At 41.9% G+C, this 288,358-nt stretch overlaps 5 protein-coding genes across 8 annotated transcripts; all 5 read right to left on the bottom strand.

Annotated features, from left to right (window-relative positions):
• Nucleotides 1-56,559: 56,559 nt before the first annotated feature.
• TRMT11 (tRNA methyltransferase 11 homolog) lies at nucleotides 56,560-80,881 on the bottom strand. Of its 2 annotated transcripts, XM_084202854.1 has the most exons (13): nucleotides 80,704-80,881; nucleotides 79,178-79,243; nucleotides 78,387-78,460; nucleotides 77,088-77,169; nucleotides 76,898-76,990; nucleotides 75,752-75,886; nucleotides 73,941-74,097; nucleotides 69,227-69,307; nucleotides 68,418-68,582; nucleotides 66,996-67,068; nucleotides 66,157-66,288; nucleotides 62,836-62,956; nucleotides 56,560-57,564 (listed from the first exon to the last, which is right to left on the bottom strand). In XM_084202854.1, the coding sequence occupies exons 1-13, from the start codon at nucleotides 80,776-80,778 to the stop codon at nucleotides 57,433-57,435; spliced, it is 1,386 nt and encodes a 461-aa protein (XP_084058980.1). In that variant the 5' UTR covers nucleotides 80,779-80,881; the 3' UTR covers nucleotides 56,560-57,432. The 2 variants fall into 2 exon arrangements, with proteins under 2 accessions (XP_084058980.1, XP_084058981.1); XM_084202855.1 differs by lacking the exons at nucleotides 75,752-75,886; nucleotides 76,898-76,990; nucleotides 77,088-77,169; ... (1 more) ...; nucleotides 79,178-79,243; nucleotides 80,704-80,881 and adding an exon at nucleotides 74,224-74,252.
• A 7,956-nt stretch (nucleotides 80,882-88,837) lies between these two features.
• HINT3 (histidine triad nucleotide binding protein 3) lies at nucleotides 88,838-95,747 on the bottom strand. Of its 2 annotated transcripts, XM_084202734.1 has the most exons (6): nucleotides 95,216-95,747; nucleotides 94,726-94,843; nucleotides 93,395-93,464; nucleotides 92,474-92,600; nucleotides 90,452-90,544; nucleotides 88,838-89,403 (listed from the first exon to the last, which is right to left on the bottom strand). In XM_084202734.1, exons 1-5 carry the CDS (start codon nucleotides 95,357-95,359, stop codon nucleotides 90,497-90,499), a joined length of 507 nt encoding a protein of 168 aa, XP_084058860.1. In that variant the 5' UTR covers nucleotides 95,360-95,747; the 3' UTR covers nucleotides 88,838-89,403; nucleotides 90,452-90,496. The 2 variants fall into 2 exon arrangements, with proteins under 2 accessions (XP_084058860.1, XP_084058859.1); XM_084202733.1 differs by having other exon boundaries at nucleotides 88,838-90,544; nucleotides 95,216-95,744.
• Nucleotides 95,748-97,575: 1,828 nt separating this feature from the next.
• NCOA7 (nuclear receptor coactivator 7) lies at nucleotides 97,576-175,805 on the bottom strand. Of its 2 annotated transcripts, none has more exons than XM_084202699.1 (16): nucleotides 175,689-175,805; nucleotides 157,067-157,198; nucleotides 137,888-138,141; nucleotides 121,548-121,627; nucleotides 120,645-120,752; nucleotides 119,782-119,880; nucleotides 118,578-118,703; nucleotides 116,220-116,404; nucleotides 113,778-114,844; nucleotides 112,195-112,363; nucleotides 105,664-105,811; nucleotides 102,300-102,431; nucleotides 102,014-102,166; nucleotides 101,400-101,495; nucleotides 100,700-100,773; nucleotides 97,576-99,833 (listed from the first exon to the last, which is right to left on the bottom strand). In XM_084202699.1, exons 2-16 carry the CDS (start codon nucleotides 157,114-157,116, stop codon nucleotides 99,698-99,700), a joined length of 2,877 nt encoding a protein of 958 aa, XP_084058825.1. In that variant the 5' UTR covers nucleotides 157,117-157,198; nucleotides 175,689-175,805; the 3' UTR covers nucleotides 97,576-99,697. The 2 variants fall into 2 exon arrangements, with proteins under 2 accessions (XP_084058825.1, XP_084058826.1); XM_084202700.1 differs by having other exon boundaries at nucleotides 113,778-114,811.
• A 17,811-nt stretch (nucleotides 175,806-193,616) lies between these two features.
• HEY2 (hes related family bHLH transcription factor with YRPW motif 2) lies at nucleotides 193,617-205,042 on the bottom strand. The gene is made up of 5 exons (XM_084202552.1): nucleotides 204,811-205,042; nucleotides 203,578-203,656; nucleotides 203,391-203,474; nucleotides 200,736-200,817; nucleotides 193,617-195,894 (listed from the first exon to the last, which is right to left on the bottom strand). Exons 1-5 carry the CDS (start codon nucleotides 204,891-204,893, stop codon nucleotides 195,212-195,214), a joined length of 1,011 nt encoding a protein of 336 aa, XP_084058678.1. The 5' UTR covers nucleotides 204,894-205,042; the 3' UTR covers nucleotides 193,617-195,211.
• A 190-nt stretch (nucleotides 205,043-205,232) lies between these two features.
• LOC311151913 (uncharacterized protein) lies at nucleotides 205,233-208,253 on the bottom strand (the record flags this gene model as incomplete). The annotated part of the gene is made up of 3 exons (XM_084202626.1): nucleotides 205,233-206,158; nucleotides 206,260-206,704; nucleotides 207,975-208,253. 3 exons carry the CDS (start codon nucleotides 208,251-208,253, stop codon nucleotides 205,875-205,877), a joined length of 1,008 nt encoding a protein of 335 aa, XP_084058752.1. The 3' UTR covers nucleotides 205,233-205,874.
• Between the last annotated feature and the right edge of the window lie 80,105 nt (nucleotides 208,254-288,358).

Raw genomic sequence — 288,358 nt, 5'->3', positions numbered from 1 at the left:
CATGATACTTCTTGTGAATCATATGCCAAAAATTGCAGCACCCGTGGGTCATTTAATATGCAATTTCAAAGCAGATGTATTTTTCTAATGCTATTTACAGATCTCTCAAATTGTAAATTAAATTCCTTTTGTTGCTCAGACTTTTTTTTCCCCCCTGCTGAAATATAACACTGATGCAAGTCTGGGTGTTATTTTAGGATGTCTCTAATATTTTTATTTTTATCTTTTACTGCTTGTTAAAGTTTCTCTGGCTCCCATTTAAACATCTGTGGAAAATACAAGTGGATTTACATTTCAATAAGAAATTTTTGTTGGTTATTTTTTCTCCTGAATGAATTATCTCCTTCTGTTTTCATGATTTCATGGTAGGAAATCCAGTCTTCTTTTGCTGCACCCTAACTTTTTTTTGGTTCTTTCTGAAACCTTTGAGCTAATTCTTTAACTGACTGGAAGAAAGGAAGGACTCCTTTACTCACCCTATGCTTTGGCCATTCATTTTTAGCAGGATCTCAAATTATATAGATTATATTCACAATTAATATATTATGCTATTTTTTGTGCAGGTTGCAATAACTTAGACAGCTTTGGATTTTTAAAACTCCATTTGTTGTTGAAACATTAAATTCAAAGGTAGTAACTGCATTGATCCATGTGAAATGCAGCAGAGTCCAACCAAAGGCAGTTCAAGAAAGCAGCATTTAAGATGCATGGCACATTTCAGCTGGGATTCAGGGTCTGGATCTGACACTGAACCAAAGCCAAGAATAATGCTCCATTTATTTCCATGGCTTTATTTCTCATTTAGATTAAAAAGGAAAAGAAAGAAAACACAAAACTGCTTTAAATCTCACAGACCCAAATGTAGTCAGACCTGCAGAGTAAAGTCCCACAGGTTCAGGTTCAGGAAACAGAGCTTTATGTTTCAAATGGCTGGGGTTTACATTTGATGGTGCACTTAAGGTGGTCTAATCTAGCACTTTACTGGATTATTTTATCTTACTTTTTACTATAAATTTAAATTGAGAGCCAAATGTTCTCACCCAAATCAAGCAGCATGGCCTCACAATGTTAAAATCAGGATAAGTATTTTCAGGAACAAGATCTTTAGGCAATTTCTACAAATCAGACGCCGTGTAGGCTGCAAGGATATACTACACATAATATTGCTTTAATTCATAACACCAGCAACAGACTACTCTTTGATAGTTGTAATTTCTGTTCTCTTTTGGTTAATTCTCAAATCTAGGCCTTTTCAAAGCTACAAAATTCACAGCATGAGATCAAAAATCCTTTGGAAGCAGACTTTACCACCAGTTTCCTAGGACTTCATTAAGTATAATCACATCCAGAATAGCAAAAAGACAAGTTAGAAGTGCTTCAGCATCATACTGCTTTAGCAGCTTCAGTTGTGAAAATCACCTGCACTTTGCAGCCAGGAGCACAGGTGAGTCAGTAATGCCAGGCTGGTTTGTCTGCTATGGTCTGTGTCACCTCAGTCCAGTGCTTGATAAAAGCAACTCTCTTATGAGAATTGCAAAAGATGACTTATTGCAAGATCTTATCGCTTGTCTGTCTGCTTGGGCTCCTGTCATCCCTGCTCTGCAGGACAAAGGCAATGATTTCCACATTTACCTGGAACTCTGCAAAGCATCTGTAGGACAAAACCTGTTTGAAAAGAGAGAAATTTGTGCATCCTGACAATATAAGGCTGTAAAAAGAAATTGCCTAAGGGAGGTGGTGAGAGAAAATAGACCTTGTGCTTATTATTTTTCTCTTTTTTTTTTTTTTTTCCTTCAAAGGACTAAATGCACTCAGATAAGCACACAAAACCAGACTAATCCTGCAGGTTCCAGAAGAGAACTAATTTCTGGGGAATCCTGTTTGAAATAGGAATATATGGAGAGCTCCCATGTGCTTTTGATGACAGCACATTTCTTCTTCCTCAGGTTTCTTTACTTACTATGAGAGACAATTTTTCACTTCAAGATTTTTCACTTCAAGTACGTTGTAGGAAAAATTCAAAATGTGGTCAATCCTCTGGGATAACAAACCTTTACCTTCTTGCTGTTTTGCTGCTTAAAAGACTTTCACCTAATTTATTCTGATTGCTTGACTCTTATAAATTACGGACCAGATCTAATAAATTAGTGCAGCACTGCTAACCAAGACAAGTTCATTTATAGGAGCCTAGATCTGAAAACTCCATTGCCTTTGGGTATGTCATCTGCAGTAAGCAATTTCCCCAAGCTGTTTTAATTACTTTAGAGTGTCAAGATATTTTGCACTCTATTAATGAGATTAGCTATATTACATTTATCTAAAGTTTCAGCAGATGATGTAATTTTAAATTATTAAAGCAATAAAATTAAAGAAGTTTTTTTCTCATTAAAAAAACAGTAAAAAAAAAAATCCAACCAAGCCCTAACAAGTTTGCCAGCATTGTAAACTGAAAAAGAAGCAGTCAGAACTGGCAAAATATTCAACATGGATAAGGCAAGTTATGACTGGGAAATATGGAAAATTATTCATCCAACTGCATAATGACTTAATAAAAATACATACTTTACACACTGCAGGCTACTATGTCACCATTTATACTTGTAAAAACAATCTCCTTTTATCTCTCCAGGCTGTGGAACATCTGGTAAGCAGCTTCCATTCTGCATTCTTTGTTGCCCACTAAAACTTTAGGGTTTGAGGAAAACCCATTACCCAACTTGCCCCTAAAAAGTAAATATTTTAAGAGATCCACCAAAATGTCTGAGGATAATTCACTTATTTATGGACATGCTATTAACTTTATAGTTCAAGCCAGTTCTGCCTCAAAGGTTCTGCTTCTGATGGTGGGAAACCTGTTTTTCATGGCAGATGAATAGGAGGAGGATAGCCCTTCTTAGAAGGAAAGCTTTTAAAAATTTTAGAGAACTGAGCTGTGCAGTGCAACTCAATCAAATGTAGTAAGCAGAGCTGAAGACTGAGCTTCTTTGAAATATTTCCACCATCACTGTCTTTGGAGGGCAATTTACTCACAAGCATTTTCTTTCTAACTTTTTTTTTTAATATCTCTCATTAAAAATATCAACACCCAAAACTTTTTCTCTCTCATCTGCCACATCAGTGTCCTTCAGGACAGTCATGGTCTTCCTCATTTCCCTCATCTTGTGATGCTTCCTTCAGTTTCTCTCGGGTCATACCTGTGAGCAACAGAAGGAAAGCTGTGGGACAACCATGGACCTGAGCTGGCAGGTCAGACCCGGAGGGTCTCCTTTGGAGTTTTGCCTGATCTTGTTTAAAAGTGGAGGACATGGGAGTGGAAAAATAATATGCTGCAAAACAAACCTACAGATTTAGTGCAGCTACAAATCTCCCAGTATTTTTACATTCCCTTTGCCCCAGAGATGTAAGTTTTGAAACAGCAATATTTTTACATGGTTCAAAACTTGCCCAACTTATTCCCCACACAGAAAGGGTAACCGGGTGCCATGAGATGGCAGGAGGCAGAAACACCTCTGGAGCACCTTTTCCTTCCAGGAATGCTCCTGAGTCTGTCAGTGGGGCTCCGTTCTTACCATGCTCAGCAGGATCCCCGGCGGTTTAATCAGCAAAACATTCACACCTGTCTCTGTCCAGCACTTCCAGAGGGCACATGCCAAGGCCATATGAGGGATCTCATTGGCTTTGAGCTCTTTTCCCTCCATAGCCTTCTAGGTCTGGCTCTGGCTCCACCCCAGAGTAAATGTCCAGTGGCAGCCTGATGAAAAGCTGTACAGGGACAGTTGCTCTGAGCTGCAAACAGTTTTGTTTTAACAGTCTGGGCAGGATAGGTCAAGTAAAGGCATGGTCCTAAGGATGAAAGGCATTGGAGTTACATCATTTCTAGACATTGCAAAAAGACACTGGAGCATGAATCTGAAAAGGTTTGCTTCGAATTAGCATTGAAAACATATGTACAGGTTCTCAACTGAGCTCTTAAGGCTCATACAATTTGTTATACTGGCACTTCCCGCCCCTGGCTTTGTTTAAAGCTACCCAGATGTGCAGTATGACAGAGCCCCAGACATAAGGCATGCACATTTACTGCTCTGCCCCAGCCCTGCACACTGTCCAACAGGTGGGACTGCTGAAGATCATATAGGCTGGTGGTACCACATGAAGACCAGGAGGGAGATGCTCTGGGTCAACAGGAAAATACAAGTCAGGAGAAGGGAGTTCTACCTGTTTGAATAACTAGCTGGTGGGGTTCTCTGGAGGGAGCCCATGATGCCAAGGAGAAGGTACCACTGTCTGCCGTGGCCTCCTTGCGTTTCCTTACTCCCATCTCAATTGTCATTTCTTTCCTGACTTTGAAGAGGAGAAAGGAAGAAGATCCCTCTCCTGCTCTTACAAAACAAAACTCTCCCTCTCCCTCCTGCCCTACTTTGGATCAAAAGAAATGATGACCACACAACAACCCCTCCCCTGGGGCTCCCGGGCATGGTAAGGAGGCACTGCTGGCACAGGTTTTCCTTGTTTAACTTACAGGATTGCATTTATGTCTTTAAATTTTAGTCTGTTTCTTTTTAAGAGAATATACTGGATAAAAGTCATTCCTTAGGGCAAAAAAAGACATTTGGCTTTGAGTTTCATTCAACTTATTAGTCCAAGCTGCTTGTGGTACAATTGTAATTGTGCCAGCTATCTAGTTAAATGTCCAGCTTGCTCTGGTTCTGTGGGTGTTTCTCCTCAGAGTAGCTTGTAGCTGTACAGAAAAGAGTACAAATCTTAGCACTGGGAAGAGACAAGAAAAACTATTACTGTGAAGTCCACAGGTTTCGATATTTAAAAGGTAGGGTAGTTTTGATCTGCATGCGCTGCTCTTAAAATGTTCTGGTTTGTGAGTATTACTTTTAAATTACCTATTGGAATGCAAACACTAAAAGAAAAGGAAACCTTCAGCAGAGAATGTCAGCAACAGCAAAACACTAACAGAGGACTAACAATTTACCTGTAAGAAATTATCAGAAAATGGGTTCCAGCTGAATAAATAACGTGAAGCATTTTTTGAAGTTTAACCTGCAACATTCTCATAGATCTAGGGGGGAAAAAAAGATTCTTAGTCTGTTAGCACAACTACTGGGAAAATGACAGGTCCTGACGGGGGGAACTGGGCCATTCTGCCTCCTTCAGGAGCCAGGCTGGAGTTCTTGGCTGCACATATATCCCTTTCTAGATCCCCAGGAGATTTCTTTGTGAACTCTGCTGGTGATTTCCAGGCACGTCTTTATTTGTAGACGCCCTAAAATATTAGGCTGGAGAGGCAGAGTACATGGTGCTGCCTTACATCCTATTGCCACTGGGCTTGTTTGCCTTACCTGCCATTTACTGGCCTTTTCAAGGCAGGCCACAGGCAGAAAAAACCATTGCCCTTGGCCCCTTGTTTGTGGCAGCAAGGGAAGGCAGAGACAGTGGTAAAGCAGAGAAAGAGGCAAAGCAGGGAAAGCACACATCCATCACAAGCAAAACTCCAGGATGGACACAGTTTGGCAGAGAATTCTTAAAGAGCTTGCTCAGGACTGCCCTAGGAGCTGCAGTGGCTGCTTTTATACCAGGAGAGACTCTTAGGAAGGTCAACAGCATGGTAGAGTCTATCAGAAATGCCAGAAGAGTCTGCACAGGGAGGCCAGTTTCCTCTGGTATAAGACTTGTATGAGATCAGAGAGCCAAAAAAATTGTTCTGTAATGAAAGCTGCTCTCTTATCTTTACAGGGACATGGCCATTTCTGCTCTTCTTCAGCCTCTCCTGAAAGAGAAGAAATTTATATAGAATATCTAGAAATATATATAGAATATATAGAATATATAGAATAATAAAGTACCCAGAAAATACAAGTGAGAAAGAGTACATTTCTCTGGAATTCAGTGAAGGTTAATTCACTGTTTTCAAACAAAGCAGTAACAACCTTCTTCAAAGCAGAAGTATCTCATCAGTGCCCACAAGGACAGAGAGGGATTTGTGATTTCAGGACCAGACCCTTTGGGAATGAACAAAATAGAAGGTTGTGTTATTCTGATAACATTCTTCTGTATATTTCAGTCTCCATTATGCTCTGGACACAAAACATTTAATTTAATTAGGGATAGAACAAGAAGGTCATGTTATGGTTTTGGTTTTGAAGAACTACATTAGTCAGGTTGTGATTTGCACAACCCAAATACGGGATGGTTTAAATCTAGGTTCCATTTTTAGCCAAACCACCCAAGTCCAGAGGGGATAGAAAGCCCAGATAAAAGGGTTTGAGTTTAGTCTCATGTCTATAATGGACAAACTGGAGTGGTTTGGGTTTAAATGCTGCAAAACCTCATCACTCAGGTTTTGGTTCTGCAAAAACAAAAACAACTTGGGGTTGGTTTGGATGTCATTCCATTTTATCTGAATCACTAACAGTGGGGAGGGGATGGGGTTGGTTATGCCCCATCTCCAGCTTTAGCAGCAGCTTCAACAGCACTGTTGCAAATTTTCCTGTGACTTTTCAGGAGACAGAGGAAAACAGCCAAAAAAAAGAAAAAAAACCAACCGAACAAAAAACCACAGCAACAGCAACAAAGATTATCAAATCAGTTTAGGACTCAGTTTTTTGAGATGCTAAGCAATTGTGCAAGTTGTCAGGCTAACACAGCTGCTGGCACCTTAGAAAATCTTGACAGCACAGAGAGTTTTGTAGGGGTCTGAGCCAGCAGCACTTTACAAGTCAGGCTCTTGACTGGCAGAGCTGTCACCATGCTCCTGAGGTTTGAGAGCCAAGGATCTGCTCCACTGAGCCAAATTTCACTGCTGCAACCAATCATGTAGGCCCCATTCATAAAGTCAGTCAACTTGGATAGAAGTAATTAGAGCTATAAAACATTAGAGATTTAGGAATTCAGAGAGCATTTGAAACCGAGATATCATATTCTCTGAGCTGAAATGTTAGCACTGTCCTGTACAGGACATGTGTTGGGACTGATTAGAAAAAGAACATCTGATTGACAGTTATGAAACAATTCATTTAAACAATGTTATTCATAGAGTAATTCAGCAATTTTTATTATTCTCTCTTCTACTTCCTCTGGCTCTGTATTGATTTTTCTCAAATGCAAGTTCATCTTCAAAGCAAAAGCAAAAGAAAGTTGTGAAATTTTTCAGAAATTAATCTTCGTTGTGTCCTCTAGAAATAATTTCCCTCCTTTTTGATTGTTCTATTTTCAGCAAATTAAAAAATAATATATTTATATAAATGAATATTTATATGACTATATACATTGTCATTTTTATTAAGAATCAGACACAAGCAGTTAAATTTTGGTACTCCTTTTATTTGGACCAGAAAAAATCCTGATACAAGGCTCATTGAAGATATTTCCTGAATCAGTGTCGGATCAGTTCCACAATCAGCACATGTCAGTGTCATCCTATCAAGTAAATAAATGAGACTATATTAATGAAAGGTAAAACATTGTGGTCATCTTTTTCCTATCATCTGATCACTACATCCATCTTCTTTTACTGCTGCATCCAAACCCTTCTTTCACACTCAAGTCCTGCATATTAATTTCCCAAATATGACTGCTTCTTCTTTAGAATCTGAGACTGGATGATGATTACACGGGATATCTGGTAGAGCTGGGCCAGCACACACATCTACTCTCTAGTTTCCCAACCAATATCCAACATCCATGTTTCCAAAAAGTTCAAGTCTGTAAAGAACTGCTCTGGAAGACAAAGTGGATCGGAGGGACGTGTGCTCATTGTCATATAATTCGTTCTTGGTCATAGTGACTATAGACTACACTGATCAATCTTATTGTATCTTGCCTTATCCTTTTTCTGAATCCTCTCAATGTCTCTTGTTTGGGCATTATTTTTTTCTTTCTTTTGTCTTTCTTTTTGCCTCATTTTTTCCCCTTTCTCAACTCACTTCAGACTACTCCCTTTTCCCTCCATCTCTTATCACAACTCCTCTATATCCCTTCTTTTTCCTTATATCCTTATATATATATGTATGTATATATATCCTTAATATCAAATGCCCATCTTAACCCCTTCATATGGACCCTTGACCATTATACTGTTGCATGACAATAACAGCAAATTGCTCTAAGGAGTTGCATGTCCCCTCACACAGAAACCAAACTTTGTAGCTTCTGTTGTTTCACACACTGCATTCATCCCTAAACCCCAGAAAATTTTGATACTTATGAGAAGGAAAATTGTTCTTTATAACTGTAATTCCTAAACCAGATCTTATGTTGACATGTTCTGGCATAACTGTCTTACACAGCATGAATTAAAACTTGGATTTTTTCCAATTTCCTACCTCAAATTCTTTCAGACTACCAGTAGCACTCCAGAGTCAGTATGGGGTAGACTCAGAAAAAAACAAAAACAGAAAGAAAAAGGTGGATAAACAGAGAGACCTTTTTTTCACAGATAGCAAAATTAAAAAAAAAAAAAAGTAAAAAAAGCTTTGAGACTGAGTGTTCTTAGTTTGGCAAATTTTGTCTAAAAGGGTCATGGGCATGGTTTTTTTCTGCCTTTCACAAAGGAAATGAAATGCAAACAAGTCTCCTTTATAACTCATTTGAGACTTTTTAAACATTGAGAACTCAAGAATTTCATTACTAACATTCCCATGGCAACTGTAACTTGTCCGTACTGCACGTGTCTATGGCACCATAAAAACTAACACTCCAGGCAGTAATAGAAAATTTCTGAACAATGCTTTTGTACTGTGTCAGTTATTGCAGAAATTAAGATGCTGATTCCATCATATATGTTGCATCAAAATGTCAGCCAGAAGGCTACAGCAATATTGGATAATTTTCTTTAGCACTAAGGTGCTCTCTTAACTTCCTGGGAGAAGTTCCCATAACTTTGGCATCATCCTTGAACATTCTCCACCCTCATGCACTGCCCTTGGCTCTGTCCACTACCATAAACGATGAGGTAAGAAAAATCTGCAGGTTTGTTACATGCACAGAATGCAAAAGGCTGGCAGCACATCTGAGCAGGGGTTCATCACTGACCCTATTTCACAAGAACACAGGAACAAGGATGTCATTAATCACAATGGCCAACTCTTTAGGCCCACCTGCCAATTTGAGGTGTTAGATCCTTCTGCAGCTTGAAATGCGAAGCTTCCCCCCAGTCTATGGGTTGACCTGCCCACTGTTATGCACAAAGTCAATATTCAGGGCAGTTAATAACTGTGGAAACAGAGCTTTGATTTTTTTTCTCATGGTCTCAAGGTTATGCTTGACCATCAGGCAGGAAGTTTTGTTCAGTGCATTCACATTTAAAAAATACTAATAAACCTTCTGTGAGATGTACAGTGTATTGTGAGCAAGTCATTGTGATACTGTCACCAAATGGAAAGATGAAAATATGGGAGACTCCTGCTCCAGCTGTGGTTTTGGCAGCTGTGGGATTGTCGCTGGCTTGAAGCATGGTACATGACTGGCACAAAGAGCTATTCAGAGGAACAAGGGAAAGGAAACACTGTATATTTCATATATGATTTGACCTTCCATAATCAAATTTGTTAATAATAACCAGTAAATAGCTGAGTGGTAATGAAATGATACAGAACATACTCTGTGGAAATTTCTAGACAGCACCGAAACTTTCATGCTGAGTTCTGTAAAACGCCACCCTTTAAGGAGGAAAGAAGCCATTTGAAAAACAGCCTTCCCATCCTCCCTTTGATCACATGCAGCAGATGGATTCAGTTATAGCAAAATCAATGGAATGAAGAAAGGAATTAAAAGTAATCAGGTAGTTGAGCACTAATACATCCAAGCAGTAGAGTCAAGGCAGCAAAGGAGAACGTATTGCCAGTGACTGGGGGCTGAAGAGAGACAGTGAGAAGGAGAAGAAGGAAAAGAATTTTGGGGAAGAAAACAACAAAGCAGAGCTGGAGGCAGACTCCCAGTCTTAGAGTTTCTCTGAGCAACTCTGTTCAGTGACACTACACAGGCAAAGTACAGCTGCCCCTACTGGGGAGCAAGCTTAGCTGGCCTTGGCCACGAAGTGTGGCTGGGTAGACTCCCCCAGCAAACTCTGCCTGGTGCTGGGCAGGCAGGAGACCTTGGACCTGAAGGTACATCTACACACAGAGACCTAACAGGCATGCAGAGGTAAGTTTGAGCAGGGCAAGTCCACTGAAGCCAAATAAAGATTGTGAGCAGTGAAGATGAAAAAGGTAAGTAATAGGCTAATCTGATTTTTTAATCAGATAAAATAAATGAAAGCTCCATGAACTGGTTCTTGGTGATTCTTACATATGTATATATATATACATATGGCACATCATAACCCATGTGGTGAGGAAGGTCAGAACAAATTATCATGATGCTTTCAGCTGGCCTTGCACTTCATAAATCTCTGAATATATGAATTCATATTTGAAAGCACAGCCCTCTCTGATGCCCAACAAGATGCACTGTGGCTCAGTAGGAGTCATACAAGGAAAAGCCAGGTAGGAGCCACACAAGGAAAGTCACAACCAGCCAAGCAGTGGAGCTATTGCAGTCACTTTCGTATGCCACCACTGAAGAAAAATCTGAATTTCCCAGTATTTTTCTGCATGTAAAAGATAGCTGCAAGACCCAGGTCTCAGCATGGGGATGAGTATCCAGGCCTGCCTGGGAAGGTTCTGTTCTGCAGCTGGACATTTTGTACTGCTTATCTCACTGCCACCACGCAGTTTTGTCAGCACAGTGCTGCTTCCTGACTAGTGCACTCCATGAGTCTCATCTGCTGTCCTTGCATCATGGAGAGGGGACTTTTTTTATGCACACACATGCACGTGTGACACAGAGCTCCATGGCACTGCATGCATTATAACCTCTGCTTTGACCTTTTCCCTTTGTTGGCTTTGATCACGCTGCAAGATTTTTTGTTGAGACCCTGCTATCTACCCAAAGTATTAATGTGAGTGATAAGGAAAAAGCAGTGCAATGCTAGCTGAACAAACAAACAAACAAGCAAGAAAACAAACCCAAACCATCTCTAAAATTTGAATTTTGCTGTCACATGATTCTATTTTGTCTTCTGTTTGCAACATTTAATGATAACCATACTGGTGGCTGAACTCAAAGGGCCTGGCTGGAAATCCAAATCCCTGTCTAACTTTGCTGTGTTCTTCCAGATAACCTCATAACCCCCTTTTCTCTCCTTCACGTTGCCCCACATAGATCACCACATTTGCATTTTTAATATTCGAAGTCTTAAACACGGATTTTTTTTTGTCTGGCTGCCATGGAAACACTGCAGCCACTGCACCCGTGTGCACACTCATCTGCTGCCTTTCCAATCCACTCAGGCCACCTCTGGAGCTGGGTGCTGGCTGTCCCCCAGGCTGGCTGTACCCTCTGGAGGGAAAGGGTACCCTTAGCATGGCTGGGTGAGCCCACACGTGGGCAGGAACCCAGAGCTGCCCCACTTCCAGGAGGAGTTCTGCTCAGGGCTGGTGCCTGCTCAGCCATGGGATAAAAACCACAGCGAGCGAGGCTCCTTCATTCCAGCCCACGGGGGAGCCAGTTGTGTTTAAAGGGAGCCATGTAAATCCCAGTGCCTCGGAGCAGCTGTGACCCCAGCTGGGCTCATCTGGGGTGTCAGGAGGGACATGGCTGCTCTTCACAAATGGGTTTCAAAATGACCCAAATACAAATGAGGGCTGCAGAAAAGCCTCTGTCCTCCTTCAGCCCGCACCTCTGTCCTACCAGAAAATGCTTTGCTAAGACAGAGGAAGCTTGTTGGTTTTGTTGTTTTTGTTGGCTTGTATTTTTGTTGCATTTGAGAGACCTCGGCAGAAATTAGTTATGCTCATCACAGAAGGTAGTGTGAAAATGAAAATGAAAATTCTTCCACGCATATGCCTCTGTCATTTCTCTATGAGGTTCATAGGTTTTCTGATGTGCTGCCTTCCTTTGTGTTGCTGGGGTTTTTGCACAATAACAAAAGCCTTTGACAGTCCACTTAAATATAAACAGCAAATTTGATCTACCCAGACATAATGTCTTTATGCTTTCAAATAAATTTGCAGTTAGAAACTGAATTTGAAGACATACAGTTATCTTTAGATTTTACATTACACTTCTGAAAAAGCAGTGATTGCCTAGTTTTCTACAAGCGGTCTAGAGTTTGTTTCTGAAGTTATAATACACTGAAAATGAAGAATGAAGGAGAAAATGTGCAAAAGATCACTGCTGTGCAGCGGTCACTCCACTAGACAAGAGGACTAGCTTTCAGTTAAGGACTCTGACCTGTAAAAGGTTACATCACTGAGAGGGATATTTCCTCTGGGCTAAAATCTTGGCAGAAGTTGTCTTACAGCTCACACTTAAAAACAATAGCTCTGAGAAGGGCAGGTACCAGAGGCTGTGGTGTTTTTAAATCTCTGTTATATCCTAACACTTGCACAATGACTGTATCCTGAAAGGGGTGGATTTTCTGTCTTTCTAAGATCTGATTGATTTAGATTAGAATAGTTATTTGGTTTTCAAGAAAGACTTATTGTTCCCATGTGCAGCAATTTTTATATGGCCAACAAAGCTGTGTGATGTTTCTAGCATATGGTGCGAGTGCCTTTAATGGTTGGACTTGGTGATCTTAAAGGCCCTTTCCAACCTAATGATTCTGTGACTCTATGATTTACTTGACAGCTCACTTTATATTTAATCCAGAAGCTTGGGTTAGAAGTGGGAAAACACAAGCAGTGATTAGAAACTCTTTAGCTCTCACCTGGCTCTTCTCACTGACTCCCTGTGTGGCTTTGGATGCTGAGCTGGAGCAATTTTTTAAAACAGCCTCTGAGCAGGATTGCTGAGCTTCTGGCTAGTGTGAAACACTGAAGGTCTTCTCTTAATATTGCTGTAAAAAGTCAAATATTTTTTTCCTCCTGAAGTGTTCACCTAACAACCTAACTAAAAGTTACTGTCCCTAAATGTCTGTGTCAGTTTCCCCATTTCAAAATGCAGTATGCTAATATTAATCTGCTTCATCAACAAAGACTGAGAATCAACTATGTAAAATCTAAACAAAGCTTTGATGTTCACTTTGAATCAGTTCATACTTAGTCTCTATTATTTCAATACAGATTTAAAGTCAGGTTGAATCAGGATGTACATGTGCTGTATAGACAGCATAAGGAGGCCATCCTTTGCTGGCAATCCAGAATGGTCTCTTTTTCAGCCCAGTTCTAATGGGATTTGATTGAAGTGTTTACTGCAAGTCCAACAAGTCCCAGCTGCAAGAATCCTTACTCAAATGCACAGGTTGGCTGTTGCCACTTGCGCCAAGCAGCCTTCATACAGGATTTGTGGACAGCTGGGAGCTCAATATCCAGTCAAACAAAGTGGCAAGGCAGTAGGAAATTGCTAAAATCTGTGATCTACTACCAAATCTTATAGAGCCAGCAGGGGTTTAATAACCCCTGACTGTATCTGCAAAAGAAAATTCTTCCAGCATAAGCTGTGTCTGAGTAAAGCCACATTCTGGTGATTGCTTTGGATGACTTCACTCACACGAATCACAGGCACTCACTTGTTCTGAACCATTGTTGCTCTGTTGTGTCTGCATAAAATGGTGGGGTTATGAAAGGGCTCCCCAGCTTCCTTACAACAAAGTGAGAAGTGTCCAGAATGAGAGTGATTCAGAAAACAAGTATCATGAAAACAATCTGCAATTTTACAGGTGACCGACCACATGGAAACATTTGCTCCTCTCAGGTCTGCCAGGCACTCCCCAGGGACTTTTCTTCTCTTGGTTCTCACCTGTTGGTCCTAAGCTGAAGAATGTTTTGGGTTTCTTCTAGCATTGTCATCCAAGCAGGCAGCGCATGGAGAAGTTTCTGGGGCTGAGGTCTCCTTACAAGTCATTGTGCTGGGTGCTGCTCCTTGACAGGGGTTATTGGTGGGTCTGTGAAGAATGAAATTCATCCCCCTCATCTGCATCATCACACAAATTAGACACTTTCCATGAAGAAGATAATTTAAAAAATTAAAGCAGTAAACCTCTATATAAGGACAATCAATTGTATAGTGTTGCATAAGGGCCAATGCCACTTCATGACAAGCAGCTCCTTCATCAAGTATTGTCTTTTTTACAGGCTGTCTACTCCTGTATTCCTAGAATTGTTAGGATCTCCTTAACTCCAGGGTTAAGGAGACATGGGTGCTTCAAAAGCAATTGCCAGTTTCTGAGCACAATTTTCAAAGTACCTTTGTTTCTAAGCCCTGGTGATTTTGAGTGATGCTTAGAGACCAAACACATGGTCAGGTCACTCAAACCTGTCCAGCCAGGAGTTACCAGAGGTTGTGCATGAACTGAATGGCAGTAAGTGTCTGGGTGCACACAAGCACAATGTAATTTGGCCTAATTTAAACCTCTTGTGCAATGAGGTAAATTCAGAGCTGCCTAAATTCAGACTGAATTCAGAGCTGCCTGAAATTCAGACTGAAAGCAGGCACACAGGGAGGTAAGGCAGCTTAGCGAGCACAGGGTAACCTGCTATGCTGCAGGGGTTGTGTGGTTGATTGGGCTTGGAGGTTCCCAAATCTCTTTCCAAAACTGAGCATAAGCGTGTCAAGAAATACACAAATCTTACATCTATGTTGGCAGCCTAAATTCAGCTTTGTGAGTGCCACGATAACTTTGGAGGCACTTTTAGAGATGGTTGCTACCAATAATCACAATGCTTGGAGAAAAAGGAAAAAGAAGGCACCAAAACCAAAAAAGTAACTCTATTTCTCCTTCCATCAACTGAAGGAACTATGGAACCTTGCAACTTACAGTTTCCCTCAAATAGTCACAGCAAGGACGTAACTTGGTAGTGGAAAAACTGAATTACCATATACTTAACTTAATTTTCAGAGAGGTTTCTAAGGAACTTATCATGTAATTTTCATAACAAAGTGTGTAATTATTCCTCTTTTTTATTGAATAGTAGCCTCAGGTCTATTGCTAAATCACATGCTACAATGAAGCTGTTGTTTTGTTTGAATTTAATTCATAGACTTAACAAAAGGACACCCTGGCAGAGCTTGTTTGAAGTGGAAAACTGCTTACATCCCATGAAGCTCAAAGAAAATATAATTTATTATACAGTCTTCTCAATGCCTTCATAAGCATTGTCCATGCTCTGGAAAATCGTGTCAATAAATCAGCACTAACTGTTGTTTGAAGGTCAGGCTAAAGGTTCTGTTTTTCTTGTAGCTGACTTCTGTAGGTGAAGAGATATTTGGCTTCATGGCTAGACATTCTTGGAATTAATTTTCCACCAATTCTTACGCTACTGAATGTAAAGTATTTCTGCCTTTGAATCTGTCACATCATTCTGAGGAGTTAATCTAATTGCCACCTCTTTGATATATTTCTTTTAGCATTTCTGTGGCTTTTTAATTCTTGTCTGTATTCTTTCCTTTCCTGCCTTAGGCACTTCTTTTTCCTTTTTTTTTTTTTTCTGGCTCCAAAGAGCCTTCTAAATCTAAGTACCTGGTTAGGAGCCAAGCTAAAAGCAAAAATTGCAAGTGAAGCTTCAGCACTGTGTGCTGACTTCCTTATTACTGTAGAAAAGGGTTTCACCTGTCCCACAGCACTGAGAGGGAGAGTGTGGGTGGCTGGGTGGAGATGCAGCCTCAGGAATTTGATTCAGAGGTGTAACAGCTTGAATGGAAAGAGTGGACAACTGGAGACAGACATGTATGGACAGGGCCTGGTGAGCAGGATACAAAGGAGAGAGCAACCCTACAAAGCTGGCTGGCTGAGGGTTTTTACAAGGATGCAACTCTTCCGTGATCTCACACAAGAAGGCACTGCAGGGAAATGCTGTGTGCAGCATGTTAGCACAGTTTCTCTCCCATCACATGGATTCACACCTCATACACCCCTTGGCCCCAGTCCCAGGAGACTGGATGCACCAGTCCCCATGGAGGCCTGGCTGTGCAGCCCATTGCTTTGCTCCCTGTGACGTGTCAAGGTGTCATCGCTCCCAGCACAGTAGGAATGGCACTATCTCTTCTGCTACAGCCACTGAGGCTGATCTCATCCACCACTCATGGGCTCCATCCTGGGCCCTGTGCTCTTCAACATATCCATTGGATGCAGGACTAGAAGGGATGCTAAATAAGTTTGCCAGCAATACTAAATTGGAAGGAGCTGTTGAGTCCCTCAAAGAGAGAGAGGCCCTGCAGGGAGACAAAGTGAAGTTTAGCAAAGACAAGCGCCAGATCCTGCACCTGGCATGGGGCAACCCTGAATGTACACATAGACTGGGGAATGAGATGTTGGAGGGCAACCCCACAGAAAGGGACCTGGGGGTCCTGGTTAATGGAAAGCTGAACATGAGTCAGCAGTGCCCCAGCAGCCAGGAAGGCCAAAAGTGGCGGGGAATAAGGCACAGCATCACCAGCCAGGCAAGGGAGGAGATTGTCCTGCTCTGCTCTGCTCTGCTCTGCTCTGCTCTGCTCTGCTCTGCTCTGCACTGGGGTGGCCTCACCTTGAGGGCTGGGGGCAGTTTTGAGCACCACAATATAAAAAAGGGATAAAACTATTGGAGAGCGTCTAAAGGAGAGCAACAAAGATGAGGAAGGGCCTTGAGGGGAAGCCATATGGGGGGGATTGGCTGAGGTCACTTGGTCTGTTCAGCCTGGAGGAGACTGAGGGGACACCTCATTCCAGTCTACAACTTCCTCTGGAGGGGAAGAGAAGGGGCAGACACTGATCTATACTCTGCGCTGACCAGTGACATGACCCAAGGGAATGGCCTGAAGATGCATCAGGGGATATCTAGGTTGGATATTAGAAAAAGGTTCTTTACCCAAAGGATGTCTGGGCACTGGAACGGGTTCCCCAGGGAAGTGGTCACAGCACCAAGCCTGACAGAGTTCAAGAAGCATTTGGTCAATGCTCTCAGGCACATGGTGTGACTCTTGGGTATGGTGCTGTGCAGAGCCAGGATTTGGACTTTGAGGATCTTTGTGTGTCCCTTCCAACTCAGGATATTCTATGATTCCATGAAAATAGCAAGGACCACACAGCAGACTGGGAGCAGACTACTTCAGAACAGAACTGAATTTAGGATAGGAGTGTTTGGATATGTTAGATGGAAAAGAAAATCTGGGTTCAATCTTCTATGGAAGGAAATGAAATCTTTGCACAAGATAAAAAAAACCTAAAACAAGAGAAAGAAAGAATGAGAGGAAGGGAAGGGAAGGGAAGGGAAGGGAAGGGAAGGGAAGGGAAGGGAAGGGAAGGGAAGGGAAGGGAAGGGAAGGGAAGGGAAGGGAAGGGAAGGGAAGGGAAGGGAAGGGAAGGGAAGGGAAGGGAAGGGAAGGGAAGGGAAGGGAAGGGAAGGGAAGGGAAGGGAAGGGAAGGGAAGGGAAGGGAAGGGAAGGGAAGGGAAGGGAAGGGAAGGGAAGGGAAGGGAAGGGAAGGGAAGGGAAGGGAAGGGAAGGGAAGGGAAGGGAAGGGAAGGGAAGGGAAGGGAGAGGGCATGTTGGGACATCTGTCGATAAATCTCTCTCATATCCTACTCTGCTATAATCAGACCTTATTTTAGATAGTGCCCTTTTTCTTGTGCTGCCCCTTCCCACAGGCAGCTCATGGCACCATGGTGCTGCCCTGCCCACATCTTGGAGAAGTGAGCTCAGCCTTTAACAGCAGCTGAGGTGAGGGGGTTGCAGGGAAGAACTGCATGAAAGATATGAAGAAATTGTTCTGCTGTATTTGGATGGGAGAGCTTTGTACCCTACTGAAATCTAGAAAAACAAGTGGAAATTGTAGACATAAGTTTTGAATAAATAAAATAAATAAAAAAAAACCCTACCAGCTCTGCAGTTCTAAGGAGAAAATAATATTTGATTAAAAGACAAAACATGTATGGCACAACTTTTTCATTTCCTGTTCATGATGAAGGTATTACTGACATTATTTAAGCTGTGTTGAAGACATATAACGAGAGTCTAAGCAGATATAAATGTTCTTTTGAAATGTTATTTATAGTTCCTTGGTACCCAATGCCAAACGTTAATAAGGTTTATGAGAAACCAGTGGAGACTGTAAATTGTTAGACTTCTAATTTAAATCATCTTGCTGACTCCATTTGTTTCCTACACATTGATCTGGCATTCAAATAAATCTGATAAAATTCTCCAAGTTGGAAAGAGATTTGTTTTCTGCCAGTGGGAACCTAACTATTAGAGAGACAAGTTGTGAGGTTATTGGGAACAAAGCCACAGGCAGTAATATAGCACACTTGAATACTTCTTTACTATTTATTTAAATGTTACAGTATTTGATAAATTGCTTATGCAGCCATTTAACTGACTCTTCTGGAAAGTGTTTATTTGCAGTCACCTCAATGTCAGCAGTGAAATGAGCTGGGACTGAAATTTCATTAAGAAAGTCATATTTCATTATTATGGCCCCAGCAATCATCACCCTGTGTACATTAAGTCCAAAACCTATAGAATGTAATAATAATAATAATACAGCTATGGCAAAAAATGGGCATGACCATGACAGGATATTCACAGGATATTCACTGTTAATGCACTGGCCATACCAGCAGTTTGGGCTCTTGTGGGACAAATAGCTCCAAGAGTTATGTGTGTCTTAAGCTTTGAATTTCGTTTGATTTGCCCATTTCAATTTGCAGCCTTAATTTCCTTTAGTGCAAAGAAAAGCTCAAGGTACCTGCTCTGTGTCAAAATGAGCCCTGCTGCTGTAAAACCTGAAGCAGGAGGCCAAAAAAGGAGGGATATGTTACAAGGATCCTCCTCAGGACCTCCCCTCTGAACACTTCTCTCAGAACAGAAGATGGTTTCCCTCCTGTGAGGAGTGAGGTGACAGAAAGAGGTCAGTGCCCTGTCCCCTGGACAGCCACGGGGTGTGGACCAGGGGCTGGTGCTCCCCTGCTGTTGAAATGCCCACGACCTTATTTCCATTTTTAGAGCAGCTAAATTCAGCCTTTCTCCTTACTCCTCTGTAATGTGTGTCTACAAACCAGCTTGCCCCAGTTCCGCTAAATTGGATGAAACATTTCTTCTCCCAGACCACAAGACTATGTTGTAAGAACAAGATTCACAGTGGATGAATCCAACAGATAGAGGAACAGAAGGACATAAAGGCAGGCAGAGCTGTCCTGAGCAGGTGAAAGTCTATGGAACAAAGATCAAAGCAGTGTAAGCCCCTGCATGGAGGGGTGTTTTGCCCAGATGTAGTCCTGCACCTGAATTTTTTTCCTATTCCATACCTTGTCACCTAAGCAGTGTGGCGCACCCCAAAATCTTACCCCAGGGCACCCACACACACTGACTTGGAAGCAAGCTGCAATATTTGCATCTGATGGTTCCTGTGGTTTAGAAGTCTTATTTTGAGAAATCAGTACTTGGAAATAAGAACCTGCTAAGAACCAGGACAGGGAACACTTTTGTGGCTCCTTATGCCTTATGGAGATTAATGATACATGGGATTTTATTCCTCTCTTCTGTCAGTCATAAAAGACCTCAAGGGATATGGGCATACCAGAATGAACACAACTCACATACAGTAAATAAAATTAATCATGGAAGGTAGGGTTATACTGGAGGTTTTGTTTGTGCCTTTGAATATACCACATTGAATCAAATGAAAATCAGAATATCACAGGAAAATGGCATCAAAGGGGACTGTGAAGGACATGCAGCTCTTACACAGATTATCCACACCTTGCCTCCCAACAGCGTAATTCAAACTCTGCAAAAGTTGATGTGTGTCATAGGCTTCAGTGGTTTTAACTTAGCTCCTCAGTGTTTTACAGTCCCTTTGGAGCAAGAGAAATTTAACTTGACCCCTCCCATACACCAAATAAAGTTTCCAAAATGGCACCTCTGCCTTGCTGACTACACTCTTTTCTTTTTTAATTGTACATGTGAATCCCTGAGAAACCTCACTCCAAGTTCAGGATAAACTCATGTTTCCTCTGCTTGCCAGAAGAAAATGAAAAGTAAAGCCCCATCAATTTTATTGCTCATAATTGTGGATAAAATGCAATATATTTGGCTCATATAAATTTGCTAGCAAATTATATTCAATAAAACCCTGGTGAGCAATTTAAAAGCATAAATCCCCCCATGCTGAAAAAAAGCTCATAAATTATACAAGAAAAAGGAGTGATTTCATCAAAGAGCCAAGATCTGCCCATGGAATGTTTCAATAGTACTGGATTTATAGTTTTCTGGGAGACGATTTATGATCCCTAATTTTCTGCAATAAAAAGCTCAGTGGGGATTCTCTGAATGAAATATCTTTTAACAAAGAAATAAATTTAAAAAAAAAAACATCTGAGAGTGAATGCAGACAATGCCATTCTTGGAGATCTGCCCCTTTCGTGTTTTTGCTCTAAAATTAATCATGGAAGACCCTAATAAAGATTGCATAGTGAGAAGGGAAGGAAGACTATTAGACTTTAAAATAAATGCATTGCACAGTTGGAGAGGGCATTTTTAGTAATAAATTCATCCATGATGCTTCAAAGCAATTGTCTTTAATTAAGAATAAAATGATCACACTGGGAAGGTTAAATATTTCCAAAATACACAGGGAGGACTGTGCTATGCAGATAACCTAGACAGAGAGGCTGAGTGTGAATGGTGTGCACAGGCATGACATGTGGTCGCAGTGAGATGTACAGACACATCCACTGACTTCTCCTGGGTTTGGAACTCTGATTCACAGTCCTGGTCAAATCTAGTGGCAGTGGCTGGAGGTTACTGTTCCCATGAGCCATCAGTCACCAGACAGAAGGGACCAGGGGTCAGAGTGCTGATCTGCTACAGACCAGGGCACTAAGGTGAAGTGAGAACAAGATTTAACTTAATGTGCCAGGGTCCTCATGTGAATTATGACAGCTCAAATGGCATATTAAAAAGAAAAAGAAAAAGAAAAAGAAAAAGAAAAAGAAAAAGAAAAAGAAAAAGAAAAAGAAAAAGAAAAAGAAAAAGAAAAAAAAGAAAAAGAAAAAGAAAAAGAAAAAGAAAAAGAAAAAGAAAAAGAAAAAGAAAAAGAAAAAGAAAAAGAAAAAGAAAAAGAAAAAGAAAAAGAAAAAATCTTCAATCACCTTTTAAAAATTCTCACATAAATCACCTATGCTGTGACCAAGAATTCCTGCTTTGGGAATCTGCTACTGGGTGGTAAAAGAGAGAAGCTAATGGGATGGATAGATGGATGGATGGATGGATGGATGGATGGATGGATGGATGGATGGATGGATGGATGGATGGATGCTTGCCATAGTTGACTATGGTTGTTTCTCAAGATCTTATTATTCCCATTTTATCTATAAGAAGGTGAGGAATATAAAAATGTAAAGACCTGTATGAATGATCAGACAAACAGACTGACAATACTGCAATCTGAGCACATTATCCTATATGCCAGGTTGAGGTCTGTCTCCCTCTCCAGCATACATTATCCACACATGGGCCATGGGTGTCTTACAAAGGGATAGGGATAGCCACCAGGTTAAGTGGGAGCAGTGAAAGTACTTACTGCTGAGTACCTACATCACTCAAAGTCTTTTGCTGTCCCAGCATTCCAAATTTTCAGAAATAGAAGAAGGGTGAAGGTGCTGTTCAAGTAGATTTCCCACATCTATCCTGTGGCTTTTCCCTATTTATTTCTCCAGTGTGAGGGGTCCTATCTAGGAGCTCTAATCTTTCAACTTCCATGGCAAAAATACAGATGTGGGCAGTTAGGGGCTGATTCAATGCTCACACAGATCTGTAGACAAAAGGACTGTTGCCTTTGATAAGTATTAGATTGAGCCCATGTAATACTAATAAAAAGAAAATGCTCAAAAACATTTTGTTTTGACAGCAAACAATGAACAGAAAAGGCCAGAGAAGATATTTGACTGATCAGTCTTTTTCTCATTGAGTTTTATTATTAAATAAAACAAAAATTGTTGAAAATAATCTTAGTTCAACTACCTCTTTCTTATATAGCCCAGCAGATTCAATTGACTGCAACAAGGAGGAAGATTTTTCAATAAATTATTTTAAACTAACATTGTAGCTTTGGAGAGCTACCAGCTAAGAGTGCTGAGGCAGAACAGCTGACTGAAGGGAAGGAAGTGTGTCTTTGGAAAGGTAATTTGTAAGTAATAAGCATGCAAGATTTGCTATCATCTTTCCCTGCTCCAAAACGCTTTACAAGCACCGGGCATTTTGTCCATGTCTGTCTGGCAGGACCCAGGAGTTCCTCCTACCTCCTCTGCCCAGGTATTCATGCCAGCTACATCCACTGCTGTTGAGAGCAGACCCAGCTACAGACTAGTTCCCTCCATCCCACATGGTGGGAGCCCTGACTTACGGCCCAGGAGGTGACTGCAAAGTGCCCTTGCGGCTCCCTTGATGGGAACAGGGAGTGGGTGCCTGGAGCTAACTCGCCCTGCCCTCCCACAGCATTGGTGGCTGAAGCAGACCAGGAGGTGTTCATCAACATCTCATTCAATGCTCCCTTAGGAAAAAAATACAGACTGCAGCTTGAGCATTCACTGCTCTTGCAGAGCTGGGGTTTTATTTGGTAGGGGTTTTTTTCCCCAGAAGATTTGGACTGTATTTCTAATTGATCAAGAATGCAGAATTAAACTTTTTTTTTTTTTTGAGGCAAAACTGTTCTGATTATCCACAGATTTTCCAGTAAATACATCTGTATTATTTTCATCCACTATTGATACCAGAATGTATACATATACCCACATATTAACATGTCTACTTGGCATCCCAGTGAGCCAAAAAATTAGCATTTTCTTCTGCAGACAGTGGTATCTGGCTTCCCTACCAAATAGCAATAAAAATTATTTGACATAAGCAGAAACATCCCTACGAAACAATTTCCCACAAAATTAAGGTATTCAAAACTAGAGTTTTGTGATCCATTCAGTCAGCTGTCTAAATTTTAGAGACAAATTTAATATTTTTTACATGTCTTGGAGATAATTCTAGCATTTCAGTAAATGAGACATCACTGATACTACAGTGACCGAGTGTGTCCTCAGGAGTACATCAACCAGTTGCCCTGGGCAGTAGCTGTTTCTCCTTAGGAACAGATATTCCTGAACCAGCCTTTTAAACAAACCCTCTATGAATTTGTCCAGAACTTTGTTGCCACTTGGGAAAAAAAAAAATCCCAACATCTCTATCTTGATCCATAGAATAGATCCAAAGCAACTCTCCAGACTTTTACTTGATCCCACATGGAAACTCAGGTCAATTGACACGTCAATTATTCATGCGATTGTGCAGCTTTACTTCATCAGTACAGGCTCCCAATGATCCATAAAAATAAAACCAGCATTTTTGAACAATCCACCCATTATTAGTGCCTAAAATAGCAGAGTTGGATCCCCAGAAGTGGTTACATTCAGAGAAATGAAGGAGCCCTGCATGAAAGCAGTCCCTTTTTCTCGCTCAGCACTATCGAACTGACCTACAAGACACATTGCAGCTATTAAAAAGAGAACCAGGAAAATAAGAAGCTGATTTTGCATATTGAAATGCATAAGAGGGCATCCAAAATGAGACAAAACAACTAAAAGACAACTGTCCAGCAGACATAAATAAGCAATTTGAGTTGCAGGACATCCCACATATATAGACTGGAGACAGCCAGAGGCGTCCTGCCTGGACAGGGGTCCAGCTTGAACAAACAGCCTGACAGGCAGCATATGTAAAACACAGGGTAATATTTTTCATAGTGTGTTGTAGTAGAGTGAGAGTCATAAACACCACAGAAACAAAGCTGAAAGGGATCTCAAGAAGCCATTTATTCCATGGGCCAGTATGAGGCAGGAAAAGAACAGCTGAGAGTATACGTTGAATTTGTTCACAAAAACCTCGGAAAAAGGTCAAGCCACGGATATGTTAAGGGATAGTAAGGCAAGGAAATTAATTCAAAGCACAATACCAGCCTTCCAAATGGCTGGGTTCCCCAAGCTCACATACATATTATCTGCAAAGATGCTTAATTGAAGCTATAAACTACATCTCTATTATCAGTTACAAAGAGAAGTACTGGTTGCTGGGATCAGATTCCCAGTGCTAAGGCTGGTCCAGAATAGTCAGAAGAGGATAAGAAAGAAGTGGGAAGTGGCCCCTTTGAAAAAGAAATCCACTGCTATTGACACAAGAATAAGTATCTCAGTACATCAGTGGACTGGCAGCTGGATTCTGATGACTTTTCAGTGTATTCATAAACTTCCCAAAATCACAGGCCCTGGCACTGATTAGACATGAATCAGGAATTATGATCCTGAAGTCAGCCACAGCAAAGTCACATAATTCAGACTTAAAGCAAAAGTTATTTTTGTTTGTTATTGTTTCTGGAAGCCTAGGGCATAGAAGGCTCTTCCCAAATTTTGTGAAAGTGTGATCCAAGACCCAAATGCAATACAATGAGGATTCAGCAGCACCCAATCACTTAGGCTTAAGGGGGAAAATTATTAAAAGGAAAGGAAAGAGAAAGAAAGTTCAACAGTAAAAACAGGTGCTTGCCAAATAAGTGAGCCAGGGACCTCTGGCCTCACTTATTCCTTTCTCCGCCTAATTTCAGGCATAGAAAGGCTAAAAATGGCTGGGAAAAAAAAGCAGAGCAAGAGAGGACGGTGAGCTCTACTAAGGGTCACTTCTACGATACTCCTGGGAATTAATCAATAGAACACAAGAGAAAAAATACTTGGAAGTAGTGCACTAACCTTCCTCTGTGTTGGCTGAAGCAGTCAGATAGTCCACGGTGATTCTGGGCTACAGTGAGATAAATCAGTGCAGATGTTCATGCCAAACCACAGATACCACACTCAATTTGTTAGGGAATAACCCCAGGTCTCTCCAGCAAAATATTCACTCCTTCCATATCCTGTCAGTGAGCAATATGGAAAAACTTCCCTCTAATGGGTGAGTGCTGTGCCCTAAAACAAGCCTGGGAAACCATAGCTTGTACTTCGTGCATGAAAGTACTGGACAATTAGAAACTCAGCTGAAGCATGCAGATTGTCTGCTGATGAGGGTCGACGCTTATTTAAAAAGTGTGGAAGAATTTATTCTTTGAAGTTTACAGCTGTTGCCATCTCAACCACAAGGCCAAGTTTATATCCATGACAGACAAAGAACACAGCATAGAAACAAAGAAATACAGCTTGATAATCGCATGATGATTTTACACCTTTCTGAGTGAGGTTGTTTTTACTTCTATTTCAGTGGCTTTATCCATGCAAGAACTTTTTTTTTTTTGTATCCTAGGAAGATGAAGTCTCTTGTTCCCCAAGATGGGGTAGCTGGGACAGAAGGAATGTCTTTGGAGCAGTTCTTGTCGCCTCTGGGTCAGAGGCCAGGTTGTTTTCAGCCTGAGTGGAATTGCTATTCTTTCCATAATGCCTTCCTGTCTCCACATTCCCCATAAAACTACCTCCACACAAAATGGACCATCCTCCCAGAAGGGAGCAGGGGTGGGACTCAACTAGAGATGAAGAGCACATTAGTCTCCATGTGCATTTTCTTTTTTCAGCTACCTGCTAAGATCCAGCAAAGAGTCTGGAGATGTGTTTTTCTCCTTACCTGGATAAAACGGTTACACTCCTTAGTCACTGTAATGATACTCTGATGTCATCTGTCTAATACAATCCATTGGATAAATGAAGACAACCTTCCACTACCTTTGCGCTATTTCCTTGATTAAACTGACCTGCTGCCTGCTCATACCTGACTTCGGAGCTGGGTGATCTCTTCATGATTGTTCCAAAAGCAATGAAACAAGATAAAACCAGCCATGACCAAACCTTAGCATTGCCACATGGCCTCAATTCAAATCTTCATAATAAAACCTTTTAGGAGACATCCCTGAAGCTGTAGCTTGCTTAGTCTGACCAGAAGAGCACAGGTTGTCAGGGCAGGTGTCACTCTACGCTCATTGTGCTGCATCACAGGATGATGTCCTGGGGTCATGTGCGTATGTGGTGGACAAGGAGCAGCCTCTTGCATATTTAGCTGGCTAGTGTATGGTGTGATAGTCACAGAGCTATCCCACAATAATTTTAACAGTGTGCACTGGATTAATAACTGTTTATTGCACAAATATTTGGGTTATGCCTAATAGCAGACTGTAAGGAAAACAATCAGAAAGGAAGAGAAATGGCTTGAACTCAGCCAGCCCTGCAGTTAACACAGGACAATGGGAAAGTCATGGGCTCCCAGGAGTCTGCTTCAGCTTCCTGCAGGGCCTACTGAACTGGTTGGGAAGGACAGAGCCAGAAGTCTGACAAGCGAGAAGCACAAATGAACTCTGGCTGCATCAGCAGGACTCTCTTTTCAGAGCCAAGGAGATCTTGGGGAGCTGTTCAGGGGCACCAGACCGAGGCGCAGGCACTCGCTGTAGTGTCTGCAGAAGCAGAGACCTGCCTCAGTTGCCAAAGGGGCAGAGCTGTGGATAATTTGGAGGATGGGGAAGAACTGCTCATTTTGTAAATGTTTTTTGGAAAAGGAAACAATACTATAGTTTTGAGAGAGTGGTTTTGACATTTTGTGGGCATGATTTGTCACACTATCCTTGAGGGAAAGTCCACAGGCATCCAAACATGGCTTTTGGTGAAACCTTTCCTCCCTGTATTACTATCCCTAGCAATTCAAAGAAAGTTGAGACCCAGACTCTTGAACTGTGCCCCAGCTGGCCAAGGTGAGGCCAGGATCCCGTTTCTAGCAACAAACTCTGCCGAAACTATGGATGTGAGTTTCAGACACCAGCAGTTGTCTCCACCCTATGTGGAGACATGCCAATGAGAGCATCAGACAGTGCCTGGTGTCTAAGCCAACCTGTCCTTTTCTCTTGTGGGCTTTATGGCCCATCAGACACCAGAGGGGCAGAAGTGCTGCCAGTCCTGCTGTCCAAGGGCTTGAACAGACACAGTGGGGCAAGCTCTTACCACCTGGAGAAAGCACTGCCTGTTGGTGCTGAATATGGCACTTTGTCAGGGCCTAGTATCCTCTGCTCTACTGCAAATACGTAAACTAGGCTTGTTTAAGTCACCTAAATTGATACTATACCTATCAGCATACTAGTGATTTTGCATCACATTGCAATAGAGTATGTGCCAGGTCTGCCCAGCTCCTGTCTTCCCGTTCCAGGGCAATAACAAGAATGCACTAATGTATGCCCTGCTCATGATCATGTGAGCCGTGTCTGCACAGTATTGCCTTGTCCATGCTGCCTTTCAAGACCAGCAGTTCTTCTCTTCCAAAACCAAACTGCTAGTTTGGATGAAATTTCATCAAGGCTCCTGTGGGCATTATAGTTGTGCACCAGTAAGAAAGGACAGAGCCCTTGTTGGACAACAGCAAAGACTCACTGGCTTATGCATAAGAGGACAAGTGACTGCTAGGTCATATTTAATTTCCCTTTACCACACAGACCATAATTCTGCTTAACCAGAAAAAAACATTGCACTATAGGGAAAACAGGCAGACCACGAACTAAGTATACACCACATGTTAAGTAAGCAGATGTCACAGGAAGGAAAATGCAATATAAAAGGTAGCTGCTGAAAACCTTCAACTGACATCTGCTCTTCTTTATTTCTGTCTAAAATTCTCCTTTAATACCTGATATCATGATCTCATTTTAATCCTTTCTGATATAAAGTGGTGATAGCTTCTATCTGCAATTCTCTTAAAGAATTTAAGACATTTTTCTCCTGTTCTGAAAAACAGGCATCTTCTTGTTACAGTTGAATTAACCTTTGCCTGATAGAAGTTTTCTCCCCAGTCCACCAGCGACTTTTTTGGTGAGAAACTTTAGAGAAGGTCATATATGATCATAAAATGACATTTAACTGAAGAAAGAATCAGCAGCAGAAACAAAAGGTTTGCGAATCTTAGATAGCTTGAGCAGCACCTGGTCCCTTAGCAGGGTCCTAGTCTCAAAAAGCACTACTAACAAAGGAAGAACTGGCCCACAAGAGCATCAATCTTCTTCTGTCCACAATCCCTCATAGAAAGTACAGCTTAAAATCTCAGCAGGCAGCTGGATGTAGAGTACCTCATGCTTTGGAAGCACGACTTGAGAAATATTACAGGGGCCCAATTTTAAGGAGTCCTCTCAAAAATCAGTCTTTGTTTTGGACATCATAAGCTGTTCAGCACCACCAGTCAAATGCTAAGATCTTGGGTAGAAAGTACATCTTGCCATAAGCAGAATGCATCTCTTCACAACAGGAACCCAGTCTGCTGTTTGCAATGCTTGGCGTTCTAACCTCAAGTAAATACACCACATAATCTGCAGGATATGTCTCTGAGCATGCTTACATGGTAATAATGATGTTAAATAGAATGGCCATATGATTTATTATACCTTGTGAAATAAAGCAAAGCCAATCTCTTCCCACCACGGGAAGTACCAGCACAGTAGAAAATGGAAACAAGAAAAAATGAAATACCACCCAGGCCTGGTTTAAACATGCAAACTTTCTAATAAAATATCAGAACCAGATGCTGGTAAAGATGAGTGATAATTAAAGAAGATAAATTAAAGAAATGTTTTTCCAGGGAATGACTCTACTGCACACAAATTGTTTCAGCATGGGAAAAAAATATAATAAAATTACTGCTGCTGCCTGTTTTCAAAAGTTTCCATTAATAAGTCAAGGCAGGTTCCCTGCTAAATTCCCTTATATCCAGGCTCCCTCTTTGCCTCTGTTGGTTTAATCTCAGTGTGGTTTAGCAGAGTGAGCAGAGGACTGAGCGCCAGGAATTCGGTTCCAACACTGACTCACTGTGTGGGCTCCCTTATGTCATGCTCAGGGCAGGTCAGGCCTGGAAAGCACATCTCTAAAAATGGTCCTGAGGGGTCCAGAGCCCGACAATCTCCCCGCTCCTGTGTCAGATGTGCACAGTTCACCAAAGGTTTTCCCCTGACTGTCATTCCAGCAAACTGATCTCAGGCTAAGCTGGTGTAATGTGATTTTTTTCAGTCTGGTGTCTCATCACAAGAAGTGAGTGCACTGGGAGCCAAGTTATGCAGACACCTGTGCAAACTCACGGCAGGAAACACGGCTGGAGCAGTGCAGATGAAGGGCGGATTCAGCAGACCCACCAAGACCACCCCGGAGCTTTATGTGCCTGTGTATAAACTCATCTTAGTCCGGGTTGTTGTTAAGCTTCATCTTAGCTAAACACAAGATGGTGCGTAAGCCCCTCAAAGACTTTTAATTTCTTTAGGTTTCTCACACGCAGAAAAGTGTCGTCTAATTGCCAAAGGCAACTTTGGAGCAAATAAAATAACGACCTGCACCGGGAGAGGAAAAGAATAAAACAAACCCATGTAGATACACGGCCTAGTTCCTTTTTAACCACATGTTCTCCAGGCTCATAACCTCTGCAAAAGCCTATGAGGAATAATGCGGTTTGCAGAGTGAAGGTAAACAAATCCGGCGTGTTTCGGGCCGAGCAGGGCTCAGACACCGGATCGGGTTCCCCGCCCTGAGGAGCTGCCCGGTGAGGCAGCGCGGCCGCCGCCCGCCTCGGCCGGGCCTGTATCCCTGCTCTCCCGGGCCAGACGGGCCCGGAGGACGGGCACTGCCAGCTGGCGGCTCCACCCGCTCCCACAAAAGCAGAGGAAGGCGGCTGAGCGCCTCGTGTGCCGGCGAGAAAGCGACGGGAGCGTCCCGGAGGACCCCGCGCCCGCAGCGCGCTCGCCTGGGCAGCGAAGTCCAATGGAGCGGATGAAGGCGCAAGGAGTGAGGAACAGGGACAGGCCTCTCGAGCACGCAAGCTCCGAGCTATTTGCAGATGTTTCAGCTCAGTCTGGGAATTTATACTCGATCTGAGACTGTGCAAGTTAATCTGTGCACGGCCGGTCTGCCGGCCCCAGCCCAGCCACCCAGGTGGCGAGGCCAGCTGCCCTCAGCGCCTTTTCCTGCCCAGCCTCCCGGGAGCCACAGGGGCACAAGGCACGGGTGACAGCAGCTAGGGCCAACTCCGAAACAGTGACAGGCTTGCTCTGCCAGCCAGACTCAGAGACAAACGAGCAGTGCTGACTACACTCTCACTTGATCCTTTAAGAAATGCGTTTATTAAGACCCTTTACTCCCTGCGGAGCACTGAAGTTGAAATAATATTGGTTACACAGCTCACAGGGAAATTGGTGATTTCTCCTTGATCTCTGTTTCAGTCCTCATGAAACCAGTGATGCAGGGCATCTGTCCCCAAAACACACTTCTCACCTGCTGGACAGACAGATTTCCCTGGAGATACTGGATTTAAAAAATTAGTGGAGAGATATCAGATAGAAAATTCGAGGAGAGGAGTCAGGAATCTGGGTGTATAATTTATATATGAGGGAAAGTTGAAACCAGTGTGATTGGCAAGAATACAATGTTACTAAAAGCCACAGACATGCTAATTGGTGAGTCATTTAAGTAAACTCTATTGATCTTGTAGGTTTGCCAATTTTCAATTTTCGCTTTTGCTTGAAAATAGCTCAGAAAATAAGACTTAACCAGAAACTCATGATCAGTGACTTTTTCATCCAATTTTTTAGCAAATGTAACTCATCTATCTTGAGGGGTGTTTTTGTTTGACCAAGGGAGCAGTCACAGAGCTTCCCATGACTCACCTAAGCCTCCCCCAGCACTGGCCAGAGTCGCACACTCAGAGCAGACCACGTCCTATGTGCTTTCCATATTCACATTATTTCCATATTTCCATTGCAGCTGCAAACCGAGATATTCTTCTCAACCGTGATGTTCATTGCCAGCAAACAGCCTTAGGTGTATGAGAAATCACCACCATAGGCCTGTGACACCTCAGCCCCACCACTGCAGAGGTGGGGGATTCCAAAGGTCAGGCTTGTCTCAGCTCAGTTTTCTGCAGCCATGCCCAGCACAGGAGATCTGAGCTGCTCAGAAATACATTGACTGACACTGTCAGCATGAAGACAGTAAAGGAATGTGACTGATGACTTGTGGTTCAAAGATGAGTGTAGTTTGACAATTCATGTAAAGGAACAAAAAAACAACAAAAAAAAAAGCTTTTATCCTATTAATCCCTTCACCCTTTACTATTTGGGGCTCATCCACCTTAAAAGAAGCACCATCATCTGTTGCATGATCCTGAACTGCTGAGATAGAGGGATTGGCTCCTTCTCCCTCTCAGAAAGAGCTTCAGTGAGTAGGCACAGGCTTTCCACATTCTTAAGCAAAATATTTACTTTACAAGCGCTGAAACAAAATTTGGAAAAGTGAAGAATAATATTTATTTTGATGATGTTAAATTGCATTAAAGTCAAAGGTGAAAATTAGATGCATGCACATACACCAAGGGCATTATTCACTAATCACAGGAACATAAAAGAACTGAAAAATATCGTCCTTCTTTGCCACTAGGAAAGTTGATCTGGAATAAATTACAGGCAAAATGTATAATTAAGCAAGCTATTATTATCCAGTGTCTTAGCAGATGCTGACCTCATTTATGGTGATTGGGACAAGAATTCAAGCGAGGTTTGATTTCACAGCTGTGTCCACGATGTCTTGGACCTGTTGTATTGCCCCAGAAATTCCCAGAGTTTTAGCACTGGTATCTAAGTGTGCTGCTTATGGATTCCTATCCTCCTCAGCTGCTGACTGGGGAACTTTTCTTTAGCTTCTTGGAAACAAGAAAATTGTTTCACTGATCTGTCAGCCAGGGTTTATACTTGAAACCTGTGTTTAATTACTTTGAAGAAGCTTTAATACTCCACCAGTACAAGGAGGAGGGACCTTCCACTGCATGTTGCTATTCTCTTATTTTTATTTTTTGCAGGTGTAAGCTTGTGGCTTAGTTACTGAAATAATAATTCTGTTGAAAATATCCTTGGCATGAGAGACAAGCTGCCAAAGTGTTATGGGCACAGTAATTTGTACATGGAAATGAGGATCCAGGGAACAACATGAACATCAGTGTCCTGAGGAGCTTATGATTAAAACATTATGCTGAGCTTTTATGATTTCTACAGCTAATTAGCAAGATTTATAAGTGTCTAAAAAAAAAAAAAAAGAAGGCTGAATAGAAATGATCCTTATTTTCCACTTAGGGCAGAAAACTCCTGGGTTCCAAAACAGTGGAGAAAGAAAGAGGTGGAAAACACCCTTATCTTTTCATTTGCCCCCAATTTAGACTCTTTTCCATAGGATGAGTGGATGTCTCTCAGGTGTCGAGCATGAAGTCTGTGACTTATTCACATCAGTGGCAATGCCTTGTTGATTTCATAGAGAAAAGGTTTCCTGCTGTTTCGTTATGGATTCAGACTAGCCCCGGTTTTGTTTTCCACCAGCGTGCTGCAGGAATGTGAGGTGTCTGAAAAAGCCACTTCCACCAATATATCCTTGGTTGATTCTGTTCCCCAGGGGTGCAAAAGGAAAAGGAGGGGTGTGGGAGGAAAGAAGAAATACCAAGCCAGTCTGTAGAGGAATGAAGGTCTTAGTCTGCAGCCAGAGACCTGTGAGGACCTCTGCTGCTCCCAGGAGGATTTCTGGCTGGCAGCACCTGCATGACCTACTTGGGAAGTTCATGGTGTGCATGGAGAGGCTGTGCAGGCCCCCAGCCCTTTCCCTACAATATTTGCATTTTCAGAAGCCCAAACATCTCCACGTAGTCATGGACAGAAAACCCCCAGCCAGTGGCAAAACCTCTTCTGTTCTGTCTGGACAAACTTTTCAGCCAGAAAAAGAGATGCCCTCCAGAAAACATGATTGTGTGGACATCTCACTGCATAGGATGAGCCTTGCTCTAAGTGAGATAAAGACTGATGATCATTACTGAAGGAAGGAATTTGTTCAATACAGACCCAAACCAACTGAAGGCAGATGTGATGACTGGTTTTGTGGTGGTTGTAGCTAGCTCCTGTGTGCAGAACAGATGAGACTGCACCCAGAACGCAGCTGGACGTTGTGGCCAGGATGTCCCTGGTCCAGGTTTGCCTTTGGGAAAAGAGTCTCCAGCCACTGTTGGCATTGTCCTTTGCCAAAATCTTGTCTCTTCCTGTTTCTAGTCAAGAGTACAAGGACCACAGGTGGGTCTGTGGTCCCCTAGCTGGAAATTGTGACCCAGGGTGGGGGACTGAGAGCTGCACTGGGCCCTCAGCTGCCTGGGCACAGAACTGCATGTAGGGACACCTTCTCTGTGTACAGCCCTCTCAGGCAAACGTGACCTTCAGAGAACTGTACTTCACTTTTTGGTGGCTGCAAACATCTAGTGACAGACACAACATTCTCATGTATCCCTGGGAAGTGCTTTACCAATTCTGTATGGCACCACAATGTAATAATAAAAAATACACTGTCTTACTGCACAACTGGTGTGACCACATTTTTAAAGTTCCATCTATTTATACTGGATCTCTGTTTCCTCAGCTTAGATATATACAAATACCAGTATGCCACACTTACTAATATCCTAGGATTTTATTATTTTTTAATGAACCACTGTCATCACCTCATCCAGTATTTTTTTTCTCATTCCGGTATTCCTGGACAGATGGCCTAAATGGGTATAATTGGATAATTTCCACTCCAGCAATAGTTTGGCACTTACGTTATACAGTGCTTGGTAGCTGCTGCACCCTTGAGATGGAGAATATGCCAAAGTTATGGTGAAACCCACACTGGAGTGATGCCATACTCTCCACATTCACCTACAGAGCCAGTCCGTTTTTTTGTTAACATGAAGTGGGAGCAGTTAGAAACATTTTTAAAGAGTTTCTGGTCTAACATTAGACAGAAGGGTTTAGCGTGAGAACTTTTCACTGAAATGGCACCTTATCCTCCTTGGCCAGAGGTGCTTCAGACCATGGGAATATCAGGCTGGCACTTCCTACTGCAACATGTCCAGTGAGAGGAACATCAGCAGAGCTTGACTTCATCATATAAACCCAGGGTTGCATGTGGATACAGAGCTCCCAAAACAGAGCTGTGGGGGAAAGAATCCCACCCTGATGGAAAGAGGGAAGTGGAACAAAGGCCTGGCTGAGGCAGCACAGCAGAGCTAGCAGAGGGAGGGGAGTTGGGCAGGGAGCACCCTGTCACATGGCAGCCCCTCCATCCTCCATCCTCCAGCACGGGGAGGGGGGCCTGCCCAGCCTCTTTTACAGGTGTGCAGGGAACTGGGGGACCCACAGGCTGCTGGGGCTCTCCTCCCAAGCATGTGCGCTCCAGATGGGCTAGGACTGAACGCCAGCCAATATGGAATATTATTTATAATAACAATAATAACAATATTAATAACATCAGAACATCTGGTAGCATTTTTTTCCATCTACCATTTGGCTGGAGGCAGAGCATCCGGGTGACATGACAATGTACTTCTGTTTCCAATTTAGCCCCAGCTCAGCTGCTGCAGTGACTCAGAGACAGGCACTTCCAGGGACGCATCCCTGCTCCTGGTCCCGGCTGGCCCCACAGGTGTCCTACCACAGACAGCAGAAGCACCTAAGATCATCCATGCTTGGATTTCCTTTATTGGCTGTTTCACTGGAGGCTGCAAGGGGGTTTTTATGGTTCCATGGCTCCTTTCCATCCTACCCTGTGAGGAAGTCACCCAACTACAACGGTGTGCGGTTTCAGACAGAAAACAAAAGCTGGCTGTTGTGAAATCAAACCAGAAGTGGCTCTATTACACATTTCATGCTATTGAAAGTATATTTGACTTCATACATAGTTAAACTACTTTGGTATTGTTTTGAATTCTAAGGCTTTCAAATGCGTCCAGTGAATTTGTCACTTCCACCCACAAAGATTTCAGTTTTGACACACAACTAACATCTAGCCTAAAAATTAATGCTGTAGTTTAAACCAGACTTTTCTTTCCTCATTATACTCACAGAAAGCTAAAAGCAAAATTATCATGGGAGCTGAAGCTGTTGCTCCTAAAGTGTGTACAGATAGCACAGATAAAAGTATTCCTACTTTTATCCATCATGCTCATCATTAGTTTCTCCCAGCAAGTACGCACTGGGGAGTTGATTTCTTTGGGATCTAGTGAACTGAGGGTAGATTTCTCAGCCGTGGAACAGGCTTTCACTTCAAAGCAGTTAACGCACTGTGCACGGACTCTCATCTGTTATAAATTCATACAGGTTGATGACAAACTTAAAAGGTGCACTATTAAAACTTCATGTTCAAGAATAATGTTCATTTAAGTATTTGAGTGTTCTCTCTCAAGTCTCTAAAGACTGAGATTTATGTAAAGTAAATGAAGCGTGCCCCTGATGCCTTTGGAGGCACGTATCCTGTATCCTTGGGGTGAGCCAGCTCTGCACGTATGCTCCAGAACAAACTAGGTCTCAACACTCATTATATTATCAAATTTGCATATGAAGTAGCAAAAAACTGCTGATAAACTGAAAATCCAGGCCTTTGGCTCAGCACTTGTCCAATTATCAAAATCAGTTGCTTCAGATGGCATCTAAAATAAAACCATTTCTCCTAATGCACTTTACACACCACTCTGTGAAAAGATTAAATCTAATTATGCAGCTTGACCTCCTAGTTTAGTCAGCTGAACTTGTAGGGCAATGCAAGGTTACTCCCATCACCTTTGGCTATAGTGCTGTGATTCTTAAAATCCTTAAGATGAAAACTTCAATAGTGCAGCATTATTTGTAACTGACAAAGGCCAGGAATTTGGGTTAATTCTACCTCCAGCCTCATTTTAATCCCCACATAGGTTCCCTGTTGTCACAAATATTATTAGCATATGAAATCTGCTGACTGCTGGAATTCCAACAATGAAGGAATTTCCTCGCCCTTAAATCTAACACAATTTCTGAAGCAGACCGTCTGCCAATGTATATTGTACAGCTCCCCTGGTTGGTTCAACACTCAGTGACAGTAGCCAGGAGCCTGCAGCTCTGGTACACAAATACAGGGCCAGACTTTCCCCTCTTGGCCTGGAGAGGCAGTGGCTCCCTTTTCCCTTGGGAATGCTGGTGGTGCCACCAAAGTGGGAACCCAGAATTTGCCTTTCTTTGGGATCTCACGGCTGGCCCTGGGTGAAGTGCTTACATTACAGGGCAGAACACACTCAGACTAGAAATTTGGCAGTTGAACAGCCAGAAGAACAGGGGAAAGCAGAGTGGAAATGAGCAGACTTGGGAAAAGAAAACTGGGAAGGAACAAAGAGAGAGCTGTAATCAGAAATCATCTGAAGCAATGCTGTTAAGATGTTATCCAAAACAGAGTCCTTGATGACAGTCCAGGGCTCTCAGCCTGGGCCAGGGAACTGTCATCTAGAAAGGAGTAAAATCTTACATAGGTTCATGCTATTTATAGTGACAATGCTCAGTAAATCTTACCATGTGAACTGTAAACAAGCTTTTATTCCTGTGGCTCAGGACAAGTCCTTCTAAATCCAGAATTTATCTGTCTCCCAGACCAGAGGTCCAGCTTTGCACTGTGACACTGTGTATGAATGGACTGCATACATTTTTAGCATAAGCAGGTATGATTCCACTTCCTCTTGCAAGATGTTGACTTTCTCAGTTCAGTGTCTTCTCCCTTCCCACATCCTACCTCCCCAAAACAGAGTGTTCCCTCCATTCTGTAGGGAATTCCCTCACATACATGTTCTCTTGCATTATGTGAACTAAAAAAGTATTTGTGACAGTCACCTGGGAGAGGGAGAAGTGGGTTCCTGTCTTTGTCTTAAAGATTTGACCCAGTAGGAGAGTGGGAACTACATCTCCATGGTCACCAGAGAGGTCTTGCAACCTGGAGAGACAGCCTTACCTCTTCCACTGCTTCCTCTGAACGTGACAATTAAATCCTTGAGCCTGAGGATGACAGCTGCAATGGGGAGACTGAAAGCCACAATCACAAAGCTTTCTAGCCCCTTTTCTTCTACAAGATGGGTTAATCAGTCCTGGTTCTCCCTGGTAAAGGTGTGTGTGTGTTCAAACCATGTGTCCCACAGACTAAGGGGTACCACCAGGCAAGCAGGTAAGCAGGCAGAGCTGGAACTGAAAGAGGGTAGGTTTAGATTTGATATGAGAAAGAAATTATTACCTTGAAGGTGGTGAGACACTGGAACAGGTTGCCCAGAGAAGCTGTGAATGCCCCATCCTTGAAAGTGTTTAAGGGCAGGCTGGATGCAGCTCTGACAACCTGGCCTAGTGAAAGGTGTCCCTGCCCATGGCAGGAGAAATGGAACTAGATGATCTTCAGAGTCCCTTTCAACCCAAACCACTCTGTGATTCCATAAAATACCTTCTCAGTCCTTCAGGGTGTGCCTTACTTTACCATCAGAGGTAAGAACTGAGGCAGTCAGCCACTCTTTGAATACTGATTGTGTGTGTAGCAGATGACCAAACACCGTGAGGCAGAGGTGCTCTGCTCCCCACTCCAGGGTTTAAATAGGATATTGCCAAGAAATCCTGCACATCAACACTGATTTTCTGGTAAGATTTTTAAAATGCAGGTGTGGAAGGCTGATGAAAGATCCCCAGAGCAATGCGGGTTATGGTGTCAACATCAGAAAACTAGAAAGAATATCAGCAATTCCGTCTCATATTTCAGCCCACGTCATCTGAAAGAAAATCTTGTTTAGTGCTGACTGTCATGGAAGGACAGAGATATCCAATAATAGGAGAGGGCACACACACTTGTGGCCACACTAAAAAAGTCTTCCTAGGAATAAATATTGCAATTTATTGGCTCTGGCCATGGAACCATGGATTACTCAGTCTTCTCAAAGAGTATGCAGCTAGCAGCAAAGCTCCCTCCTAACACCAGGGTAGTGTTGCTCTTAGTGAGCTGTGGGCTCATGTTGTGGGCAAAGGAAGAGAAATATTTCTCAGATTGATAAAGAGATGACCCTGTAGTGATCAGTAAATGGGAGAAGATGTGAAGATGACTAGCATCATAATGATTGCTGTCAGCAAGTGACTCAGAGCACAGTCTCTCCCAACATCTTTATAAGGAAAAGACTAGGGAACAGGAGAAGCCATCCAGCCCACTAAATCAGGATGGACAGTCCATCTCTGCATTGAGTAAATGAGTTGGTCCAGCTCCTACCACAAAACAGCAGAAGCTGGAGGGCCACACCCACCTAACTTCAACCAGCTTTTGCTAATGTAGGACCTTCACCACGCATTTTAGGGGATCAAGCAACAAGAGTGCTACTGTCTGCATTACAATGAACAAAATAAGCAGTAAAGTGACTGCATGTGGGTAATAAAAATAATAGCCAGTGGGAAACATGAGGAATCATTTAAATGATGCAAGAGAAATTATATACATCTGAGTATATTTTTTCATAGGCAAACAGAAGAAAACTGGTCTTCCAGCAAAGCTGGGGTACAGCCAGGGACTTAGATGTTGCAATGTTTTAATTTGCAGATTTCCTGTTGCCTAGCAGACTCCTCAGCCAAGAATTAGACAGTCGAGATACAATTCCCGGGGAGAATTAGGTACCTTAGGAGAGTATTCCTAGAAACCAGCACACTGAGTATGAAGTTATTCACACTGCCCTGGAGAAACCACAGAAGAACAGAATGGGACCACAGCCACAGACAGCAAAAATATCTCTCTGCACAGCCTGAATCTCCCCCTGAAGGAAAAGAGTTCAAGCCCAGTTAAGTCTTTGTCACAGAAAGATTCTTTGCTTTTTTCTTCACCTCCCATTGCATCCAATATCTCAGTAGCTAGGTCACTCTTAACAGAGAAGAAAAACCTGCTTCAAACCCCCATGCTGCCCGATGTGCAGCAAGGATTTGGTGGTGGCTGCTGTACAAGCACTCCCATCAAAGAGACTCACCCCCACCCTCTCTGTCCCCCAGCAGCTGTGCGAGGAGGAGCAAGGCGCACTCTGAGGATGAGTGTGCGGGCCAGCAAACAGCTGTGCCGGGGGAAGGTGTGCTCCCTTTGCAAAAACTCAGAGATAAGTGGGGCTCTGAAAAGAACAGCTGCAGCTGCCATAAGCATGACAACAGACAGAAGCTGAGGTGGACAGCATGGCCTTTCAAGTGTGCCTAGAAATCAGGACTTCGGTGCCCTGAGAAATCCACCCATTTGACACTAACATACCAGTCCCATAGCTGCCTGTATTACCCACAGGAAATGTGGAGATCTAGATAAACTTTGTAAAAGCTCAATGAGGAAGTTTCATAACCAGCTCTTTGTCAGGATTTTCTCACCCCTATATTGGGTATGGAAAACTGACAGACAGATTCTAGTTATATTCCCTTGTGTTTGCTACCTTGTGAATGAAGACTCTGCTCTCCCAGGGAAGAAAAGTGCAGCTGCATATTTCTTTTGTATCAGAACTCTGTCAGAAATTCACCTTCTCTTTATGCCCACTTATTAAATGTATAAGAGTAATATTCATGTGAAATCAGCTGATATATCCAAGGAACAACTATCCCAAGGAATAGTGTGTGATTTTATGCAGCTAAGAGTAATGCTTCTGCATGAGCAGAATCTATTTGGGTAATATTATAATTATGACAGCTGTATACTGCTTGCAGGCAACCTCTCCACTGACTTTGGTTGGTATGCAGACCTGCTTTAAAAGAATTAAAATATGCTTCTTATTGTCCAATTAAGAATAATCTTGACAGTCTAACCTCATTAAAAAAAATACCAAAACAAAGAAACCAAACCAAAATAAAACAAAAAAAAACCCCAACATTTTGAAACCGGCATGAATTATATATGCTTTAGACTTGTATTCAGGATTTTTTAAAATTTAAGATAAGTGTGCACTCATTTTCAATATGGCATCACTCCCAGTCTCAGATCCAGCAGATTTCTCTCTCTGGGACTGCCAGTGAACCCTTCCTTCTGCAGGCAAATAATTTTCATTAGCGTCTTATCTAGCTCCTTTAGACAGGCTTTCCTGCTGGATAAACCACTGCAGTTCGAAACCACAGGGAAGCAAACTGCAAACCTCTTTGCCCAGAATGACTGTAAACCTGCAGGCAGGAAACAAACAAAACAACCTTTGAGTTACTGAGGATGAATGTCAATAGCCACCTCATTTTCTGCTAGGTATTCTAGACTGAAAGGATTGAGACAAGCAGGACTCAGTGTTGCTGATGTAGTCTGACTTACCAGTTAATGGAATGTGCTTCAGAACGATGTACCCAAACTGGTCAAAGGAAAAAGAATCAAAAAATAGACAATTTTTCTGACCATAGGATACCACCTCCCACCTCTCAACAGCACTCCAGACTACTCCCTTGTTATAATTAAGGGTATGTGGGGTATTACTGGTCACAAAACTTTGTCAAATACACAGGAACTATTCAGCAATTGGCTGGACCAAACAATAGCAAATAGACCACAAAAACAGAGATGTCAGTGCTGTCAGAGATGGACACTGGGTGATGTAATTGACCTTCTGCATTTGAACCTTGTCATCTATCACTGGCTATGGGCTGCAGAAGAATGGAAAATGTGTAAGAAAACAGGTTTAACAATAGAAAAAGAAAACATAAATGTAAATGCAGAATGCAATATGATTGCTCAAGATGCAAATTATAACCAGACCCAGGGACAGATTAAGAGATGATGAGTATACTCAGAGTGCCAGACTCCAAATAGTAGGTTACTGTAGCCTCCTTTTTAACCCCTGTCAGACACTGAGACAGAAGTAAACTTCATTTGCAGGGCTTGGCTCTTCTTCTGTTCAGGACATAGGAAGAAATACACACTCAAAGCTCCAGTTTTACTTCTACAGCATACTAGAGGCAACAACTTAGACTTCATTTTTCAATAGGAGGAATCACAGAAAGTAGATAATTTCATCAAGCTAAAGACTGTATGACTAACACATGATCTCTGAACACAGCTCTAGAAACTCTGATTTCTAGCCTACAAGATGAGCTATGTGAATGGTACTGCTGCCTCAGCTGAAAAAGCACCTTGGAGTTCTACTATAGGCAGCCTGAAAATCTTTGGTTTGTAGAACAAGTTAATCTGCATTTCTTCAGTTTCTGCAGCTGGCCCCATAGCCTGAGGACAACAACATGCTAAATGCTTCTCAACACTCTCCTTGAAGATTCTTCATCCTTTTTCCAAGGCTCTGGCACATCATCTTCCCAAGCAAAATACAGGAAAGAAGATTGTTCTCCTGCTCTAGAATTGTTCTCCTCTCTTTCTTTGGGAAACAATGGATTTGCTTCCCAATTCCTGGTACAGAAGCAACACAAATGCATCCCCACTTTGTCCACATGAAGCTCTAAAGCAGAAGCTTTTCAAAGGAGAGAAAACCAAGAAAAGTGAGAGGCCAGAGCTCTGCTCACTTCCATCTCTGCTTCTCAGCTCAAGGTCTACAGAGCACCAGGGTTTCTACAATGCCCGGAGGTGGCTGGTAAAATGATTACACCTTGTTTCAAGCAAACCCACAGGTTCTAAGAGGGTTTGCTAAGAAGCATCACCACCTGCTGGAGAAAACAGTGGGAGCCAGTCACTCAGCCACCAGTTTTTATGTATTGGCAGGACCTATTGGCTGGCATAAATACATTTTTATTGTCAACACATATAATCAAATTGTCTGATTACAAGATTAAGCTAGAATTTTGCAAAGTGATTAACTCGATTCCCAAAGATTTTCTAACTTATTACTGACCGTTTTATCAAATAAAGAGAGGGAAACAGAAAGGTTCATAGATTTTATAAGACCATATCATTCTTCAATAAACAAAGGCTGAGAAATACTACCCTTTTTCAAAATATTCAAAGACATATAATATTACAAATCCCCCTGTTCTCTGCCATATGATTTTCAAAGTTATATTAAGAAGGGAAAAATAGAACCTTAAAACACACAGATCAACCTCCCCCAAGATCCTTGTTACAACAGAAATGGAACAGAATGTATATGAATGACCTTCTATTTCATGGTTTCCCAATTTCTTCTCTTGCACATAGAATTAATAACAAGTTCATTCTATTAGTTAGACCCTTGAATAAAAGCAATTCCTGTCCTCTGTCTCTAACAAAACATCACTGAGTTCAAAAGTACCCCAAAAGCTCTAGTAAGCTGTTACAGGTCTCTATTGAACAATTTCTTTGCAAATCAGATTGACATGGAACAATTTTGTTGGCCAAGAAAACCAAGAACTCAGCCAGAAAAAGAAACAAAAAAAAAACCCTGAACCTTTCCCCTCGGTTTTCATGCAAACACACAACTGTAATAATATTTGAGCATATTTTATCATCAGAATCAACTATTTCACTCTTAAACAACTTACAGTATTTAGCCAGCCATCCAACTAAACTGCTGGTCTCTCCAAACAATTAGTCATATTTTAAACCAATGATAACAGGAAAGATCATGGTTTCCATAATAAATATATATAAGTTGATCATTATTATTATATGGTTTCATTAGTAGAAACCATACTTTGTATCTGTTTCTCCAATATATATCTTACTGTATACATTTCAAGGCTGTTAATAATCATGTGACAACTGTTGGAGAAGAGAAAAGAAACTGAGGCTGGCATAGATCCTACCTCATCCTGAGTTTCTGCTTCTGGGACAGGAGTCAGCAAAATGAAAGATCTCAGTAAACTTCATTCTGTCAAAAGAAATGAATAGTAAAGAGGAAGGTGAACCCACAAAGAAACCAGAACGAGACCTTGGCATATCAAACTCCCTTCCAATTCATATAAAGAGATGCTATTTCCTTTGGGTTTAAATCTCTACCCCACCTTACTGCTGTGTTGCACATTATACATAGAGACCCTAACCATTTACTTGACTGGATAAGCCCAGTGTGTTCCCAGAACTGCGACCAGGAGAACTCAGGTCACCAGCCCAAGAGACTGGCTGCTCTGCCCCTGCTAAGGGCTAAGTGGTTTTACTGACACAAAGCAGACACCTTTAGAGACAAGGACGTGGCACACTTTGGTCCTTCCAAGCCCTGCACCACAAGGCACAATGTCCTGCTTTGACAGAAGAGGTATTGATGGCATGAAATAAAGCAGCTGACTTCCCACTGCAGGGGGGAGAAGGGGACTTCAGGAGAATGGGGGTCTGTGGTGGCCTGAGGCAGCTGGACACAGATCCCCTTTCCTTCTGACTGCCCATCTGGGCAGTGCTCAGAGGATACCTGACAGTGGCTGCTGATACATCTCCTCAAAGCCGTCTGTAGCAGGATCCTCTTTTCACAAGGACTGTCCAAAATAAGGACACGCAGAACTAAAATCTAGACTTTGGTGTGGGGCTTTTTGGGGCTGGGTTTTGTTGTGGCTTGGTATTTTTTTCAGGCAAACATTAATGTAACAGATAGCACCTGAACTAACTGAAATCTAAGTAACAATGTGGGAAAAAGAAGTGGGGAAAGAATGGGGAAAGGAGTGGAAAAGCTTGGTCATCAGTAATTCTGTACCTATAATAATTCCTAAACCTGGCTAAGCACCTAAGCATGTGCAAAACTGCATAGACTGAAGTCTTCCTCTGGCTCACCTCCAAGACATTAATGCAGATACACTCATAATTAACTAGATTACATATTTTGTGAGATCTCATTGTTTCCAACTTGATGTAAGAAGAGTAATTTTAGAGGGGTCAGCTGCCCTTTCTTATCCAAAGAACTTGCGTCAATGTAAAATTACTAAGTGGGAGGAGAATTAAAGCATGTCACTGGAAACTGGACTATTTAAGTCTCTGGAGATATACATCTGGCTTTACAGTTCATTCTTTGATATTTTTTTTTAAAAGCCTGAAAGAGTACAAGCAATTGAATCCCAATTAAACCATTGCAGCGTTTGCAGGGCATTTTTTTCCATTACAGGTTCAATAACCTGAATGAGGTATTTTAGTTGCTTCTGTAGAGTCCAGATTTACAAAAACACACAAACATGCATGTCTTTGAATGCTGGAACTCCTGGTTTATAGTGACATATTGAGATCAGTTCTGAGGAAACTCAAAAACTACAGTGCAGTTATGTGTGCAGTAGGATGGTCAGCAGATGGGGATCATTTTGAAGAAAGGCACCCCCTTTGCCCCACTTAGAGCAGCTGTGAGTCCAAGTGAAGCACACCCAGCCATTGTAGCTGCAAATGCATCCTACAGCTGCAGCAGGGATGATTCAACAAATGCTCTCCACCTCCTTTTTCAGGACTTTCGTATTAGCACAGCAGATTAGTTGGACACTATAAACTGCGCTATCCAATTTCCCAGGGGCTCCAAATCTGCAAAGAAAAAGGTGAATGGTACCAGAAGACTCTTGGGTACCAAGCTTACAGACTGTCAAACCTTAAGCCAAGGAGCTGTTAAGTCTCCTTTTCTCCACCCAGACTATAAAGAGGGTGTAATATTTCATGGTAAAATATTGCCATGAAAGATATTTGCCTGTGTTTTTTTTAATAAAGTCTCTTTGGCAGCTATAGGAAAATGGACCATTAGGTATTTTTCCATCTCTAGAGTCTATTATTCCAACTTCATTTAGGAACAGCAGTCCAGTATCCATCTGTAGCAGTAAAGGCTAGAAAGGCAGAGTTAGGCACAGACATAAAATCACAGGCTGCTGAAACAGCCAACATGATCAGTTATCCATATCTGGTAGCCAGTAATCTGATAGTCTGGTTTCTTACCTTTAAGACTGAAAATATCCATCATCATAGAATGGGAATTCATTTCTAGAAGAACAAACATAAAACTTTGAAAATAATCTTCTGGGCATGTGCTGGAGGTACCTCACCACGCCGTCCTCTTCTTTGTGCTGATGTGTTGCATCCTGTGAAGAAGGCTAAGACAGCCTCTCTGAAATGTTGTGATGTTTTTCTCTTCACCTTGTCACAGCTCTGCTGAGTGATGGAGGAGGATTGAATAGTCTATTCTCTCTGGAGTGAGAGAATAGTGTCAACACTGCTATAGATTTCAGATCTGGCAAAATGTGCCTGAAGGTGACATGGAAGAATAGTAAGTTTTAAATGACATCTCCGCTCTCATATGACTCCCATGAAGATTTGCCATTAATAGCAGAAAGATTTCTTAAAAATTAAATGTTATTCTTGTGTTTCTTGTACTGAGTATCTCAGCCCAATGCCGATCTAAATAAGGCAGACACTTGGTTTAGATGTGGAGGATAGACAACAATTCCAGCTTTAATGAAAATCTATGAGTGTGTTTTAGTCCCAGCACCATCAGTGTTCACAGACTAGCAATACTTCATAGATAAATTAGTCTTTCTTGATGTTAGCAATCACAGACATTTATTTTTTACTTTGGAAATCCTAACACAGATGGGGCTTTTGTGGAAGAAATCTTTCAGACAAGCTTTGAAGATAACTGCTACAATAAAGGATTGATTTTCTCTGTTTCCTAGGTCTTGATCTGTTTGCTGTAGTTTAGTATAAAATAAAGAGTAGCTTTCTTACAACTGACAAGCCAGAGTGAATGAAACTAATTCTGCAGATCACAACCTTTGAAGTTTTACTTGAAGACTGTACTAATTGTCCAGAAAAATTTCATAGTAATTGACAAATTCACTTGCATTGTTTCTCATGGTAACAGGAAGTTTTTTTCAAGAGAACATTCAGTATATTGAGGACAATTACTTTAAGTTTCACCATTAATTTCCCCACTTATTTTAAAATCATTCTTTTTTTCATATATTTTTAGTACAGTCCTATGGATCATTGGTTCTTTTCAGTCAGAAAGCAAATTAATGTAAATAGTGCCTACAAGCACAAAAATATTAAATGCTACAACAGAACCTATGAAATTACTAGTTTCACAGATAGATCCAGGTTGGGATTTACAGATAGAGAACATTTTGCTTTCCTGATCTCCACAGAAAAAAATCCCAGTGGATGTACAGATTTGTGAGCTGGTTGTGATCAGCCGTAAAAGAAAAGCTGGTGGAGTGGTTTGGGAGCTAGCCTGAGACTTGTGAGATGTTCATTTTCATGACATCATGTATGGCCTTGGGCAAGTCACATTTCTAAAATGGGAATAATGCCTATTTCATATGGATCTTCTGAGGACAAATGCATTGAAGAATGCAAGGCACTCAAATTATGAAACCAAAGGAGAAGAGAGGCCCTAAAGATCATCTTTTTCCAATTCCCCTGCCATAGGCAAGGACACCTTCCACTAGACCAGGTTGCTAAAAGCTCAGGTTGCCTCCAATCTGGTTTCAACACTTCCAAGGATGGGGCATCCACAGCTTCTCTGCAAAAGCTGTTTCAGTGCCTCAGCAACCTTACAGGGAAGAATTTCTCCCTAATATCTAATATAAACCTACCCTCTTTCAGTTTAAAACTGTTACCCCTTTTCCTATCACTACACTTCCTGATAAATAATCCCTCTTTATCTTTACTGTGGTTCCCCTTTCAGTACTGTAAGGCTGCCAGAAGGTCTCTCTGGAACTTCCTCTTCTCCATGCTGAACAACCTCAACTCTCAGTTTGTCATCCTAGGAGAGGTGCTCCAGCCCTCTGATCATCTTTGTGGCTTCTTCTAGACCTGCTTGAACAAATCAGTGGTTTTTTTTCTTGTCTTGAGGGCCTGAGAACTTGTGGTTTACAAAAATACATAAAGTAACTTTGTAAGCTCTGTATTTGGAAACACTGCAGGATAAGGAGTTCTGGGTTCCCATATAATTTTCAGAAGGAAGGGTCAGAGGAAAGAGTCTTAACCCTGCCTTCCTGGAGGCAGATGTTCCACACAAGAAGGTGTTCCCTAGCCCAGAGATGAACGTGTTCTTGCATTTCACACACAGAAACCACCTTCCTGCTTCAGGCAGGATATGAACTCTGGGTTACCCACTGCAGTCATAGCTGCTGCTCTGTCACTTTTGTACCACTTCATCATCTCAGCATATCTAGCAAAAATATCCCCACATGGCACCTCCCCAAACTCCTCTGTGTGCTGCTCTTTGGTGGGTAACAACCTGCTACACCCTGCTGCTCCATCACATTATTCAGGATGACATCTCTCATCTTCAGTCTGGCTTCTGTCCTGCTACTCAGACCTTACCCACACAGACAAGGACTGTCTCACCCAGCCACAGAGAGAGAAAAATCAACAGCCCAGCACATCCTCACACCAACTACCCAGGCACGCTCCTGAAAGGCTTGGGTTAATACATTGCAGCATCCAAATGAGAGGAATCCCAGGACAACCCTCAGCTGACAGACTGAGAGGAAAGGACTGATTTCTCAATAAAAATCAGTAGCCACTGAGATGCAATTCCAAATAGGCCAAAGACCAAAGCAGAAACATATTGTGTTCCAAAAGGGCCACTTTCACAGTGTTGGAAACTATTATAAGCCAAATCAGCTTGGAGAGATTTTGAAAAGAAAAGAGAAGTAGTAATTAGGAGGTATTTTAAAAGAGAGCACAGAATAATTAAATATCCACAATCATACATACAAAAAAGGTAATTTTTGCTCTGTGGCATATACTGTGGCTGGGCTTCCCCACACCTTAAAACCCTCCAAAATCTGAAGAGAGATTGCAAATGCTGCAGGGCTGTAAATCTCTTTATGCCCCTCCAAGGTGGTAAATCCCATGGACCATTTGTAGCTCCACTACTGATCCTCATGGCTCCTCCGTGTTAACTCTGGCACACCTTGCCTCTGGATCACAAGAAGGAAAGAAAGCTTTCAGCACTCATGACATTGCTCTTCAGTTAAGGGAAAATGTAATAAAGCATTGAGTCTCAAGTGAATAAACAACCCCCAAAGGCAACTTCAGTGTATCATCCCTTTTCTCAAATGCATAGTCTGAATTTTCTTCTTCTGAGGTGAGCTGTTGGATCAGCTTATGGTAGTCATGAAGCCATGGTCTCTGTCACACAAAAGACCATCACTTGCTTTCCTTCTGCCACGAGGTCCTTGGGCAACTCAGCAAAGAGCTTCATAGCCTCCACAGTCAGCCTGAGGACTAGGAATGATGTGGCAGAGATCACAGCTTCATGACCACAACAAGCTGATCCAACAGCTCACCTCAGAAGAAGGAAATTCATTCCCTTGGCATAATCTGTTTCAGCAAAACAGCCAGTTTTAGTTCTAGAACAAGAAATGCTCCAGTAAGAATCACGGTCAGTGTAAGCATGGTTACTCTGCTGAGCAGAGGGTGAGAAAAGCCAGGACCAGGGAATAGGGAAAAGGCACAAACCCCACTCCTTTCAGCAGCGCTGCACTGTCACATTAGCATCCATGCTTGTGAAACCACAGGCTGAGGACTTGCTGAGGAGCAATAACTCATCTGCAGAACCTTTCATGAACTGCAATCCAGTACTCCCAAGCAGGATTCGTATCTTACCCATCAGCTCTCCAAAGCATCATACATATAAAGTAACAATCTAGTGAAAGGGGATATAAAATTAGCTGCACAAATATTTAGATAACCCACAATAAAAGGAGAAGTAGTCAGCAGCTCACAGAAATCATGAGCTACAAACCTGATAACATGGACAAAAGGAAATAACTTCCGTGACTGCCAAGAGAGCAAGAGAGATTTTGATCTTTGGGTGTTTCCTCTCCTGGGTGTTTCTTGAATTACTGTTTTTTCTTGTACATCAAAACCAAATTGGTTCATTTTTGGATGGGCAAAGTAGATAAAAATGAAGAGGGCAAAACTATTTCATAAATATTCTTATACAGCATCACAGAAGCAGGGGCTTATATGCATATATGAAATGAAGGTGAATTAACTGGCCTCACTGTAAACAAAGTTCAGTAAAAACCAGACATTACCAACTAGAATATCTCCTAAATGAGGAAGTCTGAGTTGTGCACAAGCAAGAGCTCCAGAAGAGCAGATGGACAAGTGCCCTGTCCACTGACTACAAGGATACTAACACGACTGCTTGAGATATGGCACTGACATGAAAGACTAGGTACCTTGAAACTACACTCATGACTATCTCAAGGCATCCTGAGAAGGAAAGAAAAGCTCAAAGCAGCTGGAGACAGCCTCTCAAGCTCATACTTGCTGAACAGCAATGGAGCAAAACAGCAGGAAGACACCCCATAAAAACAAAGCCCTTGGCCCACGGGAAATTAGTGGAAAGGATAGGTCTCCCACAGAAGAACAAAGGGGCTGCACATCTTTCCATGCCAGCAGGCAGAGCCTGGAGACAGGAGATGGTGCTGTGCCTGCACTATCTCCCATAATGCTTTAGAATTGGCCACCTCCTTCACAATCTTCAGATTTGCCAGAAATTGCAAGCGGGGAAAGTTGCTATGGTTCCTAATGATTAACAGACTATGCCATCAATATAACTGGTAATATTCATGTTCCTTCTCCGTGCAGGAGGGGCTCCAGGCAGGCCAGCAAGGAGCTTGGAGCATCTGCAGCAAGGAGCTCCTGCCATCCCCTCCAGGAAGCACTAGCATCTAAGGCATGGTGCTCCCAAGTAGCTTTCAGGTGCCTTTGTGAGCTGCAGCCTCACACCTGGAAGGGCTGTGCTGGTGAAGAGGGCAGCCTGTGGCAAGGCCATGGGAAGAGGCTGTCAGCATCCCACAACACTGCCCATGTTCAGAGCACTGCCTTTTCTTGGCCTCAGCATGGCCATAAAGGGAGGAACTCACGGAACAAGGACTTAGTAAGCTCACAAGTTTCCAGAAGACTCTCCTGGCGAGACGGAAGAGGAGCAGGAACGCGGGCCAGAGATCGATTTGTCCAATTTGAAGAAATTAATTTAATTGTCTGTGGCAGTAGGAAAGCTTGCAGCTGCCGGCTCCAGGAAGCCTGGACAGAAAGACAACACGGCGCCAACGCTGCAAGAATTAAGCAAGTGAGGTGAACACCCAGCAGCCGGGACTCAGGAAGCTTGGTGGCTTCACATCCTTGCAATGAGAGACTTGCACACCCACCATTTCCATTCTGAATTGTTACATCCCAGGGCGGCAACGCTCTCTGAAATCCGGGCTGGCTGTTAACATTTAGTGTAGCTGGTACAAGATAAAAACTCCACCATTCTGCAGTTAAAACCTTGTCCTGCAAAAGCCAGGGGTCTGTCCTGAAAAGGGGAGCCCCAGCAGGCTGCTGAGGTGGTGAGACCCTGTGTCCCAGTCCAGGGAGGTGAAAAGTAGGGAGAATACTAACAACTGTGTAATTACAAAATTATGTTTACTTTTTTTTTTCCACAGAAGATAAGAACAGTTGGAGAAGTATATGCTGTGGGGCCTCAGCAAATCTACTGCCAGGATTTGCTGTTTGAGGCTTTCATCCATCCAGTTTTAATCCAAATTAGTAGGAGCTTCAGAAAGGGATTCTGGCAAAGTCACAGCTGGAAAGATTTTCATCATTAATTCTGCCAGGCATATAAAAATACAATTTAAAAAAATAGGAAGGGGGTGGGCTATAACAGCTCTTGGCAGAAACTTGTTTTGGTTTGCTTTTAGAGTAAAAACAAAAACCAAAATAAAATCCGTATTTAATTAAGAAATAATCCTTATCTTTGTTTTCCTAGACATTTTTACATAAGGCTAAAAATGCCATTCTAGGATTATTATAGAATTAATTTCTTTGCTTTGTAAAGAGGCAGGGCAGCTGGGGGTGAGCGGGGAGGGCCGGCTCCCCTGGCCCCAGTGGCACAGGGCTGTGCAGATTTTTGGCAGGTCACTTCTTGCAGCAAACAGCAGTAGTTTAACGAGTTCAGCCTGCAGCTTGTCAGGGGGAACACCACAGCAGGAGGCAGCACAAGCACAGGTGGTCCCTGGGGCTTGTGTGTGTTCACCCAGTGAGCACCAGCACGTCCCCACTGCCTGGGACCAGCTTTTCAGCAGGGACAGGACCAGAGGTGCACACACACTTCTGTGACAGTTCCTGCTCCAAGCTGTGGAGACTAAAATGTGACATTTTGCAAATGCCAACTTTGACAAGTACTGCTTCAGCAAACCAGCTCCTTTTCTCATGTAATTTCATTTATCCAGGGAGTGTTGTGTTAAGGAATGAGGCTTGAGCAAGGGCACACAAGTAGTCTGCCACATTCAGATTTTGAAGAGAGAGTAGGAACTTCCCAAAATGCTTCTAAATTGCTATGGGTCTGTCTATTAATGAGACACAAGGTTCCCTCGAGGACAGAAGCCTATGTCCTATGGTGCTGCTCGTGATTCTGGTTATCCTAGTCTCTTTCACAGCTGTTATTGCAATAAACCCATTGCACCTGCCCAGCACTCCTGATCCCAGATCTCAAAGCTTTAAGCCAACTACCTCAAAACAAACCTGATTTATAAAGGCACATTGTGACCACAGAGGCATCATTCCACCCATCACATACAGTCACACAAAGAAGACAACCATGAACAACTCAAGACTGCCTGTATGTAAAAGCGAGGGGCTGGACTGGGGAATGAGATGCTGGAAAGCAGAGTTGTGGAAAGGGACCTGGGGGTCCTGGTCAAAAGAGAGTTGAACACGAGCCAGCAGTGCCCTGGCAGCCAGGAGGGCCAACCATGTCCTGGGAGGCATCAGGCACAGCATTGCAGCTGGGCTAGGGGGGGGATTGTCCCATGCACTGGACAGCCCCACCTTGAACCCTGTGCACAGTTTGGGGTGCCACAACATAACAAAGACATTAAGCTATTAAAGTGTCCAAAGGAGGGCCATGAGAAAGGTGAAGGGCCTTATGAGGAGCAGCTGAGGCCACCTGGGTCTTTTCAGCCTGGAAACGACTGAAGGGAGACCTCACTGTGGTCTTCAACATCCTTGTGAGGGGAAGAGGAGGGGCCAGCACTGATCTCTTCTCTCTGGTGATGTGACAGGACTTGAGGAAACAGCATGAGGCTGAAGTGGGGGAGCTTTAGGCTGGATATCAGGAAAAGGTTCTTCCCCCAGGGGGTGGTTGGGCACTGGAACAGGGTCCTCAGGGAAGTGGTCACAGCACCAAGCCTGACAGAGCTCAAGAAGCATCTGGACAATGCTCTCAGGCAGACGGTGTGATTTCTTGAGGACGTTCTGTGCAGGGCCAGGAGGTGCACTTGATGATCCTGATGGGTCCCTTCCAACTCAGCATATTCTGTGATTCTGTAATAGATCCAACTACTCAAAGGATTTTCTCCACATAGCTGTGTCTCATGTCTAGCCAAAAATCACAGTATTTAAGGAACCTTGGCTATTAGTTAAGAACTTTCATAACTAAATTTATTCTGTACTGCAGTTACACACTTGCATTTCCCCTAGTGCTGTATCAATAGAAGAAAAGATAGGAAAAGGATTAGTTTTGCCTCCAAAATACACAGCATAATTCCCAGTGTTTAGCAGAAACCTTTCATAGTGGTCTCAGGATAAAGCAAAGACACTCTGGGCTGTCCAGTCATGGCACTGAACATCCATCCCTAGACATCAGTCAGAGACATCCCATCTACTGGGACAGACTCCAGAGAAGGAAATATTGCAATTAACTATGACTACTTTGCCAATGGTATCCCCTTATGGAGATGAGACTTTTAGGAGTTATGTATTTAATTACAGTCAGCTACTTGTCCCATTACATGTAATAATATAACCTGCTATTTTGCACTTTATTAATGAAATATTTATTAGAACGAATCCATGAAGAACAAATTTTAAAACAGAATTTATACATCAAGTGGCATTTTCATTGGAAAAAAACTTCAAATAATAGTTTCTTTCTGAAAGAATTACCACAGTGATACTATGCTGTTTTGAACATGCTTAGATTTTTTTATTTTCACCTTTTTCATGGAAGGCAACAAAAATTTGGATTAGAATCTCAGATGATCATTAACATGTCATTGTACAAAATCATCTTTTTCCAGCACCTAAAACTGAATTTTAAAAAATTAAACTTTTGGGGAATTTAAAATGAAGCGAAATATCCTGATCCTACTTTGCTACTCAAAGTACTCCTTGTCAAACCTGACACAGTCAGTGGAATCCCCTGTGCCTTGGTTTGCTGTGGGTTTTCAGCAGCCTCTGAAGCACCTCCTGGGTGCACAGTCACCCAATATCCCAAGAGCAGCAGCAAAATACTGAGATTTTCCTCCTGATAATGGACTTTACCTTTCAGCCACCCACCTTACTTTATGCAACCTACAAGAGTTAAAAAGGATCTTATCTGGCAAACTTGTCTCAAAGTCCAGAGCCCTCGGTGCAGCTAGGCAGAATGTCCATTCTCCAGGACCTTGGGTCTGATGAGGTGTTTTAGCTAACAGAGCTTTCATCTCGTTGGAGTGGCATCCTCCCCCTTTCCTCGGGAAAGCTGGAACTGGTGAGAGGCAGTACAAAATGCAAAATACAGTGTACAAAATAACAGCATCCAGGACAGAGAACTGTAATGAAAACAGCTGTGAGGATACATACATAAACACAGATTTTTACAGCCCACTGAGCCAGTAAGAGAACATCAGAGAAATATATTAAAAGGGTAGCACAGGGGCAGGTAAGATATATTTTGCATTTTAAAATTTTAAATTGATCACCAAAATCAATTACAGGAGAGAATAAGGTTAAAGAAATAGGGGGTTTTTGCAAATATCGAACAAAAAAGAAAGGTGGAGAGGGATACCAGTTTTTTTCATTCTCCTGGGTACCCACAACTCTATTTTTTTTAGGAAGAAGTTTCCAGACTGAAAAGACAGCCTTGTTCAATTCTGGACCTCAGTTTAAACTGCAAACCAAACTAAACAGCAAAGAAAGAACACATTAAATTTTTCTTCCCAGCTTCTATGAAGGGGTGGAGAGTCAGAAAAGAGAAACATGGTGGTGATGGGAGCTGAGCCAGCAGCTGAACCTCCTGCCAACTAACCCCAGAGCTCCTCTTGTCCAACAGGGAAACCTGCAACCATTGTGTATCATCCCCATGCCTCTTCCCTGCTCTAACTGGACATTTCTGTCTGTGGAAAACCTGTGGCCAGAGGACAGTGCAAAGTCAGAGGATCACCACTCTGTAATACCCTTCTCTGGCTGATGGCCTTGAAGCTGGGAAATAGTCATGGGGACATGGGAAAAAACATTAAGAAGAAATCTTAAAAAGCAGAGCTAGAAGGAAAGCAAAAATTCAGAATTATTAAGGAAGGCATTTCCTCCCTATAACATTTCTACATTTAACCAATATCAAAGCAGCCTGAAGGCCTATGGTATATCTTCCTAGCATAATTTCTCAGTAATTTTGGACAGGTGAACCTTGACTGAGAACTCACAAAAATCTGACTGCCTTCTGGCAGCTGTGGTGCACATGAACACCCGTGACCTTGTTAAGTCACAACACCGAGTGCTTGTCTAATAGAAAGAGACACTAAACTGTTAAGGACTCCCACCACAGCCTTCCAGGCCTCTAGAAAAGGCAGAGAGGAATAAAGGGTCCAACAAAACCAACCATCAAGAGTTGCTGTTGGAAAGCCCATGTCCAGTGAGGGGACATTGCCTCTCTACTGGAAGGGACCCAGATGTCATCCCATTAACAGACACCAGTTTCTTAGAGTGGCTTACAGGGAGAGCTGCACTATCCTTGAGAAGTTCACCAAGCTGATACATCTGCCTGACTCAGTGATAAGGAGAAACTACTGAGTCTGAGTTTCTGTGAGTTTGCCTCATAGCTTGAGTAGAAGTGGGAAGTTCAGCCAAGACCCTCATGTTCCTACTAAAAAAGCTTTTCTGCATGCTTTTATTTGTGTCTCTTTGTTTTAATGAGAAGATCAAGAAGCAGCAACGCCAGCACTGCTTGTAGTAGCAGAAACAAAAAGAATTGGTTAGAGATTTTGTCCAGGTCTTGTTTCCATGTGGGTTCTCTGATGTTTAATGAGAGTTGAACTCGTATTACAGCCTTTTCCTTGGAAGAGATTGTCTTCTTCACTACCTCTGCCTATTTCAACAAAAGTGTAGCTCTGTTATCTGAAAGACATCATCAAACCTTGACCTTCTGTTAAACTCAGTCAAATTGGCCACTAATTACAAAAAGTATTAGAGAGAGATGGCAGGTAGGGTACACAGTAAATGAACAGAAAATCTATTTCCACTACTTTTCCCCTTCCTCTTCCCACAGATATGCGGTAGGCTTGCAGTCAGAACACCACCACCAGGTAAAGGGAGATCCTGTAAAAAGAGGGAGCTCTTTCCCTTTGTTGCCTCAACAAATTGCTCTCTACAGCAAGAGACAGCTTCTGCCCGTATGACCTCGCAGCCGTTTTCAGCTCCTCCCTCCATCCAATTTGCCGCAGCACAACAAAGCACTCCAAAAATAACATTTCTTTTTAAAAACTGGAAAATGGCACAAACCACCCCAAAGGAGAGAATGACAACGGCATGAGTTCAGCGCGGGCTCATGAACTGCTGCTCCTGGCCAGGGACAGGAAACTGGAACCTCATGGAAAGAGACTGAATGGAACCAGAGTGAAAGGAAGCGCCAGGAGCCGCGGCCACCGATGGCCAAATGCTGCCGAAAGGATAAGTCAGCCCCGCGCGAGGGAGAGCACCAGGACTGTGTCACAGCTCTGGATCTATAAACGCCTGTGCTCTGCAAGTCTGCACGCACAACAGGCTGGAGCGCGCACACTAAGCAAGGAGAAATTTAAAGATGAGGAACATTTCCAAATGACAGCTTTAAAGGTGGGGATCAGCAGGGACTGAACATCTGATTTCAATTCTAAATGATTTCTGATTAGCCAATGTTGATGCAGTACCCCAAATACAGTTTCTGTTCAAAACGGTATTCTTGAGTAATGACAGAGCTGGCATGTATGGACTGCCAAACAAAGGCCACACCACCACTGCTGAAGGGACTAGAAGTTGGACCAGGCAAAGGAGAAATAAATGAAATCATTTTCGTTGAACGGGCAGAGCCAGATTTGCCACTACCCTACCTCCTGTACAACCACTTAGATCACATGTAAGGTAGCTTTCACGAAAATGGAGTTTTAAGTGCATAATAAATACATCTAGAAAAATTCCTTACCTATGAAGAACGGAAATTAATTTTAATTTGTTAAGTAATAAAAGATGAATGCTAAATTGTAAGGCTGAAATGCAGACAGGTTTTCAGAAGCAGTACATTTTTGATATACTATTTGAAAATGATCAATTCAAATTCTGCTTTTGAAAAAATTTCTGAGCTTTGATCTTGCTCCAAGTTGAGTCCAGAATGACTATTATATGGCTGACATTAAAAGTGTCAGGACAAAGTGATTTATAATGGAAACACAGAAAATAAATCACGATTTGAGAACTTTTTAACACACCACAGATTAGAGCCAGAAGGCCAGACTAAGTTGTCACTGAGTTTGTAAGCTTTCCTGCTGCAGCTGAGGACCACAATACACAGAAGAGCAAATTCAGTTAATGAACTCAGTCAGATACACACAATGACCTGTGCCTTCCTTGGAGAGGCACTTAAAAATTATGATCTACAGAGACATTAACATGACCACAGTCAGCAACCTGCAGCAAAATGAGAAGCAGGGCTCCTCTGGCTGCAGCGCAGATGCGTGCACCAGGGCCCTGCTTGGTGAACGCAGACCAAGAAGAATATGTGACCATATTTGACCACCAAAATGAGCAGAGCCATTAACATCCTGAATTAATGGGCTTAGTGGTTTTCAAATGAGGTATTTCCATGATGGACGTGGTGTGGATTCAGCAAAGTCTGCCCTTTAACAAATACAGCTTTGGTTTCAAAGATTTGATTAGGCTTAATACCATTAGGGAACCATTACTGATTTTATGCTGTTGTTGTTACTGGTTTAACTATCGATTTCTGAACCAAAAATTGAAGACAGTTGGCGTTACCAAGAGTCAAGGTTTAGGAATGCAAAAGCAAATCCAAGGTACAGATGAGCTTCAGATGTGGACAGGCTTCACAGGGTTTAATAGGCTCTCCAGAGTTTGTCAGGTCACAGAGGCTTTTTTTTTTGTGGGGTGTGCATGAGCCCAGTTGTTTCTTTGTGTTTGTTGTTTGTTTTAAGCACTTGTGACCTCAGCCAGAGCAAGTGGAATTCATATGAGCAATTACTGGATGCAAGAATTAAAAAAAAACCCTCACGCCAACCTCGGTTTATTGTACACCATTTACAAAATAAAAAACCAAAACAAATGAAAATGATCTTCTTAATCAGCAATCCCTGATCACCACCACGTGTTTTTAAAACAGCCAGATGTTCACAGTTTAAGAAGCCAAATAATACTACTACTTTCTTGTAAACGTTAATGGTGAAAGAACAATAATAATGGTTTTAGTCAATCATCATTAGTACTTGAAAGTACAAATATAAATTAAATAAGACTCAAAAAACTTGTACAATAAAATCTGCTATAAACAAAGCTAATTAAAAAGAACTGCTCCCAACCTGGGTTGTGGGTTTCATCTTGTTTTAAAATTAAAAGCAGTATTTATTTTTCTGAAGCATCCAAATGAATGTTCATATCCAGATGTCCTTACAAAGAAACACGGTCTTCATTCTTTTCTCATCTTTTAAGCTGTTTATATAATATTTTACTTCTGATTGTCCTTTTCTTCTTTGGCAATCCTCTTTGTCACACCACTGAAATACTTCTCACGGAAAGAATTGTGTCCCCTGTACGGCATATACTGGCCATCCAACAAGTAAGAGTTCTCATCTTGATCCTGCATGGCACCAGAAGAGAAACATTAGACTTGAGGGTAGTGTGTTCAGCACGTATTGCCACCACTCTGCCTCCAGACTTTTTCAAACCATGACATGCAAGGGTAAGGTAGTTCGGTTTTTGTTTTACAGTTCAACAGCACACACTTAAGTCGCTGAAAATATCTCAGCTGACATCAGCAGAATCCCACCCTTACACGACCAAATGAGCACAGGTACCATGCACCACACAGGTCACTTTCCAGAAAAAATATTTTCAGGAGAATTCAGTCAGTCTGTGGAAGGCAGGCACAAACAGAAGAGGAACACAAATGGTAAAATGAGTTCCTACAGTTACTGAAGCACATTCAGAGATTTTTTTTTCTGTGCAACATTCATGTATTTCTGAAAGTTAAAGTTGACACAGTAAATCCCCACACATAATACCTATTTGACACCAGCCAAAAACACAGTTTAGAAAATTGGCCCACTGTATATACAAAGGTTTAGTTCATCATGTACTGTGGCTTTATACAATTAAGATACTTGTCAGCTAACATTAGCAATGCTGTAAGATAAACATTACATCAAACTTTAATCTGAGTGTTAAAGAAAACTGATGGCAACTTCTAAAAACAGTTTAATGCTTCTGGGTGATGTCAGTTTCTCATTATGCTCAAAAGCAGGAAGGAACAGCGAGAAGGAGCCTCACACAGAACAACTGAACAGCACAAGGAGAAAATAAAAACAAGCACACAACAGAACCAAGCCTCTATTCCACCATGTGCTTCTTCTCAGGTTTCTAACCAATGCAGTAACATAAACATCAGTTCACTACCTTAAAACGTTTATTTATTTGTTCGTATTCAAAATAAAGTTACTGTGGAATCTTTTAGCATTAGTAGGAACACAGAAGCAGCTTTTAGTCAATATTTTCATATTACAAGAATATGCAAGGAAGGACAGAATCCTAGTGGACAATCTCTCCCTTCAGCTCTTTTGTAGCCTTTTCCAGGTTTTCACCTACTAAGATCAACACCTCTCCTAGCTCCGGAGATCTTAACGAGCATTCTGAGGCAGTGAAAGAAAAGGTTTTTCAACAAAGCAAGACACTTGTGTGCATGTAGAAGGGCCCTCTTCTGGACACAATGAGATATTACTTCAAAGAAGGGCTCACCTGCTATGAAAGCAGACATCAGGAATGTGACACCAGCTTAAATTAACTTGCTAAATGTTCAGTGCCATGTAGATATCTATTATATAAAGCATGTACACCAGCAGCAGCAGCTCTATTTAAATACTGCACTGTTGAAAAATAGCAGGAGAAAATTACTTTAGGAAACCCAATGCAGGCACAGTATTATCTATTGTCTTGTGGTCACCTGTGAGAGACTGCCATCTCCATGGCTATTCTCAGGCTGATAAACAACAGGCTTTTACATGTTTGTGAAAAAAATGAAAATTACTATAGACAGAACAGGTAACAAGAAGGACTTAAGACATAATCCTCTCACAGCCAGCCTGTACCCATTTCTCCAGCCACTCTTTGGAAAAGAGCACTTTTTCTTCTCTTGAAATTCCAGCTCAGAAATCCTTCTTCAACATAAACATATATTTTTATATCATTGGGATGTTTTAACAAGAATGCTATGTAATTCACTTATTTTGAGAAATGGACGGGCTATTTGACCCTGATGGAAAATGATACATAGATCAAAGATACTCTAAGATAAAAATTAATCCCCACAACCTCTAAGAGGTCATGCATGTGAACAGCATTCATCTTGATTCCACAGGAAACAAAATGCTGATTTGGTGGGAAGAGATGAAGGAGTAAACTACCCTCTCCTCTACCTCCAAGCGGGTTAGGGCAAAGAGAGGATGTGCTGTGTAGAAGAACAAACTTCAAGTAGAACACAGGTGCAATAGGGGCATCTGCATGCACCAGATGGAAACAGGCTTGATGCACCACTCCACAGCAGAATCTCATCTCAAAAATCCAAGCCTCATCAAGAACTCTGCAAACACTGCTCGCTAGAGATCTGCAGTCAGGCATGGATTTCATAGGACAGATTACAAAGGAAGTTCCTGGCCCACATCACAATAATTCCAGTCTAAGAGGTGCCATTCTCTACCTCTCACCTGTACAGGCATTACTGCATAATAAATATGGCAATTGCTTAAAAAACCATAAAACAAACAAAAAACCCCGACCAAACAAACACCAATAAAACTGGGAATTGCTGCTTAAAAAAGGGAAAAGAACATAAGAAATCCTGAACTACCTGGGGATACCAGTCACTAGTGAGATTTACTAGTCAAAGGAATTCTAAAGGCTGTGTGAAGACTGATCAAAGTAACTGAAATTCTTGGATTTCAGAGACTAAGGATTTTCAGACAAATTCTAACTTACACTACTGTGCATCAAGGAGCTGAATGGGTACAATCTGAACACCAGGGATAGGCTTCATTTAACTCTACAGAGAAAATAACTTGTAAAAAAAACCCTTAACAATTTATTTGTTCTAAAGACAACATTAAAATAGGTTTTAGAGATCTCAAATAATGAAGAGGCGGAAGAGAAGGGGATGCTGAATGATAACAAGAAAATGTTTTTCTTTAAATCTTGGCAAATATTCAGTGACTTTCTAAAGATTCTTATTCATCTAGCATGCCCCAGTCCAGCTTCAAGGTAATTACCCACATTTAGTTTTCATTTTAAAAAAAAGTCTTCCTAGCCTTATCACTGTTTCCTACCACTCTACATCTGGTGCTAGACAGTAGCTATAGAAACCACTTGTACTAATGTTATACAGCCATAAACAAAAAGGAGCAGTTACCAAACCAGAGACAGCAGGGTCATATACCCAGGAACAGACGCTGCTAAATTCAGCAGGAAAAATTCTACACCAGTAACAACTCCACAGTGACCACGTGACATGGAAATGCCTGACCCATTCAGCAGGGTGGGCTTGTGTGCCTGGTGCTTCACAGTCCCTTCCTGGACAATCATATGCTCAGAGTTTGTCCTTCAGTCAAGTTTTCTGTTACATCTACTACATCATCTCTTGGCATTAAAAAACTGGGATGCCTCATAGGGAGGGAGGAAGATAGGGCTCTGGGCTGAGGCTGCAGTTACCCCTGCCCCACCCACCCTGGGTTTTGGGGTGACAGTGTGCAGCTGTGCCGTGGGGGAGGCAGGAGGGGAGTGTGCATTTTGGGGTGAACGGTGTGCTGGGAGGAACAGTGGCAAAAGTTGACTGAAACAGTAATCAAAAAACCCAAAACTCTTCAGCTCATACTGTGCACATGCTGGAAGAGCATATTCATATCAACAATATCTTTTCCAGTTGGCACAATCTCACTGTAAACTTAAAAAGAACAAACTGGATGCTTACAAGACAGTGAGTTATATACCAGGTTTGTGAAGTTTTTAATACAACATATGATCTTCATGCTTATGATTTCTTATGATAGATCAATACTTCACCTAGACATACTCACTTTTTGCCTTCACTTTGATCTCCTTTTTCATTACAAACCATTCCAATCAAACTGCACCACCAATTTCAACAATTGACTGAATTAATCTCCGGTTAAGAGTTTATTTAAAGTGTTAATAGTGAAATCAAAATTTGCTGTGAAATCCACAATTCCTTATAGGTGGCAAACACTGGAGAAACTGAAAAACTGCATAGTAACAGTAACATGATTTGTAACGTTTCTCATCCATTTGCAAGTGTTGCACTAAGCTGAATTAAAAGGCAACTGAGGGCCTGTTACAAACAAGTTTAGTAATGCAGACAGGAACCGTCTGCACACATAAATGTTAGGTATATCCATAAAAATTCACTCTTTCACTTAGGAAAAAGAAAAGCAGACAAAAGCATAACTACTGAATTTTATGGTCCTATCTGGCAAGTCAGAAGTATCCAATTTAAAGGTTGCTCAGGATATTAATAGAGGAAAAAACATGTTCCAGGTAAGGGACACTGGGGTGGGGAAATCTTGGACACCAAAACAAGGTCCTAAACTAAGCAGGCAGTGGCTAAGGATTCAACATGAATTTTTTTCTCTAGACAAGTTTTGCATCATCAGAAACCACACATGGGTTCTGGTATCTTTAAATTATCTAACACACATCTGGAATACTGAATGTAAGCACTTGCAGAGTCTTATCTAAGCAGCAAGCCTGCCAACTAGTCTCAGGTGCTCAGAGCTAAGCACTTCCAGACATGAACCTGTCAAACCATGAACTGAAGAACAGGTGATACACGAGAGGAGAGTAACAAATGACGCAAGTCTGTTTGCAGAAGGGCTGATATATTTTTTAGGTTAGAATATGCTACCCTACAGCACTGGTAGCAATAAAACTGCTGTCAAAAACCTCCCTGAACACCCTGAGACGCACATGTCAAAAACTTTCATCATCTACCCTCCTGGTTTGCTACTGGTGAAGTTGGCAGCTCCGAGGCTGAACTCTACACAGAGTGTTTACAGAAGCTCAGGTGTTGCTTGAGAACTGCAGTCACCATGAGCACTGTGAAGGCAGCACTGAACCCCTGCTGTGTCAGTAGTGCAAGCACCACACAGACACAGCAGCCTGACTGCATCTCCTGCCATCTGAAACAGCTCTTCCAGCTGACAAGCAATGTACTGAAAACACTTGCTCACTGAGTGCACTTTCATTAAGAATTTGCCTCACGTGTTTAGCATTTCTTTTAACATTACTAAGTGAGAGGAGTAGCAAGAATGGAAAGGAGATCTGAATGCAATATTCCCTGGTCCCAATGCCTCAGCAGAGGCACTCAGCATGTCACAAAACAAAAAAAGATCCAGTGTACTTTGCTGTACTTGTCACAATTTCAATATTACTCCAAAAATTAAAATGTACCACTCTAAAGATGAAGTAACAGAAGTAAATAAGTTCTGCCAGTACTGCAAGACCCACAAAGATATTTAGTATTTACTTGGGCATTGAGACACACTTTACAACCAATGGAAACTAAGGCAAAGACTCTGCGGATGGGATTTATAAGTAACTGTAAGTTCAAAGCTCTTTTTCACACTACCAAGGGACTTTTTCAGGATGAAGAGTTTACTAAAAACTGAGAATAAAAAGGAAGAAACCAGAACCAGAACAGTCCCTTAAATCACTGCTCAATTTTACAAAAGCTCTCTGATCATAAAAACCAAAGTGTGACAGAAACAAGGATCAAATGCTGAATAGCAAGAACTTGTCACGAACACAACAGCTACTATTTTACACAATATGATCAAGAATTCAAGCTTACCTTGAATTCTTTCACCTTTTCCATGGTTATGAGGCGCCTTGATGTGTGGCTGGAAAGCAGCTGCTCACAGTTGCTAATAAGTTTCAGGCATGGATGGCGGGGAATGATCTCTTCTGTGTATCTGGAAGAAATAATCATTCTTAGTGCTGTAGGCTCATGAAGTGAAAGACCTGCATCATAAACAAAATTCTTACAGACACTTCACAAAAAGGTTCACAGTTGAAAGTTGTTATGCACTTTAACCTGATTAAATAAATTCAGATATTGCTGCTTCAGAGTTTTGACATCTTATATTCCAATCACCTTGACGCGCAGTGTGTAGAATAAATTAAAACCTCACAGTAAAGAGACACTCCCCCCATTTTCTGCATGCATTTAAATGATGTTAATGTATGTACACATGTGCCTGCCTGTATAATTTCAAGTACAAAATACCTCAGCCAACCAGGAACAAAAACATATTCAGTCAGAGCTGTGATTTTAAAGGTATTTTCCACAGTCAACATATATGAAGTTGCAAGAATAAGAGACTTTACTCTGGCTCCCTAAAAGGAGATCACGGCACTGCAATTTCAAATCTTATTAAGCCAGCTCTGATGAGACAGCAACATTCCCAAATTTCAAAATCTGGTATTACTAATGTATCTCATCATAATTACAATTTCTAATGGCAAAGAAAAAAAAATCCACCATCATTTAACATTAGATAGTATTTAATTAAAAGCCAACGTTGCTACTATCTATAGAAGCAAGAGTTACAGTGTTTTAAATGTCCCACCTTATAAGCACACTACTTTCTACATAGAAAGTGCTTTCTCTAAATTGCTTTCAATCCTTTTATTTCTCCAAATGCTGAAAGAGAAATTTAAAGATTTAAGAGCTTTGCAAGGGACTACAGCAGCAAGAAGTATTAACCTAGATAGTATGATAAATATGAGATATCCTTCCCACAGATCAGCCATTTATTCCTAGATTTTGTAATAAGCTTTCATGAAAGTTATGAGAAGATAACACAAAAAATGGGTTCTGGTATTGTCAGGTATGATTTTGTAAAAAACACCTGCTCCTATGATTCTCCAGTGCTTGAGGGTTAACAGAAGTCATAACTGAACAACTTAATATCTATGACTTGAATTTAAAAGGTACAAAGAAGAAGATTTACATTTTTCCTGTAAAGAGGTGGATTTTCTGAATGAAAGTAAAGGTGTGGATTAAAATAGGATCTATCTAGGTGCTGGTGAAAAACTTGGCATTTCTTAAGAAAACAGAGAGCTGTTAAACAAGTAACTCAATCCCAAATACAGATATGCAAATAAGAAAAAGACCCAAACAGTACTGCCTCTTTGCTTTCCTCCAAAACTTCCAGTCCATAACACTACTCACTTCTCATGTAGAAGCAAGTATCTGCTTCAGCTAGGTGAAGTCAGAACATGCTTTTGGCAAAGAAGAACGAAATTAATTCTCAACAGCTTTTTCTATTACATGAGACTTTTGATGCATCCAGTACCACCAAGCTGTCTTTCTTTTACAAAGGTAGGCACCCGGCCACAATATTTTAAAAGTTTCTCTCAATAATCGTACAGGAGGCTGACTTTAATGGAATTAGAAGAATTTGGACTCAACAATGATTTCAATGTCTGACTGAAAGAGTAAACTCTGGAGTGAGATGCTATCTTGAAGAGGGAGAGATCACTATCACTTTGTTAAAAAGCCTTTTCTGTTAGTATTAATTAATCTATTTCTACATTCTTTCAGGTAAAACTCAGAAACATATCAAGTAAGAAATACACAGGCAAGGACTTTAACAGACATCCAATCCAATAGTTTTGGCTTAATTTAGGGTAATATACAAAGATCTCAAAAAATGAAACTCAAGGCAGGTGTTGCCAAGGGATGTTTGATAATGCAACATGTTAGTAAAAAGTATCTTCCTTTCTCCCCACTTAATTTAGTTAATGCCCCTTGTTCAGTATTACAGGGGAAAATAATCCTACTATTCTATGCTAATTCTAGCAACTTCAGTATTTCAAGTCATAGTATGATGTACAAATTCACTTTTAAAAAGTCATCTCAATTAGACCTCCCCAAAACAGCAACTGAAGTTGATCCCAAATATGCAGTTCCCAAGTTATCCGAAGACAAACACCTTACGCTGCTGTAGTGAGGAAGCATGCTTTTACCAAAGTTCAATGGGCAGAAAGAAAAACACTAGTATCATGATGAACAAAATGAATTCAGTAATTCCAAAGAGATTTTATTGGCATGAAAACTAGCTGTGATACTATGAATGGCATTCATTGCTTTGTCTGTGAAATGTCTTATGATAAAAAAGGCCTAAAATACCAATTTTATCATTTACTAAAAAATACAAACTTTTAAGTGCACTCTCCTGTTACAGAAGCATGTAACAGAAATGGCTCCTTTTGATTTCCAAATTTTCAAAACAGCATGAGATATGTAGGACTACCCCAAGACATTTCCATGGTGAAACCAGGGTCAACTTTATATAACAGTATATATAGTATATTGACAGTATAGTATATATAGTATATAACAGTATATTGACTGTACATAGAAATATAAGACACTGTAGAAACTACCTTCAGAGCACACCTGTATCTGGAAGACACCTTGAAACAACTACTATACATCAACTCCTCACTTTACAGTAAAAAATCTTTACAAAAACAAAACAAAGAAACCCCTCAAACCTAATCTAGGAGATGCTGAAATAAGGCATGCAAACAGTTGTTTTTCCTTATGCACTCAGTTCTGATCCCAGGCTGCACTCCTGAGCAGACAGATCCCACAGTCTCTGCTGGCCTCTCTCGTCCCTAACGGCGCTTCTCTCGGATGTTCCTGCCTCTCACTGCCATCTCTTGGTCACTTCACTTTTATTTCTCAGAAGAAAGCTAAATCAGTAGTGGCAAACCCCAAAGAACCAGGGATGATTTTTACACACCTCTATCAACTACTTTAGCAGAAACACATATTAATACTAGCCTTGCTTCTACTGTCTTAGAAATCTATCTGCACCTTGAAAGTAACTTTTTAAGCTTAAACCTCAACTCACTGGACATGCATTTACAATGATATGCAAAGGCATTTTCTGTTTGGTAACAGTCAGGAATTATCTCCATTCAAAAGCTTTCTTACAAAATGTGGCCTCCCTCATACAAAGTTTTAAAATACAAAGTTTGGGCATTATTCTGAAGTGCTGGTACTATGGAAGCTCCAGCGACACTATGTCCCAAAGGAAAGCACAGTGAGAATGCAGCATCCATTCTGACACACAACACAGCAGAATTCAACAGTACATACTCAGGCCTGTATATGGGGAGCCAGTAAACCAATCTTCCTCCCATCACCAGATATTCTGCCCCAAACTTCAAGAGGTCAAAAAAGATGTCACTTAGATGGTAACTGGATGAAACGAAGAAGTGATTTTCTGCGCTGAACAAAAAACATACAAGTGTAAGCAAACAAGAGCATAGGTAAAAACCTAAGTTTTTAATAATAGCAATTTAAAAAAATATACTAAGCCACAAAAGCACTTTCTGAGCTTTGCAAAGCTACCTAAGACAATTCAGGAGTACAACTTCTACTATGAGGAATACAACTTCTCAAGTACCCTGTCTCTTTCACTTCCATATGTATTAAAGATGAGTCTAAAGAACCACAAGTATGCTGGCAGTAGTTATTTCGCACAGCATCTTTCTAAAGAAATTAAAGTCAGAAAGCAAGGAAGGCCAGGCACTGGAGAAGCCATGGGACATCTCTGAAAAGAAAAGAGCAGTGGAAAATGCAAAAGAAAAATGTTGGAGGTAAAATTACAGGTATTCCATTTTAGAGTGATTTCACAGCCTGCAGGGACCAAAGAGAACTTTTCTGGAAATACATGCTAATGGTGGCTCAAAGAGGTGAGAAATAGGATTCAACATCTGAACACACACAAGGGATGAGGGAAAACAAAACCAAGAAGGTTTCAAGAAGTGACAAAGTGGTTTTGCAAACAGAACAAAAAAGGGGTTTTCTTTTTTAATTATATTTGCTACCATTTTTTAACTTCTGACAGCCAACCAAGAAGTAACAAACATTCTAAAACTGCAACTGGGTTTCCATTAAGACATTTATATTCTAAAACAAGACAGCTTCCCTACCTTCTTTCAACGGATTTAACTGTTTCCTTTTGCGATCCCATTCTGCGAGGAGCTTCTCTGATACCGTATGGTGCTAGACAAAGCAAAAGCAAAATGCAGAGATGAGAACCTCACCCTTTGTCCAAATAACACAAAATTACACCAGATATACACAACAGTGCACAAACTGTGGCTTATACAAGGTTAAATAAATGGAAAGCTTTTACGAAGTAAAAGTCAGTAAGGGAAATTTCTTCAAGATTGTTGAAAGCTTCTTGCTTCAAGAAGTTATTTTAAAACTGTTTCAAGGAAATCCCTTCAGCTGTAAGGGATTGCTACATGACAAAGGACAATGCTGTGGTGTTTCTTAAAAGATATTCCTCAGATTTCCAACATGTGATAAATAATCCCATCCTTTTTTGTTTGACAGACATGAATATGTCCCCTATAGCACTTAACTAACCTTTTTCAAAATTAAATTAAGTATATCAGAATTTCTTGTCAGCACATTACACAAATGGTCATTCTCACACATAAGAACCCGAGAAGGTTTTTTCTCATACATTTTTTGCGCATTTCTAATAGCATAAGATACTTAGTTCATGTTCAAAAAATCTGAATTTTTGAGACTTGTTTCAGCATCACATAAGTACCAATGTAACCACAGCAGAAGTTTTACAAATGGTTTCACACTCAGTTCTAAGTCCATATTAATATTGTACACTGTCTTGTTGTGGAACAGGCCAAATAAAAACTAGCAAGCAATCCGCAAAGAAAAGTCACACTTCCTATTCCTAATTAATATGAGTGTGCCATTATAAGAGCCAGCACTTGAGATCAGAAATTGCTGGATCAAAGTCTTCATTTATCCCCTTGGTTTCTTTTCCCTCTCATACAAGACAAATAGTGTTTAGTAAAAAGGTTTCTAAAAGAGCAGAGGATCCTTTCAAACTGCTCCTGCTTCCACCTAGCTAAGTGTATTGGAAACACATTAAAATTTCTCTTTGCAAGCATTATATTAAGCATTAACACAAGTCTCACAAAGTCCATGAGATGCATGGCAACCTCCAATGTGCTGCCAACAGCAACACAGACCATTCTGGCAAGAAGTCTCTACACATCAATCATGTAATGCTTTTACTGAAAGGGACTTCTTCAAAGGATGATTTTCAGCCACATTGATTTCTGCTAGTGAACGCAACATTCTCTCCATGGGAGAAAAGTGGCATTGTCAGCTTTATTACATGTTAATAACTATCCTTAAAACAAATGCAGAGATGTCAAATGCAGATCCAATTTCCATAATGCTGCTCTCGACAATCATCTTTGGAAACATGGAAGCTGCAGACCTGAGCACTCGTCCAGACACTTAATCAATGTACACAGGCAAAAATGTTTTAGTCACTGTTATTGACTAGAAACAAAAGGCAGTTACAAACTTACGGTCTGTAATGATTGCATCAAACAACATCCCTTTTCTCCATATTGGCCTTGAAAAATCAGCAACCAGTGCATCGAGGTAGTATTTCTCTAAACCATACTGTCGGAGATTAGCTCTGATATTTTCATCCGGCCCTCTCCATTTCTGGTTCTTTCTGCTTGCCTTGCCTGGGAGGGGAAGTGGATGGGAAAGGGAAAAAAAAAAGCATACTCAACAAGAAACTATTATATATGAACAACTTTCATATACTATACCATTTAAATTTAAGGAAAATAATCAAATGTCACCAAAAAAACCTGCCAAAAGTGCTCACAATAAACTTCACGAGTAGTAATGAAAAAGGAAAATACATGAGAAAAATTCTGCTGCCCCATCTGCACAAGGTGTCAAAGAACACATTTACAAAAATGTTGGTTTCTAAGATGCTCTCTCCATCCACCAGTGACAACCCTGTCCAGTAGGTCAGATATAATTTGCATATTTGCAGAGAAGTAACAATGAGATGAGGGTTCCTGGCTTAGGTTTTGAAGAGCTTCCCACATCATAGGTTAAAAGAGCACACAGCTGTGGTAATGACTATTTGGAACTTTGTTTTGGTCTTCATTATTCTTTTTCAGAAATATTTCCAGCTTAAAAATAAGATAATATCTTAACTAGCATACATGTAAATTGGTGAATAAAACTAAGCATGACCAAATAAATCCTGCAAAGATTAATGCTGCTTTAAAATCCACTAAGTATCATCTGCTACCATCAGTCTTCTTAAATTACAGAGGGTAAGATTTCAGTGGCTTCAAAATATGTAACATACCTAATCCATGGATTGTGTTGTAATCTATATCAGTACCACACACATATGCCCCAAAATGTGCTGAGGAGATTAGAAGACCACCTGGACAGGGGAGAAAAGAGGCAAAGAATAAACTTCTGCTGTAAGTGTCACCTGCGTAAGGATTTTTTCCTCAGGGACTTCAGGAGCCTACAGCAGCAGCACACTAGACCCAAGGAAAAGAAAAAAAAAAACTAAAACAAACACTAAAAAAAGAAGCAGAACTATCAACCAGTTAGAATCACTATGTAATTTTAATCAGACATAATAACACTGAGTCCTTTATCTTGCAATGCCCTGTGTCACTCCTCATCTCTGGAGATTGTTCAGGAGTTTTGTTTATGGCTTTCTGTATTTTAAGCAGTAAGATCCTTTAATCATTACATGTACCAAAACTTTTGACTCTACTTTGCAAGGAGCAGAATTTCAAACTGCTGTCAAACAATTGGAAAAATCATCACCAAACAAATGGCAATTCTACTGTGTCTGTTCTAAAAGCCAGTTTCTTTAAAGGTGTTCAAAAATCAAACTTCTATATGGTGGCTATTGCCATATCTCAATGGTCAAGAGCCTTACAAATGTAAATATCTCCAATGTAAACATAAATATCAAAACCACTTCTGCAATCGTTTTCAAGAGTGAAAACTACATACAAATGCATTTGTCTGTGAGCAGGCAGCCTACTTTGTCAACAGTTTAACCAATGTACTTATTTTGTAATAAAGCCAGTTTTTTTAATTACTACTACTGCAACACACCTTCCTAATTAAAAAAGAAAAGATCACCACACCAAAAAACATGTGATTTCCCCTTGATACTGACAACAGCTGAACAGCCCACAGAAAAGAATAAACGACATTAACTCTTTAACAGCTTCCAAATGAAACAACAGATAGATTGCAGGAGATTAACAGATACCCGTGCAGTCAAGTTATTAATAGAGGTCTGTGGCTACCAGAATGGTTTAGAACAGAACAGAACTGAGAACAAGGCTGTGAATCCCACTGATGTCAACAGTCCTGCTAAATAAAGGGGATGACAGCTACAGGATGAAGGGCTGACAATTTGCAAGCTCTCTGGGGGGGTGACACCAGTTCTCCCATTCACCAGGAGCCTAGAAAGAGGCATCTCAGGTGGCTGCACTGTCCTGAGCCACCCACTGAGCACCAGCAAATCCCTAATGTGCCCTGTGTGCACCAGAGAACTTCTGTACCATATGGTAATGAACACTACCAAAACCAAAGGTGAGCAAGAACAAAAAAACTTTTAATATTCCTCTGCTTTTTGTTGTGAAATGGATCAGGGAAAAACAAGGTTACTCACCCCAAAGGAATCACCCATTTCCCTTCTTGGCTGCAATCCCTCAGAACAGATGGGCAGTACATCCAGAGGGTCAAGACAAATTTAGCTAGCCCTGACCCCAAGTATGGCATACCACCCAGTCCTACAAAAAAAGTAAGAAGAGAGTCCTTTGCCCATCTAAGAATATTTTTAATCACAGGCAAAAAAAGAAGCTTGGAAATAATGAATTTACAGCTTTTAATAAATCTCAGCTTGTACTAGTTCAGGTGTGTTCACACAGAAGGTGCAACTTACACACTCTAACACGGCCAGCCCTTTGATCAGTATAAAAAACAGACACATACAAAGGGTTAATCACTCTGGGAATCAAAGGGAATCACTCTGTCCCTGGTGACTGAATGATGATGGCACAGAGATTCATGCCTTTCTATCACACACTATTCTCCACCTCTTCAGCACAGATGAGGTCTGTCCTCCAGGATGCCAAAGAAAAACATCCTGTCATTTACAACGATGCTGTACCACAAATATCTTCCAAAAGAACAATCAACAAGATTACTGAGATAACCTGAACTGACTGTCTAGAGGGAAGCACAAAATATTCAGGTAAAAGACTTGATTTATTCTTCTAGAAGCTTCCAGGCTTCCTTCTGCCCAATGCTGAGGAAAGAATATCGAAACATGGATGGAAGTTAAAAACACAGTCTTGGCCATTCCAATTCTGCTCGACAATAAAAAGGGGAATCAGGTCTTCTAAAAGCCAGCCTCGTCAAAGAGCACTTTATATTCCAAGGAAAACTGCCAATTGTCCATTCTTATACTAATGTGAAAGACTTATGGTTTGGCTTATGCAGCAAAAACCAGTTTGCCTGCAACTAGCAAGAACCATTTTGCAAGGCCATTCTGGTTCTGTTTTCTATTGGTTGATTACTGTTACTCTTCACTTTATCAGTGTATAAAAACAGGCAGAAACACAGCCAGGCAACAAAGCTGCACTAATAAAGAAATCTGAACTGCAGTTCTTCAAAATGCTCCTCAGATCCTGAATATACATTTTTTTCAAACCCATTAGCTCAAAATGACTGCATCACTCACAACTCCAAATCACTTCCCAGAAACTCCAGTGACAGGGTACTGCAGGACTGACAAGCTCAAACTCCAGTTACAGGGCACTGCAATACTGACAAGCTCAAAATCTTCTGAAGGTCCTCAAGAGACAACCAAAATTCCTGGGGTTTCCTCAAAAGAAGTAAGTGCAAAAGCCACTGTTATTTAGTCATAAATACACTCTACTGACAAATGGCATGCCACCTAGTATTTCCCGTGTCCCCTTTAATCCCTACACTTCATTACAAATGTTTAACAAAAAAAAATTAAAACTGTAGTTCAAACTACTAGGCAATTTGGGGAGAATTCTGCATATGTTACATATATGAATGCATATGAACATATGCATGTATGTTAATTATGTATATATTTGAACTGAAACACAACATTTATCTTGAATTTCTATAGCTTCATCATTTTTATGTGATTTTTCTTCTTCTGTCTTTACCCTTCCTTTTTTTCCTTCAATTTTCACTCCCAAGAGAAAGAAAGCTCTCAGAGACTTTATTTTGTGATTTAAGTTAGCAGGTTTTATAAGACAAAAAGCCACAGATGCCAAAATGAAACCAACTGCTACGAGATAAGTAGAGGGATTTCCTGAACCTTTCAAAGGACAAGCACAAGAAAGAGGAGAAAGTTTCATAAGATATTATTATGCATTAAAAAAATCAGGTCCTATAAGAATAAAATTTAAGACAAAATCATAGAGTTCACCAAACCCGTCTGTTTCTGAAAATATACCCATGCTCTTTTTCTATGGCACAGAGAAGACACATGCTAATAAGAATTTATACTACTAATGTAGTCTTCTCTCTCCCTAACTTCCCTGCAGAGATTTTTCTTCATCTTCCCATTAACATAAGTATCTTTAAAGCTATGCATTTCACATGTGGTCACCTTGACTAAAGTTTAGCAAGCTGAGCATGAGTCAGCAGTGCCCTGGCAGCCAGGAGGACCAAGCATGTCCTGGGGTGCTTCAGGGACAGCATGGCCAGCCAGGCAAAGGAGGGGATTGTCCCGCTCTGCTCTGCACTGGGGCAGCCTCACCTCGTGTGCTGGGGGCAGTTTTGGGTGCCACAATGTAAGAAAGACATTAAAGTATTAGAGTGTCCAAAGGAGGGCAACAAAGAGGATGAAGGGCCTTGAGGGGAAGCTGTATGGGGAGCAGCTGAGGTCACTTGGTGTGTTTATCCTGGAGGAGACTGAGGGGAGACTGCAGTACAATTTACAGCTTCCTTGCTGGGAAAAGAGGAGGGGAAGGCACTGATCTTTTCCCTGTGGTGACCAGTGACAGGACCCGAGGGAATGGCCTGAAGTTGTGTCAGGGAAGTTTTAGGTTGGATATTAAAAAATACCCGGAGGTGGCTGGGCACCAGAACAGGCTCCCAAGGAAAGTGGTCACAGCCTGTCAGAGTTCAAGAAACATTTAGACAAAGCTCTCAGGCACATGGTGTGACTCTTGGAGATGGTTCTGTGCAGGAGTTGGACTCTGATGATCCTTATGCAATCTCTAACTCAGGATACTCTATGATTTGATTCTAGGACAGAAACACAGGCTTTGCTACATTTTTGAAGAAACTACTATAGGTGGCTTAACACAATATACTATGCTATAATTACATGGCACAAGCTGACACAATAGATCAGCTGTTTCATGTCCAGCAGTTTCCCTAAGGCAAAAAGTACTTCAGTGCCATGCACAGCAATATGTGGAATAAAAGCTCCCCCTCCTGGCTAAGATAAGGAAAGCTCAGCTGGGGAAGGGTACCTTGTGTGAGTAATAATATCCTGAACATAGGCTTTGCACAACAAAGTGTTCATCATGGAATGCTGCCATGACCCCACTATTGCTATGTTGTGTTGTATGACCAGAAATGCCCTCAGCACTCCCCTAAAGAGCCAGCTCTAAAATGCTGCCCTTTTTAATGTCCTGAAAGTGACTGCAGCAAGTGCTTAGCCAAATTCCAACTCTTGGTCACTTTGATCTTAAGCAGTCCATGACACACATGGATGGGTGCTTAGGCCACATCATGTAAAACACAACAATGAAGACAGACCTTTTAAAAGCACAATATAAACTGTTTACATCTTTGGAATTTGGTCTCCTTCCTCCAAAATCCCTTTCAGGTTAACAAACCATAATGTTATAAACACCATTTTGCCTCTGGTATCATCTCAAATATCTGTTGAGCACCAGAAGTCATGACACCAAGTAAAAGAGCAGTGCAAGCACTAACACAATATCCCAGTTCTTCCCACCAGCTGAAAAAAAAAAATATATATATACCTGTTCCAACAAATGGATCATATACAATGTCATTGGGTTTTACTCTCCCATGGTTTGCCATGATGAAGGAGAGGCAGGCATCCATGCTCGTATTTCCAATGAAGTGTCTCTTCTTTACACTGTAGGATTCGATGAGTTCTCTTTGGCCATCTGCAATCTGTTGAAACATTTAAAACCCCTGTCAGATCCTAGATACAAGATATAAACAGACATGCTAACAGACTTGCTTTAGTGACACACCACCCAAAACGAGGTAACTTCACTTCACTTCAGAACACATCACCTTGCTTTCTGATGTCTGAAAATATGACAGGCTTCTTTCCAAGCAACAGATATCTTGGTTCAATGCCTGGGTAAATTCTTCAAGACAGAGGTTAAAAATGTACAAACATTTCAGAGAGAAAATTCTTTCTGAGAAATTAAAATTAGCGTAACTTTGCTATTATTCAAAGCATCAGATAAACAATTCATAGTTAAAAGGATTTCAAAAATGTGAGGATTAAACATGCACGTTAAGACATGCATACACACACAAGGATGCTTAAGGTCAGACAGAATTTCTTTCTTCACTGGCATTTCTGTCCCACTCAAAATCCAAATTTAGGATAGCGCTGACAGGTGAGAATTTGAGGGAAAAGCAAACAAAGACCAAATGCTGGCATTTTTACATCAGACTTCCAAAGTACATTGGAGAAGATCAAAGCAATCCAAACAAAACACATTCAAACACTATCCAATACTATTCCCCCACCTCTGCTCAGCATCAGTCTTACTGGGTTAACAAAATACACCTGCCTATTTCTTCAGGTTGGTTTACTCATTTTTAAACACTTGAGGAATTCAGCACAGATGGGACAACAGCTGCAATGTTTTGCAGCATTGCCACAACCCGGGGTGCTCACACATCAATCACAGGCATGGAGTATGTTCACAGGCCCTAACAGATCACTTGAATCTCTAACTTCCCTGGAACACAAGCCACGGACTACAGCTACACCACCTCTGCAGTGGTTCTCCCTCCCTTCAGCAGCCCTTGACCCAGGACACTGCAAGCACCTATTCCCACCAGTGGCTAGTGTCATTCTGAGAGATATCCTTTGAGGAGCCACTTTTCCCACACAAAAACATAGAGGACCAGATCAGATTTCCTCGGGATGTCCTAATAATGCAGCAGGTTTAGAGTGCACGTGGCCAGCAAGCAAGAACACTTGACGTGAAGACCACAGATGACCAGCTGCAGACAGTTTTTGTACTTGGTTCCTTCTGCACTGTCGGTGCTCCCTGGGGCAGGTGCCTGCCTCTGGGCTGCACTCACTGATGTCCAAAGCCTCAGGGATCAGTCTGCACCTTTCCATGGAGGTGCCTGCCAGGATCACTTGGAGCACTTACAGAATGCGCCAGTGAGGCTGATGCCACTCAGCAGGGCCACAAGGCATCTACAGTTCTGTACATCTTTCTATCTGTTTGGAACAGGTCCTTTCAGCTGCAGCTAGGTCCAAAAAAATGTAACATGCCACCCCAGCTGTGCAGGCTCACTGCTGTGCTGAGTCCTCTCAGCGGATGGCAAGACAATGGTGTGTTTCCAGATACAAGTTCATTTTTTTTCCACCTCTAAATTGTCCAGTAAAGCCACTTTTTCCTAGTCACAGTAAGGACTCCCAAGACTTGCTTCACAGCATTATGCAATGACAAATTCAGACAATGGTATTTTCTGCTTCTATTAAAAGTCAAAACACTTTTTATATTTAAATGGAAGTACACTCTCCTGAAAATACAAGCTTGCAAGAACTGAAGCAAACATGCTCACGCACCCATCTACCAAAATACAGATGAATGGGCTCTTCAGGAACATCGTTTGGGTTCATTCCATAATCTTCCAAAATCCAAAATACATGTTCTGGATTCTTTAAATTTACTTTTCCTTTGAATGGTAGAAACTCAAGGGCCTATACAATAAAGAAAAACAGAGTAAAAAATAAACAGGGTAATTTTTTTTTAAATAGGTACCTTCCCCCCCACGAAAAAACCCTAAACAAACAAAAAATCAGCAAAACTCCCACAAATTCACTTGTGAGAAATGGTATATTAGTACTAAAAAGTTCTATATTCACTTTTTTTGAAATGCCTTTCTTCTAAACAAAAACAGCTCAAATGATTAACGATTAGAAATTGGGAACCATAACACTTTTTATTAACTGAATAGAACTCAACTTCCTAGGAAATTAACTGTGCATATTAATTATGCAATTTTCAAGTTATAGAAACAACAGTGATGATGAACAATGGGATGTGACATTTCAGTGATGTGCAGCTACAATTGTTTACAGACTTAGCATTATTTCATGTACACGAAAACTGAACAAACAGGGAAAAATAGCTACTTATACAGATAATTTCAGTCTCTGTAAATGAAGTAAATTGAATAAATAGGTGCCAAAATAGAATGTGGAAGAGCAGAAATAAACAGTAATTTGGAAAAATTTCCTAAATGAAATACTGATATAGTTAGGAGGAGAGCACAAGTACATATAAGAACAGGAGATCAGCACACAATCCACAGCTTGCAGCTGAAGTCACTTGTTCCACATCCTGCAACAATAAAAGCCTAAAAAGGAGATCAAGTAACAGATTTTCCAAAAATCTAGCACCTAACTCTTGCCATTTGAATCTTATAGTTCTCAGCAGCAAGTTTCAGTTTCCCCAGCACACTGGGCTGAAATCAGCAGTGATATTTGCTTGGCATTGTATATGCCTTAAACAGTCAGTTTAAAGGGGGGGAAAAAGTTGTGCATTTTGAGAGAATGTTAATTCAGACACAAAAATCTCATTTAGCCCTGATAAGACATATGCCATAAACCTCCTTAAAATCTTGAAGAAACTTAAATACACTGATAGCATGGAATAAGAACAACATGAACAGATTAAACTAAACAAAGATTTCTTAACCATCTACTTACATCAATCTTTTCTATTTTCTGTGCTTGGGTCAGTGTTTTATTAAATGTATGAATATGTACTTTGTAAGTAGAGTCTGACTGTAGATATGGAAGCTGAAAAAAATAAAACGCAAAGACACTTTAATTAGTACAGATGCAGTACTATTCAGTGAGCTTAAGGAACCATAGTATCCAGATTCTTTATAGATACCATCTTGTCTGTTGGATAGTTCTTCAAAGATGCATAGAGCTCCCCTGCAGATTTTCCATGGCCCCACAGTTCAAATATAGACCTAAAATTACAAAGTTTTCGAGAGTCAGTCACACAGAGCAGGGAAAATGCTTTACAGATACTTATTTCTTTTAACCTATTTGGCCAATGTATTTAGGCTTGAATTCATGGAGTTTTAAAGTCGACATTTAATTCTAGACAAATGTTTTAGTTTTTGTTTCTAACAAGTATTTTTAATCACAGGCCGATATTTCACTGATGCTTCTCTTTGTTTGGTAACATGCACCAAATCTTCAGAGCTTTCCATATTGATTAGCAGTGCAATGGAGGCTCCAGTGATCTTATTCTAAAACTAACACATCTCGCCACAACCAGCAGTAGGACAGAAGATTAAGCCATGGGCTAGTTATGCTTTGTACATAGAATTAGCATATATTAGCTGAGAGTGCATGGTGTGCAGAACATCTGAAAGCTGTTTTGTCACATTTTACTCCCCTAGCTGCCTGCAGCTGCTTTTTGAAGTGCAGTGCTCTATTCTTTAGGCAAGAGTGGAGAACCCAAGTCATTGTAGGTAAAACTGAATGCCTGAGACAACAAGCACTCAACAGGGACAATGCAACATTCTGCAGAGGAGACCAAGCTCTGAAGAACACAGCACAGGCACCACAAATTTAGTATGGTCAGAGGCACATAACACACCTATGCTGCTTCTCACCCTGAACCGTATTTCAAGGCCTCCACCTCACTGGAAATGTCTGCATGTTATTCAGACACTTCTAAAAAATGACCAACTTGAACAATCACTCTCCAGCATATTCTTGTGCTCTTGAATTTCCTAGAGGGGACCTCTGCTGCAGCAGTCAGGGCTGAAGGCTCAGATGCCAGCACTGAGGGAGGGTGACTCAACCTTTACCTTCCATGATTGTCAGTTGTCACATATCACTGATTTTATCTTTCAATTCCATACATATTTTAGAAAAAGCCACTAACTCAACATTATACAAGGCACATAAAACATGAGTGACACTACAAGTGCTGTCTCTGGAGTGAAGAACACCACTTTGAGACCCTGAATTGATCATACACTGAGTAAAGAGGACAGACAGGCATGCTACATAATCAGTCAGTCCTACAGGAGTCCTACAGGCTCCAGTAGCACCTTCTCAATTCTAAAGGAAATCGGAGACTCTTTATTTTATGGCTCCATACAAAATTTGTATTTGCCATAACAGAACAAAATTCCACTACTTATTATTTAGAACATTTTTAATCTCTTACTTTGCACATACTGTCCGCTTCATTAGTCCCCTTGCCATCTCTTCTGAAGGAATATTGAGAATCCAAAAGGGAGACTGCAATCAAGAGAAGGTAAGCTGTAGGATGTCATGTGAATTACACAACTACACATTTCTGTTCTATAAAAACAGAACATGCCTACTGAAGATTAAATAAATTAATAAAAAATACATCTGTTACCTTAAATCATACAGAGAACACGGGGATAAAATAATTAATCTGAGACAAAATTGTTTACTCAGCTCGAATGTCTGAGAAATTCTGTTATGCATTTAATTTTTCCAACATAACTGACTTGGTAAAATATTATTTGCACTTCTCTTGATTATTCATCCGCTGAAGACTGGAAACACCTCATTACACACAAGCAGTAACTAAATCCCAATAACAATCTCTGGCCAAGCACTGAGACCAGAATCATATGGGTTCATAACTGCACTCCTCCTCCATCTCAGTGATTAGAGACAAACACTAATTCCAAACTGAGTGTTTTCATGGTTTAGCTATCCCAAAAAGCAAGGAGAGCCTCCCAGCAGATGGCACTGCTTCTTTTCATGCTGGTAAATAAAGACAACCTGAGGTGCATTTTGTGCATCTTTTTTTCCAGTTCTGAGTCTTTACTAAAATTGAGAAGTCCTCAGTTTTGGGAAGATTCCCGATTTTCCTAAGAAACTTCAATATTTATTCAGATGCCTACAATTAACAAAAACACTGTAAAGAACATACTTGCAGACCATACACACACTCAAGTAAAATATTTGGTCCTCACTTACATTTACACGAATTTCCTGCTCGCCACTGAATTGTCCGCCACAAAGGGAGAGCAATGAAGTTATTTCCTAAAGAGAAAACATAAAGGTCAGGCTTTAGACTCTTATAAGGAAGAAAAGGAAAAGGGAAAAAAGAGAAAAGAGAAGAAGCAGCATGACACAAATTCTAATGCAGATGGTGGCTAGGGCACACATTCACAAGTAAATTCAGATTGTATGTACTGTTCATGAACTGAAAATTAAGACTCCCCTGCTATAAAAACAGCTTTCTCAAAATTCATTGGCAAATGTCAGGAAAATTTCAGTAATTAAACTCCACTATTTCACATATTCTCCTTTATTAGAATCTCTACTGTTCAATCTTACACTCTCACAACAATATTGTCCACTCTCTTCTTGAAATGTTTTTCTGATTAGTTCACATAAAAGTGATATTTCACTAGTAACACTGACTCAGGGCCAGGATCAGCAGATCATCATCTGGCTAAAAAAATCTGTCCTTGCTTATTCCATTAAGTTTTCAACAAATCATGTTCCTAGCACAGCTCATCACAAAAGCAAACACACTGAGCAGTCACCAAAATAAAGAAGATATGCCTCTGCTTCCTTCAGCGGCTGTATCAACCAAGTGTCACCAAAACCTTGGTGATAAAACCTTTCTGTGTTACATATCTATCATCATCTTTTTACTTCATCCGATGACCTTGCCTAAAGAAAAATCAGGATGATCATGAATGGAACTCAGGTTCCAGTCCCACAAAGCAAACAGGAAAGAGAACCTTAATGAAAACAAGGAAAATAAAAAATTCCAGACACGTTAAACATTTTGTAACATGTGACAGTCCAATCGACGAGGGAAGATCACCCTGTGAAACAGACCATGGCACTCAGTCTCCCCTTGAACCTCCTGCAGGGACGGTGACTCCACCAGCTCCCCGGGCAGTCAGTCAGTCCATGGAGAGAGGCGCTGGCGTGTGCCCGGGGCAGCACCAGCCACTCCTGCACCCAGGGCACGCTGGCGGGAGCTGACGTTAATTTAAACAAACTTCAAAATTAGTCACCAAAGCCAAAAGCTTGAAAGCATTTTTGTAACCCCAGCTTCCGCTTCTCTCATGGAGCCCCGGGTACTCTGCTGGCAACCTCTCCTAGCGCCAGAGGCTCTGGAAAAGCGAGCGGCAAGGAAAGTGCTGCCTTAAAGCCACCACGGGGAGGCTCCCCATGAGCCTGGGGCAGGAGGGGGAAGAGGGAGCCTGGGGGTCCCTTCCCACAGGATGCGGGGAGCGGCGAGGGAAGAGGCGCCGGGCGCTCCGAGCCCCCGGCTCCCCCGGAGAGAGGGGACCCCGGCCGGGGTCCGGCCCCCCCGACACACCCGGGGCCGCGCTGTCCGGGAGCGCCCCGGAGGAGAGGGGAGGAGAGGGAAGGAGAGGGGAGGAGAGGGCAGCGTCTCACTCGACCCCGGCCCCGACCCGACCGCGGCCCCGATCGCCATCGCGGTGGCGGTGGCGGTCGCGGTCCCGCGCAGCGCTCACCGGCAGGCGGAACTCGAGGTGCTCCTGCGCCAGCAGCAGCAAATAGCGCCGCAGCGCCGGGGCCGCCAGCGCCATGTCCGGCCATCCCCCGCCTCCCGCATGCGCCGCCGGCAGGGAAGGGCGGGAGCGGCGGGAGGAGCCCGGGAAGGGGCGTGTGGCGGAGAGACCCCCGCGGCCCCTGCGGCGCGATGCGGGGCTGTGCCGACTCTTCGGGAATTACTGCTCATTTCATCTTCTTCTCATCCTCCTTGTAGTTTTGTTTTGGGTGTGCTTCATCACGCACGCCACGTGTCAGTGCAGCAGTGCTTGCGTGTGGTTTATAAATAACTCCGTGTACACTGGGGACACGCTCGCTCAGGGGTGTTTCACTGCCAGGGGCGCGCTGCGGCCTCTCCTGGCCACACTTAAGGATCTGGAGCATTAAATAACATTAAGAATTAACAGATGCCAAAGGAGTCGCATTCCTTTTTCCGTGGGAAGGAGGTCAGCGCCGGCGGCGTGGGTGTCGCAGCAGGTAGAGAAGCACATTCCCAGGAAAGGGGCAGAGAGAGGTGTGACGGTCCGGCTGAGGGGCAAAAAGGGGTTTGTCTTGCGGATTATTTCTTATTTTAATATCTAGTCTTGATAATTGTAATCCCGTACTCACTGGTCTCCCTGTTGTGTTGATCTGAAAGTTTCGTCTTTCCCAGATTTTGGTAAGCTGTTTATTAGGACCAGGCCAGCTCAGCACTGAACTCATGTTCTGTGTTTTATGGGCTGATGTTGTTGGGGTTGGTTTGGGGCTTTTTTTTGAGTTTTTTGGGTTTTTTTTTCTAGATGGCTAAGATTTTGCTCATGACCTGTGAGCACTGCACGGGACACCTTCTTCATGCATCTCCATAATCTCATCCTGCAGCAGCTTCTCCAGTTATCCCTTCCTGCAGTAATCAAAACTGAGGTTACTGTGAAGCTTTAGCCCTGATGACTGACAAGAAAGCAATCTAAAGCTACCTGGCACCTAAATGTGAGCTTTCCTAGAAGAGAAAGGAAAGAGGTAGATGCGGGTCCGGCTTGTTCACCCCAGTAGCTGAATGCTGAGACCCAGCAATAAACGCATTGCTGAACTGCTGACAAACCCTGAGACTGCTTAAAAAATCTCAGAATTGCTGAGAGAGCTTTAGTGGAAGAAATCTGCTTTTATTTTTCCAATCTGTCTCGCTTTAAATTTCTTAGCTGTATTGCTTTCATTTTAGAAACTCCTTAGAAGGGGTTGTTGGTATTATTTTTAAGCTTAATCTCTTTGAAACTGGCTTTTTTATCTGCGCTGCGTTACCTTTGGGGCATTGCTGCCCGTTCTCTCAAGGTGAATACCTGTTTTTCACTGATACTGTTTCCTACAGAAGACTTTAACAAAAGCTCTGGTTTTTTTCCTGCTTTTGACTTGAGGATCCATGCATAATCTCTGGCAGTGCCTACATGTTGCTCTACTTAGTTTGAAAGTGAAGGTACATTACTAAGATTTACAGAGTATTTGATTCTCACATAAAAACAGAATGCTTTTCAGATGCTCTGTTTGGAAACAGAACATACATTCCTGTAATGCCACTGAAGAGAATCAAGCAGTTTGTTAGTGTGGATGTAGGGAGTCATCTTAAAAACATTGTATAACTCTTAACTCTTCTAGGAAGGGAAAGGAAGAAAATTTACACTTTTTAGCCTTCAGGGGAATTTTATATACACAAAGTGTAATTACTCAACTTGAAATTTTTCCAGGAAGCTAGAATTAACCACCTTCATCTCACAAAAAAATATGTAATATAAAATATGTAATAAAAAATGGTAATATACAACAATCACAAGTTTCAATTTAAAAATGAGAGACCATGAATGAAAAGCCGTTCTTTCATGTGTGCTGTTGCTTATTATTCCCAATTCCCTTCTCTGGCCATTGTGTTGCCACTCTATGCTCACCTCGTGCACTCTTCTAGACCCACACGCAGTACAAGTGTCTTTTGACTGACCTGGAGGTTCTGCTGGGGAATTTAAGGAATCCTGTCCCTGCTCATGGATTCGCGTGCACCAGCAGCAATATGTGCATGTGGGCAAATGCCCATGAAAACTTACTTGTAAAACAATAGTTTCAAAATACACAAATACCCAATCTGTAATTCAGCTGTTAAACTGTTAAGAATTTGCATTTCTGTCTATTTCCGCGTAGAAAATCCAGCACTAATATCAACTCTACTCATGTGCTACCTGGAAACTCCGGTTTGCGTATTTCGACAGGTGAACGATACGACCCAGCAAAGACATGGCTATAGCACATTCAGATCTCGGTAGGGATATAAAAGTCTGTCTCTAATTCATCCGAATAACCACGTCCTGGACAGACAGTCGGTACTCCAAGCGCATGGAATGATGCCGGTGGTGGGCAGCCCGCGTACCGGGAGCGCCGAGGCGCTCGCTCCCTGCCCGCCCGCGGGCTGCAACCGGCGGACATGGCCGTGCAGCACAGCCTTTTAAGGGAGAACAATCTATTCTGCCTTTGTCTTCCTCGCTAAATAGGGTGTTGCGGACAGAGACGCGCTCGCTAACTGGATTTTTACTTCTCCTTGCAGCGCCTGATGAGGAAAATCCCCCTGCTCCCACCATGTATTGGCGTTTCGGCTCCAGATAATGTTTTCTGTGCATAATAACTACCGCAGCCTGAGAGAACCTTGTCGGCACGGCGTGAATTCGTCCACCTTTAATCAGCGCTCAGGCCAGAGAGCGGCTTCCCACCCCTGTGCATGGGTTGGTGTGCCGCTGCTGCCGCTCGGGAATGGTTTGCTCTCTCCGCAGCTCAGCTAGCACTGCATCGGATTGCTTGGGAAGTCAGCGTGGCTGCCGGGTACCGGGATAAAGTTCTTGGAAAGGCGTCATTGCAAGAGGAGTGAGTACTGCACTATGTGTTGCACGGAGGCTGCGGGGTTTGTTCGGTAACTGCGGGATCGGTGGAGCATCGAGTAATCTTGTAAGCATAATTTACTGCCCTGTATTCTTAAATTACTTTTGAATTTCACCTGAATCACTTTTACTTTCTTCATTGCTGTAGAACTATGAGTGGACTTAAAATCTTCATATATTTAGCCTCTTTTTCAGCAGCCTTGCCTCTCACTCGGGCAAAACTCTTCCAAATAATATCAGGCTGATTTGTTGTTTTTCCTTCACAGCTGACAGTGCACACAGGAACCACAGTTACAGCCAGTCACTTATTCGTTTCCTGCTTGAGTGCCATAAAACATTTTCAGAAATGGAAGGAGAAAAAGGGCAAAGTGCTAAAGCTACCAGTGCAGTGGGTGACCTGAGGAAAAGTTGGCAGACCTGGGCAGAGGATCACATTGAGTATCAGAGGAAGAATCCATTCAGCAGCGATGACAGGCTTGCGTCTAAACCTGCGCATACTCACAGAGGAGATCCTACCTACGGGAGACCCCCGGAAGGGTCTCGGACAGAGCAGAGAGGGAGAGATGCTCACTCACACGTGGGTAAGGAAGTAGACGAGTTGTGCTTGATCATCAGAAGAACTGGAGAGGTGGGAGAAGATGGACACGTGAGAGTGACATTTGGGCAGCTGTTTGAAACATATGTGACTATTTCCAATAAAGTAGTGGGAATTTTGTTAAGAGCCAGAAAACACGGTCTGGTTCATTTTGAAGGTGAAATGCTTTGGCAAGGAAAAGATGATGACGTAGTCATCACTTTACTACAATAAGGCTTTGTCCTGGAATGAACTTTGCTGCATAGTTCCAGTTGGAAAAACATATTTAGATACCATCTTCACAGGTTTTGGTTACAGAATTTCAACTCAGCTACCTACTGGGACACAAGCAGGAGAGGAAATGAGCGAGAAGGATATTTTTGTAAAAATGGTAGAGATTTGGACAGAAATTGCAGATTATGAGCTACTCCATCATGCTGACATTGGACTGTCATTATCATCTACTAGCAAATATATGAGTGTCCTTCAAATAACTGTGCTGGCCTACTGCTTTTAGGTTACTAAAAGTATAAATTACTAACTTGCTATGTTACACCACTGATTCTTGCAGTTTATGAAATACTGCATGGGAGAATGGGATTTGTAAAACATGGAATTGAAAACTCTTGTGGGAATTCATATACTTCTTCAAAGAGCCTGGTATATAGCAAAAATTTTAGGTTCAATCTCACATAGTTAAACTGAATAAATGGAAGTTATTTTCATGAAGTAGATAGAAATTCTCAAACTCACAAAAATATCATAGCAAGGGTACTTGATGGTTCCTAAATTAGTTGCATCTTGCTTGGATTTTGGACAGCTGCACTGGTTTTGGTATTTAATAGGCTAATCTTACAATCATATCTTCTCCAAGATAGAGAAAGTATCTCTTGTTCTTTTTGTTTTCTATCTCACACCATTTTTTTTCTGTTCTTCTAACGCTTGAGAAGTCCACAAAGCTCTGCAGCCTTTTCAGTGAATTCAGCTATACCCCTTCAGAGAAGGTAGGGTGCCACAATGTAAAGATGCAAAAGTCAGCAGAAACTCTGTATTGGGGCACCTGTGCATTCATAAGGAAAAAAAAAGGCTCTTCTTTCACCAAAATGTAGCGATGTTTTCTACAAGTGGAGAGTAGAGATACTGTAGTGCCAAATGCATAAATGAAAGTATAGTAGCAGTCCCATACCTCATTTACCTGCTTTCAGAGCACAGTTGTGAGCTCTTCAGAAAGAAAAAATAAAGGATTGGTTATATAACATAATTGTAATAGTGCTATGAAAAATAATCAGGAGCTGTATTTACAATAGTTCCCACCAATAAAGCTGTATAATTAGAAATCTAAAATTCTATTTTTTAGCAGTGCAAATAGAAGCTTCTGTGTGGTGTTAACTACACTACTTGATGGGTCTTTAAAGTAAGATACTGTTCTTGCATCAAAAGGATATTAAAATTTAATATAAATTAGAAGCCTGATAAAAGTGATGTGTAATTTTATGATATTTATATAAAAGAACTTCTGTTGCAAAAAGCCTAAAAGAATGGGGTTTTGTTTTGATGTTTTCATCCAATGGGGATTTGCACCAAACGAAGTCTTTGGCTGAGGATTTCATTATTTTCCTGCCTCATTTTTTCTTTTTCTGGTGAAAGGGCAATGAAAAGAGGAAAAAAAAAGGAATAAATTAATGTGCTGAAATAAGTATATCTGGGGAACAGGGCAGTCAGGTGCATGTAGAGAATGGATTTTAATCATCACATAATTTTACCATATTGGAAAAGGGGGAATATGTGCTACACCAGACAGTGTTAGTGTGTTCCCTTAGCTTTCAAACCTACTGCTTCTTTCTAAACAGATCTACATCTTGCAGCTGAAAAGGAAGTAGATGTAGTTTGGGATCTTAACATATTTATAATGCTTTGTTCTTTTTGAAAATGCATTTCTTGCTAAATGACATGAGCACACTTCATTTTTCAGCTCCTATTAGAGGAAGTCTTTACATGCATTCAGATTTCAACACAAATTGAACTTTTTATAGTACAGTTGTAGAATGAGTTTTGTTTAATTCTAACAATTCTGAAATCCACTCAGTTCTGCTGTAGTGTTAGTTCATAACTTGCAGGAAGCAGCATCAGGCATTTCAAGTGTCACCAGCTGACTAATGGGATGGCACTATCGGGAAAAATAATACATTGCTGGACATTGTACAAATAATTCATCGCAAGACACACATGTGAGGCAGTATGTAGCCTGAGCACCATAAGATGCAAGTCCAGCTCACATAAATTTACTACATTTTAATTAAGGCTGGCTCAAGTAGTTGAATTTCAGCAATCTAGGCTGTCACTGCCATGTAAGTGGTAGATGCTTGAGCACATCAAAAAACACTTTTTAAGTACACCTCTGATCAAAACAGAAGCAGAGCAAACCCTTAATGACATGGTCTTACCTACTTTGTAAGTGACTAAAAAAAGATTGCTCTATTATTATATTTTTAAAAGAACCAAGGATTACTGTATAAAAAACCTATTATTTATAGAGGGATTTTTTTAAACAGTTACAGAGCCAACCTGCCAGCTTTAGATGAGCATTCTGGAAAATGTGACTGAAATCTTTCTGTGTGCCCATGCAATGATTATAAACACTGAGCTGCCAAACTGGCTCAGCACACAGGTTGACAAATCCAGTCTTGTGCTTCCAGCAATAGCCAGCTTTTCAAAAAACTAAAAGATAGATAATAGAACTGGTCAGCTTGCCCACTACTACACTCTAAAATAAAGAATTACTCCTGAAGCCTGTGTAGTCATGAATGCATTATATCTAATGCACATGACTCAGTTCAGCTACAAGTTTTACAAAATTATGCTTCATCTGTGATTAGATAAACATCTACAGATGAAATAGTAATTTAGACTTTTCAACATGTTTTTTTTTCAGCAGGCTCCCATTAGAATAAATGGAACAGAATTTATTAAATTGTTTTTGCAAAAATTGTAGCATGTGAGGGGTTTTAGTATTACAGATTATTTGGAGTAGTAAGTAAACCCCAACCTTTTTAAAAGGTGTTCTGGTCCTACTAAGCATCTTTCAGCTGTTTAAATCTCTCCTGAACTTCACTTTGTGACAGATTACATCAGTGGTCTTTGCCCTCCTTCCACTTGAAGTCTGTAAACTCTGCATCTGTTTTGGACTGTATATCATAGAGGGATTATCTCTGGTTTGTTTTGTCAAACACTGAAGGTATGTCACCATTTCAATAAATGTTGCACATTAGTTTGAAATGACAAGAGTTTTTATGCAGCATTTTATTGTTTACAAGTTTCTCAAATTTCAAATACAATTTTCACTGGTTTGCTCTCATTACCAATTCAAGCACAATTTCTTTTTATTTTTAACAGCATTTTATACGTATCTGTTTCATCCTTTCAGCATAAAAGCATTATTCTCTGAGTTCTTGTTAGGTTGGGAGTTTATGTAAAACAATTGAGCAAAACTGTACAAATAAAGCTTTGTCATTCCTAAACATGAGGTCAAAAAAGCAGCTTTTCTCAAGACTGCTAATACTGGATCAAAGAACAGAGCCAGCAGCAGTGGCTAAACAGCTTTCCTTTGCTTCTCCAGGCCAGTGGAGAGTAAGAGCTGCTGAGTTCATGCTCCTTAGAAAGCTCTACAGATGATTTCGGAAGTTTTAGAATTACTAAAAGCTTCTATAGAAAAGAGTGACAAAGTTAATAGGATCTGCCCACTGTCTCTTGCAGGGGCTAGCCAGTAATTCAGTAGCATATTGGAAGTATTAGGTTAGGTTTTTTAGAGAGTATTTCTTCACCTAATTAAAACAATTATCTTCAGAGTCCAAGAATACTTGTCAATGCAGAAGGAAAACAGACCACAGTTCTGTGCTGAAAAACACTAACAAGAGGCTGAGCATTCCTCTCAGTAATTAGTGTGCCTCTGTTTAATGCTTTGCTGTTTCAGCTGTTCTGAGCTCTGTCTGTTGCTGTCAGGGAACACGGGATATCCCCATCTTTCTCATCAGCAAAACTCTGGAAGTGACATTATACCCAGATTTTTACCTTTTCAGTCTTGTCGTTAAAGGGCTGTTCTCCAAAGTTAAGACATAAAAGTTGGCCTTTGTGCTTTCATATACATTTCGCAACATACAGAGTCTGGCTGGGATCAAGGTAACTTCCTTCAGAGCATCCCAGGTTTTGGGTGTGACTGGAACTGCGGGTAACACAGCAGTTCTGGTGATTGCTGAGCAGTGCATGGACAATGTCAGGGCCTTCTCCTGCTCTGCCCTCCCTCAGTGGGCAAAAAGCTTGGAAAGAGCACAACCTGCACACCTGATACAGGCTGGCCAGCAGGGATATTCCATGACATATAATGTCTGGAATAAAAGCTGAAGAGAGGGCTTTTTTGGGGAGTGTGGGGGCTGTTGCTAGTGGCTGGCTGTGGGAGGTCATGAGTGATTACCTTTGCTTTTTTCTTCCTCTTTCTTTCACATATTAAACTCAACCCATGAGTTTTTTCATTTTGTTCTTTCTGTTCTCCCACCCCACTGGATTAAGGGATGAAGAGTGAGCAAAGAGCTATCTAGGATCAACCCTCAGAGTCATCAACTATTCCACTGCACTGGAAAATCATCCCAAGATTAGCATTTATTAATCCTTTTTGACAACAGTTCATTTTGATATTTTAAATATTACATGTCACAGTTCAGTACAGTTTCATAAATTAATTAGAGATCAGAACACATACACATTAAATCTTGAAAGTCCTTAATGTACAGGTATTTCACTAAGTCAGGAGCCAGCTCAAACCTCTTCATCTATTGCACAGTCAAAATTCAGAGGCTTTAAGTCACACTTTTACTACCAAATGTAACAAATTAAAACCCTAAAGGGCTGCAAATAACATGCAAGTGCCCACTAATACATATAACAAGACATTAGGAAGAAGATCTTACAGACAGAGAGGTATAAACTCTGCCAGGTAGAAAATGCAGTTCTTCAGAAGGGGGTATACTCTCAGAAATACTTTAAGAATATTACAACACATTGTATCACTAAGGCAACAGGTGCTGGATCCATGGAAAACACAGACTATTATGTTCAGGGAAGCTTGCAGGTGCAACAGATGTTCTCACCTCAGCTACGTCTGAATGCATCAGGCAAGGGCACTTGGTTAGCTCTGCATCGAGACAACTCTGTGAACAGAGAAAATCCACTCCATGTGTTCTGGAGTTTTAACTTGCCAAAAGTCTGCCTTATTATGGTACTGAAAAACAAGTGCTAGCATTCCTAATTAGAGTCATGCAGCAAAGGCAAATGTTCAACAGGTTCCTTAAGCAACTTGGCATGTTCCAGTTTTGGGCTGAGTCCCTCCTATCCCAAAGTCAAATCCCACTGCTGTTATGTAAGTCTGCCACACACACACACACACACACTGCATTTCAGACCGGCTTCTCTTATGACTTCATTTAGAATCCAAATTTGGCCAAGGCATTAGTAATCTGCAAGGAACGTCGAGTGAGAATAAGACCAGAAATTCTGGACTTTTCCATCTACTGCCAAGTAGAAGAGCAGTACATTAAATGTATTCTTTTGAACTCTTCGCATTCTTTGTAAGCATACACTAAATTCAAACATTGTCCAAATAAGAGGAGAAAAAAAATTTTAGGTCTATTTACACATAAACTATATTCTATGTTATAGAGCATTATCACATTTTAGGCACATATTGTATTCATGTTTAATGTGTCACTGTGACACAAACAAGTCAGGTAACATTGAAGTGGTTTTGTGCCAGAAAGTCAGTACTGTACTTTCAGCAATGTACCTACTCATCACTAGGCATAAGTATCAATACATATCATACAAATGCAGGTGGGAACAAATGTTTGAAATGTTACCTGCAATCCCAGAACAATGCATCTTGACAATGAAAGCTTGATTCTGCAGCAAATACTCCCTTTGGTACCATTCATACGCTGTTAGTTGTACATTCTGCTGCTACGCTTTGCCTTTTAATAGGAAGAGTTCTGTGCCTGTGCATGTGTGTGTCTATTATGTATGTATCTACACAAATTAAAATTTTAACTAAAATACATCTCGCTATTGCCAGGGAAGTATAGAGACTGACATATCCAAATGGAAGAATTAGGTTAGCAGCTACAAATTCTGTGTGTATTTCCTCATAAGGAATTAAAGCTTTTTTTATCCTGGGATATTATTGGCAACATCAAACTGTGCAACCTTAAATCAGAGCTCAAAGACCAAACTGGCTGACAACACAAGCTTTCAGCTGGCAGCATTTTCAGTCTGCAGTCTCTCGATCAGTTGTTCAGCCTACAAAAGAGAGAAAGCAATACGTTAACTACACTGTGGGCCTTCATTTTACTGAAAATTCCATTTCAAAAATAGTGACACTAACACAGAATTTGAGTTTCACTTTTACAGATTAAGTGTACAGGAGAAGCAGAATACAACAATTCCTTTCAACAGCAGACTCACAGTTTCTACCAAACACTCATGAGGTGATCATGATGTGGAGGTCAGAGGAGGTCTGAGCAAATGAACAGCAGATCTGTTAAAGCACTGTGACTGCAGAGACCTCAGAAGACAGCAGTGCTCGGAGCAATCCAGTGATGAGACCTGGGACTCTCTGTGAGCCACTCCAGAACGGCGTGTTGTGACCTCTCATCACCCACCCAGCTGCACCACCAGCCACAAATGCTGCTGAAGGACACAGGGCATTCAAATGTGTGGCTCCTGTCAAGAGCTACCACCTTGCCCTTTGGTCACATCACTGCACCAACACATACTTTTGTCATCATACAGGGCTATTTATGCATCATGGGCAGAACTGGGACAGCTGTACTTTGTACACATAACGGCACCAGCTCACAGAGCCCTCAGGAAGGCTCAGGGCAGGAGGAAGTCTGCCAACAAGCAGGCCAGACTGGGCACATGGAGGCCAACAGGGGCACTTCTGAAACAGATCAGTTTACGGCCAACCTTTGCTTTTTCTGCCAGTCCTACTAAATTCATCTTTTAATTTTGCCTAGTGCTTGAGGCTTTTTCTCCAAAGGAACTATATTAAGATGAAAAGCTCAAGTTTTTTAAATGCCGACGATAAAAATGCAATCAGATACTTCATGTAGGAGCAACTCAACAGGAGTTCAGTAATTACTGCAGTTTATTTAAAATAAAGCTACATAAAGCATGCAGCAACTGAAAATTATCTGAATCCTGTTTTGCATTCTGAAGCAAGTACCAGATTCAGGATGCTATAATTAAAAAAAAAAAAAACCAAACCAGAACCCAAGAACATTTTCCAACCTGACAGCAGGGCAAAATACCAAAGTGCATCCATATTGGCTAACCAGACTTGGAAGGCATCTGCCTGAACTAATCCAAGATAATAAGCAGTAAAACTACACAGCAACATGTACTTCAGGGACAAATATTTCTGAGATGCTCAAAAACACAGCAGACACATCTGCTTTTTTTGAGCTAGGAGTGAACTTCAGCAAGGTCCCACTGTAAAGAAGCTGTGTTTCTTCTCTTTAAGTAAGAAATTGTCTATATTCTTTAGATGAGATAGACCTTTTTCAGCAACTTTGATTTGGGAATGTGCAATGACACTAGGATGCTGCAGCTACCTTGCAAGGACAGGTGCTTTGCTGTATAAAAGCAGTGAGAGTGAGGTTTAGGTCTCTAGAGAGAGATTTTCAAAGTGCTTTAGTCAGTGTCAGTTCAGTCTCATTGCTAATCTCTACTGACATAAATCATACCAACGGTGTTTTTGTAAAGCAGGGACTAGGTTTAGTCTAAAGATGACAAGATGAGAAAACCACATGAAGTGACAAATGCAGCCATTAGGTGGATTTGTTTTCACCTATACAGGATTAACCAGTTTATGTGCAAAACAGTCCATCACATTTGAATATAGCCCTTTATATTAAAACCCAAATATTTACAAAGTGTCCACAGAAGCACATCACAGAGCCTGAGCCTTGGGCAACATCCAGAACTATTGTACTCTTTGCTGTTAGTTATTAGCACTCTGTTCCTTAATGCTTCTAAGCATAAACATTAAGGTTTTTACCTTTATTTTTTCTCAGTTAATGCAAAATATGCATAACTGAGAATTAAAAGTAACCACAAAAATAATTGGTCAGAATATTTTTGGACACAGCTAAAAGGTTAGAAAGACATGGCATTTTCAGCTCACAACTGAAAACCTAGGGCAAAGCTCACCTGCCTTACACTTACCGTGATAAACCAGTAGGAATTGATTCTGTAGTAGATCCTGGATAAGAACCCCAGCTGACTGGCTGGGGCCAGGACGTGCAGATGCAAGTGGGCTATGGAGCAGAACGGTGGCCAGTGAAAACCCATTCTTCAGAAAAGGAAAAGAAGTACAAGATGGTGGTGATGTTAATTCAGGAAGAAGTGGAACATCGCGGGTTATTTAACATGATCCACAGAACTAACAACTCATCGCAATTTTGACGTATGTAGAAGCAAGAACAAACACATGCCCTTTCATTATACCACAAAAAGCTCTTCAAAAGTTCAATCATCTCCTCCTTCACATCTCTGTATTAAAGACACATTTTTAAAATGAGTTAAAAGAAAAAGTATCTGAAATGTATCCTACCTAGTTTTCAGCTGGAAAGCCAACTATCAATTTGCATCATGAAGAGCCAGCTCCCTATTTCTCTACAGTGCTCAAATTATGTAACAGTTTATTTCAGCTATCAAGGGCCTTAAACTGAAGGATCCAACACCAAAATCTAGTGAATTCTGGTATGACTGAAACACAGAGTGGTGCCCTGCTTCAACAGGCCAAAGTTTACCTCTCTTCTGGCACCTAGGATTTAGAGCATATTTGTAGCACATAATGAAAGAGCAGTCTCTTTGGTAAGCTATTTGAATCGCCCTCCCAACACTCCAAGATGTGTTCAAGAAAGAATCTCAGACTGGAACCCAATTTGTGCCAGAACTTTATCAGAAAAAAAAAAGTTTCTCTTCAGTGCCAGCAGATTTTAATTGAGATTTTATGCATTAAGTGAAATGTAGACTTGATTTCTTCCATAAATCACAGTACAGGTTCTGCCACCATCTCTAAAGTAACATTCTGAAAAGTAAAGAACACACTCAATAGAAAGATGGAAGGTATTTATTACATACCTTACATCATTCAAGTCACTAAAATTATTCTTCTGGAGAACAGCTTTTCCCACTTCCATCATTCTCTTCACTATTAAAACACAAATAAATTTCATTTTAAAAAGGAATTATTCACAGAATATTAACTTCAACAGACTAACCTACACTGAGATCACAGACATGGGCTTTTCAAAATATAAACCCTGTAACCACTCCTAGTCAAAGAAAAGACAATCAAGAGAGTGTGTGCAATGACTTACTTGAAAACTGCCACTGATACCAACTTCCACACCTGCAATGCTTTCCAGGGTGATATTATTACAAGAACTTTGGCCAAAGCCATGCCATCACCACACCCTTATTAAAAAACCCAACAAGTACTGATTGGTCAGAATGACGACTTGACACTAACTCCAATGTTGTATCACTGCACAGCTACAGGACTTTGATCTCCAGAACCTGTGAAGCTGGGAGTACATTTCAGAGACAGTACATAAATTTAAATTAAATTGTCAGTATTTCTTATTACTAACACACAGTTTCATTATCACTGAACAATGTAGTAACCCAAATAAAAAAAATCAAGGCAGAAGTTAAAGGAATTGCTTTGAAGCCAAACACATACAGAAGTTTTTTTCTCTGGAGAAAACCACCCTATGTTTACAAGAGAAATTCAGCAATGCAAGATTTGCAAAATGCAATTATAACTCTTTTCTTGCATCACCTGTAAATTTCCCTAAGGTGGAATTTCTTCATGGCTGCAGTTTCTTCTGTTACTCAACACACTTAGCTAGCCATATCTTGTGAAACAAATTCCAGGACAATGTCCTCTTAAGGGAAAAAAACCAAAATAAGCCTAGCAACAATAAATAATGGCTTCAACATTTCAGAATTTTATTTTTCAATTTTTTTTAAAGTTAGTTGAAACACGATCTCCCTTTTTCATCTGTCATTCCCTTTTTTTCTACAAATAATGCAGTACTTATCTGAAAGTATACACAGTATAAAATTCTTCTGTAAGCTTTTAGAATTGCATATGCATATCTAAGGAAATGCAATGAAGCAGCACATAAATGCTTTAAAAATAAAGCTGTACTTCCAACAAAGTGCAGAAGCATCTACACTCCATGCAAACAGCAATGTTTTTGCAGAACTGTACAAAAAAAAGTGCCATTCTAGACCAGCAGCACACAGAAGTCCCCAGAAAGGTTAAGTCCCTGTCTACACTCACTCACATCAGCTATTTCTACGTTTACAAATGATGTCCAAAGTTGTAATTTACTTGACAACCCCCTATTTCAGGCTGTGAAAAACGACTTTCCTTGAGGTTAAGCACACACTTGCAGTCTTACCTAGAGGTATGTGCTCTGTCTTCAGTGTTTTGCAGTTTCCCATGTGCTTCACGGGCACCACCAGGTAGTGGTGGGGGGCACCAGGCTTTATATCTCTAAAGCAAACAAGGTCTTCATCCTAAAAAAGGATACAAACGTTTTAAAATGCATTAGGACGAGGACACTGGCACAGAGTAGGTAACAATGTCTACATCCCTCATACGAATGAGATACCAAATGTCACAGTTGACGCGACCAGCAACAAAAGCTGAGGGTATTTCGGAGGCAGGCCCCAGGCACGGTGCGCGTCCGCTGCTGACCTTCGGCAGTCAGCATTGCTCGGCGCCAGCCTTGAGGCTTCCGGCTGCTGGGCCAGCACTTACGGAAGGCTTTAAGGTGCTTTCCGTGCCAGCCATGCCTCCCCGCTCTGCCCATGCAGGCGCTGAGGGCCCTCAGGGCCGGCCCGTGAGGGAGCGGGGAAGGAGGGCGGGGAAGGAGGCGCCTCACGCACCTCGCAGGGGATCAACGCCGTGCCCGGCTCCTCCCGGCGGGCGATCCTGCAGAACACGCACTTCCCGTCGTAGCCATCGCCGCCGCCATTCCCGGCTTCGCTCCCCTCAGCGGCGGCAGCACCCGCGGCCTCAGACCCGGCCATGGCCGCGCTCCCGGTCCCAGTCCCGCTGCCGGCCCCTCCCGCTGCCGCTGCCGGTGCTCCGCCCGCCGAAGGAGGAGCCCGGGCCCGGGAGCCGCCGCTGGCACCGCCCGGCTCCGCCCGCCGGGCAGGCGGAGCGGTACTACCCTCGCCGTGAAGTTTTCTCGAAAAAAAACAAAACCAAAAAACCCCCAACCAACCAGCTAAAAAAAAAAAAAAAATATTAGGGGAATAAAACCATGTGAATGCACTCTTAAAAGTCGAATTGCCTCAGGGGGAAAGACACGCAGTAAAGAGGACGGAAAAAAGGATAATAAGTGCTTATGAGGCTGGATCTTTCTGGCTCTTCACCATAAAGTTATGTCCAGCAATTCATTGGTCAATACAAACCAAGAAAAATTTAGACATCTTGCCCCTATAGTTCAAGTTACTTGGATTTTTATATGTGCACAAATAATCTTAAAACACCATTTCAGCACTGTTGCAGTTTGTTCAGGGTCACTAACAGAATTCCAGAGATTTTTCCAAATGAGTCTACATTTTTTCTTTGACACTCCCAGCAGTGAGGGCTAAAATCTGATGTTACTTCTAATTGCAAAAGCTGACAGCTATGCTAATTCACAGCCAAAGTAAGATATTTCATAAAATCACAGAATGGATTGGGTTGGAAGGGACCTTGAAGATCATTCCGTTCCAACAAGCCCCCTGCCATGGGCAGGGACCAGGCAGACCAGGTTGCTCAAGGCTCCATCCAGCCCAGCCTTGAACACTTCCCGGGATGGGGCATCCACAACTTCTCTAGCTATCCGTTCCAGTGCCTCACCACCCTCCTCCTATCAACTACTTCCGAAGCTAATAAAGGGTAAGTGGTAGTTAGCCTTCAAGTTTTAAAAATGTTTTCTTAATAGTTTGTATTTTAAATCATTTGCGCTGTTCATTAGACTAGAGCTGCAGAATCACTGACCCTGCAACTTAAATGTATTCTTCATGCAGCTCAAAAGGCACAAAGTGTTTGTCCCACAGGTGACAAAGAGTGTTTTAAAAGGTAATGAGATGAAAAATTAAGACTGAGATTTTCAAAAATGCTTTTTTTTTTTTTTTTTTAAAGCAAGCCGTGCCTGTACAAACAGGACATGGTTGGTTATTCTACCTGAAGCAGCTCACTTGCCATATGTGCCAACCTCAGACTGCTAGGCAGTCCCTTTGCAATGACCTCACCTGCTCCTTTTCTCTGTTACAAACAGGCAAATCAAATCTTTAGTTTATGAATGAGGATTGTTCTAAATGCAACTAGACTTTCCTTTGCTCTTAAGCCAGCCTTTGTGCCAAACATCCAACACAAAACCTGCACTTAAACCAGCACCAAATAAAACATCTGCAATTACCTGGGTAATGACAAGCCTGATTTGTGAGTCTGTGTTTGAACACGGTCCTGTATCAAAAATCTGTACCCAAGTACCACTGAAGGAACACATATTTCATGTTGCAAGAACAAGATCTTGTTCTCTCTGAGAGAAATATTACTAGTGACCATAATTTTCCAGTTACTTTAGGAAAGTTGTTACTGCCATTTCACTCAGAGCAAAGCTCATAGATAGCACACTTGTTCACTTTCACACGTAATTGTAGTTTGTTTTCTTTTAATGCCACTGCTCTATACAATGAAAACCAATAAAACCCAAGAAGCAGGTACTTTTAAGACATTTTGCTTTGCTTGGCTGGACATAAAAATATATGTGAACACTTTGGAAACATGAAAAGTGTACATACAAAAATGATACACGTGGACTTTTGACTTCTGGGAAGAGGTTGGTCAAAAAAGATAAGGGGATGCTTGTCACTGCAGCTGAGAGCACCAGCAAGAACTACCAGGTAAACTGCTATTTACTAGCATTTCTTAGCCCTTTGTCAGAGTCTGTCTCAGAGTGAATTCAAAACACAGCTCTCTTTAAGTGCGCAACATACTACACACACAAAAAATCCAAACCCCAGATCCAACCCCACCAAAATCTCCATCCTCCTTATCTGTGTTTTTAAAATACAGTATTGCTGAAATTTTCTTTTTATGAGGTGGCACAGGTATTTGTCAGTATAACCTGTAACTTAAGCTGCATCCCTTCATGTTTAAAATGTTATAAAGTTTGTGAATAAAAGAGAAAGCACCTGTAACAAGTTTCTGAATGCATAAATTCCTTTATTGAAAATATTGTGATAGCACTGCATTACATATATTCAATATTCATAGTTTTAAGGGTCACAGAATTTTGATTGAACAACACTGTTTTGAATATAGACCACAGCGTTTAGATATGCTTTGACAAGGATAATATAATGGAGTAAGTTGTAGGTAGCAAGAGTGAAATGTATGTAAAATGTTGAACTTGGTTTCATTTTGTTTGTTGTTGGGATTTTTTGTTGGGTGTTTGTTTGGTTGGGTTTTTTTAAACTATTCAGTGGTCTTCTGCCACCATTTAAAAGAGCAAAGAGTGTTAGATATTCTGGGTATCTTCAAAGCATTACGCTGTTAACAACTTCCAAAATATTTTAAAGCATTACCAATAAGAACTTTATTTATGGCTGTAGTACACCACAAAGAAAGGAAGTGTGAAAAGCTCATGTGCAGCGTGTTACAGGCTTACTGTGTATAGCATTGTTTTATTAGACTGTGAAACTTCTGTGCAAGATTAAGATTTAGAAATGCTTTTGAAGGAAAAGCAATTGGCTTTTTAAAATTATTATTTAATCTATTCAAAAAGGAAAGAGCGGTAACTAACTCGAGTCATATTACTCAGTTAACATTCCAACATTAGATTGTACTGTTTTAATGCACACTACTGTCTCTACAACCTGCCTTTCTCAGGAGAATGAAACACTCAAGTCTAAGGGCAGGACAGCATCCTAATATTAGTTAGGCCTGGATTGTGTAAACCACAGCTTAATGGCAATGCATCATTCCTTAGCAAACAGTGAAGATTGCCAGTCCTCTCTCACACTCTCCCCATTTACCAAATGTTTTATAATTTTGTAATATATTTTATTTGTAAAATAAATTTTACAGATTTTGTAATATAGAGGCTTTTCAGCTTTGGTGGGGGGGGAAGTATCTGATAATTTCATTAAAAACAAACAAGAATAATAAACCAGACTGCTGCTTGAAGTATTCTTTTAAAGGAAATTATATGCGTTATTATTAGGAGAACAAGTTTTACACTAACGTGACCTGGCCTGTTAGGAAAAGAACTTTCTTCTCTAAAGCTCAATTGTATTTTCTCCTTAACAAATTCTTCAATTTGCAGAGAAATGCTCATAAAAGCACAGTGGGTGGCTTATTTTGAACCATTTTGTGGTGATACAGAAAAACAGTTCTCTTAGAAATCTCCTTCATAATCAGTCAAATAATACTGAGTAGTACTGGGATAGCATAATAATGCTATCCCAGTTCTGTGGACTGCAACTGAACTGATGAAGTCTACACCAGGGGGCAGCTGCCCAGTGTCTCCATACCCTGCCAAAATAGTTATCTATTAACAGGAATGTGACGGCAGAGTTAAGAAGGAGCACTATCCACTTTCTCCCTCATTTCAGGAAAAGAAAATGAAACAGAATTATGCACTCAAGTGTTTCTGCCAGGAAAACAAACCCTCTAATTAGGGTATAATGAAAACCTAATCTCATTTACAAAATAAAAATATAAAAATTAACTTCAGAAATCAAATAAATTGATTCAGAATAAATGCCAATGCATAAGAAACCCACCTCAACAGTAATTATCAAAATGAGATTTGAAACATTAAACAAAAAAAAGCTCATGGCTAATACATTTACAAAAAAATCTACTATACAGTAACAATAAATAAAATAATTTTAAAAAACATGTTCCCTTAAGTGCTGTGTACACCTATTTCTGATTCTTTTCCATGGCAAACATTATGCTGTAGATTTTGGTAAAGTAACCTTTTATTTTTGGTCAGCATTTGCATGTTGAACATAAATACACATGGAATGTACTAGACAGTTATAGTTCTTCCACAGGATCTTTTTCACAGTTACATAAGAAGTTTTCAACTTATACATCAGGAACATTTTCATAAGCATTGTATCTTCAATGGAAGAGTGCTGAAGAGGAAGTAAAAAAACACTTCAGAGTGATCTCTCACTGTTCTGTCTCTTACTGCCCCTCAAAACCAATTCTTTTATTCTTGGGTTGTTTGGTTGGATTTTTTGCGTAGTCATGCTCTGGTACAAACTTGAGGAAAAAGTGTGTAACATTGTGAGGCAGCCTGCACCTTCTGGATAGCTTTTAAGTGCCTAATGGATCCAGTCCTTAAGGCAGTCAGTGTTTCACTCAAATGTCCATACTTCTACATCTTGTATTATGAAATCTTCTTTCTTAGTTAAGATGTCATTATTGAAGGTGCTGCAGGAGTTGCTTCGCCCATGATACAAATCTGCATCTAACCATAAACCAAACCGGCCACTAAAAGGAAATACACAACAGATTTGGTGTTAGATGGAACAGCAGAAGCACTGGAAGCTGTATAAACAATCAAAGAAGCGATACAGAGGAGTCTAGGTGACTCTGAGGCCAAATGTGAAGAGCTCAGTACTGGCAAAGCACTCTCTAAGAAGCTCGTGGAGCCATTCCCTTGCTTTTGTTTGCACCAGTGAGCAGGGCAGCATGCAGGACCCTGCGAGTGCCCGCAGCCCTGGGCCACCTGGCTGCTCACGCTGCCAGCTGTGGCTACACCAGGGCACAGACCTTGGGCTCCCTTCCCTGGCTGTTTGGATGTGGACAGAGCACCTTCTGGTTATGCACTCCCGATGCAAACCATGCCCAGCTGTCCCATGGGGCAAGCTCCAAGTAAGCTTTAGTTGGTTGTACAGTCTTAGCCCTTGATTTTGTACCTACTGACCTTTGAAACTAATGACGTGATTATGCCCTGTCTGTATCCTTGCTCTGTGCATCAACAGAAAAACAACAACTTAGTAAAGACCACTTGATAAACCCTAGAAACTGATGGCAAAATTGCCATTAGGAATTATCTTCCAGTGACAAACTGCTTCAGCAATGAGTGATGTATCTACCCAAAACATCTAGTTTTTTTTCCTGGCTAAAAAAACTCCAACTCTGCAACAAACCCTACTTGCTCAGTCACTCTAAGCAAACAAAATCGCTCTCAGTCTGTAACAGAAATTAGATTGCTGAAATTTTAGCTTACTAAAATTAAGTTCAGCCATTTTACTGCGAAGTTTTTCTTGCACCTACCATTGTCCCTATTTCCATTTAAAATTAAAAAAAAAATAAAATTGGCTATATGATTTGAAAACCAAACACTCACTCACCCTCCACCTCCAAGCTCCAGAGAGGTAGTGTCTCCGTTGATGAAGTAGGTGTTTTCTCCACTCCATTTAAATACCTGAGGAGAGGAAAAAACACGAACATATTTGGACTGAGGATTCTTGTAATCTCAAACTACTCTTAGCAGCTAAGAGGTGTGGTCATCTTTTATCTTTTTCTTGAAAGAGGAAAAGGTAAAGTAGAAAGTAAAAGATGTTTAAAACTATGAACAAAGCACCCTAATCCTTATTTGAAATGCCGCTTCCCTCTCTAAATCACGTGGTACTCTGTTAAAAAGGAACAATGTGTTCAATATGGAAAAAGTGCATAAGCTGTGAGCATCAAGGGGTATTTCAGTACCACTCTTACCTCTGTTTTGTGGTCACTGAGATCCTAAGAATGCATGACATTATATCCTGTTCTTGATATCACTGCCTTCTAAGGTGAGTCTTTGACACTAAGTCCTTCCTGCTTCCCCCCTGAACTCATTTAAAACTGTCTTCTCACACTTACAGATTGTCCTCTCTTCATATAATTACAGACACTTTTGCTTGAAGTATTGCATTGAAGCAATGAATGATTAACTGCATTCATCAATATCTGGCACCTCTTCTACACTCAAACATGCTATTGTCATAAAAATCTCATACGTGTTTCAGAAGTGGAACCCAAAAATCTTATTTCAGAAAATGGACACCCACTTACCTTGAAATGTGGACTGAAAGTGTAGAGGAATGTTTCACCTGTACCATAGTAATGGTCACTAAACCTGAAGGGATGAGTAGCATACGCTCCAAATATCTGTCAGAATAAAATGATTACACTACTTTAGTACCAAGCGCAGAATTCAAGAGAAGAACCCCCCAAACATGTCCAAGTACTTTCTAAGAACTAAGCCAATTTTCATGTTAGAAGAACCAACTAGTGAAGTGTATCAGATGTGCAAGTATTACTCCACATCTTCTCTATCCTGCAAGTTAAAAGCCAGATGACAACCATGGCAGCAGCATTCCTGACTCTAGCAGCTACTGAAGAATGAGACCTCCAGCGAGGCACTGCTTTTGACAGCTCCTTAACTGAGATACCTAAGAAAGGTATTTCCAAAGGCACTACTGCACGCACTGCAATTCTAAAACTTTTATTGGTGCTGAAGTACTTTCCTCCGGTAACTCTAGTTTAGGCAGTAGAAAATATAAAAGAATACACCAATGTCTTACTTTGGTATGACATGACTTCACGGTATGACTAGCATTTCATAATGATCACTTTACAAAAGGCTGCCCTTTCTGCCCCACCCCCGTGGAACAAGCGCTCCTTACCTGGTTGTCCATATCCTTGATGACAAGGAGAACTGGACTGTCGAGAGAAGCCGATTTGCGGTACAGAGTCTTCAGGCTGGTGCCGTGCTCCAGCGTGCTGTATGCCAGGCGCCACGGGTAGCCCTGCACCCGCGCGGGCAAGCGCCGGGCAAGCTGGGCAGGGAGCAAGGAATGAGGGAAATGGTTACACAGGCAGCACAGGCAGTGGCCCAGCCTGTTCTCTTTCTTGCACTCGACAGAGGCAGCACCACATCTAAGAAGGAAACCTGAGGGTTTTCAGCCATACCTGCTCTATGTGCATGTTCTCCAGAAGAGCGCTGTGGTGCTTTAGGATAGGCAAAGTATCGTCATCTTCTTCTTCTTCTTCATAGTAACTGCAAACGCTCTTTCGTCGTTTAGCTTCTTCTACAGTAATGATCTGTGGCAAGAGAACAAGTGTCCAACCTAAACCACAGCTCTTACACCATCAATCCTCTGTTGAAGCCAATTCATCTAAAACTTACTCCTCAGCTGTCACACTGTTTGGAGAAAAAACACCATATGGGATAATTTTATCAAGCACAGGTGCCCTTAAGCAAATGGGGAAAATCTTTAGCTGGGGCTGAGTGCCACCATGGCATAGAGCAAGCAACAGCAAAAGCACTGAAATGGAGCTGATGAAAAAGAGAAGGGGAAGCAACAAGGCCTAGCTACAAAACAAACAGAAAACCTTAAACCGTCTTTTCCTTCTGTGAGTGTATCACCACAGTGGTCTTGGAGCAGGAATTTCAGGATGCAGCTGCAGAGCCCATTGTGCTCTGCTATGCACCTCGCTGCCAATAAGGCTTCCAAATGGCTTTCATGTTACACACAGATCAAGTTTTGCATAATTCCTCCACGCCTTCATGAGCACTGCTGGAACTTGCAGAAGCTGTCAACAGTGAGACAAATGGGAAGAGATGCCTGGAGGTCCTACACACACCTACCCCTCAGGCGAGAAAGCAAATGCGCTAGACTGACTCCAGGTGTGGATTTAACCACACAACAAAGCACAGAAGTTTTGCATGAGAACCAGGGCTGGTGAGGAGCTCTCACAGCCCTAATACCCTCAGTCACACCGGGCATCCCCACTGGGATGGGAGCTACACATGTGCTGCATGCACTCGTGTCTAGTCCATGCTCTCCCACAGATGCCTGGAGCTGAGCAGGGCACGTGGGCTCTGGCACGCCAGTGCAGGGTCAGGAAAAGAGAGGAAGGCAGGATCACAAGGCAAAATACAGCCTGCAGAACAAACACTGCTATGTGTCCCTGCACACCTGAGCAGTTACAGGTATTCCTGCCCATGACAGCAAGAGCTCTACAGCTTCATCCTGACCCTCCAGCCTCTCCTTCTGTGACTGCAGATAATCCTATGCTGGAAAATTTTTCATATGATCAATTTCAGGAAAGGTTTGCACTGCAAAATTAGGGCAATTAAAAAAAAAACAAAAACAAACGCCCACAACAAACTGCTTAAAAAACCCAATCTTTCTACTTGTATCATTGTTCCTTTTTCACCTTCAGACTGGTTTGCCTTCACTCTTCATCTCCCAGAACATTATTGTATATTTTTTAATTAACACCTTTTAGACATAAATCAAAAGTACATAACTCCCCTTCTGCGGACTTTCTTTCAGGAATAGTCTCCCTCCCCTCCAGGAGTGGGGAAAAAATACCAGACAACAGCAAATCAACCAATCTGTAGCAAAATACAACCGAAGTGACTTAGGCAACCAGAGAAAACCTGTTAACACAGCTGTAAATTGCAAATTGGCTCCAGATCCAGACAAGCCCCCCCTCTTTGCATACACATTTATTCAGTCTCTGAATTGGATATGTGAATGAAGTTCAGTCAACAACTGCAGAAAGAGGCATCTGTAAGATCAGGTATTTACAGACCACACAAAAGCAGAAATGGATGAAAAAAAAAGACCACTACAGAAACCAGATCTACAGAGTCTTTCAAAGATTTTATAGGGCTAAGAAAGGAAGCCACCTGAGGTGGAAATGCCCCTCATCTGAGTAAAGAGCATGTTTATTACTAGGACAGAAGTTCCATCATCAGATCCACACTGTTCAAATGGGAAATAATTTGACATACCTCCACAAAAGGTTCCTCCTGGTCCGGTCTGGCACAGTAAATAATTCGAATATTCAAAGGCATTTGTCTCTGTTTCATCATCTAGCAGTTTATTTTCAGTACCCACTACTGTACCCTTGCTCTAGTGGCAAGAGTTCTCAGCGCCAAGAGTGACAGACAGCTACTGGCCACGGCATGCTGTGGTAAAACGGCTTATATGCTCCTCTACAATTTATAGTTTCTGTTTCCCCGCAAGGAAGAGTGAAACTTTCACTCTCATCATTTCACAGTCATCATGCCCTAATTTGGACTTTATTCAATAGAGATTTCCTGGCAAACCTACTTTAAATTGGTGAAGCTGGAATATATTACAAATAAAAGACACCCCTTTAAAGGCAGTTTTAAGCTTCCTTTCAATAAATATCTAAAAAAAAAAAAGAGACAAGCTCCCAGTGTGGCCAGATCTCTCCTAAATCTGTCTTTAGATCACTGACTCTCCTTCATTGTGGCTTTATGAAAATGGCATGCAAATAACTGAACAGTAAAATCTAGAGCAATGTATGACTGCACTCAGCTCTAAGCAAAACAAGGAAGGCTTTTTTTTATATTTCAGCTCACAAAGCACAACACTGAGAAGCTACAAAACTGTAAAAATATTAGTTCCTTGGGAATAGAGGCTGCTACATTTTAAATGACAGGTCCCACTTCCAAGCTCCATTTTTCAACAGAACATACTGTGAAGATCAAAATGTTCAAACAAACAAACAAACAAAAAAGAGAGGGTAGTAGAATTTAAAGAAAACAAGTTTATGTTTAAAATGAATAATCAGATAACTTTTTTAATCACCATCAAGATATTTCCCTCTTTGGAATTTGTGTCTGTTTCATTTATCCTATATTCTTAGCACAGAAAGTGTTTGAGCAATATGGTTTTCAAAACTGTGTGTAAGCTTATTTCCCTTAGAAACTAGGCTTTGTACACAGAAGGAGGAGATAACCAGCATAGGCATGCCAAGTGGTTAAAACAGATTGCAGAAGACCACACATGAAAAAGCCAAAGTCCAATGATAAACTTATCCCACTTACACCCAATATTCAAACAGAACTGCTGTGTGCACCCTAGAAGCAAGGGTCTGGCCTATCACCCACACCAATCCATTTCAACCAGCACTCAGGAGTCTGTGTTGATGTTTACTTGCATGTATACATTTTGAAGAATTCATTAGTAGCACATAAATACATTAGGAAATACATTAGGAATTTAGCAATGCTGACCACATATGCCTGTATAGCTTTGCAGAAGACTAATATCACATGGTCAAAATATTTACACAACTTCTGCTGGCTGCACACCAGAGAGCTCCCAGTTGTTTACCTGCTCTTTCTAGGGAGAGAAGAAATGAGGCCTGAAGGAATATGAATACATTTGTGGGACAGATACAAGCCTTAAGGAAACACCATAAAATCCTCAAAAGAGCAACTGCTGAGATTCTTAGCAGAGGATGCAAACTTGATATGCACACGCTTCATGTAAAGGCAGAAGGCACTCACCTCCCAGCTTTTAGTGGTGGGCTCACTAAAGAAGTTGTCAATCATGTCAAGCTCCTCCTTTTCTACCACAACAAAACCTTGCTCTTTGGCATCTTTCCCATATATTTCTGGTGACCACTGAACAAAAAATGTGTACAAGTGATCCACCCTGTGAAGACAAGAGGAGGAGACAACCATTGTTCAGTGGTCCATGAACAGTCATGTAGCACAGAGGTTTTGCCCAATGCCAAAGCAGGGACAACTACACAAATGGGATACCCATGTACTTCCACCCTCCCATACCACACTAGGCAACAGCTCCCTCCACTTGGCAGCCTGAACGACTTCAAGGTTTCTCTGCTTGTATTTTCCTCCTCCCTTTGCTATATGCAAAACCAAAGAATCATGGTAAAGCAATATGGCTTGTCCAGTCCCACACAATTCATATTAAGAAGGAAATTGATTGATATTAGGTCATAGTTAACTAAAGTTAACTCTGTAAAACATTCACTTTACCCATTTAGTTTGACTTCCAGCAATGAAACAAGCAATGAGATCACCAGTGAAGTCTACACTACAGTTTTAGCTGCCCTTTAAAAGTTATAGAGGCTAGCCACAAAATAATCTTCATTCTCTTAGCATTATGAAAATAAGCTGTTACTGACAGCTTTGCTAATGATATAGTACCAGCAGCACATGCTCTTCCATAAATGTAGTCAGCTCTCAGCCACTGTCTTTAAAAAGATTCTTTGACAACTGCCATTACAAACCACAAAACAATTTCTGAAGAAGGAATTTATGTATTAAGTTAAAATGAACACATACAATTTCAAACAGGAATACAACAGTGGATCCACTATACAAGAAGCTGAATTGCCAAGAAAAAAAATCAGATCCACAGTAAAGAGGGCAGATAGAAAGATAGTAAGTGCTTATGACATCAGATCCTCCCTCCAGCTTTTCACTAGAAAGTTACATCCAGCAACTCTTAGATCAACAGAAAACAGAAAAAATCTTTTAGAAATATAGACATCCCCACCACCACCATATTTCAAATTATTTGGATTTATATGTATGCACAAATAATCTTAAAATACCCTCTCAGCACTGTTGCAATTTGTTAGGGTCACTAGTGAAATTCCATATTTTTTCAAATGAGTCTACAAAAAAAAAAAAAAGAATTTACTTTGCTTCATCATGGAAATAATTAGAAAGGAATAAATTAGTATTGTTCACAGAGGTTTCAGAAAAAGCAGTCTGATTAGCTCTTTGTTAATTAATTTGAGCTTTAATTGAAAGGGACAACTGACTTGAGCACTGTGTATTTTATATACAGTAGTCCTACTCTGCAAAGCCAGCTACTTAATTCCTACAAATCCCTAAGAAAGGATTATAAAAGTAGTGGTTTCTGGGTAAGTGCTGTCTGGGTAAGATCAGTTTGAAAGGATGTTTATGCAGGTGGATGAAGGAGAGCAGCACACTTGTATCTCAGAATCACAGAATGTATTTATGTTTTAAGCCATCTCTGGAAATCATCTAAGCCAGCTCCTGCTTATAGCAGACCTAACCTCCAGTTTAGAGGAGGTTGCACATTCTTGTCTATTTGAGTTGGAAAATCTCTGACAGTGATTCTACAAGTTCTCCATGCATAGCCTGTCTTCTGGGGTTTTTTAGTCTTTCATCTCATCGCCATTTTCTCTGAAGCATGCAGCACGTGATCTGAGAAGGGTCTGGTGCCATCCTACATTTTCTGTTTCTTGTACCCTTCCCTCCATTTTTTAACCAAGTGCTTAAAAGGAAGAGGGGATTAATGACTACATAAGTTTGGCTGTACTTCCTTACTTGAGTCAGCAAGAAGTGAAGCCTTCATGATTGAAAGGACACACCACTGACATGCTGAGTTTGCTCTCAACTTCCCCAACTCCTTTTCAGCTGAGCTACTCCCCAGGCTGCCTTTTCCCACCTACTGCTGCAGGAACTGCTCCATCCCAGGTGCACAACTTTTGCACTCGCCTTTTCTGAACTTCCTGACGTTTCTGTCAGCCTGTTGTGTTGAGGCCCCTCTGAATAGCAGCCCTGCCCTCTGATTATGAGCACTCTCCAAATTTTGTGTCATTCCCCAAAATGACAGAGATGTGTTTCTGTCTCAATGTCCATGCCACCAGTGAAGGCATTAAGCAGTCTCAGTCCCCAAGAATACCACTTGTACCTCACTGCCACTCAGACCAACTACCAACTACCTTTGAGCCCAATGGTCCAGTCAATTTTACAACCACCTGTAACCTGCTTGTCCAGGTCATATCTTTCCACTTTGGCTGCAAGGATACTATAAAAGATTGTGTTGAAAGCCTTAGTAATGTGATGGTATCAATCCCTTGCTCTCGCCTTGCTCAAGGAGCTAGCAATCTCAAACAGAAAAGTTATTTGTTCAGTAGAAAAGCAATTTGCCCTTGGTAAATATATGACAGCTGATCCTGATCACTTCTTTCCCTCTGTGTGCTTGGAAATGGTGTCTATAAGGATTTGCTTCCCAGGGACTGAGGTGAAGCTGACTGCCCTGTGCTCCCACAGATACTTCAGATATTTCCTTCATTCTTTTGACAATGGTTGCAGCATTTGTCTTTCCAATTATTAAGGAACACTCCCCCTGAACACAACCTTTCAAAAGATGATAGAAAGCAGCTTTGTAATAACATCAACCAACTTTCTCAATATACTCAGAACATTTCCTGTCAGGACCCATGGACTTGCATGTGCTCAGTTTATTTAAGTAGTACATAACTAAGTTTTCCTCTGCAATGGACAGTTCATAAATCCAGACAGTCTAGATTTAAAAAGCAGCAGCATAAAATAGAAATAGGTGATTACAGAGGTGATGTCATTCTGAAAAGGGATGATCTGCTAATAAAATTCTAACATTATGCTACAGTGGTTATTTCCAAGCTACCAAATTTAAAACATTTGATCCCATTTTTAAATTGAAAAGCCACTTCTTGAGGAACTTTCTTACAATCAACTAGACAACTGTGAGAAAATTTATCCTAGAACTTAATAGCTGTTTTGGTGATCACATGCTTATGAGTATATCATGCTTAAAGAGAGACATCAATAAAACAAAGTACTTGGAAAGAGACACCTATAGAAACCTGAAGTTAGTAACTCCAGAAAGAAAATATTCAAAAGGCTCTAAGTCCAAGCACTGTTTCGGACCCAGAGAAAGACATTAATCCAGAAGTATCCTATGACTTTGTTATAAATGTGCTTGACAAAATGATGATTCTTCCCAAATCTTGAGCACTAAGGTACTGTAAGCCCTTATTTGCTTTTATGAGCTTATAGAGACTTCTACGAGTCCTCATTATAAGACATTAAGCTATAGATACAAACAGGTTTTCATAAATTTCCTCTGTACAGTTTGATATCTTATTATCAGGAGTCTAGGAGTATTCTCCTTATAAAAGGCTAATTCAAAAGGATTCTAAAATTAGCAAAAAAGTGGATGCCCTCTCAGCAGCACAATCTCAGTGCAGTGTCTTTTACATCAAATTATACATTCATATGTATATGCAAATTATACATTCATAAAACAAACATGTTTGCAGAATTTACACTGTGGAAAATTAAACAGATTTACTTCTTGACTGAAGAACTAGTCAATGCTATTACTTACAAGCAAAGAAATTCTGCATTACTATCTGTGTCTCAGTGCAAGGCATTTTCTTGTAAAAGGTCTTCACGAAATGTGTGACCTAATTGCTGAGCTGCTACTCCAAATTCACTAGGGTGGGAAACCTACATACCATTTAAACATAAATCCACATAGTAAGAGCACACAGAGACTTACCCTCTAATACTGTAAGCTATACCCATTGCAAAACTTCCCAGCAAAACAATCAGCCTCTATTTGTGACCAAAAGCATGGGTGCCCCTCTGCTCAGCTGAACCTGGCCAGAAGCTGCCCTAGGCTGAGTAATCTGCATATAAGGCAACTCAGGATGCCCAGCACCTCCTCTGCATGCTGAGGTGAGCACTGCTGTCACCCAGCAGGCAGCACAAAGCAGTGCTGCAGTCACTGATTAACTCAGCCACACCGTGCTGGTCATGGGCCGACGTGTGCCGGGACACACTTGGTACCTCGGAAACCACGCACGGAGGGAGAACACCTACAGCAAATGAGACAGAAGATTCAGGGCCTTTATAAAAAGGCCTAAAAGTCTTCTTTCTGTATTAATAAAGTTTCCAGAGGCTTCCAACAAAAAAAATAAATATAAAAGTACTGGGCCCAGAAAGCAGCTGCAGCCTGCACATGGAAGAGCAGCTCTGCTAGGAGCTGAGGGCTATGGGAACAGGCTGAAATTGGGAGCTATTTTCACAACTGATGACAGAAACTGTTTTAACAGCAAACACTATAACCATGGAAAAAATACAACTAAAAGCAAATCAGAGGAAGATTTAACTTACAATAAATATAGACATGCAGACCAATTTTTTCACAATCTCACTCCAAATCTGGACAGTTTTTTTGATTTTGCCTTTTTTTTTTTTTTTTTTTTTTTTTTGGAAAACATTAAGATGCTGCACAAGCTACTGTGACTGGACTGGAGAAAGTGTTTTTTATTTATGCTGCTTTGTGGCCAATAAGATGAGAGTGTTATTCTTGATATGTTCACACATGAATATAAATTGCATTCCAAGTGGTTTTAGACTTAGTGAACTATATTTTGTCTAAAATACACGGCAAAGCTATCCCAAACAACCTACTACTGTTCATGGCACTCTCAAGATGCAACACTTATGTTTATATTCTACACAATACTGATTCAAGAATATCCCCAGAAGGTAGGAAGTGTTGTGTTTTGCTTTGGGAAAGCATCCAAGAGCTTGGAGAAAACACCATCTTGTTCGAGAGGCAAAGACATGCCTGGCATTAATACAAAGGAATGGGTCTCACATTTAATTTCTGCTCCAAGTTCTACTTGATCTGTCATGCAATTCTGGGGTGTTAAAACAGGCATGAGTAGCACTAAAAAGACCCAAACTTACAACCAATCATTCACCACTGCTTTTGATCAAGATCCAAATGGCAGCCTTGACATCAAAGATCTGGTATGTCAGCCAGCATGGCCAGGTGCTGCTGCAGCAGCTCACTGCAGAAGTTGCTTTCTTCTTATTATAAAAACTGAATGATAAACCAGTTGTCAACACTTCAGTTTATAAATGGATTAGGTATGCTCACCATTCAGAAAGTTCCTGCTCATAAAAGGACAAGCAGGAAAGCTGTTTTCCAACTCTGTGGTTAGAAGCTTGATAGATTTACTTGTTACACACAGCAGTGATTAGAGATGATCACTCAGGCAGCTCAACAGCTTTATTCACTGTTAGCTGCACTATCCCTAAAGCACTAACTAACCTTGTGTTGTATTACAGCATCACTCCAACTCATCACTCCAACTCCCTAAAGTATTTACTCAAACTTCAACCCAGAATTTTATGAACCCACCCTTTTGCAATCCCTGAGAAGTCCCAAGGACTGGGATCCACAGATAGCAAGCAAACCAAAAGCTATCTACCTACTCTCCCAAGGACCACATTCCAGCTGGATTAAACTCTCCCTCTCCTCCTCCAGGAAGAGTTCCAAGACAGCAACTTCCACGCTACTACAGACAATCAAAACACTCCTTTTCAAAGCACAAAAAATATAAACACTTAAATCAACACGATACACATTTGAAATTAAAATTAAGTAAAAATTATTTTGAAAAAATTGACTGTATCTGAAAGAGACATCTCTGAGATGGATCACAAGTTCAGATTCCTCCTTCCTGGCATCTAATTTACCAGAATCACTGATTTTGGTTCATCAACAGACCCAGAGAATTGCTCTAGTTGCCTTCTGTCGACAAAAGAATCACATATTTGATACTTCACAGCCAGTGAAAATTCTTGGGTGATTTATGTGGAAAATCACAGACCTCCACTTCTCTAGTTTGTTGGTTTGCTTTTTTCTAGAGTACTATTTATGCATTAATACATACCTACAGGAAAACATTTGTGTTCCTCAATTTTACTGCAAAGGGACTATTTTTAATGGGACAAAAGACAGGAATCCTCACACCTGTTTAGTATGGAGTGTCTCCCTTTTCCCATATGATTGCCTTTGCTCATGTGAAATACCGATTTTTTTTAGCACTGACACCTCAGTAGATTCCATGCCCCTCCAGCCACTGCTCCCCTTTCCCCCACTTCATAGACTACAGCTGAAACCCTGATCATCTCCCAGCTCTTTTATCATATGTTAGCTGCACATATATCCCTCTTTCCATCTTCCTGTGGCACCTGAGCCCTTTTTCATTCCCACTGAGAGCCATTTTAGACCAGCAACAAACATTCCTTTATGTTGCTGGCATGCAATGAAATGAGGGCACCCCTCAGCATCCCTGCTGCACTTCACAACTTGGACCATGTAGGCAATGTAAGATTCAGCTCTAGAAAGCACTTCACATTTAAAAGGTAACAGACAGACATTTTTATGCTGATAGGATTGCAGCTTACCTTTCCCGAGGAACAGCAAACCAGTACTCTGGTTGCTTTATCTTTTTACTGTACTGTTGAGACATGGTTGTGCTCTGAGACACAAAGGACTTTCTCATGGGCTTGCCTACTTTAATGCACAGAAACATTGGAGGAGTCTTGCTCTTCTCCTCTTTTGAAGGAAGCATATCTGAACAAGACACAAAAGAAACGGTCTGCTTACAGGAAAGTACAAATGCTGCAGCTGATAAAACACTGTGACAAAGATTAACAATCTTGTGCAAAGGAATACTCAGAGGCACCATACACAGAATTACACCTGACTTCAACAGAACAGCTGGTTTAGTAAAACCAGTTCATCCTAAACTGAGGCCATTTATTCCCATTTTGTCACCGCCTGTATCCCCCTCAACTGTACAGCTTTGTACAGAATAGCCCTGTAAAGAAATAGGTAAAATGACCAGGCTGAGTGCTGCCTGGAACATGAAGCAGGCAAATAAAGGAGACATGTTAGGGTCCAGAAAACCTATCCAGGCTGAAGGGCAATCCTGCACGCGCACACACACACACACAAAAAGCCCAATCAGTTTGTCAACTCTGTCGGTCACACAGCCACACTAGCACCTTTTATCTCCAAAAGACAAGGCCAAGCCTAGAAGCAGTTTAGGCTCCTTAAATTGCTAGTGTGATGAAAAAAACTTGCTTATTAAACTACAGCTTCTGTCACACTGAAGTTGCCTTCTTTGTTTTAGCAGTACATGTACAGGAAAATACCACCAGCAGAAACCCTTATGAAAAGAAAAAGGAAAAATCATTTTAAGAACAACTGTTCTTAAAATAGAGACTGCCACTTTAATCATCCCCCACCACCTGATTTAACTCAAGGGTATGTCCACTGGTTCATTAAATTACCCAGAGAGGAGCATCAACGCTCCAGGACAGACTACTGCTTAGAGGCACTGGGCTGCCACAGAAATGGTGATATGTGTGCACATGCTCTGAACAGAGATTTCATTCAGGTATGTGCTTTCCTGGAACAGCCTGAATTATTTCTGATAATGCAATAACCAATCAGGAGAAAACTGATAATTCAGCAGGACTGTACATGTATTCCTATTTATCACTTCTTTAAGGGTTTCCATAGCATGAGAGACACCAGACACATGCAAATATTGTCAAGAATACTTCAGTGCCCCCTTTCACAGCAATGCTCTACCACCTCAGATACTATCAGAAACAAAACTGACAGACTTCAATGAGGCAACAGTGATTACCAATACAGTGTGACAATTCCTAGGCCATGAAGTGTCCCTGCCAATACTGAAACTGGACGACACTTCACTACCCTTCTTAAAGCCAGCAAACAGAAGTAAAGATTGTATAAACAGTGATCACAGAATGTGGAAAAAGCACACAAGCTACTTATCAAACTACAAGCTTCGAGAATTTGAAGACAGCAGGTAATATAAAATTGAAATACACATGGAGTAAAAAAGATACCGGGTACTACAGGAAGAAGAAATTTAGAGAAAGCCGTCAGTTCAAAGGTTACCGTCATAATGCCGTCCAAGTCTCAGAGGAAACAAGGATAACCAGAGACCTACCTTCAATTGGCACTTGAATTTTCTGCAGCAGCCACAGTCTGATTTCTGATTGATTGTCTAACTGTGTTTCTTGACAGGTCTTGTCTACAGCTGGTACTAATGAAGAGTCCACAGACTCTTTCAGATCCTTTTCCTCTGCTGCTGCTGAGTTGATTTCTAATGAAGGTGCTTTCCTTTCAACACAGCAGGAATCAAGCTCCATACTTTTAACTGTATGGACTTCATTAGCTTGGGACTTTGAACAGCTAAGTGTAAGGTCTATGCCAATTGCTTTATTGTTTTCACCTTTCTGGATTTCAGCCTTGTGTAAGTCTTCAGATGACTGAGACCCATTTCCATCTTTATTGAGGTAAAATTCAATAAGTTTATCTTTCTCTAGCTCTTTCTTAGTGTCCAATTCAGTCTCCACCTTACCTGTCGGGGTACTGACACATTTGTTTACTTCTGGAATAACATCTTGCTTTTCACACAGCTCTAAGTCTAAGTCAGCTTTAGGTTCAACACTGTCCTTTTTTTCCAAGGAATCAACTGTCAAGTGCTCCTGGACTTCTGTAGTAGGTTTGGTTACCTGCTGCTTCGTTCTCCCCAAGTCCCTGGGGTCAGCCAGCAAGCCTTCCATTACTGAGATTTTCCTGTCCAACCCTCTATCCATAAGAGATGATGTCTTTTCCAGGTCAGTGAACTCATCCTCTCCTTCTCCTACAAGGGATTTTTCTTTGGTTTTGGTATCTGAAGCATTTTTTCCCCTGGAAGGGTCCTTGGTACATGCATCTGCATCAAACTTTTCCAAATGGTCAGTGGCAGTGATGTTGTTGGCAAACTCCAGAGACTTTGATTTGATTGAGCCCGTACTCTCCGAGGACTGAAGAACTTCAAAATCAGCAGACTTTTCCTTATCTGAAGGCTTTATCTGTTTGGCACCCAGAGCAACAGATGCATCCCCATTCTGCTGCCTCTTTTCCTTGCTAAGGGATTTGAATTTGCTGAAAGGATTGATATCTTTCTCAGAGGACAGGTCTTCCCATTCTCCTGGCCTGTACAGAGGACAAAGATCCTTTGGTATGTCACTGTCAGGGGAAATGATGGGTGTACATACGATGTTAAAAGCAAAATGGAAATGGAAAAAAAATGAAAATAAAAACTAAACATCAACTTAACTTAAACCATGAAACTTGTTGAAAAATAACTTTCTTCAAAATAAACATACAGTACTGGAAATAAGTGACTTTAAAGAGAATGGAGAAAAATGCTGAAAGCGTAATACCAAAATAAAATGAATAAACCACTTGGCAGAATATGCCACGTGGGTGAAGAAATGTAACACATGTAATAAGAATGTGCAAGTCATCAGAAGTTCCATAACAAAAAAGCACAGGACATGTATTTAGCTGCTGGAATTTAATTCAAATCCTATTAATATTGTAATTTCCCACACCTGACAATGAGTCAACATCTACAACCATCCATGCTTCCCTAGTCAGTACAAATGTATTTTTGAGGAAAAAAAAAATCGGAGATAAGCTGTATCCTGTTTGAACATGTTTACTGTGGAACAGTAACAGGCAACAGTTAGCAGCTTTCTTCTTCTATTTCCTTACATGATTCAAACATCCTGTTTGAATGCAGGCTTCCCCAAATATTTCTTTTTAAAACAGGACAATTATAAAATATTTCAAAATGGAAAATGCTGAATAAATGTATCAGCATAAAACTTCAGCTCTTTGTTACTGCTAAGACTCTGAAGAGAAGTAGAAAACAAGATACTCATCATTTGAAAATTACTAAGAAGTAGTATCTGGAAAGTTTTTCTTGAAATGTGAAATTCAATGAATTTCACTGTTCAAACAGGTATTGCCTGTAAGAACAAAATCCTTCTTAGAACAAATAGATAAACAGTGCCTGGTCTGTGCATAAATGAAAGCAGCCCACCCCAGAAAGTCTATAATGTATTATGGATTATAACTATCAATGTATTTCTGGTTCTGAGATACAAGTATTCCACAGTCTGGTGTTTCTGTAAGTCCTGAAGATGGTAGCTATGGTGGTGTTAACTTCAAAAGTTTCAAATGCTCCTCTGAGAACAGTCCTGGTAACACAATAAATGGTCAAAATCTAAACCTCTTCACATTCACTGAAAGAGCCCTAGAGACAGGTCAGTACCAGAGCCACCCAACTGTGGCATATTACAAATGCTTTTATTGATTACTGGTTTTTACTCCTTTGCACTTGGGTTCTCACATTTGTGACCATTTGTGTTTAATGCCACTTTAGTGTTCTAAAGAGAGAGTTGTTCTGAAGAACAACATGAGTGAATCATTCCTTAGCCGGCACTTTACTCTGTTGCACTAAAACTCTTCCCCTCCATTCCCCCATTCTCCACCCCTTTTCCATGACCCTTATTGAAAACCTGAAAATGTAAGTTCAGGGAAGAATACTCCTTACGATGGCAGTGCATCTTTAATCTTCATGTGAGAGATGTCATTGTAGAGAGCTATAGAGACAACCTCCTCCATGGGGCAGATGAGCCCATACTCTTCACAGCCGTTCTCAATTACCAGAGGATCAGACTTATGTGGGTCAAACATGATATTGTTGGGAGTTACTATCATGACTCCTCCAACGACACCCTAAAACAGGAGAAGAAAGAGTCAGCACACCATTTACCACTGGGTGTTCGGTTTTAGGCTACCATCCTCAAAAGCAAAATCACTTGCCTGCCTCTTTATACTGTGTCATGCAGTGTTTGCTAGCAAAATACTTTGCTTTCCAATTGCATCAAGTCAGACATTTTAAGGAGATTAAAAAAAAGAAATCTTACTAACATCCAAGTTCCTGGCTGATAAGGAAGAACATCTGAACTATTCCGCTTTCAGTGCTGAGTGCTACAAGCTAAAAATGTGATTGTTAATCAATCTCAAACAAAACAGATTAGTGGATTTATTTTTTTAAAATCTACATAGCATTTTATTCTGGATGCAGCTACTTTCATTTGATCCATGACTTTACATGCAACTAGCACACTTGCATGCAGTTTTATTCATGGAAACATCTAGGTTACTATGCTAACATCAGAGGTCCTCTTGATCTACTTTCCCAGAGGAACATGCAAAAAGCCTCTCCATACAGGGATCGGATATGAGACAGCTTCTTCCCAACCTAGAAACAGCTCCTATGATTGGTCCAAGCATATTCTGCACAGCTGCAGAGGATTCATTTAATTCTTCAAAATGTGCTCTAGCAATGGATTTGATAAAATGCTGCTGCATCAGCCATTATTCAGCATCAGTCCATGGCAACTGACCATTTTCCAAGGCTTAAAAAGAAGATTGCCACTGTCTGAACCCTCTCCTCCAGATGAACTACAAAATTCACCAGACTAACTCAGAATCTGTTTGTAAATCATGACATCTCACAAAAGAGAGACAGAGATCAACTGGAATGGCCCACACTGCAGATATATGAGTGCTTAATTATATGAGGTCATCTGCAAGGCAAGCCAGGGAAGGCTCATAAATACACAGGTAAAAGACCACAAGCTTGGTCTGTGGGGCTTTTTTTTAAAGCAGTTAAGATATCAAGCTGATGGCTTGGCACTAGCAAATCAGCACATGAATGCCTGCTCCTTTATAAAGCAAAGTCTGTTTGTATTTCCCATTCGATTCTCCTGTATGACTCGCTCCTCAAGCTTGGTTTGTGTTTGGATGACAAAATGAAAACAAGTGCAGAGGTTCTCCCAGAAGTCAGAATAGAATACATCAGCAGGAAGTACTTCCCGCCCAGCCACTGCAGGAAGCCAGGAACAAGGGATTTCAGCTACACTGGCAAAGAAGCCATCTCATTTTTGATTGCTCTGGCTGAAAATTACTTTTTCCATCCTGCAGCCATAAAAGTGGCAATCTGTATCCCCTGCACCTAATAAGCATCACAGAGCAAGTGACAGTACTGCCCTAATTTACATGCCAGACATCAAGGAGTCCTCTATTATATTCTACAAAATGCAGACTGTAAAACTGCAGAGTTGATAAATACAGTCTACATCCACTCAATGCAAAAAGAAGCCAGAAACCCTAGGTGTAAACACATCCATCTTACAAAAGTCAGGACTAAGGGGGAAAAAAATGTTGTAACTACAATGATTAGCATCTCCAGTGTTATAAATTCCAGAGAACTTGAAAACCCAAACACGCAGACAGCTAACTGAAACCAGAGTCAACAAGGACAGATATGTCAAAGTAGGCAGTTCAGGAAGACAGTGTCTTGCAACCTTGAGAAAAGGGCTAAAATACTACCCAAGCTCTGTGCTTCTAAAACACTTGCTGCAATTTAGGATTGCAGTCCTGGCCTATGTTACAAGAAACAGAAAGAAAAGATTGTATAATGCAATACTTATCCTTTTATTAGGCTTGCACAGCATTCATTAACAAGTGCAGAAGCAACATAAACATATTTGGAAACACTGCTCTGGAAACAGTCAAAATTTTTCTTCATGTCATAAATGAAATAGATTGGCATGTACTCATTTTATAAAGCTGTTGCTCAATTTGATGGACATGGACAACTTAATCCTGACATGTCATAACTCTGAAGTGCAGCTCTCTCTGTGTATCTAGCAACACACAGGCAAATGAGCAAAAGTATACAGCATATTATCACAGTACCAACAAACACAACAGTAATAGAGAAAGCCAACATAAGTTTTACATTCTTTAAAAACATTAAGCATATTAGACTTCCCCAGTGTTCATCTCTCACTTACCCAAGAGAATCTCAAACAATGCCCAAAAATCAGGTTCCACTTACCTTACCATCTGTGAAGTAACGACAATTCATTTTTAAAAATTTGACAACCACAGGCTCATCCTCTTCTGAAGTAGAGGACAGGACTCTCTCCACTGGTTTGAAAGCCTTTCTTGCCAAATCAGCATCCTTAGAGAAGAAGAAGTTCAGTGCAGAGCAACAGGACCAGAGTCGTATACTTCTAGATTTTTGAAAACTACAAGGCCAGGTTCAAACAATTATTTTTCAAACAAGTATCTTTTAGTTTGTATAAGAAAAGCAATGGTCATGTATGTAGGTATATATATGCACACTTCCTACAGTGTCCGGTATTGAAAAAAAAAAATCAACCAACCCACCCTTGTAACCTTACAAGAAACTCCATACAAATAACAGGCAAGAAATTAAAAAGCACCAAGGCAGGTCAACTCACCAAAGTTCAGTTCCACACTCTCAGTAGGGAGAGGGCCTACCCTGACACATCATCTACACTTGAAGACCTCTGCTCACAGAGCACTGGTGTGATTCCCCTATGCAGATGGCATAGGGGTAATGGTAAACACAATTATTTACTCCAAGCTTCTCTCCACTTTTGACTAGTGATGTATTTAAAATGACTAATTACTTTAATCTCAGCAGATGTTAAAGAAGTTAAAGGCAGCTAAACTGCCTAAAGGTACTGTCTAAAAATCATCATGGCCAATCACCTTCTAAAGAAAATGAAAAATCAGCTATGCCAAGACCTTTCACAAAGATTAAATCCAGCAGTCTTGTCTAAAGACAAGTCTGTAAACGGGTACCACCACAATTTAACTAGAAAGAAACTGACTGCTCAGACTAAACTAACAGCCTCCCTGTTCAAGGATGCCAGTGCAGGATCAAGGCTCTGGACCACAAAGCAGCATAAAAATCTCCAGTAGGAAACACGAAATAATTTTTCATATTTAGCTTTCTGTTCTTTAAAGATTATGCACTACACTATTTTTAGTAGTTTTGATTAGACTTTGGGCCCAACTGAACTTGTAATGGGTTTCCACACTCTGAATTCTTTAATTTGGAATATTTTTAAGACAATGGTAAATTTTGTAGTACAGCAAACTAATTTAATGCAAGACACTACACAAAAGGCCCGTAAACTCAAAACTCCTATTTACACAGCCCTGATTCTCAGTTTCAAGATCAGAAAATATTTTGAGAGTTTAAGACCGGAGAAGCATGTTTGACTTACAGGGAGTTTATCATATTCAGCATCTGATGATGAAGGAGAAACAGGAGCACCAGGACTAGAAGACAGCCTCCCAGCACTTGTATCTGGCACAAAGAGAATCTAAATACAAAAAGGCATTTCAAAACAGTGAGGCAAAAGCTTTAAAAGGTTATTAACTATGTTGTATTAGAAAGACAACACAATACTGATCACTCCTATCTGCAATGTACCCCTTAAAAACATTCAGAAAAATTAAACTAATTTCCTTATTCCAGCTTTGTCTGCTGGGTATTCTTAGGCAAGTCACACCATCTCTCTGTGCCTCAGTTTCCCTATATGGAAATCAAGACACGTCAGCTTCTGCATGGCTGTGAAGCAGAAGTAGAGATTTGCTCTTTATGAACCAAGTGTTAATCTCCACATTTGCATTTCCACTCCTGGAAATTTTAGGATTTAGGACTCTCCTAAAAAGTCTCTCTCCATTTATTTCTCATCTTACAGGAGACTGACTCCTACCCAACAAAATGGCACAAAGGCATTTCAATTTCTCTCTCTCTCTAATTCTTTAATGCATTATAGATTGCATTTATCCAGACTTCCCAATAATCCAACACCCTTGCAACGCCTCTTGAGCTTCAGAGTCATCTTTAGGCTTTAGTGACAGTACATAAATAACAAGTCAATTACAAAGCTTTCCTATCACACCAATTCCAAGTAATAATCTACTGAATTTCACTTTGAGGGAGGGCTTTAAATTAGTGTCCATTATCTTTGTATCCAAGTACCTAAAAGATACATGTAAGTAGTAAAAAACTTCTAAATGTATAGCAAATGATTATGTTTCAGGTATTTAAAAAAAAAACCCAAATAAATAAAAGATTTACCTGGCCTGGCACAATTGTCTGTGTGAAAAGCTTATTGAGCTCCACCAGCTTGTTTGGGGTGACGTTGAACTTTAATGCTATGCTGTTTATGGTGTCCTGATTTCCAGCCTGAAGAAAGAGTTGATGACTAAGATACCATACTGAACACAGCACCACACAAGAATAAACCCATTTAACAGACTGTTTGCAGGGATAGACTTGACAGACATCTATTTAATAGCTTAGGTTATAAGCCAGTATCATAAAAAAAAAGGACAGAAATATTCTTTCACAATATACAGCAGAAAAAATGTAGAGGTGTTACAGATGTCCCTCTCCTTTTCTCTTAAAACTTTAAATGCAGCACATCTGCATTTACAACTGGTCTGGCAAGGGGGGGGAAGGTCATACACTGCAAAGTTCACTACAGCTCCAGCAGCCACAGCACGTCAGGCGTTTGTGTGGTTCCCAGCTGGGACACCACCTTCCACAGAGGCTCCCTGTGGTAGAGTGGAATGCACTTAGGGACCTGAGGGCTCACACAGACAGAGCAGAGCTAGCACACTGCTGCCCTGCTCCAGCTTAGAGACACAGATCTCATCCAGCAGTCAACTGCTTGGTGGCTTAAGCAACACTGCAGAATAGGAGTATTTTTCAGGATAACAAAACTACCGCTCTGTTAGAGAGCCATAATGCAGAAGTAAAAATGGAACAGGCAGCTGCAAGAGGCAGAGATTCAGGATGTGGCCCTAGCTCTCTCCATATGGTGTTACTTCAATGGTATCAATAGAAGCAATCTCTATTGAGAGAAGTGCAAACTGAGAAAGAATTAGTGCTCACAGCTTTGTGCCGCTGCCCCCCTCTCAACATCAACAGCTCCACTTCCAAAAGGCAGGCATGAACACACCACACACCAGCACTTACTATATATTCTATGGTACCATGGGGCTTCTGAGAAACCATCTTCTTCTCTTTCTTTTCATTGCTTTTGTTTTGATTGTCATCTAAAGAGAAGAAAAAAAAATTCAAGTAATTGACTGTCAAGATGTTTACCTTTCAGCATACTTTGAAAGAAATCTACAGTATGTGCAAATTGCAGCTGTGAAGAAGAACAACAAGAGGACACATTAAAATGCCTATTAGGCCTTAAGATTAAATTGTAAGGCAAGAAGCCTTCATCAAGTACAGCAGGTTTAGTAATCATTCAGGAACTCTGCTGGAGTAATGTACATATGATACCATAGCAATACACAACTGCTCCCATGGTTTCTTGGTTATTCCTACACAGTTCAGCTCTGGATACAAGTATTTTGTACCCCCAGGTGAATATACTCATATCTACTGCCTTGGTACAACCACAATATGTTTAAACACTACTTTAATCTCTGAAGGTAGAAGTGTGCAAAGCATGCATGTATACAGTCCAGCATGAGAAAGCAGAAAGTTTGTGCAGAACAGTTTTTCTATCAGCTGCAATACACAGAACTCACTACAGCTGCAGAACTCAAACCCTTGCAGGACCCAAAAGGCACTCGTGACTCGTCAGCACCAGAGCTCTCTACCAGAGCAGGATAGAGATTTCCAGTTCTTACGACAGCAGTGGGTGAGTAAAGCCAAGGCTCAGGGAGGACGGAGCTGCCCAGCCAGCCCCAGCCCCACCGGGCTCCCCTCCAAACCCAGAGCCCAGACCCACATACCTGGGGGGAGCGAGGGCAGCATGCAGCCCCAGCTCCAGGAGTGAGGATGGGGTGCCAGGAGGCAATTCATGGCTCTCCCTGCCTGACTGCCCCCAAGCCCTCAGAAAGGTCCCACTGCCTGCGGCAGGATGCTGCAGCCTGGATGAAGCAGGGAGAGACAAGAATAAAAAGCAAGGCTGGGCCCAGCAAAAGCAGCAGCCAGGACCAGGAGCAGGGACACGCTGTCCAGGGGGGACTCCTCCTGTGGTCCAAGCCGGCAGCTCTGGAAGATCAGGGAGGAAAGGACTGGAAATGGCAACACAGGGCTTCTCACTTGCGTTCAGGCTTTGCTGCAACCTTTGCTATTTCCAGAGAGCAAGAGGCAGATAGTAAAAGGAAGGGCGAGGACTCGCCTGCCACACTGTAATGTACACAAGAAACAAGGAGGGGCCCCGTGTGCTGCACCTGAGCCTTCTGCTGGCCCATGCCACAGCAAGACAAATGCTGTGGGGCTGCCTCAGTGTCCCTCAGTCAGAAGAGACTCACAAGAGCCCTGGACATGCATCCAGGCGTTACTGCTGGCATATCCCCCCCACCACCTGTCAGGGATGCAGTCATGAGAAGTGCATTGGTTAGGGACACTACAGTAAGGCAACAGAGGCAGAAAGCGTGTAGAAACCAAACTCAGTTTAAGTACATGCACACAGTGTACACGGCATGAAGGACAGCGGGAGGAACGGGAAGATCAGGATGATGCTGGCTTTTCCCTGGCAGCATTCTGAAACACAGCATCACTCAATGATCTCAGACACTTCACCTCTGAGAGTGGACACCCACATTGAAACTTTTTTAATTAGCTTTCTTACAGTGTTTTTCTGGCCATTTGTGTTTTCACCATTGTCATGCCACCTTCTGCTGATCAAAGTAAAAGTGTGTGGTAAAACAGGTAATGGCAGCATCAGCAGGGCAGAGTATTAAACCACCAGAAACACAATGACAACATGACAAACAAAAAATCTGACAAATACTGGATGTTTTCTTTATCCATTACCTGCATACAACTGCCAATATAGCACAATCCTGCCTGAAGAAACCCTGCCAACTACTGAGTTCACACTGTTTTGTGCTATTAGGAGAAACCACTTCAACTAGTCCAGGATAACTATAATTACAACTACATATCACACGTGTAGGCAAACTACCTGAACTTTTTGTGACCTTTCCCTGGAGAAAGGCAGACCTTTCAGCTAGAGTTGGTCTGGCTGAAAAAAGTAGACAAGGTGTCAGATATTTTACCCTTACTAATCTCTGAAACAAAACTCAAGGTAGGAAACAGTTAAGAGCAATAATCTCACACTAACTACACATGCACCAGTAAGACCCTGGAGGGGTGGGAATAAAAATAAAGTAGGCCAGAGAGATGTAGAGAGAGAGAAAGAGATTTTGCACCTGCTGAGTGGGAAAAATGTTTAAGTCTGCATGTAGATGGGAGAAATAATGACATGCAATAAAAGCAGTTTCTCTGAAGAGCTTATAATATTTCCTATTAGCTGAACATCTTTTGTTCCAAAGCTTTGTGTTTAAAAATGGAGAGTTGACTACAACAGCAACCACTATGCCCCTGTGGCACAAAAAGACCATAAAATAGCAATACAGACAACTTTCTCCCCTGAAGCTTCCTACCTGGGAGGTAGGACACCTCTGTCTCCCCTGTGAAATATCAGTATTTTCCAGGTCCTCCTGACTGCATTGTCTGCTAAATTTGGAGATTAAGAAATACTATCCAGGAAAAGGCTATAACCTGTATAACATTTACATAACCTGTACATACTGTATTCACAGGAGACATATAATATGCTCTAGTTCTTGGCTGACAGGACTCTGAACCCGTTTGCTTAGTAGGATCCTGAACACAAGCGTGGTACAATAGAGAACTAAGTATGCCCACGTAGTTGAAAACCTCTAACTGCAGGACAAGAAAAAGAAGTTTGAAAGGCAAGCTGAGTTTACACTGAACAAAATACCATGCTTTTTTGTCAATAAGTGTTAATAAACCCTAAATAAGTTGAACAATTAGACAATTTTATTTCACACCTATGTGCAAGAATACATGTTGTATAGTCTGTTTAGCTTCAGGCTAAAAGAAGCAGTCACAGTCTGTGCATTTATTTGTCTCCTGAAACCAAAACCTGACATTTTGTGTTTGGATACTTTTTTCTTCTACCCCCTACTGCTCCCTTTTTTTTTTTTTTTTTTCCTATCCCATCAACAAAGGGTCGAGAACACTGTCCATACATTATGCCTAAGTACTAGACAGGTTTGGGCAATTCAAAACAACATCCTAATTATTTGAATAGTGTGAATTCTTAACTAGCCTATGTTTTTAATTGTGCATATAAAGATTTAAAATCATGAATTAAAAATTTCAGACCTTCAGAAGAAAAAATTGCAATGAATCCCATTAAACCTGACAGGAATTGCTAAGCCCACATACTCCTCATGTGGTGAGGCCAAGGTCACAAAATTGTGCTCCAGATGAACAGTTTACAGCAGAGTGACTGGCAAGCCTGCCAAAGCAACACACTTAATATACTTAAACACACACAGTATACTGCTCTACAGTTCCCCTCATCTTTTCCCATTTCTCCTCCAGGAAGCCAAACATTTTCTGACATGATCTGAAGGCAGGCAGCTTTTGTATAGCCACAAAGGCACCCAGAGCACACGTAGGCATGATGGAAGCCTCAGGAACCACATTTCTTTCAGTAAGAACTACATGAAGAGCTCCAGAGGCTTGAAACAACTGCCTTTGGCTACTTTTCGAACTTGAACACTTGCTTAGTGGTGAAATGACTCATGGCTCTGACTCCCAAATTTTCCTGCACTGCATGTACGCTGGAGATGGGATTGCACACCCATGAGAAGTGACTAGGTGTTAATGCAAATTTGATCACGCCGCATTTTTAGGCAAAAGGCAGAGTGGGTGGACTGAACCTCTCAGTGGTTTTGGGAAACTTGTAAATTGAGAATTATGTAAAAATAGTAAAATAATAAGCAGTGAGAAGAAGAACGCCAAGTGAGAATAGGCAAGAAAATACAGGCTTACTGAAAACAGACAGGTCTAGAATGGGAATTTTTCTGCCTGTAATGATATATTTGTATCTCAGTTTCCTAGCAGACTCTTGACATTTCATTTAGCAGTGTTACAGGAAACCTTACAAAAAAGAGTTACCTAAGAGTAATTTGGAAACCAACTAAGGAAGGAGTATGATAAAGAGGTCAATCAGTTTATCACCCAGAAGACCTTGACGTGATAGGAGAATTACACCTCTGCAACTGTGTAAATAGCTCTGTAAGTAGATAGAATAGGTCAAGGAGCATCAGGAGTCTCCTGGGCTGCCCACATGGAGCAGGGGCCATCCTCACTGCAGGATGATGCCACCAGCACCACTGCTGCCCAGCCCAAATGAGTGCGAGGTGTGACAGCGCTGGCAGTGCCAGCTGAACCCTCTGGGCAGGTCCCGAGCCCCCGCCAGCCCCATGTCTGGCACTGCTGGCAGGAATGCCCAAGCAAACCGGGGACAAAGGACTGACCGCTTTCCACACCTGGCAAACAATCTCAGTAGCCTGAGAGGATAGAGGCGATGGCACACTTGGTGCAAAAGTCCATTTTACTCATTAATTTCTGTCTTACCAAAGATTTAGGCCACATGTCAGTAGGGAAATCTTTCCCCTGATTAGCCCCAAAATCACAGATTTCCCAGAGTAACACCATTCACTGAGCTGTTCTGCTCTTTCAAGAGCTCCACACCACTTCTATGCCAATGAACCCCATGCTAACACGTGCTCATAAAGCAGTGCTTCCCTTCTTGTACCTCATACTTCACTGAACACCCTAATTAATGCTATTTTAAGGGTGAACAAATAAATAGTCATTATTCACCTTCTGCATACCACTCAGGATGTCACAGATTTCCAGCATCTTTTCTCAGTTACTTTGCTTTTTCCAGCTGACTAATCCTGCGATACTTTGGACTGTCCTGTTTCTCTGATCACAAAGGCTGCCCTTCTTGCTAGCTTTTCTTCTCCTACTACAACCTTTTTCGAGTTGGAGGAAGTAAAACCAAACACAGGTTTTAAGCTTTGAAAAAACCAATAATATGTGATGGTGACAGAAAAGAGGGTTTCCTTAAACATGTATGATACTAGTCATTTTTCCACATCACATACTAATCATTTTTCCATGCTGCTTGGTATGTCACTGCTGTTTCAGGACATTCCAGTCCCACATCTCTATTACAGATTTGTTAGAAGCAATAAAATTATATTACTCTAGTCCAGCCGAGCACCAGAACAAAGAGGTGAAAACCTACAGGTAGCTTGAGAGAATCTGAAACACAATAAATTCAGAGGAGAACAGCTATCCCTCAGAGTAACCTAATCAGGGTACTGATAAGAAATTAAGCAAACAAAGCTTCCTGGGGTAGCTTCCTTATCAATGAAGGAGGCCTGATACCAATTAGGGTGACAGAGACAGGATACAGTAAGTATCACTTTAGTGATTCTACACACAGAGATCTCAAGAATATGAAAGAACTGCTTGGGATGATAGAGGGGGAAGACAAATCAGTTTATCTAAACAATTTTTTCCAGTCCTACCTTCTACCCTGACATTTTAATAACTTTCAGCAATTCTGCTATGTGCAAATTTGTGCACAGAATGATGTAATTGTGATTTAAAACATCTTTCTGGCTTTTCTCATGACTCTCAAAGTGATGAACTGAACGGCATTCACATTAAAATCACTAGTTTTAAATAAAAAGTATTTCTTTCAGCTCCTGTCAAGCGTGGGTGAACCCCACCACCACAGGGGCCAGATTCCTGGTTTGGGACATCTTCTACCCACTCTGATATTTCAGCTACAGCAGCCTCTGAGAAAAGAGACCCAGCCTCTCCTTCAGCCACCTGCAGCAGTTAGGGGGAAGGCATATAAAAAGGTTTTTTAGCCATCTTATCAGACCTATCTCCCTGAAGAAAACCAGCAAGTTAGGCAGAAGCATTCCCTACTTAGATCTGGATAATGTACTGCTACCATGTTAAATGAGAAATAAAAAAATCCCTACATTTTCTCACCAGTTCAGGTATCTGTTTTTCTTTTCTGCTTCCCACTTTCTCTAGAGTCTCCTGACAAGCCCTCACCTTATTTCTGCACATTTCTACTCTACTGAATCCTATCAGTTGGCTTTCTCCTTCACTACTGCTGAAGTCACTTGAAGCAAAAGGGCAGCTGTCATCCGTCACAACCACACTTGTGCTCCTTCATTAGTGAGACTTCTCCTGACACAGGAACATAGCAACTCCCTGATCATTACAAATCCAGACACATGACTCTGAAATAGCCACGCCTTGAACAACTTTTCTCCATTCCCAATAAAAACTGACTGTCCGCTAATTATTTTCCAAGCAATTCTTTCAAAGGAATAAAGAGATCACCAGAAAATACAGAGTCTCAAGGAAAAATGACAATCGGTTCAAAGAACTGATAAAAAAGGTAGTAACTCCTTTTGTTATTAGGTATTTTTAGGCACACTTCAATAAAAATTTGACTACTGATATTCATGCAATATTCACATGCTGCAGCTTCTACATGAAAAAACTGCAAATGTTTAAGGAACTTAAATTTCCTCTTTATTTACTTCATCCCCAAGAAGGGGCTTTAGCTCCTTTGTGGTCTGACAGCATTACTTGTGAATCCTATTCAGGAACATGTCAGCATCCAAACACATCTTTCACTAAAGTATTACCATAAAATTTCTGACTATCCATGACATTAGGTACACAGAGTGAGGGGAATCAGCCTATCAACAAAGTAGGGCTGAGGGAAGGAACACTTAGGCATCACAAGAGAAAATATGGATATTTTAGAAAACTGTTAACACTACACCTAATTTATTTTGCTGAACACACCACAGCTTGCCTGGGAAGGAAGGCTATGTAAGTCAACCAGGACAATGTCACCTAAAATCAAGCACTGTACTGTCCTGTGTACTGAATGGTGTTTACAAGGTCAGAGGCTAAAAATAGAGATGAAAATCACAAAGATTCCAAAGATACAGGACACATGCTCTGTTTTCATGTCTGGAGATGACATCAGAATCTGATATGCTGCTGACTGTCATCACTTCATCATGGAGATCCTCAGAAGCCATAGAAAAGAGCAACTCAGTTTATACAAGCTACTGTTGGATCCCAAGCATGACCCAACAAGTTGCAACAGGGACATCGCAACAGACTGAGAAGATATTAGGAGACGTCAGTAGAGAAAGCTGGGAGCGAGGATGTTACACAATCAAAAAAATCTGGCTTAACTTTGTATTATTATTTAAATGCACGTGAAGAGAGTGCTGCTTTTTAGAGCATTTATATTCACTTTCAACAGCGCTTTTCAAGCACAATATGGGAACTTGGTGGAGAAATTAAAAGCCTGCCTTGAGGATACCATGCCTGAGTTATGCAGACACCCTAAAAATGACTACTTCTGCCTCTGCTTGGAGACCAAAAGATTTGCAACATGATTTCAAATGCACTATATTGTGCTTTTTACATACTTGGCTTATGAATATTCCTGTCTTAGAGAAGAATGTCTGAAACTAAAATGAGAATATTCTGCCTATTCCCTGGGGGCAGAAATCCCAAGAGAGCTACGGTGAGTCACGGGAAACAGGAGAGAGCTGTTATACACGTGGGTGCTGCAGAGGACTGCTCCACAGGCACTCAGGGTACAGATTCTGGAAGCCTGGGTAGGGGAAGAGGCAAAGAATGCAATCTGCCTGGTTGATAGCCCTCCAGGAAACATGGAAGAGAAAGACCTGTGAGACTCCAACTCTTTATCCCAGAACAGGATACACCACCAAGGCTGCCTCTGAAGAGCTGCACGCGCCTTGCAGGTACTCGAGACTAACTCCACAGGGCACCCGTGCTCAGCAAGCACAAGACTCAGCAGGCAGCTGGCACAACCTAGAAAAGCCAGGCTACCCCAGGCAAGATGAGCCAGTGGATCCTGGAAGTGACGAACTTGCTAACCACAAAGACTTATTTCCCTTCATTATCCCTGGCAGAAATATGACAACTCTTTTTATTAATTCTCCTGGCAGGCTTCCTTTTCACCTCCTGCACACACACACCTGTCACAGCCTCACCATGGGCTATGGGACCAATCACTCCACAGCCTTTCTCTATTCCTCTGGGACCACTGTTCAGAGATGTTAAGTGCATCTGAGTTTAAATATAATTAAAAACATAAGTGCTCACTCTTTCTGAAAATTCAGGCCTTGGGAAAACAGGCAGCCCTTGGAAACACACCTGAGTCTTTCAGCAGTGAGATCAGTTTTAGCTAGCTAAACACCAGCCTGTCATTCCATAGTCTGACCTTTCCAGAACAGATCACAAGATGTCACTGATGGACAAGATGTCAATCTTACTTTGAGTAATTGCTATAGTGGAATGTAACTTTGTAAAATAGCAAATCCTGATATTTTTTCCCCCATGACAGAAACACCACTTTTTAATTTTCTGCCTCAATAATTTATGCCACTGTTAGAAAGGTATCCCTGATTTCTAATCTCCACTTGTTTCCCTCCATGTCCTGGTCTGCTGAGCCTGTCAAAGCTCTTTGCTATATTTCAATTACACAATTAATTTAGGATAAGGTTCTTGGGTTTTTTCTCCCTCAAGAAGAGTTATAAGCAAAGTAGTTTCTCGCAGCTTCCTCCAGTCTCCAACATTTTCCTTCTTCCCTGAGTTGTGCTAAACAGAACTCGCAGTAAACCAAGTCAGAAACCTGAATTAAGAGTAAAAACATGCCCAGTTCCAGTATCCAGGGTCCTGGAGGTCCAGAGGAGGCTAACAAGGACAAGCAAAGCCATGGAACAGCTTACATGTAAAGAATGCTGAAGATCTTCAGCCCAGAAAGGAAACTATGGAAGAGGGATATTTTATAGAGAGAAAAGAAGAAACAAAAACCCAACCAACCAGCCAGAAAACACCAAAGAAACGCACAGGAAAAATCACAGGAGTCTTGGAGATGGTGAGTAGGGATTGACAGTTCAGTTTCTTATACAAGAACCCATGGCCACCCAACAAAGCCAGCAGAAACCTGTCACTCTTCACTAAAAGATACTGCAGGAACCCGCACAGGCCCAGGGAGAGACAAGATAAGCATACGGTAGAGCACTCTAAATGCATGAACTATGAGCAGCTCAGAAGAGGACAGCAGTGTCATCATCTTCCCCAGACATCCACGTGCAGCTCTTGTGGGAGAACATATGCTACACTAAATGGGCTCTGGTCTGGAATGGCATGGGCTCTCCTGCTGCCTCTCTAGCACTTCTTCCCCTGGAATCACACACACCACCAGGCTTGGACACAGCCATTCAATAGCAGTCACACTGTCATACTGGAATTCCTTTTACTCACCCGCATAAAAGTTTCAAGTACTGTAGGATTTTTTTGCCTCCAAAATGATGTTTTCCAAGTTTACAGTCAGGTAAATAGGCACATCAAGTACCCCAAGTAATTTTTCATAGTTAACAGGCCATTCATCCTGGAAAGCTTTGTTCTACAACCTACCTTTAAAACATGTAATCTGCCTGTACTCAAGTTACCACTCAATTCATGTAATTCAGCATCAGTAACCTGTGATGAGCACTTCCCCCCTCACCTATAAAGTGTTGAACCACACAGAAAGCTACTGACCCCTTCCAAGATAAACACACTTGGTCATCCTACCAGAGGGACCTACCACCCAAATCTTAAACTTGAGACATTGTAGAATATAAACTCAAGGGCCTCACAAAATACTAATGCAGGACATCAGCAGTGTACAAATGCTTACAAATGCAATTTGCCTTGATTGACTATTCAAAAATTAAGGACAGAACATAAAAATTTTCTATCAACCTCTTTTAAAGGCTTACCAAAAAAAACCCACATCAGTTATCACAAATTCATCAATAAACTCTCAGGACTCCTGTGTGAAAAACAGCTCCCTCAATTAAAAAAAAATTGCGTCTATTAAGCTACTGTTTACCTTAGTTTCTAACTGAGTGGAGAAAATCACACCACAGTATATAAATAGATCAATTCTCCTTCTATGTCCTTTTATCTTCTTTGCTGTCAGAAGCACCAGAAAATTCAACTACTAGTATCACATACTGAGGTTAAATTATTTTTAATTTCTCTTTTGTTCGTAACACAGCTAAGAAATCTCTTATTTATTATGTTCCGGGACAGTTTTCATGTTCTGTCCTTTACTTTCCCATTCAATTCCCTTGCTTCCTACTTGAAATACACATTAGATTACTGACTATCAACAGGTGAGTTTACAAGTTGGTTTTATATCCACATGGCTTCATTTCCTTCTAACAGAAGACTTAAAAACAGCTCAGTCTTCCATCTCAAGATAAGGTGCCATGTGTGCCACTGGGATTATTAGCTCATTTGCTTTGAGCATGGTGCTAATAATGCCAAGGTTGTGTTGATGGGCAATACCTACCTATGACATACAAAACATCAACTTTCAACTATTTGCATCTTTTACTTAGTTTAACTTAACAAACAAAAGCTTATCCACCAAGATGAGAATTTGAAGCAGACCCCACACGTATGGGGAGCTTGCCCATTGTTGAGATTTCCACACAAATTTTCAGAACTTAAATGCTAACAACATTATTACTTGCACTTATTGCTCAGGTTGAATTCTCCTGCCTATGGACAAGGAATCCCTTCTCTGTGCAACACTTTCTAGCAAACATCTGTTAAGAGCACAGCTTCAACATAACCCTGTGGCCTTAACACTGATCCTCTGGGATTCAAGACCATTTGTTCTCATTCCAAAACAAGTCACCTGAAAACAGCTGTCTTTCAGTCACTTGTCCACTTTATTGTTTCCACATGGTTTCTATTAGCACTAACCAGTGCTAATAATCCAGCTTCCTAAAGCTTCCCAACCAGTCACTGCCCAGTCAGTACTTTCATGTTCCCCTCATATGCAAGTTATTCCAATACCCTTAGTATTCTCCACAGGCAATTATAACCAAACTGACTGCTTCTTATGCTGCTTCAATTTTATTTGAGATCTTCATTCTGATAGAAACATATAATTTGCATTTTCACCCCTCCTTATATCCACAGTCATTTTGGGGCTGAAGCACAAACACTAAGGCAAGGTCTCAGAACTTGAGAAAATTTAGATCCTGTTCTTACTGCTGTATTAAGCAACTAAACACAACACTGGGTAGCCCACTTTGTAAATCACTTGGATCACTTAGAATAGAAAGTATTTTGCTACATGAATAGGGCTGACCAAATCAAGCCCCCAGAGATTAGGGGTGATTACAGTTAGCTAGCTACAAGCAAAAATTTGTATGGATTTTCTCTTTTATTTTTTTAATTCTTTCTTCTTCTTTTATGAGTAGCACCTGAATTAGGTCCTCAACTGCATCTTCTGTTCTGTACCAGGTAATACAAAAGACAAAACCAGGACTCATAAGCAGAAGGAAATTTCCACTTTGAACTCAAAATGTATTGAAAAGTCCACTTCAGATTAAGCCTACTTAGCAGATGACCTAACTATTTTGCAATGTGTGCTCAGGAAGTGTCTACCATTTCATTACAATTAAATTCTCTATAAATTTTCACTGCATTGCAAGCAACTTTCATCTTTGAAAGAAAGTATTTCTGGTATGATGGGAGCTGCCTCTGATGTTTTTGTGCCAGTCAGGGCCAATCTCACCACGTAATGAGCAATGGAAATTGTTATGTCCTCTCTGCTTTACTTACTAAAATTTGTTCTTGGTCATTTACCCAGAACATTCAGAGGCTTGGTAACTGCACACACACTGCACTGCTCCTGCATCACTCCCTGCTAAGGGATGCCAGGGAGGACAAGTCAAAAAAAAGGCATCTGCTTTCTGCCCCTAGGGAGATACTCTGGCACCTCCTGCTCAATGTGTGATATACTCTCTCATTAAATGGACAAATACCACTTTCCTTCTCATGGTGTTTAGGAGTCTTGCTTGTTTTCATGTAAATCAGAGCTACATTAAGAAGGGGGTTTGTTACCCTCACCTCCCACTCCTGCAGGAATTGAACACCCTGCAGTGAATGGTAAAGGATGATTACAGAGCACAGTGATAGGCTAGTCAGCTGGATTTTATGTTGTTGACAAAAGTAACTCTGTGATAAGGGACAAGCCACCTAAACCAAATTTTTCTTTATGACATATTCTTTAATTGAGACCAATTCCTCACATCTGTTGCCTGCTTAAGTTTTCAAGCAAAATGAGTGCAATCTAGGAATATTATGCACATCTGATAAAAAATACACATTATATCATGCTGGAATAAATACGTGGATGAAATTAAGTGTAGCTTTTGACCACTGTTACACTGCTTGCTTTCAGAAGCTCACACTTTTACCTGTCTCAGTGTCTTCAGTGGCACAACACAAATGTTTTCATCCAGTTCAGCAGCTCCTGACAGGAAGTTGTGGTTTCTTTCTTATCTTCAATAAAAATCTATCTTTCAATAAAAACAGGCTTCCCAGAGACAGCACATCAAAACCAAGAAGCCAAGCTGCAAAAGTAGGTCAGCTGGGTTATCCCCAGAAGAAGAGGAGAGCATCCTGGGCACCAAGTACAGCAGCCAGAGCACCTATGCAACCACTGTACTGTGCCAGACAGACCTATCCCCCGGAGGTCTGAAAGCTGTTTACTGCAGCAACAACAGCAGAAAGAGTGAGACAAAGTCACGAAGCTGATTGCCACAAAAGCCAAAAGATGTGGCAAGAATACAGAGAAAGGAGTGCTATTTCCATTGATCTTTTGGAAAAACAATCCGCAGTAATAGCATCTCTGCTGTCTGAAGGCAAGAGAGCAAGGGCTGTATCTGCAAGGCAATGATACATCCTACAGGATGAGATTTGGAGACTGAATGTTGCAGATTATTACGGAACCACAGACCCACTGAAGAACAGTGCAAGTGCTCAGAGGAAAGGAAGCTATGAGGCTACACTGGAGAAACTTTCTGGCAGTAGGAGCTGTTCAGCCGCTTCGCAGTGCCTCGAGGAAGATGATCATTCCTGTGTACCATCAGGTTATGTGTAAGGGCGCCGCCACAGTGTAAGCCCATATGCTGGACTGAACACTCTTGGCTGGGAGAAGGACGCTGGAGGATCCCTTCCTAGAGGATGCCCCAGTCGCACCAGGTCCTTCCTCCTCCTCCTCCTCCTTGGCTCGGCGGTGCCGCCCGCCGGCTGCTGGCATTAACACAACACCATACCTGGATGCAGGGCAGGAGCTCCTCGCTGCACCCACCTTCCTCAAACAAGCCAAGCCTCTTAACCACTATCTTCTGTACAAAGCTTGGCAGGGATAACCACCTCCAGTCCTGCACAGCCTTCAGAAGCTGTGTTAGTCCTTCCACCGGAGAAGAGGAATTTACTGAGTCAACAAAATCCCACTGACAGCATTGGTGCCTGCAGGAATCTATTAAAAAGTGATTAAAATCTATTAAAAAGCTCAGCATTCAATGTGGGAGTCAGGATGTCACTGCATTTGCAAATTCAAAAAGGTAAACACATTCACAAGCCTCTAATGAAGGGATGTGGTGTGCAAGGAACAAGTTATAATGAGATGTTATGTTCCTGCCCCCATCTTTTAGAACAATAAATAAAGAAGGATTTATGAAAGGGAGATTATTCAGAGGACAGTGGTCTTCATTCTGTTAGACTGACAGACACAACTCCTCTGGACTCAAATCATCTAATGACAGAACCTCCATTAAGCCACAAAGCTTGGTTGTATCATGGGAATATGCAAGGCTGGTGCTACATTTAATAAATTTTCCTTCTGAGGAAAGTTAAACATTTTTATAAAGTGCAGAAAGCATTTAAGGAAAAAAGAAGTAATTATTGTGTCAGATTTTCATAAAGTTAGAATTATAGAACTGTTTAAGTTGAAAGGGACCTTAAAAATCATCCAGCTCCAACCCCCCTACCATGTTCCAGACATTAGTCAAAGCTGCATAGTTGGGCAGAAACAGACACCAAAACTCCCAAACCCTTTAGAAAACATAAATAGAAAAATGGTTAACAGAGAGACAGTGCATGCTTTTTAGTCAGGGCATTTGCAAAACATCAATAACGGGACAAGTCAGAGGGGAAAAAAAGGGGAGGGGGGGAGAGGGAAATGAGGTATATGTATCCCTGACATTAAATAATTAAGACAGAGGTATGTGCATGGATAATCCCTCTCAGACACTTTCATATGAAAGTATATCAACAATGAAAAGATAAAGTCTTTACAGATTGGCAGTACCTTCCCACCACTGCAGCTGACACATCTTCCAGCAGAGAATTGCTGAATGTACACCTGGCAGAACTCAGCTCAGCGAGACAGATGGGTTTGTCCTCTGCCACGCCACGTGCAGGTAAAAGGCAAAACTACTTAAACAAATCCAGTTCTTTCAGACTGCTGTGGCTGTGCAGACAGCTCTCAGACACCACTCAGGGTATTGGCAAAGGTGGCAGCTTTCTGGAGAGCAGCAGTGACAAACAGCTGAGCAGGTAACCCTGTGAGCTAGAGCTGCAGTGGGTGAAGGCAGTAGTCCATGTAGTCCAGTGCCATGGCAACTAACAATTCTACTGAAACGACTTCATTTTGAAAGTTGCACATGGAGCTACTGCACTTGTTACACAATCAACTCTTTTCTGCCTCTATGCTAACTTTCACTTCTGCAATTTGGTGCTCGGGTTGGGTAAAAGCCTTTAGGAACAACCAAAAGGAAGGCATTTAAACAAGGAGGAGGTTTTTCTCTTTCTGGATTTTGCCAGTTGAGTCTGTGCTGAACTCAACAGCAGCATTAAATTATTTCTCAACAGAAATTCTGTATTTCTGCAGAACCCAGAAACTCTGCACACCTACATGATGATAAGTAGCATTTCAAGTCACCCTGTCATGATGCCAATCCACATGAAACCAGGGAACACTTACAAAACAGACATAAGTGAAACCTGAGTTTGCACTGATTGCAAATACAATTCAAAGACATCAAACACACCTTTACATTTTCCTGAGCTAGCACAGCCACATTCTTCAGTGACACAGAGTGATCCCATTGCCCCCCATCTCACCACCCCAAGAGCCAACTGTTGCAGAATTTTTAAATTTAACTCCTGAAAAACTTGAGAAACAAAATTCACCTAGGTCACAAACCCCTAAGTTCCTCTAGGTACAAACCAACAAGTGCTTCTAGTAGAAGCACTTTACAGGAATGCAGCAGAAGTTTATATTTTGGTGTGTTTGGGGTTTTTTATATCATCATACTACCAAAGCAGAAAGAATTTACAGGTTTGTTCATTAACTGCTCTCCTGTTTTCCTTTTACAGATTTTATTTCCAGAACAGTGTGGTCAGAACTTCACAGAGAGAGAAGAAAGTTCTTTTAGTTCTCAAATTATCGATTTCATGACATTCAAATCTGCCAGAAGTTACAGCCTGATCAATATATCACTGTAAACCCCAGAAAGCATTACTCCAGGGTTATTTTCCCTATGGCAAGGCCCATACTGCCTCATAAAAGGTGCTCTTCACTTGTGGGCTAGTCTGCATGACCACTCAACACATAAGAGTTTCATTCAGTGCAGATTTCCTTTTTTTATGCTAAAATAAGACTCCTCCTTAGAAGTCAGCCATCCATGCACACACTGTGTGAGCAGTAAAGAAGCCTGCTTTGAGGATAGCTAAAGTTTTCTGTTCCATTTCTTCTCTTTGGGAAAGAATTCCTTACATCATGGAACCAGAGTTCTCCAAATCTCAGAATTCATTCCAACAAAATACCAAGACAAAATCTGGAATGAGAAGTAAATCATATCTAAATCCTATATCTATTTCTAAATCGTATCATATAAATAATATCTAAAATCCTTTAAGAGTATCTAACAAATTACAATCCAGAAACACAGATGTGTATATTACTCACTTCATATATTAATGTAAAAATATTTTTTTCTCAAGTACTTGAAAAAAGAAATCTAAAAAGGAATTTATAATTAATTGAGTTACTTAGACAGCTGGGGGGGTGAGGGGGAAACAAGCCATCATACAAGCCCTTTGACATCTTGTTTAAAAATATGTAGTTAATTTACTTACTTCCTTGCACTTCAACAGACAAACATGAATATGTATACATCAATTTATGAAAGAAATAGCCCTACCAAAAAAACTGAACCCCATAAAACACTGAAGACTAATCTTAAAAAGAACTAAAATAAAATGCAATAATAAACTAACTGCTGCCTATAACAGTACTGAGTTTTAGAACTGAGAAACAAGATAAAGGTATTTTTGTGAGAATGCAAGGTTTAAGTTAGTACCAGATATTTTCAACTATATAATTCTATTGCTTTTCTAGGAAGGATATCCAAAGTTAATTATCCTTTTAAGAAAAGCCTACAGAATATGGGAAAAATACATTAGCAAGATACCAAAACAAACATCTTTTAAAACACTACAGCATTAATATAACTCACCAGTACTATAGTATCTTTTAAGTTCTGTGCGTCTGATGTCTTTCAGTTGATTGTACTTTTTCTTCTTCTTTTCCTTATCTGGAGCAGTTTCCTTTTCCCCAGGAAATTTGCAGTTGTCTTCAGAGGAACTGATTTGCTCCAAAATAACTTTACTTTCATCATCTTTCTCAGAAGGTGTTTTGGAAACAGGAGATCCAGGGGAATTGGCAGACACAGTCTCAGTGGTTTGTTTGACTTGCCTTTTCTTTTTCAAACTGTGCATAAAGAAGAGAGACCCACATTAAGATTTAGCCAACCTCTAGAGACAAGTAAACTCACTTTCTAAACTGATCTTTTAAAAAATTAACTTAATATCAGAATTCCTTACAACCCTTTAAAAATCACACACTTGGCATCAGTAACTTGGTAACTTAGATGATGCTACCTTATACTCTTTCTTCCATTATATCATAATCTCAAGGATACCTTCTCAAGAATAACAGTTTTTACTGTTGTTTACTGAGAAGAAGGAACAAAGAAAAACAAATAAACAAACCATTGAAAAACTGGGGATTTTTAAAAGGATCATACATTTAAATGTAAAAACAAGGTACTGAATTAATGTTTTCAAGATGAAGCTTGGTACAAAATAAAACCTCAGATCACAATGTACTATAACACAACAGCTAACAACAATTCCACAGTCCGCTGCTCCTGCTTTATAAAACCATCTGTTCTCGTATAAACTTGTTATTTTTTTCCATTTTGTCCAAGGTTATCTCTTAGAGGCCACTCATGCTACTCCACAGCTGTTCTGGCACAACCCACATTAGCTGGTACTCCTGGTGTCACCCAGGAGCTCCTTCTGCAACATTATCAACCTGGCCACAAACTGCTTGTGCCAGAATATTTTCCAGCTGCCTAGATTTCTTCTGAGAGAAATTTTCATGAGCTGCCTATAGATCTTCCAACTTATCACTATAGCAACAAGAGTATTTTCTTTTTAGAAGACTCCTTAAAGCACAGATCAAGTGAGAAAGATGCTTCAGGAATCCTAACACAGAATTTTCTGCTAAATCACCATCTATAGCACTGAGTTTACTTAGTGAGAGCGAAGACTGACTTTATGGGTTGAGGGTCACTGTCACTAAAATAGCTCCCAGTTAATCACTGACTCAAACCATCCAAAATGAAAAACTAATCTATCTAATGCTCCTTCTCTTCACCACATTAACTTATTGGTTACAAGGTACCTAAGGGAGTGAGTAGTATATTTATATTGTTGATGCCAAAAACTTTGCTTTGTGCACAGGAAGAATTATGCATAGAAAATACAGACAACCAGTGAGTCACCACAAATGGGAGAAGGTCTCATGAGCTCACAGCAGTAGCTTACGTAAGTGAAAACTTAATACAACAAGTTATTAATACAATGCAGAAATTTCAGAGATTCTTTTTTCCATCTTTTATGTTTATATGCTTTTCATTGTTTTAGACCACAACATAAAAATACGTACACAGAACAATTGCAAATCTTAGGAAGACATTTTGGGCTACACATCTTTTTTTAAAAAATAAAATACTAAAACCAGTTCCAAGTTCAGAATGCTTAGACTAAGAAGGGTCAGTTTCTCAGACTACATGTGACCAACGCTTTCCAGGGAAACATTTCAAAATACTGTTTTACAAACTATGTCTATCACACATGTATGTACACATATTTCTTTGTACACAATTCACATTTGCTTCCCAAAATAGGAAGGTTCACATCCTACAGCCAACCCAGTGAAGATGTTGTGTTTCCCATTCATTCAGACCCACAGATCTGTCAGACAACTAGTAGTAGAAGCTCATGCTCTGCCCAACAAGGGACAATTACTGTATATGAAATTTATGGATTCAGTCCTGACTACATGAAAACACCATACAGGGATTTAGAAAAGATAAAAGTGACTAGATCTATATAACAAATAAAGTGTTTAAACTGACTAAGTGTTAAACTAGACTAATTAAAATTTGCATATGCAAAGGAGGCTTATTTTTAACTAGTAAGCCACAGCCCTTCTAAAAGGCTGCTGTAGCAATCACAAACTTACAAACACTTTGCATGCACAATGTGTATATTTAGCTCTGGTGTAAATCTTGCAACGCAGCCCTCTATGCTGAAATGACATAGTCTTACCATGGTTATACCCAATAACAGACTTCTAAATGAGCCACATTCCTGACTTTTGACTCCAGTGACTCAATGACCTTCCTCTGTGTGTGCATATCACAGGACACCCAAGTCACCTGCTTCAGTAGATGAGAACTAGCAAACATCCACTGGCACCCCATTTCTACTCACGCTGCAGCAGACACTTCTGTCTAGAGATTCACAGTCTATTTGTTTTGATCACAAATTGTTTAGTAAGCTTTCTGTAGTATGAATGTAGTATCTCAAAACAACAGGAGAGCCACTAGTGGAAACATAGAACCCTTTCTGGCAGGGAGAAAAAAAGAATAAAGAGTAAAACCTCTTTAGAGGTCAACAGTCCTTGTGACAATACTAACAGCTCCTGTCAGTACGTTCCTTAAAACATTCTCATTTGAACTGGAGTGTTCAAAGATGCCCCTAGCAACTTTTAGAATGAAGAGCTAAACCAGCACTGGTCCATTAGTGATAGAAAAAAGGAAAGCTGAGAGTCTGAACTGGCTCACTGCAATGCAACTGACTGGTTCTTGTCCTCAGTGTTTAATCCTGCTGCACTCCCACTCCTACAGCACACTGGGGGCTCATTACACAATGTACAGCATCCCCAGCACACAGCTGCTGCTGCTGCTGCTGCTGTGAATGGACAGTGCCCCTGGTACTTCAGGTCCAAGTGATCAAGGGTCTGGGGACACCATATTTCTATTCCATCACCATGGCAGCTTTAGAGACGGTGCCAAGCTTACTCCTTCTGCCCACCGCTCTGTTTCAAGGCCATGACCATCCAACTCCAAAAGTGCTAATCTTGGCACTAGGAAAAAAGACTAAATTAAGACCAAGCATCCATGACATTCCAGACAGGACTCAGAGTAACTGCAACTCTGTCTAGGGTTATGATCTCTGCTTTTAAGACGATTCTTCCTGAGGTCTCTAAAGCCTGGTAAAAATTACCAAATTACCCTCCAATTCACCACTCCTGAAAAGCTTTGCCTGTAATATATCAAGGAACCAAAACAAGCCTTCAACAGCATTTAAAGCCATAATGGCAGCTTCAAACCTAGTATTCTTTCTGACATTATGCACCCTCTTAGTAAAGCAAAGCCCTGCATACACACAAGGCAATTCATTATTAATGCACACTTGGTACAGTGCAGCAGACTGGGCTGTGAAGAGCACAGATGAAGGATTTACTGCATCTTAAACTCCATTCCCTTGAGGAACCTCCCTCAGCCTCCACTCACCCTTCTCTCACACAGACCTGTACACCCCACACAAGCTGCCGGTCCTTCTCCCGCTCAGATTTCAAACCCATCATCTCCTAATGAAGGTAGGGGCTGAAAGTCAAATCTACTCTTCTCTCACGTATTTCCCAACCTTCCTGATAAGAGCTGCTATGGACGATGGTTTTAAGAACCTAATTTGTTGAATTATTTCTTTTTTCAACTACTTTGGAAGATTTTGAGTGGGTTTGGTCAGTTTCTAAGGGGGGATGTCTGTGAACAAATCTAACGTTCAGTTTTGTCCTAATAGCTGTGAAAGAAAAAGGGAGCTGAACAACAAAAAAAATTAAACCCCTCAGTCAGATCTTGTTCTGCAATTAAATCAGCCTTTCAGGCAAAACAAGAGGCATACAGTGAATTCATAAAGTGTTGCTGCAGAAAATGCTTGGCTTTCAGTATCAGTTGATGGATACGTTGTGTTCCACAAAGAAAGCTGCTGGGGGAAGAAAGAAAAAGAAAGAAACAGGGAGGGTAGGATAAACAAACATCTTATCTGCAAAAACACTCCTGTTTATGACGAAAGTCTTACACATCTGTAATTTTATTTAGACACCAGATAACATTTTTCAAGCTAGTTGATTCTGACAGGCAAAACATTTCTTCTGGGAGGGGGATCCGTTTCCAGCCCCTCAAGTGCTTTCTGAGCAACAACCAGTAAAGCATTTTCTAAGTTTGTCCAAATACAAAGTTTGCCAGCAAAAGCAAAACTTACTGCAATCCAAAGATCATTTAATTTAATAAAGACTAATGATCTGAAATGGAAACAATTTCAGAGAAGGCAGGTAAAAATGCAAGGTTAGCAGCACTTACTTAAATTAATTTGCAAGTGACTGCTTAATACTTTGAGCACTGACTTACAGGAAAAGAGCTAGGAAGCATTCCAAGAAATGGCCTACTTCATCTTACAGACCCAACTGTATGTGACTGCCTCTGAAAGGCAAATAACTAATTTTTACAATAAAACAGCCTAAATTTCCCATTACACTTACAAGGCAGGTGGTTAGGGTAAAAAAAAAACTGCTCAGAGAAAACAGGGGTGATTTATCTGCCAACTTCCACTAGGAACTACAAGCAACCAGTAAAGCAACTCTGACACTGAGATAATAAAGACATGGAAATCCAACAGTAACTTCTTTCCTAGAAATTTCATTTTGTTATGCTTAGCATTTATTCAATAGAGGTGTCTAACAGACAATTCAATATACATAATATCACAGTCAAAGAGCACTAGGTCCTTATCACAGGATGTTCTAAAACACTCCTGTGATAGTAAGGCATGTTTTTTATGATGTATTAGATTAATAAAGATCATACACAATGAACAATTCTTGCTTTAGAAACAAAAGCATCTAATAAAGTGGCCCTCCAAAAATATAAACAAAAGAAGGGGGAAGGGAGAAGAAATCTTTTTATCTTTCAGCTGACAAGACAAAGTTTTCCTTTTTGGATATTTTCCACAATGTGCATCCTCTAAAATGTGCCTTGATATCTGGCATACAATCATCTTAACATCCTGCAGAGCACAAACAGATCATGTTCCTCAAATACCATTTTAAAAAACCTATCTATGCATATATACAATAAGATTACAAAAAAACCCTTTAAAACACTTCAAACACCTTAATCTGTTTTGTTCCCATTAAGATTCCTTTTATATAAAAATTATATGCACCCCAATTATTTACTTCAGAATTAATAATTTTAATCTTAATTTAAATCTCTGCACTGATTATAATATATACTAGCTTCTTTCTACCCTCCATGCCTTTCTCCACCCATTCAGAAGAGCTAAATAAATCAAATGTCATGTCAAAAAAACACCCCTACCTACCTACAGAAATCTGACAGAAATCTCCATTAGTCACCCACTGGTCTGATCTTAATCAGTCCTTCTCTCCCAGCCTGCACAGATCACCCCTCTCCCCTTCACCCAGCTCAGTGCCAGCACGACTCAGCCAGCTCCAGGCATGGCCCTGCTCTCATCCCATCCCATGGAACCTGAAGAATAAGCAAATCTCAGACAAAATAAATCATTGCTGCTTGCAAAGCCAAAGGAAGTCAGACTGCTTGGCAGACCGTAACACTTCACCCAGACCTTCCCACTTTCACTTCAGCACAGAAACAAATACAAAGCCATTCACCCCCAGAAATCTTCCTAAAACTGAACAGCATCCCCCCCACAAGGAATCACACTCCATGGAACACCAGCCATTTCAGGCTGGCACATGTCCTGTTTTGGAAACAAGCAAGCCACAAGGCTGTGTGTTTACTATTAAAACAGACTATTAAGGCAAATATAAGGGAGAGAACACATCTTTTGCCAGATATTTAAAGAATATCTTTATATATTTATATCTTTATATCTTCCACAGAGAGATTAAAAAAACTACAAAAAAATCAATTCTGAAAAAGTTATCAAGGATAACCATGTAGCTGCATTATAGTGGTTGCAGACACTCAAAAGTGTCCATAACCTGGTCATTCCAAAGGACAAAAAACACCACCTGAAAGCTCTGATGTTAGTAGCACAGGTCAAAGCTGGAAATTTCCACTTTTATTGGAGCTCCTGTTACTGATTGACAGCAAGTACCAGCACCAGGCTTCACAGATGGTCAGCCAGCAGCAATGCTCAAGAAAGCTGGCATGCTCCAGAGTGAAGTGCTGTACTGACAATCCAGAGTGTGTCTGTTTTCTTCCCAATATGGCCATTAACTTAAAAACCAAGTTACTACATCTGTTTCATCATCTGTAATGTGGAGGGGAGGATGTGTACTAAAATTGTTCTGGAATTTTAAAGACACTACACTTTCTGATGAGTTCTTAGATAAAGCAAAATATGTTAATCTGCCCTCCCCAGTTTTCTGACTTAGATCAGGGAATTTTAAATATCTCATCTAACATGTTTATTTAGGGGGAGGGAATAATCCCTGTTTCCCTGGGAAGAACTCAAAGAGGGTTCACACAGACCTGTCAGAAATGTTTAGTTTTCCTAAATTTAAGTCTACGGTGTTCCCACACACCTCAACAAACTTTCCATTTTCAAAGGCAAAAGTATCCCCATCTTTTGTGTTTACTTAGCAAAAGACATTGTGATCTATTCAGCACTTGGTTGCTATGACAACAATTTAATAAAATCTTTTCCATAGGAAAAGGATTCTGGAAAGCTATTTTGCTTGCTTTAGACATCTATTTGATTCTCTCCCTTACAACCTTAGTTACTGCAAGCTCTCAAAGAACAGCCTTAGGCAGAAGGCAAAATGAAGAAGTCATTCTCTTCAGATGACTCCTTTAACTTTGCCAGAAGTTCACTTAATAGGCTTATTCAGTCAGAGCAGCACCACAGAACTATTTTGTCACAAAAACCAACTTGATTTTTAACACTGCACACTGCCATGGTGCTCCTCCCGCTTTCGTCTGCTGACAGTGCCAGACACTCTCTCCTACTGTGGCGTTCATTCATCACCCCAAAGGACTCCTACACATGCCGGGAATTCTTCTGGAAGTAGCTCAAGAAGACATTCTGCCTGCACTGGCCCTGCCCTGTCACCTCCAGACAGTGCTGGCCCCAACCACCCTCCCCCACTGAATGCCAGCCCCTCCACATCAGCTCAGTGAAACTGCAAGGAAAAGGGAACTGCACTTACACAGCAAGGGAGGATGTCACAGAGAAGCTGCACAGAAGGAGTCACACCAAACTTTTTTTTATTTTGATGAGGACAATAAGCTCATCAGGCTGGCTGACGCATCTCAAGTTTCTCCAAAGTTTTGGTAAACTCCTCACTCCCTGCCTCAACTGAGCACTCTTCATAAAACCCAAATTCCATGAAAAAAAGAGGAAGGCCTTTTATCATTAATATTTAATTAACATAGGGAAACAAAATGCAAGAATTGAGAACAATCCCAAAGGCAACAACACAGTGCATGGAAAGCTCTGGGGGATGTCTGCTGCTCCATACAGAGGTTGCTCCACACCCACTTTCTCAGATCACCCATGTAACAAAATTTCCTGATAATAGAAAGCAGTTTTAGTATTGATTAAACTGCCTGAAAACAGAAAGAAATTTAGTGCTCAGTGACTCAAATGGCAATAAACATCCACAAGGAAGCAATAAAACGGTAGGTGAAAATCAATGGTCATTTACAGCGAAACCCACAGGAAATGTGCCATACATCATGCAGCAGTAATGTAGCTGTAGACCACCTTCAGGAAAAAAAAACTCCTCAAGGAGTGCTATCTTAGGATTTCTTATATGAGAAGTACCAAAGATACCAAATTAAATTCCTTCAAGAATGACATTCAGATAAAAGTGAAATGCAGACAAAAATAAATCTCTTAGGCATGTTGTTTGCCAAAGATGTAAAAGGTAAAGAGCCAATATGAAAATTCATCATGGCAGGGCCACGGAGAACACAGTGACAGGGATAGCAAAGTGTCTTTCAGCTTCGGTGATTTGGTCAGTTTGTTTTGGTTTTAGAGCTTGTTTGCTTTTTTTCTCGGAAGGAATCTACATGGCAAACTGTTAGAAGGCTGCACACATGTGGGCAGGCTCTTGAAGGATACCTGCAGGCACTCCCTTTATTTTTCCCCGCCCTTCATGCTTCAGCATCCATGCCTGGCCCCCAGCAGAAACCAAGAATGGGGAGTGCAACAGTAAGGAGGCAAAAAGCACAGCAAACCTCCAGAGCTACACACTATTTGAGGAAAAGGAGACTTGTTTCAAAGCCTGTAGCTAAAGAAGCACCTTTAAGTCACTTCTGTTAGCAAAAGAAGGTGCCTCTCTGCTCTCCACTGATTCTGGCCCCAGGAGCTGTCCCCATTCCTGCACAAACCCATTTGTTGCAGCTGCACAGCAACCAGATCTGGGAAACTATGTAGGTTAAAGGCAACCCAGCCAAAGGACCAATACATGAATAAATTTTTCAAAACTGGATCACTCCCCCATTAGATCCCACTTGGCTGTGCTAGCACTGGTGTCAACACAAAAGGAGGCAGCCTTTTGTAAGCAGAGGCCAGACTGCTCCTCCAAGCAGGCGCTCTGCTGAGATGGAAGGGCTTGTCAAGCAAATGCCTCTGTTATGTTACTTGAGACCAGTAAAGAGAGGGTGCCAGAAAGCCAAGCCAGGCACACAGCACATCATGCCCAACAGACCTCTGGACTGGAACACTGAAGTGGTCATGGCAGATTCTTCCCACTTATCCAAAAAAGGTGCTTTGATGATGGGAAATTTTCATAAACATTGGCACTCCGAGGGCTGGAAGATGAGCAGCTTCCCCTGCTGCAAAAAGGAAACAGTGACTTTGTTCCTGCTTCTCCAACAGGAGCAGAGAGAGAAGAAAGTGTTGTCTTCTCCATAAAAAGCATCTGAATGTTGAGCAAGTTGACACAACTCAGTAAGTGAAGTCACCTGTCAGTGTTTGCTGACCAAAAGGGTTGGGGTGACCCAAAAGCTGCTATGGTTGAGAAGTCAGTGACCAAAGTGAAGTCAAAAATTCAACAGTTTTCTTATTTAAATGAGCAATAATAGAGATATCTTAGAAAGGAAGGGGACTTGGATTTAAAGTACCTGTCTTTGCATTAGCCTTTGCTTTTCTTAAGAAAGTTGCTTTGCAAATTTCCATTTAAATGTCGAGGTGCTCTGCATCACTGTACCAACCTCTATGGCATTAAACTATCAATTTAATACAGCTGTAAACAAAAACAGTCTAAAAAAGAAAAACACAAAGGGAAAAAACCCACACTTTCTCATTTATATTATTAATAGACAAGGCCAAGGTTTTTTATTTTTAAAAAAAGGCACTAAATGGAAGCCAGACTGATGGCTTTAAATGCTAACTTTCATAATAAAACCAAAATTATCCAAATGTCACCATAAAATTCTCAAGAATTCTGTTAGTAACAGCTGGATATCACAGTATAAGAGATGCTGTGCACAAGCCTACAAACAGGTTGAAAACTTATCTATTCAGGAACAAATTTAGAGCAAAAAGCACAGCAACATGAGTGGAAAAAGGTTTTTTAAAAGTATTTCAGAGTAATTGCTAAAAACAAATCTCAACCAACCAAATGCATATCTCATTTCTCAACACTGTCCTCAAACAACTTGCATTCATTGTCCTCAACTTGCAACCTATTTTGCACATTGAGCAGCTTAATGGCTTTCCTGAACAGACTTCCCATGAACTGGCATGCAGCACAGAAGAAATGTTCAGGTTCATATAGGATATTGCAACATGGATTAAAGTTCTGAAAAGACACACAGCCATGCTGTCATGGAGGAATAAAAAAGAATCTGTAGTTTCAGTGTTTAGAATAATGGCTGATATTGTCTCATACAACAGATATTTCATAAGTGAGAATCATGATCAACATACACCCTGAACAGGTGTCTGCACCATATTCTGTACAAATAATATGGCACCACCTTTTTAATACTGTAGTGAAAAGGCCATTAGCCACAGGTATAAGGATGACAAGACAGGGAGAGCTTGTCTTTGTGGGACAGTCACGTGGCAGGCATGTACAAATGCAACTTCTAACAAGCATAACCTTAAAATGAGAATTTGACATGGTCTGATATTTTTCAGAAGCCATACCATTACATTAGTGCAGTCGGTCTTCAATTACACTCATCAGAGATAAAATGTGTTTTAATTACTACTTCTTAAACCCCCTCTGTGGGTTTTATATCAAATATTATATTATTTATGGATTTATTTTTGCCTGAAGTATATTTGCGTTTTTTCATTTTCACTTCAACTGAAACTTTTAACCTGCAGTCAAAATGTATATGGCTGGAAGGGGAAGAAGCAATTACTTCAGGGAAAGTCAAAAAGCAGTAAGTAAACCTTGCCCTCTATCAGCGTGATGGAAGATGGGAAGACACGAGAGGCTCTGCTCTATCTCCATGTTCTCTGGATCCTGTAAGTCCATGAGGTCTCACTGCACTTGAGGCAGTAGCTGAACTAGAATAGTAAGCTGAGGAAAGCAGGGAGTTGGAGTGCTCCAGGATTGAATCCTGCGGGACAGCCCTTCTGCTCCTTGCAGCAGCACACGCAGGAGACTGAGTGCTGCCGCCTCCTCCCTGCACATGCAGAGCAGGAGGCTGGTGGGGACAAGCAGGCCAGGAGCTATCTTCAGCCTCCTGCTATCTCAAGGACAGTGACCTCCTATCAAATCCAGCCAGCCCACGCCAGATAAGGGAGGTGCTCTGTGACACTGTGTCCTGCTGCCTGCCATTGTGCCCACCAGTCTGTTCCCTTCTGGGCTGGGAAGGAAAGCTTCCTGGCATGCTGGGTGCTGCCCCTGCTACGGCAGGTGGGTAGGGAGCTGCTGACATGCCCTCCCCTCTGGTGCTCTGGCACTTCTCCCTGCAGCCACAGTGCTTTGGACCTGCTCCCACCACTCGTGCCTGGACAGCTCAGCTCCCACAAGCAGCCTTCACTGTTCTGTAACGCCTAACAGTATGGTTCCTCACATGCATGAAATTGCTCAATGCGCCTGTCCATGGGACCAGAGTCATATGCTGTAGTTTTGGATTGCCAAAAAGAAAAAAAAAAGAAAAAAAATAGTTTTGGCAGTATTTGTAACAACAAAAAAATCCTTCCTAGCCTCACACAAGCAGAACTGCAACATGCAGCACCTGCTGGGGTCTAGGTGGAAAGAGCAGCATCATCTTTTTAACATTTAGTTCACTAACAGATAGTGAACATACAGATAAATCTTCTGCTTGAGGAGATTTGACTTTTAAAGATTGTCTGATTGAAACATGTGATTGACACCTTCAAGCCATTTATTTATAGAAGCAGTACTGAAAGTAAAAATCCATTACAGAAATGCACTGTTATGCCAAAACCATAATATAATTTAAACAAAGCTTACCTGTGATTGGCTAGCTGTTAAGCTTACACCTACTGAAATAAAAATAGCCAGTCCAGAAAAATAGTAGCAAAAGCTTGAAGTTATTAGCAGTATACTAAGTGTTATACAAGACAAGTTGTCTGTGCCAGAAACTGCTGTCTCACAGGAAAATAAGACACCCAGAGAGCTGATTTATGGCTTATTTACGTTACAAAGGTTTTCCAGTACAAGGTCAATTATCTTCCTCCTCCCCAAATTCCTAACCACTCCTGCTGCTCTCCTTGGGATATTCTCTCACATAAATCAACAGGAGGAATCCCACAGATCTTGGTGGACTAACATGAGAGACTTAAAGCATACATACATCTTCAAATTTCAGATGATGCTAGGAAACACTCCTTGCTCAGACTACAGAGTAGGACAGAAAAAAACCACCCAAAACCTACACTTACAACTCACCTCCACATAATCAGATTTGCAGGAGCAGGGTGGGGTGGAAGAAATCCCTTCCAAACACAGTCTGGAAACTGGATTAACACTGAGGGCATGAGAGTTTACCATGGGGAGCCTAAGGCCACCCGGAATATGCACGCAGCCTCTTACCCTGCTCAAAGGTCCACAGCAGAAGCAAAAGCTTCATTTCCTTGGGAAGGCAAGAGCGGGGAGCCTAATGCCAAAAGGCAGGCAGCAAAAACTACAGAACGTGCATCTAGCAGTCCAGATATAGTGCAAGCAGACAGGTATCCAGTGTTCCCACAGAGAACCACAGTATTTCCTCTCTTACCAGTAGAATTCCCTAAGTTAGCTACAAGTGCTTTCCAGGCTCTCAGACAGAGGGGGGAAACTGCCCCTTTCCAAAAGCACGTTCCTGCAGGTATCATTCATACCTTTCCCCCTAAACATGCAGCACCCTTAGCAGAAATAGACTATACAATGTGGCATGGCACATGGCAAAACCATACAGGCAAAAGCCTCAACTGGTAGCAGATACAAAGGCAGGCAATTTTATTTGTGAGCCAGAAACACTTTCCCTGAGGGTGCATGTCTATCTTCTTATCAACCTGTGCTTTCTTCAATCCGGCAAACTCTAACATAGCTCACAATGCCAACTGTTCTCCTTCTCAAAATACTGTATAGCCCACTCCCTACTCCCCGTGGTACAAAGCACAGGAGAGCTGACCAGGACCGCTGCCAAAAGGGGGTAAGACAGCTGCTATTGCTCAGAGCATGAGCAGAAGCTGATTAACAGCACCACTAAAGTCAGTACCATCTCTTTAGGTGGCTGCTTCTGGAAGGTGCCTTCATGCTGGGGCAGCTCCGTGATGGCAGCTCTGTCATCCATAAGAGACATGGCAAAACCAGAAGGCTGAGTGTGACCACCTCCTTTCAGTAGCATCTTACACAGCACCACTTCAAAATCGACCATGCAACCACACTTCTGCCAAGTATTATACTACATTTCCATCAGTGTTTAAGCTAGACTTAATTTTAAAACAGCTCACTGGGGTTAAGCAGAATTTTATGCAGTAGATACATAAAGTGCCTAAGAACAGAAGAGAACACCTGGGAGGCTGAAAGGACAAGACCATATCTGCAGACACTACAGAAACAGTGCCATTTAAAAATGCAGTAATATCAGATACAGTAAGAAGTCTGTATCTCACCTATCCAGAAAGCCACCTTGTGAAGCCTACAAATTTCATCATTTTTAAGACATGTCTTTAAACCCCTCCAAGAGCAAAAAGGTAAATGGCATGGCCCACCAGGAACGTCCAGCACAGCCCCGAGCGCCTGGCATTCCCAGCAGTAGGCTGCAGGGAAGGGAAGTAGAGGAAGACAAATTACATTGCAACTATGTTAATAGCCACTGTTATCCAAACTGCACAGATGCCTACATCAACAGGCCCATTGTGTAACCATTTATGTTCTGTAAAGGAGGCTAAATAAGTTTCTTTCTAAAGGCTGATAAGAGACCCCCAAAGGTCCCTTTGGAAAAAGCAAATTTAAGGTCATTGCATGCTTCTAACAATCCAACCTTACAAGAATCTCGCAAGGTGAAAAATTGTGATATTACTGGTGTGACACAGTACATTTGGAGATTAAGTAAACTCTCTTCTCTGCCTAGTCTGCTCTCAAAGAAATCAAGAAAAACACAAAACTCCACCTTTCTGTCCTAAAAAAGCCTCTTCCTTCAGAGGCCACATTGTTACCCAAGTCTCACTTCACATGCAGGGGGAAGTGAATGGGCGAGGAGGTTAACCATGTTTCCTGTCTTACACAAGCTTTGTATCTCCATAAACAGCATTTCTGGTACTGGAAAGTTTCAAAGAAGCCTGAGGAAAGCCTCAGGGCCCCATTAAATACTTTCACTAATTCTGTTACCAGTAACAAGTTCTTCTTCAATCCTAAATGACTCCACTAGTCTTGAGGATGAAAGCACTGGGAAGAACCAAGACTACAGAAACCACTATCTTGTTTATGTTTCCCAGAGGAAGCACTCACATTGGGAATAATTCTGTGATTTAAAGACTAAACAGAAAATAGTGATTCATGCCCTTTTGCTGAACTCTATCCTGCACCACAGAATTACAAGACTGCTAACACAGAAACCTCAGAATCCAGAAAGCAACTCCAATGTGAGATGATGAAATAGTTCCCAAGATAAACAGCTGTTCAACTTTTCCTAGGCAACACTTCAGAAAAAGCAGGTTCAATTTCCCTCCCAACTCTCATTCTCCAGATTTACACCTATGATACAGAGAAAACTTTATATATATATATATATCCATATATATATATACACACTAAAAGGTTTGTAAGCAGTGAATAGCAAGTGTCTCTCAAGCACCTGAAGGACCTGAACAACCTCCCAAAGCCCCACCTAACAGGTCCTAGCGATGCTGTCAGTGAAATTCTAGACATTTTTCAACATCTTACACTACAGCATTTGCAAAGGGCAGCTAAAATACTGACCTACAGCACAGAAGACAGAATGTTTGCTAAAAACATTGAAACCACTCAAGCATAAGTACCTGGCAGGTAAATCATAACACTGTATGTTTCAGAAAATATTTTATGGTTTTTTTTCAGCTATCCGCCATAGCAAATCAACTATCCTGTACACACACCCCCACACACCCCCTAAATAACAGAGCAAATAATAACCATTGCACCCCATAAATCTGAAGTAGTGATATATTCAGCCTTTTGTTACAAAACAGAACGCCTCAGGCATACGTGATACTGCCTGAAACAATATGAATAAAATGCAATACTGTTATTCAGTTTCAGTAACTCAATTATGAGGTAATGTTTATGTATCTGGAAGCAGAGTTAAGATATTTTCATTGTACAGATGAACTGAAATGAGGTATTATTTCCTAGAGCCATTTAAAAAATATTTAAGCATCTCCAAGATCTTGGCTTAACTGTTCTTCACACCCAAGATAAACCTCCATGATGGTTTAAAAACAATGTGTGGAAAACTTTTCCTCCTAAAAGCAAAAAATAAAATATGGGTGCTACAGGAAACCTGAATAAACATCAACACATTGGCTCAGGAGAATTAGAACAATTGCAAGGAGGCAACTGCTGGAGGAATAGTGAGCTGAGGAGCAGCCAGCACTTGAAGTCTGTTACACAGATATAATGAGTCTGGCCAACAAGAACCACACCTAACAGAAAAACTTATGAAAAGGTCTCACATACATGAAATTCCCTCAAAGAGGTAACTTTGTGCATAAATATCTTATCTAGGTTTTCCTCTGTTCTAGCCACCACTGATGTCCTTTTTCCACACAGTCCCTCTGTACTCACTGCGTTTTTATTTCATCATCCTACTGTGCCTTAATAGCCACAGGAATAAAAAATATGAAATGCACAATTATTGAATATGGGACTAAAACAGAAGACAGAAAAAGCCCAAATGAGATGCTTACAAATCTGACAGCTTGCAATATGCAAAAGACTGACCAAGGGAGTGACCACAGCGTCTGTGCAAGCCAACATCCTGCCTCCAACAGCTGCCAAGAGCAAGGATCAGGGAAAAACCATAACAAAATTACAATTACACATAATGCCTTCCCCAGCTAAGCTTTCCAGAATCTAGCTGCTAACAGCTTAGTTATGTATCAATGATTCCTACTGTTGGAATTGTTGTGAATACTTAAAAGGAAAGTTATGGTTAGGTCATAACCAGCTATGGGACAGAAAAGCTGAACACCATTTGTTGTATGGTTTTATCTATTTTTAAGCATTAAAAATATTTAGAAGGGGAAAAAAGGTGCAAATTGGAGCTGGTAACAAGTAAACAACAACTGCAGTAAACACTTATCTTTATCTTCTTTAAATCTTGGGTTTAATGTATAAACCTTCATCTGTACGGATGTAAATTTAGGTATCTAAGCCAAGAACCTAAATCAACTTAAAACATTCTGTGAATTGCTTTATTTCCCTCAGATAGTGGCATCATTAGGAAAGAGGAGGTGAGCATCAAGCTGTACAACTGGCTTCAGGTTCTGAAAAAGAATTACAAAGCTAAAGGGAATCCCTGCCTACTGGGATGGCCTTTGGAGCATGTCCCGGACATTTATGTGGTTTTCTCAATAGAATGATGGTGGCAAGACCAATGTAAACTCAATAAACACAAAGGCACCCAAATCCCAGTGAGAATATTTTCCCTAATACAAGTGCTTCATTTTTGGCTTCAGAAATTTGGCCTGCAGTGGTGACCAAAAAGAAACTGAAAACTAAAATCATAATTCCCTTGGAAACTATTAAGAAATCATTGAACATAAGTATGGTTTTTACAGTTCATCTTCACACAGATTGTTCAGATTAAGTCACCACAAGCTGAAGACAACAATTAATAAAATTAACGTAAGTATTTTGGCCAACTTGTTGAAAAGCAGCATTTTTTCATATAAAGCACACTTATTTCTTTTCCCTAAGACAGTAGGAGACAGCTACTTAACATAGGAATGTACAAAGCATGGAAAATGTTCAGCAACTTGCTGTGACAAATGCTGAGACCCAGAAAATTTGAACCTGAAAGAACCCCTTTTCTCATTCTTCCAAAAAAACTATTCAAACTCTTCCCTTATGATTTCTCATATCCTTCAAGTTGTCCAAAGATATCCAGTATCACTATAGCACATACAAAATATATCCAGCAGCACACAACAGCACATGCAAACCAATTCCACTTTCAAGCTGTATATTCAGCCTTCCAGACTACCAATTTATATCCAAGGCATTTCTTTCCATGTGATACACAACACTCATTCTGGTAGTTTCTTTCTAAGTTAAGTTAAAGATTTGATGGCTACTCATTTTCTGAGGTGAAGTACCCCTGAACTCAAGCCTACACAACGGCCAAGGGAAAACAAGGCTCTAGATTCTGTGAGAGGGAAGATGCGCAGGCAGAGGGAAATAGGTTTTATCTGGGTTCATGGGCACATAATCACAATAAAAAGCACCAAATGTCACAGTGGAGTCAATACACATAAATGTGCCACTGCACACCCATTACACTGTGCCATCTATTTTTGGACTTGCTGAATACCAGCACAGATACTGGTCCATTCGGGAGCCAGTGACACAGAAGGCAACAGAAATGCCTAAAAACATGACTGGGGAAAAAAGGCAAAAAAAGACTATTCTGTGTAGTTAAGTAGGAGTAGCAGTTAAATAAGGACCTATTGCATAAGAGAAATTTATGCTCATGTTACTCTTATACTCTCATTTCTTGCCTTTTAAACTCCTACGAGCCGTAACATTTTATCTACACAAGGAATCTAAATCAGTCTTTAAAAAGTTTTGAAGACATTTCTATTTTGTTTGAAAAAAATCACTTTTTTTTTGTTTCCTGACAACCAAGGCAAAAAATAAGCCTTTTACCACAAAACACGGTGGGTAAAATTGCATTTGGTAAGAAGCAAAAATGGATGGGGAAAGTTTTATTTCAGTTTCACTTGCCACAGGGAGGAGGGAAGACCTGGGAAAACTGAGGCACTGTATCTGTAGTGGAAAAATATGATGGCTGAGTGGGTGTCTTCAACAGAGCAATTTCAAATATTTTAAAGGACAAATGTGTAAACAATGCTAAATTTGGGGGACAGAGATGCAGACAATTTCATGTTCATATTGATCTTGCAATTCAGGAGCTGGTTTGTCAGCTTCTGAATTTTGGGATTCTTAAGCCTTCCTTCCAAGAACTGCAAGCACAACCACTCCGACACTGAGCACCACCTCTAGCTAGCTAAGAAAGAATAAGCTGGCTAAACCATATCATCTTTGTAAATAAAAGCAATGCTTTTTCAATCATTTTTATTATTTGGAATTTATGATTGGTGATTTTTAAGAAATAAGTGATGCTGCTTTCCTAATGACCTGTCTTTGTTAATTTAGCAAGTCTCTAATCATCTCTGAGCTCTGATGCACAAGAACAGCCAAGACCTGCAATCTATATAGAGAAAAAAGATGCAAGCTGGGAGGGAAAGAGACAGGTAACCTCCCCAAAGTTACACAGGAGCTAAGTGCTAATACTACGAATTGATTTCCCATCTTTTTGAACCTTGCTCAATGTCCTATGCCCATACAAGACATGCTGCCCCTGTGAATTTTTAAAAGAGAACACTCACAAGATGACAGAGGACAGCAGATTAAATATAATTGTCAAGGACTTTCCTGAAAGCCTCTTGAGGATTTCCACTTGTTTAGCAGAGAGCACTCAGAAAGAACACAAAACATTCTCAACACTAAAGTATCTTACTCAGCCATCCATCTCAAAGCCTGAGTCTTCTTTAACAGAAAATTTCTTGCTCCTTAGTACAATCCCTTTAGCTACTTCTGCTTTATCCTTCATAATGCCTCCTCTGTTTTAGGTGCCACTATCCATTTCCCCTTCTCAGGATCCCAAACGGCAGCATTCCGCCAACATCAACATAACTGCATTTCTCCAAATAGAAAGTAAGTCACCAGACATTAACACATGACCAAAACTTCCTCCAGTCTTTAGCCACCATTACATAGAACCTGAATAGCAATAAAGCAGCAGCAACTTTTCCCCACACTACTTCCAAATGTTGTGACAGGCATGTCTCTAGATCTAGTCTGTAATGCACTAAAGCTACACTTATTTAGTACTGAGTGGAGACAGGATACAATTCTCCTCTTCAACAGAACAGAAAACATCCTTGAGGCAAAGATGTCTTTTAAACCTATTTTCTATCCCCTCAATTACAAGAGTAAGTGAGCCTTGGTTCTTCTTGTACATCAGGGCTCAGAGATGATTAGAGACTTGCTAAATTAACAAAGACAGGTTATTAGGAAAACAACGTCATTTATTTCTTAAAAATCACCAATCATTAATTCAAAATTACAAAAATGATTGAAAAAGCATTGCTTTTATTTACAAAGATGATATGGTTTAGCCAGCTTATTCTTTCTTAGGTACCCTTAACCTATGAGATAATACTACTAAATCTTTGCTTTACTTGAAAACAAATAAACTTTGCGTTTAGACACACATATGTTTCAGATATGCTTGGTTTCATCAACGCTGTCCAGGAACTTGATGCCAGAAGCTCAAATACAGTGCAATTTGCAACTGAATAGCCAAGAACAGCTTAATATTACAAATTAGAATTATAATTCAAGTATCCACTACTACTCAAAAGAAAAAAATCTCCACTTAAACATCAGGGATACAGCAAGGAAATCACTTTCTGGATACATACTGCAGCACGGGTTTAGTTTTTACACATACTTGAAGAATCACAAAGCCTTGTCAAAAAGGCAGAATAAGGAGTTCTGCATAATAAGGAGTTCTGCATTTTAATCAACATTGCAATAAGCCCCGTGAGCTTACCGAGCAAAATAGCCCTGTCGCCGTTCCTTCTTCTCCTCCTTGGTCTCCATTATTTACAGTGGAGTGGGCAAGGTGAGCAGCCAAGCGTGATGCTCTTTTTCCCCTCAGCACCTCATAGCCAGGCAGAGTCTCCTGTATATAACAGTTAAAAACAGGAAGTTCATAAATCAACACGCCAACAACACCTACAAAACCCAACAGGTTGTGGAAATACAACTGACCCAGTGAAAAAGCAAAGTCAAACTTTAACCAATGTTTGCCATGAAGTGTCCATTAAGTATACAATGAGACAAACCAATAAATGCACTCAGGCCAGTTTCTCAGTAGCGGAAGAGACATTTTGCAAAGCAGGTGACTCAAAGGGCAGCATCAAGTTTTAAAACTCTGGAAAGATTAAACCACTTTCAAGTTCATACAAAAAAAATCTTCTAGGTCTCGTGTGTTTCCTAGACAGGCAGATCAAGAGAAATTTGGAAATATATAGTACAAACAGAATAACCAGTAAGACATACAATGCTTAATTTGAATTTAAATTTTAAATTACTAAAAATGCTATAAGATTGTGAGAGATCTGAAAGTTTAAAAACAATGTGAAAAAAAAAAAGAGTGATCTACATTCTGTACAAGGTTTGATTTTGTATTTGTGACCAATATACAAGCTCAAACAACCATACAGAGAGAAACAAGATGGACCTCTAGCTCTCCCAATGAAGTGCAATCACCTTGAAATAGGCAGGACTAGGGAAGGTTATCTAGGTTATCTGAGAAACTAAAAAAAAAAAAAAAAAAAAAAAAGGAGACCAGTAGCACTGGTTTTTGACATGAAAATCACCACCTCTTGGTGGAATGCTGTACCAAGGCCCTTGGAAAACAGAAGCTGAGAATTTCCAAACTGCTTTATAATTACTGTAATTAACAACATGCCACATAAACTGCTGTCCAAGATCCCTGCCAAGATGTTTTATAATTTTCCTCTCCTCAAATACATTTAACCTACCCTGCAACATACATTTAACCTACTCTGATGGCTTGTGCACATGCACAAAGTAAGTTAACTTTAGAGTTTTTAATCAGTATTTCAGAATAAACTCAAACCAGAAGTTGCTACTAAACATTTTAGGCTAATGGGCTGTATAACAAAGAAATGGAAGCCACATAAATTATGATTCATAGCAAAAGAAGAAAAAATCCTCTGGGACCTAATCAGTTTCCATTATTTTTCTCTGCATTAAAAGATCACAAGCTACAAACTGCCAGATGTCAACAAAAGAGATGATGCAGCAAAGACAGACTAATCTACTTGAAAAGCCCAAGAACAAATCATGCTAGAAATACTTGCCACAATTTTCTCTCCTTATTGATGGATGATTAGTCCACAGCATATGACCCCATTGCTTCAAAATGCACTTTTTCTAACTCATTAGTTTTGAATTCATCCAGTGCATCAGAAAGAATCAAATTGCTCTCATTTTTACACATCAGGTAGTCTTACAGTAATGAGTACTCTTTATATGGCAAATATCTGACATCTTTAGCTTTATGAAGAGAATACTATTATGAAGAGAATACTATTTTATCTCTTCAAGGTAACATATGATGCAGGACACAGCTGGACACCGAAAGCTACATGACAGAAGCGTAACAGCAGCATTAGAACAACCTGGCCTGCTCAGATGTTCAGTCTGTATGAAGACACCACATACTTCCTGGGAATTCTGATGCATCTCTATCTTCCCTGTGGGGGAAGGTTCTTAGATCTTCAGAGGATCAGAATGGGTGGCTTCATTAGCACTGCCTTTAGAGTTACAGTAAGTCTTCCAAAGTGTACAGCTGCAATCTCTACAGCAAATTACAAAAGGAGTCCAAAGAAAGAGGAACCACTTTTCCCCCTTCACTGCTTTGCCTTCACTACACCGTGATGTGCCATGAGGGCACTGACAGGCCAGGGCTGAGTCTCACACTGACACCAAGAGCTATCAAATAACCCCAGAGCATCACTACAGTGTTCAACCCATGGCCACAAGGACAGCAGGACCCATGAGACTGAGAAGAGGGGAAGAGTCCTTCACCTCACTGAAACAAGATCAGGGATGAACAGAGGCAAGAGAGACCTATCCTCACAGCCTAATCCCATGCAATGGTCAGTGGTATACCCTTTCAGTGAGGAAGGGCATTCCTCTCCCATCATCTGACATGCCCAGCCAGGAAAGCCACTGCCCAGCACCAGGCTGGCAGATGAAGAGAGCACTACTGCCCAGGGAGGCAGGAGGAGAAACCCCTGCCTGCCCACAAACCTGTCAGGCCAGTGCCAGAGCAGCTACCCCCTTCTTCAGCAGAAAGGGGCACAAAAAAGGAGAGGAGGTTAAGCCTGGACCTAAGCACAGATGCTGCAGGAGGTGCCAGCACCAACCAGTGAAGCACGGCTCAGCTCCCCACGTGTGAGCTTTGCTGTTTGCTTTCATTAGTGCTCGGCTAAACAAAGCCGGCAATGCCAACATGGGTATGGAGCCTGTGCTTCTCATATCAAATAAATCCAACTCCAAGTCCCTTCACATGGTGGGGAGGAATAAATCAAGTATTTAAAAACTGAAAATGAAATAATTGCATTCATAACAGATGGGCACTCAGAAAATTGGAATGTTATCCACAGAGCAGACACAGCAAAGGCATTCAAAGGCAGTTTATTTTTCTTTCGCTACTAAAAATACACAGCAATACAATATCTAGTCACCAATTAAAGTAAGTTTTTATAAGAGCATAATTCAATGTCAGATCCCACTCTGTCGACCTAAAACTTAGTTTACCTTCTCAGAAGAAACAACAGTGTTGTTCTAGAAAGGCATAATAAAGTCTGAAAATTGTACTTTGAAAACATAGTACTAGAAATAGCAAACTGATTAGGAATGCTGACTTCTTAACTTCTGAGTTTACCTGTGTTGTTGAGAATTTTGCACTAGTTGCCTTAAAGGAAAAAAAAAGAGAAAAAAAAGGGGGAAAAAAAGAAAAAAAGTGAAGAGAAAACCCAAACACTAGTATTTAGTATTTCTGAGAGGTCCTTTTCAATTTTAGTTTTTTAAGCAGTTACAGCACAAAAGTCACATTTACTTTACAGGGTGTCACTGACAATTTAAAGTTACATCAAAAAAGGCAAACCTACTCCACACTTCTGCCCTATTTGTCCTTTGATATTTTACAAGAAAAAAAAATCAATTCTTTATCACCTGTTTAAAATGTTATTAAGGCTATATGATGCAAATAAATCTCGGTTTCCTGGCAGCTCCTTTCTGGTACAGATGAATACTGAATCAGCAGACTATTAAAAATGTACGTATTTGGGGATATTTATATGCTGAGAAACAGACAACTTACTCATATATCATGAGTTCAGTCCAAACTCAAAGGATGACAAAGCTGATTTTATATAAATTTCAGGCTCAGTTTAACCTTTTCTGTACACTGAAACAGAAGTAGACTGTGAAAATATTCTATTACACGTTTACAGCAGTGCTAATTCTTTAATTAGGCATTTTCAAGGCAAACCAAACAAAGCATTCCAGTAAGGAGCCTGTTAAAAATTTGCCACTCTCCAAATTTAGCCAGTGGCAGCACCTGATAATTATATAAAGAAATGAACAAAATATACAAACATACACTGTTGGTCCCCAATTTAGCCCTACTGCTCTGAATATTTTATTTATATTTACTCATTTCTGGATACTTGCTGTGTCTCTCGAATGTTGCTGCCAGGGAGTTCTGGGGAGGTTACTGAAAATTTGTAATTAGAATGGGAATGCTCCAACAAGGCCAAAAAAAATATTTTTTTTTTTAAATGTTATAATCCCAGGAACAGACTGAACTCCTGACCATAGATATCCACACCCCTTCTACTGTCACCACACTCTGAAGACCTCCAGAACCTACTTCCAGGTTCTGCCCTGCAACCTGGCATTGCAGACAGCAGCCTCCTGCACTGGTACATTCAAAGTAGCAGCAGAAGATGCTCTAAGTGCAGGGATAAAAAAAGGGAACAGATGATTAAAAATAACTTAGCGTGTGAATAGAGCACCCTTAAAGACTGATAAATTTACCAAATTTTCAAAATTATTTTTTCTCCCTTTTCCTTCCCTTCTCATGCATGATGAAAAATGTACCTTGCTACTTGCAGTTTAAGTAGTTCACATTTTCATGAAACAAGAAAAAGTCCTGCTTGCTGTGCTCAGGAGCAAGCACCCAGAAATCCTGTCTGCTGGCCCTAAAGCATCAATAAGCAATCCTTTAGTTGTGGGCATTACTTTCCAAAACCGTGCACATGAAAAACAGTACATCCAACAGCACAGCAATGCAGAAGCCAGTGAAGCATCTGACTATTTTTAGAACATTCAGTGGACTTGATAGCTTTTCTCTGGCCATCTGTGCCCACTGCAAGTCCTGGAAAAACATACAGAGAAAAAGAAACATTCAAGATCATGTGATTCTCCAGACATATTTTTCATGATCCTGTAGAGTCAGTATCTCTCAACCTGTCATGAGGTAGGAAAATTATGTAATTCCCTGCTTTGCAAATGGGGAGCTGAACTGTAAGAATTACCTCCACATGCTCAAATGGGAGCAGAAGAGTAACATGCGCAAGTGCCCTCCCAGTAGCTTTAATCCAGCCTTAACAATGAGAACACGGGAGGAGATTACTTTGACAAGGAGATAGTTATTATTTTCTGTGAAATTTAAACTGACTAACTTTGGAAACCAAGAGCACAGTCTCGATTTTATCTGGCTCTGTGGGCATATACCTAAGAATCACAGCTCAGATCCACAAAAGAAAACAAAAAGCCTAACTCTAACTCCTCTGAGGATCCAGCTCACTCAGCCCCTTCAGCAAGGAGCAAGTATGTAAAAAAAGCAATTGGCTTCAGGAAAACCAAGTCAACGGTAGTGTATTCCATAACTTAGCAGGACCCTCATAATGCAAGAGACAGTGGCAGCAATCACACTGTGAACAACAAGCAGGGAAGGTCTACAGTCTACACACAAATTTTCCAGTTCAGAAGGCAGAGCAGATGAAGGTACAAGACTCCCAGTGAGACAGCCAAGCAGACATGGCCACAGCAAGGATGCAACAGGGAGACCCCACTGTGCCGAGGGAACGGGATGCTGCCCGACACACCACATAGCTCTCTTCTGCTCTCTGGCACAGTGTCACACACAACAGTAATTTTTTATTTTTGCTTCTCTATTATGCCTCTGCCCCTGAGATTACAAAGACCACACACATCTGCTGACAGCAGCGCACGCTTCCGATCACCTCCTCTAATACCAACATTCAAAGCTGGTCATATTCAGACACCAAGCATTACCAATGATCTGGCTTAGGTCTGCAACTCTGCAAGTGTCTTCTTATGAATAACAAGTCTTCTGGGTACATGTGCCAATTCTGACCCCTAAAAGATGCAGCATGAGAGATGACAAGGGTTACACCAATAAGCCACTACTAAGACAAAAAACCAGAAAAGATATGTTTGTAATACTTCAACAGCAATATTAAAATTATCTCTCAAGTTGAAAGAGTAAGAAATTGTAGAACAAATCACAGATAGAAGGGGAGGAGTTTCAATGTATTAGATCTGAAATTGAATGCTTGGAGGTGTCTAGTTGTGCCTCTGATGAGCCCAAAGCAGTTACCAGAGCACCATGCAGATGCAAATAAATAAAAACACACACCATCTTTAAATATAAGGCAACAAAAACAGTTTAACATGGAAGAGGAGATGTTTTAATTTGCTACTGGTCATATAAATGTCTATTATCAAGCTTCACAAGCCAGAACACTAATAATTTCCATAGACCTCCCATTTTTAAAACCAGGAAAGCAAATGCCCACTTGCACTTTATGAGAAATGCTAAATGTTGCAGCATTTCATTAAAGCATCACTCACTGGACTAAGCAGGCTGAGTTCTGCTGGTTTTTGGTTCTGCTAGTATATGTTATTTGGTGTAATAGAAAAGATAAAAGTTTCTGTATAAACACTACTGCATCTCAAGATGAAATGCAACAGAAATGCACAGCCAGCAAAGAGAATAAGCTGCAATTTTATTTAGTCTTGTCTTTAGGCAGAATGACCTAGGGAAAAGTGAGATTGGAAGCTTTCAGAAAAGTACCTAGCAAAGGAAGTAAAACATAGCACCAACTTAATACATTCAATACAATGGGCAAAAGAATGTTAACTCTAAAGCTATCTGAAGTATGGAATTATTTTGATGCAATTATTTAGTTACAATATAGTTATGATGCATAGTGTACTGTTAATTCTAAAACACAAATAAGCTCTATAAAGAAGTTCCAGTCCGTTACACATAACTGGAGGACACTAAACTAACCCAGGAGAGCTACTCCACATGAATGTTCACTCAACCCTTGCTCAGGTGAATAGCCCTTCTTTATGCCTTTCATCTTTGAAGCATTATGTCTGTCATGTTTCTTGTGACAAGGGTGTGTATTAAAAAACACAAAAAACAAAAATACAAAAAATGAGACGGAAAAATAAGTGTGTAAGCAGAAGCAATTTCTAGACTTCTTGTTCATATTAAACAGAGAACAGTCACAATTTCTGTGTCCCCAAACAGAAACAAAGAGATTCAATGTGGCCATTTGCATGCTGTGGGCTCTCAAGGACAGTGAAGATGCCATCTGGAGCTAAGACAGGGAAAGAAAAAACCCCCTGGGTCTTGAGGAATGGGGTACAATGTTTAAAAGGTAATTATCCCCCCTACAGTGGTGTAGCAAACTAAAAGTTCAAGCATTTTCATTCCCTCTTAATGAAGTAAGAAGACGCTAAGATGCTAAGCTTAGATCACCTTCAGCGCCCCTATTAGATTTCCAACAGTCTGCCCACACGAACAAAGTTCAAATAAAATAAATGACAAACAACATAGCAGAAACATTTCTGATTCAGAAACAGAACAACAACAAAACTTGATTCAGATCCAAAGAATTCTCCAGACAAATTATTCCTGTTTTACTCGGGAAGAGGCTTTACCCACTAACTCAGGCTGCCATGTTTCACACAGAGTAAGAGGAAGCAAACCGGCTACCAGGAATTCCACATCACCAGTCGTGTTCTCACAAGACAAAAACATCGAGATTTAATCTTCCCTCATTGGCAGCTGAACATCAGCAGATGCATTTTCCATACAGAACAATGCATTTTACTGTTTAACTCAGTTTCTAGACAGAAACTCATTACAAAGCATAGTATAAACTATGAACAGGCACAGTACTATGCTATTCCAAATGCAAAAGTGCGGTGCTGTTGGAAATCAGGCCACCTGGGAAGATTTTCATTTTTAGGTCAACAAGAACATTGCTGCAGATGTTTTAAAATAATTAGTAACTTCATCTTACTGTATCTCCTGTTTCAACCTACCCCACTCCAATTAAACATCGAGTCCAAGCCCTCTGACCCCCCAGCTTTTCACACTCCCATTGTACAGGTATACACAGAGTTGCCCCCCTACAACTACTGGAAAGAAAGAGGTGGGGAGGTGGCAGTCAGCCTCTTCTCCCAGGCAACTAGTAACAGGACACAAGGAAAGGCCTGAACTGTGCCAGGGGAGTTCACGGTAGATATTAGGAAATATTTCTTTGCTAGAATAGTGGTTAAGGATTGGATTGTACTCCCCCTAGAAGTATTCAAAAAATGAGCACACATAGCACCTTACAGTAAGGATGCGGTCAAAGATTGGATTTGATGATCTTAGAGGTCTTTTCCAACCTTAGTGACTCTGTGATTATATCAACCACAGAAGGATGAAATTTACCATACCCCGAGAGGGTAAGATGGATATCACTGTTCCCTTATCTCTGCCTGAAGCATGTAGGCATATACACAAAAGGCTGTTCATGTATGTGCTCCCCAGCATTTAACTAAAACACCAAGTACTTGAAGTCTTCTAAAACACAAGAAACTGGTGAACATTCAACACATCAACTAGCATTTAGGCAATCCCCTTAGCAGTACCTTGTTGTTTTGTGAGTCGACACTATCATATTCCTTGCTCATAACAACTAATTTCATGAACTGTTTAGTATTTCAAAGAAAGCCTTGCACATCTGTTTGATAAGATCAAGAAAGATACATACAAGCAACACATCACACCCAGACCAAATGAATTACAGGTTGTCTACCAGGTTTATAAGGGGCATGATCAAGTCCTCTTACATTCCCCTCTTATCACACTCAGAATGCTGCTAAAGGCCACTGGATCAACAGTGTCACACATTGCAGGCCTGGCCACACTCCAGAGTTGCTTCTATGAATTAGCTTACACCAGCCACAGAGTGGGATTTGCACTGGCAAAACAGCAGCATCACAGCAGACAGATGAACAGCAAATATCCTTTGGTGGTTAAGGCAACCCCAACCAGTCAAAATGCCAAGCCAAAGAATTTGGGCTTTCCCTTGTCTCAGGATGTTAGAATCTGTCCATGGAGCAAGAAGCTGCCAGTTCCAAGTATCACTGCCCTTTGCCTTTCTCCCTTTTGCCCACTTCAGCTGCCTGATAACACTCCTCCACCCAAAATTACCACACCAATGACTCGCAGCAGACTCAGCAGAAGTGGCTCTGTATCTGCATTTCAGTTTATATCCCACCATGCCAGCTCACATGCCCTTCCAGCAGGCTTTGCTGCACACAGCTGAATTATAAGCACACCCTCACATCAGGCAGACCTGCAGCAGAAAGCTTGGGCAGAAAACCATCAGTGTGACTCCCTGAGCAGTGACTCTGCTCTGTGGGCACTAGCAAGCACACATTTGGAAAGATGAGTGCCAGCATTCATGAGATGACAAACAGACTACAAGAAGCAAACACCTGACCTCAGCTTCACAGCAAACTTCCTCTCTTCTCAGCTCTTTTCTCACCAACACAAGAAAGGCATTTATATGAAATGTAAATAAAGCTGAGGTAGAGCAGAAAGACACCAGTGTTTGAGATTCTTATATCACAAAGATGTGGCCTGATGCTTGACACAAATATCTATATTGTCAATCACAGGTACCATTAATCATCTTCTGTTTACAATTATTAATTAGTTTAGGTCCCAAAGGTTTATATTAAATATTCCCATTGTACTCAATGTGACTAGATTAATATGTTCTTAATGTTTTACAAGACAAGACCAGGCAACAAGAAACCCATGAGGATTAAATCCACCAATCTAACAGAAAGCACTAGAAATGATCAGTTTTTTACGTCAAGCACATTTCCAGCAATATACATAATCATGCTGTGAAAATTATTGGAAATGTCTCTTTAAAAAGTACCCCGTCATTTTCAGGTGTTTAGAAAAAGAACCTGAAATCACCAGAACCTCAAATCAAGCCAGAGACACTACACTGTGAAAGAGAAGAATTAAAATACGTCATTACTTCAAAAAAGTAACTAGACACAAGAGCTACTTGAAGGTAAAATTATTTTTGAGTTTCAGCTCAACACCTCTTTTTATAATTGACCCTGATTCATGCAAATTCCAGGTCATCGCTGCTTCTCTATCATCTACCTCCCAACTGAGAAGCTAAGAAGATGAGGAGTGGGGGCAGAAAGGAGTGTAGCAGAAATGCAATGCAAATCTTTTCCTATCTGAAACACTGTTAACAGAACCAAAATGCCAGGTTTCCATAGCAACCTGAACTGTGTTACAAGCTTACACTGTATATTAAGCAACATTGAACAGTTTAATTGTAATACAAAATCCTGTACATTTGTAATGTAAAGAATTAACACTGGAAACCTTCACTATTTATTTTTCAATTGCTTAACCTGCAGAATTTATTGCAGTCTGTTGAGTGTGACCTTGTATTACACCTACGCAGCTTCACAGGTGCTCCAGTGATGGCAGCGTAAGGTGCATCAAAATTACAATGATCAACAACAAATCAAACTCTCTTTACAATGCATAGATTGAATGCTGTTTTTAAAAGCAGCAATGTTTCTCATTATTTCCTTCTTCCTTGCAAAATCCCCTTAGGCATTGTGTAACACAAGACTATTTAGTTGTCTTGTCCTTCTGAAACATCCTGAAAACTTCTATTATCTTACCTTTTTTCCTTCCTCCACCTCCAGATTGCTGTAAACACTGCACACAGTTGCTGACCTTGTACCCAGTCACCCTGCACTATATGCAGTTCAAAAACTCCCCTCTCAAAAGGAATTCCCCTCGCTATACACCAGAGCACATCACATTTACCTACTAATTAGGGAGTGACTCTGAAGAGCTGCTTGCTTCCTCAGAAGCAAACAGAAAAGTTCTTTATATTTTTCTGTGTTCTAACAATGTGTGCACAGCTAACTCTTTAAAATTATTCAGGTAAACAAGGTTACCTATGTCTATGTATGCAGAAAAGATAGAACAATGTTATGATTCATTCAAAACTGTCATATGCCATCCTTCCTTCAGCATGTCTAGTTGGGCTTTTACTTGCTCAACTCTGCATGCATTCAATCAGTGAAACGGTTCAGGGCTTAACTAAACAACAAAATAAATTAAAAATATACCTGAATTAAGCTTGAGTACTGTTGCATAAAAAACAGTTGTGTAGAAGTTTTCTGGCGAAGCAGTAGCAGTCTATATTCTACTTTCAGATTATTCAAGTGTTTTAAACATTATTATAGAACTGAGGTTCTCTTGTTAAACAAAACAGACTAATTTTGAAACTAAAATTAAAACTTCTTACACTGATAGCATCAACAACATAACTCAGCATTCTAAAGCTAGATATTTCCTTTTGCTGGAGGGTGGGGAGGAACCCCCCAAAAAAGTAAGAAAAATGACAAATAGCTTCAATTCCTCCAGTGTTGCATTTTCAGGAAAGCCATCCATCTCAGCCACATCAACCAGGTGCCACAACAGAGACTCTGAGCTCTCTACTCCCATAGCAAGTGCATTCAGAGGGACTACTCACACAGGTTGGTTGTGACACCTAAGCAAACATGGGACCCAAAGATGAAAGCTGCCAAATTTCTGATCACCACAGGTTATATCCAACACAGCTGCTCACATTCCAAACAAAACTTTGTATTCTCTTGTTTACAGCTACATCAGTGTAATTGCTTGTCCCTTCTCAAGTTGAAGCCAGCCAAATTAGTAAATGCATTAACAAGTTTTGGATTTGGCCTTGCTTTTTTCCGTGTTAAAGCACCTATTTTTGAGTGGCTGTAGTCCTTCCATTTTTGGTGTTAAAATTTGTCTTTGAAAATCTGTTAAAACTGGGTAGAGACCTACACTTTAAAAATAATACAAAAAGCAGTTTGCACTTACCCCACCAGGGTGCATTAGTGATTTCTAGTTAAAAAGGACTGACACATTACCTGTGAAGAGGGTAGATCATAGAATCAAGAGCTAGATTCATAGAATCAAGAACCATTTCAGTTGGAAAAGACCTTTAAGGTCATCAAGTTTAACCGTAAAACTATGCATGTTCTTGCCAATAATTATGACAGGACCTAGGATTAAAATTCATACATCCAATCCCAAACACATGGACAGGCTAACCTCATGAACAGGTCCAGCTTCCACAGGTCAAAATTACTTTTCTGAGATATCTGCATGCTGGACTCAGGGAAGTAAAAAGAAGGGGCAAAAAATAAGTGAAAAGAACCAGGAAGAGAGATATGTTTCAAGGCCAGATGAAATAAATTCCAATTTATAACATGGGATTCTGTCATCCTAGAGCCTTTCAGTGAGAAAATCATTCACTGGTCTTGCATCACAAAAATAACAGAATTCAGAAAAAACAGTACATGGCATGAAGAAAAAATCAAAACTTAAACAACAAATGTAAAACACAGTACTGTAGAGCTTTTTATTTTAATTGCAATATAATGCTGACAGCAAAGCAGTTAAGATTTGAAAACTGTACTCAGTGAAGTCCTGATTCCAGTGACAGCCACGGAAGTCTGCTTCTTTACAAAGCTTCAAGATCCAAAAATAAAACCCCAACCCAACCAAAGCAAACAAACAAAAAAGAAAATAAAAACCACAAACAAACAAACAAACCAACAATTAAAAAAAAACATAATCAGAGGAGACACTTTTGAAGGACTGTTACCATTTACTAAGGGATGACAGTTTTTCCCAAGAAATGCATTTTGTAACTTGAAGCCTTTACATCCCAAACTTTACACTGGTCCACAACAAAATAAACATGTAACATTTACCAAGTAAAAAGAAAAACATGTCTCCTCAGAAGCACCTTAAAAATCAGGTTTGGTGCTACAAGTGGCTCCTTCAGCAGCATCACCTTTCCTTGCAAACCTCCTTGGCTTTCTGCTTGCATTTGCACACACTACTTACAGCATCCTCCAGTCATGGCTCATTCCTAATGGAGCATGGTACCACTCTGCAAGCAGCAGCATGGCTCTGCTCTGCCAGGTCTGAGCCTACACCTGCTTCCCTGGAGGAAAACAAAGAAATGAACGCACCTGCCTTGCTCATCCCATAAACTTAACTTGAATTGTGTTCATAGGTGAGGAGAAGGGCCAGGAACTGCTTTCCTGGATGCAGTGTTATCCCACAGCTCAGCACCCATGGAGACCAGGAGAATCCTCTAACACATGCCAGTGTGTAAGGTCTGGTTCATCTCTAGGGTTCACCTTCCTTGCTCTTTCCAACCTCTCTAGAGAAGATTCATTATTTCTTGGTTTTGCTGTACCATTTTAGTTTCAAGATCAGTCTCTACTCCCCTACCCCTAAAATCTGCCTAATATATGCCAGGCTCAGCCTGGGACTGGGAACCACCAGAGCAGGGCTTAGAAAAGGACACAACTAGTTGACAAAACATTGAAACTTCCTTCTCCCACAATAAGGTCGGGTCCACAGTGTCAACAGTGCAGAAGAAAACTAACCTTCATCTTCTTAATCTCTTTTCATGACAACCAGTGTGTTACTTGTACTAACAGAAATTATGCACTACAAACAGAATCCAGTTTTCAAAACAAACAACCCACTTAAAAATTTCTCCACTGAGGGATCAGTTAGCAGCAGAGACCCTTTTTCAGGAATTTGGAATTCCTGATAGAAGGAAACAAATGGACATTTGATGTGGAGTCATGTGAGCAACCACATCAGCACAAGCCCAACAAAGGAGATTTTCCTTTCCATCCTGTAAGTATGACTGCAGCAGGACACAAATGCAGATATCACAGGAAGTTCTTGCCTAGCCTCTGCACATTGATATGATATGACTGTCTATTCACCCTAACTAAAAGGCACACTTAACCAACACCGCCCAGCACCACACACTAAAAAAAACCCAATACCACAGAACAAAACCAAAAACCAAATTTCCTGTAAATCAAACAAAATTTCTTCAGTGGATACCTAACCATGAGGACTAGAGAACAACTCATGGCACTGGCAGAAAGCCACCCTTGTCCTTCCTTTGTGGTTCTCAATTTGTTTCCTAACTGACCTGACAATGACCAGGCTGCTGGTGACTTGACCCCGCATATTTGGGTGGCAAAAGGACTTTCATGCTCATCAGCTGTTAATCATTTGGGCCAGATCTGCACAAGTGACTGGCTCACAGCAGGCAAAGTCCATCTGTCACCAAATACCTGGCCACATTTCAGCACACTGCTCTGTAACAAAGTAAAAGTTTCATCTCCTTGGTTCTTCACCTATTGTCACCAAGATATAGCTGCTTACATGACACAGCTACCACACAATACCTGCATTTCAGAAGCTTTTGGAGTTGGGACAGAAGGTACAGACCAGATTTTATGTCACGGATTACCAGAGCTCCTACCTTCAGGAGTCTTCAGCAGCTTCACTACAAAAGGCCTGATCAGCAACCAGGATGAAAAAAGGGAGTATAAAATGTCAAACACTGCTTATATAAGAGAATAATTTCTTTTTAATAAAAATTCTAATCATCATGCAGAAAATCTTCATGTGCAAAATTATTATACACTTCCCTGAATTATCTGAACTTTTGTGAGAAAGCATGAGGGAAGAACTCAAGACATTCTCTGGCCTACAAAGTTTTGCTGAGTTTGCTGCAGTTACCAAAAATCTGCATACAGATTAAACCCAGCTTTATCACAAGTACCCATGTCTTTGGCATCACTACAGCTGCTTAAAAAGCATTCTAAAAATAATACTTAAGTTGAGAGTAAAATAAAGCCCTCGCCACCAGGCTGGGGCACTACTTAACCATGAGACAGTTAACTACAGCAAAAGCCTACTGACACAGCACAGAAGCAGTGCCAAGCCACTGACAATATCAAGTTATTCCACACAGCATCTCCTCCAAAGCAACAACCTAGGCAGACCCAAGGATATTCTGCAATCACAGCATCACCTGATCTGGCAGAAAGCCATCCACACCTCTTCCCCTCTGAATCAAAATGGCAGTGACGCTTTGTGAATATTCGTACTTCTTTTTTATCCGCTGCATTACCTTAGAATACTTAAAAAGAAAACAAACTGCAAAATAAGACAGATGGCATGTGGGGCAGAAAGCAGAAAAAAATAGACTGGAGTAACAGCAGACAGAGTGAGTGATGCTAGAAAAGGTTAAATTTATTTGAAATAAATGAGTCAGGGAATACAGTACCTTTTCTTAAGATAAGGCTGAGTTCAAGGAAGCAACAGCTCTCACTGTGAACTTCTCTAAAACAAAGCTGTGATTTCCTCTACCTGGTGCACTGGAACCAATCCTTGCCTACAGGATCTTAGATTCTGAGGAAATGACCCTCAGTTATCTTCAGAAACTATGACAAGATCCCAAAATCAGTCATTAATGGATGAGAGTAAGAACATTTTCTTTCTAGAAATAATTCTAACAAAAAGCTTTTAAATTCTAAAGTGAACACAAAATGAAACATAAACAGTACTATTTTGACACTGTAACCAGAAGATAAACACAGATCCTGCCTGTATAAACAAGTATAATTTCCCTGCTAAGCTTGCATATTTTCTGCTCCTGTAAATCAATTTCATATGACCATTACTTAAACATGGGTACTCATGCAACCCACATTTCAAGAAGGATGTCAAAAAAGCCCCCTGAAAAACATACAGAGTAGCCATAAGAAAAGCAGCAACATGGAAGAAATGGCATCTTGGTGGGCTCTACACATATCATACCAAAGAGAAAGCCAAATGCTTAATTACAGCTCAGGAGTACTACGGGGGGCACAGAATGACTGAGCAGGGAACGGCTTTACTGAGCTCTGACAGGGGCACTGGGTCTCACAGCACCAGGAATTTGAGGCATGCACCTGAAAGCACAGTCCACCTCTTATGATAAATAGCAATCAGAAAGGCTTACTGAGATTACGATGAGTACTCTACACATTGACGAATTCAAGTCGAATCCAGAAGTCTTCTCAAAGGCTCGAACCTTTGTGGTTCCATGCCAAGTCATTATTCCCAGGTAAGTACAGGAAGGTCAGGAGGACGCTATAAGGTACTGAGCTGAAACACTGGTACCCTTTCACCCAGCTTGGTCAGAGACGGAGCGGCGCAGGGACAAGAGCAAAGCACTGCACCTGGTTGTGGGCACTTAGCACGACCTTCTGCACTGCAACCCAGCGGGAAGCACCAGCAGAACCCCCGAGACCTGCCTGCACTCTGCCCTTGCAGGCAAGCTGGGGAGACACTGCAGGTACACAGCCACGGTCCCGTGCAAGGCTGCAGAGTGCAGACCACCCCAAAACTGAACAAACAGTTCCCAACATACAACTTCCAGCTCCAGCACAACCACTCACACCCACCTGACATTTTGACCAGGAACAAAGACATACAGATTTCCACCTACAAGAGAAGGGTTTGCAAAGAAAATCCAGAAGAAAAAGAAAATACTCCTCAGTGTGTGTTGAATAGATCAATCTGAAACATTTTGTTTGGGGAAGGAAATATAATTCCTCTAGCCTGCTGTGAATTTTGTCACTAACTCATAAATCTGGCTAGGGAAAAATGACAACAGAATTAAGATTTTTAAAAGGAAAAAAAAAAGGAGGAGAAGGAAAGAAGAACTGAAGACTTGTTTCTTCTACTCTGCTTTCTATCCTTGTCAAAGGAGGTCACTTGAGTGAGCACTCCTACTGCTGACTTCAGTCATCAAATATAGCATTACATTTCCTCTTTTTGGGAAAGCAATCTTGACCCCCAGGACAAACTCACGGCAGAAGTGGCAGCAAGATGACTTGGACATCTTCTGCCATGAGGGTGCAGATCACTCACAAGAGGGAGTGAGAAGCCATCAACTTTGCGGCAGGCAGCCACCCCCACCATCAGTAACTCCACCAGCAGGTGGATACCTCACAAAAACAAAAGCTACATCCCTAAAGCCTTTGACTATTTTGGCTTATTGATCATGACGAGGATGAGGTTTATCAGTCAGCTGCTTTTTGGGTGATGACACTGAATTTTTTCTGCCAGATGAGCTGAGGACCATGACTGCCTGCTGCTGAACTGGGCACCTGCTGAGACACAGAGGGCACAAGCCAGGTGCTGGACAGAGAGCTTTACCATTTTTCTCAGCATTGGTCATGTTCCAACTTTCCTTTCACGCCTGCTGGATGGCAAAGGGAAATTGAGTCCCTTTGTCCTTCATTTCCATAATTATTGTTTGTGAGCAGTTCCAGCTGCCTAGAACAGCAATTCCTTGTGTCAGATCTCTCTGCAGAGGCTCACACTACGTTCTCACCTTTGAAACACCGACCCAAATGGACGACTGCAGACTCACTCTGGCTGCAGAAACTAGCCACAGGATCACCACAATTTACTGAATTACCTTTCTGAAGACATGTTATCCTCCAATCCAAATCACTCTCAAGGGAATTCACTTCTGTTTGAATAGAGGGGCTAATTCATTAACACTTGAAGAGATTTGCAAGCTGTCCCCTGAACTCAGGACCATAAGATAGCCAAACATCTACTAGAGTCAGCCTCCAACCAATTTCAACCTTCTCTTTCAAAATCATGGATACACAAAACAACAAAGCCATACTCCTAATAAGATAAGGACGGTTCCAATCAATTCTAAGTCACTTCATTTCCAAAGGGAATCACTTATCATTTCAGCAGCAGATATGACACATCCAAATGTGGCTACTGCTGCAGTAAGAACAGGGCATTGGGCAAAGTCAAGGAACGAAACCCAGAGACTGCCTCATAAACAACTTGGACAAATCAGGTATTCCAGAAGTGTTCATTTTTCATAACATAATATGCAAAAAGGAAAAAGAAAAAACAACAAAAGACACAGAATTTCCCTCCAAGCTCAAGATTCTGATCCACTACTTAAAAACATAAAAAAACCCAACAAAACCCAGAAAGCCATCAGACAGTATTTTGACTACAAGCATCTACTTCAATACAATTCTTCAAAGGATCAACATTACTTGAGTATTTAGGTCCTTAAAATATTTTGCGTATATTTATGGATATTTTCTAGGTAAAAAGATGAAACAGAAGGCAGTCTAAAATGCACTGCAACTTACATATTTTTTATCATGGCTTACATTTAAAAATATATTCCTGATAAATTAATTTTCATTCAGAAAGTATATATTCAGGCATACTTATACATATATTCTTGGAATTTTCTACTGCCCTCTCCATTAATTTTCTGAAAGTCTGTGTGTGTACACTTAAGTGTCAGATGGAACAATATCAGGAAATTATTATTTCCACACTGTGTAAACACTGGCTGATACAATATGCTGGCAGAGTTCATCAACACACATTTTAAGTATCACACAAACGCAGGCCCTTAGGCTGGGTCATAGCATTTTAAGCAAACCATAATCGATTAATGGGCACCTACCCATCTTAAAAGTCCACCACTGCACATTAATACAAGAAATGTATGACTACCTAATGGGAGAACAGTAATCGCAGCACGTAAAGTAAACACATGCTAAAAGCCTGTTACAGACTCGAAGTGTTCATCATCTCATTTCATCACCTAGGGGATGAACAGTTACTACATCCTTTAGCACCACGATACTGCACACACATCACCCAAGATACAAGTACGCCACTCCACCCGTAAACCAACTCTGAAGCAGTGTATGATGAAGGACAGAGAGGAAAGTCCACTGCACAGATTAAAGACCCAAAAATCAATTATTGACACACCTTTCCAACCCGGCAGCACTTCGCAATAATGACAACCAAAGGCTATACAAATTAATATATAGAGAAAGAGCCTGGAATATTCCAGTAATTCATCCAAGACCCTGAGAGGGAGGAAATAAATGAGGTTCGAAGCCGCGAATGCCATATCGGCTACACCGGCTGGATAGCGGCAGCAGCAGAGCACACCGCGGGTGCTCGGGAGCAGCACCCGGGCGGGCGGGCACGTCCCTGGAGCCGCCCCGCGCCCCCGGCCGCGCCCGCACGGACACAGCGCGCCCGCTGTGCGGGCCGCCCCGCGCCTCCCGGGCTGCGCTGCCGGGCTGGCTCCGCGCACCAGCGAGCGGGCGAAGCGCTCCTCTGCCACCACAGCGCCGGCCCCGGCCCCGTCCCCGCCCCGCCGGGCTCCGCGTCCCCCGGCCGGGGCACAAGGCCGCACCCGAGCAGCCCCGCCCGCCCCGCGGCCCGGCGCGCACAGACAGACCTGCGGGCGGGCGGCATGGCGGGCCCGGCCCGGCGCCGCGCCCCGAGCGCTCTGCGGGAGCGCCGCCGCCTCCGCCTCCGCCGCTCTCCGCTCGGCCACAGCGGCGCCGGCCTCGCCGCGCCCCGCAGCTCCGCCCCGCCCGGCGGTGCCACCTCCCCTCGGCCCCGCCCGGCCGCCCTGGCCCCGCCGGATCGCGGCGGCTCCGCCGCGCTCCTAGGGCTTAAAGCCCTGTCCTGGGCAAAGGGGTCGGTCTGCGGAGCCAGAAGTCCTACGAGTCATAAAGCCCAAGCGCAGGGATCTCCCCCGGAATGGCAGTTTTCTCAAGGGCCGCGCTAAAATGAAAGCAGCCAGTTTTGGAAATTGAGGTTAACCAAAACCTTCAGATTCGTGGGAAACTGAAAAGCCTAGAAACCTCATCCGCTGTTTCTACACTGTCCGCCAGTAGGCTTCCTCACCCAATCCCCAGAAAACAACACCCGCTATATTTACCACACACTAACCCGAGCTAACTGCAGGTAACGCTTCCAGATGTTTGTGGCTAGCCTAAACATGATCTAGCTTCTTTTTTTCTTCCTTAGGTTAGTAATCAGCTCTGAAAGACTGATTTCGGGCATTGTCTTTTGGGCATTGTAACAAAGGCATTGTATAAGACTATTAAGTTCCAAATTCTGCAAGACAAGATCTCAAGTCTGAAGATATGCAGATACCTGCATAAATGAAAAGCATACACAAAGTGTACACACATCTAGAAAGATGCTAAGAGTGTGTCAAAATAACAAATGATGCACAGGGGTCTCAAGAATGATATTTTTCACTAGTTATAATGTTATGAATCCAACGAGTTTTAAGTAAGAGATTTGTCAGAGTCTTGTTTTTTTTTTTATTTAACAGCTGCTTGGAAGATTCATTTCAAAAACGTGTCATTTTCAGGACCAAATGCTTCTCCAATGTCTCCCACCATTGCCATTATCCTATTTGTAGCAGATGCTTGCCACCACTCGGTGTCACTACTGGAATAGCAACTGTCTCAAGTCCTCCACTAAATTTGCTGCTGCACTTTCAGCTAAAATTGAAGTTTCCATCTGATTTTTTTTTTTTTTACCAAACCAGTTTCTTTTACTAGGGACAGATTTTCTTTAAAACATAGTCTGCTGCTTTAAGGATACGTTCTGGTAACACACTGAAGTTAGTACATCTTATTATTGCCCACCAAAAGATGGACAAACCCAAAGTTACTTTGGTTAGAATCTCAAAGACTTCACTGGTGCAAGGGTTCTCTACCACCACATGGAAGAAAGGGGCCCTGCTCTCAGTTACTCTTCTAGCAGTGCTTAGATAACAAAACTGGGAAAAAAAGAGGAAGAATAGTAGTACTGTTTACCCAACCTCCTTTGCCAAATTGCAGGAGCTATGAAGCCCTATCCATCAAAGTGGTGGAAGCCCTATTTATCTCTTAGCTGCACTTGCAGAACAATGACAGTGACTAAAAGCTTGTTTTAGCTCCAGAAAAGCTACCCCTGCCCTAATGTACCAGTTTGCTGTCCATCATCATTCCAAGCACAGTCAGCTCTATTGTACAGGCCAGAAAGCTCTATGAAGACAATGTATGAACTCCATATAGCAAAGAAACTATGCATTTCTGTAGTACTTATTTTGCCCTGAGCATATCAAATACACATTCTAGACTGCAAATACACATTCTAGACTGCAAATACACATTCTAGACTGCTGGCATGGGGGAGAAATCACTCAAATTCCTGTCAGAACAGCAAGATAAGCAGGGTAGGACTGGGACAGAAGCACAGTACAAGTTGTGGTTGTGGCACTGTGGGTTATTGCCTGTGGCTCAAGCCACAGACTTCATGTCATTGGAAGAAGTCATTGTGTGAGTGGCACATCACACACCCTTTTATTTTACTGAGTCTGAAGTACTCAGTAATGCCTGCCTCTCTGTTGCAACAATGAACATGAGATAAGCAGATAATAGGTAGATTAGACACATATATCATCTTTGAAAATAAAATTTAGCTTTAGTCTCACTGCAGTATAGAGGATAGCAGACAGTCTGAATAGTTTGCTCTTTATGGCAATATGTTCCTTGCCTATACATTTGAATACAAATGCTCTAACATCATTTGATTCACTGTCTTCGTGGTATCAATGCTTAGAATATCTTTACCAGAGAAAATCTTAAATTCATGTTGCTCATTGTTTTCAGTATTGCGCAAATTTGTTTTATCACTGTTTGCATTATTTTGATGGAGACAAAATGTAAATTTGCTATTTTCATCACTTCCAAATTGTGAATTTTTATCCTAGAAAAATATTTCTCACACAAACACAAACGTATAACCACACATGAAAGACAGAACAGACTTGGGATACTGAAATACTACATTTGTATGGGTTTTGATCTTCTGCTTCAGTGTACATTAACAAAGTTACATACATTCAAGAGAAAAAATTGGTAGAGGTACTGTACACATCCTGTATGTGGCCTGCATTCAGATCAGCTTACACCAATAGCAGAAAAAATACTGTATTGCTCAGGTAGTTCATGTAGTTTTTGTTTCTTTTTTTACATCTGTAATTGTTAGCTTACAGCTCATTTATTTAAGAAAGACAACCTGCCATAAAAAAAATTACACTGACAACCTTGACTGTTTTAAGTCTAGTTTTGAAAAGATATAAAAATAAAGGTGACACCAATTTTCTTTCTTTTTTTCCATTATCAGCCCTCCTGTTTTTGCCTAATACTCCTACCATTATTCACCGTGAAGTAGTCACAAAATAGGTTTCATACAGACAGACTTTTATGCATACATAATTGAGGCTCTGCTTGATCCTTCTGCACTGAGGGCTATTCTTAGCCTGGTTTCTTTGGTTTATGTAATGATGAGTTTTCAGAGTGTCCCCAACTCACCCTTTAACTTTGAATTGATTGTCTAGATATAACTCAATGTGACTGAGGTACTGAAATTTTCCACAGGTTTTACAACAAATGAGAAAGAGACCATAGCTTGAAACTTTTATAAGAAGTTCTCCCCTAACAGCTGATTCTGTGCACCTATTTCTCTGTCTAGAAGAGCAAAGCAGAAGTGTCTTCCAAAACGTTCAACTGAAGAAAGACTATAAAAAGAAATGGAATTTGCTGCAATACAAGAAGAGATGACAAAAAAGCCCTATTTATTTCAACTAAGGTAGCTCAGTGGACACTGCATGAAGCACCTCACCGCCACGCTCTATCCCAAACCTCAGAATCACGTGCATTTTAACATGGGCTAAAAGGGAAAAGAAGCTGGACCAGGCTTTAGTATATCAAATGCAGCGCCAGGGGAAGAACGGATGCTGAAGAAAAAGAATACAAGAGCGTGTGAAAGTACTTCTGTAAAGTAAGTACTATAAAATATTGCTGGCTGCTTCCCGTCTCGTTCTTCAGGATCATTAAAATATCCCCCAGGAGTGGGACTGCCGCGCCTTGCCGGCCCCGAGCCGTGGCTCTGCCCGTCCCCGCGTCGCGTCCCCTGGCGCGGGGAGAGCCACACTGCAGGCACAGGGAGCCAGTCACCGCACGCCTGGAACCTGCTCTTGGAGCTGGGAGTACCACAGCAGCTGCGACGTATGGACAACGCCTCTACAGGGTTTCCTCACTTTATTTCCATCAAAACACTACTGCGGTTAAAACAGATGTAATAAGTACAAAGTACAATAGTATTTTTACCCAGAAAATTGTTTTAATCCAACAGTTAGGTCACCAATCTGACTATACATGAAAATTAAACATAAAATAGCAAAAGACTGTGCATCATCTCTTCCTTCCTTCTCCTTTCCACTTCCTTGAAACCGGGATGATGTAGAATTATGAGTCAGGCGAACTTACAGAAGAAAATCCACATAAAACACACAGAGGAGGAATGAGAGGACTGATAAATGTAGTTTCTGTGCAGATCAAGGGTTTTCACTAGAGCTGAAGCATGTACCCCAGGTACTAAAGAAAATTTGTACTTACCATTATATATTACATATGTACTCAAATTATATACTTTCCATAACTTAGCGTAATACTTTGATGTTATTCTTATTCATTTTTACATCGTAAGCCTACTGTCACACATCAATCAGCATGTCAAATTAAAGTAATAATAATATGTAATGTATTCATATGGAACAGACAAGTTAATTACATGCTGCTGTACAGCTTGCATTTAAAGGAATCGCTCTGATTTTTCCAAAATTCAGCCTTACCTACCAAACTGTGACAGCCGTGCTCCAGTACCTCTAACACTGAATGCTACTACTCGGTTTCACAGGCACACCAGCGTTAAGTGAAAAGGAACATCGGCCTCTGGCATTCCTTTCCTGGTGCCTTTGGGGAGATCATTCTTCTCCAGCTACCATCTCAGGGATGCAGGCACAGGCACTGTGCTTCTGTGCTGGCAGGAGGCTGAATTGCTGTCAGTTTCACTGATGCACTTCTCTATCGGATACAGGAAGCCAGAGGAGAGGCACAATCTTTTGTCAGTGCACATGACTTGGACAGCAAAAAAAGCCATTTCTAAAAATAACTAGGCAGCATATGACTCTCAGTGCTATTTTCCTGATGGTCTAGTGGTCAGCCCTCACCTCTGAGGTTAACATCAAGGAAAAAGATTTGCTATTTCAGTAAATTTCTCTTGTACATACCTTAGTTTTCACTGCTCCTGTAATTAACAACCCTTCCACTGCTCAAGAGAAACTTAGTAAGATATATTACTCATTTGGAAAGTGATTTGCTGTCAAGCACCACAGAGCAGGATTGCTTTGCTTCTACAACTAATAGCTACCTAGGGCATGGAAACACATTTGCCCACCCTGCCATCAGCATAAGGCCACATTTTTCATAGGCTCAGCTACTTTTCTGAAATTGTCAGGGGGAGTATTTTGTCTCCATCATTGAGGCAGCTTAAGAACCAAGGGGCTCACCCCTGCCTTCCTCTGGTGTCACGTAACAGAGGGTGGTAATGACCATTCTGTAACATATGTCTTCAATCCTGCCAATGCAGCTGCTGTGGGCCTAGAATTGTTCTAACCTAGCTGTCTGCAGTGCTGCTAACGTCATGGTCACAGAAGTAAGTACCCCTCCAAAACCCACCTGAGAGGCAGCCAGAGTGGAGAAGCCTATGCGTTTAAACACAACACTGTGGACCTACTGGAGTATACAAACTCTTAAGGCTAGCTCAGTTTCTGCAGTATAACCACCTCAATATCTGGCTGGTGTTCCTTGCAGGTTCCACTCAGTAGGAAACTAGGTCCCACTTCGCCTTTCTCTTCAGCAATGGGCACAGATTACCTGCTGGGACCAGCTGACCTGTCTCACCTAAGCAGACCCACCTCTTTGAAGTGGCCTCAGGCCACAGTGATACCTCACTCTCCAGCCCTACACAGCTTTGGCTCCTCAAGTCCTGAAATGCCTTCGTCTTACCAAAGGGGATGCTGTCAATCCTACACATGTGAAAAGCTGTTCCTGCATATATAAGACATTAGATCATATCTAAGAGGGCCTGATTTTTACCTCGTATTTTGTTCTCTCTCACTGCACAGTAAAATTGCTGAATTTAGACCAAAGAAAGCTTCATCACAATCAAGACACACATTTTGTTCTAGACTGCTACAGTAAACGTTTTGTGATGAAATGAACCATCAGCTTAAGGGGGATGCTGATGAGATGGAAACCAAACACCTTCAACCTGCTCTGCTCCTCCCAGAAGAAAATTATCCCCTAAGTTTGTTTTCAGACTCTAAAGCTTTTGAAGATCAGCTAATGCATATTTGCACAGCCCACAAGCACACAGTCTGAAGCTTATCTATCTTAACACAGAAAGGTTTTTGCATTTTAGAGGCAAAGGGCTTGAGAACTAGCGAAATTTGCTCGGGCAGAGCCAACCCTCCTGTATTGTTGGAAACTGCCTAAATAGGGAATATTATTTTTGCTAGTACAGCTCCCAGATCTTCTATGCTCATGAAAACAACATGCCAGAGGAAAGAGCTTTTACACAGAGGTCATCCGCAGCACTGGCCGCTTTCATTCCGCTCACAAAGACCTTACAAAAAAAGAACAAGGTCGCAAATTAGGATCTATCGTGTGAGGAGGCCGCGGCAGAGCAAGGCCAGCCAACACCGACCTCGATCCCCTCTGTGAAGCCACCAGCTCCCACCTGAGCCAGGCCTTTGGAGCCGCTTTTCCCTGCCGGCCTAGCACCGGAACCCGGACAAGCTGAGGTGTTTCCACAGCCGGCCCGTGCAGCCGGCGCGGAGGGAAGCGCCATGTCCCTCCCCTCCCGGCAGCCGCTACCGGGATGTGCGGTGCCGAGCGCTCGGCTGGCGAGGCGCCGTCTGCAGCCGTGACAGCGACACCCCGTACAGAGACGATGGTGTCACGACCGGCTTGTAAAGGCAACGCGAAATGAGGGAAAACAACCGCCCTCTTCCCGCGCCTGTTGGGGGCGGCGGGAAGAGCGCTGGCGGAAGAAGAGAGGGAGACCCGGCGGCGGCCGCCGGCGCCCTCCTGCGAGCCCCTCTGCCCCTGCCGCGGCCGCGCAGCTCTTGCCTTTGGCGCTGTGGGAACCAGCCCCGCTCCCGCTGCGGCACCGCCGGGCTGCCCGCTCCTTCCCGCCCGAGGCTCCGTCCTGCCCGCTCCCCCACCACCATCCCGCCTCCCGCCCACGGCGAGGGCCCTTCACCAGCCTCGCCTGGGCGGCCCCCTCTCCTCCCCAGCCTGCCGCCGCCGGGGTGTGGAATACAATGTCCTCCTCCACATGTAGCTGCTTCCAGGACTTGGTCCTGCCTGGAAAGTGGGAGTACAAGGAGAAAGCAGCGGAACCACACAGTCAAAGAAAAGAGAGTGCTTTGTTATTGCTTCTTTAGAAAGAAGTGGAATACTACTTACAAGGATCCCTGGTGGTCTAGTGGTTAGGATTCGGCGCTCTCACCGCCGCGGCCCGGGTTCGATTCCCGGTCAGGGAAAACTTACTTTTTTATTCCCTTTATCTCTGTTTTGTTTTAGTATTCTCTCCGGCCCTCTCCTTCTGCCCTTACAGTCCTGGGGCCATCGGCCGCCTGCTGCGCGAGCCCGAGGCGCGGGATTTGTAAGATGCACCTGACAGCTTGGAGAAATCGGGCATGAAGGCCGTGCAAAAAGTGTCAGCGCCCTGTGCTGGTGGGCAGGGAAAGGTGTGGTATTAGCAGGTTCCTGGAAATCTTTGTCACAGCACTGCCTATAGACATCCCATGCCCACCTACAGGGATTCTAGAAGTCAGCAGAGGCCTGCCTAGAAGGCTACATGCAGTTAGAAATAACATAACTTTTTGGGGGTTTTTTTTGGCTTCTCTATCAGCTTAGGGCGCTCCCACACCTTCCCCCCTACAGGTGAATGGTCACTTAGTGCTATCATGAATCTTTGAACCGCGGCAGCAGGGACCCAGTAGGGGCTGGAGCATTTCTCTTATAAGGAAAAGATGAGGAAACTGGGTCTGTTCAGCCTCGACTGAGACAGCTGAGAGGGGACCTCATCAATGTCTACAAGTACCTGAAGTGAGGTGCCAAGATGATAGAGCCACGCTCTCCTTGGTGGTGCCACTGGAAATAACGGCTATGGCTGCCTTTCCCAGGGTGTGCAAGAGCCTAGGCTGCCTCCACTGCAGACAGGAGTGTCTTTTGGGAAGGTCCTCCACTATATTTTTTATGAAAAAGAAGCTTCAAGGACGTTCAAAGGGAAGGGATCACCTTTGCTCTAAGGCAGAAAGCAAACAGACAAAAGGGCTGTTGTCACCCTTTAGATATAAAGAAAATGTGCCACCAAATTATGGTTAAACATCAGGTCCACAGGTTGCCACCCACAAATTATTGCATTCCTATGGCTGGAGGTTCTTAAGAGTGGGCTGGACAAGCTATCAAGTCTCTCAGACTGGGCAAGGGGAATTGCTCAGTGGATGTCCTAAGATCCTGAAAGTCACAATTATGTGATTTTATACTGCACTTTCCCCTATAATTAACAGTTTACCTGTTAATTAGAACTGCATAGGGCTCTGAGATTCTTCTCTTCCTCTTTGATCTCAGTGAAATGCCTTACCAAGTTGGTGGAAGAAGTTGCTGCTTTCTATGTCAGAAAATGATGGGCAATTTTAGAAGCAGCTAAAATGAATTTCAGGTGTTGACTACCTTCCCAGAAAAAGCATATATATGTTTTTACAGAATAGGAACAAAATAAGCATTTCCTTTTTCTTTAACTCATTTTGTGGTAGGACATTTGCATGCTCTTAGCAGCATAAGTCCAGCTGTAGAGTCACCTGAGAAAAATAATCACATGTAAAATTTTAGAAACATGTAAAAAATGCCAGAATAGCTCTTGCACACAAAGAAAGAATCGTTTCCAATATTTTGTTAGGATTGCTGCGTAATCTCTGAAGAAGCTATCAAATGGCCTTCAAAATCCCTTTTCAGTCCAGTGCCAGGCTTGAAACTTGCCCTTGCATAGACAACAAATATTCATCCAGCAAGGAGTAGGCACCAATCCTCTTGGCTTGGTGTCCTTACACTTCAGGTCCCACTGTGACTAAAGGTGTCCTGGTCTGGGATGTAAAGAGCCCAGATCAATGTTCACCTTGAGCATGTGTTGAACAGTGTTACAGACATTTCTGATTCCCTGTTCCTGGATCTTAGTGATAGAGGGAAGGAACTGGGTACTTGTTTTTATCTGGTAGAAGAACCATCCTTCCTAGAGCTTTTGTTGATATTTTTGGTTTACATAAAAGGTAACTCATGATGCTGGCATGCTGAAGACCCAGAAAAGGTAGGTCGTTTTACCCAGGACGGGCAGTGCAATCAAAAGCACATGACAAAAGTGATCTGGCAAGAGCAGAGGTATTTAAAACAAATATAAGATTATTAATAACACATTTTCAAAGTGTAGCTGAATTTGCTTCTCACTGTGGTAGATTTTGAGATACTGGCTCACAAGTGTTTTCACTTTCATTTCTGTTCTTCGTCATAAGGGTGACCAAGTGCTTTCCATGTCACGGCAAAGGTGTATGGAAATGAAATGCAGAAGAAATAAGAATTATAAGGAAGACAATACCTTAACTGTAGATCAACATAAACCAGCAGCTGAGTCAACTTTTCTTTCTTGCTACCTCCTTTAAGTTACAGACCTACATTAGTTCCACTTGGTAAGTTTTTTCCAATCATATATGAAGTATCTTGGCTGTGAGTGAACATAAAATTTTGCATGAGTTTTATAACTAGCAATTCTTTAGAAAATGAAAGTTCCCGCTCTTTTTTTATAGGTTTATTTTCTATTTGCCATCATATTTCACTTCTGTTTGAAGGGCATAGAGTCATGCAATCGTTAGATTTATTCTGTTCTCGGGACATTCTCTTAGCCACTTATCGCCTTTTTGTCTGTTTTATTGTGGATATAAACGAGTGCAACGCCATGGTATCCTCCCCAAGGCAACGAGCCTTTGCCTAGTAATATAAATATTGTGGGAACACGCCACGAGGTGGCATCCCGGTCCTGAGTCTGCCGCCACCCGCCCGCGGTTCCCAGAGCAGCCCCTCCTCTGGAGGTTTCAGACTCAGTTCCCTAAGTTAACGTTGTGCCCGTTTCATTCCAATGAGCTATAGAGCAATGAAGGACTTGCATTTGCTGATAAAGCAAATTTCATGTACAAAAGAAGCTTTTATTAAGGCAAATCGCTGCATAGTTTCTGAGTTGAATGCTGTACATGGAAACTTTACAAGATGTCTTTAAACAGTCTTAATATAACATTAAAAAAAAAAAGTCACAAAGTATAATCAGGAGTGTGACTCGGACTCTATCACCTCATCCTGCCTGTGGCATTAATACTATGAGGACACATACAATTACCAGAGTGACAAAGAACCATGTGTCCCTGAACAGGTTCCCCCCCACAGCCACGCTGTTGGGGTCAGCAACACCTCTGCTTTACACCTGTAGGTTTTGAACTGGAGGTCATGCACAAAGTTTGTGCCAAGGTGAAGAAGGGAACCACAATTTCTGCATCCCAAGTCAGGTTACTGGGGCATCAGCTGCCCAAGGACACAAGATAAGGTCTGGTTTAATTCCCTTCCCTTCTGCACGGATTCACAAGGCTGGTGAGCCATGGGAGCAGTCTGTGCTATAACATTATTGCTGTCACCATGGCAGTCAAAGGACACAAACAAGGCAAAGTGTTTATTAAACTGGTGGGGTGGAAGGAAAAACAAACCCAGAAGATGCTTTCAGGCACACAATCCTTTTTCCAGGCTTTTTTTCCCCCATCCAATTATCTATCCCAATATTTTTTCTATATAATATTGATGTCATAAAACATAACTGTAAATTTCTTCCCAAGCTACAGATTTACTATGAAACACCTTCTGGACAATAAGATAAAAAAAAAAAAAAAGACAACCTCACTGCACATCCTGCCAGGACTGTTCCTTGGGAACTACAGTTGGAAAATTTACTCTGAATTGTGTTTAAAGAGAAACTATTTTATGCAAGCCAAGGCAGTTTATTTAAGGTAATGTTATTGAAAGGCCAATACAGATTTAATTACCACTCCCAGATCTAGATAATACTGTCCAAGGACCATTTTCCAGCAAGTCCTTTTGCAGGAGCAGTTGCCATGTCTTATTAAGAAGTACTCTGATCATGAAATTATGAAAGCTCTGATCCTTTTAAAAGTCTGAGTTTTTCTCTTGCATGCTGCAAATCTGCTTTCTAGATCCTTTTTATACTGCCTTGTGGCTACAGTCAATCATTACCTTCTGCCTTTCCATGCTTTGTTTCCCATGTGTTCTTTTGAATAATCACACTTCAGTAAACTATATTGAAAATGTTATTATGCTGTGCCTAATTTTTTCTTGCTAGCAGGAAAACAGAGCTGGGAGATTCCAGTTTTCCCCCCAAAGCAGGAAAATAATAACAGACTATAAATTGGTATTACAACACAGGCTCTGGCTGGTGGTGCTGTCTGCTGCATGTAGCTGGAAATAGCAGCAACCCAGACAAGGAAAAAGCAGCTGGGCTAATGGAGGGTGCCTTCATGGCTGTCCACCCAAACAGCCCCTGCACCCTTTGCAAGGGATTTTTTTACAGAAATTACAATTTTGTATTCCATAACTGGCCTAATTTGTATTCTGTAAGCTGCAGTTCTGCACAAGAGATCCAGCAAAATAAATGAAAATCAGGAATGATCTCCCTGTCTGCTCAGATAAGAAGCCCCCTGCCTAATTCTAGCAGGATGACATTTTGCAGTTTGTTCTTTCTCTACCCCAAGCCAGGTAGTAACTCTCAGATTTGCTGGGACTGTGGCCCTAGTTGAATCAAAATGGAGCTCCTTGCTGTAGCCTGCAAGGGCTTTCATCCCTCCTACCACACTGCACTCATCTTCCCTTAAGTAACCAGGCTGAAGTGGAGTGTGAAGCACATGAGAAGACGAATATGAGCTCCTCAGCTTTTGTCCCCATGACTCCCCTGACTGCTACAAGGCTCACAGGGAGCCTCTGTGCACATGCCAGACCCAGTTCTGAAGTGGTCTCTCTTGTGTTTACCATCATGATCTCCCTAAGTGTGTCTTTGGTGAGAAAGGAGTGGCTGGTCATTCTGCTGTGGATGAAGGCAAAATCCAGGTATCTTAAAGATAAACCAGATATCTTAAAATCTCTTGTACCTACTGTTTATTACAGTTTGCTGATCCTCAAAAAAAAAAAAGAAAAAAAGGCCAAATGATTAAATGTAATTTAATGATGTCTACTTCTCTTCTGGCAGAGAAGAGATACATTCAAAGGGGCCTTCCTTCCATGTCATCCATTATGCCATCAGAAATTTTCCTCCCTCAGTAGCATCTGGGCTCTAGGAGAGCTACTATCTTCTATTAACCAAAGGCTTATAGTAAGGGATAGAAATTTGAGTTAAAAGTGTTCCCAAGATGATGATGACTTAGAAACTAGTCTTTCCCCTGGGGTCTGTGGTCTAATTAGACAAGATCAAGGACAAGTATTAATTAACACTATTCCCACTTTACAGGTGAGTAGCCAAGAAGTGATTAACAAATACGTTGTATTTCTCATGCATTTAAACACTCAAAAAGTAGCTTGACACCCAAAACTTTTAAAAAATCAGACAAAAATGCATCCTTTAAAGTTTTGGTCCTGTAGGGGCTTAAAAACATAAAGAATTTTGTTTATACAAATAATTACACTGAAGAGGAATAGTGCCTCTGTTTCCCTCAGAAGTGCATCCTTAGTTCCTTCGCATGACAAGTGCTAAGTCATATTGGTGATGAATTGTAAAACTGATTTTGAAAAGCAACAGGGACTGAAAAAGTCACGCATGTCAACAATAGCTAAAAAAATATCTCTAGCATGCCTAGTTCTTCTTCACTTTAAAGGTTATATGCAAGAGAAAAATAGCTTTATTTCCCCTTTTTTTTTTTTTTGCCTCCAGTTTGAACCCCAGGCACAGAAACACTCCACTGCAAAAGCTGGGCATATGGGCAAGCAGGCCTTACATATTTATACTGAATTATTACTTCTCTTTTGTTTTGTTGGTGGCTACTGCTATTGGGCATCCTTGGGTTTTGACGGTCACATCAAAGGAGCGGCTCTGGCGTGAGAACCGGTCAAAGTGAGCCAGATAATTAATGGATTTATTACTGAGGTCGGTTCCCATGATTGTCGGTGGGCAGCAGCCACTGCTGTGTCGTAATCCTCATTCTCTTGGTAAGGCACACACTGCCTTAAAAAGGTTTAATGATCCAATAGTGATTTACTAATGGGAATCTTTCTTGTCGGTTTAGCAGGCCTTGCAGGAGGACAGGGTGGCACATGAAGGTCAGTTTTCAGCAGTATCAAGAAATGGTTTTATTTGTTTTGTTTTGAGATTCCTGTTTGGAGCATTTTAATTCACTAAATGCAATAATAAATTGAAGGGTCAAAGTCATTGTAGCAGGGCAGGTATCGGATTCTTGATAACATGAGGAGGGAAGCAGACATTGGCCACAGCAGATTGCGGCTGAAGGTCTGAGATAATTATCAGAAAACATTCACTTCAGCTTGTATGATCGAAAAAATGAAAAAGTGTGGTAAGAGGGACTGAAACAGCCTCATGAAACCGCAGGCTGGCAGCTGATCCTCGCCACCATCCCCTGCTGGGGTGGCTGCCTGGTTTGCACAGGTTGCATCCCCTTTCTGCTGGGAAAGGAGGGAGGGGGAAAACCAGTGGGACAGCTGCCCAAAAAGAGGGCAAGGGAAGGAAAAGGAGAGGAAGCAGCTTCACCTACCCAGAGGGAAGGAGATGTTGTTGGTGCCCAAGGAACCAGAGTCCCCACCAGTGCTCCCCCTTGCCATCCTGGTGCCTCTTCAGAAAAACATAACCCAGAAAAGCCAAGAAAAATAAACTTCCTTCTCCTCCACCAAAATACATTTAGAAAGCAACAGAGGGAGAGGGGGTGGGGAGAAAAACAATGTTACTTTATTTTAGGGCTTGTATAATAAAACCAAGGGCTGTGCTGGCAAGTGACATTAAGAGCTATGTGAACAATCCGCACATAACAGACACTCACACAACCTTGTCCTGTTAGTCAAGTTGTGAAAGTGTACCTTAAATGTTTAGCTTTTGTTTTAAACTCTTCGAGGGAGAAAGTCCTTTTTCTTAAGAAGATTAAAGTTACTTTTCTCTCTGAGATATGAAAAAAATACAGCATTCTGAGTTAAATCAAAAGTAAGGGGGGAAAAAAGCATGTAGACCTTTACATAATTACAGTTTTGTCTCCTTGGGTTTATATATTGCCTTGTATTCATTTGTTAGATTTTCACTTACCACATAGTAATATCTACGGGTATTCTTTACAGGTAAAACAGTTTCCTTTACATCTTCCATTAGGACACTGTTTCCTGGAGTGGGTGCAGCAGTCTTGCAGTTCACATAGGCAGTGTTCAAAATTTCCATGCAACCACAATTTCAGTGTTGCATCAAGGTATTTTTTCATCCTGAAAACTTTCTTTGTAGAAGAGAAAAATCCTGACAATGAACTGAGTCGAAAGCAAAATTCAGGCACTAACTCAGAAGACTTTCCTGTAGAATAAGTAATAGCACTGTTAAAATATTGTCTAAAACAATTAGCTTTGCTTGAATTCAATATTGGCAGTTGTACCTCTGTAGAAAAGGAATCTGCCTCTTCAGACCTTGAAAGTAATTCAACCAGACATATTTCATTTTATTTCCCATAATCACTTCCTTTTGCTTCTGGTATTTGAGTATCTAGGGTACAACAACCAATTCATGTGTCCCAGATTTACATTGCCACTATGAATGCAAAAAAATATACCTTTAAAAACAAATTATATTGATGTCATCTTATAATCACCACCACTGCTGAAGTCAGAGCATTAAGAGAACTTCTAAAATTAATGCTGATTGAAGTGTTGACTGGTCTTAGTTCTATGATAATGCATTAGATGATAATGCATTATCACCAAATGATTTTGATACTGTTCTATTGTTTCTTCTGGTGAGGAATTTGATTCTTTGAAAAAATTAGATCATATGTGAAAATATTATTAAGCTTCAAGGCTTGTATCTCCAAAGATGATGCAAGATGGAGAGAAATTCAGTTGCCTGGCCTAACATATATTGGGCCTCTTAAGCAACTTGGATTTCCCAGGCCATCTGCACAGGACTGGCAGAGGTGACACAGGACACAAGGGAGACCTACCCCCTCCAAAGTGATAGTTGGAGCCAAACTTAGGACATGGCAAACATTTAGACAACTGAATGATGACTAAGTGAGTGTGTTTGCACATTCATAGCATTTTACAACTTCCAGTAAAAGCAATCACCAGGATAAAAAAAAAATCAAAACCAAACAAACCTTTTCCCCAAAAAGAAAATCACGTGTATTTTATGGAAATTATCTGTCAATTATCTGTCAAAATGTTATTTCATTTATAAATCAGGAGAGGTTTACCCTTGAGTGGAGATCTCAGCATTTCTAGCACCTGCCTAGTGCTCCTCTGCTTATAATTTCTAGTTATGATCAGATGTGTTGCTGCACTCATCGCTTTGAGATTTTTACACACTAGTGTCTAAGTATTTGCAGTGTAAAATGATGAAGCAGAGAAATAGAGCACATGTAGAAAGTTCAGTGTTGAGTAAAATTAACTCAGGTTCATGCAGTGGCCTCACACAAATGAAGCTTGGACACATGAAGCTTGCAAACAAAGCTATATCAATTCCTTCATCTTTTCTCAAAGTTGAGCAAAACTACCAGTTCAATCCCTCAGGTCCTCAGCTGTGTGATCTCAGGGTATCTGTGCCCACAGAAGCAGATGAAAAATTAGGCTGGTGACTACAGTGCTGGTAAAAGTCCACTTCACGTGTCAGTATTTTCTGATGTTGCATCTTTTGACTAAAAGATGCTTGTGACCTTTTCCTGTTGTAAAGAAGAGATTCCTCGTTTACAATAGCTCTAAGAATTTGCCAAAACCATTTCCAGGTTTATCTCATGGCATCCTCATTGAAGTACCATCTTTCAAAACAGCTGCAAACATATTGAAGGTTCACACTAAGAAGGCAGCAGCATAAGCTGGCACCTCCTGGCAGTTGTTCAGGCAGAGGTAGTCACAGATGATTATTCTGCTTTGAATATATGCATTCAGCCCTCGGCCACAGTAGCCGGTTTTTCTTCTAGGCAATACCTAATGCCGGATTTCCTCCACTCGCAATCACAGCAAAGGGAGGACAGGCAGCACTGCCTCTCAGTTGCCTGTCTCCTCTCTAGGGTAATAATCTTCTCTCAGCAGCCTAAGTGCTTTTTATTTGCATTGCTGAGGGCTAAGGTTTCGAGCGTGCTAATGCTGAGTGACAGAATTGGTTTTTAGTTTTTTCCTTTTAAGAAAAACATTCTAGGAAATTGCATAACCTGCTTTGATCCTCCTGATAATTGGAATTTAAAGTTGTAAACCCACTCATTGAAAAGTTAGTCAAAGCCAACTGCTAACTGTTGAACAAGCAGCCTGACTTGTGTTCTTGTAGTAGGCGCCATGATCTACTCTTAAATTATATAAATTACTATTACTATTCTTCATCCAGGTTCATTCCTCATTGAATGCACAATAAAGATAGAAAAGGGCTGAAGTAAGGTTGCACGTGCACAGCCACGGGTCCTAACTTTTGCATCTCGGTTATGCCAAGGAAACAGCTTTCCCTTGCTGTTTTAAAAACTGCATAGATGCCTTCAGCTCTGACTTGTTAGCACAGCTACAGCCAAAGCCAGCAGAAGCTATTACCCTCTCATGTCTTTCCAACATGAGATACGTGAAATACGTGTCTTTGTCGTTAATTTCTCACTTGGAAAATCTTCATCCACTCTCAGAGAGGTAACATTCCCAACAGCCCAGGAACAAGCGGGCATGAAGGATGAGCTCCTCATGTCCTCTAGGTGATTTGATTCAAACCAAACCAAACCAGAAGACAGCACAACAAGAAATAGTGGAGGCCAAAAGCCAACACAACAAGAAATAGGGGAGAACAAAAGCCAACACAACAAGCAATAGAGGACTCATCAGCAACTCATGGATTTGGCCTGTTTTTTGAAAGAGAAAATGGGATAGGCAAAAACAGGCTGCACAAATCTATCAGTGGTGTGTACCTAATCAGTGTCTTTTCAAACTGCTTTTTTTTAGAACTAGGCAGAATATTGCATTTTGGGAAACAAATGATGTTTTGAGGTACATCAATTAGACTGTAGTGGTGGATTAGGTGGAACCACGTCAGTGGGTGCCTATTTTCAAGGTGATACATGCCCGAGGGACCTCCTACTAGGCTCTTTGAGGGCAAGTTAATAGTTAATAGCTTACTGTGAAGTTTGGCTGCAACCTGCTCTTTCATGCAAATAAACCTCACTTTTTATCTACCAGCCACTAATGCCCTCTTTTTTCTTAAAAATACACATTTAGAAAGTGAATGATACCTCATCTGTACACTGCTGAACATGCAAAAACAGCAGCACAGGATTTCTGCCCTTAACAAAAAAAATGTCATATTCTCCCCAGACAACACTATTTTGAAGAATATCAAGGTTGATTAACAGTGTAGGGGTTATAAGACTTCTTCTCCCTCTTTGTCCATTTTTACACGTGAATGACAACCCCTCCTCACTTAGGTGTCAGAGACCAGCTAATTGAGGCAAGGATGAGTTCCAGGTTTAATATTTGGGAGAAAGGATGGTAGGGGAGTGAGTCACCGAGGCTGCTGAGGCTTTTGATGACAGGTGAAGTGTCTGTCTGGCTCTGGTGTGATCCCCTTTTTCTGTGCCTCAGTCTCGCTGGTTGTTATTTTGGCATTCAGACATGTAAGACTGTGTCCTCATCCCTATAAAGAGAGCTTTCCACACTTTCCACAGAGGGGCTTAGCAGGTCTGATGAAACAATAGCAAACCCTTGCCTCAGTGAAAACTGTCAAATTAGAAGACCAGAGCTTGTAAAAATGACCTCCTCTCATTCCATATATTTATGGATTTATTTAATGATGTCACTGGGTTAACACTTTCACCTTCTAAACCCTATGGAAAGCTGAACATAGAAACCTCAATGAATTTTGGGGCTCTCCAGGATGAACAGATATGCTTACATCATTAAGCATACCATCAATGCAGAGCAAGTTTGCAAGCCTGAAAACCAATGCTGCTCTGCTGTTTTTCCCTGCCTATTCCAGAGCACACTGGAAAAGGTGGGTTTCCTGGCTGAGCAAGGGGAGCAGAAGAGTACAGAGCAGCCAACAGGCTTGTTATCAGGGGCAGAAAACAACTCGAGTCCACAAGTGTTCTTCAAAAGCAAACAAATACTGCAACAAATCATCCGTAAAACACAGTCAAAAAGGACTTCATTTAATTAGTGATATGTAAAGACTTTTGCATAGAAAAAAGGTTAACAAAGTAATGCATAAAAGACCGACTAGGTACAGTATTTTTAAAACAAATATTTTAGAGTATATTTTGCATAATGTTTAACATTTTCAATGCTTATTGCTTTCTCCACACAGCAGAGAAATCAAGTGCATAATAATACATGCTGTGTTTTATTTTTCTTTTCTTTTTTTTTACATAAAATCTCTAGTTCTTGACTGGTTGTATTAAAATACTTAGGTTATTTTAAGTCACTGTAATAAAAAATGAAAGCAAACCACTTTATGCAGCACTAGTTATCTGGGTATTGACAAAATAATTTACTCACATCCCATTAATACATTCATTTTGGTTTGGAATCAAACCCACATTACAATGTTGGCATGTTAATAGCCAATTTAAAAGTCGTCCCTACCATAACTTCATTCATACCCAGAGTGATCATTCTCCCAGAAGTTGATAGTGAAAAGAAGAGGGATCTTGCACTGAATCAGCTAAAAGTGAATGTCCAAATGCAGCTAAATAAGTTAAGTTGAACTCTTACAACACTGAATCTCTTGTATTGGCATGAATCAACTCCATCCAAGTGTGCACACTTTCAATAGGTGGCTACTTCTGGGTGCATAACAAATTCACTGTTTGTGCAGATAGGAGCTAGCACCAAGTTTAAGCCATAAAAATGGGTGCCTCAGGGCTCACAGGCAATGCTGAAACGTTCATTAATCCCAGCACTGATAAGATAATTGCTTTTGCCAATGTTATGCTAGACGTCACAATTTGGCAAGTCTGTACAAAGAAAGTGAACTAAGCAAGAACTAGGCCTGTCAAACTAAACATTCTTCCTTGGCAATCTTTTGGCTAAAAAAACCTCTCTCCTTCAAGAGCATGATCTGCCCTGCAAAAGTATCCTAGTTCTGGAGCTGAATGCAGAATTTCACCTCTCTCCCATACTATATCCATATCTGTGCAATGTTACTTGTTTTAGCAGAACACACACACATATATATATATTTATTTATTATTTTTTCAATGTCAGGCACTTATGAAACTGGAACTCCTTTTCTAGCCTGGGGAGACTTGGTAGATGCAATCCCTCACCTCTCTGCCAAACAAGGATGCATAGCTGGAGAACTATTAGTTCTAATGTCTACGTATTTCTACGTATGTTGCAGGAAACGTCTACATGCCGATATGGTCACACTGTTGTGAAAGCCATTGCTGCTCCCTCAGGGTGCCTCCAGCAAGACAAACGGAGAAGAAGAAGGTGTCTCCCCACGTCCTCTCCGGCACCGGCAGTGAGGATGGATAATGACAAACAGAGAAGAAGAAGGTGTCTCCCCACGTCCTCTCCGACACCGGCAGTGAGGATGGATAATCGTGGATAATCGCGCCGTTCCTCGGTGGGCTCAGCTCGCCTTCGGGTGAGGGCTGAGCAGGGAGGACACCGCGAGTGCCGAGGCTGGGGCTGGGTGCGGGGATGGCGGGCTCGTGGGTGCGAGCACATGCACGTGTGCTGACAGGGAGAGGAGGGAGCTGCAGGGGGAAGAGGTGTGCGTGGCCGGGGGAGGAGGGACTTAAAAGGCTCCAACTTCAGTCCCCCAGGGTCGGTAGGGTTTCGTGCCGCCGCCAGTGCCAGCCTGCTGAGGGCTGGCAGTGGCCGACACGGCCAGCGGAGGGGTGATGGCGGTGGCCGCGGCGACGGCGGCGGCGGCCGCGCTGGGAGGGAGCATGGGGAAGGTGCCGGTGAAGGAGAGGGGGAAGCTCTGGGCTGCAGCTGTGGCTGCTGCTGCCGCGGCGTGAACAGTGGCCGACAGGGACAAGAGGGAGGTAGAGAGAGGAGGGACACAGGGAGCGATGCTGCCAGCGGAGGGGACTCTGAGGGCGGCATCGGCGTGGGCGAAGGTGGCCGTGAGCAGGGCGGAGCCGTGAGGGGGCACGTCCGAGGAGAGTCTGCACGGGGCCGCATCGGAGGCGTGGAGTCCATTCGGCTGCAGCAGAGCGGCCGGGAGGTGGTGGAAGGCGGCTGCCCAGTGGTGAGGGTGCAAGGGGTGGTGGTGGTGGTGGACCATGGAGGAGGTCATGGCAGCAGCTTCCCTCTGAGAGGCGCAGGTGCTCAGGTGGGACACGAGTCTAACGCGCAGGGGGTCGGATGTGTCGAGACCTTCCACCGAAGTCAGGTACCTCGCGACTTCTGTCAAGCACTCCCGGAAGCCGATGCTCATGAAATCCATGGCCAGGGAATGGGCGTCAAAATAACCTGCAAGGGGAGGGCAAAATACGTGTTGAATGTGGAGCTGGCCAACCCGTCCTGGCTCAGCCACCGCATTTCCCGTTTGCGATTTGTGGGTTAAGATGTGCAACAGAAGTTTCTTCTCTGGTCTGTAAATGACCTCTGTGACCATTCCTGTAATGTAATAGGCTGCAGTCGTTTATACAGACCATATACAAATGAAAAGAAATAAGTCCATAAGACACTTAAAAAGATACATGATGCCTCTCCTGAAATTCCTCAGCAAGCTGCTGCAATGCAGTGTTGATCCTGTATGTGTGAATGAGATGCTTATCCACACAAAGAAACAGGCTGGAGATCAGAGAGCTTGCATGTACTACCCTGCCTTTTCTTCCCTACACTGGCATTCATCCTAATGCTTTCAAACTATTTCTTGACATTGTGAGATAGTTGTTGTAGCTGCTGCCGGGGTCCCATCTACTTCAGAGTCATTAAGACAATATGACATACGGTGTTGCTTAACTACAAACAAAAAACATCTTGTGATGACTCTGCACACACACAATAAAAAGCTTTACTGAGAAAACGTTTTATGTAATGCCATTGCTAATTTGGAGATGGAAGACTGACAGTCATATGGCCCATGAGGTATTTCAACAAACAGCAACTGGAGCTCCATAGGCTTGGGACAAAAAAGCATTTGAAAAAAAGTTTTATTAAATGCACATGAAAAGATACTCCCTTTCTAAAAGGGTTGAGCATAAAATCTTGCGTTTAACTTGCAGCTCTTCAACCACAAGAACCTATTCCATTTTTTGGAATTTTCCTATTTTAGTTTAAATGTTGTCTCCTTGGGGGAATAATATCCTATCCACTCCCAAGCTGACATGGTGTTTTTCCTCTCACTTTCAATGAAAATTTTTAGGTATGCATGACTGTGATGTTTGTCAGAATGCAAAGATCAAGTGCCCCTCTTACGGTGGCACATGGCAGCAATGCCAATGTACTCTCATTAAATAGTCTCGGCCTTTCTGAAAAGTTCTAGCACTTTAGATGGCTTTTTTCATTTTAATCAATTTTCAGGCTAGAAAGAAGTGCTTCTACCACTGCATGCCCACATTATAGAATTAACTCGGGCACATTTATCCATGTTGCTCCAAATCCCCTGCCCGCTATATGCTTCACCTTGCCAAATCACGACGATGCTTTTGCTGCAAGTCTACTTGCTCATCTGAACCTGAGTGAAACTCTGGCTCAGCCAGCTGATCGACGAGCATGAGGAGTTGAGGACTCCTGTCCACGAGTGCTGACTCCTCACAGCTTTCTTCCTGCTGGGTCCACTGTGACCAAAGGTTTGAGTGAACTCCTGAGAAGCAAAGGCCAGGCGTGCCAGCAGCAGTGAGATAGCAGGGCACTTTCTCAGGTGCCAGTCAGCCTGGCGTGGGGACTGCTTCTGTGCCGGAGGCTCCAGGACCTCCAGCAGCTTCAGAGGGGCTGACGCACAGCCAGAACCACTTCCCAGCCCTGGCCACAAGTCAGCCAGCCTGGGAGTCCTGAGAGCACTCGGCTCAAGCCAGGGCTTCCCGGCCTCCCTCTCTCCAGACTGGAAGAGATGTGGGGGATGTGGTTGCCACCAGCTTCCCCCGAGTCTGAGCTGCTGGCTCTGTGACAAGCCATCCCAAAGCCCTGGTGATCCTGGCTCCCTTTCAGTCTCCTATGGTGGCTGAGGCATGAAAACAGAGGCTAGATGAGATCTGGGACTCCCAGGCTCCAATACATTTTGATGGTTATCTTTTCCCGGTTTCTCCTTCACCAGCTTCTCCCTTCTGAGAGAGACTTAAAAATGTTTTTCATTTCTTTCCCAACCCACAAACATCCTCCACCATGTGCACATGCCAGTGTTTTGTAGTGAACAGGAACTCTTGGTTTTACCTCATCTGTCCTGGTAACCCACCTGTGCTGCACACAGGTCACTTAAACTACATGAAGCCATGCACTGACCCAGGTGTCACTCACTCAAGATAAATTTGTAGTGAAGCTTCAATAAAACCACACTGAGTTCTCTGCAAGCAACTCACTGTTGACAAATCACTCCTCCCCTGTGCTTGCTTGCACCATCAGCAGAAAGCCCTGGCCTTAGGCCAAAATAATAGCTCAATTTGAACAGGAGATTGTCCACAGCACTGTCCACAGCTGCGTCAGGGCGGCGGAAACGCGGAGTCTGCACAGGACCTAAGAGGCATCTGCCTGCCTGCCGAGGCAGCTCTGAAAAGCAGAGAAGGGGCAGAAGCAGTGTTGGGTTTCTTTCCCGCAGTGCCCACCTCAGGATCAGTGTGCTGAGCGGTGGCTAAGCCCATCCTGACTTGCCAAATCCCACCCATTCCTCATCATGGATGTCCTCCTTTCTGTGTGAGGAAGAGGACAATCCTCAATGCAGGGCAGCATATGGGTATCAGGACCCATTTCTCCCTTCTGCAGTAAAAAGTGCTTGCCCCTGGTAAAAATGATAAACTCATTTTTTTCTGGTACAAAAAAATCCCTCTGGCTCACAAGATGAATTACAAAGAGGGAAATAAATGCAAATAAAGCAAATATTTACTTTTAAAATACTCTAAGAAATTGTATTTAAAACTGTTAGTTAGATTGCAAAGTAAAACATTAAGCAAGCAGGAAATGCAGGCTTAAACTTTGCCCAGTACTCATTCTCAAACCTCTTTTTCTTACAGTTTCTTAATCTATGCAGTGAGATTACTCTTATCTCTAGGACAGAAGGAGCAGATAAAGTTGTAGTATTTGTGAAGTGATCAGGTATTATTGTGATGGGCCACCCACCGTGGATCATGGTGTGAAAGGCAATTGCAGAAATAAGCCTCCATTGCCTCTCCCCGCACAACAGTTCATCCTTTCCCGCACTGCCACAGCTATGCTGGTGTCAGCTGGGGCAAGACAGACATGGAGCAGAGACCAACCAAGTAAGAGAAACACTGTAAGACCTGGGACTGCAAGCAACATCCAGTTTGTCCAACTGGAGCCAGAGGCTGGGCTCCACCAACATGTCTCTCTGTCCCGCAGCTCCCATCCCAGGCATTTCATCCCCTGTCCCACTTGGCCACCTGACCTGACCCATTTATGTAAAAATCCCCTGCATACTTTTTTTGGGCGGGGAAGCTGGGGAAGGAAGCTTCCTGATAAATGAGGTCTCCATTTGGGTGCACCTCCTGGCCGTCCGGCCGTCAGTGCAAACATAGGAGGGGTGGGAGCTGCTGCAGCTCCTCAGAGGAACAATGTGCAGCGTGACATGGGGGTCGGGCTGGGATAGCTGAGACACGCGTCGCATGGGGATGATGAAGCAAAACAGCCAGCACTTCCCTCAGCAGCCAAGCACTGCGTGCTCCATGTACCGAGGGAGATAGAGCTTGTGGAACACCAGCACACAGCCACACACTCAGAGAAGGCACCATCACCCAGACACGCAGAGGATCTGAATCACCTGAATACAGACTGCACCACCATGATCAATTCTGGAGTTTCGTAATTTTCAAGAGCGTATCTTTAGCAACTACAGTGCTTTCTCAAGGACTTTTTACATATATATGTTAACCTTCTTTTAAAATTTTGTACATTTTCTGAGGAATCAAGAGACATGTCTGTTACCTGATGGGCAATAAAACTCCTTTCATCTCTTATCAAACAAGTTACCCAGAAATTTTAAGCTTAAATGGACTCCTAGAAAAAACTCTTTAACACCTAGAAAAAAGGTGTGTCAGCTTAGTGTTAATTTTCACAAATAACAGAACACCAGCCTTTAATGTGCTTTCCTATTGCCATCTGCTGTTAGGCATGCACTGATTCTGAGCTGAGTTTTTTAATTGCTGCAAGGTACGGAGAGGAGCATAATTCAGTCATGCACTAAAAACTTTGGTAAAAGAAAAAGTAAGAGAGAGAAAGCAGCAGTTTCTTTTCTAGCCTTTACCTATATGGCACAGTGGGTGAGTGAAGAATCAGCTGGTTTCCATTACAACAATTCAAAGCATGATCATGGTTGATGGCACAGGACGTGGGACCATGCTTATGGAATGCCAGCAAGTTTTTCGCTCCAAATAAGTTCCAAAATCATGACTACACAGAACACCTCGTGGGTGGCTGAAACCATTTGGCCTCCAGCCTTGGGACTGTCAGCTTGCACAAGCGAGGTACGCTCGACTCCCGGCACTCAGCTGATCTAATGGGTCAGCGAGTGCAGCCACTGCGTCACGCCAGCACCCATTAACAGGGAGCTATGCCAGCCTCTGACACACAAATATAGCATAGAAATGTGAGTGCAGAGAGCACTGCCTGCCTACCTGCTTTATCAGATACCTGGAGCAGCACAGAGCAAGACTGGGTTTTGTTCTGGTGAATGAGATGCTCTAACCTGGAACTGAAAAGTCTTTCAAGAACAAAGAAAATATTTAAACATAAATTAAAGCTCTTCTCCATTCACTTCCTTAGGTATAGCAGCTCAATAATGAGGTTTAGCATCAGGTTTTTTGCTACACAATTGTTGCCACAAACCTCCTGTTTATGTTTGGTGTTTGTGTATTTGTTTTGTCTCCCTGTGCAGATTTCAGTGCTCTTTGGAAACCCCAAACAAATCTCTGACTGGGCTGCCTGTGAATGAAGCCTTTACTCCCACAGTGTTATGAAAGCAAACACAAGCCCAGGGTCAAGTGCTTCTTTTGTCCCAGTAGCTCTTTCCCACGAGTTCAATCCTGCCATTAGCATTGATTTCCACTCCTTTAATCTGGAAACGCCTATCACAGCTCCTCAAAGCACTTTTTTGATGAGATTTCCCCAAATATTAGAAAAAAAAATTTTTGGCTCCTTACCTTTCCCTCCTGTTGCCTGCAGCATCTTCAGATGATCCACTGTCATTTGCAGTATTTCCGCTTTTTCTAATTTGGCAGATCCCTTTGAGATAAGAGACACATATAAATAAAGGCTTACGAGTATTAGAAACTTCAATTTTATATACTTTCCACTGAGCTCAGCCTTATGGTTTCAATTTCCCCTATCATTAGGACATTCTCTGCTTAATTCTCTCGTGAGCATCTGCTTCCCAGACTTGGTCTAAGGACTAATACCGTCTCCCTAATTTCCCTTTATTAGGGCTATACCTCAGCAAGCTCTGGGCTTGAAGGTAGTGTAGAGATGACATCTTCAAGAAATGAGGGAAATACGTAACTTTCTGGACTTCCTTTTTAACAACAAACACAAGTGGAGAGCTGGCAGGAGGGGTCTCTGTATGGCCACAGATTAGGACCCTGCTGCAACATTACTTTTTGTGCTATTACCGGTAGGTGTCCCTGCGGACACACACCCAGCACTGTCCCTCTCATCGTGGCCTGTTAATTTGCAATTTGTCATTTGGTTGTTGAATATTCCATTCTCATTTTTTGACTGAAAAAACTGCCACACAGCCCACAGTATTTTAAGTTAGTGAGAGGCCTACTTTGCAAAGACTAAATACTGCGAAAGAGTGTAGCTCCTCTGTCAGTAAAAATCTTTTCTGACACTAAGAGGGACTCACAGAGCTACAAGAGATACTGGAAAAATACAAAATAGATCTCAAAAGGTAGTATTGATATATCAATGTATAAATAAAACTGTTTTTCTTGGTAGCATTCCCTTGGATATCTGGAACACACCTAGACAACACAAACATTATTCCAGTGCAAGAGATCATCCCTTGGCATCAGTTAAAATCAGGGCCATGCAAGCTGCAGCCACCAGCGGATTGCATCCTGCCAGCCAATTTTTTTCTCTTATTTATCATCTGGGCCACCTCACTGTCTCGGCCAGCTTCACCCAGGTTGCACATTTTTGAGTGGGCAAAGCTTACCCAGTGCTGTGCAGCCGTGCTTCAGAGCACTCATCTCTGCCACACTCGGGAGTAGCACGGTGGCTTGGGAAGGGAGGGAGGCGGAAGCGAAACTAAACCTCCAACTTGGAAACTCCAGTGAGCTGAATGTCAAGGAGCTGGGCAAGGACTGATGACTTTGTCCTTGGCATATTGCGGGAAAATGGTGGGACTTTCTGATTCAAATACAGCACATGCTCATTTTTACAGCAGTGCCTTTTTTTCAATCTGCGTATTGCTTTCAAAGTACCAAGGTTGGTGTGCGTGTGAATTTTTGGTCAGAATTCCCCGTTTTACATGCAGCTACATCCTGTAGCTTTCTCAGACTTCATCTTTTCCACAGACACAGTACAAGCCGTCTCAGTGAGAGTGACTAATAGCTAAAAACTGCATGGTGCTGGGTAATTTCCAAAGGCTCTGTAGGACTTGTTTTATAATGTTTGTGGTTTTCAAGAAATAAACAATAAAATGGGACAAACGACTGTTGTCTCTTGCCCCTGTTTATCTAGCTGAAAATATCCCTGTCACTGTTTTGCCAGAACCAATGGAAGGGCACAGTGACAACTACCAGTTACTAAAAATCATATTGCAGGTGACACAAGTGATGCTCTCAACCAATACTTCAAATGTATTTTTTCCAGTCAGTTTTTGCTCAGGCCAGGGATGAAATAGGCCTAACACGGTGTGGTGTTTGCCACGTAGTTACCACATACATTCAGCACCTCCTAATCCTGCTCGCAGATTTTACTTTCTGAGGTATTTTTATTATTACAAGGAAGTCAGGTTATTTATTTTCAGATATTTCATTTTTATTGAAACACAGTGTCAGTTGCACACATCCATCAATCTTCAGAGACTTCTAGCACTCCAAAAAATAAAATTCAAGATATGGAAAAAAATTATTTCAATGGAAAAACCAAAATGCCTTTTTTTTTTTTTAATAAAGCATTGTATTCTAATCTCTTGGTCTGTAATTCCATGACCAAGGAGCTGAGCCCAAGTTAACTGGATCCTTTCAGACTTCTTCCTAAATACTTTCTCACTGAAAGTCTGAATATATCACTGACTTCACTAGCTGACAAACACAGGCCTATTCCACCTCCTGATGCACTGGTTCTACAGAGTAATCTTAAAACATTAATAATCCAGACTGTCTGCTCCCTTTTCAGGAAACTGGACTGATTGCGCTTGCAACAGAAAGTATAGATTTGAAAAAAAAGGTCTGTTAAATTAGCAGCAAAGTAAATTATATATAAAGATTTAGACAGAATTAGCTAATTTACATACAGGTTTGGGGAGTTGTGTTGGGTTTGTGTATTTTTTTTTTTTTTAATTTGGAGTAAAGCACATTTTTAACAAAACCACTACTGGAATTCGTCGAAAGAACAGAGGCAACATGAACACAGTTACCCTTAAGGGAAAAACAAGCCAAAGAATGGAAATGTTTTTCAGCCTTATAATGAATTATGTTTCTAATAGTTTTCCCACAACAAAGCATTTTATTGAAATGCCTGCTTTGTGCCAGATCAGGACATGTACAGTATTATTTTAATGAGATTTACAAGAGAACTAACATTGCCAGATGAGATACAGAATTTATATTTAAAAAAAAAAAAAAGCTTACTTGTTTTTCAAAAGCAGTTGGCACAAGCCGCCTCAGCTCTGATAAACTGTTATTTATACGATCACGGCGCCTTTTCTCTATAATCTATTCCCAAAAAAACAAAACACATTAAGTTTATAAAAATGGAGGGCAAAATGACAGCACACATGCAAATTGTCAAATGCAAAAATAATTAAATGAAACATACCCCTCTTCTTTTCTTTCTGGCCATGATCTGAGATGTTGTTGTTGGGGAATTTGATTGAATGACAGAACTATTACTTTGCCTGCGAAACAATAAAAGTACATCAGGTGTTGCACAACTTGACACCACTCTCTGAAGACACCTTAGGTCACCATATTACGTTTGCATAGTCCCTCTAATGCCATTTTCAATGCTTTTAAGATGGGCCTTGCATTGCACAGTGTTTTTGAAGACAGCAATGCATTTCAGTTTTGACTGCCCCAGCATACATTTTGAATTGATATTTTGAATTTTCCAGCGCTCTGTAGGAAATAAAGTCCTCTTCTGTAGACAGTTCATTATCCAGCGCAGATTTCATTTTCTTTGCGTATAAAGTCCTGCCTACCAAGTAGAGGCTGAAGAACCAGGCCCAAATCCACATGAACCATCTCTATATGGCAACAGCAGTGATGAGTGGTCATACCCAATGACACAACCTCTGCCAGGCCTGCTGGGTTTTGACGTTGCTGCCCATTGCTACATAGTCAGTAGATGGTCAAGTACGATGCCAGGTGCCCAGCCTGGCGCTGTTGCATTGTCCAGGAGCAGAATTCAAAATCTGCTTTTAAAACTATACTAGCCATGACTACAAAGTTGCTCTTATTTCATCATGAGCACGGAAAAAAAAAAAAATCAGAATCTTTTAATACTCATTTAGCCACTGATGAGGACGAGATAGGGCTCTGGCGCATGAACCTCTAAATTGGCAGCAGGAGCTCTGAAGCCCCTCAGCGTCCCCGCAGCGCGCCCAGCCCGACCCTCCCTGGGCAAACACCAATTGCTCGCCCTCGGCTCGCACGGCGGGTTTGCTGAAGTTCAGCTGCTGAGGATCCCTTCCACGGCTCATTTCCCACTGGCGCCGGTTCCCTTAGGTTGTTCGGCCTGATCAGCAGCGATTTTGGAAAAGATCTGATTGCAAATGGCAAATTAAGCGGAGCTAATGAACCGCAGCCCGGTGGCTCACAGCTACTGGAGTGCTGCGCGTAATTTCGAGGCTCGCACAGTCCAAGCGCGGGGCTACTTTTTGGTGGGCTATGTGCGAGCTGCCAGCTGAGCTGGAGGGGGACATAACACCTCTGACCTCGGGGGGGCCGCCGCCCCCCCACTCCCATCCCAAGGGGGTGTCCGGGTCTCCCCCTCGCCCTGCCCCAGCTCGGGGCGCACCCCGGCCTGCGCCCCCGACGGTGCCCCACTTACCCCGAGTAATTGTTCTCGCTACCCACGTCTATAGTCTCGTCCATATCGCTGTCTGAGGTAGTTTCCTCGCAAGGTCGCTTCATCGTGTGCACGGCGCGGGGGCAAAGATAAATAAATCCGGGGGTTGTGGGGTGCGGGGGGGCTCGGCACAGCTCGGCACAGCACGGCCCCGCACCGCCAGCAGAGCAAACCCTCTCTGAGGCGCTTTCCCACGCCGCGGCACAGCCTCAAGCCCGACGGCCCGCCCCCGGCAAGGCCCGCCCTGCCGAGGGTGACGGGCGGGGGCCGCCCACCGCCGGGGCGCGGAGGAGTGCGGAGGAGCGGGCGGCCGCCCGGCGGGGCACCGCCGCCCTCGGCTCACGGCGGGCGGGGAGTGGAGCCGGCACGGGGCCGGAGAGGGAGGGGTAGGGGGTTCCGAGCACCGTCAGAGCTCGCCCTGTGGGGAGAAGGAGCAGTACTGGATTCCCGGCCCTCCGATGCTGCCGGAAGAAGAGGGGTGGCCAGTGTCGCCCCGCTGTCCATCTCTCACCGGGCATTTGGGACGATCTTGCTCCCCTCCACCCGTAGCACACGAGCCGGATCGGCCCCCTGCCCAGTGCTCCAGAGTCCCGGGCGGTGGCAGCAGCCCCGGTCTTCTTTCTTGCGGTGCCGCGAGTTGTGTTATCGAGCACACGAGAGTGCGTTGGAGAGTTGTGTAAGTCCCGGGAAATGTATAAATCCCTCCCGGCCGGGCGCGCGTTCCCGGCCGCCCCGTCCCGCTGGGCTCCACGGGCGCGCCGAGGGCTAGCGGGTGCTTGCAGGGCCGGGAGCCAAGCACAGCGATAATCCCTGCTGGGAACGACTTGGGAGGAAGTTTAGCGTCTCGCTTACCGGCGGAGCTGTAGCAGGCGGGTTTTATTTTGCTTTTGTTTGGGATTTCCCCACCCCGTTTGTTTGTGTTTTCAAATTCCGGATTCCTGACAGAATACATTCGGGGTGCTATGTTCTCCGCAGAAATTCAGTCTTTCAACTGCGGTGACTGCCCCTGTCTGCCTGTTCCCCCCTCCATCCTCTTTACCACCTTCCTAGGAACGTTTTCTCCCCCCGCTGCTGTCGGACGCTGGCCGAGAGCGGCCGGGACGGGGCGCGGAGGGTTCGGCACCAGCTCGAAACCTCTGCCTTCTCCTGGCTCTCGGCGGCACACGGACCCGCGGTCGCTCAGCAGCCCAGACGACTTGAAGGCTACCGGTGAGGGGGCTGCCCTTACTACGACTCGGTGCCTTGTCGGGACAGGCGGGGCAGCCCCCTCGCCGGCCCGCCTGGCCGCCCGGGGCTGCGGCTGCCCGACCGGGGCTCCGGCAAGCAGCACCTGCCGGAGAGAGAGGCGGGAGGGAGCTGCCGGCGTCGCCGCAAAATGACAGAGCGGCGAAGAGTCTCCCGTTCAGCGCGGCGTGGCCCCGCGACCCTCACCGTGGCCGCGCTGCTCTCGCCTCTCCGGGTTTCCAGGCGGCGACAGCACGATGCTGCTCCGGACAGAGGGAGGGAAGGAAGAAGGGCCGGAGGAGCCGATGACTCCGGCTTTCCGTTCTGGGCAGGCTGCGAGCTCGATGGGCCGGAGGGAGCGGGCACCTTCCCGGCGCGGCTCTGCTCGGCAGCGCCTGTGCCGCTTCTGCCTGCGGGCGGAGTTTGCCCCGGCTGCTTTATAATTAGCAGCCGACGGTACCAATGACTCAGTTTTCCACTCGGTTAAATCCCGTGGAAGGTACAGGTGGTTTTGTTCGTTCGCGGGTGTGCGTGCGGCAAAGGGCCGTTGCGAATGAGAAACTGGCGCCGGCTCTTTTGTACGCCGATATCCGCCATCTCTGCAATTATATTTGGTGGCACGTCGGGTGTTTGCCCTTTCATGTGGATGTTGCTACTATGTAAAGGAACAGCGGGATTTCATGCCTCATTGCCCTACCGGGACATCCTTTTCATGCCCGTATTTGCAGAGTTACTAAAAGCTCCGCGGCTGCTCACTCACAACAGAAGCGAGCGTCCGCGGGAATGGCGAAGACAGCTCCAGGGAACTTGGGACGTATTGCCCACAATGGCCCCTTTTATGGGATCTGAACAAAAAACCAAACCAAACCAAAATACAAACCTCCCCCTCAAAAAACCAAAAAAAACCAAAACCAAAACAAAACAAAAAACCAAAAAAAAACCCCCAAAACAAACAAACAAAAAAAACAAACAAAAAAAAACCCCAAACCCACGAAATTAATCCCCACGAACAAGTAACCCTAAAAAGTATCGGGATCTCTCGGGAGAAGTGGACTAGTAGGAGCAGCCTGTGGCGCCCGACTGCAATTTGAAGCAGAAACGCTCTAGGAATCTGGGATTAGGCTCAGCAGTTCCAGTGCTCGAAGGAGAGGCGGGGGGGGGGGGGGGGGGGGGGTTGGTGGTGGTGGTTTCTAGAGTATTTTAAAAATCTCAATAAACAAAAAAAAAAAACCACCCCAAATTATTTTTCGTTTTTTGTGTTGTAACGACACGGGGACACCTGAGATAGCCGGGCCCGCTCCCGTCCGGGACCTTCGTTCTGGGGGCCTCGGGAGCGGCCGGGGGACGCTGCCCTGCCTCAGACATCGCCTTTCAGTGCGAGGCGAGGTTTGGAAGGTCTGAGTTTGAGTCCGTGTTACCCGGCCTGGGCTGCAGCTGCTCGAGAGACGCCTGCACACACGGGGAGGGGGGGGACACAGGCTCGAGCGTGGGTGTCCGAATCCCCGCTAAAGCACGCGAATCACCCGGGGGTGTTGGTGCGTTTCCGAGCTGTCTCGGGGTTTTGCACAGAAATCTTTCATGTCACGCGTCGGTGCCGCTGGATTTGTAATTTCTGCTCACTCTGGAAATAGCTCCTGCTGCTTTATGGTATTTTTTTCCCCTGGGGCACAACTCCCACATGCTGTTTTCCTACAGAAACCTGAGCTATCCTATGGTTACCTCCCCGAGTAGAGCTTCTTGTCAGCGTCGCTTGTCGTCGATCCGGCTGCTAAATCCTCCTGGCAGCCTCTCTACAGGCCCTCCTCCGGGAAACTTCTGTTTTCATCTTGCCCAGATTGGGGTGTGGGTTTTTTTGGGTTTTTTTGTTTTTTTTTTTTTTATTATTTTTGAGAGATCTACCTGCTCCTTGGGTGAGAAATTACGGCCCCTCCCGGGTCGCACCGAGGAAGGCACGCCCTTGCACCTCTGCCAGGGCTCAGGCTCTCCCCTGCGGCAGGTGCGCTGCGACAGGCAGGGGCTCCATAGCGCGGCACCAGCACCGCGACCCACGGGCCAAGGCTCTTGTGCTTTGCTCCTGGCTGTACGGCACACCTGTCTCTTTCTCCAGTGGCCCCATAAAGCGTGGATCCCGGGAATCCTTGCTGAGGCAGGATTGTCACGCAGCGCTGACAGCCGCGCAGTCGAAGCCCAGAGAAACGCATCTTTCGCTGTTCCCCGTTGCTTTTCCCTCCAAACGGAAAAAGCCGGGCGGACTCGTCGCTTCCCGCCAGCCTGGAGGTCCCGGGACAGCCCCCGCTCTCACCCACCACCCACGCCAGGCAGCTCTCCCTGCAGGCCACCCTTGCCCCCCGGAGTCCCCCGAGCAGCGTTTTCCCGGGAGAGGAGGCCCCGACCGGCGGCTCCGCGGCCCGCAGGGTTCCTGTCCCGGCCGGGGGGCGTCGGGGGGAGGCTCGACAGCTCCCTCTCTCTCCCTCCCTCCTTCCCTCCCTCCCTCCTTCCTGCTTTCTTGTGGGTTTCTTGTTTGGGGGTTTTGTTTGTTTGTTTTTACTCTCGTGGTGCTGGCGGTGGCTGCGGGGCCTGGTGGGTCACACGAGGCCAGCCCGGCGCTCCGGCCCGACAGGCGCTGAGCCGCGGGGGCGCCTCCAGAACCGGCTTGCCAAATAAGCGAAGCAGTACATTTCTCGCTACTTCTGGAGAGCCGGCTCCCGTAGAGAAGCGACTCTCTTCTGCTCCGTTCCCGAAAATGAAATTTGCTATCCCTCGAGATTTCAGGATTTTACACGTCGCTGTGAGCCGTTTAGGATTAAATAGTTAGGGACTTTAAGACTATTTTTAAAATATGCATGGCCTTCTGAAGGAGCTGAAGTTTTGCTCAGCAGCTCTCTTCAAGGGGACTCAAGATTGTCCCGAGTTTCTTTACTGAACACGGTAGGTACTCAGACTCTTAAGTTTTGGAGCAATTTTTTTTTTAAATTTTACTCTCTCCTTCTTAAAAAGCCATTTGCATCCCATATCCTTCACTCAGTAAGCAGACTCTTGGGGATAGCTGTTCTACTTCTTTTAAGTTACTTTCTCTATTAGGAAACTCTTAAGAAATGCAATTCCCATTCATCGACTGTGGACCATGACGCTGGTTTTGTTTTTTTGATTTTTTTTTCTTGATGGACTCACCACTAACTGGCAGGAAAACAAGAGAAAAAGCCTTCTTGATTTTTTTTTCTTTTTTTCACTGATGTGATTGTAAATAGATGATTAAAATTATTTCTGGTTGCATTCATACCAAGGTAGGATGCACAGACTGAAGAAAGAGCAGAGAGCTGGGGAAACCATGTGTGACAGCTGAAGGAAATAATGCTCAAAAAAAAAAAAAGTTTTTAAAACGTGGCTTTGCCTAGACGTGGCTACACAGGGGTGGAAGTGGGTGCATGGCATTCCATGCAGGTCTGTATTGTGGAGGAGTATTTGACTATAAGCTGGAGTGTAGGATTTTTGCCACTGGATCACAGTAGGGCCTGATCCACAGGTGATTCCTGTGGTAGTACAATAACCCCACAGATACTGATAAAACTGCAATTCCCTGAGATGGATGCAATCACTCCAATAGATCACTTCAGTTTTGAGAAGGATAAAAGTGCACAAAGACTTGCTACAATAAATTTCAAGCTAAAGATGATGGAGGAAAAAAAAGTAGGAAGGAAGATGCAGTGAGTATTTATAGACCTTTCTAAGTAACAGCTTTTAATGTTTATCACTGAGCTATACCTCCACAAATCTGATCTTGGTCAAGAAGGGAAGCTGACTATTGGGATTTTAGGCTGATGACAGAAAATGTAACTCTGCATCTCCTGCAGTGTGTCACACTGCTTCTCTGTTTTCAGTGCCTACAGGGGTCAATGAATGCACCCTCCTGGGTCGAGAGCTTCCTCCCGGCCCCTAGTCAATAGGTGCTGCATGTTTGTCCAGAGCATGAAATGCTCTCCCTGAGAGCTGTCACTACATTGTAGGTGACACAGAAAGACAGGAACACCTCCTCTGGCTCCCACTGTCTGGTGATAACAGGCATGATTGAACAGCACCCCAAGGAAGGGCAGCTGGAGAGGACAAACCCTGCAGCTGAGAGCCTCACCCTTAACTCTTTGCACCTTGGCACACTTCCTATGTGAGCTCAGGCACTCCAGACAATTAATTAAATTAACAAAGGTGTAAATTAAAAGTGTCTGTGAAGTGTATTGAAACTCAGTTTGCATGCTCTTATTCACAACAGAACTGTCTGCAATTTGATTTAAATTAACTCACTTTCAGAATAAAATAACATTGACTAGAATAAAAGCAGCTTTAATTTTGAATGGATGTCTACATAGAATTGTTTGTGGTTTGACTAATCCACTCTAAATATTAAGTCTGTTGATTTTCCACGGCACTTCCATCTAGACTAGTTTGCTTTGTGCCTCTATTTTAGGCTCCTATCACTAAAATGGACATATTAATTGCTTGCTAAAGTTTAGTCATTGTGTGAAGGGTCTTGGTAATGACAGCATTTTGCCTGATACTCAGTATACACGTTCTGCAAAGCCAGGTCTTGATTTTCTATACATGTGCAAAGTTCTTGCCAGATAATATTGTACAACGACTGTACCCAGCTGTGCATGACCAGGGGAGACATGCAGCAGTGGAGAATTAGGGCATCATGGTGTATTTTAGACTTTCACTGAACATCTCCTGGGATTTGGCTCTCTGTTTTCTTTGAAGACTATGGGCCAAGATTTAAGAACTCTCTCTAACTTCAGTCATCCTAATGAACGGCTTCAATGGTGTTAAAGGGAACTAGGGCACTTCCTTTTCTAGTGGAAATCAGGCCACTTAATTACCTCACAATAATATACAGAACCTAATCTCACAGTTTTTTGCACAACATGAATTATGAACTTTAATCTGTTTTAGCGGTAGTGCTATTAAAATCCATAGATCTGTATCAAGAATAAAACTATCCTATTATAATGGAAATGGAGTACTTGTAAAAATGAGCACATAATCACTTTCTCATTGAAACTCATTTCTGTTGAAATAAATTTTTTCAGTGGTGAGGCATGGTTTAATTCACTAGTGACTGTGGCAAGTCTAGATAAACATGTCCTGTGTCAGAAATGGGGACCTTGAATTTTTGTAATAAAAACTTGGTGGGTTTTGAACTAAAGCAATTCCATCTTCTTTTTATTTTTTCTTTTTCAGTTCCTTCTTCCTTGTCAGCTTTTAACAGCATGTTCCTTTATTTCTTTTATGTTTTTCACGCTGAATGGACCTTTTTTTTTTGCTTTTTTGGATGCCAAAAATTGGAGAATTGTCATTATTTGAGTTTTATTGTTGGTTGCTCCTCTCAGATAAAAAACCCCACGCTTCCCAGAGAGTTAAGAAGGAACCAATTTTCAGGGAGTGCTAAAGTTTTATCCAAGATTTATTTATGAAGGAAAATAGTGTATCATCTCCAGGCTTCAAACCTAGCTGTTATAATAAAGCACTTCACCTAATTCTCTAAAAATACTCCTTTATATAAACTGTGCATGTGATAGAAATAAACAGCCCCAGATATTCTGGATAGATCCATGGTATTTTTGCAAACTTCCTCAGTAACAGTAGTGCTATTGGCACTCAGAAGGGACTTTGAAACTACAGATCCTGCAAAGCTAGGTAAGTAAAAGGACACACTAAACATCTGCTTGTCAGTAGAAGAAGTTATGATCTCTGGAAATAAAAAATTATTAATGGAAACATCTTCCAAGTCTCTGAAATAAAGCATGAATACTCAACTGGTAAAATTTGTACACAAATTAAACAGGCATACATTCAATCAAGAGCCAGGGTCTTACACCACAGAAGTTTGGATCAGGATTTTCAGCCAAAGAGAAACTGTTTTTCCCCAGACTGTAAGTTTTGCATACTGCCATGAATGTATGTCCATGTAGAGAACAGTTGACCTAAACTACAGGAAGTTCCCTTTTGTCACCTGCTGTCCAAGGGAGAGAAGTTGTCTCTGTTCCATTCTGATGAGTCTTGTGTCTTAAGACTGCCTGCGCTTAAACAAGTTTTTTCAGGATTCTTTAGTTACTATCATGTTTGATCCTGCTGAGCCTAATCAGGAAAACCTTTGTTGACTGGGTATGACTTTTGCTTCAAGAAGGAAATTGAAAAGCTCTCTCTGCAGGAACTGGGCCTAATTCCTATTTTCTTCTTACTTCTAAAAGAAAACAATTTTGTGAAAAACAATATTTGATTTATAGTGATAAACATTTTTCTCTCCTTCAAAATATTATATTACTTTGGTAGTATTTTATTTTAACATCTTTCTAATTAATTTTATTCAGTGTATCTTTTTTATTACACGTGGTTGAAAAGAAATATGTCTTATTACAGCAAAGATAGATCAGACTTTAAGAGGAAAGCTCTGCAGCTCTGAGGATGGGTCAGACTTTAAAAAGTGTTCATTGTCAGTGACTTAAAAAGTGTCCGCTGTTCTTTCTGGTAAAAGGGATAAAAAATTCTGTGCAGACTGAAGGCTTTCCAAAATGCTAAATGCTTTCCTTTGCTTGGTAGGTTGTTTTCTTGTGTTTCATTTTTTATGGCAGATGTTAACCAAAGCACACTTAAAATTACTGTGAGAGCAGTTTGCTTTTGGTGCTTGCTGGTTTTGTGTAAGTGCTGGTTCTCCCCTTTGCAAGGGGTGGAGGTGCCATTTTTGATCCTATGCTGTTCCCTTTTCGAGCTCCATCACAGGGCCTGAGGTGGTTGGCAGCACTTCCTCAGGCTTCACCCTGGGAGTCTCCTTCCCTGGATATATTCAAAAGCTGACACAATCCTAAGTAATGTGCCCTAGGGGACCCTGCCTGTGCCAGGGGGTTGGAATAGATGCCATGCAGTGGTCCCGCCTGAGCTGATCCTTTCTGTGTTTTTGTAACCCTTCCGGAATTACAGAAAATGGACACCCCCCTGCCAAAACACCATGAGGTGCCCAGGTGTTTTTATCCTGGTGTAAAGGTTAAAATCATACGCTGCTATTTCATGTTTCCTCCCTTCAGCCCCCAGCTTAGCCACTGTTGTATTGTTTTTGACCTTTAACTGAAGACGTTAACTTCATTTTCTGAGCCGAATCTCAGGTCTCTGAAACTTTCTCTTCTTTGAGGCCATTGCTTCTACTTGGAAAGCTGCCCTGGCCTTCTGCAAACCTTTCTCCTTAGCTTTGTTTCTGACTGGTGCTTTATTTTCTACTGCTCTTCATGAGGCATCCTGCCTTCCTTTTTGCTAGCTCCTTCTCTGGGAACAGCCTGATGATGTCTTCTGGATTGCAGCTGACAGAACTTTCTAGCAATGACTTCCCAGTCATTGCTAGAATGACTTCCCAGAATGGCTTTTACGTGAGGTCTCTTTTGATAGACTCTCCCTCTTCATATGTCCTTTTCCCATCTTTGTCCTTTGCACAGTCAATATTGATCTTCTTTCTTAAAGCTCGTTTTCTCTGCTTCCTTGAACAAGGCTGAGGATATCAGTTCTCTCTTGGAGAGAAAGGCTTATAATGCTGGTGTCTTCTCTGCTTTCTTGTTTGCTTAGATGTGAAAGTTGTCTTCAAGTGCAGCTATCAGATCTTCCTGCAAAAGCAGAGAATAATCTGACTTTTCTGCTAGGTAGGCTAACCTTTGTTCGGGCTCTTGCCTGGCTTCCCAAGCACATCTCTTCTCTGTGTTTCTGGGCTTTTAGAAAAGCAATTCAGTTCATCCTCCTGGTTAATAGCTCTGGCCACATTGCTCCTGTCACTGCCTCTGGACCACTCATTCCTACTCTGCCTGAGACACACTGCATTTAACATCTTGGCCCTTCTCCAGCCCTCCCTCGCCCCTGCCTTTTCTCTTACCATACTCTCTGCTCCCTTCTTCTGGTAGTCTGCTCAATCCAGACTTACCTGCCTTCCCCATTTTATGTGTGCAGTCTCTGAAGCTTTTTGGTGAATTTTCCAGACACTCAGGATTAGCAGTGCCTGTTCAGGGCTCCCACATGAGAGCTGTGGTGATTGTCTGTGACATCTGCTCAGATTCACCATACTGATTTTCCAGGCTCAGCAGGTGCTCCCCAGTGCAGACTAGCTCCCTTTTTTAACAAGTTATATTACAATAGCAGTGCTAGTTTATCTCCTGCACTACCTTTAAATTGTCTCTGGGCCTAAACACAGGTGCTGTAAACCCCGAGTGCACCCAGGATTACTAGGTATGTCCATGTCCCTAAGATGTCAAAATGTTCCCCTCAGCCTTGGAGCTCCTTCTGTCTGGAAACTGCACACTGAGGTACTTCAGCATGAGTGAAGTTTTATTGTGAGGTGACATGTCAGAGCAGTGGCACTTAAACTCCATCACCCATCCATCTCTGTGGGAGGTTGGGTTCCTGCAATCAGAGGGGATTTTTCTTCCCTGATAGGGGAATTCCAAGCTGGCACAGCAGCCCACTGGCTCTGTCAGGGAAGAGAGAGGTGAGAGGGATGAGCTACAGAAACTTCCCTGCTGCTCCCTTCCTGCCAGAGGGGACAAGCCTTCCTGCTGTGAGAGGGAGTCTGACAATAAGGAGAACAAGGAAAAATATTCTTGCTGGCATTAAGGAGAAGGAGTTGTCATGCAGAGCAATTGCCCTGCTGGAGGCAGTTACCGGGGCACCTGCCTGTTTGAATTTGGTTAGTACCCACACAGTGGGTGTGTGTCACTTGTGTCACTTGTATGCTCTGCTTCTGAAACCAGGTACCCTGCAGAGCTCAGGGGCTCAGGGCACAGTTTCACATAGGGTGAGATTTTTGCTGTGGTTACAGAAAGGCAGAGTCCTTGTGTTCTGTAAGTCCATGGCATCATCTAAAGTCCATCCCGTGTGTTATTAACAAAACAGCCTCTCATTTGTTTCATATGGTAAAACATAACATAGCACAAGTAACACATATTTAGATTTCCAGGACTACTCGGTCATGCAGAGTTTCTCCAGGAATTTTAACTTTCTTCTAATTAAAATAATCTCAGATAAAAGCACTGCAGTAAAGAGAGAAAGACAGCTAACAGACCAGCTATAAAGAGGAGGTGCCAGCAATGCATTATGGTCTGGAGAGGAGTGTCCGAGGGAATTGTTGTGTAGTCCATTAATTTCTTCTGTATTGATCTTAAATGGGAAGTAAGGAGACTACAGGACTGATGCTAAGTAGAGCATATAAATTTATTTAAAATGTAGAAGATCTGGCAACAGCAGATAGGGCATGAGAATGAGAGAAAGCAACCTGAGGAGCTCAGGAAACATAGCCCAAGCAAGGTGAATCATGAGAAAGAGGGGTACATTTCAGTGAACAGGAGGGCAAAGAGTGTTTTTAGCATAACAAGTCTATAAAGTGTAGCTCAGCAGGTGAAATGGCTGTACACTTGTGGAGCAGGCCTGCACAGGGGAATAAATCCTCCTGATGCAGCCAGATGCTGTCATGTCAGAGGCAGGCCATTTAGCCCAGCCAGAAGGCTCAGGAAGAAGGGGGTTGGCATTGGTTGCCCTCCTTTGTGTGCCCTCCATGCTGTCCTTGCCTTCTTGTTCAGGTCACAGTTTTTCAATTCAAAACATGCTTTGTGCAGGTATCAGAGTCAATACAGGAAATATTTAGAGGGATGATAACTCTGTGTAGAAAGACAACAGAATTTCATTGCTAGGGTCAGGGGTAGTACAAAGTACACATGCCCACAAATGCCTTAGTCCACACAGCTGCTTCTCACCTTTCCCTTCCCTGTGGGCATAGAGAGCATTTTCTTTCCTATCACACCCATCTCCTTTTTCACACGTGCCTGAAGTGGTTAAGACTCTTTAGTTGGGAAAAAATCAAGCCCTCCACAAACAGTGGGAGAACCTGTTGAGTTAATTTTCATTATAGCCAGTTTTTTCAGTCTTGGGTTGGCTAGACTTGTAATATTTTGCTGGTGTTTCATGGTTGCTGGCAAAATGACTAGGCAAGTATTTCACAGAGTCATCTAAGGAAGAAAAGAAAACATCCTAACAGAACACATTCCAGCAGATGACGAACTTTTAAAAATACATTTTGGTACTGCTCATACGTCCCTACATCACATACAAAACTGTAATGGATGAGAAAAGGCACCAACATCTCTTTTCCTACGTCAATAAACATGTTCTTCAGTCAAGACATGTTCAAATACCTCTTGTGAGAGATATTATGAGCCTTAGAGCACAGGGTATGATAAACTCTTGTTCTAAAGTAATGGTGTAACCAATCTGCTGGTATTTTATACTTCAGTAGGTTTGAGAAGACACATAATGCCTTATACCAAGACCTCTGGTATTTTGGTAATAGGAACATTTTCATTGATTTCTATATTAGCACCATTACATGGTCTAGTTATAAATCACTTCATCAGTCACTAATTTACTGAATAGCTGGTGCTTTAAAATCTGTATCTTGTCAATATACAGTAAGTCAGTTTTTAAGTATGGTAGTAATTAATGTTGAACTTTCCCTTCTACTTTTAAACAGATTGAGTGTTCTTCCTAGACTCAAAATATCCAGACTTAATGGCTCCCACATAATAAATAAAATTGTTCAAATGGCAATGCTGCAAAACTCCAGTTCAAAGGGTGATAATTTTGCAAAATGTTGCAATAATAATAAATGTAAATTTTGCTGTGACCACTTGGTGTCATCTACTCAGAGCTAGTTAGTTTCTTATTCTAGACTTGGTTTTAGTGTTAAAAAAATCACATTTAATTTTGTTTATCTGACACCCAGAGGACTGATACCAGTTCTTATTCTCTCCAGATGAGTTCCTCAGAGACAGCATTGCAGTATCACCAGAAGACTACCAGTCTTAAGAACCTTATTCCCTCTTAGAAAGGCTGCTTTGGGGGCAGACTGAGGCACATGACTGAAACTTTTTGCCCTGATTGCAAAGAGGGTTTGCTGCCAGTGCTGCTGGAGAGCAGACAGGTGAGTACATCCTGCTTACTATAGCTGGACACAGGGGTCCAGTGTCCAGCAGACAGCACTATTAGGTGGCACAGGTGCAGCCTTCAGGAGTTCTCATGATATTCTGGTGTCAGCTCAGGACAGCTCTTCATTCACCCTGCATCTTGAGCCCTCTCCTTTTTTGCCAGTCTACTACCAATAGGAAGATACTCAGCCCTCAAATGAGACAAACAACCCTGGATCTCTGGGGAGAAGCACATTTTTCAAGAATTCTGTGTGAGGTGGAACACTTGGAATACTTTTGTTTTTCTTTGTAAAGAGCCTTCTCTGTTCTGCTCTCCAGTTGGGTGATCCTGCATTGAGTTACACCCAGCCAGTGTGTAATTGCTTGAAACTGGATCCAAGGCTTGGAAAATCTTTTTGTGTTTAAATCTGTACTTAATAAAATATCTACTCACTCTGTGAGGAACAAGAATATAGAGCAGAGAGGGGCAATATTTCCCATTGGTAGAAATGAAAAGCAATGTTTTTGTTTGGTTGCTTTGCAGCCACTTAAGTTCAGTTTACCAGGAGACTAGGTTAGAGAGAGGATGCTTCTGAAAGGGTTTTAATTGTTTCATAGATCACATTTTGGTGTGTTTTAAATATTTATGTCAATTACCTTTGCTGCTGACCGACTAAGGAATCCAATTTTGTCTGGTGCTGCTTACCACAACATTGTAATATGGAGAGTATAATGAAACTGGGAAAAAACAGAGGTAGAATTAAGTGCAATTAGTAACATGCAACAAATGAGCAGTTGATTACTTATAAAAAAGTACCTTGTCAGCACTGCGACAATCCAGTGATTCAAAGATCAGAACGTTGCAGATTGCTGTTGACAAACGGGAGGGAGTTCACATAAAATAACTCAACCCACTGTTGGACTTAAAAGACTGGTTTATGGGAAAGATTAGGACAGCTAGATAAAGCCTAAATACTTTCATAACAGTAATGAATGTGGTAATAACAGTAATGTGGTAATAACAGTAATGAATATTCAACTGTATGTTGAAGGGCTTAGTGGAAGTTGAGGGATCCAGTAACACCTTACAAAGTTGTAGCCTGTAAGCATGAAGAAAGGATAGAAGTGGGTAAGGATTGCTAAAGGAGCACAAGTGCTTAGATGAAAAGGAGAAAAGCTCATGCCAAACACTAGGAAATATTACCTCCTGTGAGAACTGTTAGGCTGTGGTCAGAAGTTATACAAAACCCTTTAGCTGAGTCATTTAAACTGAATTGTAAAACACACTAGAAAATATGCTGTATTGGCAGAGAGCACGCCTAGATCAGGAACAACCAGCCTACTCCCTGGTTTCCTTTTTCCCAAGGGCCCTTTACTGCTGGTGTGGTAGATATCAATTGACTTAGCAGGAGGCAGAACAGGGATGGCTGGAGGCAAAGAGGGAAAATTCAGTCCATGAGTTTTGTGCAGGGCGGGGGCTCAGCATGCCCGCTCTTACGTACATGCAGCATCCCCGTGGACATGGGACGTCACAACACCGACCGGCAGGAGCCACATGTGCCTCATCCCACAATGAGCTCTTTATCAGCTCAGATCTAATCTTCCCTGTATTGCTGATCAAAGGGGTCTGCATCAAGAGGAACCACCAGGAGATATAACAGGGCGAGCTGGGGAATCTGCAACAGCTGCTGCTATTGCATCCATGTTGATGGCTGGTTGTGCCCATGGAAGGGGGGTTAGGAGTGAGAGGCAGGAGGCTTGCAAAGACACATCACTGTGCCACTCTGATGTGTGTTTTCACCTCTTTCTACTACCCCACCGCAGATTTCACACATTTTTAGTTAAGAAGAAAAAGGGTTGAACGTGTCAGTCTGTACATTTCATGTTTCCTTCCTTTTTTTGTATTGATAAAGCCGGAGTTGCAGGATTTTGGGGCAGTTGCAAGCAGCCTGGAAAAAAGAATTGCTCTCTTGGGAGCCTCAGAAGAAAGCTACAAAGTGAAAAATATTGTTCTCTGCTTCATGGAAAATGCTGGATGAACTTACTCATCCTGCTGAGGTCACCATGGAAGCTTGGTGGTGCCCAGCTGCACCCATCATGCGCATTTAGTTATTTGCTTCTCCAGGAGATTTCTTTCCATGGCTTTACTCCTTTGTGACCAGCATTATGTTCACCTGGCTAAAATTAATGTTAAACACAAATTTTAGCACCAACACTGTTTTTATCATGAGAGATTATTTGTGATTTTAGTGATTGAGAGTTTGTGAAGTCTCAATTCTCAGTCTATTTGTTGGAGAATTTGTTTTTCATTTAATTTATGAAGGCCACCTGAGACTGACCACACTTCACCACTGTGAAGGTGATCAGCTGGGAGTATCATTTCTGTATAGCACCTATAACTCCATCATAGCAATATGACCCCAAAGACACAAAGAGTTAAGCACATTAAGTATTTTAATGTGTTTTTTATTTACTGTATGCCTCCAAGATGCAGAAATGTTTTCTGTGGTGAAAAATGTTATTTGTATTACACAGCTGGGCATGTGTTGGCCTAAGGAATAGATTTACAATGGGGACACTGGAGTTTTGACTCTCAGCATTGGCTGGCAAAGCCCATGTCTTTGAGCTGGGCTCCCAAGGATATGCAGGCATGTTATGGGGAGAGCACAGCGCCTCTGAACAGCAGTCCCACTCTGGCACATGCAGTGTAAATGATGTCTATGTATTGCTTAGCAGGCTAGTAGGACACACCATGGGGACATCCAAGCTCCAGGCCTTTCTGGATCTCTGGTGCTGATGCTGGGCTGCTGTGGGACACATACTGAAACTCTCCCCTCAAGGCAGAGCCCAAATCATCCCATGCTTGAAGGTTTCAACAGCACAACCAGCCTGGTCTGAGGGGAGTGATGGAGAGACTGGGCTTGCCCTAGAGAGAGATGAGGGAGGAGGAAAGTGCAAATAGGGGGCAGAGAACTGTGGGAGATCCCAGCCTGCTCTTCTTGTTCAGGGGTGGATGCCTGGTGTACGGAGCAAGGACCCCAGCAGCAGGTGCTGCAAGGCAAAGGAGCAAACCCAGTTTCTCAAGCCCGTGCCACCAGCAGAGCAGAGCAAGGTGCTGCCATCCTCTGCAGGCCATGGTCCTTCTCAGCTGCTTATGGCCACTCCCAGCCCTCTGCAACAGCCAGTCCTTTGGAAAACAGCCAGGCTTATCTTTTTCTCTACAAATCTACTTGGAGATGAAGTGCTTGTTCCTTCCATGCTTCAGAATTGATGGATGTGGGAGAGGATGTTCACTTTCACTTCCACTGAAGTCATGGCCTTTTGGGATGACCATTAAAAAAAAAAAAAAAAAAAAAAAAAAGAGCAGACCTCTTTTTGCATGGACAGCACTGTGAATGAGACCTGCTGCAAGCCTGGCATGGAGGGGGAAAGTTTCATGACTTACTTAATGTCATGTGACCTTGAGCCCAACCAGCACAATTCTTCCTCTCCAGGTATTTAGAAATTATTAGTAATAACTTTTAATTAGACTACTTAATACTTCTCAAGTGTTTAAATTTTAGGGAATTTTGACCTAGGGATCTCTTTTCTTTTGATGTATTACAGCAGGGAAGAGCAGACACAGACAGAGACTTTTTGTACATCTGAATGTGCAAGTTGCAAGATGGTGGGATGTTCTGCGGAAGATGTCCTCTGGCAGAGCCTTTGGCTGGGTGTGTTAAATTCTCACTGAAATGTAAAGGACAATCCCTTTCCTCTCTGTCAGGCTTGTAGGATAGGTAGCAAAAAGCAGACCTGGAAAGTTTTAAAGTTCAACAGGGTCTGTGGACTGTTCATTTGGTGATGTATTTTTTGCAGAATATGATAGGTATCCTGTTCTGGGAGAAAAATTCAGTGGATAAATACAAGTTTTTGCTTTCAACACTCTCCTCCTGGACTCCTGCTGTCAAGTGGCTGCAGAATTCAAAGAGATTATTTTGGCTGTTCCAAAAATCTGTCATACAGATCTGAGTTTTTTCCCTTGTGTTTGTCAATGTGTGACTAAGCACAAGTATTACAGGAAACATGGAAATGTTTCGGCTTTAAAGAATGGCTGTGGAAAAAGACCTCCTACTGATTAACAACTGTTGTTTAATAAAATAATTTTCGGATGTCCAAATTGCTGATTGTTCCAGTGAGGGTTACATTCTGACCAGAAGGAATCCCACCAGTCCCATGTCATCAGCCTGTGTGCTCTGAGAAGAGGCTTTTCTGTGGCCATTTCCTGCTTCAAAACAATGGAGCATGAGAGATGCCCATCTTTGCTCCCCAAACTGCTTAGCCCAGTCCCTAGGGTGGCATTAAAACCATGGGAGAACGGACTAGGAGAGGAGCTGGAGTGTGAAGATGTGTCTTTGTTTCAGAGATGCAACCCACAGGATGAAAGCCCAGCTAGGATGGGAACAAAGAAGATCCCTCATGTTTAGGGCATTGAGGGTCAGTGTGGGTGTATCAGGTGCTGGCTGGAAGGAGAGCAGAGAGGGCCAGGGACCCACAAGAAGTTCATCAGAATCTTTTCTATTCTGAATTCCTCCCTCCATAGTGGGGACCAAGCCCAGGTGCTCTTATGCTGTCCTCTGTGTGGCTGGTACTCAGGGCCTGATGCACACACCAAAGTCCTGGGTGGCACTAGGGGTGTTTTGTTGTAATTGTGCTCATTCAAGGGCACACACACACACACACACACACACACACACACACACACACACACACACATATACATACAAACTTTTATTTCTGTTACATTTCGTGGCTGTTCTTGCTGTGCTGTGAGGCTTTCCTCTAGTTTGTCTGTCTTGTGAAGTAGCTGCTGCGTGGCCTTTCACAGGTGATGTGGGCAGTGCTGCAGCTGAAATTTCCACCTTGAACCAGGGCCTCATTGAGAGTGTCATTCAGGTCTGACACTTTCCTAGCAATACATGTTCCCTCTGCCAGTTTCTTTATGGAGACAATACTTCAGTTCCATGCAGCTGGGTATCCTTAGTCTAAATGTGGCTGAAGGCAACAAGTTAATGTCACTGCCCATTTTTAATGTTGGTTTGTTTGTTTTGGGTTTTTTAATAGGCAGCCAGCAGATGTGCGCAAGGGTTGCTTATTGGCATTAATCATTACCCTGTTGATAGCCCTGGGCAGGCAGCTTTAATTGAGCAGAACTGAATCCAGTAATCATATCATGGAAAATATACATCACATTTATTTCAGTAGTACATCTGAATTACAGTAATATGAGTTCATGGCAAAATTCTCAGTGACTGCTTTAGAAGCAGGAGCAGGCCATTGTCTGATAGCACAGATGTAACTGAGTTGTGCCCCACAATCTGCTGTGCTTGGGCAGGACAGTGAAGCCATGTCCAAAAAGTAATAAAATTACCCTCCAGGATCTTGCAGACCAAGCCCTATTCAGACAAATAAAGAGAAGTCCGTACATGGTGGTTGTAGAATTGTGTCTTTCATTGTTTTCTTTGAGTACAGCCCTTCAATAGAAGGGATGGTCACAGTCTCTTCAAACAGCAGAAATGCCCCAGTAAGAGTGCATAAAAGAGACCATAAAAAAAAAAATTACAGAAATCTTTCCTTTAACCCAATTACCTACAGAAATTTATAGTTTAAAAAATCTCTGAGAAAGTAAAGCAATGGGAAAAAACCCTGAGATTTAGTTTGATCATTTTATGATTGGGGAAAAATCCCAAGAACTTAATCAACAAACAATATTGATATATTGATTAATGTGTTAATGAATTCAATTTTTATCAAATATATCAACCTGTGAGATAGTACATGGAAAAGAAACAAGGATTCATAAATTGCCAACATAGTCAATTGAGCCTATTTTTTCCATGGTGAATGCAAAGTCTGTGACCTTTGTTCAACAGAATGGTTGAGAGATGAGGTTTGGGACTGTGTTAAGTTACCATGAATGGCAGAATCCAGGCAGAGCAGATGTGATTAGTTGCCTAAACTTGACTATGGATATATTCCTGTAAACCTTTTCTCATCCTGTTCCATGCAGCAACATTCTAATAGCTAAATATTTACTGTATTTATAAAATGTGGATGAAGGTGCTGATTTGTAAAAAGAGATATCTTGAGGATGAGCAGAGCCCTTGGGTTCAATGACTATGAATATGTCACTTCACTTTGTGCATTAACTACACATATTTGTAGTTGTTAAGGTGGTTTGCTGACATTAAAGCTCCAAACAGCCAAAATGACTCTTTTGAAATGGTAGAATTATAAACCAGTAGGATTGTGTACAGTATGCAAATTAAATTACCCTTTAGTGTAACTCTTGTTCAAGGTTTTTGTATAAAACTAAGATCTTATTTTACATGGGAAAAATAAAAACACCTAAGGCCAGTGAGAGTTGTACAGTTGTTCCAGACATTGAAGTAGCTTATTAACATAGGTTTTTAAAGCAATGCTGATGTAATTTCTAATGTAATTTTAGGTAACATCCACCCCCTTAAACTTTGCTGTCTCTGAGAAAGGACTGCACTGAAAAACAGAGGACACACATGCAGTAAGTTGAACAATGTACACATGTACAATGTAAATGTGTGCATGTGCTAAAAGGGTAGGTAGTCTTTAGTAAGATCATTGCCTCCTCTTTTGCAGAAAAATTGTTTTAATTATCAGTGTTTTATCTAATCTGCAAGGGATTCAAATGGGAAATTGGTGAGGATGGATCAGAATATTTTGCTAGTACTAGTCCAGGGAGGTTTGAAGGAGAGGTAGAACTGAGATAGAGTTACGGTTTTTTAAATTTATTTATTCTTTATTTATTCTTTTACTTATTCTGAGACTAGAACTACTTTACTTTTCTTCATTTTGAAGTGGTTTTGTACAAAATACTTTAATTATAGCCTACTTAGTAGGAAGAACAGCCTCTTCATAGCAACGAGTAAACTTCTGGAGACAAACTGATGTTTGTAATCTCCTTAATTTAGGAGGTTTTTGGGGTTCTTCAAAATTCACAATTTCATTGATGTTTTCATTTTTCTTTTAGGCCATCATAATAATGCATAAAAATTAGACAATCCCGATATTTTAATTTTTTTTATTTCAGTCCCCTAATAATAGAAATATTGCAGCATGTAAGACAAAAAATTCTCAGAACATACAAGTTTAATTGACTGCTACCTCTTATTAATCCGTGTACGAATTCAGATTTTGGAATTCATACAGATTGTAATGGGGAATCTCAGTTTTCAAACCTTTTTTAAGTAGCCAGAGAGGAATGGTAATAATGATTTAAATTATTATCTAACTTGATCTATGTGGGATCTCCTTAGAAAAACTCACTGTGTGTAGTTTAGACACATTCTTGAGTGATTTGTTGTCCCAGGGCCTCTCAGGCCATACTGAATGTTCTAGAGGATCATGTGATTTCCTTGTTGCAAACCTTGAATAATGAAATCAGGGACACAGTAAAGTTGGAACCATCTTTCCATGGCTTTGTCCTCAACTCTCTTTTCTGTAGAAACTTATTCTTTAAAGTACTGGTGAGAAAATTTGTGGTTCTGCTGACTTCCCTGCATTCTAGAAATGACTGTCAGGTTGTTAAGTTATATATCCCATGGAAATATTAAAAGAATTAAGTTATCAAGACTGAATTTAATTTTCTCATACTTCCAAAAAGGGTTGAACTACATCAGTGATGGTTTCATGTTTGAATTTGTGAAGTTGTAGGAAGAGTTTGTAGAGTTGTAGGGACAGCATGTGAAGGACTTTTTGTCAGTTAAATGCTCACCTAACTGGCTCTGTTTCCAGCATTTCCTCTGTTAGACCTCATTAAATGCACAGACTGGTGCACCTCTTTCTGTTTAGATATTTGGCCCCACGTTGATGGTTTTTCTAAGTGTAAGAACTTTTACAAGGGAAAAAAGAAGACCCTGAAGAATGTGATGCTACATTATGGAGGACAGATCTTCTATTTCTACCCTGACATGAAACTCTCAAAGGTGAACAAAGAGGGAGACATGTCTAGAAACGCACAAAGAAGCTGAGCTAATTAAGAGAGCTCCCACTGCCTCCCTTCATGAAAGCTGCTATGCTTTTGAAACCCTGGAGATGGTTTGACTGTGGATTTGTGAGGTTAGGAATACAGCTGGGATGCTGAGACTGTGGGCTGGGTGGTATGTATAGAATGTGTTTGATCAGTTTCCCTGGTTGTATTAGAAAGAGATGGCATAAAACAAATGGGGTGGAAATAGGCAGAAAGGATGAGGAGCTCCCTCTGGGATAGGTCTGAACTGATTTAGATTGTGGGAATTTTGTGTGTGTGTGTACCAAACGTATTTTTCCTGGAGATTTCAGTGACAATTTTTTTTCTTCCAATCTTTATCAATGTTACAGGAAATGTATTTGAGCCTTCAGCAACATGAGGTTCAAACCTTGCAGTTCATTCCTGCAGATGTTTGCTGGCATGCTACAGCCCTGCTTTCTGTATGCTGACATGCAAATAGCTTGTCAGTCTCGTCTTGCACCATTGCTATGATTCCTTACTTGGTTCCTGTCACTTCCAGGTATTTAACACTGTAAAAATACTTTTGTGGCATTTTGGATAAACAGAAGCTGGGCAATGCAGGACACGCTGCCTCTGTTCACAAGCCACTGAGATAAATAATGAATGTTCAGTGCACCACATTAAATCTGCCAATGTTAAGGCTGCCCAGGAGATCACAACATGCTCATGGGGAGATTCATACGTCAGTCAGTCCTTTTGTCATATTCCCAGGCAACAGCTCCTTCACTCTGATAAGAAGACTATAAAGAAGAACTTTACACTGTCTTGAAATGCATCAAAAATCCTTGTGTCTCCTCTTCCCTGGTGAGCCTAACTCTGATCATCTGATTCCTGTATCAGCAGAAGGATTTCCTCACTTGACAGAAGCATGGATAAACTTGGCAGAAAGTAAAGAGCAGTAATAATAACAGATGTTGTAATGTTTTTCTGTGTTTACAATACGCCTGTATGCTCCATGTATCATTTGAAATTATATTGAAATTATTGATTTTTATTTAATTACTACAAGATAAAACATTTTCAGAACAGCTCGAGGGTTTTGGAAAATTAAATTAAAAAATCAGAGTCTGTCTGAGAAATTCTGTGTTTGGACCTCACTCCACCCATTAAAAACAGGTACTCAGTTAAATGGAAAAATATAATTTTGCTTTAGTTTTGTTTCTTTTCTATTGTAAAGATGAGAGCTGCACTGAAATTCTACAGAAAAGCAATACCAATAAAACATCAGAATTAAAGGGGAAACAATTTTAAAGTTTGCTTGAAAATTTTATGCAATCATATATGTCTGCCTAATCTTTCAATCTATCTTCATTTTGGCTTTTATTCAGCAACTTGTTTAAGCCTATGTCTCACCTTACGTTGGCAGCAGGTTAAAATCCTTGTTGAACTGGAGTAGACCCAGTTACATATTAGTTCAGCTCAGCATGATAAATATTTGCTCATATTAGTGCTATGCAAAACCTGATTTTTAGCCTCATGGAAACTCTGTGACATGAGCGATTTACTTGGAGACTTGCACAAGCCTCTTGAGGAGAAGTCCCCCACGCACACAATGCATGAAGGGCGCTTTTATTCAGAAGTAGCCATGGATCTGTAGATCTGTGATGATTCATCAAGCAATTTCTAGTGATCCTGGAAACCTGAGTTTCCTGGGGCAGCAGAAGGACTACTGACACATTTGACAAAGGAAATGGGCTAACTTTGCTTTTTCTGCCGACCAGGGGACACCACAATCTCCCTTAGGGTGTCAGCAGAGTGTCTAGCAATCAGCCTTTGAGTCTAAGTTCCTTCCTGCTTTCCCTCATGATGCTTGGCAGGACATGAGTGAGGGGGCACTAGGGCAAGGCATATCCACTACAAGCAAATATTGATTGAGTTTGCAGTTTTCATGAAGCACATCAACTAATTTCATTTGAGCTGTAAAACTTTGGTTGTAAAAAGCAGAAAACCCTCCCCAGCCCAAAGCCAAAATTCTGACCAGAATGCAGCGATCAGGAGCACTCTATGGCATTGCTGGTTTTGCAGATTTGGCCCTGGTGAGCCATTTCCCCCAAGAGGCAGAGCCTCCCGTTGCCTACCCTGTGAGAAGCTGGAGTGACAGAGCCTCCTGTGTCACCCCTGAGAAGCCTGGGCAGTGGCAGCACCAGCCCTACATTGGGGTGATGTGTGCCACAGCTACTGGGATGCCACTTTCAGCAAAAGGGTAGGAAATTCAACATAGGGACGGATTGAAACCTGTGCTCTGCAATCCCACTTAGGCAAAGACTCTCTTCAAGCTGGAGAACCAATCTGTGTACCCCTTTTTAAGTATACCCTTCCAAGAGGCAGAAATATTCTCTTTCCTTTTTAGCAACTGGAAGATTTTAAAAAATGCTTTCCTGGCATCAGGGTCTGAGCAGACTCAAAGTAGTTGAACCACACTTCTCACAGGGCAATAAAAGTTTGTTCTGATTCAGCTGCTCTGCTGTTCAGCTTATATCAAAGCCTTTTTTTTTTTTTTTTTTTTTGTCCACCCTGTCCTGGACACATTCTACCACCATTTCCAAAACTGGCTCTTGCCTATGCTGCTGAGAAGCCTTAATCTGGCTTTACATTAAAAAAAATACTGAAGTCAGATGAGTACTTAGGAATGTGGAGGCTGTGGAAAATTTGAATCATAAGCAACAGTATTGTTTGAATGAGACTCTGAAAGAAATGCTCTGATATTTTAGATATGGAGTAATTTATTTTTTTTCCCCACTGTTCTCTCCCAAGGTTGCAATTTTATAGCTTCGTCTTTGTATCTCCCCAAATCCATATGCCAGTTTGTCACCCATAGCTCACTGTTGCCTCCTTTGCAAGTGTCTGGGTGCTCCATATAGGTGGTGCCTCACTCTTGAGGTGCCTTAATCCGAATCTCAGCTACAGCAGCAGCACTGAGGTGAAGCTGTGTTGACAGATTTGGGATCTGTTGTGTTGCTACTCTGATCTTTGTGGGGATCCAAGACACATTGTGGTATTTTGGAGCAACCATTTCATAGAGAAGGGACAATTTTTGGTAAACTGTAGAGAGTGTGGGAGAGCAGTTTTGCTGTTAGACTAGGAAGCTGGAAATAAAGGTTTTTGTTTATTCCTGCATGGAGAGGTCGCTCAGTGTCTGAACTCCCAGTTACATCCTATAAAAAATATTACAGCTGTTAATGTGAGCCATTGTAATGCCCAAGCACAAACCAGACAAACTGAATGGCAGAGCTGGGCTTTAGGGGCTTTTTTCTGTTTGTTTGGGGGGTGGTTTTTTTGGGGCTTTTTTTTGTTGTTGATTTGTTTTGTTTGGGGCTTTGTTTGTTTGTTTTGATTTTGGGGGTTGTTTGTTGGGGGTTTTGTTGTTTTTCATTGGTTTTCTTTTTGTTTGGTTTTGTTTGGGGCTTTTTTTGGTTCATGTGTATGGAAGAAAAAAAGAAGAATAAAATAGGTGCAAATTGTAATGCCTTTTCTCTCAATTTTAAATTGGTGTAATAAAAAAGGCCAATATATAACAGCCATATGGAGAAAAACACAGAGGGGAAGGGAATTGTAAGGTTAAGAAGCAGAGCTCATTAGGCTGGGTGCATTATGGCATTAATCATGGGATCATAGAATCATTTAGGCTGGAAAAAAAAAGACCTCTAAGATCTTTGAGTCAAGCCATTTACCCAGCACTGCCAAATCCATCACTAAACCACGTCCGCAAGTGCCATATCTACACGTCTTTTAAGTACCTCTGGGGATGCTGACTCAAACCCTTCCCTGGGCAGTCTGTTCCAGTGCCTGACAACCCTTTCCATGAAGAAATTTTTCCTAATATCCAGTCTGAACCTCCCCTGCAGGATTAAATGTCCCTCCCTGCAGTAGCTCATTTGTTAGTGATTTGAGAATCTCTGCAGGCTGTTAGCAGTCCTGTGCCTTGGGATACCTGTTTCCTGGGTCTGTACCCCTGCTCCTGGGAAGTGCTCAGCTGAGAGCAACTCCTTTCCCATCACAGTTCTGCAGCTAGGGGCAGAACTAGCCCAGGCAACTTGGCACTTCCCCACAGATCCCTGGGCTGGGAAGACGATGGCCAAGGAAATGTATGCACTCCTGGAACAATTCTGGCCGTCTGTTCCTGATTAGCCTCTGTTTTCAAGGGACTGCTAGCTTCAGGCACGGGTCTGTCTATCCCTCAACTCGGGTGACAAACCCAGCTGTGGGATTAGAGGGAAGAGAAGGAGGCAGCAGGGTGGAACTGCTTCTCCTGGACAACCCAGCTGGGTTATATATGCTCCTAACTGCTCCCAAAAAGGTGGGAAATAGAGGATATAACTTATTTCCTGCACACCCAATGACTCTGCACAAGCACAAGCACCTTGGTCAGTCATTATATTTTCTCTGGAGTCCTCTATTTCTCTGGCAGAGAAGCTGGCATTGTCATGGCATTTGCTGACAGCCAGCTGTCCTACTTGGAAAGCAGCACTTTGCTTCTGCTTCCTGGTTTGCCAGTCTGCCCCAGCCACAGAGAAATCCTGTGGAAAAAAGTTGAATATCAGGTTTGTATCAGAATAAATGTATATGAGGATCTCAAATTAACATTGTGTGGGAAATCATCGTTTTATGCTTCCTAAATTTTAAGTGCCTGACTTTGCACCTTATCGATACTCACAGCATTTTTCTTCTTTTACATTTTGTTGTCATGTGGAGCTCTTGGCTGGTGATTAAGTACTACAAGCAGTCCCAAAGAAACCCGCAGATTATTGGCAAATATATTAATTTGTTCCAGATCTCACTTTACTTATCATCATTGGTTTTGGAAGCCAATAACTTTAAAGCAGACTTGCAAATCGTTTCAACATGTTAAAACCTACGGTGATATGTACATTCATGTGTGTATGCCATGTCTTAAACACAGATGTACGTTTTATGTCAAACACTCAAATGACCACTTAAGAAAATGGGAATTTATTTAAATTTTGGCTACCTATTAAGTGTTTGACTACATTTCCACTATATAATAATGACATCAAGAGCTTTGTTAAATTAACCACAAGACCAATATGTATTTCCTATGGCTTTCTCAAGGGACGTCCAGTACCTGAATCCTTCCAAAAGGCAACATGCTAAAATCTTGCAGAGACTGAGTACATGCAGGGCAAGACTGCAGCTGACAAGTGACTGTCAGGTGCTAAAGTCCAGTGTAGATCTACAGAATTTAAGATTATTGCTGCTGTTCTGGAATGTAAAATAAATCTATCACCAGTTTGATGTCAGCCCTTTGGGGTGAATTGATCACTAGAATGCGTGGCTGAGGATGCTCTGCTCACACTGGGAACCTCATGGCACATCTGTTTTCCTGTCTCATTGGGTTTCAGTACTGAAAATTGCTGCCCCAGGCCATGCACACAGGCAAACATTGGCTGCTGTTTTTTGTATGTGTGAGTAAGTCTGTCTTTTCTCAAAGATTCACTTAGAAATGACTGCTTCAGTTCCGCTGCCTGTTGATGAACAGTTTCAGTTTCTGGTTGTAGAAATAATATCCTATGACTTAGGTATAAAACAAATAGCATATTCCTCAATAAATTGCTGCAGTGAATTTCTTGCAATTGAAAAAAAACCCAGAAACAATGCAGAGTTGAAACACAAATTATGAATAGGAAAAATGGCTGGAATTGTTATGTTGTTGGCTACAAACAGTTTGCTTAGCTCTGGTGCTGGATCAGGCAGGTAGTTACTTAGTGTTGTTTGGCTCCAGGATCTTCAGCAGCTTTGCTAAACATAATGGAGGACTGAGTAGACCACGGCATTTCCTGTGATCTGTTCCTCTCCTGTCTTGTCTCTTCCCTTCGTGTGCAGCTTCATAGCAGTGATCTCCAGGAAGCACAATAACTAAATGTCACTAGAAAAATGCTGTTTACTATGTTTTATTCCTAACAGCCAGGAATCCTGCAGACATACAATGAACCCATAGCATGTGTGCAGAGTGTGGGAAAGCCAGGTTTTTGTATTGTACCTGCATCATATATTGGTAATAATGGTAGGGGTTCATTATGGGTAATAATGGCTAGGGTTCAATTAAGTGTTGTGGCAATACCTAAAAAAAAAATATGAAATGACTAAGCTTCCAACAAGTCATTCCTTCAGGGTCCCTAGACATATGTATCAGTGGTATATCATCAAGCTTTTTGGTGAATTCCTAGCAAACAAAATGGAATAGTCATGCCTTGCCCTAAAGTATCAGCATTTTAAAAGATGACCTATCACAGAATCAGAGAGTCAGCTAGGTTGGAAAAGACCTTTGAGATCATTGAGCCCAGCCTATGACTTAATATCACCTTTTCAACTGGACTGTGGCACACCACTCTTTTCTTAAACACCTCCAGGGGTGGTGACTCTACCACCTTCCTGGGCAGCCCATTTCAATGCCCAATCCCCCTTTCTGTGAAAAAAAATCTTCCTCAAGTCCCACACTTCAAAAGGCAGATGCTGTTGGATTGCCATTACCTAGCTGGCTGAGCTAAATGGGCTTGCAAAAGTGTTAATTGTCCGTGTAGTCTCCTTTGGTGACGGCAAGCATTTACAGCAGGATCACAGGCAGCTGCTGATGTTCCCCTTGGCAGAGCCATCAGTGCATCAGCCAGGCACTGTAGCACAGGCTGGGGATCACTGCTGTAGGGTGAGGCCTTGACACACAAAAAGCTGCCTCCACACTCACTTGTCAGGTATCCAAGTGAGTCAGTGGTGTGTCCTCTGTGGAAACCATTCTGGTTATGTGTTCATTAGCACTGTCAGCGTATGGTGGTTAGTAAAGTCATAATTTTTTTTAGGTATTGGAAATTCAAGAGAATAAATCAGTATGCCCAAGTGACTCCTTAGAGTATCATATTCTGTGGTAGCAAGGTGTGCTCTTTCCTAAGGTCTTAGAGGCCAGGACAACTGCACTGTAATACAAGCTCATGATAAAGTGATTTTGGGACACTTGCTTTGTATTGCCTGTTTAACCATGAAACACCAAATACCAGTCCACTCAGTGAACAATTACAAGCAAGGGAAGACCACATTTGTACTGACAAGGGACTGTTTCTGGTATTTGTCCACTAGATGGCTGCAATTGTTGAAGGTAAGTACCTTAGGTGCTTGAAAGGGGCCTCAGATGCCAAAATCTGCATTCCATTCTCTCCTCAGCTGTTGTCCTTACTTTCATTGCTTAGAGAACACAAAGAACTGAGGGGCAGCAGAGGGCTGGAATTTCTCAATTCAGAGGTGTAATATTTATATCTATGTATAAAACATATACAATCTACCTCAAAGATGTAGCACCTATTTCATCTTTTGCGAGGGGCAACTTGCAGAAAGGGTCCCACTTGTGGCCTAATGATTAGTTGGGTCAAACAAGAACTTATGAATTAAACTTGAGGGCTGAAATGAATGGAAAAAAGAATGATAATGAAATAAACCTTTTACTGAGCTTGGAAAACGTAGGGACAAGTGAGAATTTCCAGAAGTCAAGCTCTTAAAGAAAGAAATTACAAAAAATGACAGCAGGTAAAGCAAGAAACGTAAAGCAAAAAAAAAAAAAAAAGAAAGAGAATGTTTATCTAATGTGCCCTAAGGACATTACAAGGTTTACAATAATCTGTATATCCTGTAAAAGCTAAGCAAACACTTTGTCTCAGCTTTCAATAGTGATGATATTGGCCATGAGGTAAAAAGTGGGGAAGTGAATGGGAGTAGTTATCATAGAATGAGTGTGATGGAAATTAGACTCAGTCAGGAAATAAGGAAATAAGGAAGTGTCAGGAAATAAGACAGTCAAATAAGATATAGTAGATTACATAAATATATGAGTCAATTTACTGGGTTTGTTTGACAATCCATCTCACCATGCTTCCCAACACAATATTAGTTTCTGAGCCTCCTGCAGTTTGTGGCCCAGAGACTCACGTACCCAGTGTAAACGTGGGGAGGGTCATAGGTGTTGTCCTTCAGTTCTTTCCTCTTTCATTTACTTGTTCATGTACCCCCTCCCCTGTATTTATCTTTAACCATTCACAACATCTCATGACAAGGAATTCCAGAGGTTTCCTGCAGCTTGATTGAAGTACAACCTTCTTGTGTTTGCTTCAAACGTGTCTGCTGCTCCTCAGATTGGAAGAGACAGGGAGGTCTCCAAAGCCTCTCCATGTACTCCAGTTAAGGCACTGGACAATCTTCACCCGTGAGAACAGCTGGAGAAATGTTAGTGCTATCAGCAAGGATTTGTAGCACAGCTTACTGCTGACATACAGAATAATCAAGCAAATGGAGATAAATAGAAAGCATGATTAAAACTACCTTGGTTGAATAAAGCATCGCAAAATGTCTCTTCGAGATAAAGGAGTGATTTTCTAACTGAAGAAGATATAGAGAAATCATGGAATCATTTTGGTTGGAGAAGATCTTTATATCATTGAGTTCAATGTTAAACCTGTGCTGCCAAGTCCATCACTAAATTATGTCCCCACATCTTCTAAATACTTCCAGGGTTGGTGACTCCCAACACTTTCCTGGGCAGACAGTTTGAATGTTCCTGGTCTCTACTGAAATATTTTATATTGAACCAGCTGAGAAGCTGTCACATTGGAAACAATGGAGATTAATATGAGAAACCCGAGTTGCACATAAAAGGGATGGGATGACATGCTGTGCTGAAAAGAAACCTGTCAGGCTGCAAGGAGGTGTCTTGAGACCCTGTCTTGGCACTGGTGTCATTCAATATGTTTGTTTCATGAGTTTGGAATAAAATACAGGAATAAGTTGATGAAAATTGCCAGTGATAAATAAAAAGAGAAGCATGTCTATACAGATGAAAATCAGACCATTGCATGAAGATGACTCTGAAGTCTGCTTTGTCGATGACTTGACCAGAAATGAGAGAGAATTCAATAGTACAAAAAGACAATCATTGCATTTAGGAGGTCATTGAAACCTCTGTTATAAGCTGGATCTCTGTAAGAGGTAATAGAAATTAGAAACATGAGTGTGATTTGGAAGGGAAAAAGGCTTCCACTCAGAGGTTTTATCAGGTCTGGCAGCTCCAGTGGAGGTAGAGAGGTATTATTTTGCAAGGTGCTTGTGAGCTAGTATTTGAAGTTTCATTCTCAGTCTGTTTATCCCACTTCAAGAAAAACTAGATTAGACCAGAGTTGATGCAGAAGTGTAAAAGGAGAATGATCACAAAATAGAAGATCTTGTATACAATAGGAAAATAGCAGAGGCTGGTGTATTAGCTTAGTGGGGGGGAGGGAGGGGGGGGATATGGTTACTCTCTGTAAACACTGGAGAGGAGAAGATAAGCTAAGTAAAGCTAATTTAGAAAGAAACTAAACACCAATGTAAGCATAAGAACAAATGGCTTTAAACTTACTGTAAGTAGGTAGCAAAAAAAAGACAAACTTTTTTTCCTGAAGTTAGATAAATACATAAAAATATGCTTCTGTCAATTGCTCTGGTGATAAGGGAGAGTTCAGGAAAGTCTTTGTTTTATCATTTTTCTGTCACAGGCTGATGAGCCATTTGCCTCTGATCTCTGAGGAGTTTGAACTGACAAAACATGCCTTAGAGAAGGGCGCTGACTACTTGGTGGTACCTTTCCTGGCACGGATTATGTGCCAGCCTTGAGCAAAATGCCAACAAAATGTACAAGAGCCTTGGCACATTTGTTTGTGGTTGGTCACACTAGTTTCCAGAACACAGTGTCCTTCCCGCTCTCTTTCGGAGAGTCCTGTCTCATGCTGCCTATTTTAAGATCCCTTTTTGCCCACTGTCTGTGGTGGGGGGTTTGCCTTCAACCTTTTAAAATGCTCTTCATGTCCTCCTTCCATTTCCTTAATTTCTTTTTTTTATTTCTTTTCCCCCTCACTAATTGTGAAGCCTGCACAAGGCTGTCTTTGAGATATTTCAAAAGGACACAACACTCTGTAAACAGAAGGTTTTCAAATGCCTTCCTCCTTTCTGTCCAGGGCCATATGATCAGGTGCATCTACATTTTGTCAGACCAGCTTGGTTGCTTGCTTGTCCTTCTTTAAAGATTCTGAGAATTTTTATTTTTTTAAATGGGATTATAGGGCTGCTTTTATTGTTTCTTTTAAATGACCATTGAAGAGAGGCATGCCAGTGTACAGAGTAATCTCTCTTCCCTTTCCTGGTCTGCTAGTTCATTAAACATGGGATCTGTTGGAAAATGCTGGAGCTGTCTTCAGCAAATGCATGTGCCTTTCCTCACATTGGGACTTGGGGCATGAGGGAGGAAGGGAGGCTCCACTTCTCACTCTTGTTCTGGCTGTCCCCACAGTCAGAGTGAGGATTGTGGGCTTGCCTCAGGCATGGAGCTGGTACTGGAGACTGGTCAAATAGCACAGCCTGGGGTTATGTAGGCTCTCACCTATGATTTGTGTCAGTTCATCTTGTGGTAGTTTAGGTTTGTTCAGTTCATTATAAGGGAGGAGCATCAGAAGCACAGAGAAAACAGCTGTTTTGCCCAAAGCTGTAGCATGTCTGGTGAAAGACTTAAGGAAACCTTAACCCAAGATCCAGAATTAAAGTCAGATAAGCAATGAACTCATCAACGTCACATTTGATATTGAGATGTTTTTTATATTTTTCCCTTTGTATGACTAAGCATGCAATCTCTCCACTCTGCATTTTTGTATGTTGCATGACACGTGATGAAAACCCATACATGGATTTCAGAAAAAGAAAGGCTTACCATGATTAGGGAGGAATATGAAAAGATGCCCTTGGTTGTTGTGCTGTTTCTTATTGTATCACATGGATTAGCTGATGTGATGTTTTAGCAGGGCTAGTGAGGAAGAATACCTATGTAAAGTAATAGGTGACAAGCTGGCCCATGGTCAGTGTTAGGTCACTCTTCTGCACATCACACTTTAAATGACAAATGGTTGTCAATGTACCAAATGATTGCATTTACCATGCAAGAGTTACAAATATAAATCAAAGAGGTCTATTAGAAGCTGGGTCTTATTTTCCGCATTTCTTGCAACAAAGGACCTGTCTCAGATGTCTGTGGGACATCTATTCCAGCACAAATACACCACGGTTAATGCTTGATTTGAAATCCATTATAGACATCTGAGACTAGAAAACATCCAGCATTTGTTTCTTAGTTTTTGTGCCAGTTTGCTAAAAGCCCTCCCAACATTTTCTATAATCCTCTTCTTTTCTATCTCTGTGGAAGGGAGCATTCTGAGAAAAAGATTTTTTTTCCCAAGCTCCGAAGTGTGTCAGTGCTGCAGGCTGCAGGATGTAGAGAGATACCTGGGAGTGTTTCTGTTTAACTGATTGTTGTTAGGTAATTTTAGTGGAAATGGAGAAACTATGCTGATGTTACAAATAACAGCAACAGCTGTGAGCTGGGAAAGATGTGGAAGGAACTGACTTAAACTACCAACTTGGTATCTCCAAAATGCACAGAGATTAGGGAAATATTTGTTGAACTATTTAAAGGAATGTATGGACATTTTGAACATATGCCACCAATCACTAGTGAGCAGATGACCCTGGGTCACAATGACCATCAGAGGGACACCAGAGAGATCCTGTTAAGGAGGACTCTTCTGCTTTGGCATAGCTGATACTTTTTCAACATAATGAGAATATTACTTTGAACAACCTTCCTGAAACTCTGTGTTGATACTTATTATTTTCCAAAATAGGGCAATGGCTGTTCTGAGATTGATTTCTTGGATTGAACTTCCTGCATGACTTCTCCCAGCAAAGCTCCCCCCAGTGACTCAGAGTGCTGGCTAGCTCAATACTGGGCTCATGGCAAGGAAAATACCACTCCCTTTTTGTGACTGAGTCCTTGTAGGCTCCCCTTAGTGCATCTCCTGGCAATGATTAGGAACATCTACTTATTTTTTTAAAGGCTACTCCCCCTCCCATAGACTTCAGTCCTGTGAAGTCCTTAGGAAACATACCAGATCTGAAAAGCTATTGTTTGGTATTTCAAATCCTGGTCCCTTTATGTCCAGCTGGTGGGAAAAGAGGAGAGAGAGACAGAAAGAAAATAGGAAGGCGGCAGCGGGGAATGCGGGGGAGAGTTAGAAGTGTAGCGCAAAATGGGAAGAACTAGGGATAAAGGGATCCAAGGGACAGAGAAAAGTGGGACAAAAGTAGAGGAAAGTATGCTTAGTCCTGGTCCCGCCGGATGTTCCAGTAGAGACTTTATGCAGCCAGGGGGAGGTTTTCTCTTATGAAATAGCCTGTAGGAAGAGGTAATTAAAAATACAAGCACCTCAATAAATGACATGAAGATTAAAAAAAAGAAAATCAAACAGAATACTAGCTAGAAAAAGAAAGCAAAAATATCTAAGGAGTATCTGGATTATAAAGGCAGGAGTAAAAAATGAACAAAAAGCAAGTATTCTGTAGGTGGCTTCCTGCCAAGGACAGATGATTTTGTCTCTCTGTGCCGTGGTTCTTCCCACTGCAGAATGGAGCTATGAATGCTCTTCCGATTTTTCAGAAATATTTGAAGTTGTTTGGATTGCTACTAACACTGGATAATGTAGAGTGGGAGAGGCTTGCTACAGAGATGGAGTCATTTTGGGACTATCAAGACAAAGGAAACACCAGTATGTAATAGCACTACTGAGCTTTGGGGAAGAAAATTAGGACACTTTTAATGAAGATGAAGAAAGCATTAACAACATATATTAATAAGAATCATATTTGTATGCAAAGGCTTGATTTGACATGTAACTTAATTTAGCATTTTCCCCTCCCATATTTAGAGAATTTTGTTTTTAAGACTTTGAAGTTTAATATGAACTTCATTTTTGCTTTGACTTATCCCTCTCATTCGCATCTCCAAGCTGGAGGTCATCAGCTTTGTTTACCATCTATGACAGAAAAAGTTTCAGAATAAAATATTGTCTTTGGCTGTCTGAGCCAAACACACAGAGTACATTTAGGGAGTCTGCTATTCTGTGGCAAAGGCAATCACCATCTGTCTGGTAATCTTGCATTGTGCTTCTGGTAGACACGTATAGAGATGTACAGACTACATGGGAAGCTTTGTATGGAATCATTTGGCACATGCTTGTGTCCTTTCCTGGGCTGAAATAAGTTTGTGAAATGGCTTCCGCTACTAACAGCTGAAAATCATAATAATTTCTTTCATCTCTGACACCACTGAAAACCACATGACTATTCTCCATTGCAAAACTCTGATGGTCTCTGTCAGTTTCTCGAAACTTTGGCTATGGTTGTATCTTTCTTACCAATCCCTGCACTATCTAATTTCGTATTTACCTCATGTATTCATATTTACCTCAAACTCTTGGATAATGCCTTATTTTTTGTTCAGCACCAGTATGTCTTAAACTTCACTTGAGTCATGGCAAAGTTTGGGACATGCTTGGAAAAACAATGTCAAAAGAAGTTTGGATGCACTTCAGATCTCTCATATTTCAAACAGTATTTGGCTGCAATAAAGACAACAAATTGTGACCAAAGGATTTTATTTTCAATGCCTAGGAAACTAAAAAAGATACAACAGATAAGAAGAAGTATAAAAGCATAAAGTTATAGTTGCATTTGTACATGAGCAGCAAAACATTGAAATACCCATATTTTTGGAGGAATGCAGATCTGTTTCTTTGTCTCACAGATAAGTATGTGCAGAACTGTAATTAAGGATGGAATTTCTTCTGAACTCCACTCTTCTGGCTGCATGGGGAGACCTGCTGGTGGTTTTGTTTAATGAGAATAGTCCCACAGAGTTTCTGTCTTCAAAACTCTGGGATTAAAAAATAAAGAATGCAAAAGCTATGAATACTGAGGAGACTAATGTTTTTCTTATTCCACTGATTTGCAAACCAAGTGTGACTACTTGTTGTCTGGAGCTGGCCTATGGAACTGTATCACCAGTATGAGGTTTTGAATTAAGTGTGTGACAGTGTTTCCTGATAGTCTGCATGGCTGCCTGGCCTCAGGATCTACTCATTGGTTTGACACAGATTTTTATGTATCACTCATGGTGAGAAACACCTGGGTGTCTTCTAGAGATGCTTAAGTGTGTCTGTACAGCTGCAGCATGTGGCTTATTGCGTTCTTTAACAGGGCTCCATCTTAGTATGACTGAATTCAGGATCCTGCATTCAGGATTCTGAATCCATTAAGACAAAGACAGTTTTCCTTTCCTCTGGAAGTATAAAACATTGATGGAAGTAAAAGTAGTACTCCTTTCTACAGGATGACAAAATAGCTACTAAGTGCTTTTAAATACTCTTGCTCCATAATGAAGAAATTAGGTCATGCTTCATGAGCTATGCTGTGAAGGGCTAGCAAAAATGATGGCTTTTATGAACATTGGGTTCCCTCCACAAGTTTTACCTCTGGCTTTGTGATCCTTGTGATCATTATACTGGTACAGCTTATGGTCAAGCCAGGAATGAAAGGATTGCCAAGATGCACAACATAAAATAATTTCAGGTTTGATTGACATATCAGAATCTATCTTTATATTGTGGTGTTAGGGATTGCTATAGTGTTTCTTTCAGTAATGAACTACGACCCCATGGCCAGAGATTTTAGGGTGGAAAAAGACGTCTCTTCCCTCTATTTATGAAAAGGCCAAAGTGCTATTATGCACAGCTTCAGTGGCAGAACAGAAATTTGAGAGGTAACTGTTCATAGTTGTACATGTGCTTGGAATTTAACAGAAGTGTATTCTTGTAGCAAAGACTTCATTTCCATGCTCCAAGACGTTCTGCTCAAGGTTGCTGCAGAGATCCCATTTCTGGGGTCCCTGTTGCAAGGGGCTGAACGATGGGTGGGTGATGGTAAGAACCACCTTGCAGTGGGGTGTAGCACACAGGCCAGGGTGTGCTTCCTCACCTCTCCCACCCCTCAGGGAAGCTGGAGCACCGAGTAAAGAAGTAATGCTCACAAAGTAGTCTAAGCAAGATGGTCTTCCAAGGACTAGAGACAGACTTGCCAAGAGAAACCTGGGATGACATGGTCTGTGAGAGGTAGTGAACCTGGTATGGCTGTGGGACAATATTCAACTCAAGGGAAATGAGAGTCAGACAAGTCTTTACTAAAGGCATTAGAAAGGTAAGAAAGGTGTGAGAGTGATACTTTTTTTTACCTTACTTGCTGTATTTCAGTACGGTGTCTGTTTTTTTTCTTGGCCTGAGTTCATGATTGTATTCCCCATCATCTTCTTAGGGCTTTGTTTCTAAGTCTTTGTGTACTGGAATGTGAGAATTGATGTGGGGAAGAGTCCTAGGGGAGGAACACTGAATTTCCCCATATTTATGAATTAGTCCAAGCCTACAATCTATCAGGAGAACCCCCAAGGGTGCCAACATCTAAAGGGCTCATGGGAGCCCGAGGGTGTCCCCCAACTGCAGACTGGTAGCAGTGCAGCTGGGGGATGCTCAGGCAGCTCTTTCCCTTCCCAGGCTGCTCAGTGTGGCACAGTCTCCAGACGGCTTCCCAGGGCTTATCTCAGGGACTGGCGACACCAGGCTTAGTGCAGCCCTTCTAAATCATTGTCTTCTTTTGGGGTGAGACTTCACAAACTAACTAAAGACCAGACGTGGAAAGAGAGAGCACTTCAGGAAATATACTAATTCTGTTTTTTCCTCTCCTTGCATTCCTACCAGCAGCTCGGATGGGACCTGACGACTGCTTTCTGCTGCCTCCATGGAAGGAGGGTGCTCTCTGTGCCACAGCAAACTTTGTCTCTGTTAAATCAACCTTAGAGGCTTAAAATACCCTTCTAAAAGATCTTTTGTCTCGCTGGTGCAATGTCCTGTAACCCTGGTGCCAATCACATTATGTTGGTTTTGCTTGCCACTTTTAGGCTATCTTTACAGCATTTTATTTCTGAAGTCCTTTGCCAACAATCCAATCACACTGTTACCTCCCTATTGGAACTGTGAAAATATATTTTAAAAGTGTTATTATTCTCTCTTTAAACCCAGGATGTTCTGCAGCGCATCAAGAATGGGAGAAACTAGTGAACTGACAAGATGAACTAGTTGTTTTATATGAGAAGCTTTCTCTAAAGGTTCAAGTGGGCAGGTAACACAGCTTGTGGGATATAAACATGCATTATCTCCATAAGCTCTGGCTTTCTCCAGCAAAGTACGAGAGAGAATGTTGGGAGGGATTTAGTTGAAATACATAAGTACAGAGTACCTTTCCAATGATGGCAAGGTACTGAAGTAGAACTTCATACATAAAGTATATATAATATATATGTATATTCTATATTGATTTTTAATATAAAGTGATACACACATCTGTACTTGCTCATCTATTTATTTTTTAACTTGACCACTTTCTGGGAAAGAAAAGGAAAGAAGAAAACCCAGAAGAAAACCCACAGCTAACAGAAAAAGTTATCTATCCCATTCTTCAGTATAATGAGATATAACTGTGCTTCTCTACCACCTATAAGTGTACAAAAACTTCCTTTGGGTCATGTGGGGAAAACACTCATGGCTCTGTAGATAAAAACTGGAAAAGTGAATGCTGAATTTCAGTGCCCTCTACCCTGCACTTTCTTATATCTGTTGCAATGATCTTATCTTTCAAGTTCAAGGTGTTGTATATTCAAAATGAATGCTGGAGGTATATATATATAGGTCAGCATGTCCCTTTCATAGATTTAAATATAATCTATGCCCTGTTTTCTCTAGGGAATATTTGACCTGACACTGCACAAAATTTAAGAGATTGAAATCCCTTCATAAAGGCAAGTGCTGAAAATCTATTACATCTGTTTTACCTTGTGGGAAAATTATGTGGTTTACAGAAAATCTAAAAAATTAAATTAAAACACGCAACATGCTGGAAGCAGGTTGCTTCTGAAGTACTGGGAGTGTGTTCTTCTGCAACTGCACAGCAGCATGCCTGGCCAAAATATGACTGAAAATAAAAGAATCTGGAAAGCACTGGCAAAAGGAACAGAAAAGTGATTTAAGTTCCAAAGTTAGTGCTGGAAAAAAGAGTGTCAAACAAAGCCAGCTGCTAATTTTATCACAATCAGAGCAATTTTAACACGGCTATGACAGTGTTAGGTGGCTTACATAGGTACCATATCAAAACATAGGATGAAGTGAACAGTCATGGGCATTTAATGTAGCTGCTGCTCAAGAAAGGTCTGAATAAGAGACACTATGGTTGCTGTATAAAATTTTTTTCCTATGACACCACTCATACTCTTCCCTGGCAGAAGCATCACTCCTTTTACTCCCTCTGTTTCAGCTCTCAGGGTCTTTGCCCCATCCACTGCTGTGCCTGAGCTCTTTCTCACGCAGCCAAAGAGCAAGATCAGTTTCTGTGGCCAAAAACCAGGGAGGGGTGAAATAGAGCTGGCTGCCTGAGAGGAGGTGTTACAGCAGCACCACCAGGACTGTCCTCTCACCAGCTGGTCGCTGCTCCCTCTTCCCCTCACCTCTGATGTCTCTGATGGGGACAGAGGAGACTGCTCAAGCAGGCACCAGGGAGTCCCTGGGCACCAAAAGGGCTCTCTGCACACCCAGCTGCCACTGCTACCCATTCACAAATTGCTCTTAGTTAGGGCACGTGGGAAATAATCATTCTTAGCCTGTTACTACAGATGCAAAGTGAAATACCAGGATGGGCTGAGAAGACCTGTCCCACAGCAGCCTGTACCCAGCAGCCACAGTGCTCTCCACAAAGGTTTGAAATCCAAATTGACTGTGTGTCTTTCCTCATAACCCAGCAGTGACTCACAAATCGTTTATTTGGTTCTTCATTCTAGTGGTTTTTCTACAATGAAGATAATGTGATTTCCCTACAATCCTATAACTTTTCCATTTCCTGAAGGTATAAAGGCAATTCAGGTTACATGGTGTGAGATATTGGAGCACTGGACGCTATCCAATTTAAAAATGTCCGGTTTAAAATAGTTGTCAAGGATTCCTCTGTACTTGTGGGAGAGATGGGTGCTTCGATTGACTCATTTTAGGAACCATTTAAAGATGAGGAAATTGCATTCTGGAGAAGATGCTTGTCTCCAATGACTGTGCAATGTAGGTTGTTAATGATGTGTGACTTTTGGATGATCCTCACTGGGTGGCATGAATGTCCATTCTGTGTTTGCCCATCTGAGTCCTGCAAATGCTCAAGGTTAGTTTCAGCTAATTCTTTAAATATCAGAGGGTAAAATTAATTAGGAGGCTGATTTGGAAAACAACAAAACTAAACAGCTAGCTTTTCTAAATATTCTCTACCCAGTTTCAGGCTGTGCTCTTAGCCTCAGAGCTGGGTTCTGATGTGGGTTTTGTTATTTGCCTGGTTGCACTCAATATTTGAATTGAAGGCTGATGCAAAGGTTCAATATTTTGCCTTTGTGTGGTCAAGTGGTGAAGTTCCTTCCACACAACATGGTGGTCCAGCTCTTTTCCTGTCTTCTTACTACTTATGTAACTGGAGTATGTATTTTTGCTGTCTTTTATGTCTATTGGTGTGTGTGTATGCTGTAGAATTGTAATTTCAGCCATGTAAAAATCTTTTGTATGATTATTGCATAGCTGCCTCGTAATTCTGACATGACGAACGTTTTAAGAACAACAGAGTGGGATTAATTCACATCATAGATGAATCTGCTGCCAATGTCCTTTTAAAAAGTCTTTTATATCACTCATCAAAGAGGGCATCAAGCAATAGAAGAAGAAAAACAATGGAGACAAAACTGAGAAGAAATGGGGTTCTTCTTAACATTAAATGCTGTGAACAGATTTTTTCCCATATTTCTAGACTGACACTGCTTGGCATATATGTTCCAGAACAAATTTGTGTTGTGATCATGCAAGCAGGTTGTTTTGAGCCAAAGATCTCAGACAAGTAATTTTTTGACTGCAATATGGTGACAGTTAACAAAGTGAATTTAAAGAAATAATGTGAATGGTCCGATAGAGGATCTACTGTGTATATATCTAAGCAGTATAAAGGGAACAGACATCATTATATCCTAGATATGTAGGAAAGAGTTCTAGTGCCAAAAATACTTCTCTGGCTAATGGAGTTGTTCCTGGAGGTTTTACCATGCTACAACAGCTCAAGTACTGGAGCTTGTGTGTTCATGAAGGCAGCGTGTGTCCTCCCTCCTGTCGGTGCCCCTTGCATTTCCAGGAGCCTCTCACATGCATCAGGCTGCGTGTCTGTGCAGCTGCTGCGTGTGCTGCTGAAAGCAAATGAGACAGATGCTGTGTGAGAGGCTAAGCACATAGCTGTGAAACATATCGTGCTATCAGTTTTAAAGCACTGTTGAAGAAGTGATGGCGCAAAATGGCTTTTAAAAATAAGTGCAAAGGATTAAGTGTCCTAAGTGGAAGGCAACAACAGGAGTAAATAACAGTGACAAAACTTTCTATGACATTTTCTAACTGCTAGGCAGCCTTTTCCCTATGTCCAAGACAGCCAAGCTGTGACATTCTTGCAAGCTAAGGGTGGCTTTTGGCATGGGACACCTTGCAAGAAGACTAAATGCTGTACAAGGAATAATGCTCTCCTGGTAGTTAATTAAGGAAGAGGTCCTTCTTCCCTAGAAGTGAGGAATGCCAGTGTCCCAGCATGAAGCTCAGGGTTCCAGATTTCCATGCTCATTGACAGAGCTCCAGTGCAGTTTTTTGTAACAGTTAGTTTCTCCTCCAAATTTCAAACTGAGAAATTATGCTCTGGTTGTCTGTTTTGCTACACTGGTTTTATTTGGGCACGATATAATCATTGTCTGTAGCTGTTACAGCATTGCTGTTTGTTCTCATAGCACACAAAATGTTCCACCTCAGAAGCAGCTGCTTTTCAGGGTAAATATTGCCAGCATATGCAGCACATAAAGTCCTTTAAAATTCCACACAATGAAATGTCCTGTATTTTGAAAAGCTGTGTTCTTGTTCTTTTAGGCCTCAAACAGGAAATATTTAAGCACATTTTTAATCAAGTTGCAATGAAGTTGGTGTAATTGATGTCCATGTTTTTAGCATGTGTTTCTAATTAAACGCATCCATAAATGCTGTCCTGATCTGAGGTCTTTAAGCCTGCAAAGCGTGAAAGCTGAAGCATTCATGTTTGGCTGCTGTGGGTGTTTGAGTACATACATTTGAAAGCAATCATCATGTTCCCTGCTTCCTTAGCACTAGGTCTTAGACCTGAACTGGGAACTGCAATTGTGCCTACAGAGTTCTGGTCTTAAGGCTATGGGGTTGCTCAAAGCAGTACTGGAAGGTATGGTTCTTGTGTGTTACACAGACAATAGTCAAGCAAAAAAAAAACCCAAAAAAACAACTGCAGAAGCACTGGAGTGGAAGGTTTCACAAATTAATTTAATGTTCTTACATGCTGGTTTGAAAGGACACACCACACTCTACAGGACAGAGAGCTGGTTTAAGCCATCACTAGTTTGCTCTGGCTGGAAAAAGAGAAAAAAAACATTCACAATAAAGCACCGATTTGGGCTGAGCAATGGTAAAATGTTTTTGCAGCATAAAGCAGAGTACTTTAGACAAGTCTTTCAACACTACACCAGGAGGAAAAAGAGCAGGGTGCTCACACATTAGGCACTGGTTCCAGTTCCCTGTTCATGACAGTGTTGGGTCTCCATGACAGTCCTTCTGCATGAAAGAGATTGTTGAACTTTTACAGCTTGAGATCACTAAAAGAAAAGTTGAATCAAAGACTAGTCCGTCTAGATATATATTCTGAGGTACCTGGCTGGTTGGATAAAAATCTTTGTAAGTGCAAGCTGCATGTTTGAATTGAATTTTATTACTTAGTCTTTTTTGTCAAGTAAGTAATATGACACTTTTTCTAACCTTTTTTCACAGGCTTGCAGAGGAACAGATTTTCTTCATCATCTATAGCTAATGACAGAAGAAATTATTTTTCAAAAAAGAAAGGCAGGATCTGGTTGTGTCTTTGTGAAAATAACCTGACAGTCATTTCCTGGCTTCTTTTACTGTGCTATTCATCTCAAGTTTTGAAGAGCTCATCAACTTGTAAAAAATCCCCCAAGAACAGAAGGAGATTTCAGCATCTTTCTCCTTCTCTGTTTCTTAGAGAAATTTTCTCTTGCGTTTTTAATTCTGAGCTCTGAATAGCTGGAGGATTAAGGGCTCACCATATTTCTACATTTTCTTCTCAAAAGGTGTGACTGTGGATGTTTGAGCCATTCTGCAGTTGCTGACAATCACGTGCTGCAGCTGAAGTCTGGATGTTGCAGAGTGATGCCAGACAGGCACAAGGCTTGAACTTGTGGATCTTGACAGCTCCACTGTCCCCAAGAAAGAAGGTGCCATAAGAAGCTGCTGCCCTCTAGCTTGGCCCACGGGTGGCCTTGATAGGTCTTACAGAGGGTTTTGACACAGAGGACACAACAGAGGGGCTGTTGAAGGATGTGCCTGTAAAACGTCAAAGAACAGACAGTAAAATATGACAATAGCACTGCTGAGGACATTCAGGCAAATGTTTGTACAATGATTAAGCAAACCAAACACTAACTCACTGATTTTGTCTTAACAAAGTAGAATGTGATGTTTGTCACTTTACTGGAGAATGAGCACACTGCAGGATCCCAAAATGTTTTGGCTTCTGACCATAGAAAGAGCACCATGTTTGTTACCCTTGTGAAAAATGTGGCTCTGGTTTCTCAGGGCAGTGGCAGCCTTAGCTTATGCACCTACTGTAGTTCCAAGCACTCTGCTACAGGAGCTCCAACTTGTCCCTCTGCATAATTTTCATAACAGGGCTGAGTTATCAAATACTCCCTCACTGACACTTGACACTTCCTCGTGACATCCTTTGCCACCTTTTGCCTTCCATCCTCAATTCTTTTGAGACCAGTTCTGTGATTTTTTCCTTTCATTTTCTTTGCTATCAGGTGTAGACTTCATCTTTTCTTCCTTTTCTTCTTGGTTCCAAATAGCCAAGCTAAAGCATCATATAGGCAGTTAATCATAAGCACACTCTTGGGAATACTCCAGGGTTTGTGATCTTGCTTGCAGCAGGAGGAAAATATTTGAAATGCCTCCATTTCAGAGAAGCTGAACAAGCTTCCAGCAATTATTACATGACCTTAAGCTTTATAGGAGTTATTTAATATTGTAATTATTTTGCTAAGACATGCCACAATGCTGTAGTTCTTATTAAAAAAAAATCTGCTAAAATACTTGTTTATGAATTAATTTGATAATACTTGTATAAACAGAGTTATGACTTTGCTTGTAAACTATTTAGTCTTTTTCATAGGAGATCTTCATATTAAAGGCTCCTACCCACCACATAAATCAATTTCAGTAGTTCCTCACCAGGGAAGATGTCCCCAAGGAACATCAGCTTTTTGTATAAGGTCATAGCAAGTATTTGTACTTTTTGAACATGTGAAGTGGCAAATTCTTTGCAAGAAGGGACATCAACATTGTTCATTTTTGCCCTCTATCTCCTCCACCCAAAGCTTCTGACATTAATCTCAAATCTCTAGGTCCCAAATTATCTACTGAGTGGTTGTATATATGTGCTTCATAAAGTTTTACACTTCCAAGAGGTGATATTACAGATCTACCTTTTATGGGCTAAATATTCCACATTAGACATGTAAGGATGCCATGGCTGGCTCTGTAGAAGTCTCCTTTGACAGAATAGGTGGAGCTCTTTCTCCTGGCTTGAGATGGTCAGGTTTCCCTATCTCCTGTATAAAAACATGTACTGTAATTTTATCATCTTGATGATCTTGATGAGACTCCTGTACACCTCAGTGCCTTGAGTTATATCTCTTAGGCATGTTTTATAGTGCCTAAGTAATGTGAGTCTTTCAATAACTTTCAGAGCTCTACCGTGTGCCCTTTTGTTTGGTGGCTAACATCAGTGTGCAGAGTTGGCTCCTGAAGGTGGGTGAGCTGAGGGGTGAAGGGGACCCCAGCGTGGGTCATGTCCTCGCCTGTGGGTGCTGTCCCAGTGTCTGATCACAGTGGGCAGGTCTGGAGGCTGTGACAGCACCCATCAACAGACCCTGACATGGCAAGTGACAAAACAGGGCCAGGGACCATCCAGGAGCTTCTGTCAGAAGCAAGAGGAGATGGAACTGGCCTAATGCATGTCTCCAAAACCCACCCAGACCCAGAGGCAGGACTGGAGACAAGCTGTCGCGCCCATCCAGGAGACAGGCTATTTATGGCATAGTGCTTTCAGGAGATGGGGCTGGAAGCCAGCATTGCTGTGGCACCACTGGGGCAGAGGCTGACCACCCCAGGCTGAAGTGAAACAGGGTCCTGGGCTGTGTGCAGGATAGTCCTAAGAGAGACTGGTTGGGAACAGTAAGTCCTGTGGGTGACCTTAGCACCCAGGTATGGGGTATGGGGGCAGCTGTCACTACTGCCACCAACATTACTTGTGATTTTGCTTTATTTACAAGCTGGGTTTTCTAGGAATTAAGGCTCCCACCATACCACTCAAAGTGGCATGCATGTCTTTGTTTATATTCCTACCCCTTGATAATTTTCAAACCAGCTGGCAATCGGCCAGCTAAAGTTGGTAGGAATCACAAGGTGTTAATGACATTCCTGCAAGCTTCATGGGATCACCCAGGGCTGTTGCATAACGCCGGCTGAGAGAAACACTGCTGGGGGAACACAGCTCTAGCAGACACTTGAGAATCCGCTGGAGACAGAGTTTTCCAAAGAAGAAACTTTACTCCTCTCAGGACACTGGCTTTGAAATAGAATTCTGTGGGAAACCATGCGCCCTTTGAGCCGGCACCTGGAGTGACGCATTTGGTGGGCACTTCAGTTTTCTCCCCTTGGCCCTGCCTTGGCAGCAGCAGGCTGGGAGCAGCGGGCTGGTCTGGTCAGCCCACATTGTTCTTGCTTTTCCCTTGAACATAAAGGTACATTCATTACTCGTTAATGTTTGCAGCCCGTACTTTTTGTACATTCACTTGTTAGAAAGGAGTAAGTGGCAGCAACAGGTTTTATTGAGAAATCAGGAAGGGGAAGCAATCTATGGGAGTAATGCAGGATGCCAAAGGAGCAGCTACAAACCTTAACATTCAGACTCGTGCTAGACAAGGAAAGCGGCTCTTACACAGCACAGTTCCTCTTCTGAAGGGGGGAAAAATTCTCTGTCCTCTCACCGCAGGAGGGTAAGCAGCATTATTGAAAGTTTAAAAAAAAATCCATAAGACACCAGGACAATACATGTAGAAAGACACACAAGAAGTAGCAGTGCCCCAGTGTACAGGAGGAATGAAAAAGAAATGCTGCCCTCTTTTTTTGTGGGCTCCCATGAGGCTGGGCTTGTATCATGGAGAAGAACAATCCATCCGGTGTCCAGCTGGAATCTCAAATAACCATCTCATTTTTCTTCTCCAGTAACAGGGCCAGATTTGTGGCAAAAAAGTAGATGTAGAGGTCCAGAGAGAGAAGAATTGTTAAATCCATGTGTAAGTGCAATTGCATTTGGCTGAAAAAAATTAGAATGAGTTTTCTTGAAGTAGGAGAATACTTGAATATAGAAGTTGAAGGCTGAAGATGTTTCCAGGGACAACTCCTGTACCTCATTCCCACTGGTACCTTTTTTATTTTTATGAATATGTCTCATAGTGGACAAACATAATATTTGCAGAGTGCAGAAAAATATTTTGCAAGTGTGCCTAAAAAGTTTTTGACTGATGTGGTACAATTTGGTTTGTCCTCAAAATGAGATTTTATGCACTCTGCCATCAGCTTGCAATTGAGATGATTTGCACCTCTGAGGACATCTTCTCTATGGTTTGTAATACTCAAAATTATGCCAAAAAATCATAACTAGCCCTGGTACAGAGCCCTTCTCTGTTCCTTGTCACTCAACTGCTGAGCTTTGGGAAGCCCGCCAAGTCCCCGACAGCAGCTTCTTCTTGTGGGAGCAGAACTGCACAATTTGATGAAGGAGAAGAGACAGAGTTTTCATATTTTACTCTGATGTCAGCAGCAGAAACCTTCAAAGTGGAGGGCTACTCCCCAGCTGTGGGCTGAGTCGCTCAGGAGGTACCTCTCCTGTTGCATTGTCAAGTCGATCAGGGTAGGAGAGAGCTCTTTTTCTAGGCTGGGTGCGCTGAAGAGGCGCCAGGGCCTCCCACCCACAGCCCTCATTAAAGAAAAATAACAACAGCACAAAGCCCAAGGATTGTTTACTTATTTGTAGTATCTCAGCAACGGCTACTCTCTATCATCTGTTTTTGCTTTGGTGATTTCTTTTTTTATTAGAGGGAAATGCCACATGTTGCCACACAAGTAGCTAGCCTCCTGCAGCCGGTCCGAGGCTGCCCGCCGTGCCCGGAGCAGGGGCTCTGCTCCCCAGCTGCTCGACCTGCCTCGGAAGGAGCTGCCACGGAGCAGGGCTTTGCAATTGTTCTCTTTGCCCCGGCACATCCAGCCTTCGCCCGCAAGTTCAGCCGCGTGACGCTGGGTCGAGCGGGACAGCCGCTTCTGGCCGAAGCAAAAAGCGACAGAGTTAGTACTGGAAATGCCCAGCTGGTTCATTTCGGCATTTTCAGAAGGAAACATTGAATTTTGGAAGGCTCCATCCTTGGGGCAACGTAGCAGCTTTCACAATGCAGAGAAGAGGGAGAAGGTTGTGCATCCCTCCCTTGCAACTATATTCTGGTGTTTCCAGCACTCGTCTGAGTGGGTAATTAATTGCTTTCTATAATTTGGTGTGAAGCTTCAGTTAGGAATACTGGGTGAGCTGCACTTCGGTTCACCTCTTCTGAGTGTTGAGACAAGTTCCTAAGAGGTGAGCTGCCCAAATTCAACATTGCTTCTGCAGTACAGTCACAAGGAAGAGTGTTGAATTTTTTTCTCCTTGGCAAATACTGCAACACGCAAACTTTGTTGATTAGGGATATAGGGAACATGTTCTCAAGATTTTTAAAGTAGTTTGGTAAATCCAGCCTCAAATTTCCTATTTTTTTTTTTTTTCTGTTAAAGTCCTTAAAAATCAAATAATGCTTCTGGGAAAAAAAAAAGTCAAAATAGCTCTGAATCAAACATTGAATTTAAAATAATTTCCAAGAAAATTATTTTAAATTATATTAAATTATTTTAACCCTTGCTGAGCAGAGGCGAGGGTTAGCACTGTGTGAAGGATGAGCTAGCAGGTTCTTTTGAGATGAAAATCGTGTGGTTGCATTTCTGTCTGCAACAGATGGCACCTCACTGGAGTAGAGCTCTGCGTGAGTGCTGGGCAACTCTCTTGCAGTAAAACAGTTGTAAAACCTTAATGAGTTGTGGAGGATGTTTCTGGCCTATGGAAAAAGCTGTGCTTCTTCCTGTGATGGTGAGTCTGCCAAACTCCTGTGGAGGAAACCAAAGGAAACCAAAGCAAACAAGAAGAAGCAGGAGAGCTCTGTCTCATAGCTAGCAGTTGTCCAGAGAGGATGGCAGCACAGTGTGATAATGCTAAGCTCAGTAGCAGTCATTGTTAAAAGATAAAAAATGTAAGTTGTATGTGGGCATCTCTCTGGCTGCTGTTTTGGACTCCCATGCAGCCCTCAGAGATGTTGCTGTCCCTGTGGAAGGCACTGCATAAACACAGGGAAAGAGGCACTCCTGGCCTGGAGACCCACAGCCATGCCACACAATGGCACAGACACTGCGTGGTTTCATTCCTCTTGGGTTAGATTTCTTGTCTCACCCAGCATTTCACTTAGCCTCTAGCTGAGGCAGAGACTGAGTTTAAAGCACCTGGGCATCAGTGCTGTGACCTGCAGCCATGTGTCAGAGGAACACCACAACAGCAAGAATGACTGAATGAAAAGTCTCTCCACAACAGCTGTTCCAACCACCAGGGCACAGGGGATTATTCCTCTCCCTCCCACACTCCACCCCACAGCTTGCTCACAGGTTCCTTTGTACTTGCTCCCTTTGGTTAGGGGACTGCCCTGATCAGGCTGGTGGGACAAGCTCAGCATGTACTGGTGTAAGAGAAAATGGTAAGGAGCACAGCATGAATGGTTCCTGAGTACTGGAAACAATGCTTACAAAATCACTTCGCGGTAGTTGTAACTCAACTTGCTGGAACTCAAACAGCTTTGAAGACCAATGGCTACTTAAAAACCACTCTGAACGAAGTGCTTATGCTCTGCTACCTTCAAGTCTACCTGTATTTCTGATCTGCTGCAAAGGTAGTTTTAAGAGAAAAGGAAGATGTCAGTCCTTTCTGTATGGAGATACATATGTGCCTCTCCCAAAGGAGATGGTGTGAATATATGTGATGATTTTGCAAAGGCTGAGAAAACGGAGGGCTCAATTTTCTATTAGCAGCCTGCTTTAAGGAGCATCATGGAGGAAAATTATTTAGCAACACGTTTAACCCTCTGGCTACTGATTTTCTCATGCAATATAGATATTCAAGCTAAGTGTACAATCTCAGGTGGCCTCCAGGTCTGAAAATCCTCAGGATATCCTCACCATCCCTTTACACTAGCAGTCTGGAAATGAAGCTGAACGCTTTTCTGTATTTTCCAAGCAAACTTGGGCGAAAAAACTAAACAAAAACCAAAAACCAAAACAGAAATGTTTGGTGCCCTTGCAGCCCCAAGTGCTGAACTTGTCTTTCTGAAATGCTGTGTCAACAGCTCTTCACTCACAAGCCCATTATTTTTATTGGCCACGGCTCTTAGGCTGGTGTTGACAGGTTAATTTACAGTAACAGTGAGAGTCACCTTTACTCACTACACCCAAAAGCACAACCCACACCGTACTTGAGTGCCACACTCTCGAGAGCAGGAATGCTGGGGGGAGAGAGAGAGAGAAAGAGCCTTGAAGCCTCGTGCAGGCGCTCGGGGAGTTGTACAAAAGAATGCTCTTTTGGTGAAATAATTTTTGCCAGCATATGCAACTTGAGCAGGAATGGTTGCAATTATTTCTTACCGTGCTTGTTAGAGAGGACATATGGGAAGATTAGCCTCAAGAATGTCACTCTTGGACATGGTCTTCTCGTGGGGATTACACCACATGGGGTTTTTTTCTATTCCTTTTACTCTTTTCTTTTTTCCCCTCTTTTCAATACATCAAAGTTCACTGAGAGAAATTTCACTTGGTAACTTGTCCAGATAAGCAGATCTCAGAAGATATGTTTCATGGGGTATATTTAAAGGACTTGTTTCCCTTTTGCTCTCCTATCTTATCTCCCCTCCTCTCATGTCTTCTTTTTTTTCCCTTTTATTTTCTTGTCTTCCTAAACGAGTCTTAAAAGAGCAATCCTAGCGATGGGTAAGGAAGTTATAGGCTGGTAGAAAGGCCTTTTCTCTAGTTTGTAAGTTTGTAGAGCTGCTGATGTGGTACAGATGGTGAAGACTCCATGACAAAGCCAATGGAGAACACATACATTGAAGAAATAGGAGGAATTCAGAGCAGCTAAGTGAGAGGGGTGAGTGCTGCCAAGAGACAAATTGTGCCAGGTTGCAAACTGACAGATCTTTCATCACAGGAGAACTGAAAAAAAAAAACCCAAACAAACTAGCATCTTTCTAAGTGGTTTGTGTTTTTATAGTATTGTTTCTTTTGGTTAGTTTGATATTTGTTGGTGTTTTTCTTAATAGGACTGCCATGTAAAACCTTGTGAATTAATAGTTTTTTGACTGTAGAACTACCAGACACCAAAACTCTTGCAGTGTTCTTCAGTCTAGCCCTGAAACCTCACCCTGTTCTGGGACTACTCACCCAGCACGAGGCACTGCCAAGGCAGGACCAGAGACAGTCTTTCTCTACTCTCAGCACTGGTGAACAGAGTGCTGCTGCACCTACAGCCCTCAGGCTCATATCCTGTTTGGGCTACATGACCATTATAGAACCCAGAAGACATGCCTCTGAGGTTGTGACCATAATGGAATTGAGGGTGCTTACACTCTGCTGAAGTGGTCCTGTGAGTTTGGAATACACTCTATTCCCAGACTAGCCATCTGCCTGGATTTTATGGTCTCCTGACACACTGAGTACAAATGTAAAAGCAATTAATGTATTTAGTCTGCAAATCACAGAACCACAGAAGGGGTCAGGTTGAAAGGGACCACAGTGATCCAGCCTCCCTGCTCAAGCACACTCATCTAGAGCTCATGGCACAGGATTGCACCCAGACAGTTCTTGGATGTCTCCAGTGAGGGAGACTCCACAGCCTCCCTGGGCTCCCTGTTCCAGGGCTGAGTAGAGAGGCAGGATCACATCCCTCGACCTGCTGGGAATGCTCTTTTAGTGCAGCCTAGGATATCACCAGCCTTCTTGGCCTCAAGGGCATACTGCTGGCTCACAGATGCTTGTTGTCCCCCCACAGGTCCTTCTCTGCAGAGCTGTTTTCCAGCAGGTCAGCCCCCAGCCTCTACAGGTGCCCAGGATTATTCATCCCAAGGTGCAGGACCCTGCATTTACCTGTGCTGAATTTCAGGCAGCTCCTCTCTGCTCATCTCTCTGACCTGCTGTGGTCCTCCTGAAGGGCTGCATAGCCCCACTGGCCACTCCTCCCAATTTAGTGTCATCAGCAAACTTGCTGAGGAGGCATCTGCCCCTTCATCCAAGCCATTGATGAATAAACTAAACAATAGTGGGCCCAGTATTGAACCTTAAGGAGCACTACTAGTGACAGGCCTCAGTAAAACCTCCTCCTTGAAAATCAGGCTGCTGTAATAGATTTAAACATAGACACCAGCAAACTGAGGGCGACTTGAAGCCATGCCACAGAAAGAAGTGATATGTGAGAAACCAGATTAGGAAGAAAAGACAAAATTTTTGTCTCCTGCGGTGGTGTCATGAAGGCAAGAAGGCCAGGACTAATGGCATGGCATGTCATGTATAACAGCTGCTGCAGAGCCTGTCTGGGCTTGTAAAGGCTCCTTTGCTGATCTGTATCACTTCTGTAGCTCTGGTTGGAGAGGCCTCTGTGTTTCCATGGCCAGGGGATGGAGATGTTCTCACAGCCTCCTTTGCACTGCTGCAACTCAATCTCTGTGTGATAACAGACAAAAGCAGACAGAGAGACACAGAATCAGAAAACCTCTTCTCCTTTGAGCCCCAGTCTGTGCCACACCATCTCTCTTGCTCACAGCAAGAATGCCAGGGAGACAGAGTTAAACACACCCCTGCACATCAGCACAGGAGGATGCTCCCCGGCTGTTGAGACTGTCCAAACTGAAGGCAAAGGCAGTAACAGAGTTCTCTCATGCAAGGCAATAGCCCTTCTAGTTTTAGGATGAAAATTTCCACTCCACATCAGTGTTCCATGACCTACTATGGCAAAAGAGTGTAATAAAAGTAGACAAGCTTTGTCTGCTCCCAGACTGACAGCGAGCTGGGCAGGATCTGTCACTGTCCCTGCTGTCATTGCAGGGACAGTGTAGGAATGTGGGGAGGAGCACAGGAGGAGCAGATTACACGGTTCAAGCTGAGCAGCCCATCACACTGCTGACTGCTGCCGTAGGACCTGCCACCTTCCATGGGGAAGGCCATGGGGCATGGTGATCTGTTCAACAGCAGCCTGGGACCATCCCAACAGCCCCTTGAGCAGAAGGAGGCACCTCTAGCCTTGCAGGGAGGGCTCCAGCCTGGCTGAGTCCTCCCAGGGCTGCCAGCCATGCTTGCAAGGGGTTTAGCAGCTGCCTTGAAATGGGAATGTTCAGCTAGTGGGAAACCCATGTTTGAGCAAAGTGTGTTGGGCCCAAAATGTTTTTGTCACTGATCTCATGACCAGCCTTGGGTTGGAGGGCTGAGATATTTAGCATCCTGTCATTCTGACACACATCCAAAAGGTCTGTTCAAATTCAGAGGAGAGATCTCTGATGGAGCTGAAAATGGTTATAATTTTTATTTTGGTCTCCCCACGTTCAAAGCTATACCCTTGTTATGCATTTTTCCTGAGGAGAGGAGCAGTAGGCTGATTAGTGCTAGGCTAGATAACTAATTTATTTCTGTGAACTGAAAAATAGACTTCATAGCCAAGTCCCTAGTTTAGCAATCTCTAACATCTGTGACAGATTGTTAAAATTAACATCTCTGCCCTGGTGGCTTTCAAGCAGCAAGAATGTTACACATTTTGCCTTTCACTTTGGATTAATCACCTTCTGGAACCCAAAAAACCATTCCATGCTGGAATCCCTAGCTGCTGCCCAGTGAAGAAGGAAAAATGTGATTGATATTCCCTTCTTGGATTACGGCTGGGGCTCTTCCACAGCAGCAGTTTCATCTACAGGTAAGGTGGGGCCCAGAGTTTTGTTACAAGGTCATGTTGGAAAGTACTGTGGCAGTCTCTTAGTACCTGCTCAGGAATCCCTCATTCTCACAGTCAACAAGCCCAAAGAGCCAAAAGAAAATTTTCCATCATCTAGAAACCTGGTGTTACTCAGTACCCCTCTCAGTAACGCTGGGACACAGGTAGGGAACTCTTTGATGCCAGTTTCAAGAAACCTTTTTAGTATCCTTGCTGTTATTGCTGCTGGAAAAGGGCTTGCTCTGGTCTCTTGCCCCACTATTCCACCTCTGTGATGCCCGTGTTGTCACTCAGGGGCAAGAGAAGCCCTTTTCTCTTTATTAAATCTCTTCCTTTCTCCAGAATAACATAGTGATTTGAGTGGGCGCTTCGGACAAAGAAGAGTAGCATGACAGAAAGCATTACAGCCTTCATTTAGATAAGCACTCCAGCTGACATAGCAGGTCTAACTAAACAGCACAAGAGTACAAGAAGAGAGGAGTTTCAGAGAGTGAAAGCAGTTGGGAAGCAGCAAGGACCTGACCTCTTGACCAAACTGGTGGCACTGCCTTTTTTTCCTTCTGACCTGCTCCACATTGCTCCCTGCCCCTGCTTGCTGCCATTCCTGCTGTGCTGGAGGTAAAATCCCTGGCTTCAGGAGGCCAGAGGCTGAGCTACCCTGCTTTCCAAGCTTCTCTCTGCTCCTGGCAGAATCAGAAGATAGTGCAGGCATTACTTTGAAATATGTCTGCACATAATTGACTGAGAGATTCAAATGTCAATGGCAATTGAAGCTCTCCTCTCAGATGCCATTACAGTCCTTAAAGAAACTCTTGCAATCTTCTTTATTACTCTAGGAGTGTAAAAGCCCCAAACTCCCAAATTCTTGTAAGAGGCTATTACTTGTCACAGTCATATATCTCATACGTCTTTGCTCTTGACACAATTATTTTAAGGGCTAGTTTGTTTATAAGGGACACAAAAGAAAACCAAAAATGTATGACTTATGCTCTTCAAAAGCAGTTATTTATAACTATACTAATTGTTTTGTTTCCTTAAAAGCTGTGGGTCGTGGCAACACAGCTGCTTTTGGTCTGGCCAATAAGCCTCAGTTTGGGACCTATGTCAGGGTAGCAAGTTTTCAAGCCTGTTACACACAGCTCAGCAGTAGTGACACAAAACCTTAATCTGCCTGCTGTGATCTGCTGAGAGACTGCAAAGGTAGAGATTTATTTGTGCTTTGAAACACACCTACTGTTTTTCTTTCAAGTATTTCATGACACATTTTCCCTTGATTATACCAGTCACAGGAGAGGATGAATTTGTTAAGCAATACCAGGATTCTTCTGTAACCTTTCAAAAAGGCTCTGCCCTGTCCTGCAGGAGTCAGTAACTCACATGGGCTTGCTGCCTGTCAAAGGCATTTGTAAGCATTGAAAAATCAACCTGGTATCTCAGTGTCATTTAATGAAATATATTTAATTATTTAATGCAAAAGAAAATGTCTTCAAGTGATATTTTCCTGTTAGATACTCAATCATGTATTCATTAAAAAGAGTGATCCCCACAGAGCAGGTGTGCAGGCTGTGTCTGGCTCCTGACTTGGTTATGGAGAAGAGACAAAAAACCATTTGCTGGATACTAAATGTAGCTCACACTTCACTGACAGAACAAATGGTGTTTTAGGCCAAATAAAGTAGACAAAACCCAAGGATTCAGGGAAATTGTGGTTGCTGTAACTGTGGGACAGTGTAGTGTCTTGCACTAGAAGTGGTAAAGGCAGGGATGCTGCTGGTTTTTTTTTAAGGGATCCTACACACAGAGTCTTGTGGAGTCAGAGACATGGCCAGGAAAGCCTTCTCATGGCTGGGGAGCACACAGGTGTAGTGGGAGTTGGGCACTGTAATTAAAATCTAAAGCCAGAAATGTAGTGCTGAAGTGTTGCAGCTCAGCTGGTAAAAAAAATAAATTAATGAATGAGATTAGCAGTGAACAGCCCTGCTAAATATTTTTGTTCCAGATGTGATGGTTAAAAGGGAAGAGATGTTACCTTGAGGCTGATTTTAGAATTATTCCAATATCTCTTCCTTTTAGGGTCATGGCAGTTCTCAGACCAGTATGTGGCTCATCCTGTTTAACAGTCTACCTTAAAAAACAGAGCAGTAGACACTTGGTGACAAAACCTTGCCTTACACAAGCAGACACATTTGTGTTCCCCCTCTTCAGGTTTATTTCTTCCCACCAATATTCAAAGCCACCTAAATCCTAAAGTAAAGGGTTTAATGTCTCCTTTGGATTTTTTTCAGCATTATCTCTTATATTTTTATTCTTCACATAGCTGTCCAAGCTCTTTTTCACAGCACTAACTGCTCACTACTTCCTGTCTCTGAGGAACATCAAATGGATACTTTTACTGAAGCCCTCCAAAACTTACCCGCATCTTCTTTCTGGTCATTAAAATAAGTGTTGCATTTCTTGGATGCTAGGTAAGAATTAAAATTTGCTCTGCCTTTCCTGTGTCATTGCTTTGCAATTATCTCAAGGAAACCTATAATCCACTGATTTGAGAAGAGAGAATTCTGGATAACATTGTTAATATCACTACATTGAAAAATAACTCTTTATGGATCCTAAATTTTTCATCACTCCACAGTTTTTGCTTTGTAGCTGGATTCTGTGTAGTACTAGGAGAATAATATGCAGATTTGTTCTATTTGATTTTTTAAGTTTTTTAGTTAAAATTACTTTTTTTTCATTATTATTATTGACCTGTCAATTCAGACTGAGAGAGATCCATGTGGCTGTCTGATATGCAAAGTCCATTGTCCAGTGTCTTGGTACCCAGTTACTGCAATTGATTTAAATGTTGGATGTTTCCTTTTCCTTCCCTGCTTGCACTTCTGAAAGGGCCAGTGCTTTTAAAACAATAGTGATAAGAAGTGTATCACAGCACTCACAAAAGGGACTCCTATAATTAGAATGTGGCTAGGCAAAATGCTGCAAGTAATGGAGCATATTCCAGCTTTAATCTCACCATCCTGGAACGATGGGGAGGGAAGATGGACCTGACTGGACACATCCATGATGAGGATAAAGGCAGCCCAAATGAAAATGCTAAAGTGTAATGCATTTTGCCTTCCAGAAGAATGTGATGCATGCATACTAAACAGTAATAAAGGAGACTGGGGTAGATCTTAGGAATGATTTTTAATGTGCAGTCAGCTACGCACTGAATTATGTTACCTGGGGAAACTGAGGAATCTCCATCATTTGAGATCTTAAAGACAAGATTCTATAAACATGCCTGGAATAGTTTAGGCATAACTGGTCCTTCCTTGGAGCCAAGTCAGAAAACCTTTTCAAGTCCTGTAGTCTGTCTGTTGTTTAAAGATCTCCTCATGATTCTCTTGTGATGCCACCATCACAAAACCCTGTTTGCTGCTTGCTTGGAAACTGCTTCGTTTGTAACAAGTCCCTTGTGTTACTGCTGTGACAAGGAATTCTTTCAATGGCTGTGCTGTTTCCTAACACGGGCCCTGGATTGTTCCATATACAAAACATATTGCTATAAAATTATTTTTCTGGGTGTCATGATAATACCTATTTTGTGATGCTTTTGTTTCTCTATTAATCTTTGATACAGAACCAGCCCCATCCCTCTGAGAAGCTGGCTTGCTGCTCTCTAGTCTCCAGAAAACTTGGCTTACTTTGTACACCAGTATATTTGGCCTTTGAAAGTTGGCTTGCAGTGAGCAGACAGAAGCAGGGTCAGAATTAGTTCAAAATAAATTAATAGTCAGAAGTTCTAACTTGCTAAGCTACATGCAATCCACCCTTCAAAGGATATTCACCAATTGCTGTAATTGCTTTCTTCAAGGGCTTCCAAAAAATCCTTGGACATGCTAATTAATGCTGTTTTAGATATATGTTGAGGTATTTGACCTGAGAGTTTAATTCTACAGTTTAATTCCATAATGATTGTAAATGGTAGGACTGCTGCGTATTTAAAAGAACATTAGTGTGAATTTAGCTAGCTGTTGGCAGTTTAACAGTGACTAACAGATATTAAATAAGCATGAAATTCTGGTGGTGAATGACACTTTTATAGGGGCAAGGGCTGGGAGCTGAAGGCAGGAGAAAATATTGCAACCATCCATGGTGACCTTCCCTGTTCCCTGGATTTTACAGAGTCTTTGTACAACTTTCCCATCATCGGGACAAGCCTGAGTTAGTGGAAGGGCCTTGTCCTTGCAGGCTTGGACAGCACATGATGAACTTGGTGGGACTGGAACTTGTTGATATGCTGAAGTCATTGACAATCCCTTGCTGATGTCACTGACACCAGGATTTCCCCAAATAACCGAATATTTCAGCCACTCACAGATAATCACATCTTCCAGTGTCAAGAAAGAAGTCTGTAAATTCTGTCCCTTCTTCTGCCAATTTTTTTCTTTCTTTTCTTTTTTCAAAGTGGATGTCAGAAGAAATCAATTGCTAGAGAAAAGAAAAGAAAACAAGTTGATCCTTTTATTGTTACTGTTCAAAGGCGTCTCTTTGTTTCAGAAACAAAAATGGTAGCAAGTGACTTTTTTCCACCCCTCAGTGGCTACATAAATTTCTGCTACTAAGGGACAAACATCATTGATTTGACCGACTTATTCAAAACAGGTCACGGAGCTACAGCTTGTTGTGTCAGTTCTCATCATATACTGATGTGGCAGGTTTTATGAATAAAATATGGGCAGCTGCTGTCTGGGAGGATGCCACATCTTAGCTACCCAAAACCCTCTGTCCTTGAAGAGTAAAGCTTTGAAAAATTAGGACCATGTTTCAATCCAAGCTGTACAATATGCTTTTCAATGAAGTGTAATATATTGTTTTTAGCTGAATAACTTTCTTCTCTTCTTCTCCCCTCCCCCTGTCCCTCCCCTACTTAGGGGAAAAAAAAAAAAAAAAGCCATGCCATCTTAAACTAAAGCACACTTCAGTCAGTCTCCCTGTGTGTGCTCTGTGCCAGCAGCCACAGCAATTCTTTCATCTTGGCTTCAAAGTGGTGCTGAGAGGGGGAGGGGGGCATCTAATGAAAGAAGAGAAAACAAACAAACAAACAAACAAGCGCAAAACGGGGGAGGAAATGAAAAATAGCAGTCTACCTTTCAAATCTGAGTGTTGCCTGCAGGCATGCTCTGCAGTGGATGTTGCACTCAGCTTCAGCCCCTTGTATATTTTTTTTTGTTATTGCCACTTCCCATGCTGGGAAGATTCTTGTCATCCCTCACATATTTTATGTGCAGAAAAGGCTGCCCTGCCCTGTGCTTGGTGATTGAGGCTGTGCCCCTGGTGTGCCACACTATCAGTGGTTCCCAAGGCTGCCTAGCCTGGGAAAAGCTGCATGGAAATGGTCCAAAATCAGCATTACATGCATTATTGTTCTTACTCTCTCTGATTAGAGTGCACACAATGAAAACAACAGCAACAGCCTCGTTTTCCAGCTCTCCTCCCAACACAGGGCTGTTCTTAGGCTGGTTTTTTTTTCTCAGAGTCTTCATAGAAATTAACTGCTTCTGTGCTGGTAGGTCCCAGGCATCCCGGCAGTTTCTCTGGGGGGAAGCCCAAAGAGCCTAGTCTGACTGGAAGTAACTGGAAGTAACATTTTCAAAAGTGCCTAGCTGACTTGTGAAATCCCATTTTTTAAAAACAGGTGTAGTGGTTGGTTGCCCTGTGGAATGGAAACACACTGGAAGCACTGGAAACACACTGGAAGCACTGGAAACACACTGCTTGGAGGCTGTGGTGAAATGCAAGGCACAGCAATCCCCATGAAATAAAACTGAATAGGCTGAATGATATTTAGGCATTAGTCCCTTGAATACTCATGCTTTGTGTTAAATGCTGGAGGCAACACACACAATGTTCTAGCAGTGTGTCACAGCACCTGGGTCTCCCCCAGCCCAGCCACCACCACTGTTTTTCTTACTCCCTGGCCAAAGAAATTTTGCTATCCTGGCTGAGGAGTGCCAGATTGGACTAGCACTGCTCTAGTGGCTTAGCACTCATTTGGCACACAATAATTATAATATATTAGGTGGAATATCAAACAAAGGAGGCAAAGAATTTTCTTCCCATTTAACAGATTAGATATATTCTAGAGTGTCAAGTACCTGCACCTCGAATGTGCACAAGTATTTGATAGGAGGTGAACTCCTAAAGCTGCTCCAGAAGAGAGCAGTAGATAGACTTGGGTGCTAAAGATGAGAGAGAAAGACTGTGTTTTTACACATGAAAATCCTACAGAGTACATTTTTGTTCAGTTGTAATAGGTGCTAGTCTTCCTCATTTTTTTTTTTTTTTTAAGCTGGTCAATCTTGAAGACACTATTGGGAGCACAAGTAGGAACAAACATACACTGTAAGTAATGTTTTGTTTTAGGAGCTTTTTATGACTTTTTTTATATGCTCCAGCTGTATTGCAGAAAGGGATCTCTGATGCTGTATTCTCTTCTTCACAGAAAGAGATATAGATGCTCTGGGTTACTCTGCAGCCAAGGACCACCAAGAGCCCCAAGCATCCCTTGCTATGAGGGACCTCAGATCCTGAGAGGTGCCTGGGGGGTTAATGGTTGATGTTCTCAAATTGCCATCCAGCAGATGAAAGACAGATGTTTACTTTTAAGACATTTTCAGACCAGGGAAAAAAGCACTTTGAAATTTGAAGAAAAAGAAACAGCTCTCTAGTCAATGCCTTGTATAGTCTTCTGCTTGTGGAAGGGATTAGACTGAATCGTGGAAAACAAAAATGTAAAGTTGCAGAGTTCTGGTCTGCCACTTGTCTCAGTGGCACAGTGGTTAAATCTAAAACTTTTTTCCAATTTTTTTAGGTTCAGCTTGAAATTTCATAATCTATTGAGAAGTTTTTCTTCTGCCTTGTGCATCACTCATGCATCACTCACAGTAAAAAGTGTGAGAAGAAAGTCAGTTCACTATTTTTCTAAGATTGTAATACACAATGAAGGAAAAGATTTTGTTTATTCTTCAAGAGCTCTACTGACATCATATTTCTCTGAAAAATAATGTCTCTTTTTATGCTAACAAAGTCCTTATGGTCCAAAGGCAAAGCTGGGCAAAAAACTGCTCTTGTCTTAGCTGACTAATATATTTTTGGGCAGGACTGACCCTTTGGTTATCTTACATGTCATAACTCTTTTAACTTTCAGGGGCTGCATAAAGAAAAAGGTGAATAGAGGGCTGTAAGAAATAATTTTAATGAACTTTTCTGAACTTTTCCATGTTTGAAAAACAACTTGTGTTACTTCATATGTGAACTCGAATACAACTGGGATGGGATTTCTGTATCAAAAACATTTCCTCTATTAAAAACCTGGAAACTGGCTGTCATTACTCTTGCTTCTCTTTCTTCCCAAATCAAATAGTTGTGCCAGCTGCTTGTTTTGTTTAACAGTCCCAGTCAGAGAGATATCATGGCTAATCACAGTATCATTTTCTAATGTTCACTGGAAGGAAATCTCAAATTGTTCTTGAGAACCTAAATATTAGGCTTATTATAAATCTGATTAAGCAGGGGCACTAGTCCTTGACGGCAGGATGAATACAACTCCTAGGAAATTGTGGAAAAGAAAACATAGCATTGCTGGACCATACTGTTCACAGATTGTTGCTGGAGACTGGTCTTCCAAAATGTATTTTCTCTGCTTTGATTAATTTTTTTATTTATAGGCTTCTTTTTCATTAGTTATAAAAGATCCAAATTTAAAGAGTACTGGCAAAACTGGTCCCTGCACTCTTTGCTAACATGCCCAGCATGAACTGAAGCTCTTATTTTCTCCTGTGTGCCAGGAGGGGCATAGGACTCAGGCATGGAGTACCTTGTGTTCCTGTCCCCATTGCCACATGCCAGACAGGAGGGATATCCATGGATCGAGAAGTGCAAAGCCCCTCCACATGTGAAGTGATCCAATTGCCAGCTTGGAGAAGCTGTTAGCCTGACCAAGAGCTAGAGGGGGGCAGGCCCTAAGTTCACTTTGAGAAATGGTGTTTGGATTATGACTCAAACAGGTTCTTCAGGAAAAAAAATGCCGCTTGAAATGCACCAAGACCAAAGCTATTTCTTCATCTATATGAGATTCACATGGGGCGTCGTATCTGCCTGTGGTTTTGTTTGTGCCATGTTACCATGTTGGAAAAAAGTCTGCCTGTACTCATGAACATGCATTATGGCCCGAAAGAAGCTCTTTTGGCATTGATCTGGAGTCCTGCTGAGGGGCTGGATGTGACAGAGGTGCCACCTGGGTTCAACTGGTATGTAACCCTGGTGGCCCCCTTTCAGCAGCTGGGGAGGCTGAGAGGGCTGTTTGCGCCCCCAGGACAAGCAGGACTGCTGTGGGGGGACAGCAGGTCTGGGAGGACGTGCTGAAGTGAGCCTGCCTTGCTGCAGGGCCATCCCATCATCACGGCGCCCTTCACCTGACCATTGTCTGGGCTCATTTGTCATCTTTTCTTGTTTCAAGGAGCTTGTCACAGCCACTCTGCTTGAGTAGCACAAGATGGGAGAAATCCTGGCAGTAAACAGGCTGGCAGACAGTTTTCTTTCTTTCTTAATATTTTATTTATGGGGAAGAGGCCACACGAATAATTGAAGATGCCTGTTTGCACCCACTGCAATCTGTGAGTGGTTTGCAATGTAAACATGTCAGCTCACAACTGGAGCTTGAGAAACACATGTGCCAAAGAGCCTGGGGCCCTTTGTCTGCCAGTCACACTCACCTTCCCAGCAGTGCCCTCCTCTCACGAAGAAGGACAAGCCCCAGTGTGGGGAGTTCCTGCCCTGGGTGACGCTGGTGCAAGTTTCCATGGAAAAATTGATGCGGAAGAGAAGGGGAACACGCACGTGGCATGAGGTGAACTTATGGTGCATTTTACGCAGGAAAAAGCAAGTGGTGTTTCAGACTGGTTTTATTTTATTTTTTTGCTTTCTTGTGTAACATACAAATTGAGATCAGCTGAGGCACCAATAGGGCCTTTAAAGAAACTGAAATGCTGTGCAGAAATACTCGACAGAAAAGGCAGACAAAAGGCCAAGAGGAAGAAGGAAAGAGGTGGAGAGGCCTGGAGCATTGCAGGGGGATGCTAACAATCCTGCTTGCATAGAATTAGAAAGGGGTAAGAGGAGATAGAAGTATTGCTTAATAAGGCACTATGAGAAAACAGAAATAATGCAAAAGACCAGAATTCTATAAGAAGTGGCAAGGTCTCCAAAGTCTTCTAAATCTGATTTTGCTACATAAAGGCCAGATGCTGAATGGATGAGGTCCTCAATACAGTTCTTGACCTGGAGTAATTTATGAACACAAGTGTAAACTTGGTAGTGAGGGTGTAGTGTAATGAATCAATTCCTACAAATATTAAAGAAAGATTGACATTTAAAGCTTCTGCCATCCTAAAACCCTAGAGCACACAGGAGACATCATTTAATTCCCTCCAAGCCTAGTACTCAGGGGAAACAGAGTTGTTTTTTAGATGCACTGGATTAAAACTGAAGAATTTGAAAAATGCTAGGAGAATATTTTCCATACACATGATGGTGAATTAAAAAAAACCAAGAAAACAAGTGAGCATATCAGACCCTAGAAAACTTATGCAGGAGACTGTTCTCAATGTACAGAAGAAATGCTGGAAAAGTCCTTATGGCAGAAATATTCAGTCATGACTGCTTCTTTCCTCTTCACAAAAAGTGGAATGTGACTGAATAGGATTTTATAGAAATTTCTGTTAAATTTTACTGAATTGAGTCAAGTTGAGAAATGTATTCTACCAGAAGCTTCAAAAATGTGTATTTGTTTTTAAAAAATGAGGTGAAAGTGAGCAACAGCACTATGTTAAGAACAAAGTTGATGCAAAAAAGAACTCTGGTGTGGACTTCTCACCAACTTTGCACTGACGTCACGTTGTTGGCTACAGTGGACCCAGCCCTGATTAATTGCCCTTGTCAGTCAGATCCTGGGAAAGAGTCCTGAAGGCAGACTGATACTCTAAGGGCATGTCAGATGTGAGGTTATTTGATTAGGGTCTTAGCTGAGAGCAGACTTAAAGTGCTTCGAGTTGCTGGCTTGTGTAGTGGAGATGGCCATTAAGAATTGCCATGTGTACAGGTTCAGCCTCCTATTTCTCCATGAAGCTGAAGGCCTCCCTCCAAAATGTGTGCATAGCTCCTGCCAAAATCAGTGGGAATTCTGTGAAAGTGTTGGAGGATGGTATTATTGAGGGTTGTTTTCTGCAACCTAAAGCTTTTATATTAGAGATAATAATGCTCAAGATCTTTTCTTGCACTTTCCTAAATTAGGACATGCCTCACTTGTATCTAAATTTAGTTTGGATATGACTTCTGTAATATTTTTCTTATTTTATATTCATCTCTCTTCTGTCTGCTGGCTTAAAGACAGACAAAGAAAGTCAATATTTTCTCTGCGAGTTATTTCATTTTGTTGGTCTATGATATCATAGCAAATGTCAGCTGATCTTATGTAATATAGACTTGAAGACTGTTATCCTTCCTTTTACAAATAAACAGATCTAAATAACATAGGTTCGTGGTCAAATAGAGTATTTTTAGAGCGATTAAAAGAGTAAAATAGTTTTCTCTGCTGATGAGAAAGTCTGCCTCTCATCCTGGTGGTCTCTTTTTTCTCCCCCGCTTGCATTTGATCTCTAACACTGTGACACTGTACCATTTTGCCTGTAACAAAGTCATCATTCACTCATTACTTAGCAAGTCTGGGCACATTTTATGGTTGATAGCTGGATTGCCAGCATGGTCCAAAATTAGCCTCTCTCTGCTTATTTTTGCTGAGCTGTAGGGCCAAGGCAGTATGAAATTCCACATGTGGCAGGAGCCATCATGTAATATTTGCCTCCCTGCATAGGGAAATGTCTATTTCCCTACCCTGAAGGGGCAAAGTCTTCCACTCTTTTGAGTGCATGTAAGTCTGTGGTCAGCAGAAGAAATTCTGGCCCAACATCACTGAGAACTTCACCATTCCTTCAGCCTGTGACTTGGGTAGCAGCTGGATGTCTCTCTGAGTTTACAACTGATGGGCAGCTTCAAAATGTCCACGATACATAGGCACAGCAGCTTCTTGCCTGCCCAGGCAGTGGAAATAAGTGAGCAGGATCCGTATGAGGATCAGCGTTTGCACCGTGTTGCCCTTTTCCTTGGTGGGCCGCAGTTGTGGGGAGCAGGAGCCGAGAGGGCTCCTCGATCAGATGTGAACTGCTGGGAGATGCTGGAGAGCCCCAGCCATCAGCACATGGAGCTTTTTCTCTCCCAGCACATTGGATTAATTTCTGCTGCTGGCAAAAGGGCAACACAAACGTATTTTAAAATATCTTCCTCTGCATAATCAAAAGGGAAGGAACACGACACGAAAGCTGCCGAACAAAGAGCAGACAAGCGCTCCCACCCCTGAGCCTCCCTTTCAGCCACCCGTGCACCGGCTGGCTCTCAAGGCCCGTCTAGGTCGTATTATGACTCCTTTATTAGCGTTTAAGGTCACCAGGAGACATTCAAGTGCATCCTATATCAGGAAGTGTAGTATGTCTCTGGAGTGAAATATTTGGCTGTTAGCGGGAGCTACGGCCGCGGCTCGGAAATCCCGGGACGCGCCTGCCGGGCGGGCGGGCTCCAGGCGCCGCGCTGCCTCCCGGCAGACAGAGCCGCCGGGAAGCGGGGCGGCTTTCCTGCCATTCTCCGCACGGGGCTGCCTTCCTCCCAGACTTCCCCACCGAGCCCCGACAGCTCCTTTGTCGCTCTGGCCAGCTGCCTCTGGGCTGCGATTCCGAGGTACCGCTAAGGCAGGTACCCGGCACGAAAATGTGCCGCCGTCTGCCCCGGCGCTGCCGCTCCTGCAGGAAGAGAGATTAGGGCACGCCGGGCGGGCAGGGAGGCGCTGGGTGCCAGCCCCTGCTCCTGTGGGAGCCGGCACGCATTCACTGCCCTGCCTGTGGGCACGGCAGCACCGCCGGGACTGAGCGGGACACAGCGGGAATTGTGCGGCTGGCACCTGCTCCGCGACCTGCTCGCAGCCAAAGCTGAGGCCGCCCGGCGCTGCAGGTCCCGCGGCCAAGGTCAGATGGCAAGTGCGGAGATCCTGGAAGCGCGTCGGGTGATGTGAAAAACGCCAATCGCTTGTTTTTAAAATTTAAAAAGTTTAATAGTAATAAAATGGTTATAAAAATAGTAATACAATTCGAGTAATAATATTTTGGACAATTTGAATTAGGGCAATATGAGACAATAGGAACAAAGAGTTATGGATGTCCGGGTACCTTTTCTGGGCAGCACAAGCCCGAAAAGGACACACGTTAACCCTTAAAAACAATAACCTGTTGCATACTCATACACTTTATACATGATACATAAATTTCATTCAAATACAAGACTCTGTCTAGTCATCATCAACTTCTTCCTCTGAATCTTAACGGCATCTTCGAGGCGGGAAGAAGTTTCTTCTGAGAAGAAGGCAATAAATTCTTTTTCTCTGAAAGATTTAAATGTCCTGTGGCTGATATCTCGCTGTGAGTCCTTTCTTTAGAAAAAGTATCCTACATAGCATAGTTTCTATTTTAACAATTTTTATAACCTAAAACTATATTTAACACACTACTCAAGAGAATTAATGCAACATTACTTTCTAACACAACACATGTAATATCTATTTTAATATTTGTGAAAAGCCAATCATAAAATACACATTTTTCAAAGGTGATGGGGAGAGTCACAGCTTCCTCTGCTGCACCCACACCCTCTCTGCCAGGCTCAAGCACAAGCCCTGCTCAGAGCATTTTTTTATGCATCATGCCTGACAATAGCTAAATGAAGCCACCATTCTGCATCCCTGATGCAGAAAGGGAGGCAGAAACAGGAACATTTTTTTCTTATCTGCGTGAGTAACTTCAAAATATTTATGTTGTATCAGTATGTGCAAGGATAATGTCCCCTTTCTTTTCGGTGTCCAAATGTAAAATAGAGATGCAGACAAGACTATGTGTCAAGAAAAAAAATTCAAACATCTGGTCTCATAATGGGATGGAGTATCCTCTCAAAAATACATCCAAGTGCAAATAAATAAATTAATAAATAAATACTAAAAAAGTGAGTATGTTTCCCCCAACAGAAGGGAGAGACTATCAAGAAATCATTGTCTCAGTCTAATAAATTACAATTACAACAACATCTCTAGGCCCTGCTAGAATGTTAATTGCAATTAGATGGAGAAAGCAAACTCCTAGTAACATTGATGCCTATTGCAGCTACAGAGTTATTCCACCAGAGATCACCATTTTCAGGCATTTCTGACTTTTTGTTTATCCAAATTGGCCTTGGACAAGTGGTATACATGTGTGTGTATTTGTATATGTATATATGTGTGCAGACACAGCAAAAATATCTTGCTGTCTGATTTTTTAGCTTCAATAAAATGGACAGTCAGTCATAAGAAAGTGCATCATAGAAAGTGTTGAGGCTGATTTGGAATTGCAAGGTATCTGTTCTGAAATATCTTTTGTTTCCCAAAAACGTATTTGACATTTTAAAGGGATATTGTTATTGAAATTTCATTAAAAATCACACATGAAATGCAGTTTCAAAGGAAACAAACCAAATAACCGTCTTAAAAAGAAGCTTAGTAAGGGAAAAAAATTGGCAAATTATTGAAGCGTTAATACTTAGATGAAATGTCTGACCTTGAAGGAAAAACTCCAATAACATCACCAATGTGTGGCCAACAATCATCATCCAAAAATGCCAGTTTTTTATGATGCATGTGTTTTGAAGAGTGTTTTGGTCAGCTGCAGATTAATTTCCTTTTTACTATTTTTTTTTTAGCACAATAAAAAGAAGAGAAAGGTCATATTTTAAAAATGCTCAAGCCTCGGTGTTGAGGGTACACTTTTAACTTCTTGGCTCTGAGTAAATCTCCACACAACCAGAGACATTTTATTAATACAGTTCATGTAGGTAAAAAGTGTTGTGTGTACATGCAAGAAAAATATTTTACTGGAGGGTCAGTTTTCCCTGAAGTGTTTCAAAAAGAAGAATAATAAAAATCCAGTGCTAGGCTGTGTGTATGACATGTGGTGACTTGCAGTAGCAATTAAGTACTGTCCTTCACACTCCTCTGTCCTGTGGGACGCCCACCTGCCCTCACAGGGCACCTTTGAGCATCCTCTTTGCTCTGGGTAGATGAGACAGGCATGCACGACGCGCCCCCTGAGCACCTTGGGCTCTCAGCTCACAGATGGGGATTTTCTTGTGTGCTGATTTTGGCAGTCAGATCAGATTAGTCAGTCTAACTCTGTGCCAGCTGGTTTTGACAGGTTCATTTATTACACTGTTTTTAATTGTTTGTGTCTGTGCTGCAATAGAGCCTCATATCGCTGCCTTTAGGAGATCATCTACATTCACATGACTGAGGGCACCCAGATGGAGACTTCTTGGAAAAGTTAATCTCAACAGGTCTCACATGTGGTTTTCTCTGCTTTTTCCTCACCTCTCCCTGGAAGGATGTCTCTATGTCTCTCCTGCTCTGGGGGAGGGAGTAGCAATTCCTGCATGAGGAGGTGATGGTGATGGGCTGAGGGTTGTCTCCTTCCCTCTTCCACGGGAGGAATGCTGTTCTCCAGCATAGGACATGCAAGCCTTCACAGGCCTGGAGGAGCTACAAAGGGTTGTGTGCAATCTGTTTTTCTCACACAGATCTGAGATCCACAGCGTGACAAACCTGGCTGTGTCTTGCATGGCAGGCTCAGGGCATTAATAAGCACTTTTCTTAGCTGTTGCTGTAAGACAAGTCTCTGCTCTGTGAATCTTTTGGAAATATTTACTGCTTGAATTAAAAAAAAAGAAAAAAAAAGAGCAAATGTTGGACAGATGAAACCAATTAAAGACTTCATTTTACTAACTAAAATTTCATATTTCCCTCCACATAAGCCATTGTAAATTGCATGATGACTAACCTAAACATTATCACACGGCATGCTGTCATCTTTCATGAATAATAAAAGGATTGCTGCAATCCTGCATAAACCCAGCTTTGGATGTTGAGAAATATTACACAAGTGTCCAACATGAAAAGAATCATGTTTCTTATTCCACCGCTCTGGCCAAATATCATGTTGTCTTTACTGGAAAACTGTGTTCATCAAACAAGTTTAAAGCTGAGAGTGGGAGAGGGTGGGACATTGCATTCTTGAGGAATGACATTATAAACAATACGGTACTGCTTTGTGCTGTCAGTAAATTGGGGATAGTCTAGGGTAAACAGGGAGAGCACGCCATGGTGTGCTTGGGCTCCATCTTCGCCTTTTTCTTCACAGAACTCACAGACCACAGAAGATGATCTGCCCTCACTGGGGCTTCCCACTCCCTTCTTCACTCCCCTTCTGCTTCACTCTCTTTAAGTGTAAAGCTCTGGATCAGGAGATGTGAAACGTTCTTCTTCAATGTTTTAACCCATAATTGAAAATGAGAAAGATGGGGAGGGGGCTGGAATAGGAAAGACAATCCAGCATGTTGTTGAGGAAGGACAGAGGTTGATTTTGAGAGGCTGTGCCATACAAATGTTGATGTATAAGCGTTTTTTCCTTCATGTTAGTGGCTTGCTGTGGGCTACAGGTCCTCAAATCATAAGCATTGAAGTATTTTAAAGGTGCCATTTTTAATCCATAACTCATGGCTTTCTTGATGTAGGGTTTTTTGCATGGGAAATGAGTAGACTTCTCTTCAAAAAAGGACTTTTCCATGTAATTAATATAACAGAGAGTATTGCGTTGTGTGTTTACTGTTCACTATATAAAATTAACTTTCACTCTGCAGTCTTGGAGGCCTGCAGTACCAGCCAATGGTGCACTGTGCATGCTTTGAGAGTTTTATATATCAGGAGAGTTTTATATATGAGTCTCATGTGGACGCTCTCCTGATGTGTGCTCTCATACACAGGAACTGGGTGGAAGCTGTTCAGCTGAAAGATGCTAGTGGCCTCCTTTATCAAAGGAAGCAAGACAGAAAACAGCAAGTGTTTTATTAATTTCTTATGTATGCTTCTTGTTTTAATAATTTCTTACATGGTTTTCTATGTCTCCCATGGAAACTGGATTCCAGAAATACTGGAAATTATCAGGGTATAAGAACAGTAAAATAAGAGGTTTTTTAAGTTTAAATCCCTTTCTTGTGGGAGCATTTTCTGAATGGTCTCGCAAGCTGTTGAAGCTTGGAACTGAAAAAAGTGTGACTAGGCTGCACCAAGTTCTAAGGTTATGCAAGGCCCTTCTTCCCCTTCCATATTTTATCTCTTGCCATTTAGCTCTCTCCTCCCCCCTTTCCACTTCATCTTCCCTCCCTCTCCTGTTTCTCCCATGAGGACACAGCTTTTGGGAAGGAAAGAAAAAGACAGCTCTGCCTCCTGCCATGGTAGACACAGGGAGAACAGTGAGAAGGACCTTTTCTCATCATGCCTTTAATACACTGTCCTGCTGCAACCTCTGCTCCTCAAAACCTGGTGCATCCTTGGAGCACCACAGCTGACACAGAAACAACAGTTCACCATGACTGTAAGGAAGAGAGAAAAAGGGCAAACAGTTTTTCTCCTTCCCTTCTACTTCAGAGGGAGGAGTGGAACTGAGTAGGTGAGCTGGATCAAAGTGCTCTTGAGCCAGTGCTGGCTGGCAAAGGATGCACCCTCATCCTGCAGAGCGAGGGACATGTGCATGGCACAGCGCTGGCCCCAGCCCCAGCTGCTTTCTTGATAGCTCTGTAAGTGCTGTTGATATTTCAGACAGGTTTGTGTGAGCACAAAGCTTAAAAAGCAGAGTGTAGAGCTCTGTGTTTCTCTCTAGGGAAATTCCTGGTCAGGTTCTAGTGACACTGGGCAGAAGAGCGCACAGAGATGTGTTTGGGAGAGATTGCTAGAAGAGCTTGGAAGTGGGCTGGGCGTTTGCTTATGAGCTTTTCTTTATTTTGTAGGCATGCACTATAGGGATATTAATGAGAAGACAAGAGGCTGTGGTTTCTATTCCCTGAGAAGCACAAGGTAGACAACTCCTATTTATATTTGTTAGGCTCATGTAAGGCAGTGAATGACTCAATCCTGACTAATAAATATCTGCTAATGAATACTGCTCCCAAACACTAATATATCAGTAGTGAATATCAAAAGCTCAGGCCAGCTTTCCTATGCTGGTCCAGCCTACCATTCAAAAAGCTCTTGAAATCCTTTCCTAAGTCTAAAACCTTGTATCTAAACTTTCACTGAAAAGACTTTTCTGTGGAGCTGTGCTGTACTTTCATCACTGATCTGAGTCTGTGGTCTCAGTCAACAACAAAACCGCATCTACAATTCTACTTACCTTTCAACTACATGCCAGAAACCCTCATCTAATTGTGGATAAAAAAGCTGTATGCCAACAAAGAAGTATAGGATTAGAAAATTATTGAAGAGCAATAGCTATTTTGCATATATATAAGGCAAACCTGTGAAAGAAAAAAAGGTATTATCTTAGAATAAATAATAAGTTTTAAGCCTGGGAGCAATTTCATGATTCATCTAAACTCATATGTTTTTGAACAAATTGATCTTTTTTTTAGCTCTTGATACTAAACATAAGCATTAGATTCAAATTTGTAGTGAAAATACAATCTAAACATCAAAAACTGAAGGACATAGCTTCTCTTGACAGCTGCTCATGAACAGAAACAGTTTAAATGTGATCAGAAACAGTTTAAATGTAAACAGATCAGTAGGTAAAGTGTTCTGGTTTAATTTATAAACTTACTTTTTTCCCGGTCAACAATAGCCCTGAATAAAACTATTTTGGCTGCAGTCTCCTCCAGAAATGCCTCTCAGCTACCCCTGTGGCAAACCCAGAAGTGAAGGCCTTGGGTCACTCTTGCAATACTCTTGAGTCACTGTGGCTTATGGGGAGCAGAACAGTTTTCTTCCTTCAGCTGTCTCATCCGGTCTGGCACAGGACAGTTTTGAGAAAAGAAATTCCAAAAGGTTTTCTGATACCTTACCAGTGTTTTGTGCAGCAAAATTTATGCAATAAATCCTGGGTTTTTTTTCCTGGGAAATAATAAATATAATGTGGAATAATAAATGTATGGATGAATTCTGGAATTCCTTCATGATAATAGATATTTCAAAGGAACATAAGATGGAGTGTGGAATATATAATCTCTATTTTGGAAAGCTTCATTAAATGACTTGGGTTAACATTTAATGATATTAATTCTTGCAAACTGAGCATTTTTTCATGACAGATCAGAAGAAAGACTACAGAACTACAGAACAACTGCAGAAAGAAGGGGATGCCCGACCTGCATCAGACAGAATTTTGGCCTCACTTTCTCAGGGTCCCAAGTTGTAAGCAGGGCAATACTGATAATATTCCCACTAATAACTGCAGGGTGATATCTCCCTACTTGACAATCTGGGGGCTCGTAATGGGTGTACCTCATAGGCTGTCCATTGCCAGGACAGACTCTTGCTTGTCACTTGAGTTTTTTAAGTCATGATGGGTCAGCTTTCCAATAGATTTGCTGGAAATGAGTGGCACCCTGGTGGAAAAGATGAAATTCTGATGTCATTAACAAGGGGTAAATTCCCATCCTAAAAAAAAAAAATTAAACCAGAAATATATAACAATCTAAAATGAATACTACAGAACTATGTATCAACCTTCAAAAACTGTGCTGTTTTCTTACTCTGTGGTAGTTGCAAATATGGTTTAAAATGCATTTCATTTATTTCCACATTGTATGTTTGCAGCTTCCACAGTTGGTAAATTTGTCAACAGCCTGATATAGTTGCTTAATTAAGACTATAGATGTAGTTTCAACTTCATATTTGAGATAAACTCTTGTTTTTCAAGTCATGGGGACAGACAAAACAGTCCTTGGTCTGTGCTTTTGCCTTGTTTTCATTTGTGGGCAGCAAATTGTTTTCTCTGAAGTGTCTGTATGGAGATTTACATGAATAGGACTGCAGCAGAGAATTTTAGCAGAAGTCTATGGAAAAAAAACAAAACAGAGCAGTACAATGAAAAGCATCACAAATACTTGCTGTTCTGCAGAGAACTTAGGTATTAAGCTGCAGGAGAAAGAGACAATGAGGACCTTTATGCACAAATACAATTGAATGCTCCCTTCTCCTTTGCATCTCTTTATGCTAATGTGACTTCAGTGAAATGTTTCTTTAAAATAGTGGTGTTATCCTGCAGGAGAAAACCTGTTCCAGAAAGCACCACAACACATTGTGCGCTCTCTCTAACTTATTGACCATAGAATGCAACCTGAAAATTCAGGGCAGAGATAAAGCACTGAGCATTCTGGGAGATGAAACATGTTGGGCATTATGCCAAAAGTCATAGCAGTGGAAGTAACTCAAAAACATTCTCTGAGGCGAGCCCAGGTTTAGTGCAAAGAACAGCTGTACCCGTGATCGTATCAGAATTTGTTCTCCCCCCTGGAGCCAGTAACATGGCTTCCATGAGCTAATGATATTCAGGTTTCTGTCCTTCAATTTGTAGTGGGTGGCTTTGAAGTATTACCTCCAGTGCCACAAAATGAGAGAAATTTTCTCTGCAAGAGAGATGAAAGAGATACATCTTCTGGCAAAGACCTAAAAGTAGGTAGTCAAGGGTCTAGAGGGCCTTAATCTTTTCTTCTCTAAGGCAAACTAATTTAAAAAATATACTATCAGGCTTACAGCAGATCATAGAAACTCTTGAGGGCAAATTTGGGTAGTAGATCAGGAACATTAGTGGTGTAAAATTGATTAACAGAGCTGTGCAATCAGAAACATAGAGAAAGCTTATGGTGAAGGTCCTGCCAGAAGTAACTTGTTATTAACCCATTTGAAAATGCCATACTAGTATATAAAAATTTAGAAAGCACCTTTTTCTGTGAGATTCTGACTCTTGCACTCTAAAAAGTGATGTCAGTTGTAAACTCCAGCAAAGAATGCTCAGAGTTACCCTGCTAGAGAGTAACTTCCCTGTTTGTCCCCAGCTGCACAACGCAGGGCAGGGTAACTGGACTGTATTGCAAATCAGTTCTGCTCCCATCCAAATTTAGGGACAGGATGCTGAAGGCTCCTCTGCATAGAAGGTTCAGTATTATGTTACTGGCCTAGGTTACCAAAACTATAAGACACAAAAGGGAAAGGTGAAAAAGAAAGCTAGATAGTGATAATATAAAAATTATAAATATTTAGTTAACATTCTGTCAATATGTTGCGGATCATCTCTGAGGAGCTTTTATTGTAGGATGCTAAAGTTGCTAAATCATGTGCAATGAGTCATGTAATATGTCTCTGCATTTAAAAAATGTTTTGGAAATTGATCTCTGAACAGATGAGGGCCTATAATTGAATTAATATGGTCTGTGAAGATGGATTCCATCCCAAAATGACGCATGATGCTGTGATAACTGTGATCTCCTGCTTGAATACGCCAGAGGAGTAGGAGTCAGAATGTGTCAGAACATGTTGAAGTAGACAAAAAACTCCTATAGATTGAGATGGATTCCTGAAGAAATAAAGAGCAAACATGGATGCTTTGCAGAAACTTACTGCATCCCTAAGCCTACAGACTCCAGCTTCTGATGTCATTTAAAGCAGCCAAGAGTCAATCTGGTCTGAGAGAACAATAGCATAAGTATCACTGCGTTGGTCAGGTGTTGGCCAAAGCTGTCTACACTCTAGGCAAAAATCCATTTATTCTTAACATGCGGTTTCCAACCCTCCTAGCTCAGCCCCACCTCTTCTTTTCCACAGAGAACAGCAGCTAAGGCACCTGTGTGGTTTCTCCTCATAAACAGAGAAACCCTCACCTGGTTTTTGTTTCTTCATTCCTGCTTCATTTCTTTCAGTTGAGATCTATTTTCTTTGTCTGGTCTCTGTAGTGTCGCTCACTGTGACCTTGCATCCTTGCAACTGGGGGAGCTTTGTATTTTGCTAGGAATGGAATTGCCTCGAGGTAACTGGCATTTCCTTCCAGGAGCAGGATTCAGGCTTTGACTGTTGCTTGGTTATATGATACCACTCATGATGAGTGAAATCAGTCGAGTTGCTAACTCTCTGTTGGATTTCATTCATATTTCAAAGAGGTTTAAGAACAATGGGTGTTATGTTATCTACTAACAGACATACTGCCAAATTGTCTGAGTCCTCTAGAGCTTGTGCCTTTAAAAGAATGCATTTTTCTCAACTGATATCTACTTCCAATCTGCAGAGTAACAGCACTGAATATAAAATTAGGGAATTTCTTCATTTACATAAAGGTAAGAATCGTGTTATCATATTCATTGACAAGCAGATTGAATAATTTCCAGTATTTTCTCTTCCTAAACTAGAATGAAGCATCATCAAGAAATGCGACTAACTTGGCCACTCTGTGCAACACATAATTTTCATACTTTTCATCACATGCTTTTAAACTTGATCTAGTTTAAAAGCATGTGATGACTTTAAAATACTCAATAGATAGAGATTTATAGCATGATATTACATTCCTGAGAAAACTGGGACAAGAGAATGTGAGTAAATACAGAAATACAGAAATTGCTCCTATCTTGTCAGCTGTGCTGTACATTTCTGTGTGAGAAATCAGGTGACTAAAGATGACAGAGAACTAATGGATTTGCCTACAAGGAGCAGAAATATGCAGTCTCAAGAATCGCTCTGGGACGAAGATGGTTACACTGAGGGTGTCGTTCTCCTTCCACAGGTAACAATCAAGAGGTGAGAGGAAAACAACCTCAAGTTGTGCTGAGAAAGTTTAGAATAACTATCAGGAAATATTTATTCATGAAAAGGGTGTTCAAGCATTGGGACAGACTTCTCAGGGAAGTTTTTGAGTTGCCAACCCTGGAGGTATTTAAAAGATGTGTAGAGGAGTCATTTAGGCTCAGAGTTCAGTCGTGGACCTGGCAGTGCTGGGTTCATGATCTTATAGATCTTTTCCAGCCTAAATGATTATATAATCCTGTGATAATAAGCTTTAGTTATAAAAATTCTTGCACAATAGAAAATAAATTTACCTGGCAAATTTCTATTATTAAACTGGAAAGAAAGCCTTGCTTTGAAACCAGTAAATTGAAAGGTACCTTAGTAGAAAGTGATATAAAATGTTAAAGGAGTTGCTCTTAGGTTGGAGAATTTGTTACACTGGATTGTTCATTACTACTTTTCTTGCCAGCAGGAAACAAGAACATAGTTAATTATTGCCTCTTCCATTCTCAGGTTTGTAGTTTTCTGCAGAAGTAGAAAATAAGGCAAATATCTCCTAGAACAACTTCTTTGGAGACCATATGGTCCATGGAGTCTCAAACGGAAGTGTTTACACATTGCAGACAATCGCTGCATCATGAGCAGAGCTAACAAAATAACCAATCTAAAAAAACCAGTTTCTTCTTTCCAAATAGAAGAGGAGCATAGTCTAGAAGGATGCATGAGGAGCAATGTTGCTGGTTCTGCTGTTGTCATCTGCTCTTCACCATCTATCTCGCAAATTGTGGGTTATAACAATTACTCTCTGAGCAGTAATAGAGAAATGGAAGTGTGAAAGAAGATGAAATGATTTGCAATTACTCCAAAGAATAGAATTACAGGCCTGAAGTTTGTGTGTTACTAGATACAAAAAGAATGCAAAGTATTAAGGGTTTCCTGCAACAGGCCATTCTAAGAACAAACACTGCAAGGATAATAAATCCAAAGGCTTCCAGAGACAAACTTGTCAAAAAGTTTGTTTTAGCAAGGAACCACAGTCAAACCACTAAGAGTAGAGAGATCCAAGTCTCTTCACATTGCAGTTAGCGGCTACACATCCTGCTCCAGATCTGGGGTCAAGCTTTCACAGTAATGATTTAGGAGCCTAAGCACCATGAACATTCCCTGTGGCCACCCCTGGTTAGAAATAACAAGTGACTGCACTTCTTTCAGGGGTGTGAGGAAAGCTGAAGAATCCCCTCTTCAGCTGCTCCCACCCTGTTAACCTGAACTGGTTTGGGCTGTGAGGCAGATGGCAGCTGAGTCTGAGTGCAGGGGTGGAGAGATCCTGGGGACAATAACCTCTTAGGGGTTTTCATCCCACGATTCCCAGAGCTTCTGAAAGGACAGTTGGAGAGGGATAAGCAAGGAACAGAAAATCCTAAACATCTCAGAGAACTGATAGAAAGACAGAAATGTTAGACAAAATTGTATTCTCTGCGTGTGCTCTTTTATTTCCTTTCATTTTCTGTTTTAAGGAGAGATTTGTGATTAATCAGATGAGATTAGAGAAGGCTGTAAAATTGGCATCTGGATATTTATTTTATAGTAAGCTGTAATTACATTATTGTGTAGATACAATTTGGTGTCTATTATCTCTCTGTGCCTGTGGGCAGGCATCCAGGGGCATCTCTCACAGGGATCTTCTTCTCCCTAATGTCCCTTACACCCAGGGTGGGTAAGGGAGCCTGGGGGCCCTGCACCTCTCCCAGAGCTCTATAACCACACCAGATGGAAGTTAAGTTGCTAAAGGCAGCTGGGAAAATGGGAGTTTTGCTGAGTACTCCTCCCCTGCCACTTAAACAGGTTAGAAATAGTCTCGTTTGTGTAAAATGCCTTGAAGGGGACTGTATTTGGGAAGCAACTTTGACTAGGCACAGACGCTGTATTCTTTTAATCTGAAACAAGTTTTTGTGGTGACAGAGTGCCACCATTGACACCAACCATCATTCAGGCTTTAGGACTGAATATGATAATACTAAGGAACTAATTAGTTAGCTCTGTGTTGGCTTGTTAAGTGATCATGAGATGCTGTGCAGCAGTTTCCTTTTTGTTTGGTCTTAGTGGTATTCTTGCAGACATCTTGGGACTTGAAGCAGGATTTTCCATGTTGGGCAAAAGAATATTCATTTAATAGGGTGCAGTATTGCATTGAATTTTCATATACCCATGGGCATATACAGCAAATAGGTCTCAGAAGACTTTACTTCAATTAGTACTGCTGTGAATAAACGTTTCACCTTTTGTTTCACACAGTTACAGTTCTCCTTTCTGAGTGCCGAAGGGGATTGTACGGGGGTGTGCAAAGGTCAGGAAGAACAATGTTACCAAGCCTGTTTGTGAAAAAAAATGCATGTAAAAACACTTGGAGTACTTAAGAGCAATTTATGGAGCCATCTAGATAATGTTACAGGAGTTACTGTTATGCCAAGAGCATAATGCTGTGGTAGTCCTGCTTATCTCATTTCATTTACTTGACAGACAGTTCTTGTACCAGACCAATTCACGCTTGTGTGAAATAAGCAGAGTTGCACAGTGGGTCTTATTTTAATGTTTTTACCACCTGGAGACAGCAATGGGCTTTCAGTGCAAGGAACTAGGAAACTCCTTTCCTAACATCCTAATGAGCTCACGCTCCCCTGTTTGACATCATGCTGCACACAGCATGTTTTTCAACAGATGTTGTAGAGCCTATTGATGAGTATCTGCTTTTTTCTTAAAGCTGAAGAGTTATTCTGCTGCCCAGAAGTGCAAATACAGATGAGAAGTGAACTGTCTGTAAGTAAGGATGCATCTAATACCCTTTATTCCCTTTCTTGAATGTGAGTTTATCTGCTGGAGTCCTGTTCTCTGATAATATCTATGATGCATTTTAAACACTGAAAAAATTCCACCCAAAACTTGCTGTGGGAGGCTAAAGTAGGAAGCTGCCATTGTGTATTATTGATGGTGTATCAGTAAGGGTGGAAGAGCAGCAGAGGGACCAGCAGGGCAGTGAATGCTCTGGAAGACCAATACGACCCATAATTCAGGAAAGGTAAAGAACACAACTGGATGAAACTGAGAGTGCCCCCCTCACAACGTTGTACATGTGCTCTTCATCCCTGAGAGCATGGCAGTGGCAGCTTTTGGAAGTAAACTGGTGTGCTGGCTTTCAAATTTACCTTGTCTCAAAGTAAATATGAGTTCAGAGATTGTGAAATGGAATAATAATACAAACTGTATACCAGATTGAAAATGGTGATTAAGGATCTATGATAACGCCACAGAGATTTCCCATTTTGTCTACAGGTACAAGTGTTAAAAATTTTCCTTTTGATTTGGGACTTCATCCATAAGACATTTGAAACATCTCATTTACACAGAATATCAGAAAAAGAAATATTGTATTAGACTATTTTGCATTAAATCATATAAAGGAAGACAATATATTCCTAAGCATGTAGAACTTGTGTCATTCTTTTTATATAAGTGAAATGATCAAATCCCCCACACAACTGGAAATCAAGCATTAAAATGGAACTTGCATTACAATCCTAGATAAAATAGTGAATTGTTGACTTAATCATTCTGTATGTTTTAATCCTGTCATTCTCCTTCTACCAATTACTATCAGGGTGTCTTTCTCACTCTTTATGGATAATATATTGATTTTCTTGACAAGAAAAAATCCACCACCATGGTCACATGATGTAAAACACTGATTAAGAAGAAATTCACATCATTAGCATAAGTGTGCCAAAACCCATTGACCACCCAACTGTGCACCAGGAGGATTTATGCCAGATCTTGTGTTATCTTCCTGTGCTGCTCTAACTTTGTGCTGGCTCAGCTATTTTAAGTCTTCCTGAAGTCAGAACAAAACAGGCAGAAAAAGGCCTGGAACTGGCACAGATTTTGCAGTGAGCTCTGGTTAATTGGACAGAGATGGGGATGGAGCTTGGGCTTCACAGGTGACCTGACGGGGTGCAAATCTCTGAGCACTGCTGACCACAGAATGCAGAACATTTGAAGTTGGGATTGAGAAGAAAACTTCCACGGGCCAAACCATATCCTTGGGCTGGAACTCCTGTCAAGCATGCAAACTGCCTTGGCCAGACTCCAAAAGTCATTGCATGAACCTGCTCCTCGCAGGGATGACAGAAACAGACAGCTAACACCTAGTGCTGGCACTGGAGAAAAAGAGAATGCACCAGAGATAACAGAACGAGATTCCTCAGATGATCAGATTAGCCCTGATCATTTCCCGTATAGCCACAGCTCTTCTGAAAGAGTCAATTCAATTTGAAATCATTTTATCAGAGATATTCTTCTTTTAGCAGAGAAGGGGTGGTTCCTTGCCCCCATGAACTCTCAGTAATTTTATTTATTACTTTTTTAAGGTCCCTTCAAAGGGACTACATACAGGGATCTGGCAGCCTCTGTTGGAAATACATTTGAACGAGTTTTGTAAGAATAAGAGAAAACTCTGCTAGCAACTTAATAACAATTTTTTGTTTTAAGAAGGAGTGAAGGTATGAAAATACTTTTAATCTGGTCTCAGGAGTGTCTTCTATGACCTTTGGTGGGGAGATAAAAGAGTCTGTGTGATGTTTACACAGCCTCCCGCAGAGTAATTGCCATAGCAGCTCATATAAAAGCAACAGTGGAAAGGTGTAAAAGTCATTTGCTGGGAAGAAATAGGAAGCAATCAGCAACACTTTAAACAAATTATTGCCATGAAATCACTCTCTCAGCTTGAGATAAGCACTCAGGGTCTGTGAAAGCTATAACAGCCCTGTGGCTTCTTCTCCTGAGGCATTTTACTGTAAAGTTTTCTCACCAAATGAGGGGATGCAGTGGAGTTATGCTTTAAGCCAGTGTTGAATGTGCCTGTCCCCAGGCAGCAGCTGTTAACCCCACCCTCCGTGAGTGCGTGTGTGAGTCTCCATGCGTGTGCAAGGACTTTTCCAACGCACAGCTAAGTGTGATGTCCTTTTCCAGCGAGGCAGAAATCCCTGTGGGTTAAGCTGTGTGGAAGGAGCTGTTTGCAGAGGAGCCTCTGCAGATGTCTGTGGCAGGCAGCAGGGCAGGGCTCTGAGCTGCCCCTCTGAGAGGGAAGCACTTGGCACAGGTGAGCTGGGAAAGGAATATCCTTTCTGTAGGAACATAAAGGACTGGAGGATTTTTGAGGCTGCCTATGAATCTGGGCCAGCTCTGCGGCCACCCTGGCTCCCAGGGAGGGAGATGTTCTTTCCTGGTGCTCTGCCTTCAGAGAGAAAGTGTGGCTCTTGTGAATCTCCTACCCTGCCCTTGGCGAGGGGCCACATCCGCGCTGAGCGCTTGGCTGCTCGCTCCAGCTCCTGGTTACCACATCCAAAGGGTGCTTGGACTGTGAATCCAGTTTGTTGTTACGGGAAATTCAGAAGCGCTTGCTTTTAGATTCTGCTATATTTCTGTGTGTGCATGTCTTTTTGCTATTGTTTCCACTTATTCTCTTCTTTTTAAAACTTCTTTTTTTGGTTTTTTTTTTTTTTTGGAAACAGATGGGTGTGGTTGGAGACAATGAATGTAAGACCACTCACTTTTGCCTTTTACTGAAAATTCAAATGTCTGCCCATTCCCACTGATGTCACTGGTAGGATTAAGAGTGCAGGTGGGGACTAAACAGATGAGCTCTTGAGAAGGAAATTCTCATTTTGTAAATCTTCTTTCTGAAAGAAACTTGGCTGCCTAGAGCTGCAGGGCTCCAGGGTTATGATTCAAAGGAAAAAAAAAACAGGAATAGCAGTGGACTGTGGTATTACACTGTGTGAATACGTGTTAACATGAAAGTAATCATGAATGAGGTGTGGTGGTCCTTGAAAATGGGGAAGGGGCAGTGACTGAGAGGGATGGGAGGTTACAGGGCTACCTTTAGTGTGAGAAAATTCTTCTTGGCATTTGCTGGCCATGCCCAAGCGATGCAAGCAGGCTCAGAGGCAGCTGTGGGCACGGCTCCCAGGAGCCTGCTGACAGCCAAATGTCAGAGGCAGTCATGGGCTGGTGCTTAAGCCTTTTGCCTTGTCTTGCTGAATTCACCAGAGCAGGCATAGCCAGAGCAACACTGGCATGCAGAAACTGGTTTGAAAAAGAGAGATCTCTGTTATGAAGGGGAGAAACAATCCCAGTATCCCCAGTAGGAACTGTGATTGACAGAAGAGTTGCAGTTAAGCCTTAAATCAATGAGAAGAAAATGGTAATGGAAAGGAAAAGAGCCAATCAATCCACAGCTGCCTGGTTATAGGTATCAGTTTTTTAATTTAGGTGCCCAGGTGTGGGTGCAGGGATAGCCCCTTCAAAACACTTCTGTTGGAAGAGATTTGTAGGTGTTACAAGCCAGGGTTCACAGACTTGGGTATGAACAAGCTGTGGTGGACTCTGGTTCTTGTTCTGTGCCTTTCTGACCAGCTCAGCACCACCTACATTGCAGCACTCATAAACTTTCTGGGAGGTAAATTGACCCAAAGGGGAAGTGTGAAAGAAGGGTGCTGCTGGTCTTTGTTGCTGCTTTGCCACCAGCCTGGGAACTTTCTCAGTCATACTGAAAGGTGCTGCTACTTGTGTTACTGTAATGCTCATTTTCCTTTTCTTAACCACTTAAAAGTTACTAAATGTCTTACTTCCATCTAAGTTTGTGACATATCAGGCTCATTTTTAGTTTCGAAACATTTGTGAAGTTGTATTTATTTGACATTTTCTTATCAGTCATTGTTTGTGTTCTGCATTTTCTTTCAAGCTACTGTATATTCCTTGCTAAGGATTTGACTTCTGTTAATACTAAGTGAAGGTGAATCCAGATCACAAAAATTGAATCCATCCATCTCTGGATTCAAACTTCTCCAAAAGTCAGGAGCAGTGTAAGATAGAGTTTGTTCAGGCTCATGTCTGAATGGCAAATATTCAAACCTGTCTCAAGGTTTGTTTACATGGTTTTTGATTTCAATATTACATGAAACAACTGCTGTTTAATTAGTGAGACATTGTAGAAATTCTTCTTACGGGTGTAATTTCCTTTGATCTCTTGCCTGAGGAAGGAGTTTAGTAATGGAATCGCTGCTCCTTCCTATTACAAGCACACATAATTGTAGCTGCTTTGTCCTGGCTGTGGACTAGATTATTTCTTGACTGCTTTTTAAATATTGCTTCTTCCTCTCATGTAATTCTTCTCTCAGGAGCTAGACATACATCTCTTGCTTCTTTACTAGTCCATGATGGTTTAGTTTTCATGCTTCATGCTGCCACTGCTTTTTCTATTAGGGTCTTTTGACTAGAAAAGGGATTAGTGCACATCCTTTGTAAGCTGTATGCATAACCTCATGGGTTACTTCACCTTTACAGTTTTTTACATCTATGTGGAGAACAAGCAACATCCAACAATTCTTACCTACACAATCAACCAACTTAGAAGTGTTGCACATGTGCAGTTATTTACTTGTTATGATGGCACTGCCACTTCAGGGCTTTCTGGGGCACCTCTCGTGTTGACCTCTTTGGTATGAGGTGGCCTGAACCCTGTGCACGATGCTCTGTAATTGTGTTTACCCTGGCAGGAAGCAGTCTGCCTGGACACGCTGTCAAGCAGAGTGCAGGGGGTGAGTCTGGCCTCTTTCCTTCAGGAGAAACAGCTGGGCTGGAGCCAGGCAGGGAGGAGAGGTCAGCAGGTCACCCTCGGGTCAGGGATGCAAAAACCTGAATTTGGGTAAAGCCCTAGTTTCCTCAGACACAGCGAATCTTCCCTCCCACCTTTTCATCTTTCCTCTCATCCTGCTCCTCCCGAGCCTCGGCATCTGTGGGGCCATGTAGGTCATCTTTCAGCAGCAATCAGAGGAGCTGCTGACATCCTCACTCTGTGTGCCTTTTGCAAGCTTGGCAGGAAAAATAATCTCCATGGGTAGACCTGACTACCGCATAAGGTGACCCCAAAAGTGAGGGTTGAACCCGCAGCTGGAAGGGCAGAGCAGGCTCTAACCCTTTAGCAAGGTGTACATAGTTATATAAAAAGGGAATAGAAGGCTGCAAGAGATAGAGAGAGGCAAAAGAGTTCCTTCTGCCCCACCATCTCTGCTCAAGGGATGTGTGTGGGGGAAAATTTCTCTTGCACCCATTTATGGTACAAATTTTGGGGGATATGGAGTGGACCATATGTGTTCATTTGGGGTGATTTCACCACTGACCTTCTGGCCAGGTTTTTTCCCCTGTGGATTATCATGCACTCTTCTCCATCACTTTCTGACAAACTGGACTGGGACCTTCAGCTGGTCCCTCTAAAAAAATGCTTAGATACAGCAAAGCATGGCAAGAAATCACCATTCAGTCAATGCCAGAGCTTCCTTTTTTTCTCTTTACTTGCTTCCCCCTGTGCCCACTGCCTCTGAAGTTTAGCATCCCCTCTTGCTTTTAGGAAGAGCAAACCAAGAGATGGAAGAATGCTGGTGAAACAGAAGAAATCTCCTCGCATGGTGCTGTCTCTCAGCACACTCTGTGCCTCACATTCACACCTGTAAAATGGGATTGAAACTTCCTTGCTCAACAGAGTGACTGTGGAAATTAGACACCGTCAAGTGACCAGAAAGACAGCTGAGGAGGAAAACAGGGCTGAGCCAGTCTTCTTGGCAAAAGCAAGACGGAAGCCTTGCTTTAATAAAGCAGGATGACGCCATGTACCTCAATGAGCTGGCAGCTGTGGGGAAGAGGGTAAGCCCCACTTGGTGTGCATTTATGAGCAGAGCTTTTGCAGCACCCTGCTGTCACACACTGCTGTGTCCTTAGCTTCTTGCTGAGCTCAGACTTCAGCCAGGCCCTCCTGACATCTGGACAGGGACCTCTGCTCATCACACAAAGAGCTAAGCAAGCTCCCCAACTCATCTTTTGAAGCAACATAACATTTTTTGCATGTCCAGTGTTCTCATTCTGCATGTAGATATATTTTAAAAAGCCCATACAGGCTTTGGTATGGTTGTTATTATGGTCTGGACCTCTTGGTTGGCAGACTCTGTGAACATGTGGCAGCAGTTTGCAAACTAAGTATCTGTGCTGCAACACTATATTGTAAAGCTTCCTACTATATTGTAAAGCTTCCTGATTATTGGTGGAACAGAAAATAAACAAAAGGCAGCACCCTTCCTTGTGTCCCAGGTGTATTTTGGCCCCAAGTCAGGGATGACCACTCAAACCCTGTCAGGCTGTCAGCAGAGAGATGGGTCAGGCAGGTATTTAAGACTTGATAAAGGGCAGAATGGGGATGGAAGGAGGGTGTGCTGAAGGCAGCTGTCCTCCTCTGCCAGTGCCTGCAACACAAATGTGCCCAGGGTTATCTGAGGGCAAGTGCTTGTGGTGAAGGGAAATAGGAGAGTAAAAAAAGGTATGAGGTAGAACATGGATAGCCTTTAAAATTCCACGGACTTGAAGAAGGAGATAAAAAAGATATATTTCTCAAATAGCTAAGGTATGACATTGGGGGAGATAGGAACCAGGGGGAAAGGATTTCTTTTTCTCTTTGTCCCTATTTTGCCCTTTTTCTTCCTACAACCTCTTGCTTGATACAGTGAGCCACAATATGTGTCAGAGTGAAGGGAAACTTCGAGCCATGGATCCTCTTTGTCACAGCCACACTTCCAAACAAAATTCCTGCTGAACTCAACTCCACAGAGCACTCCTGCAGCTGCTTTCAAAGCAGTGCTCACCACCTGGCTGCCTCCAGACCTGCATTTTTTGGGACACCCACACCAATAATTTACATTGTGGTAAAACCTCAGTCTCATCACAGTTCCTCTTGAGCTGTAAAAGTGAGGCAGAGCCCATACTTTAATCTTTCCCAGACTATGGATCTGTTTCTGTTCATTATAATCACCATGGGACATTACTTAGGCAAAGGCAGCCCTGATAAAGGCTAGCATTTAAAATGGCTATTCAGCCCAACAGGATGCTGAGCCTGTCACAAGAGAGCTGCTGCCCCTGCTCAGCTGGTGTCCCCTGCAAGGTCTTTCTGGCCCTGGGCTGTTCTTCAGATTATTCTTCAACTTCAGGGGCAGCCAGGTGCCTCCCCAGGCATAGCAGACTTGTGTTGTATCAGGCCTGTTCTGAACACGGGTACCCAGACCAGACAGGTATCAACAGGACTTAAAATCCAGTTTAGACCAATTCCTTCCTCACACTCACATCCTCAGCCAGGATTTC

Source organism: Fringilla coelebs (assembly GCF_963513975.1).
Source record: "Fringilla coelebs genome assembly, chromosome: 3".
Taxonomy (NCBI): domain Eukaryota; kingdom Metazoa; phylum Chordata; class Aves; order Passeriformes; family Fringillidae; genus Fringilla; species Fringilla coelebs.
The sequence above is the reverse complement of the archived record's forward strand: the minus strand, read 5'-3'. Positions and strand labels throughout refer to the sequence as shown.

Excerpts from the sequence above, each read along its gene's own strand:
- TRMT11 (XM_084202854.1), bottom strand. The coding sequence starts at position 80,778 with ATGGCGCTGGCGGCCCCGGCGCTGCGGCGCTATTTGCTGCTGCTGGCG. Across the intron at positions 78,461-79,177 it reads AGCAGGAAATTCGTGTAAAT|TCTCCCTTTTGGATTCTCAA; the intron begins GTAAGTGAGGAC and ends TCTTGATTGCAG. Across the intron at positions 74,098-75,751 it reads ATCTGTATTTTGGTAGATGG|ATTGCAGATGGCCAAAGAGA; the intron begins GTGCGTGAGCAT and ends ATGTTTCAACAG.
- HINT3 (XM_084202734.1), bottom strand. The coding sequence starts at position 95,359 with ATGGCCGGGTCTGAGGCCGCGGGTGCTGCCGCCGCTGAGGGGAGCGAA. Across the intron at positions 93,465-94,725 it reads GACAGAGCACATACCTCTAG|TGAAGAGAATGATGGAAGTG; the intron begins GTAAGACTGCAA and ends GTGTTTTAATAG. Across the intron at positions 90,545-92,473 it reads ATTCCTACTGGTTTATCACG|GCTGAACAACTGATCGAGAG; the intron begins GTAAGTGTAAGG and ends TCTCTTTTGTAG.
- NCOA7 (XM_084202699.1), bottom strand. The coding sequence starts at position 157,116 with ATGGAGACCAAGGAGGAGAAGAAGGAACGGCGACAGGGCTATTTTGCT. Across the intron at positions 118,704-119,781 it reads CTGAATATGATAAACTCCCT|GATGCTGATTTGGCAAGAAA; the intron begins GTAAGTCAAACA and ends TTCTTCTCTAAG. Across the intron at positions 114,845-116,219 it reads ATTAAAGATGCACTGCCATC|TGACATACCAAAGGATCTTT; the intron begins GTAAGGAGTATT and ends TTCCCCTGACAG.
- HEY2 (XM_084202552.1), bottom strand. The coding sequence starts at position 204,893 with ATGAAGCGACCTTGCGAGGAAACTACCTCAGACAGCGATATGGACGAG. Across the intron at positions 200,818-203,390 it reads CAACTGCTTTTGAAAAACAA|GGATCTGCCAAATTAGAAAA; the intron begins GTAAGCTTTTTT and ends CTTATCTCAAAG. Across the intron at positions 195,895-200,735 it reads GCAGGCAACAGGAGGGAAAG|GTTATTTTGACGCCCATTCC; the intron begins GTAAGGAGCCAA and ends CTCCCCTTGCAG.